Source organism: Bubalus kerabau, chromosome 1 (assembly GCF_029407905.1).
Source record: "Bubalus kerabau isolate K-KA32 ecotype Philippines breed swamp buffalo chromosome 1, PCC_UOA_SB_1v2, whole genome shotgun sequence".
In the NCBI taxonomy this organism is placed as follows: domain Eukaryota; kingdom Metazoa; phylum Chordata; class Mammalia; order Artiodactyla; family Bovidae; genus Bubalus; species Bubalus kerabau.
In genome coordinates, this window is record NC_073624.1 from 221,255,574 (window position 1) to 221,485,575 (window position 230,002).

At 43.7% G+C, this 230,002-nt stretch overlaps 17 protein-coding genes across 28 annotated transcripts in view; 16 read left to right on the forward strand and 1 right to left on the reverse strand.

Annotated features, from left to right (window-relative positions):
* Nucleotides 1–4,432, forward strand: part of LOC129633953 (protocadherin gamma-A1-like) — a 7,080-nt gene extending 2,648 nt beyond the window's left edge. The window contains exon 1 of the mRNA XM_055555907.1: nt 1–4,432. This exon is cut by the window's left edge and continues 2,648 nt beyond it. Within this exon, the coding sequence (XP_055411882.1) occupies nt 984–3,416 (2,433 nt within the window). The 5' untranslated portion in view covers nt 1–983 and the 3' untranslated portion in view covers nt 3,417–4,432.
* A 2,555-nt stretch (nt 4,433–6,987) lies between these two features.
* LOC129633975 (protocadherin gamma-A2-like) lies at nt 6,988–10,649 on the forward strand. The gene has a single exon (XM_055555918.1). It carries the CDS (start codon nt 7,313–7,315, stop codon nt 9,791–9,793), a length of 2,481 nt encoding a protein of 826 aa, XP_055411893.1. The 5' UTR covers nt 6,988–7,312; the 3' UTR covers nt 9,794–10,649.
* Nucleotides 10,650–10,950: 301 nt separating this feature from the next.
* On the forward strand, nt 10,951–14,740 carry LOC129630113 (protocadherin gamma-A3-like). Its single transcript, XM_055550493.1, has one exon. It carries the CDS (start codon nt 12,248–12,250, stop codon nt 14,738–14,740), a length of 2,493 nt encoding a protein of 830 aa, XP_055406468.1. The 5' UTR covers nt 10,951–12,247.
* A 2,387-nt stretch (nt 14,741–17,127) lies between these two features.
* LOC129634118 (protocadherin gamma-B1-like) lies at nt 17,128–19,956 on the forward strand. Its single transcript, XM_055556106.1, has one exon. The coding sequence runs from the start codon at nt 17,518–17,520 to the stop codon at nt 19,954–19,956; it is 2,439 nt and encodes an 812-aa protein (XP_055412081.1). The 5' UTR covers nt 17,128–17,517.
* A 1,706-nt stretch (nt 19,957–21,662) lies between these two features.
* LOC129634115 (protocadherin gamma-A4-like) lies at nt 21,663–25,943 on the forward strand. The gene has a single exon (XM_055556095.1). The coding sequence runs from the start codon at nt 22,034–22,036 to the stop codon at nt 24,479–24,481; it is 2,448 nt and encodes an 815-aa protein (XP_055412070.1). The 5' UTR covers nt 21,663–22,033; the 3' UTR covers nt 24,482–25,943.
* A 180-nt stretch (nt 25,944–26,123) lies between these two features.
* LOC129634032 (protocadherin gamma-B2-like) lies at nt 26,124–31,089 on the forward strand. The gene has a single exon (XM_055556000.1). The coding sequence runs from the start codon at nt 26,144–26,146 to the stop codon at nt 28,793–28,795; it is 2,652 nt and encodes an 883-aa protein (XP_055411975.1). The 5' UTR covers nt 26,124–26,143; the 3' UTR covers nt 28,796–31,089.
* Nucleotides 31,090–31,263: 174 nt separating this feature from the next.
* LOC129633985 (protocadherin gamma-C3) lies at nt 31,264–180,884 on the forward strand. Of its 10 annotated transcripts, none has more exons than XM_055555991.1 (5): nt 111,442–111,834; nt 162,209–162,418; nt 165,654–165,712; nt 173,924–174,012; nt 178,907–180,884. In XM_055555991.1, exons 2-5 carry the CDS (start codon nt 162,236–162,238, stop codon nt 179,131–179,133), a joined length of 558 nt encoding a protein of 185 aa, XP_055411966.1. In that variant the 5' UTR covers nt 111,442–111,834; nt 162,209–162,235; the 3' UTR covers nt 179,134–180,884. The 10 variants fall into 10 exon arrangements, with proteins under 10 accessions (XP_055411918.1, XP_055411938.1, XP_055411954.1 ...); XM_055555984.1 differs by lacking the exons at nt 111,442–111,834; nt 162,209–162,418 and adding an exon at nt 146,702–150,473 and having other exon boundaries at nt 178,907–178,927; nt 180,345–180,884; XM_055555943.1 differs by lacking the exons at nt 111,442–111,834; nt 162,209–162,418 and adding an exon at nt 31,264–33,992.
* LOC129634094 (protocadherin gamma-B3-like) lies at nt 37,526–40,727 on the forward strand. The gene has a single exon (XM_055556067.1). The coding sequence runs from the start codon at nt 37,526–37,528 to the stop codon at nt 39,986–39,988; it is 2,463 nt and encodes an 820-aa protein (XP_055412042.1). The 3' UTR covers nt 39,989–40,727.
* On the forward strand, nt 48,057–51,377 carry LOC129634068 (protocadherin gamma-A7-like). Its single transcript, XM_055556040.1, has one exon. It carries the CDS (start codon nt 48,325–48,327, stop codon nt 50,827–50,829), a length of 2,505 nt encoding a protein of 834 aa, XP_055412015.1. The 5' UTR covers nt 48,057–48,324; the 3' UTR covers nt 50,830–51,377.
* Nucleotides 58,086–62,501, forward strand: LOC129634065 (protocadherin gamma-A8-like). Its single transcript, XM_055556029.1, has one exon. The coding sequence runs from the start codon at nt 58,530–58,532 to the stop codon at nt 61,086–61,088; it is 2,559 nt and encodes an 852-aa protein (XP_055412004.1). The 5' UTR covers nt 58,086–58,529; the 3' UTR covers nt 61,089–62,501.
* LOC129634111 (protocadherin gamma-A9-like) lies at nt 67,215–72,236 on the forward strand. The gene has a single exon (XM_055556081.1). The coding sequence runs from the start codon at nt 67,806–67,808 to the stop codon at nt 70,254–70,256; it is 2,451 nt and encodes an 816-aa protein (XP_055412056.1). The 5' UTR covers nt 67,215–67,805; the 3' UTR covers nt 70,257–72,236.
* On the forward strand, nt 75,026–80,480 carry LOC129634086 (protocadherin gamma-A10). The gene has a single exon (XM_055556060.1). The coding sequence runs from the start codon at nt 77,482–77,484 to the stop codon at nt 79,948–79,950; it is 2,469 nt and encodes an 822-aa protein (XP_055412035.1). The 5' UTR covers nt 75,026–77,481; the 3' UTR covers nt 79,951–80,480.
* Nucleotides 81,091–84,833, forward strand: LOC129634129 (protocadherin gamma-B7-like). The gene has a single exon (XM_055556114.1). The coding sequence runs from the start codon at nt 82,099–82,101 to the stop codon at nt 84,526–84,528; it is 2,430 nt and encodes an 809-aa protein (XP_055412089.1). The 5' UTR covers nt 81,091–82,098; the 3' UTR covers nt 84,529–84,833.
* LOC129634078 (protocadherin gamma-A11-like) lies at nt 84,986–88,533 on the forward strand. The gene has a single exon (XM_055556051.1). It carries the CDS (start codon nt 85,592–85,594, stop codon nt 88,061–88,063), a length of 2,472 nt encoding a protein of 823 aa, XP_055412026.1. The 5' UTR covers nt 84,986–85,591; the 3' UTR covers nt 88,064–88,533.
* Nucleotides 89,162–95,678, forward strand: LOC129634102 (protocadherin gamma-B1-like). The gene has a single exon (XM_055556073.1). It carries the CDS (start codon nt 91,597–91,599, stop codon nt 94,054–94,056), a length of 2,460 nt encoding a protein of 819 aa, XP_055412048.1. The 5' UTR covers nt 89,162–91,596; the 3' UTR covers nt 94,057–95,678.
* On the forward strand, nt 155,392–158,613 carry PCDHGC4 (protocadherin gamma subfamily C, 4). The gene is given in 2 exon segments (XM_055556005.1): nt 155,392–158,219; nt 158,222–158,613. Coding segments are annotated over 2 exon segments (2,607 nt in total). The 5' UTR covers nt 155,392–155,699; the 3' UTR covers nt 158,309–158,613.
* A 1,957-nt stretch (nt 180,885–182,841) lies between the features above and the next one.
* On the reverse strand, nt 182,842–200,692 carry LOC129634134 (protein diaphanous homolog 1-like). Of its 3 annotated transcripts, XM_055556135.1 has the most exons (11): nt 199,897–200,056; nt 195,765–195,859; nt 195,340–195,441; nt 194,886–195,125; nt 194,639–194,768; nt 193,797–193,922; nt 193,039–193,202; nt 192,544–192,679; nt 190,588–190,674; nt 186,369–186,412; nt 182,842–184,790 (listed from the first exon to the last, which is right to left on the reverse strand). In XM_055556135.1, the coding sequence occupies exons 1-11, from the start codon at nt 200,039–200,041 to the stop codon at nt 184,752–184,754; spliced, it is 1,308 nt and encodes a 435-aa protein (XP_055412110.1). In that variant the 5' UTR covers nt 200,042–200,056; the 3' UTR covers nt 182,842–184,751. The 3 variants fall into 3 exon arrangements, with proteins under 3 accessions (XP_055412110.1, XP_055412097.1, XP_055412104.1); XM_055556122.1 differs by lacking the exon at nt 186,369–186,412; XM_055556129.1 differs by lacking the exons at nt 182,842–184,790; nt 186,369–186,412 and adding an exon at nt 186,420–187,967 and having other exon boundaries at nt 199,897–200,692.
* Between the last annotated feature and the right edge of the window lie 29,310 nt (nt 200,693–230,002).

Below are 230,002 nucleotides of genomic sequence, written 5' to 3' on the forward strand. Positions count from 1 at the left end.
CCACAACTCTCAGTGCCTGGACCAGGGATCGAATCCATGTCCCTTGCACAGAGTCTTTTTTTTTTTTTTACAGAGTCTTAATCACTGGACTGCCAGGGAAGTCCCAGCCCAGTGTTATTTTATTCAAAATATATTACTTTCAGCTGAGTTAAAGATCTTTTTAAAGTCCATATTAAAGGTATTTTTAAATCCACATAATACATAGATACTACAGTAAAAGAAAAATAGGATGGAGTAAAAAATATGTCCTTCAAAACTCCCAAGATTTCTGCTAAATATTCAGAGCACAACATACAGGAAGTAGGACAGTCCGATGTATTAAAAGTCTTGCTTACACTCTGAAAATGTATTTTTCCTTTTAATTTTTTTTTTCATCCTCTAGTCAAAGGGCAGTTACTCTTCTCTATGGCCTGTGAAATGACCAGGCGGTCAACATACACTCCAGAGGTGGAGGGATGATAAGTCTCCTTTGTGTTATTTCCCGAATAGCAAACAGGGAATGCTTGGGAATTCCCAGGTAGTTTGGGAATACTACTGGAATATCCAACAGAGCTTGGATTCTACTGTATGTTACAATTTAGCAATAAGTAGATGTAATTAATTAATGAACATAGTAGTTTCTCCTTTTCATAGTGTTAATGTATTATGCTTAGCGAGTTTCTTGACAATAAACTAAGAAACGTAGATCAGCTGAAGGAGAAGAGAAAGTTCAAGTATTATCTAGGAGTGCAGTAACTGGTTAGGACTCTGGGTGCCGCTGTTCACCAGTCTGGAAGATGAAGGCAGCACGCATACACCCAGGGCGGGAGGGGGACTTCTTGAACCACCATCACTGCCGGATTGAAAAGTCTCTCTGAGGCTGCCCTGATCATACTTCTGGACCACTTTCTGCTCTGAATTCTCCTGAAAATTCTGTTTAGACTCAGAGAACAGGGAAATAATATTCTTGGTGCTGGACTGAGAGAATACGAAGCAAGAGAGCAATGGCGATTCGAGTGAAGGTGCTCGGCTGCCGCAGGCTGGTCCTACTGTACCTTTTTCTGGGGCTGTTGTTGGAAGCCCAGGCTGGGAAGATCCGCTACTCGGTGTCAGAAGAGACAGACAAAGCTTTCTTTGTGGGCAACATCGCCAAGGATCTGGGGCTACAACCCCAGGAGCTGATGGAGCGCGGAGTCCGAATCGTCTCCAGAGGTAGGAAGCAGCTCTTTGCTCTGAACCCGCGAAGCGGCAGCTTGGTCACCGCGGGCAGGATAGACCGGGAAGAGCTCTGCGCTCAGAGCGCGCGGTGTCTGGTGAGTTTTAACGTCTTAGTAGAGGATAAAATGAAGCTTTTCCCTGTTGAAGTGGAAATAATTGATATTAATGACAACACTCCCGAATTCCAGTTAGAAGAAGTGGAATTTAAAATCAATGAAATAACTGCTCCAGGTACCAGGATCCCCCTGCCTTCTGGGCAAGACCTTGATGTGGGTATGAATTCGCTCCAGAGCTATCAGCTCAGCTCCAACCCTCATTTCTCCCTGGATGCTCAACAGGGATCTGATGGGTCCCAACAGCCGGAGATGGTGCTGCAGAGTCCCCTAGACAGGGAAGAAGAAGCTGTCCATCACTTCCTCCTCACTGCTTTTGATGGGGGCAACCCAGCCCGTTCAGGAACCCTCCGAATTCGAGTTCAGGTGGTGGATGTAAATGACAACCCTCCAGCGTTTACACAAGCAGTGTACCACACAAGTGTACCCGAGAACGTGCCTCTGGGCACTCGGCTGCTCATGGTAAAAGCCACAGACCCAGATGAAGGTGCCAATGGGGAAGTAACATATTCATTTCATAATATAGACCAAAAAATGGCACAAATATTTCACTTGGATTCTTACACGGGAGAAATAACAAGTCAAGAACCTCTGGATTTTGAAGAATACACAATTTATCCAATGGAAATTCAAGCTCAGGATGGTGCAGGCCTCATGGCCAGAGCTAAGGTGCTGGTCAAAGTTCTGGACATAAATGATAATGCCCCAGAGGTAACCATCACCTCTGTCACTACTTCAGTCCCAGAAAACTTTCCTCCTGGGGCCACAATTGCTCTTATCAGTGTGCATGACCAGGACTCCGGAGACAATGGTCACACTTCATGTTCCATTTCTGGAAAACTACCCTTAAAATTAGAAAAGTTAGATGATAATTATTACCGTTTGGTGACAGAAAAAACAATGGATAGAGAACTTACCTCCCAGTACAACATTACAGTAACAGCCACAGATCAGGGAACTCCGACTCTATCTACTGAAACACACATTTCACTGCAAGTGACAGATATCAACGACAACCCCCCTGTTTTCCCCCAGGACTTCTATTCCACCTACATTCTAGAAAACAACCCCACAGGCGCCTCCATTTTCTGCGTGACAGCCCATGATGCCGACAGTAATGAGAATGCACAGGTCACTTATTCCCTGGTGGAGGACACCATCCAAGGAGTGCCTCTATCCTCCTATATCTCCGTCAACTCAGACACTGGAGTCCTATATGCCTTGCGATCGTTTGACTATGAGCAGTTCCAGGACCTGCAGTTGAGATTGATGGCTCGTGACAGCGGGGACCCACCACTCAGCAGCAACGTATCTGTGAGCATATTTGTGCTGGACCAGAACGACAACACACCTGAAATCCTGTATCCTGCACTCCCGACGGATGGTTCCACTGGTGTGGAGCTGGCACCCCGCTCTGCAGAACCAGGCTACCTTGTTACCAAGGTGGTGGCAGTGGACAGAGACTCTGGCCAGAACGCCTGGCTATCTTACCGCCTACTCAAGGCCAGCGAGCCGGGACTCTTCGCGGTGGGGCTGCACACGGGCGAGGTGCGCACAGCGCGGGCCCTGCTAGACAGAGACGCGCTCAAGCAGAGCCTGGTGGTGGTGGTCCAGGATCACGGCCAGCCCCCTCTGTCGGCCACCATCACGTTCACTGTGGCTGTTGCTGACAGCATTCCAGAAGTGCTGGCCGACTTGGACAGCACTGAAACTTCCTCCCACCGGGACAACTCCAGCTTCACGCTGCACTTGGTAGTGGCTGTGGCCGCGGTCTCCTGTGTCTTCCTCGCCTTTGTCATCGCGTTGCTGGTGCTCAGATTGCGACGCTGGCACAGACTGCGTGCGCAGACTTCAGCAAGTGTATTGGCAGGCTTGCCCACCTCTCACTTTCTGGGTGTGGACGGGGTGCGGGCTTTCCTGCAGACCTATTCGCACGAGGTCTCGCTCACCGCGGACTCTCGGGGGAGTCACGTGATCTTCCCGCAGCCGAACTACGCCGACACGCTCATCAGTCAGGAGAGCAGTGAGAAAAAAGATTTTTTGTCAGTACCCCAGTCTTTACTTGAAGACAAAAAGGAAACATTTTCTCAGGTAAATCTTTTGTAGTAAATTTATCTAGATAAAGATAACTTCTGTTTTTACTTGCTTTCACTCTTTACTGCTAAAAAGTCTCTATTTCCCATCTTTGTGTTTGTCTTTGTGTTTATATTTACAGATCATGGGAAATCATTATTAAGTGTTTCTATCCAAGTATAATTGTTTTTTTTTCATTGAAAAGGAGATCGTAATTAATCATAATGTAGTTGGTTGGGACAGAGTTGTGGAAAGAGCATTGCATCAGAAACAAGGAGATTTGGCTTCTAACGTTTTCTTGCTTGCTTCTGGCCAAGTAATTTTTTCTTTACCATGCTCTTATCTGACAATGATAGAGTTTGACTAGGTCTACAAATATTTATGTGACTGATTCTGTTTTCAGATATCCTTAGATTATAAATATCTCATCTACTCCTAAATTCAATGTATATGTCATCTGTTGGGGTGCTGTTTTATTTTGGAATATTTGAAGAGGTAAAGATTGTCTAAAGTAGTATTTTAAGTTGTGTTAACATAAAATTATGGAAATTTAGGTAACCTGAAAATTTAAACTATTGTTGAATATCTTATCCCTTTGCTTACTGGTTTATTTATATATGTTTTATGCACACTTAAGAATACACCAAATGTTTAAGTAAGTTACAAAATGAAGTAATAAAATGGACGACAGAAAATTTCCTCTGCAATGTGAGAAACAGTTTGAAGCCTCCTGACTTGTATATTATGCCTGTAATGTAAACAACTAACAAAAATCAAATATATATTCCACTTTATTAGCTCTTCACAAGAAATGCATCATAAGTCCATGCTTTAAAATACTCTGTTCCAATAAATTAAAGAGATACATAAAATATAAAATGAAAAAAGCAAAAGCATAATAAGGCAAAAATAAAAATAAATAAATGGACCAAAGATGGGACAGAAAGTGGTGAGCCAGGCTAACACTAAAGTGGGAATTCTGGTCTTGGACTTACCTTGATTGGACAAATCTGTATACAATCTTATACACAACAAATATAGAACGACCATTTTTATATGAAAATATGGAGAATCTGCTGCTGCTGCTGCTAAGTCGCTTCAGTCATGTCCGACTCTGTGCGACCCCAGAGATGGCAGCCCACCAGGCTCCCCCATCCCTGGGATTCTCCAGGCAAGAACACTGGAGTGGGTTGCCATTTCCTTCTACAACAATTTAATACATAATCATCACATGCACAAAAGATGGCAGAGAAAATTTCAAAGTACCAATAATATACATGCTTTATAACATGTGCTTAAATCACAAAGTGGGTAGTAGGGGGATAGGGGAGAGTTATTAATAATAAAAAGGTACAGACCTTGCATTGTAAGAAGAATAAGGCTGTAGGACCCGATATATAGAGTGGAGACTATAGTTGATAACATTATATTGTATAATAGAAATTTGCTAAGTGTAATTTAATTCTCTCTCTCACACACACAAAGGTAAGTATGTGAAGTGATGAATGTATTATTAGCTCAGTAGGAGGAATCCTTTCACAGTTTGTATATATATCAAATTATCATGTTGTACACTTTAAGTATCTTAAAATTTTATTTAAAATTGTACAGCTGGAAAAATCACAAAGCAAATACTTTAAAAGAAAATAAAATGAGCATTTAAATCTATACCACTAAACTAGGATTGGATTTTAAAAATCACAATGGAAATAAAAACTCAAAAATTAAAATATTATTTATTTAAAATTGTGGAATGCCTCTAAAAGATATTTAGGGTTAAGTTTATAGGCAACCAGAAGAATTTCAAAAAACAAAGTATTAAAATTAGTGAAGTTAGCTCGACAATCAAGAAATAAAGCAAGAAATATATAATATCAGTATAAAGAAAATAACAAGAAAGGGAACAGAGTATAAATTATTGAAATGCAAACCAGGGAGAATTCTGATGGTGAAGTAATAGAAGCTGACACTAGTGGAGAGAAATTGAATCTTCTGTCAAGTCAAGTGCTGGGACTAATATTGGCTAGGCAGATAGCAAGACTAAAATTCATTTTAGAAATCTTAAAAGAAGACCCCAAATTCTGATTATAGACAAAGACCTGGAAAAAGAAAAGGAAAAGCAAGTGAGACTGGGAAACAATAAAACAGCTTAATACGAAGCAAGAAGCATGAGTGGGAAATAATGTACTGTGTAAAACCAAATGTTGTCAAAGACAAAGAAACAGAAAAATCTTTAGAGAAACTGCAAATAAGGGATGTCAAGTGGTTACTTAATGAGACTCAAAAGTATCAAAAGAGTGTTGAAGAAAAAGTTTCAAGAAACAAAATAGAGGTTCTACTAGAAAACATGGTGAGTTGATAAGAATTGTTTCCAATAAATATTTCATCAGTGTTCTCAGAGGAATGGATTGAAAATGAGAAAAGTTCAACAGGGAAGAATTCAAAAGGCAAAAAGCATGAAATGAGACCAGAAGTGTGCAATCTTGCTGAAGAATTGATTCGAAGTCCTATCTACTGTGACTTGTGACTAAATGGGGTTTATTAATTATGGATGCAAAAATATTCCAATGTAAGAAAATCTAATATAAAACTTCATATGAAAAGATTAAAGATAAAAGCTGTTCATTTCAATAAAGGCATAATAAAGGTCTTGAGAATATTCAACACGTTTAAAATCTTTTAGCAAACTGAAAACTGAAGGAAATGTACTTAAACTGACAAAGAATATTTGTCAAAAACTTATAGAACTATCCAAAGCAATCTACAGATTCAATTCAATGGCTATCAAAATCCAATGCCTTTTTTATAAGTAGAAAAAAGTCTATCCCAAAATTCACGTGGGGTATCAAGGGACCTCAAATAGCCAAAACAGTCTTGGAAAAAGAACAAACCACCTTCAGTTTCCTTCATGTTTTTGCTGCCTCTCACTCCAAGCATTTGTACTAAGGTTCTAGAACACTACTCTAGCCTCTTTCTTGATTCAGTCATACCCTTTAGGAGCCAGGTTCAATCCTGTCCTTAAAAGTGTTTCTGACCACCCCTTCCACCCAGGCTGAATATCCTTCCTATGTATTTTCCCATTGCCCAGGGTTTCCAACCATCATAGCAGTTGTCATACTCTATTAAAATACTCCGTTTACTGTGTCCTCCCTTATCATGTAAATTCCCTTGAGAACTGGGACTGTGTTCATCAGGTGCACCAGTTCTGTCTACAGCATCAATCAGGCAAAGTGTCAGGCAAAGGTTAGTCACTCAATTAAGTGTCTGATAACTCAATAATTTAAATACAGGTTATGGAAAAAATACAGGTTTTGAAGTTCAATACTAAGCACAGAAATTTAAAATATATAACATTAGAATATAATGTAGCTAATGTTTTTAGATTAATCTTACTTTCTCCCAATATGGAATTAGAGGTTGAAGATGTTTGGTCTAAGGGCAGAGGCTACCTGATTAGTGCCTCCAAAGTTCAACAGTGCTTTCCTTGCTATCAAGATCACATTCATTCACACCATTCTTATTCATTCTGAAGAAAAAAAAAGACTCCTGACTTGAAAGAGCAATCTCTCAGGTATCTTAGAACTGTAAAATTCTTCAAAGCATCTGAAAGTGACAGGAGTAACACGAAGTAACTGGATTTGCCTGGGAGAATGCAGAAATTACTTAGGCCTCTGGGCGTCGCTGTTGACTATCTAAGAAGTAACCCCGAGCCATCCAATCCAAAATTACGATTTCCATAACACAAAGGGCTGGGCATTTGGCCCGCAAGGTTCGGGGCGGCAAAGAAATTCAGTCCAACAGCACACTAGTTCTCTCCACAAAGACCTGGGTCCCGTGAATGCTGGTCACCTCAGACCCTGAGGAATAAAGATTGGAATCCCGAGCTGGAGGCCGGAAGTTGCCTGGGAGAAAAGACTGCAGATCAAGAAATGGCGGCTCTGCTAAATTTGCCACATCGCCGAAGGTTTGTACTGCTGTGCCTTTTTTGGGCGGCCCTGTGGAAGGTTGGAGCTGGGCAGATGCGCTATTCAGTGCCAGAAGAGATAGAAAAAGGGTCATTCGTGGGCAATGTTGCCAAGGATCTCGGGCTAGAGCCTCTGGCACTGGCAGAGCGCGGAGCCCGCATCGTCTCCAGAGGTAGGACGCAGCTCTTCGCTCTGAACCCGCGAAACGGCAGCTTGGTCACCGCGGGCAGGATAGACCGGGAGGAGCTCTGCGCCCAGAGTGCGCGGTGTCTGGTGAGTTTTAACATACTCTTGGAAGATAAATTGAGTATTTATTCAGTAGAAGTGGAAATAAAAGATATTAACGATAATGCCCCTCGCTTTGGAGTAGAGGAAGTGGAGCTAAAAATTAGTGAAACGACTATGCCAGGATTCCGGATCCCTCTTAAGAGCGCGCATGATGCAGACGTCGGAGAGAACACTCTCCAAAAGTACGAAATTAATTCAAATGACCACTTCTCTCTGGACGTGCGAAGCGGGGTGGATGGTAACAAGTACCCGGAACTGGTGCTGGGACGCGCTCTCGACCGTGAGGAGGAGGCCGTACACTACCTCGTTCTCAAGGCTTTGGACGGGGGCGACCCTATCAGATCTGGCACCTCCCGCATCCGCGTGACGGTCTTGGATGTGAACGACAACGCTCCTGTTTTTACACAGCCCGAGTACCGTGTAAGTGTTCCAGAGAATACTCCCGTAGGCACACGGATACTTACAGTGACCGCCACTGATGCAGATGAGGGATACAATGCCCAGGTGACATATTTTCTGGAGAAAAACCCTGAAGAAACCCCAGAGGTATTTGAGCTTAAGTCATCATCTGGAGAAATAACAATCATAAAAAGCCTAGATTATGAGGATGCCAAATTCCATGAAATTGATATTGAAGCTCAGGATGGTCCGGGCCTTCTGACCAGAATGAAGGTCATTATCACAGTTCTGGACGTGAATGACAATGTCCCAGAATTCTACATGACATCTGCTACAAGCTCAGTTCCTGAAGATTCTCCTCCAGGAACCATAATCGCACTTTTCAATGTACATGACAGAGACTCTGGGCAGAATGCATTTATCACATGTTCACTCCCAGAGAACCTTCCTTTCAAATTAGAAAGGTCAGTGGACAATTACCACCGATTGGTTACAACTAGAGTCCTTGACAGAGAACAGTTTTCCTCTTACAACATCACTGTGACTGCTAAAGATGGAGGGAGCCCATCTCTATCCACAGATGCTTACATCTTGCTGCAGGTGACAGACATCAACGACAACCCTCCCACCTTTCCCCACACATCCTATTCTGCCTACATTCCTGAAAACAACCCCAGAGGTGCCTCCATCTTTTCCGTGATGGCCTGTGACCCCGACAGCAACGACAATGCCCATGTAACTTATAGCTTGGCTGAGGACACCCTTCAGAGTGCACCCCTGTCCTCCTACATCTCCATCAACTCTGACACTGGTGTCCTCTATGCACTGCGTTCCTTTGATTATGAGCAGTTCGGTGAACTTCAGTTATGGGTTACAGCACAGGATGGTGGGAATCCACCCCTCAGCACCAACGTGTCTGTGAACATATTCGTGCTGGACCAGAACGACAACACACCTGAGATTCTATACCCTGCCCTCCCCACGGACGGTTCCACGGGTGTGGAGTTGGCACCCCGCTCTGCAGAGCCTGGCTACCTGGTCACCAAGGTGGTGGCAGTGGACAGAGACTCAGGCCAGAACGCCTGGCTGTCCTACCGCCTGCTCAAGGCCAGCGAGCCAGGGCTTTTCGCCGTGGGGCTGCACACCGGTGAGGTGCGCACAGCGCGGGCCCTCCTGGACAGAGACGCGCTCAAGCAGAGCCTGGTGGTGGCGGTCCAGGACCACGGCCAGCCCCCTCTCTCAGCCACCGTCACGCTCACGGTGGCTGTGGCTGACAGCATCCCAGACATCCTGACTGACCTAGGCAGCCTGAAGCCCTCAGTGGACCCTGACGACTCAGGCCTCACACTCTACCTGGTGGTGGCGGTGGCCGCGGTCTCCTGTGTCTTCCTCGCCTTTGTCATTGTGCTACTGGCTCTCAGACTGCGGCACTGGCACACGTCGCATCTGCTCCAGGCTTCCGGCAGCGGGTTGGCTGGCGTGCCGGCGTCTCAGTTTGTGGGCGTGGACGGGGTGCGGGCTTTCCTGCAGACCTATTCGCACGAGGTCTCTCTCACCGCGGACTCTCGGGGGAGTCACATGATCTTCCCGCAGCCGAACTACGCGGACACGCTCATCAGCCAGGAGAGCTGTGAGAAAAAGGATTTTCTTTCAGAACCTCAATTTCTACCTGAAGATAAAGAAGAAACATGTTCTCAGGTAAACTCTCTTCCTAACATTCCTGTGAGTTACTTTGCTAAAAGACATAAATTTACCTAATTACTTAGCTGTCTCCACAGTTTACCATACCTTTTCTATTTCCCATATTTCTTTGTGGACATGTTCAATTTTTAAGAAATAGTCCTTATGAATTATTTCTCACTAGTTCTAAGTGATCACATGTTGTAACAGGGAAGAGGAGCTAGAATCATTGTGTCATTAGTATAAATTGGGAATTAGTAGCTGAAGATGATATTTAGGTTATCAAAAGAGCCTTAGGTTCAAGAGGGAGGGGTCATATGGATACCTGTGGCTGATTCATGTTGATGTATGGCAGAAACCAGCACAATATTGTAAAGCAATTATCCTCCAGTTAAAAAAAATTAATGCATTAACAACAACAACAAAAAAGAGCCTTAGGAACTGGGGTATCTGGTTTCTCCTACTTTCTTTCTCATCCCTTAGCAAACCATCCCAATCCACCCGAATCAACAGTTCTTTGTTAGATATATGAATGTTGACTTTTGTTTCCTCAAATATCTCCCTCTTTTAAAATTTAATACTTTTATGCTTTATATTTGTTTATGAATATTAATAAATACTGTAGTTGTTTGTTTTCATCTCAGTCTTTGTTTTTCCTTCAGTTTAGCAGTGAGATTACTCATATTTTTTTATTTGAATGATCTTCCCTATTAAAAGATGTGTTTAAGAATAGATACGCTTCACCATGTTTCAGGAAGGTATGTCATGCAATCTCTGTTTAGTTCAAAATGTCATTAGCCTCTAAAGTAGTTCTGTGTTCCTTTAAGAGTAATTGAGTTATCATTTGCTGTATTAATATAATACATGGTTTGTATAATAGTTAAGATGTGTCTGTTCCCTGTTACTTTTTATTTTTCTCATATGAGGAAACAACATTGCCTTTTTATCTTTAAAAATAATATATATCCTCAAGGGATTCAGAGACCATATCAAATAATTGCCCCTAAAGATTCTCCTTTTACATTTCTTGTCTCAAAGTTTCGTACTCATAGCAGCTGTTGAAAATGTTTCCAGTTCCTCCACCAACATCAGTCCCCCTTACAACCAAGTTTTCCTCACCATTCCTCTTCCCATGTTGGCTTTTAGTATGTTAGTTATATACTTAATAACAAAGAACAAAAAATACACTTCTGTGTAACTGAGATCATCTTTTATTTGGAAATAATCCTGTACTAAGTCATGTATATAATGGTGCCATCATTCTTTAAGATGTTGTGATTCTTTACTGTTTAAGGGCATCTGAGGGAAATTGTGTTATTACTATTACATCATTTTCTTTGAGATAAAGTTGGCACTCACTGTGGAATAATAGTACGAACTGGGGAAAATTGAAAACAAAGTTCCTTTTAGTGTATACAGTAACTCTTCCTGAAATAAATGCCTTATGCATAGCTGTATAATGCACCATGATTGAAGTGACAAATGAGTTCCTATTATTGTGCTTTGGAGAGGAAAACAAATACAGGAAAGGGGTTTCTGGAATACAAAACAAAAGTTTATCTCTACTAGTTTCAGTTTTGGTCCTTAAAAACATCTTCACACTCTAATTTTAGGCAAAACAGACTACTTTCAGTACCCTGAAGATCTGTGGTTTCTCTCTCACATCTAGGTATTGCCATATTCTTCTGTCTTATATCCAGGCCTTACCCCTCCGTGATCCATTCCTCTCAGGTTTCTTGGGAAAACCTTTGCTAACCTCCAAGGCCAGGTTGGAGGCCCTCTCATTGCCCTTGGCCTCTGATCTTATGTCAGTATCTCGCTGCACTATAATTCCTTGTTTGCTTTTATATCCTTATAACTCCATGAAGGAAGTAGCTGTGTTTGTATCGTTAAATCCCCAAGTATTGTCAGATACTCAATTATATATATGTTTAATGAATTAGTTAAATGAAAAATATTGAAACTAAAATGCCAAGCTATGAAGGACAGATTTCAAAAGGCATACCTTATAAATATGACTGATATTTCTGTGCAGTTCTTAAACTTTGAACATTTCATAACAGTAACTTCAGCGTGTTTGAAGCAATATTAGTGGCATTCAGGTTAATTCATGGATTATTAAGGAAGATACTTTAAATCTTTTGACATACAGCGATTCAGTTATGTGAAACAAAAACTGAGCCCATTATCTCTGAACAAAAAGAATTTCAGGTGCTTGGAAACTTAAAAATTTCTGACTTAGATTTGTCAGAGCGTGCAGTGAACGGTTATGCCTCTGAGCGTCGCTGTTCACCACTCAAGAAGGAAAACGCCGCTGAAGAGCTAGTCCTTTTCCTTGTTTCCAAAGAGCAGAGAACCAGCAAATCACACTCGGAAGATCTGAAGCTGCCTCAAAGCTCACCCCGTCAGTCAGCCAGCTCTGTGACCTATAAATTAGGCCCACGAAAGTCTTCGTTCCTTGAGAAAATAAGACTGAAGTCTGCCTTGGGAAACTGGAACCCAATTCAGAGAAAATAATTCACCAAAACGGAAATGACCAATTACCAGAGATTCAGAAAGTGCGGAGGACTGGCCCTGCTTTGCGTGCTTCTGGGGACGCTGTGCAAGACCGGATGCGGGCAGATCCGCTATTCGGTGTCAGAGGAGCTGGACAAAGGCTCCTTCGTGGGTAACATCGCCAAGGACCTGGGACTGGAGCCCCAGGAGCTGGCGGAGCGGGGAGTCCGCATCGTCTCCAGAGGTAGGACGCAGCTCTTTGCTCTGAACCCGCGAAGCGGCAGCTTGGTCACCGCGGACAGGATAGATCGGGAGGAGCTCTGCGCTCAGAGCCCACAGTGTCTGGTGAGTTTTAACATCCTGGTTGAAGACAAATTGAACATTTTTGAAGTAGAAATAGAAATTAAAGACCTTAATGACAATGCTCCTGATTTTCTGACGGAGGAATTGGAAATAAAAATTAGTGAACTAACAGTTCCTGGAACTCGATTTCCACTTAAGACTGCCTTTGACCCAGACATGGGCACGAACTCTCTGCTGAACTATCAGCTCAGCCCCAATGACTACTTCTCCCTGGCTGTGAAGAGTGTCACTGATGGGGCCAAGTATCCAGAGCTGGTGCTGCAGCGGGCTCTTGACCGGGAGGAAAAGAAAGTTCACCAACTTGTCCTCACTGCTTCTGATGGTGGTGACCCTGTCCACTCTGGCAACTTGGGCATCCAAGTGACAGTTCTAGATGCAAATGACAATCCACCAGTATTTACCCAGCCTGAGTATCGAGTAAGTGTTCAAGAGAACCTGCCGGTAGGCACTTGGCTGCTCACAGTGAATGCCACTGACCCTGATGAGGGATTCAATGCTCAAGTATCGTATGTACTAGATAAAATGCCTGGGAAAATCGCTCAGATTTTTAATCTCAACTCAGTGACTGGGGACTTATCGATATTAAAAAATATAGATTATGAGGATGCTACTTTCTATGAAATTAAAATAGAAGCACAAGATGGACCAGGTCTCCTTTCAAGAGCTAAGATTCTGGTCACAGTTCTGGATGTGAATGACAATGCCCCAGAAGTTACAATTACTTCTCTCACAGAATCAGTTCCAGAAGAGTCAACTGCTGGAAGGGAAATTGCCCTTATCGACGTGCATGATCGGGATTCCGGGCAAAATGGACAGGTCACAGTTTTTGTCCTGGGAAATATGCCATTTAATTTAGAAAAATCAATAAACCAATATTACCGCTTAGTGACCGCCAGATCTCTGGACCGTGAACAGGAGTCTCAATATAACATCACTCTGAGAGCTACAGATGGGGGTAGTCCGCCACTGTCCACAGACACACACATCACCCTGCATGTGGCAGACATCAACGACAACCCACCTGCTTTCACTCATGCCTCCTATTCTGCCTACATTGCTGAAAACAACCCCAGGGGAGCCTCCATCTTCTCTGTGACAGCCCAGGACCCTGACAGCATTGAGAATGCCCACATTACCTATGCACTGACTGAGGATATCATCCAAGGGGCACCTCTCTCCACCTACATCTCCATAAACTCAGACACTGGCGTCCTGTATGCTCTGCACTCCTTTGACTTTGAGCAGGTTAGAGACCTGCAGGTACTGGTGACTGCCAGTGACAGTGGGAACCCTCCACTCAGCAGCAACGTGTCTTTGAGCCTATTTGTGTTGGACCAGAATGACAACACACCTGAGATTCTATACCCTGCCCTCCCCACTGATGGTTCTACTGGTGTGGAGCTGGCACCCCGCTCCGCAGAGCCTGGCTACCTGGTCACCAAGGTGGTGGCAGTGGACAGAGACTCAGGACAGAACGCCTGGCTGTCCTACCGCCTGCTCAAGGCCAGTGACCCAGGGCTCTTCGCCGTGGGGCTGCACACGGGCGAGGTGCGCACAGCGCGGGCCCTGCTGGACAGAGATGTGCTCAAGCAGAGCCTGGTGGTGGCGGTCCAGGACCACGGCCAGCCCCCTCTCTCGGCCACGGTCACGCTCACGGTGGCTGTGGCTGACAGCATCCCAGACATCCTGACTGACCTAGGCAGCCTGAAGCCCTCAGTGGATCCTGACGACTCAGGCCTCACACTCTATCTGGTGGTGGCGGTGGCCGCGGTCTCCTGTGTCTTCCTCGCCTTTGTCATTGTGCTACTGGCTCTCAGACTGCGGCACTGGCACACGTCGCGTCTGTTCCAGGCTTCGGGCAGTGGGTTGGCTGGCGTGCCGGCGTCTCAGTTTGTGGGCGTGGACGGGGTGCGGGCTTTCCTGCAGACCTATTCGCACGAGGTCTCGCTCACCGCGGACTCAAGGAGGAGTCACGTGATCTTCCCGCAGCCGAACTACGCGGACACGCTCATCAGTCAAGAAAGCTGTGAGAAAAGCGAGCCTCTCTTGATAACTCAAGATTTACTGGTAATGAAAGGAGACCCCAACGAGCTCCAGGTGAGTTTCTTTCTTTCTTTTAATATTTTTAAGAACAGTTATGCCAATGTGGTTATTGTAAATTTTTAATACACATTTATTTGAAAATAAAGCAATAAAGTAGTCATTGGTTCTTTTGTTTAAATGTATTCCTCTCTTCTGGGATTGTGGTGGGGCTGCACTTCCTTGCCTGGTATAGCTGAGTGGGCCTAGTAAAGAAGTATGTGACTCTCTTCCCAGAGGAAGTCCTAGTTGTCATTTTAAGAATTATCAGATCTCTAACTTATTATTTGAAATTGTGACTGTGCCTCCTATCTAAGTCCTTGAATGACTGCAATGAAAGAAGAGCCCTGTGGTTGACTCAACATTGATTTGTATACCTGTGATAAGTAGATGTTTTTATTTTAAATCACTGTGATGATGAAGTTTGTCACTTCAGCCTACCTAGCCTATCCTGATAAACAAGTATATAGTGTTTTAGGCTCTAATAATATGATGCTTAACTCCTTCCAAGACAGACCAAACTGGATTCATCCTGATAACATAAAAACAATAGGGTAAAAAATATAGAGGTTTGTCAAATTCTTTTACCTGGCATGTAGTCCCTACTTGGTATACTTAAAGTGTGTGTATTTGTGTGTATCCATATGGATTTCAGCCTTTTCTCTGAAGGTGGGAAGCTCAATTGCCAAAACAGTTATGAGCCTTGGAGTGGCATTCCTTGTCCTTTGAGACAGATTATAAAATGTAAGGAGATATGTCTTAGCCTCTTTAAGAGATTTCCAGACCATCCATTTCAACCATGGAAACGGAGTCCTAAAACTTTCTTTTTAAATATTTCTATATTTATTTGACTGCACTGGGTCTTGGTCACAGCACTCAGGATCTTCAATCTTCCTTGTAGTATACGGGATCTAGTTCCCTTACCTGGTATCAAACCTGGCCTGCTGCATTGGGAGCTTGGAGTGTTAGCCACTGGAGCACCAGAGAAGTCCCAGGAGTCCTACAACTTTCTTGGGCTATAAATTGTTGACCCATTTTGAAATTTATGAAATTATTTTCACCCATAAAGTTACACCAGAGTCATCCAAAATTAGGCCTAAATAGATTTCATTAGATCTTAAACAAAGGAGTACATCTCTCCTTCAGTGTGTTATGAAGGCATACATTCAAAAGTGGGTGACGAAAGAGCCTGAACAAAATAGCTGAAAACAGAGAAGGGTGTAAGTCTCACTCAAACCTGCAAGTGCATTGTGGAAAAAAGGCACATTACCTTTGGAATATTTTTTAGGAAAAATCTTTATGATACTAATGTACCTTTCCTTGTAATGAGAAAAAATATTAAATGGCTAGGGCCACAGGAACTTTAGAGGTTCAAAGAGAATTTTCTAAGAATTTAATATAAAATATAACCTACACATATATTGGGAAAATACATAGAGTACAAAGGCATCTATTTGTATGGATAATAAGAGGTCTCAGACATGCCATTTTCACTAAAAAGGATGGGAGGGATTGGGGGCAGGGGAAGAAGGGGAGGACAGAGGATGAGATGGCTGGATGGCATCACTGACTAGATGGACGTGAATTTGAGTGAACTCTGGGAGTTGGTGATGGACAGGGAGGCCTGGTGTGCTGCGATTCATGGGTTCGCAAAGAGTCGGACACTACTGAGCGACTGAACTGACTGAACTGAACTGAAGACTTCATTACAATAAAAGGGGAGGAGGGTTTATAATAAAAGGAACAGAAAGTATCAAGACATGAACTAGGGCAAACAAGGGAAAGGATGTCTTAGGAAAACAATAATCTGTCTTGACTGGAATGTAAAAGGAGTATGGATTAGAGCTGCAGGGTAACAATAAATTTTTTGGTTGTGCATCTAATTTGGTAGTGCATTTGAAATAAAGGTGCTGTCTGTTTTACTTACCTAAGACTGGTTTAAGGATTATAGGTAAGTTTCAAAATGGGAGTGTCTAAGAACTTTCAATTCCTCTCAAAGATTTACCAGTGATCAAACTCATTACACTTATTAATGTATAAATTGACTGGAACTATTTGCATTAAGGAGTATTTGTGTATAAAATCATATAGTAAAAAAGCACTGATTTCATTAAAATAAATATACTTACACAATATTTAGTTTTATAAAAGCAAATGTATGCTCAAATACTAGATTGGTCTCTTTAACAAACTGTCACGCTCCTTTGTACTTAATGGGAAGGTTACATATACGTTAAAATACTGAACAATATAGTAAAATAAGTCTAGGATTTTTACTTTCTCTTTTTTCCAAAAATTAAATGTTTTTATCCACTAACAATAACCTAGTTAGTTACATCCATACTAGTCATGATACCAGTCATGCTAGTGTTTATAAATACAGTAGAATCACTGAAGATATTTTTGCCCTCCAAAATAAATAAATAAAAGCTGTATGCTTTATGGAAAATCTTTAATGAAGAAAGAAGAATAAAATGATGGCAACATTTAAAAGATGATGGAAATCTAGACAATATCAGATTTGAAGGGAAATTTTGAATAGTTTGTTCTTTCTAAAAAATAAAAAGACAAGATATATATTAATAGATTCAAGAGCTTACACTTTGAGGAATAGGTAGTTGGGTAATACGCAGTTTTCTCAGGCAACCTCCTGGGGCCGCTGTTGACCAAAGGGAAGATAAACGTTTTCAGTTCTGCAGGAGTGGCTGGCAGTGTTTTCTTTCTTGCTTTGTCCTGTACACATCGGAATGCAGACGCACCTTCTGCAAATTGTACCCTCAAATCACAGAAGTCCAGGGTGCTGTGTTGATTATTTAAACATTCCAGAGACATCTTGAAGAGCAGCTTCCCAGGGAGTTCAAGAAATGCTTAGGAGCTTCAGAAAAGATGAAACAATGAAAAGTCAGGTACTGTTTCTCTTCCTGCTGTCATTGTTGCGCGGGGCAATCTCCCAGCAGATCCAGTACTCTATTCCAGAGGAGCTGGACAAGGGCTCAAGGGTGGGGAACCTGGCCAAGGATCTAAGGCTCAGTGTCCAGGAGTTGCCAGCTCGAAAACTGCGGATTAGTGCAGAGGACTTTTTCAGCGTGAGAGCAGAGAATGGGAATTTGCTAGTGAGTGGCAGGATAGATCGAGAGAAGATTTGCGGGAGAAAATCTGAGTGTGCTGTAGAATTTGAAATGGTTGCGGACAATCCAATGACTATTTTCCATGTAAGTGTTGCAATTCAAGATATTAATGACAATGCACCATGTTTCATTGCAAAAAGTATTGACTTGGAAATCTCTGAGTTAGCCTTACCAGGGGTAAAATTCCCTCTGGATTCTGCACAAGATGCAGATGTAGAAAGTAACTCACTGAAGAAATATTTCATCAGCCACAATGAGCATTTCTCTCTGTCAACGAAGGAAAGTCCTGATGGAAGTAAATACCCAGAGTTACTGCTGGAAAAACCTCTGGACAGAGAACGGCAGAATTCCCACCATTTAATCCTGACTGCCATGGATGGTGGGGACCCACCTCTAAGTGGCACTACCCTGATCAGGATACAGGTCACTGATGCCAATGATAATGCTCCAGTGTTCAGCCAGGACACTTATAGGGTTAGCCTCCAAGAAAATGTGCCCTGGGGAACCTCCGTGCTGCAGGTGATGGCCACTGACCAGGACGAGGGCATTAATGCAGAAATCACCTATGCCTTCCTCAATGCCCCAGCAACTACCAGCCTCCTCTTCATTCTCAATCCAAATACTGGTGACATCACAACCAATGGTACATTGGACTTTGAAGAAACAAGTAGATATATGTTGGGTGTTGAAGCCAAAGATGGAGGAGTACACACGGCTCACTGTAATGTTCAGATTGAAATTGTTGATGAGAATGACAATGCCCCAGAGGTGACATTCATGTCCTTCTCTAACCAAATTCCTGAGGGCTCAGACCTGGGAACTGTAATACCCCTCATTAAAGTGCAAGACCAAGATTCTGAGCAAAATGGTTTGGTAACATGCTATGTTCAGGAAGAAGTTCCCTTCAAATTAGAATCCACCTCTAAGAATTACTACAAACTAGTGATTGATGGTGCTCTAGACCGAGAGCAGAAGGCAGAGTACAATGTCACCATCGCAGCCACTGACAAAGGCAAGCCTGCCCTTTCCTCCAGTACAAGCGTCATCCTATATATCCGCGATGTCAACGACAACGCTCCGGTTTTCCACCAGGCCTCCTACGTCGTCCACGTGCCAGAAAACAACCCTCCTGGAGCTTCCATCGCGCATGTCAGCGCCTCCGACCCTGACCTAGGGCCCAATGGCCGCGTCTCCTACTCCATCGTGGCCAGCGACCTGGAGCCGCGCGCGCTGTCGTCCTACGTGTCCTTGAACCCGCAGAGCGGCGTGGTGTTCGCGCAGCGCGCCTTCGACCACGAGCAGCTGCGTGCCTTCCAGCTGACACTGCAGGCCCGCGACTACGGCTCGCCAGAGCTCAGCGCCAACGTGAGCCTGCGCGTGCTGGTGGGCGACCGCAACGACAACGCGCCCAGGGTGCTGTACCCGGCGCTGGGGCCCGACGGCTCGGCGCTCTTCGACACGGTGCCCCGCGCCGCGCAGCCCGGCTATCTCGTCACCAAAGTGGTGGCGGTGGACGCCGATTCTGGACACAACGCCTGGCTGTCCTACCACGTGCTGCAGGCCAGCGAGCCCGGACTGTTCAGCGTGGGGCTGCGCACGGGCGAGGTGCGCACGGCGAGGGCCTTGGGCGACAGGGACGCGGCCCGCCAGCGCCTGCTGGTCGCTGTGCGCGATGGGGGACAGCCGCCCCTCTCGGCCACCGCCACGCTGCTCCTGGTTTTCGCCGACAGCCTGCAGGAGGCGCTGCCGGACCTCAGTGACCGCCCGGCACCCCCTGATCCCCAGGCTGAGCTGCAGTTTTACCTGGTGGTGGCCTTGGCCTTGATCTCGGTGCTTTTCCTCCTGGTGGTGATTCTGGCGGTCGCCCTGCACCTGCGACGCTCCTCCAGCCCTGCTGCTTGGGGCTGCTTTAAGCCTGGTCTCTGTGTCAAGTCTGCACCTGGGGTTCTCCCCCACTACAGTGAGGGAACATTGCCCTATTCCTACAATCTGTGCGTTGCTTCACAATCAGCTAAGACAGAATTTAATTTTCACAATGTGACCCTGGAAACGGCTCCCCCTGGGGATCTCCTAGGTGAAGATCCTAATATGGATATAGGTACCAGTAATGAAGACCCCCAAATCGCCTATGATTTCTCTTTTTCCCATCACGTGAGTTTTTGCAGACTTAATTAAATTTTATTGCTGTATTTTATTTTCAATAGTGCATCATTAGTTTTGGTCCTTGTTCACTGTTCTAGTGATGGTAGTGGGAGAGGAGGTATATTGGATGGGTTGAGATTGGTTTCTTGATTGCTCAGTCATCTTGATGGTTAATTATTACTGGTTGTTACTTCTCAATTTGCACTCTCGGCATGTCTATACATCAGCAAATCCTGCTAAAAACAGCTTTTTCTGTCACCGCCCTTAGTAATAGCACTGCCCCTACATAGTTGATGTGTAATATGCCTTTTTTCCAAGATTGTAAATATACTAACATTTCTTTCTTCTTAAGTTAAAATTTTTGTTCATCTTCATCAAATACATTTTAGTTGTTTATCTTTTTCTATGATGTATTAATATAACCTTCAATAATTAAGTCTCAGCACTTTTTTGCTTTATCATATGTAGCAAAGACTGACAGGTTTCATATTTGAATCACTAACTTTGGGTCTTTTTTCCCATTTTGTAAACTGTCAAGAGTAATTTTCTTGACCATCCTTAAATAATTAGTTTTTGTACCCTATCTACTTTGTCACTGCTATAATGAGGAATATAATGGACATTTTTTAGTATACTGAGACTTTTCCATAATTTTTTAACATAGACTTCTGATAAGTGAGTCAGATTTTTTTCAAAACATTTTATTTTACCTCCCAACCCCCAGAAAGTTGTGGGTTTTTTGAGGACTGTGAAAAATACCTTCAACCTACTCTCCAAAGTCAGAGAATTTTAAAAGCTCTGAATAATTAATGGAGTTTTGAGTCTGGTCAAAATTTATGAGTAATTTCTAGAAACTATTATGTGAGTAATAATTAAAGAACTGAGTACTTGCTGCTTTATCTCAAATTTTCTCAGATTAGTAAACTGCTCTAAGTATTCATTAATAAAGCTATAAAACATGCAATGATAATATATATAATTATTAAAATATTTCCTTTTTACCAATTATTTCTAAAATCAAAACTAAAGTTATAAGTAATAGTAAGATAATACCTTCTGGATGTGTCCTAATATGGAGAAGATCACTGAAACACCATATGCTCTTTATAGTGCTTCAGTTTAACTTTTCTTTTTACCTTTATTACTTCTTTTAACATCAGTTATTTATGCCTTGTTTTAGGTTTTGCAGCTTCATTAATGACTCGTTCGTTAAGCATTGAAAAATTATTCGAGTATATACTCAATGAAATGTACTATTCTAGAGTTTGAGGACTCACTGTGAATATGATCCTCACAGACATAACCTGTGGTCTCAAATCTTCTTATATAAAATCAATGAGCAAATATCCTTCCCAAAGCTATTATCATATTTGTCAAGCCCATTTGCAAAGGGATAAAACTAGCTCTTAAACAGTAGATATTTTCTAACAAGGGAATTAAAAACTTGCCCCAGATTTTAAAGGGTCAATCATGTGAGAAAACTTGTTTCTGTGTAGGTTGAGACTAGAACCCAGATCTCCAACTTCTTGGACACTGTCTTTTCAACTATTTATTCTTCTATTTTTCAAGTATAACCTTGCTTTGGGGGAGGGGTAAACATGTCCTTTTTGCAGTGCAAATTGAAATTGAGCTATGAGAATAATGCAACGAACTTAAAAGAGGTAGAAAAATTCTTCAAAAAAACTTGTCTCTGAAAAAAATTATCAGGCTTACTTACAGGAAGCTTTGGATCAATTATAGATTTTCACTGCAAATTAAACAGCAGATGTTTGGTTTTGATTATTTTGGAGAAAATTGAACACGGAAAAGAAATGGTGTACAAGAGATCCTTTCTTTACCAAGAATAGATTTGCAGTAACAGGTTAGGACTCTGAGTGTCGCTGTTCACCAATCGGGGGAAAAAAGAACCAGGAATTTAATCCGTACCACAAGATTTCTGCATCACAACGCACTGGCTTTGGGGTTTTAGAAAGCTTCTTCGAACTGGACCCCCGAGAGCTCCAACATCCAACGGTGAAAGTACCTTATCCTAGACCCCAAAGATCCTGGGAATCCCCAAGCCTCCACCAAGGAAACACCCAAGCGCAAGCTATTCCGCCGCGGGGCTGTCATGGCGTCTCCTCCTTTCTGCCCAAGATGCATCCGGCTAATCTGGATCTGTGTTCTCCTGGGGGCCCTGTGGAAAATCCGGGCCGAACAGATCCGCTACTCGGTGCCTGAGGAGATGGAAAAGGGCTCCTTCGTGGGCAACATCGCCAAGGACCTGGGGCTGGAGCCCCAGGAGCTGGCGAAGCGCGGAGTCCGCATCGTCTCCAGAGGTAGGACGCAGCTCTTTGCTCTGAACCCGCGAAGCGGCAGCTTGGTCACCGCGGGCAGGATAGATCGGGAGGAGCTCTGTGACAGATCTCCCAAGTGTGTAGTAAACCTAGAGATTCTCTTAGAAGACAAAGTGAAGATTTTTGGAGTTGAAGTGGAAATAATTGATGTTAATGATAATGCGCCCGACTTTGGGGCAGAGCAAAGGGAAATAAAAGTCGCTGAAAGTGAAAACCCTGGGACAAGGTTTCCTCTTCCTGAAGCTTTTGATCCGGATATAGGGATAAACTCCCTACAGGGTTACCAGCTCAGCTCGAATGTCCACTTCTCCCTAGACGTGCAAAGCGGAGCTGATGGGATTAAGTATCCTGAGCTGGTACTGGAGCACGCCCTGGACCGTGAGGAAGAGGCGGTTCACCACCTCATTTTGACCGCCTTTGACGGAGGCGACCCGGTTTACTCTGGCACTGCCAGGATTCTTGTAACACTTGTGGATACCAACGACAATGCCCCGGTATTCACTCAGCCCGAGTACCACATCAGTGTGCGGGAGAATGTGACGGTGGGCTCCAGGCTACTCACTGTAAAAGCCACTGATCCAGATGAAGGAGCCAATGGAGAAGTCACATATTCTTTCCGGAAAGTAAGAGATAAAATATCCCAGCTATTCCAGTTGAATTCTCTGACTGGGGACATAACGATATTGGGAGGTTTGGATTATGAGGACTCTGGATTCTATGATATAGATGTAGAAGCCCATGATGGACCTGGTCTCCGAGCCAGAAGTAAGGTACTGGTGACAATTCTGGATGTAAATGACAATGCTCCAGAAGTCACAGTTACATCTCTCACCAGCTCTATCCAAGAAACTTCTTCCCCAGGCACAGTAATTGCACTTTTCAATGTGCATGACAGTGATTCAGGAGAGAATGGCCTTGTCACGTGTTCCATTCTGGATAACCTGCCGTTCACACTTGAAAAGACCTATGGAAATTATTATCGGTTGTTGACACTCAGGGCTCTAGATAGGGAAGAGGTCTCAGAATATAACATCACTGTAACTGCCACTGACCACGGAACTCCGCCATTGTCTACAGAAACATACATCTCACTGAATGTGGCAGACGTCAATGACAATCCACCTGCCTTTTCTTATGCTTCCTACATGGCCTACATTCCAGAAAACAACCCCAGGGGAGCCTCCATCTTCTCTGTGACTGCCCATGACCCTGATAGTAACCAGAATTCAAGGGTCACTTACTCTCTGGCTGAGGACACACTGCAGGGGTCGCCTCTCTCCACCCACGTCTCTATAAACAAGGACACTGGAGTCATGTATGCTTTGCAGTCCTTTGACTATGAGCAAGTTAGAGACCTGCAGCTACTGGTGACTGCTACTGACAGCGGGGACCCACCCCTCAGCACCAACGTGTCTGTGAGCATATTTGTGCTGGACCAGAATGACAATGCACCCGAAATCCTATACCCCACCCTCCCCACTGATGGTTCTACTGGTGTGGAGCTGGCACCCCGCTCCGCAGAGCCTGGCTACCTGGTCACCAAGGTGGTGGCAGTGGACAGAGACTCGGGACAGAACGCCTGGCTGTCCTACCGTCTGCTCAAGGCCAGTGACCCAGGGCTCTTCGCGGTGGGGCTGCACACGGGCGAGGTGCGCACAGCGCGGGCCCTGCTGGACAGAGACGCGCTCAAGCAGAGCCTGGTGGTGGCGGTCCAGGACCACGGCCAGCCCCCTCTCTCGGCCACCGTCACGCTCACGGTGGCTGTGGCTGACAGCATCCCAGACATCCTGACTGACCTAGGCAGCCTGAAGCCCTCAGTGGATCCTGACGACTCAGGCCTCACACTCTATCTGGTGGTGGCGGTGGCCGCGGTCTCCTGTGTCTTCCTCGCCTTTGTCATTGTGCTACTGGCTCTCAGACTGCGGCACTGGCACACGTCGCGTCTGTTCCAGGCTTCGGGCAGTGGGTTGGCTGGCGTGCCGGCGTCTCAGTTTGTGGGCGTGGACGGGGTGCGGGCTTTCCTGCAGACCTATTCGCACGAGGTCTCGCTCACCGCGGACTCTCGGGGGAGTCACGTGATCTTCCCGCAGCCGAACTACGCGGACACGCTCATCAGTCGGGAGAGCTGTGAGAAAAGCGAGCCTCTCCTGATATCTCAAGATTTACTGGAAACAAAAGGAGAATCCAGTTTTAATCAGGTGAGTCAAATCTTGCCACCCTGAAACGTAGGGAGAGAACTCCATAAATGTCTCCAATTATATTTCATATATATATGTGTGTGTGTACATATATAGATCAATAAAACACTTTTTATTGTATTCTGTTGCTTTAAAGTGGAAAGACAGATGATTCTTCAGTAATGATCAGTAACAGTCACTACACCTAAAAGTTGTTATTTATCCTTTGTAATCTTCATTTGGTTACACTGTCAGTAGCAATTTCTTAATTTTATACTTGTAACATCTCACATCTTTAAAGCCATTATTCTTTAGGCATTACTGAAAGGATAGACTAGAATTGTGAAATAGGAAGCAATTGTGTAAATTCATATTAACACATTCTCTTGTATGAGGCTATTGTTTCATCTCTATTGAGTATTTTTAAATTTCCTCTTTACACCCTACTGTGTTTTGCTTGAAATTTGCTTCTCTTTCCTTTGAGACAGGTGTTTTCCATTATGATTAAACAATAACAACTTAAAAATATTGGAGAATATGTTTAAATTTTGGATATAACTTTCACAGGGATAATTTCTCAATCAGATTGGTACATTTCACATATTGTGATTTTACAGTTTGTGATGTGAAGTGACTATGTATGATTTCCTTGGTGCAGGTGATTGTCAAAAATATTACCCATTTAATTCCACTCATATTTAATAGATTGCAGAAGTGATTTTAATAACTTCTAAATTACCTATTATGGTATCACTGTGAGACCCTTTTTGATTTCTAAGGAAAGCTTAATTGGACTATGCCTCAATTAAGCTTAAGAAGAAGAGTTTGAGTTTCTAAATGCCTTTGTCTTCATGGGAAATTGTGGTGCAATCCATAGAGTAAAAGAAGAATGTGTATGATACATGTAACTGGCATGGGGAGTGGAAAAAGAAAATACTGATAATAAATGTATATTGAGAAGCAAATCATATGTGAGGAGAGATCATTTAAAAATAGTGAAGCTTAAAATATAATTTGGAAATATCAATTGTCCTGAGACTATGACAGACATATTTGGATTCTTGCATTTAAAATGCATTTCTAGAATCAGAATGATACTTTTTTTTTTCGGTGCCTAGGAGGTCGGTAGATTATTTATAACTAGTATAACATGAGAAATACATTGTTGTTTGAGTAGACATCGGGTTTCTTTTATAAAATAATATTTCTGGTTAAATTGTTGCACAATTATATGATGGGCTAGTACATAACTATAAGAAATTAAAAAATAGGAAACCTCTTTATGTACTACTGTCAGAAAATGTTATCTTCAAGACATAATGAGTGAAAGAAGCAAGATGTAGAACATGGAATAGTTTACTTCATTTTGTGTCTCCCTATAAAGGGAGAACATTTATAAAATTCTACTGAATGATAGAAAACACACTAACGGAATAATACACTAAAAACATAACACTGATTTCTCCTGAGAGAAATGTGTTGTTGAAAGAGAGGGAGAGCCTGGAAAACATGACATGTGTACCTTTTGAATCTGGAACTTTATGAATGTATGCCTATTTAAAAACAAATATTCCTTATAAGTTTTTTTTTTTTTTAAGGAGAAAAAAATAGTTTTTTGCAACACATTTAGAACACATTAGTGCAGTTTCTGGGAAAAACCTCTGGGCGTCGCTGTAGGTCAAAAGAAGGGAGAGAAGATAATCAGAGATGCATTTGGGAGCCTCTAAGAGGGTGACTTCCTGCTCAAACCAACCACACAGAGGAGGCCAGTACTGGTTTGGATACAAGAAACAAAAGCAGGAAAAAGTGATCCTACCCCGGATTTTGCCACCCCGGAGGGCTTATTTCTCCTCCCGACCAAGAAGCAGAGCAGCAGTGGAGGGAGACGGGATGAGGCTGAGCACTGAGACGAGCGGCCGGACGCGGTGGCGGCAGGTACTGTTACCGTTCCTGCTGTCTTTATTCCGCGGGGCTCTCCCAGACCAAATTCGCTACTCAATTCCCGAGGAGCTGGCCAAAAACTCGGTTGTAGGAAATCTTGCTAAAGATCTAGGGCTCAGTGTTCCGGACTTGTCGGCCAGGAAGCTGCGGATTAGCGCGGAGAAGGAATATTTCGTTGTAAAACCTGAAAGCGGTGAATTCCTTGTGAGTAACAGAATAGACCGAGAAGAGATTTGTGGTAAGAAGCCTCTGTGTGTTCTGGATTTCGATACTGTCGCCGAAAACCCACTTAATATTTTCCATGTAACAGTAATAGTAGAGGATATAAATGACAATACTCCGCTATTCAAACAGAGTAAGATTGATTTAAAAATTGGAGAATCCACTAAGCCAGGTAAAACATTTCCACTAGACCCGGCACTAGATTCGGATGCTGGTCCTAATTCACTGCAAAGATATTACCTTAATGACAATGAGTACTTTGATCTCAGAGAGATACAGACTCCAGATGGACGTAAATATCCTGAGCTGATTCTGAAACATTCTCTGGACAGAGAAGAGCAGAATTTTCATCAACTGCTACTGACAGCTGTAGACGGTGGGGACCCACCCCAGAGTGGCACCACCCAGATCCAAATCCAAGTTACAGATGCCAATGATAACCCCCCGGTGTTCAGCCAGGACGTGTACAGAGTCAGCCTGCAAGAGGGTGTGCCACCTGGCTTCTTAGTACTTCGAGTGACAGCCACCGATCAGGACGAAGGAGTCAACGCGGAGATCACCTACTCCTTTCATAATGTGGATGAACAAGTGAAACAGTTTTTTAACTTAAATCAAAGAACAGGAGAAATCACGTCAAATGATGATTTTGATTTTGAAATTGCTAATAGTTACATTCTCCGTATAGAAGCGAAAGATCCTGGAGATCTAGCAGCCCACTGCAGTGTCCAAGTAGAAATTCTTGATGAGAATGATTGTGCACCTGAAGTGATTGTGACTTCAGTATTTACTCCCCTACCAGAGGATTCACCACCAGGAACACTGATCGCCTTGATAAAAACTAAAGATAGAGACTCTGGAGAAAATGGGGAAGTTTACTGCCAAATTTTGGGAAAGGCCGAGTTTATATTGAAATCTTACTTGAAGAACTATTACAAGCTAACAACAGACAAGACCTTGGACCGAGAGGAGATCTCAAAATACAATATCACAGTAATGGCCACCGACAGAGGTAAGCCGCCCCTCTCCTCTAGTATAACCATCACCCTGCACATCGAAGATGTCAACGACAACACTCCAGTTTTCCACCAGGCCTCCTACGTGGTCCACGTGCCAGAAAACAACCCACCTGGAGCTTCCATCGCGCATGTCAGCGCCTCCGACCCTGACCTAGGGCCCAATAGCCATGTCTCCTACTCCATCGTGGCCAGCGACCTGGAGCCGCGCGCGCTGTCGTCCTACGTGTCCGTGAACCCGCAGAGTGGCGTGGTGTTCGCACAGCGCGCCTTCGACCACGAGCAGTTGCGCGCCTTCGAGCTGACGCTGCAGGCCCGCGACCACGGCTCGCCCGCGCTCAGCGCCAACGTGAGCCTGCGCGTGCTGGTGGGCGACCGCAACGACAACGCGCCCAGGGTGCTGTACCCGGCGCTGGGGCCCGACGGCTCGGCGCTCTTCGACACGGTGCCCCGCGCCGCGCAGCCCGGCTACCTGGTCACCAAGGTGGTGGCGGTGGACGCAGACTCTGGACACAACGCCTGGCTGTCCTACCACGTGCTGCAGGCCAGCGAGCCCGGACTGTTCAGCGTGGGGCTGCGCACGGGCGAGGTGCGCACGGCGAGGGCCTTGGGCGACAGGGACGCGGCCCGCCAGCGCCTGCTGGTCGCTGTGCGCGATGGGGGACAGCCGCCCCTCTCGGCCACCGCCACGCTGCTCCTGGTTTTCGCCGACAGCCTGCAGGAGGCGCTGCCGGACCTCAGTGACCGGCCCTCGCCGTCTGACCCCCAGGCTGAGCTGCAGTTTTACCTGGTGGTGGCCTTGGCCTTGATCTCGGTGCTTTTCCTCCTGGTGGTGATTCTGGCGGTCGCCCTGCACCTGCGACGCTCCTCCAGCCCTGCTGCTTGGGGCTGCTTTAAGCCTGGTCTCTGTGTCAAGTCTGCACCTGGGGTTCTCCCCCACTACAGTGAGGGAACATTGCCCTATTCCTACAATCTGTGCGTTGCCTCTCGATCAGCTAAGACGGAATTTAATTTTCTCAATATCACCCCAGAAGTGGTCCCCCCTCAGGATCTCCTCTGCGAAGATGCCTCTTGGGTGCCAAGTACTAATCATGGAGATTCTGGTGTCCCATTTGCCTCGGATACTATTTTAAAAGTGAGTTTTAATTCAATTCACTTATTTTGCGGTTTCAATGTTTCTTAACAAATCGCCTGAGTGGAGTAGAAGTCTTCAATTCATATTTCATTGTTTTGTAGGTAGAATTTAAGGGGTTTTTTTGTTTTTTGTTTTTTGTTTTGCCTAAACATCTTAGTCTTATTTAAGGAAATCTTTGACATAGGTTGCCTATCTTATGGAGAAGGCAGTGGCAACCCACTCCAGTACTCTTGCCTGGAAAATCCCATGGGTGGAGGGGAGGAGCCTGGTAGGCTACAGTCCATGGGGTTGTGAAGAGTCCGAGAGGACTGAGCGACTTCACTTTCACTTTTCACTTTCATGCCTTGGAGAAGGAAATGGCAACCCACTCCAGTGTTCTTGCCTGGAGAATCCCAGGGATGGGAGAGCCTGGTGGGCTGCCGTCTCTGGGGTCGCACAGAGCAACTTAGCAGCAGCAGCAGCAGCAGCCTATCTTATGGGTGGGATTTATTTATCCATGTGGGTGCTCAGTTGTTCAGTCGTGTCTAACTCTTGATGATTCTATGGATGTAGACCACCATGTTCTTCTGTCCTTGGGATTATCCTGGAATACTGGAGTAAGTTATGATTTCCTTCTCCAGGAGATCTTCCGGACCCTGGGATCGGACTCACACCTCTTGCATCTCCTGCATTGGCAGGCAGATTCTTTACCACTGAGCCACCTGGGAAGCCCCTTATTTACCCATAGTTACAAACTTTTCTACATAAGATACTTCGTTTTCTTCCTCATCTTTATGTTCCTTCCCTCTGGAAGTTTATAACTGTTGAGACCTTAAGCTCTTTGTTTTACCTTCAGAGTCTTTATATTAGTTTTATTCATTTTAGCTATGCTTCCTCTTAGAAGTATAGTACTTAAGAGTAAAGAGATCTCCCAATCTCACTAGTTTGGGAAACTGAGAACCCAAGAAAGAAGAATTTTACTCAATGATATGGCCTGTCAACAGCAGAGCATAGGTAGGACTGACATGAACACCAGCACTCTAAGCATCTTGACAAGCTAAGTGTCTTGGGATCCCAGATCTATATTAAAAGGTCATGCAAAGTTTGAGGTATGCAGTGTCTGCTAATAAGAATGTGTTTAATAAATGGGAGAAATGTTTTATCTGTCATGTACAGTAACAAATCGCTCTTTTGAAAAATCATACATTGAGAAAATTTTTGTGGCCTTTTCTCACACTGTTTACTTAAAACTTCATTTTTAAAATTTTATAGATATAAATGTAAAATACTTTTATTTTCTTCATTTTCCTGTGAGGTGTCTTTAAGTAAAAATTGCTCTCTCACTTAATGGACTCTCTGAAATCACCTTTCTTTTTAGTCATGACATATTTCTTTTTTGCTATCATATAAAGATGATAACATTAAATATCTGTCTTAATAGAAAGGCCACTTACTGCCTGCTCAATGATAAGTATCTGGACTTGTTTTTCTGTTTGGGTGATGAACTAAATCCTTTTCAACCACAATCACTATACTGATTTTCCCCAGGTGTCTGTAACTGTAAAACATCTAACTCCAATTTAGACATAGTAATTAGAAAATATAAATAACGCATAGTTAATTCAACTCAAACTCTCAATGTGATATAGTGTAGCTGCCGTGTTCTTAGTGTGAAAATCTTGAAACTTTCTCATAGACTTCAGAAGTAACAAAAAACAAAAAAACCCTAAAAACCCTTTATTTCCTCTGCATATGACAACTAATACAATTTGCATAATACAGTGGGCCTTTTTTCAAAGGTCTATTGAGAGCTAGGGTTGCTTTCTTGGTGTTCTTATGTACAAATGGGCATATTTTCATAAACATATCCTAATTAAAAATGAGATCTTAAAGCCTACAAAAACTTCTGATGTCCTAATTAGATGGGCTCAATATAAGTAAGTGAATAAAGGGCATAGGTTCAATGGCACATTAAATAAAACTTTCTAAAGAAGTAAAAAAAGAGAGGGAGAGGATATATGTATACTTATGGCTGATTTGTGTTGTATTTAGAAACTAACACAACACTGTAAAACAATTATTCTCCAAATAAAAAATTTTTTAAATAGTAAAAAGTGCAAATTCTCAGACCTAACTCCAGACGAACTGAATCAGCAGTTCTGGGCCCACCAGCATTTCCTTTCTAACAAGCTCTTGAGTGACTCTCCAGGTGACTTTCTCACAGGCAGAGGTGGGGAGAACCAATTCTGCCTGATCTCCAAACCACCCCTCACCCCAGACCAAAATCTATGTCTGGTCCCTTTCCAATCTATATGATGTGCATGGTTCATCAGAGTTTCTGCCATAAACCAAAGAAGAAGAAACCTGCCCCATTTGAACAATAGGAACACCCTCTAATCACTTAATTCTCTCTTCAAAGAATAAATAAGAATTTTTTTAAAGTAAAAAAGAATAATTATATTAATCTCAGAATTAATCTTGTAGAAGTCTTTTGTTATTTCAGAATTAAATCTTATTTTGATATGAACAATGTCATGTAATCTATTAAGGATACAGAAAATTATTAAAAATAAAATATAATTAAACATTTTTGACATGAAAACAGAATTAGTGTAGTAACTAGTTAGAACTCTGAGCGTCGCTGTTCACCAAGTGGGAAAGAAGCTGCCGCTGATGCGATCAGACTCCGCTCCTTCCGCACAAAACGCGCCGATCAGAGAAGCTCCTGGGAAGTCGCCCTCCCGCGCCCCTCTTCTCATAAGGGAATTGTTCCTGTTGGCTTTAGAGAAATAAGGAAACAGCAGGCTGGAACCAGGACTAAGAGAAAACTGGTCTGAGGGCAATGGCGGATCCACTGAGGGGTTGGGGCTGCAGTGAGCCGTTCCTGCTCTTCATTCTCCTGGGGACGCTGTGGGAAGCTGGGGCTGGGCACATCCGCTACTCGGTACCAGAGGAGCTGGACAAAGGCTCCTTCGTGGGTAACATCGCCAAGGATCTCGGGCTGGAGCCCCGGGAGCTGGAGGAGCGTGGAGTCCGCATCGTCTCCAGAGGTAGGACGCAGCTCTTTGCTCTGAACTCGCGAAGCGGCAGCTTAGTCACTGCAGACAGGATAGACCGGGAGGAGCTCTGCGCTCAGAGCGCGCGGTGTCTAGTGAGTTTTAACATCTTGGTTGAGAATAAAATGAAAATGTATGGGGTAGAAGTAGAAATAACGGATATTAATGATAACTTGCCGCGTTTCCGGGATGAGGAAGTAAAAGTAAAAGTCAATGAAAATGCGGCGGTGGGAACACCATTAGTACTTCCCTTCGCTCGAGATGCGGATGTGGGTGTGAACTCCCTCCAGAGGTACCAGCTCAGCTCCAATATACACTTCTCTTTGGATGAGAAAAGCGGAGGAGATGGACAGAAATATCCAGAGCTGGTACTGGAACAGCCCTTGGATCGCGAGAAAGTACCTGTTCACGATCTCCTCCTCACAGCTCTAGATGGCGGAGACCCCATACTCTCTGGTACCACGCACATCCACGTGATGGTCCTCGATGCAAACGATAATGCTCCCCTGTTCACCCAATCGGAGTACAGAGTGAGTGTTCCAGAGAACATAGCTGTCGGCACTCGGCTGCTCACACTAACTGCTACGGATCCAGATGAGGGAATAAATGGGAAATTGACATACTCTTTTCGCAATGAAGAAGACAAAATTTCAGAGACTTTCCAACTTGATTCCAACTTGGGTGAAATCTCAACTGTGCAACCACTGGATTATGAAGAATCCAGATTCTATAACATGGAAGTGGTAGCTCAGGATGGAGGTGCTCTTCTTGCCAGCGCTAAGGTACTAATCACAGTACAGGACGTGAATGACAATGCGCCTGAAGTACTCCTCACCTCTCTGACCAGTACCGTCTCTGAAGACTGTCTTCCGGGAACCATAATTGCGCTGTTTAGCGTACATGATGGTGATTCTGGAGAGAATGGCGAGATTGTGTGTTCTATTCCCAGGAACTTGCCCTTTAAACTGGAAAAGTCAGTTGATAATTACTATCACTTATTGACAACTAGAGCCCTGGACAGAGAAGAGATCTCAGATTACAACATCACAGTAATTGTCACTGACTGTGGAAATCCACCACTGTCTACAGAAAACCACATCTTCCTGAAAGTGGCAGACATCAACGACAACCCTCCCATTTTCCCTCACACCTCATACTACACCTACATCCCAGAAAACAACCCCAGAGGCATCTCGATCTTCTCTGTGAATGCCCACGATCCCGACAGTGGCAACAACGCCCAGGTCACTTATGCTCTGGCTGAGGACAAATTTCAAGGAACGCCTCTGTCATCCTATGTGTCCATCAACTCTGACACGGGAACCGTGTATGCACTAAGGTCTTTTGACTATGAGCAGGTTAGAGAATTGCAACTGTGGGTCACAGCCAGTGACAATGGAGACCCTCCACTCAGCAGCAATGTGTCCCTGAGCCTGTTCATCCTGGACCAGAACGACAACGCACCTGAAATCTTGTATCCTGCCCTCCCCATCGATGGCTCCACGGGTGTGGAGCTGGCACCCCGCTCTGCAGAGCCTGGCTACCTGGTCACCAAGGTGGTGGCAGTGGACAGAGACTCAGGACAGAACGCCTGGCTGTCCTACCGCCTGCTCAAGGCCAGCGAGCCAGGACTCTTCACAGTGGGGCTGCACACAGGCGAAGTGCGCACAGCGCGGGCGCTGCTGGACAGAGATGCAATCAAGCAGAGCCTGGTGGTGGTGGTCCAGGATCACGGCCAGCCTCCTCTTTCTGCCACGGTCACGCTCACGGTGGCTGTGGCTGACAGCATCCCAGATGTGCTGGCCGACTTGGGCAGCCTCGAACCCTCCACTGACCCTGACGACTCAGGTCTCACTTTGTACCTGGTGGTGGCTGTGGCCTCGGTCTCCTGCGTCTTCCTCGCCTTTGTCATCGCGCTGCTGACTCTCAGACTGCGGCGCTGGTACACGTCGCGCGCCCTGCAGGCTTCGGGCAGCGGGTTGGCAGGCTTGCCAGCCTCTCACTTTGTGGGCGTGGACGGGGTGCGGGCTTTCCTGCAGACCTATTCGCACGAGGTCTCGCTCACCGCGGACTCTCGGGGTAGTCACGTGATCTTTCCGCAGCCCAACTACGCAGACACGCTCATCAGTCAGGAGAGCTGTGAGAAAAGCGAGCCTCTCCTGATACCTGAGAAGATAAACGCAAAGGAAAGAGAGCTAGAAGTTCTTCAGGTGAGTTTTCTTTTTCAGTAGGGATGCTTGGAGCATTTTCTTCATTTATTTTCATCATTTTTCTCCCACATTCAAAATCGCTTAATTATGTAGTGAATCATTATTTATTTGCTTTATTTACTGATGAACTTGATTTAATTTGATAATTGATGTTTTCTCCATTTGTTTTCTCATTATATTTTGAGTTTAATGTTTCTTTCTATAATGTGTGGGTATTTTAGAAACTCTAGCTGATCTCCAGATGCTTAAGTGAAGCAAGGATTATTTTTTTAAAGTGGCTGTACATAATCATTTTATCCAAAGACTTTCTTATACTAGAACTGTTTGTTAATAGTTGTTTAATTAGTCCTAATTGTTGGATGTAATGTTCTCTTTTGAATATTTGCCTAAATACCATAGTACATATGTTTGGAAAAAGTATTCCACAGCATTGGTATTTTAGTACCTGCAATTTAGTAATAATAATAATTTGCATAAGTAAGTGGAAGAATATAGAAAACATGAATATCAGAAAGACAGATTAAATTTATAGTGATGATAATATCTGTGGCATTCTAAAATCTGGAAAGCTTGGGTTAAATTATGTAATAATTGGACATGTGTATTTGTTGAGAGAGGAATTCAATAAGATGGAGCCTTTGAATTGTGGTTTAGAATAAATTCTGTGATGCAGTTTAAAATCTCCAATTAGATACAGTCATTGAATACAAATATGCCATACACTTGGCATCTTCTGGTTACACACAACCCCTCCTCCTTTCAGGATCAATATAGACCTAAATGTTTGCATTTCTGCAAGTGCAGGTACAGTTCCACTTTATTACAAGAGTTTAAGATCCGTATTTGGAAAGTCAATTAATGGAATAAAATTAAACTGATGAAATAAAATAAGACAGTACAAGAGAAATTAAAGATAAAATCCTCTGTCTTTGTTTTATCCTCCTCCCTCCCTAATATGCAGTGTATATCTGCATTACAGGCTAACCAGAGCTCCTCAGAGATGGCAATGCCTGCCTGACTGTAAAAATCAATATTTTTTTCTTCTGATGCTATCTGTGTAACTTCTTAAAAGAATAGTGCTCTTTCCCAGCTCTGTAGGGGGTCACAGTGACTTTCTGCTTGCTTTGTACTGCTTATCTGGACCATGGATCCTTGGTGAACTTTACACAAAGTATCAGTACATTATTTTTATATATGATCCTTTGTCTCAAAAAATGCATATTACTGTGCCTTCAACTTCTAACAGGTGGAGCAGTTCTCAGAACTTTCTGAGAAGCTGCTTCCTTGGTTATAATCCTCAGTTTGGTTTGAATAAAATTCCCTTTTTTTTTCTTCCTAACTTAATTAAATCTTCACTGACACAACTTTAAAAAGACTTGAAATTTAAAAAAGTACTTCTCAGGGATGTACTCATCTTAAACTATGAGATTTTTTCTGATGAAATACGACTTACTGGTCTGTGTGTCTCAAATTTCATGAATATGTCTTATATAATGGACGAATTGTATGCCCTATTCATTTTTGTATATGGTTTGCTGGAAATGATTTTTAGATCTGTTTTAAAAAAGATTTTTCAATCTTTTAAATTCTGTACTTTCAACAACTTGAACATCAGCTGCAAATTATGAATAAACAGGGAAAATGGGAATAAAATATTATTAACAGACCCATAGGTTACATGACTTAATAACATGAAAGGGTTATCATGCATTTGGGAATGTGAGACCACTTGATTTTTCTTTTTTAATATTTATATGAAGGGAATCTAATTATATGTGGGTAATTTTGACCTCACTGCATACAGTGTGCAGACTCACTGAATAGTGAATTCATCCAAAGAGTAGCAAGAGACTTATCTCTGTGATAGGTACAGATGTCATTCACTCATGCATGAAAACTCACTTTTCAATATTTTTGAAGTAAAAGAATACTGTATAGATTTGGGTATATGCTCTAGGCTCTTTTTCATGCAATGGGAAAAAATATTTTCTATATCTCTATAACCTTCAATAGCCTTTACATAATAAAATGTTTGATCTACACACTGTGAGTGTATATACTATGTATACTCTATACTCTTAAATATTTGAATCTTTAGTTTCATATGTGTTCTGAAAAAAACTTCCCTGTACTAACTGAAGTGTTCATACAGTGGTTAAAAAAAAAAAAAAAGAAAGAAAGAAAGAAAGGGGGGCACTTGCTCAGTCATATTTTGAAGGAGTCTTGTTATTTTATGTTCGTATTAGAGATACCAGTGAATTTCTGTTTAGAATCCTGGATAAATGAGTTTTTGTACTATAAGATGAGTTCTACATTGTTATACATCTTCTAAGCTTTATAATGATAATGTATTATGTGGTTAAAAAACTATTTCTGAATTAATATTCTAAGACACCTATCAGAAACATGGAAATTGGAGTGCTTATTGATATGGAAGAGTGTCTATAACAAAGAGTTGAGATAATCAGATAGTTGAAAGGCAACCAAGAAAAAGTGGACTACGTAGATCACTTTCTCTGGAATATATCTTTATGAGGATTCATACTTCACTTCCAAAATCCAAATAATTCACCATTGCTGAGCTACATAAGAAGAAACAGTACAATTAAAGACAATGGTAACCTAGTGTGGAAAAAAATAAGCTTAGTGAAATAGTTTTAAAATTATGGTCATTTAATAAAAATAGACTTGGAAACTAAGGAAAAGAGAGTTTCTTGCTTCTTACCATACTTCTGTTTTATAAGGACAACCAGTCTCCTTGCTATCCATCAATTATTTGGAGAAGATTATAACACCTATCTTTATAATGGGATAAAACTAAAAGCTGTGAGATTTATAACTTTTATAAGTTAGAAGGAAAGAAAGAGCAAAATAATACATATCAAGATATTTCATGAATTTTAATATTATACTTTCTGCCACCACTTTCATTTGTGTCACTTTCCGGATATTATTTTATTTGGTCCTCAATTTTACTAAGGCACACAGGAAAGATGTTATTATGGCCACTGTATGAAATGGAAACTAAAAGCACGATGACGCCAATAAACATCTTCAGCAAGATACCTCTGGCTTTGAGGAATAAAAATCACCTGATTTGGAGGCATAAAGTTCAAGTTCGAAGAAATTATAGCGAGAAAGAAGATATAGTAAATATTTGAAATGCTAAAATCCTTATAGCATGGGACAAATGAGTATCTATATCAGGACACAATGGACCTACCTGTCTTCTAGCCGGCTCTGTCTTTGGAGCTGATTTAGTAATCACTAACGCAGTTCTGCAGCCGAGTCGCGGGGTGCCGCTGTTGCCTAGTGCTGAACAAAAAGTATCGGCTCCTCCTGACGCAAAGGAATCTTCTGTGGACCGCAAAACCGCGAGATCTGTGCACTTTCAGGTTTTCTGCGGCGGAAATATCTATGCGACAATCGGTCTGTCAAGACCTGTCAAGGAGTCTCTCCTGCTCAGAAGTCCCTGGGATAATTTAGCGGGCACAGCTCTTCTGAATCAGAAAGGCAAAGGCGCGGAGGGTGGGATGGGAAACCGCTTGGGACCGAAGCTCCAGGCTGGGCGGAGGCGAATGCTGTTTCTCTTCCTGCTGTCTTTGTTCCGCCCGGCGCTTTCAGAGCAAATCCGCTACACTATTCCAGAGGAGCTGGCCAGGGGCTTGCTGGTGGGGAACCTCGCTAAGGATTTGGGGCTTGGCCTGCGAGATTTGCCTACTCGGAACCTGCGGGTTAGTGCAGAGAAGAAATTCTTCACAGTGAACACCGATAACGGAGACTTACTTGTGAGCGACCGTATAGACCGAGAGCAGGTTTGTGGCAGGAAATCAACGTGTGTTCTGGAATTCGAAATGGTCGCTGAAAAGCCTTTGAACTTTTTTCATATAACCGTGGAGATTCAGGATGTCAACGACAACCCACCGACCTTTAGCCAAAATGTCACTGAGCTGGAAATCAGTGAACTGACCCCAACTGGAGCCACCTTTGCCCTGGAATCTGCACAAGATTCAGATGTAGGTGTCAATTCCCTGCAGCAGTACTACCTCAGCCCTGACCCCCATTTCTCTTTGATCCAGAAGGAGAACCCAGACGGCAGTAGATACCCGGAACTGGTAGTGAAGGCTCCTCTGGACAGAGAAGAGCAGTCCTGCCACCACCTGGTCCTCATGGCTATGGATGGGGGTGAGCCAGCCAGAAGCTGCACTACCCAGATCAGGGTAGTTGTGGCAGACGCAAATGATAACCCCCCAGTGTTCACCCAGGACGTGTACAGGGTCAGTGTTCCAGAGAACCTACCCCTGGGTTCCTCTGTGCTAAGAGTGATGGCCACTGACTTGGATGAGGGCATCAATGCCCAGATCGCCTACACTTTTATTAACATTGACAAGGCAGTAAGACAACTGTTCAAACTGGACAGTAAAACAGGGGAACTCACCACCGTTGGAGGACTGGACTTTGAAGAGAGAGAGAGCTACACGATTGGGGTGGAAGCAAAGGATGGTGGACATCACACTGCCCACTGCAAAATACAAATAGATATTTTGGATGAAAATGACAATGTTCCTGAGATAACCCTGGATTCTGAATCTAAATATATAAAAGAAGACACTGAGCTTGGGACTGTTGTTGCTTTGATCAAAACACATGATCTAGATTCTGGATTTAATGGGGAAGTCTTATGCCAAATAAAAGGAAATTTCCCATTTAAAATAGTTCAAGATACAAAAAACACGTACAAGCTGGTGACTGAAAGAGTCTTAGATCGAGAGAAGACTCCAGAATACAATGTCACTATCACAGCTACGGACAAAGGCAAGCCGCCCCTTTCCTCTAAAAGAAGTGTCACCTTGAAAGTCGCCGACGTCAACGACAACGCTCCGGTTTTCCACCAGGCCTCCTACGTGGTCCACGTGCCAGAAAACAACCCACCTGGCACTCCCATCGCCCAAGTTAACGCTTCGGATCCCGATTTGGGGCCCAACGGCCAGGTCTCCTACTCCATCATGGCCAGCGACCTGGAGCCACGCGCGCTGTCGTCCTACGTGTCCTTGAACCCGCAGAGTGGCGTGGTGTTCGCGCAGCGCGCCTTCGACCACGAGCAGTTGCGCGCCTTCGAGTTGACGCTGCAGGCCCGCGACCACGGCTCGCCCGCGCTCAGCGCCAACGTGAGCCTGCGCGTGCTGGTGGGCGACCGCAACGACAACGCGCCCAGGGTGCTGTACCCGGCGCTGGGGCCCGACGGCTCGGCGCTCTTCGACACGGTGCCCCGCGCCGCGCAGCCTGGCTACCTGGTCACCAAGGTGGTGGCGGTGGATGCAGACTCTGGACACAACGCCTGGCTGTCCTACCACGTGCTGCAGGCCAGCGAGCCCGGACTGTTTAGCGTGGGGCTGCACACGGGCGAGGTGCGCACGGCGAGGGCCTTGGGCGACAGGGACGCGGCCCGCCAGCGCCTGCTGGTCGCTGTGCGCGATGGGGGACAGCCGCCCCTCTCGGCCACCGCCACGCTGCTCCTGGTTTTCGCCGACAGCCTGCAGGAGGCGCTGCCGGACCTCAGTGACCGCCCGGCACCCCCTGACCCCCAGGCTGAGCTGCAGTTTTACCTGGTGGTGGCCTTGGCCTTGATCTCCGTGCTCTTCCTCCTCTCGGTGATTCTGGCAGTCGCCCTAAGTTTGCGGCGCTCCTCCAACCCTGCTACTTGGAGTTGCTTTCAAACTAGTTTTTGCTCCAAAACTGGACCTGGAGTCCTCCCCAACTATGAGGAAGGGACTTTACCTTATTCCTACAATCTGTGTGCTGCCGCACATTCCTCAAAGACTGAGTTTAAATTTCTCAATATAAAGCCTGAAAATGCTCCACCACAAGACCTTCTATGTAATGAAGCCTTTTGTCTTGAAAGTACCAGTAATGACAATGCCCAAGTGACTTCTAATTCAGTCAATTTGCAACAGGTGAGTTACTTCAAAACCTTTTCCTCCCATAAATATCATTAGGTTTCAGATAATTATTTTAGAAGTTAAAAAGTATGCAGGCTAACTCTAGCAGTTTTTGGTGTTTTATTGATTTTTCTGGGCATAGAATGGGGATGAGAGGGGGTCTTAGAAATTCTTTGATCACTTATCTATGTTGCAGTAGTTCTTTCATAGAATGCCACTTAGTAATACTCTTGAAATTTCTATTAATTCTAAAACAGTCTGTCCAGAAACATTTTTAATATGCTAGTATCTTACATTCTCACTGTAAGATGTTATTTATATCTATGTAGACAATTAAGTGGTTTACATAAATTCAGGGTAGTCAGTCCTAAACATTGTTATACATAATATAAATATAAGAATACTTTTTCACTGTAGCCTATATATTTTCACTTTCATTGCATTTTCTTTAAAGTATACACAAATATTGGCTAAATAGTGCAGTTCTTAATCTATGTTAATAAAAATAGGTAATAACATCTAAAAGTGACAACTCCTGTAACATAGTGGTGGATTGGTTCTAAACCTGTTCGTGGTTGTTGGTGCCCTTATTGAAAATTAGACAAATATAAACGATGGTGGAGTGTGGAGTTCAAAATTTACCGAAAAGTGTAAAAGTATTTGTGTTCTCCAAGACCCTAAGAGATGTCACAAAAATAAGCATCATTCCAAGAAACATTTAAAATTTCAGAATATGATATTTTATTTTTCCAAATGCTTTTCATTCTTGGGGAGAGAAATATTGAGTGTCATCTATGCAGATTTAGCAGAAATAAGACCCTTTGTATTGATGGTTTCCGCAGAACGGTGCAGTATTAAGATAGGACTCTAAGCGTCGCTGTTCACTAACCCGGGTAAGGAAAGCGGTGAGAACTCGAGTTACATCCTCAAAGCACAAAGCAGATTATACAGGAAAAGCTCTGCCGCTGCGCAGAAAGCCTTCCCTAAATCGATTCGCATCTGATCGCTGCTTGTTTATTGGCCTTGACCGCCAATTCTGAGACGCTCCAAACTGATGCGAACGTGTTCCCCCTGCTCATAATCCCAGGGAAGTCCAGAACGAGCCAGTAATGGCGGTTCTGCAAAGCCGCTGGCATTATAGCGGGTTGATCCTGCTCTTCATACTCCTGGGGACGCTGCGGGAGGCCAGGGCCGGGCAGATCCATTACTCCATTCCTGAGGAGCTGGACAAAGGCTCCTTCGTGGGCAACATTGCCAGGGATCTCGGGCTGGAGCCCCAGGAGCTGGCGGAGCGCGGAGTCCGCATCGTCTCCAGAGGTAGGATGCAGCTCTTTGCTCTGAACTCGCGAAGCGGCAGCTTGGTCACCGCGGGCAGGATAGACAGGGAGGAGCTCTGCGCTCAGAGGGCTCGGTGTCTGGTGAATTTTAACATCCTTGTTGAGGATAAATTGAATCTTTTTCCCGTGGAAGTGGAAATAGTGGACATTAATGACAATGCACCCCGATTCTTAAGGGAAGAATTGGAAGTAAAAATTATCGAAAACGCAGCCTTATCCTCTCGATTTCCACTAATGGAGGTCTATGACCCGGATGTGGGAGTGAACTCTCTCCAGGGCTTCAAGCTCAGCGAGAATAGTCACTTCTCCGTGGAAATGCCGGGTAAAGCGGATGGGCCCAAATACCCAGAGCTGGTGCTGGAGCGCGCGCTGGACCGGGAGGAACAAGCCATTCACCGCCTGGTCCTTACTGCCACGGATGGCGGTGACCCTGCCCGCTCCAGTGTGGCTCGAATCCTGGTAACTGTCCTAGATGCAAATGACAACGCTCCAGTCTTTACTCAGCCTGTGTATCGTGTGAATGTCCCTGAAAATCTACCAGTAGGTACGCCAGTGTTGTCGGTAAATGCCACGGACCAGGATGAAGGAGTCCACGCGGAGGTAACATATTCTGTAGTGAGGATAACAGAAAAAATCTCAAAGACTTTCTGCCTGAATGTTTTGACTGGAGAGATATCAACTTCTGCAATTCTAGACTATGAAGACACCAGCTTTTATGAGCTGGATATTGAAGCCCGGGATGGCCCAGGTCTACAAGACAGAGCCAAAGTCTTAATTACTATCTTGGATGTGAATGACAATGTACCAGAAGTGGTAGTTACATCTGGAAGCAGATTAGTTGCTGAAAGTACACCACCAGGCACAGTGATCATTCTTTTTCAAGTGTATGATCGAGACTCTGGACTGAATGGCCTGGTAACATGTTCTATCTCAAGAAGTTTGCCATTTGAACTGGAAAAATCAGTAGACAATTATTATCGACTAGTGACGAGTACAGTTCTAGATAGAGAACAGGTATCCACATACAACATCACTGTGACAGCCACCGACAAAGGAATGCCACCTCTGTCTACAGAAATGCTCATCTCCCTAAATGTGGCAGACATCAATGATAACCCTCCTGCTTTTCCCCATACCTCCTACTCTGTCTACATTCCTGAGAACAATCCCAGAGGTGCCTCCATTTTCTCAGTAAGTGCACATGATCCTGACAATCGTGAGAATGCCCAGGTTACCTATTCCTTAGCTGAAGACACCATCCAGGGGGTACCTCTGTCCTCCTACATCTCCATCAACTCTGACACAGGCATCCTGTATGCATTGCACTCCTTCGACTATGAACAGTTCCGTGACCTGCAGTTCAGAGTGATTGCAAGTGACAGTGGGGACCCACCACTCAGCAGCAATGTGTCTCTGAGCATATTTGTGCTGGACCAGAATGACAACACACCTGAGATTCTATACCCCGTCCTCCCTACTGATGGCTCTACTGGTGTGGAGCTGGCACCTCGCTCTGCAGAACCAGGCTACCTGGTCACCAAGGTGGTGGCAGTAGACAGAGATTCAGGACAGAACGCCTGGCTGTCCTACCGTCTGCTCAAGGCCAGTGAGCCAGGGCTCTTCTCGGTGGGGCTGCACACGGGCGAGGTGCGCACAGCGCGGGCCCTGCTGGACAGAGATGCTCTCAAGCAGAGCCTGGTGGTGGCCGTCCAGGATCATGGGCAGCCCCCTCTCTCGGCCACTGTCACGCTTACGGTGGCTGTGGCCGACAGCATCCCAGATGTCCTGGCGGACCTGGGCAGCCTGGAGGTCCCGCACGACTCTGACGTTTCAGGCCTCACGCTGTACCTGGTGGTGGCTGTGGCTGCGGTGTCCTGTGTCTTCCTTGCCTTTGTCATTGTGCTACTGGCGCTCAGATTGCGGCATTGGCACCTGTCGCGTCTGCTCCAGACTTCGGGCAGCGGGTTGGCTCGCGTGCCCGCCTCTCACTTTGTGGGCGTGGATGGGGTGCGGGCTTTCCTGCAGACCTATTCGCACGAGGTCTCGCTCACCGCGGACTCTCGGGGGAGTCACGTGATCTTCCCGCAGCCGAACTACGCGGACACGCTCATCAGCCAGGAGAGCTGTGGGAAAAGCGAGCCTCTCTTGATTCAGGAAGATTTTTGTAAAGAGCAAGACTTCGCTGTTCAGGTGAGGTTATTTGTTTTTATTGTTCTTATTTGAAGAGTAAAAGTTAAAATTCTCTCGGTTCAGTGCCTGATATTCTTAGTCTTTTGCAGTGAATTATATAGTTTTGAGAAGATTTTTCTTTTGTATCAGTAGAGGTCTATTAAACCTTAGTTTTCTCAAATTTCACCCCCAAACCTTAATAAAGTATGTCCCGAATTTCCTTTAACTTTTCTCCTCTTGGCAAGCTCTTTGTGCCATGGGTTGCTTTCCTCTTGCTTCTTAGTTATTGTTTTTCTATTATGTGGCATATCTGAGATTCTTTGTTTTATAATGTGAAAAAACCCAGAATTATGGCATCTGATAAGGAAGATCTTTTTTCTTCCCCGTGTTAACTAAAGCAAGTATTTTCTAAAATGATGGACTCTATGAGAGATATTTTCCCTCTTAACTAATTAGGAATCAAAAATGATTTTATAATAAATAAGAGAAATTGATGTATGAAGACCTGAATAATATTCCTAGAACTATCTGTTATTCTTTTCAGGACAATCGCAATATCTATAGCCTTCAAGTTAAAATTTAAGTTAAAAAGACTTGTCTTACCTACCTCACATAAACTCTGGGAAAAGAAAATAATTTTATTAAAAAACATTCAAACTATAAAGTAGTACAGTGAGCAAATATTTGTTTACATCACCATTATTATAATTTTGAATTGTTAACAAATAAGTATAAGTACCTGATGCTGTATGCCTACTACAATGATTTTTTTGCAGTCTGCGTGTTTGATAGTATTTAAAAATGAATGTAAATTGTTAGATGTGGCAAGTAGTGTCCACTTACAAGATATATCTCTAAAAATAGAGGACTAGTGAATAAGAGTGAAGGATTAATAGTATTCAAACAAGAATTTAAATGATTTAGCATATTTAGCCCAGATAAAGTAAAGCTTTTGTTACACGGGAACTCTATTCAAATATTTAAGGAAGGAAGAGTTGTCATTTAAAAGAATGATTACTCAATTCATCATAGTGCAAAGGTGTGAATAAAACTATGGCTTGAGTAGAAAGCAGCAAAGTTCTGAGTTGTTAAACAGAAAATGAATTGCCTTAGGAGCTAGAAGATTCTGTTACTGGTGCTTTTCAAAAATAAGTTGATGGTCCTGAGATTAATGGAATACAGGAGATAATATAATTTGATGAGTTGTTGAACTTCAAGCTAGCCAAACTCTTTTCCAATCCTGAGTTTAGGGTTCTATTATTTGATAATACAATGGATTTGCCACTTGTGCATCTCGATTTGGTATGCACATGTAAAATAGACAATTCAGAAAATGCCTTGAAAATGAATGAGAACCTCATTTGTAACCTGAAATTGTCAGTATTCATAAAGAAAGATAACACTGAGTTGTTATCGTTAAGTTAACCGCTAAGGATAGTTAACGAATGTTTTTCTAAATCAGTGTTTACTTTCAACAATTGTATAGAATTATTTATTTCAAGGTTTCAAGTGTATATGACTAAAGATTATAATCATACACATTTCAAATATAATTTTTTGGACATTTGTGATATGATTCTTTAGTGGTTTAATCAGAATTTAATGGTAAATAATTTTAAAGACTTCAATCCTGGGTATTGGTCATGGGAGTCAGATGGGCTTTTATAGAAATATTAAGATTTGTTTCATGTACTCTGAGAGTGTGTTATTTTAGTATAATACCAACTCTGGATGATTAAGCTAATCTTATACATCCATTGTTAAAAAGCAAAGCTCACTAACGGTCTCATGGCTGGTAGACTGGTTTATTTTCTTATCTGCTGAGTAACTGAGATACGAGGCTAGTTTTCTTTATTCTCTTAACTGAATTACCTGTGAGTATTTCATTTAATCAAATAAAATGTCTCACTGACAGAAAACCTATTAGATTCTACTCTCACAGTAGTCATTCGTTCATGTGAACTGACCAAGTCTCAAATCCTGGCAATCATGAAATTTGCTACGTTGTGACTGAGGCTCCTTTGACTTACATACTACAGGTCATTATTAATAAGATAAGAAGTCAGATAGTTTGAGCATATAATGATTTGGAAGCACCAGGAAAAAAAAAAAAGTCTACCAAAGTATTGGGCTGCTTTATTACCCAATTCTGATCAAATGATTGGAATGGAGATCAAAGGGGAAAGAGTAGAATCTCTGAGAGGATCATTGGAAGAAATATACATCTTTGCCTGGGGGTGAATACCTAAACACAATGCCAAACATATGTTTCTTCAATAGAAAAAATTTGCTTAAAGAAAAGAGAGGTCTTCCCTGGTGGTGCAGTGGTTAAGAATCCATCTACCAATGCAGGGGACCTGAGTTGGATCCCTGGTCCTACAAGAACCCACATGCTTTGAGGCAACTTAGCCTGTTGCTCCACAACCACTGAAGCCCTAGAGCCTGTGCTCCAAACAAGAGAATCCACTACATGAGAAGCCCATGCACCGCAGTTAGAGAGTGGCCCCTGCTCACTGAAGCTAGAACCCAGCACAACTAAAAATAAATAAAGGAAAAAAAAAGGAGCAAAAGTAAATAACTTACTGCCTGGGAAGACAAATAAACTTTCCATAAATTTTTTTATATAAATAAATGATTCTTCCCAACAACTCAACCAATAATAACACACTCCCTTTAAAAGTACAGCATTATTTCAATCTTATGCAGTAATTTTATGTTATATTTAAACACCTTGGTGGTTGAGTAGAGATCTTTAATATTTTATGTTGTAGAGTAACTTAAAAAACTTCATTATCTCCTTTATCTAGATTTTGTTTAGCTCTAAAGAAGGTACCCAGAAGTGTTAGGTTAATCAAAACTTTTTAAAAAATAGTAGAATAAGGGACGAATATGAGATGATGCTATAAATTTTGAAGTATCAGGTAGAAAAAAATCATGACATTGGGAGTCATGATATCTGTACATGAAAGTTTTGTTTGAAAATGTCTGCAAGTACTCATGATGTTTAATGACCATATACTTCTACCAACAAGAAATTCAAGATTGCTACTGAACAAATAGTTTTAAATTCCTATTTATGTAGTTAATCTGAAATACTCAAATTGTTTCCCTTGAACAAAAAGTAAGATCTTTTATATACTTGAAAGTGAAAGTGAAGTTGCTCAGTTGTGTCCCACCCTTTTCGACCCCATGGACTGTAGCCTACCAGGCTCCTCCATCCATGAGATTTTCCAGGCAAGAGTACTGGAGTGGGCTGCCATTTCCTTTTCCAGGGGATCTTCCCATCCCAGGGATTGAACCCCGGGTCTTCCGCAATGCAGACAGATGCTTTGCCATCTGAGCCACATAGTGAAAGCAAATATGATATGAATTATTTTGATATATTAAAATTTCTAGATTGATAGATTATAAACATTTCATTCAAAGTATTCCCTGTATTTTGTAGTAATGCCACCAAAGACCAGAAATAGATTACTTAGTTGCAAACTTGTCACCAACTGAGGTAAATTTTTATAGTATTACATCTAGTTCTCCCTTCTGGTGCTGCTAGCTACTCCCCAGGGCTTAAAATAATTTATAAAGCAAGGCTATTTCTTACCAGGTTTTCATTTCAAAACAGGCCACTCTCTTCTGCAACTATGTGAAAGAAACTTTGTTTTATTTCCGCCAGCAAAGAGTAACCTCGGATCCATCAACAATTGAGTTTTACTTCATTAATAGCAGTGGAGCAATGAGTACCTCTAAGGATCTGCTCAGGATAGTCCAGCATGTATGCTCAAAGGTTGTTCAGAGACCCATCTTTTCTCAAGTATAGGGTATGATGATTATTTAAATTGCATAATTAAAAGAAGCAGTGATACCAACACTTATGAATCCACAGCCAGTGGAATCTGCAAATTTCTGTCTTCTCTACAAAATGAGTTGCTTCTATAGCTGATTGTAGCTGCTTGGCTTCTCACCTATTTCTAATGGCACTCTTTGAGCGTAAAGCATCAGTCAAGGCCAACGATGATTCCCTTTTTTTCTTCTTAGGAGATTGGGAGTGTGGATATTTCTATTCCTACATTGGTTCTATGATTATACAGTCAAGGATAAAGCAATTCCCTCTCATTTTAAAATTTATTAAAATAAAGGAACTAAACAGTCTCTAAGGTTTCATTCAATAAAAAGTTATTACATTACTCCTCTGTGTATTAAAGATAAAATGGACTCTCTGCCTTATTACATAGTTGTGTCTAGAATATAGAATATGTTCAGTATTATTGAATTAATTTAAATATGCTGATATAAATGTTTCTACATAATATCTTACATATACAGACCTTTTACACACCTTTTAAAAATAAATCATACTTGTTTTATCTCCATGACTGATTTTTATCTATGTGAACTGAAGTGTGAGGCAGTGTCTAACAATCATTTCAAAGTTGCAATGCAGAGCAGAGAATTTAAAAGAAACTATCTGGGATTAATAAACACCCATCCATGAACATTGTTACATTGTCACAGTTTTTTAAAATTTATTTTAAATGATATATCAGAGATGCATGAATTGAAGAAATAAAAGAATTTCAAAGGATAAAACAACTTTCTGAAAAATCAGTTATATTGCTTCAGTATGGTGCAGTAACTTAGTAAGGACTCTGAGCGCCGCTGTTCACCAATCAGGGGAAAAATGGTTCACAAGATCCGCCGGAACCACTGAGCTTTTACATCACAAAGAAACTCCAGACTGAGATAAACTGTCTTCCAAGCTGCACTAAATTCAGACCTCGATACCACTGGATTCTGGGCTTTTTTCCGAATACACAGGGCTTCACGCAGACGTCCTGTCATCCAGAAATACAACAGGAGATAGGCCAGTGTCTGAAGATCAGCAGGACAAGAATGGCGGCTCGGCAGAGGTGCGGGGACTACAGAGCATTCATCCTACTCTTCATCCTCCTGGTGACCCAGAGCGAAGTCTGGGCAGCACAGATTCTCTACTCCGTGCCGGAGGAGACAGAGACGGGGTCTTTTGTCGGTAATATCGCCAAGGATCTGGGACTGGAGCCCAAGGACCTGGCGGAGCGCGGGGTCCGCATCGTCTCCAGAGGTAGGACGCAGCTCTTCTCTCTGAATCTGCGAAGCGGCAGCTTGGTCACCGCGGGCAGGATAGACCGGGAGGAGCTCTGCGCCCAGAGCGCGCGGTGTCTGGTGAACTTTAACATCCTGGTGGAAGATAAAATGAATCTTTATCGTATAGAAGTGGAAATAATGGATATTAATGACAACGCTCCTAAATTCTTGACGGAAGAAATGAATGTGAAAATAATGGAGAATACAGCTCTCGGGGTACGATTTCCGTTAAATGAGGCTAGGGATCCGGATGTGGGAACGAACTCTCTCCAGAGCTACCACCTCAGCCCCAATCGCCACTTCTCCCTGGTTGTGCACACCGGAGAGGATGGAACTAAATATCCGGAATTAGTGCTGGAGCAGGTACTGGACCGGGAAGAAGTGGCAACTCACCACCTCCTCCTCACCGCCTCTGACGGCGGTGACCCACCACGATCCGGAACCGCCCGTGTCCAAGTAACAGCGGTGGACGTGAATGATCATGCGCCAATCTTCTCTTTGCCCCAGTACCAAGTAACTGTCCCTGAGAACGTGCCAGTGGGCACAAGACTGCTGACGATAAGTGCTATAGATCTGGATGAGGGAGTGAACGGGGAAGTGACATACTCTTTTCCGAAAATTACTCCAAAAATTCTACAGATATTCCAGCTGAACTCTCACACAGGAGAATTATCGACTCTAGATGGCCTAGATTATGAAGAATCTGGCTACTATGAAATGGAAGTTCAAGCTCAGGATGGTCCTGGTAGTATGACAAGGGCTAAAGTACTGATCACAATTTTAGATGTGAATGACAATGCCCCGGAAGTGACTGTAACATCTGTAAGCAGCTCAATCCCTGAAGACACTCCTCCTGGAACAGTAGTGGCGCTTTTCTACCCTCAAGACCGAGATTCTGGGAAGAATGGCCAGGTGACCTGCACTATTTCAGAAGATCTGCCTTTTAAATTAGAAAGATCTATAGACAACTATTACAGATTGGTGACAGCAGAAAACCTAGACCGGGAAAAATTCTCTGCGTATAACATCACGCTGAAAGCCACAGATGGTGGAAGCCCACCCTTGTCCACGACAACTCACATCGCCATGAATGTGGCAGACACCAACGACAACCCACCTGCCTTCCTGCACTCCTCATACTTTGTCTATGTGCCTGAGAATAACCCCAGAGGCACCTCCATCTTCTCAGTGACTGCACATGACCCTGACAGCAACGAGAACGCCCGTGTCACATACTCCCTATCTGAAGATACTCTCCAGGGGCCTTCTGTGTCCTCCTACGTCTCCATCAACTCAGATACTGGTGTCCTCTATGCACTGCACTCCTTCGACTATGAGCAGTTTCGGGACGTGCAGTTGAGAGTGACTGCAAGTGACAGTGGGGACCCACCACTCAGCAGCAATGTGTCTCTGAGCATATTTGTGCTGGACCAGAATGACAACACACCTGAGATTCTATACCCTTCCCTCCCCACTGACGGTTCTACTGGTGTGGAGTTGGCACCCCGTTCTGCAGAGCCTGGCTACCTGGTCACCAAGGTGGTGGCAGTGGACAGAGACTCAGGACAGAACGCCTGGCTGTCCTACCGTCTGCTCAAGGCCAGTGAGCCAGGGCTCTTCTCGGTGGGGCTGCACACGGGCGAGGTGCGCACAGCGCGGGCCCTGCTGGACAGAGATGCTCTCAAGCAGAGCCTGGTGGTGGAGGTCCAGGATCATGGGCAGCCCCCTCTCTCGGCCACTGTCACACTCACGGTGGCTGTGGCCGACAGCATCCCAGATGTCCTGGCAGACCTGGGTGGCCCGGAGATCCCGCACGACTCTGATGCTTCAGGCCTCACGCTGTACCTGGTGGTGGCTGTGGCTGCGGTGTCCTGCGTCTTCCTCGCCTTTGTCATCGTGCTACTGGCACTCAGACTGCGGCATTGGCGCAGATCTCACATGCTGCAAGCTTCAGGAGGTGTCCCTGGAAGTGTACCGGCGTCTCAGTTTGTGGGCGTGGATGGGGTGCGGGCTTTCCTACAGACCTATTCGCACGAGGTCTCGCTCACCGCAGACTCTCGGAGGAGTCACGTGATCTTCCCGCAACCCAACTATGCAGACACACTCATCAGCCAGGAGAGCTATGAGAAAAAGGATCCCTTGTTAACATCCATAGATTTTTGTGAATGTAAGGGTGAAGCCCACAGTATTCAGGTGAGTTCAGTCATTCATTCATCTTTATATCGTCGAGAAATTATATTTTGTGTAAATGTTATTGTTTTGCAAAATGCGTGATTTGAAGATGGAGTTAAAAAAACTTTCAAGTGATAAAGCAAGATTGTTTATTTCAGTGGTGATTTTTAACATGGAGCACTTATTGACAGAGTGCTTTAGTACCATATTTACAGTGAAAGCCTATGGACAAGATTGTGAATAAGTGGATAATCACATTTTTATGTTTTGTAATTATGTTCCTCATGGTGTTCTTAATTCATGTATTTTATAAATGAGAATGAATTGTTAAATCTTATTACACAAGGTTAGCAAGAAAGTACACCTCAGCCTTCTCAGGATTCTCTTTAGATCAGATCTGTAAAAGGTTGTTGAAGACATTTTCAGTCTGCAAACTTTTTTTTCTGTGCCCTGCTTCCACTTCCAAGTACCTCTCCTTGGTGGCCTTGAAACATCTCAGTTGCTCTTGACCTATTTAAACTTTAATCGCCTATTAAAGCCAGATTCTGGTAGAAGTTTTGTTGATGCTTAAAGGATAAAATTTATGTGTCAGGCTTCACTAAGATCTTTATCAATGACAGACGTGGAGTCTAATGGCATACTAAAGATCGTTATCCAAAATCAATAAAATGAGATATCAAATAAAGTGTTAAGTGTTTTAAGTAACATTTGTGAAATAGGCCATTGCATGTTTTTAACCCAAATTTTGATGTGTTGTTTTAGTGATGCAGTTGCGTGAAGTGTGTATGTGGGCTCTACAAGTAGGGGAGTTGGGATGCTGGCTTTATGAAACAACCATGTCATACACTCAAGTCCTAGAGCAGTAGTGAATTTTACTTATTTGGGTCTGTTGAAAAAATTCAGAGACAATTTAATCTGTAATTAACTACATCTTCACTTGTTATATAACATTTTAGTAAAACTCAATACAGCAGTTGACTAGTATCAAGAAGTAGTTGATGACAAGGTAATCTTGTTTGAATGTTAAGAGAACAATGTTTTTCTAGCATAAAGTCTAGCATGTTTTTCTTCCATAAGGTGGTGGTTTGCATCTAAAGATCTGTGCAATCCTGTGGAAGTGCATTTCATACATTCTGTAACATTCAGATGTACAGTCAATAGGGGGAGAGGACAGTGTTACATTCTGTGGGGCAGAAATGTGATTATCAGATATTTTGAAAAAGAACCCTCCAATTAAGTATATTATTAAAAGTACTTTTAAACAAAGGGGAGAGATCATCACTAAAGTCAGTGAGCTATTATACATTTTCTAGGGACTGTTTCCTTCAACTGTCATTATGGGATGTGGTAAGTACAGAGGTGGGAACAAGTGCCTCAGTACAATAGACCTTGCTTAGTGAGTTTGTGATGCAAAGCAAAATATAATTTTCCCCTGGTAGTTTTGGAGACTCAAGTTGAATTTTATACCCAGGAAAATAATCATGCAATGGGAAAGAGAGGATAGGCTCTTTTCTGAAAGCCTATAATCATTTCTTTAAGTGAGATCTCAGAATTGAAAACCAAATGTTACTATAAAGAAATTGCTAAAATTATTTTGGAACAAGAGAGGGATGTATAAATTGTGCCTTTTGAAAGACATAATTTCACCATTACTGTTGCCCTCTGGGAAGAAAAATGGAAATAGGTACAAAAAATGTAAGGAAGAATAAGGAAAAAGGTGACAAGGAAAGAAAGATGAAACCTTATCCAATATATTGCTAATTAATGAGTATTTACAACAGCTATGATCTGAGATCCTTTAAGCCAAATCTGTGTTACAGTTATCATCCTATTACTAGTGCGGATTTGAAAGTTGGGGAGTAATTATGTCAACGTATAGATGTTTATGTATTAAACCTACCGATTGACCTAAAAACCTGGAAAGTTGGGATGGTGACGCTTCTAATAGTACGAATTAAATATTACCAAATATGCGTGCGTACTTAGTCGCTAAGTCGTCCCCAACTCTTTTGACACCCCGGATTCCTCTGTTCATGGGATTTCCCAAACAAGAATACCAGAATGGGTTGCCATTTCCTTCCCCAGGGGATCTTCCCGACCCAGGAGTCAAACACGCGCCTCCAGCATGACAGGTGGATTCTTTACCGCTGAGCCACCTGGGAAGCGTGTTATTAAACATGCTTACGTCTTTAAAAAATGATTTTTCAGCTGGATACACGGTGGTAGTGACGGTAGCTGGTTAAACTGAAGCAGCAGGGGCTGCAGTTTCACAGTGCGGACTCTGGGCGCCGCTGTTGGCCAAAGTCGAGAGCTTGGGGCTGGCGATCCCGTCGCGCAGCCGCAGAGCACTTTCCCTCTCAAGACTCGCTAGTGTTGTCTTTCCACCGATTCCTCCTCTGGAGAAGAAACCCTGCCTGACCCTCACGCCGAAAATAAAGCTGTTGGGAGCTCCGGACGACTGCAACATTATTTGTAATCCGGCGTCTCCAAGCCGGTGAGCAAACTAAGAAGGGGAGCAAGAGGGATGGGGAGCGGCGCTGGGAAGAGCGGCTGGGCTGAGAGGCGGCCAGTGCTCTTTCCGTTCCTGCTGTCTTTGTTCTGCCTGGCGCTCTCTGAGCAGATCCACTACAGGATTCCCGAGGAAATGCCCGAGGGCTCGGTGGTGGGGAATCTCGCCAAGGACCTGAGACTCAGTGTCCACGAGTTACCGACTCGAAAACTGCGCGTCAGTTCGGAGAAGCCTTACTTCACTGTGAGCGCAGAGAGCGGGGAGTTACTTGTGAGCAGCAGACTAGACCGGGAGCAGATATGCGGGAAGAAGTCAGCTTGTGCTCTGGAATTTGAGGTTGTTGCTGAAAATCCATTGAACTTTTATCACGTGAATGTAGAGATCGAGGATGTCAATGACCACAAGCCTAAATTCTCGCAAAATTCCTTTGAGCTACAAATAAGTGAGTCCACAAAGTCCGGGGCACGATTTATTTTAGGATCTGCCCATGATGCAGATATTGGTACCAATTCCCTACAGAATTACCAGCTCAGTCCTGATGATCATTTCTCACTTGTGATTAAAGAGAAGTTGGATGGCAGTAAATACCCTGAGCTGGTACTAATGACACCTTTAGACAGAGAAGAACAGAAATCCTACCACTTGACCTTGACGGCCTTGGACTTCGGGGATCCACCCCTGAGCAGTACTGCACAGATACAAGTCCTGGTAACTGATGCCAACGATAACCCTCCAGTGTTCAGCCAAGAACTATACAGGGTGGAGCTTCCAGAAAATGTGCTTCCAGGCACCACTGTGCTTAGAGTAATGGCCACTGACCAAGATGACGGTGTCAATGCTGAAATCACTTTCTCTTTCACTGAAGCAGGCCAGATTACCCAGTTTGACCTGAATTCTAATACTGGGGAAATTATTATTCTAAATACATTAGATTTTGAGGAAGTGAAAGAATATTCCATAGTTTTGGAAGCAAAGGATGGTGGAGGAATGATTGCCCAGTGTACAGTGGAGATAGAAGTCCTAGACATAAATGACAATGCCCCAGAAGTGGTATTCCAATCTCTACCGGATTTTATTATGGAGGACACCAAGCTGGGAACACACATTGCTTTGCTGAAAATCCGAGACAAGGATTCCGGACACAATGGAGAGGTTATTTGTAAATTAGAAGGCGATGTTCCATTTAAAATACTGACTTCTTCAAGAAACACATATAAATTAGTTACAGATGGAGTTCTAGACCGCGAACAGACCCCTGGGTATAATATCACCATCACAGCCACTGACAAAGGCAAGCCACCCCTCTCCTCCAGCTCGAGCATCACGCTGCACATCGGTGATGTAAACGACAACGTGCCAGTTTTTGAACGGGCTTCCTATGTGGTCCATGTAGCAGAGAACAACCCTCCTGGTGTCTCCATCACTCAAGTAAGCGCCTCCGACCCTGACCTAGGGCCCAATGGCCACGTCTCCTACTCCATCGTGGCCAGCGACCTGGAGCCGCGCGCGCTGTCGTCCTACGCGTCCGTGAACCCGCAGAGCGGCGTGGTGTTCGCGCAGCGCGCCTTCGACCACGAGCAGCTACGCGCTTTCGAACTGACGCTGCAGGCCCGCGACCACGGCTCGCCCGCGCTCAGCGCCAACGTGAGCCTGCGCGTGCTGGTGGGCGACCGCAACGACAACGCGCCCAGGGTGCTGTACCCGGCGCTGGGGCCCGACGGCTCGGCGCTCTTCGACACGGTGCCCCGCGCCGCGCAGCCCGGCTACCTGGTCACCAAGGTGGTGGCGGTGGATGCAGACTCTGGACACAACGCCTGGCTGTCCTACCACGTGCTGCAGGCCAGCGAGCCCGGACTGTTCAGCGTGGGGCTGCGTACGGGCGAGGTGCGCACGGCGAGGGCCTTGGGCGACAGGGACGCGGCCCGCCAGCGCCTGCTGGTCGCTGTGCGCGATGGGGGACAGCCGCCCCTCTCGGCCACCGCCACGCTGCTCCTGGTTTTCGCCGACAGCCTGCAGGAGGCGCTGCCGGACCTCAGTGACCGCCCGGCACCCCCTGATCCCCAGGCTGAGCTGCAGTTTTACCTGGTGGTGGCCTTGGCCTTGATCTCGGTGCTTTTCCTCCTGGCGGTGATTCTGGCGGTCGCCCTACACCTACGACGGTCCTCCAGCCCTGCTGCTTGGGGCTGCTTTAAGCCTGGTCTCTGTGTGAAGTCTGAACCTGGGGTTCTCCCCAACTACAGTGAAGGAACTTTACCTTATTCGTACAATCTGTGCGTTGCTCATACTGGAAAGACAGAGTTTAATTTTCTAAAATGTAGTGAGCAGTTGAGTTCAGGACAAAACATACTTTCTGGTGATTCATCTGGAGCCTTATTTCCCTTTTGTAATTCCAATGAGTCGACTTCTCATCAGGTGAGTTTCCTGTAAGTATAACCTGCTTTTCATTGTGTCGACAGTTCTCCATATTCACAGGAAAAAAGTGGCACATCTCTGTTTTAGTTCATTTTGCTTCATTGAGGTTTGAAGATACTCCAGTTTTATTTTGTTTTGATTTTTCACATTGATGATTTATGGCAAGCCTGAGTCAATCAAGTCCATATTCACCATTTGGACAACAGCATTTCCTCACTTCATGTGTCTGTGTTGTTGCTGCTGCTGCTGCTGCTAAGTCGCTTCAGTCGTGTCCGACTCTGTGTGACCCCACAGACAGCAGCCCACCAGGCTCTGTGGTTCCTGGGATTCTCCAGGCAAGAACACTGGAGTGGGTTGCCATTTCCCGTTTGATAAATCTCTAAGTATTTCAAACTTTTTAAAATTATAGTCATCATGTGAAAGTGAAAGTGTGAAAGTGTTAGTCCCTCAGTCATGTCCCATTCTGCGACCCCATGGACCCAGCACTGGAGACCACCAGGCTCATCTGTCCATGGAATTCTCCAGACAAGAATACTGGAGTGAGTAGCCATTCTCTTCTCCAAGGGATCTTCCCTACCCAGGGATTGAACCCTGGTTTCCTGCATTGCAGGCAGGTTCTTCATCATCTGAGCCACTAGGGAAGCCCTGTGGTGATCTATAATCAGTGATCTTGGATGTTACCATTACAAAAAGATTATGTTCGACCCACCAAAGGCTCCAGTGATGGTTAGTGTTTTTTAGCAATAAAGTATTTTTAATTAAGGTATGTACTTTTTTAGATATAATGCTATTGCATACTTAAAACATAACTTTTTTTAACATAACTTTTATACACATTGGGAAACCAAAACTTTCGTGACCCACTTTATTGTGTTATTCTCTTTATTGTAGTGGTCTGGAACCAAAAATAAAATGTCTCCAAATGCATCTATACAAATTTTAGATCTAAACATTGTCTTAAGAATGTAGTAACCAGCCAAAAAGCTGTAATACCATTTTTCAAGGGAGGTTGAATTCAGAGAAATTATGTGTCTTTTAGTGGTGTCTTACCAGGTTCATATTATAAAGCAGTGAAGTTGTGGTTTTTTCCATAGGGGAAACTTTTGGCAATGTTATATGGTCTCCCATAAAGCTACTGAGATTTTTATCTAAATTTTTCTTTCTACAGATTAATAAATGATTATTTTTTTCAACTAGACATACTGTAAATGTAAAAGTAGGCAATCATATAAATCTTAAAAGAAAAACAAGCTAAAATTAGATATTTTTCTTAATTGACTTAGCTGTTATTGTTTCCATACTAATCTGATACTTTGTTTCCTATATTTACTTCTCTTTTGCTTCAAAGCACTAGAATAAGGTCGATTAACCTAGATTTTTATATAGATGTACCTACTGTAATTGTCTTCATTGTACTGTGTGTATAAATGTGTGTAAAATCATTTTACTTGACTAAGTGCAACACAGGTTCACTATGCTTATCAGAAAATAAAAGCATGTTCTCCTTACTTGCAGCATAGGTTTTTTCAGGATTAACCTGTAATAATGCTCATTCTATAGGCTCCTCCATCAAAGAAAACACAATGTTTTGGCCTCTGTTGTTCCTCTTACACACACTTCTCCTACATAATTTTTGAAATGTCTTTTTTGCAGACCTAAACTAATATAGCTAGAGGTCTTCTAGTCATTCTACTATCTCTAGGAGAAAATGGAATGTTGAAATCTTCAAATTTAGACCAGATTAGCAGTCTCAAGTGGATACAGTTACATATACAAGATAGCAATACATTGTATCAGGCTTTTGCTGTACTTCCCTTAGTAACTGGCCATTTTACAAACTGCTGAAGGAAAGAGACATTTATTCTTGCACTGGCACTTTTTGACTCCTTAGTGATAATTATGTGTTTCTTACTTTTGTGATTCTTTTGATCAAAGTAGTAGTTAAGGTAAAATTTTAGGCTATTTGTTTACCTTTAGAAGTTAACTAAGTTGGCTTTAAAATGTAATCACCTCTCATAGGCAGAAGAATAGATAGAAATTTGCTTTCGATTATATATTCATTTGTACCTTTCAAGTATTTTCTATTCAAATAGAAATTATATAAAATTTAGTCTGTGATATAACTTGAAAGTAAAAGCATTTATCGTATTAAAATTTCACAATATTAATTTCAAAACACTACTGTGTGACTAAAACGGCATTTTAAAAAGAAAATTAAAAGGCAACCACTCTACAGAAAGTTTACTATATTGATCAAATTGGTTTAAAACCAAATAAAACAACTTCTGAATCAGTCATCTCCAATAGGTATATTTTAGCCTAAAAATGAATTAATTTCCAGTAATGAGTGGGGTTCTTACTTAGTTGATAATAGATACTGAAGATATTAACACTAATGCTTAGAGCATATTAAAATTTTATTTTTAAAACAGTAAATACAGTACAAAACTTTGAGTAATTTAATATGATATAAACCCCAAAATCTGGTTATGTAATAATACTTTGTAAGACTTTAACCCTATTTCATTCCACATTTCTTGGAAATTACTTTTAAAATATGAGTTCAGGGATAATTTATTCCAAACAGACTATAGAAAACAAGTAGCAATTTTTCCCCTGGCAATCTAGCATAGGATATTACAAATGTAAGTGACTGCAGTAACTGCCTAGGACTCTGAGCGCCGCTGTTCACCTACTTGGAGATAAAGTAACCAAAAACCAGCCGGAAACTCAGGGCTCTCACCTCACAAGAGATCCGCAGATTTCACAAACCAACTGGAGGCCTGCGGCAAAATTCCATCCCTAAATTTGGGATACTCCAACTTTCCAGAAGATGATCTCTATAACTTCAGGAACAAGGTAAACAAAACATATATGCCCAATGAAGATTCTGAGTGGATTCCATAGCGAAAGAACAATGGCCGCTCCAAAGAATTACGGAGGACGCGGCGAGCTGGTACTGCTGTGCGCGCTGCTGGGTGCGCTGGGAAAGATCGGGAGAGGACAGATCCACTACTCTGTGCCTGAAGAGACCGACAAAGGATCCTTCGTGGGTAACATCTTCAAGGACCTGGGGCTGGAGTCACAAGAGCTTTCGAAGCACGGAGTCCGCATCGTCTCCAGAGGTAGGACGCAGCTCTTTGCTCTAAATCCGCGAAGCGGCAGCTTGGTCACCGCGGGCAGGATAGACCGGGAGGAGCTCTGCGCTCAGAGCGCGCGATGTTTTGTAAATATTAACATCCTAGTTGAGGATGAAGGGAAACTTTGGGGAATAGAAGTAGAAATAACTGACATCAACGATAATAACCCAAAATTTCAGGTCGAAAATCTGGAAGTAAAAATTAACGAAATTGCTCTGCCCGGAACACGTTATCCACTGCCAGAGGCTGTGGACCCGGATGTGGGCTTGAATTCCCTGCAGAGCTACCAGCTCAGCCCCAATAACCACTTCTCCCTGGACGTGCAAACTGGAGACGACGGAGCTGTAAGCCCAGAGCTGGTGCTGGAGCGCGCCCTGGACCGCGAGGAGGAGGCTGCTCACTACCTGGTCCTCATCGCCACGGACGGAGGCGAACCGCGTCGCTCCAGCACAGTGCACATCCGAGTGACAGTGTTGGATACAAACGACAACGCCCCGGTTTTTGCTCAACCGATTTACCGAGTGAAAGTCCCAGAGAACGTGCCCCCGGGTACCCGGCTGCTTACTGTAAGCGCTAGCGACCCGGATGAAGGAACCAACGGGGAAGTGGCTTATAAATTCTGGAAAATTAGTGAAAAGCAATCTCCGTTATTCCAACTGAATGAAAATACTGGCGAAATATCAACAGCGAAGAGTTTAGATTATGAAGAATGTGCATTTTATGATATGGAAATACAAGCTGAAGATGTGGGAGCACTTCTGGGGCGGACCAAAGTACTCATTTCAGTGGAAGATGTCAATGACAACAGACCCGAAGTGACCATTACATCTTTGTTTAGCCCAGTCCTGGAAAATACTCTTCCTGGGACAGTAATTGCCTTCTTGAATGTGCATGACCGAGACTCTGGGAAGAATGGTCAAGTTGTCTGTTATACACGTGATAATTTACCTTTTCAATTAGAAAAATCAATTGATAATTATTATAGATTGGTGACTTGGAAATCTTTGGACCGAGAAAAGATCTCTATGTATAATATCACAGTGGAAGCCTCAGATCTAGGAACCCCCCCTCTATCTACTGAAATTCATATTGCCCTGCAAGTGGCAGACATCAATGACAATCCACCCATTTTCCATCATGCCTCCTACTCAGCCTATATCCCAGAGAACAACCCCAGAGGTGCCTCCATCTTCTCTGTGACTGCTCATGACCCTGACAGTGGCAGCAATGCCCAGGTCACTTACTCTCTGACCAAAGGCAGCAGCATGGCGGTGCCTCTCTCCTCTTATGTCTCCATCAACTCTGACACTGGTGTCCTGTATGCTCTGCACTCCTTTGACTATGAGCAGATCCAAGACTTGCAGCTACTGGTGACAGCCCGTGACAATGGGGACCCTCAACTCAGCAGCAATGTGTCCCTGAGCCTGTTCATACTGGACCAGAACGACAATGCACCAGAGATTCTGTACCCCATGCTTCCCACTGATGGCTCCACAGGTGTGGAGCTGGCACCTCGCTCTGCAGAGCCAGGCTACCTTGTTACCAAGGTAGTGGCAGTGGACAGAGACTCAGGACAGAACGCCTGGCTGTCCTACCGCCTGCTCAAGGCCAGTGAGCCAGGGCTCTTCACGGTGGGGCTGCACACGGGCGAGGTGCGCACAGCACGGGCCCTGCTGGACAGAAACACGCTCAAGCAGAGCCTGGTGGTGACAGTCCACGACCATGGGCAGCCCCCTCTCTCAGCCACCGTCACACTCACTGTGGCCGTGGCAGATAGCATCCCAGATGTCCTTGCCGACCTGGGTAGCATCAGGACCCTAACCAACTCTGAGGATTCAGACCTCACACTGTACCTGGTGGTGGCAGTGGCTGTCGTTTCCTGCATCTTCCTTGCCTTTGTCATCGTGCTGCTGACGTTCAGACTATGGCGGTGGCACAAATCGAGACTTCTCCAGGCTTCCAGTGGTAGGTTAGCAGGCCTGCCAGCCTCAGGATTTGTGGGCATGGAAGGAGTACAGGCTTTCCTGCAGACCTACTCCAATGAAGTCTCCCTTACCTCTGACTCTCAGAGGAGTCACATGATCTTCCCCCAGCCCAACTATGCTGACATGCTCATTAGCCAAGACAGCTGTGAGAAAAATGATTCCTTGTTAACATCCATAGATTTTCATGAATGTAGGGATGAAGCTGCTGCTGTTCAGGTGAGTTTGGTTCATTGTTTATGTTTATTTCTTAGAGGAATTATATTTTTTTATAAATTTAATTTGTGTTTTGAAACATGCATTGTAAAGAAAGTTTAAAGATGGCTTTTAAGGTGTACCGCAGAGTTTGGGGTTTGTGTTAGTGATACAATAAAATTGAGTTCTAATCATCATAATTGTTTCATCTGCTTTCCAAAGGCTTAGACAAGACTTTAAATATTAACTTTTAACCTCTTAAAACTTTTCATATTTTACCATAATTATCATCTATTCATTTAAGAAATAGCTACCCAACCACATAAGGTCAGTTCATTTTATATATAGGAATATATATGTGTGTGTGTGTACACATGTATATGTATAGACACATAAAGGTATATATAAATTAGAACTTACAAAAATTATTGAGGTTTCTTAACCCTTGTATTAGCTTAGTAAAAGTAAAATACATGTCAGAATTTTTAGGATTCTTAGGATTTCACCTAAAACTAAGTTCTTGAAATTTTTCTTCAGTTTAAACCTCTTTTATGAGTTCTGTATCTGTATCAGTACCCTTCAAAGCTTTAATACTTCTTGTATCTCAAAGCAAACATATTTTAAAGGGTGGTGGTAGGTAAGACTGGTTCCCAAATGTTGTGTGTCAGTGGTCACCCAGGACTCATACCAATGGAGACATGGCATCTAAAGCCTAAAATGGCCATTGCCCTCCCCATCAAATTTGAAATAAAATGTCATCTTAAAATTGTTGAAAGTTACCTCTGTAAAATGCAGAAGAACACATTTCATTAGAATTCCAGTGAGCTGTTTTGACTGTACAGTCATGTGAAATGTGCTGTGTTCTCATGGTTAGAGTTTGAGAGTGTTAGTTTTAAGAAAAGAAGTTACATGTACACAAATTCTAAACAGGCCAATTGGTTCAATTAAAAATGATTCCATTTGGACTTCTGCATCCCTTGTTATAGCATTTAAATAAAACTAACGGTTGATTTGTCATCAGATGAGAGTGGAAAGTACAATGAATTATTTGTTATCAACTAAAAAGACATTTCCGAGGGATTGTGCTGTTTCTCCTCCAATCCATATATAATGGTAGGAATTAGCTTTATATTCTGTAGTGTTTAGGTGTACAGTCACTTACGGAGACAACTGTTTTGTTGACACTTTGCAAATTTAAAAAGTGAATGGAAAGTTGCCCCAGTACTCTTGCTGAAAGCATTCACTAATTGCAATAATAATAATAATAACCAATGGAGTAAAATAATGAGAACAAATGTCACTATATTCAGTGAATTTATGTAAATAAATTTACCATGAACTCAGTTCCTCCAATTCAGTATAAAATGTATACATAGATAAGAAAGTAATGCATTCTACTAGAAAATCCCTTTGTGACTTTGTATTGACAGACAGACAAGTATTTCAATACATTTTAAGGGTGAATTTATATAAGATATTGGGTATGACATAAGCCAGTTAATTCTGAGAAATGAAGTAGAAGGTACACCAGATAATCTCTGGCTACATCATAGGGACAGTTTCTTTGGATGAATACTTCTTGAGTTAGAGTAAAAAAATTATTTTGTAAAGAGTGTTGATATCAGAGATGTTTGAGGATTGGTGCAAAATTACACAACTTTACAAAATAATTTGCACTAGTATTGATGTTCTCTAATATATGTGACATGAAGTAGCACTGATTATGTAGACATGTGGGGTAAACTAGGAATCAATGAAAGAAGCTTTAAAAATTTTTACATATCATAGCTAATAAACAGAAATGATTCATGGAATTGGTAGACAACAAACTCTCTGAGGGCAAGACCTGTGTCTTTTTCATTGTTATATTAACACTGACAAGGACAGTGCTTAGCACAAAGCAAAAGTTCAGTGTATGTTTGCAGAATGGTGAAATAAATGGACCAATATATATTAACTTTGTAAACAAACCCAACATGAATGATATTTCTAACAATTTAGAAACAAGACTTTAAATAAGCCTTGATGATTTAAAATATTAAATATATTAACGTAAAAATATGGCTTGTTAAGTTTTAAACTGAAGCTGCAGGGGCTGTAGTTTACCAGTGCGGACTCTGGGCGCCGCTGTTGGCCAAAGTGGAGACCTTGGTACAGGGGACTTCCTCGCGCAGCCGCAGCTCACGTTCCCTGTCTCAGACTCGCTAGCGTAAGCCTTTCCACCGTTTCCTTCTCTAGAGAAGAAACCCTGCCTGACCCTCATAAAGCTGTTGGGAGTTCCGGACGACTGCAACATAGACATTATTTGTAATCCGGCGTCTCCAGGCCGGTGAGCAAACTAAGACGGGGTGGGGGCGGGGGGCGGGCAAGAGGGATGGGGAGCGGCGCTGGGAAGAGCGGCTGGGCTGAGAGGCGGCCAGTGCTCTTTCCGTTCCTGCTGTCTTTGTTCTGCCTGGCGCTCTCTGAGCAGATCCACTACAGGATTCCCGAGGAGATGCCCGAGGGCTCGGTAGTGGGGAATCTCGCCAAGGACCTGAGACTCAGTGTCCACGAGTTACCGACTCGAAAACTGCGCGTCAGTTCGGAGAAGCCTTACTTCACTGTGAGCGCGGAGAGCGGGGAGTTACTTGTGAGCAGCAGGCTAGACCGGGAGCAGATATGCGGGAAGAAGTCCGCTTGTGCTCTGGAATTTGAGGTTGTTGCTGAAAATCCATTGAACTTTTATCACGTGAATGTAGAGATCGAGGATGTTAATGACCACACTCCAAAATTCTCGCAAAATTCCTTCGAGCTGCAAATAAGTGAGTCTACGCCGCCAGGCACGCGATTTATATTAGAAGTCGCGGAAGATGCAGATATTGGCTTAAACTCTCTGCAGACTTATAAACTTTCTCTTAGCCCTAGTTTCTCGTTGATAAATAAGGAAAAACAAGATGGTAGTAAATTCCCGGAACTGGTATTGGAGAAACCCTTAGACCGGGAACAACAGAGTTACCATCGTTTAGTACTGACTGCCTCAGACGGTGGCGATCCACCCCTAAGTGGCACTACTGAGCTCCAGATCCAGGTCACTGATGCCAATGATAACCCCCCGGTATTTACCCAGGACGTATACCGAGTCAACCTTGGAGAAAACGTGCCCCCAGGCACCACTGTGTTGCAGGTGTCAGCCACCGATCAGGACGAGGGCGTCAACTCAGAAATTGCTTATTCCTTCTACAGGTCCGGGCAAGTCTTTGGTCTGAATTCAAAGAGTGGGGAAATTACAACGCTAAAAACACTGGATTTCGAAGAAATCAAAGAATATTCCATCGTGGTGGAAGGGAGGGATGGCGGAGGACTGGTTGCACAGTGTACAGTTGAAATTAGCATTCAAGATGAAAATGACAACAGACCAGATATTACATTTCATTCTCTAGTCGAAATGATTCTGGAAAACGCAGTGCCAGGAACTCTGATTGCTCTGATCAAAATACATGACAGAGATTCCGGGGAGAATGGGGAGGTTAATTGTCGACTAGAGGGTGAAGTACCTTTTCAGATAATCTCTTCCTCCAAAAATTCATACAAGTTGGTAACAGCCGGGACCCTGGACCGAGAGCAGATCCCGGAGTACAATGTCACCATCGTAGCCACTGACAAGGGCAAGCCGCCTCTCTGCACCCATACAAGTGTTACCTTGCATATTACTGATGTCAACGACAATGCTCCGGTTTTCCACCAGGCCTCCTACGTCGTCCACGTGCCAGAAAACAACCCACCTGGAGCTTCCATCGAACAAGTCAGGGCCTCTGACCCCGACCTAGGGCCCAACGGCCACGTCTCCTACTCCATCGTGGCCAGCGACCTGGAGCCACGCGCGCTCTCGTCCTACGTGTCCGTGAACCCGCAGAGCGGCGTGGTGTTCGCGCAGCGCGCCTTCGACCACGAGCAGTTGCGCGCCTTCGAGCTGACGCTGCAGGCCCGCGACCACGGCTCGCCCGCGCTCAGCGCCAACGTGAGCCTGCGCGTGCTGGTGGGCGACCGCAACGACAACGCGCCCAGGGTGCTGTACCCGGCGCTGGGGCCCGACGGCTCGGCGCTCTTCGACACGGTGCCCCGCGCCGCGCAGCCCGGCTACCTGGTCACCAAGGTGGTGGCGGTGGACGCAGACTCTGGACACAACGCCTGGCTGTCCTACCACGTGCTGCAGGCCAGCGAACCCGGACTGTTCAGCGTGGGGCTGCGCACGGGCGAGGTGCGCACGGCGAGGGCCTTGGGCGACAGGGACGCGGCCCGCCAGCGCCTGCTGGTCGCTGTGCGCGATGGGGGACAGCCGCCCCTCTCGGCCACCGCCACGCTGCTCCTGGTTTTCGCCGACAGCCTGCAGGAGGCGCTGCCGGACCTCAGTGACCGGCCCTCGCCGTCTGACCCCCAGGCTGAGCTGCAGTTTTACCTGGTGGTGGCCTTGGCCTTGATCTCGGTGCTCTTCCTCCTGGCGGTGATTCTGGCGGTCGCCCTGCACCTGCGACGCTCCTCCAGCCCTGCTGCTTGGGGCTGCTTTAAGCCTGGTCTCTGTGTCAAGTCTGGACCCGTGGTTCCTCCCAACTACAGTGAAGGAACTTTACCTTATTCGTACAATCTGTGCGTTGCCCGTACTGGAAAGACAGAGTTTAATTTTCTAAAATGTAGCGAGCAGTTGAGTTCAGGACAAGATATACTTTGTGGTGATTCGTCTGGGGCCTTATTTCCACTCTGTAATTCCAGTGAGTCGACTTCCCATCCCGAAACTCTAATGGCGGTGAGTTCCATTTAAATATCTACTCTTTTTCATCATCTCTGCAATGTTTTATTCACATGAAAATATATTGCATCTTTTAAGTCTAACGAGTTGCTTAGGAATAATTAGAGCTCATCCGAAAGCTGTATATCCAGCCTTCAAGGGGAATGGTGAATTGAGAATAGATATGTGACATAATATCTTACCCAGTTAAGATTTACCAAGTTGAGAGAGTATGCTCTATGCTTCACAACAAAAGTCTTTTTGCCAATTTCTTATCTCTTTTCTAATCTAATGAAATTTACCCATTGCTTTTTTATTCTTAATTTAACATATTTAGATGTTTGTTATATATAAGTAAACATTAAATTTAAAGTAGGTAGTCACTTCATTCTTTACAGCAAAAAAGCTACTACTAGGTATCTTCCTTCACTGATTTCACTGGTACAGTTTACATCTCTTTCTTATATTTATTCCTCATGTCTAGTTCCTTAAATCTACATATCTGTGAGTCTTTGAAGTCCTTAATATTTAGAGAAAAAATTACTGTGTGATATATTGTGTGAGAAAGACTCAATGAACTCATCAGAAAATCCAAGTCATTATCTAAGTTCCTTCAAATTTCCTTGAATGCAAAATCCTCTTCTTTATAGTTAACAGAAGGAGATACTTGATAAGAGAAAAGGAAATGCTGCTCCCTCTATCACTTGCTCTCACATCTGACCTATAGCAGAAAGAGAGGAAAGTCACTGTATTTGTCTTATTACTTGGAGCCCTAAACATTAGTGACTAGTGACATCCTTCTATCTGTAGGAGGGAAGGAGAATTCTGAATTACTTTTAAGGCAAAAATCTACTAATTTCAAGCACATAAAAGATGCCATTACATAAGCATCTGTCTTTTGTTTGTTTTCTATTAGGAACTGCTTCAGTAAATAATTTCTTTACAAATTGCTGAAAGAAATTTCTTATTGTGGTACGTAATTTGTTCTACATCTTGTGTTTTTTTTTACCTCAAATTATTACTTTAGTTTAGATGACCCTTATAATAGGAAGTTTAAGATTATATTAATATTGCTAATTTCTTGATGAAAAAACTGAAATGGAAACTTACTTTTCAGTGCATGTTATTTGAATCTTCCAAATGCTGTAGGCTGTGCATGCACTATGAATTCACATAGAAAACTAAATATTTTAAAAATTGAAATAGCTTAAAAGTTTAACAACCGTAACTATGTAAAATTTAAAAATCCCAACCTACTTAAAGTTTAGCAATATTAGATGAGAAAATCTAGTATCATTATGTAATTAAATTTTGTAAACAAAATCTTAAGGACTCTTTACTCCAAGAATCTCACCATGAAAGTTAATGTCTTATAAAACAGCTTCAAATTGAGTAATCTATATATTCATTCAATATAATTATGTAAATATAAATGTACATATAAAATAAGAAAATATGGATATATTTCCAAAGAGGATTGCACATTTTAATCACTTCAGAAATTAACAACCTATAGAAAACAGTTGAAACATTATAAAAATGAAATTTGAATAATTTACATATCTAGAAAGAGCAAAACGCTATAAAAGTGATAGTAAGTTTGTCTGATACTAATGACATTTAATAGAAATTTCACGTCATTTCACTTCCAACTAAAATATCCACAAGTGGTCATTGCTTTTGAAATATAAACGCACGACACAGAGAAATCTAAAATCGTAATGGTAAGAGAGTAGTGTTTTGTCAGTCATCTATAGCAAAAGTATTTCACATCTCAGTGGGTGTAGTAACGGCTTAGGACTCTGAGCGCCGCTGTTCACCAACTCTACGAAAAGCTCAGTCAGCTTTCGGTCCCGGTATTAGGGTCTGCAACTCCACAAAGCCGCTCGGATCCCACAAAGCCGCTCGGATCCCACAAACAGACTACGGGGCTGCAGAGTAACTCAGCCTCTGAACTTGGGGCACTACGGGTTTCTCCTGAGAAAAAAGATCACCGTAATTTGCAGGAGGAAAACAGAAGCTAAGGAATCAGCGTTCACAGCAAGTATTCCGAAGAAAAAACCTTTAGTGAAGCAACAATGGCCGCTCCAAGGAATCGCCTGCACCGCAGAAGACTGTTCCTGTTGTGCCTTTTCCTGGGGAGGCTGTGGGAGATGGGGGCGAGCCAGATCCGCTACTCGATACCTGAAGAGACAGAAACAGGCTACATCGTGGGGAATATCTCCAAGGACCTGGGGCTGGAGCTCCGCGAGCTGGCAGAGCGGGGCGTCCGCATCGTCTCCAGAGGTAGGACGCAGCTGTTTGCTCTAAATCCACGAAGCGGCAGCTTGGTCACCGCGGGCAGGATAGACCGGGAGGAGCTCTGCGCTCAGAGCGCGCGGTGTCTGGTGAACTTTAAAGTCCTGGTTGAAGACAGGGTGCAACTTCACGGAATAGAAATAGAAGTCACTGATATCAACGATAATAACCCAAAATTTCAGGTCGAAAATCTGGAAGTAAAAATTAACGAAATTGCTCTGCCCGGAACACGTTATCCACTGCCAGAGGCTGTGGACCCGGATGTGGGCTTGAATTCCCTGCAGAGCTACCAGCTCAGCCCCAATAACCACTTCTCCCTGGACGTGCAAACTGGAGACGACGGAGCTGTAAGCCCAGAGCTGGTGCTGGAGCGCGCCCTGGACCGCGAGGAGGAGGCTGCTCACTACCTGGTCCTCATCGCCACGGACGGAGGCGAACCGCGTCGCTCCAGCACAGTGCACATCCGAGTGACAGTGTTGGATACAAACGACAACGCCCCGGTTTTTGCTCAACCGATTTACCGAGTGAAAGTCCCAGAGAACGTGCCCCCGGGTACCCGGCTGCTTACTGTAAGCGCTAGCGACCCGGATGAAGGAACCAACGGGGAAGTGGCTTATAAATTCTGGAAAATTAGTGAAAAGCAATCTCCGTTATTCCAGCTGAATGAAAATACTGGCGAAATATCAACAGCGAAGAGTTTAGATTATGAAGAATGTGCGTTTTATGACATGGAAATACAGGCAGAAGATGGTGGGGCATTGAAGGATCGGACCAAAGTACTCATTTCAGTAGAAGATGTCAATGATAATAGACCTGAAGTGACCATTACATCGTTATTTAGTCCAGTGAGGGAAGATGCTCCTCAAGGAACAATAATCGTTCTTTTCAATGCTCATGACCGAGACTCTGGTAAGAATGGCCAAGTTGTCTGTTCCATCGAGGAGAGTCTACCTTTTCAGTTAGAAAAGTCAGTAGAAGACTATTATAGATTGCTGACAGTCCAAAATCTTGACCGAGAAAAAACCTCAGAATATAACATCACAGTGACTGCAACAGATAGAGGAACACCGCCTCAGTCCACGGAAATTCACATCACCCTGCAAGTGGTTGACATCAACGACAATCCACCCTCCTTCTCTCAAACTTCCTACTCTGTCTACCTCCCAGAGAACAATCTTAGAGGCACCTCCATCTTATCTGTGACAGCCCATGACCCAGACAGCAACGAGAATGCTCGAGTTATTTACTCCCTAGAGGAAGACACCATCCAAGGGGCACCTCTCTCCTCCTATGTTTCTATCAACTCGGACACTGGTGTCCTATTCGCACTGCGCTCCTTCGACTATGAGCAGTTTCGAGATCTTCAAATGCAGGTGAGGGCAAGCGACAGTGGGGACCCACCACTCAGCAGCAACGTGTCACTGAGCATATTTGTGCTGGACCAGAACGACAACGTGCCAGAAATCCTGTATCCTGCCCTCCCCACTGATGGCTCCACGGGGGTGGAACTCGCACCCCGCTCTGCAGAGCCAGGATACCTGGTTACCAAGGTGGTGGCAGTGGACAGAGACTCTGGCCAGAATGCCTGGCTGTCCTACCGCCTGCTCAAGGCCAGCGAGCCCGGACTCTTCTCTGTGGGGCTGCACACTGGCGAGGTGCGCACAGCGCGGGCCCTGCTGGACAGAGATGCGATCAAGCAGAGCCTGGTGGTGGGGGTCCAGGACCATGGCCAGCCCCCTCTCTCTGCTACCGTCATGTTCACGGTGGCTGTGGCCGACAGCATCCCCGACGTCCTGGCTGATCTAGGCAACCTTGACTCTCCTCCCAACCCCGAGGACTCCGGCCTCACACTCTACCTGGTGGTGGCGGTGGCCGCGGTCTCCTGTGTCTTCCTCGCCTTTGTCATTGTGCTACTGGCACTTAGGCTGAGGCACTGGTACACGTCGCGTCTGCTCCAGGCTTCTGGGAGCGGGTTGGCTGGCGTGCCGGCATCTCAGTTTGTGGGCGTGGACGGGGTGCGGGCTTTCCTGCAGACCTATTCGCACGAGGTCTCGCTCACCGCTGACTCAAGGAGGAGTCACGTGATCTTCCCGCAGCCGAATTATGCGGACACGCTCATCAGTCAGGAAAGCTGTGAGAAAAGCGAGCCTTTGTGCGTTTCAGATGATTCCAGGTTTCCTATAGAAGACAGCCCTTTCGTTCCAGTGAGTTCGACTTTTTCTTTACTTTAAAAAAAATTGGTTTTCTCTTTAAGCGCTTTCATTTAAGGTAAGTTGATATTAACATATTTCTCACCATACATTTAAATTTTCACTAAGCCTGATTTTTTGCTCTAACATCTGTAAGAGTCGGACGCGACTTAGCGACTGAACAACAATATAGGAGGCATTTATTGGTTACATCGTTGAAACAATCTTTGCTTTTTCATAATAATTAACCTAGGGTCAGTGGAAACCCTCTTGGGACAGCCCTCATCATCAGGCACTGGGCATGGCTCTTTGGCCAAGGTTGCTTGAGTAGTGAGCACAGTTCACTACTAATTCTTAGGACAGGTTTCTATTCCTGAAATTTATTATTTTTGTTGTCTGCAATGGCTGCATTGTGAAATTCTTACTCTAAAAACATGTCTATAGCTGATGCTATTTTTGTAAGGGTAAATTAATAAGAAATACGTTCTATTTGGAGAACTAAGTGAAAGCTCAAATTCAGTGCTTCTCTTCTGTTTCTATGACCAGACAACACCCCTTAGAGGTGATGTGTTTCAGGTCACATGTTTGTAGAAGTTGTTTGCATTTAGAGATCATTTCTGAGGATGAGTCAAGCTTCAGTTATTATTTCCATATCCTCATACAGTATGTTTTATTATTTTAATGGTGAAAAAATGCTCTTTGTAAACAATAGACATTTAATTTTGGTGAAAAATTTTAACACCATTGGTTCTCATCCTCTTAATACTATAATTATTAATAGTTTGAAACTCTCCTATAGTTTATATTTGCTGAAGAGCAGTTTCTTAGACTGGACCCTATGAGAAGACAAAACATGGGAAATAAAAATTATTCTTCAACTGTTACTTATGACCCAATACTCCAACTTTTGAGGCTAGAAATAAATTTGGATATGGGAGATGCTTTAGGAAAATATTCTCAGGAATTACTAGGGAGGTTCTAAGAATATTTCACTGGCTTTTAGATATAAAGAAAATAATTATTATTATGTAATCTGATTTTTAACACAATGTGATTTCAAGTAATAAATGACATTGTAGGAGACTTTGAAAATAATATTTGAAGTTGACTCAAAATTCTATTTTAAACATGCTGAACATAAGGGCTAAACATGTCTGTCCATCATACAGATGTTTTAATTATTTCAAATACTCTTTATTCCTAAGCAAGTAGGAAAGACATAATGCATTGCTCAGGGTAATATTTTTAACCATCCAATAGGAAAACTATCATTTAAAGTTTTCTGTTTTGGGGAGTAACCTTTAATACTTGGTATACATAAATACTAAAATATGTGTTAATGTGGAAAAAGTAATAACAGAAATATTTATGAAGACTGTATATCATGGTAGGTGACTACTATTCTCTGCCATAAAAGGTGACTTGTCTTTAAAAACAGTCCACAAGGCTCTTTGGATGGATGATTGGGCAGACTGTGAAAAATGCTGAATTCTTGTTTTCTTAAATCAGGCAGGACTTTTGCATTGGTAAACAGTTTATATAATAGGCTTAAGGATAAAATTCTCCCCCATATTAATGTCTTGTCTTTAAGAAGAGTTAATTAAAATATCTTGGATATCTTCAAAACAATGAGGTAATGAAATATGTAGTAAAGAATACCTTGTGTTGATCATCTTTGCAATTGGGTGAGGGATAAATGAAGGTTCAATAATAATGCTCCCTAATTTCTAAGTTTGAAATTTTCCACAACAAACTTCTTGAAAAACTAAGTATAAAGACACTGCCCTTATACTTTACTAAAACTAAAACTTGGGCAATTAGATAACTATATATCTATAGATAGATATATATTCTGAGCTTCCTTGGTGGCTCAGTGGTAAAGAATCTGCCTGCCAATGCAGGAGACACCGATTCGATCCCTGGTCCAGGAAGATTCCCCGGAGAAGGAAATGGCAACCTACTCTAGTATTCTTGCTTGGAAAAAAACCATGGATAGAAGATCCTGGCGGGCTACAGTCCATGGGGTCGCAAAGAGTTGGGCACAACCTACCGTCTGAAAAACAACACATTCTGGAGAGAAATTATCTCAAGACGACAATATGAGACTGCGATCCCACACGAGGCCTCTGGGCGCCGCTGTCGGCCAGTGCAGGGCTAGCGCTGACACCCGAGATTCCTAAGCCTCCAGGCTGGGATTTCCAGCGCAGCTACCGATAGAAGGAAACCCGCTCACACACCCAGGCTCCTGGCTGGGCACTCTGTGCCCAGCACAAACGGATTCCCAGCTCCGCCTGTCCTGGGAAGAAAGTTCTTCTAGTGATGCAGTGAACTGGAGTTTCTTTGGCTTTTCGGAAAGATTGGGACCCAGCGAGAACTAAAGCGCGCAATGGGAGGGAGCTGCACACAGACACGCCCGGCTGACCGGAGGCAGGTACTGTTTCTCTTCCTGCTGCCTTTGTTTTACTCCGCGCTCTGCGAGCAGATCCGCTATTCGATTCCCGAGGAGGTGGCCAAAGGCTCCGTGGTAGGGAATCTCGCCAGGGATCTAGGGCTCAGTGTCCTGGATGTGTCGGCTCGAAAGCTGCGAGTTAGCGCGGAGAAGCTGCTCTTCAACGTAGACGCGGAGAGCGGGGACTTACTTGTAAAGGACCGAATAGACCGAGAGCAGATATGCAAAGAGAGAAGAAGATGTGAATTGCAGTTGGAAGCCGTGGTGGAAAATCCTTTAAATATTTTTCATATCATTGTGGTTGTTGAGGATATTAATGACCATGCTCCTCAATTCGATAAAAAGGAAATACATTTAGACATTTTTGAATCTGTATCCGCAGGTGCACGAATATCCCTGGACCCTGCCACTGACCCCGATATAAACATGAACTCAGTTAAAGATTATCAGATAAATCCTAACCCTTATTTCTCATTAATGGTTAGAGTTAATTCTGACGGTGGCAGATACCCAGAATTATCCTTGGAGAAACCCCTAGACCGAGAAGAGCAGCGATCCCATAGCTTGATATTGACTGCCTTGGATGGAGGGGACCCTCCACGAAGTTCCACCGCTCAAATAGAAATCTCTGTCAAGGACACCAATGATAACCCCCCGGTGTTCAGCCAAGATGAATATAGACTTAGCATTAGTGAAAATCTACCCCCCGGGTCCTCCGTGTTGCTGGTGACAGCCACTGACCAGGATGAGGGGGCCAATGCTGAAATAAACTACTACTTCAGGAGCACTGCTCAGAGTACAAGACACAAGTTCTCATTGGATGAGAAAACAGGCATGATTAAGAATAACCAGTCATTGGATTTTGAGGATATAGAAAGATACACCATGGAAGTGGAAGCAAAGGACGGAGGTGGTCTCTCTTCCCAATGTAAAGTAATCATAGATATCCTCGATGAAAACGACAACATCCCAGAAATAATCATTACTTCTCTCTCTGATCAGATTTTGGAGGGTTCTCTACCAGGAATGGTTGTTGCCCTTTTCAAAACACGGGACCGGGATTCTGGAGGAAATGGAGAAGTCACCTGTCATGTAGGAAGAGATGTTCCTTTCAAGATTTATTCTTCTTCTAATAATTACTACAAGCTGGTGACAGATGGGGATCTAGACCGAGAGCAGACTCTGGAATACAACGTCACCATCACAGCCACTGACCGGGGCAAGCCTCCCCTCTCCTCCAGCACTACCATTACCCTACGCATCACGGACATCAACGACAACGCTCCGGTTTTCCACCAGGCCTCCTACATCGTCCACGTGGGAGAAAATAACCCGCCTGGAGCTTCCATCGCTCAAGTCAGCGCCTCCGACCCTGACCTAGGGCCCAACGGCCAGGTCTCCTACTCCATCGTGGCCAGCGACCTGGAGCCACGCGCGCTCTCGTCCTACGTGTCCGTGAACCCGCAGAGCGGCGTGGTGTTCGCGCAGCGCGCCTTCGACCACGAGCAGCTGCGCGCATTCGAACTGATGCTGCAGGCCCGCGACCACGGCTCGCCCGCGCTCAGCGCCAACGTGAGCCTGCGCGTGCTGGTGGGCGACCGCAACGACAACGCGCCCAGGGTGCTGTACCCGGCGCTGGGGCCCGACGGCTCGGCGCTCTTCGACACGGTGCCCCGCGCCGCGCAGCCCGGCTACCTGGTCACCAAGGTGGTGGCGGTGGACGCAGACTCTGGACACAACGCCTGGCTGTCCTACCACGTGCTGCAGGCCAGCGAGCCCGGACTGTTCAGCGTGGGGCTGCGCACGGGCGAGGTGCGCACGGCGAGGGCCTTGGGCGACAGGGACGCGGCCCGCCAGCGCCTGCTGGTCGCTGTGCGCGATGGGGGACAGCCGCCCCTCTCGGCCACCGCCACGCTGCTCCTGGTTTTCGCCGACAGCCTGCAGGAGGCGCTGCCGGACCTCAGTGACCGGCCCTCGCCGTCTGACCCCCAGGCTGAGCTGCAGTTTTACCTGGTGGTGGCCTTGGCCTTGATCTCGGTGCTCTTCCTCCTGGCGGTGATTCTGGCGGTCGCCCTGCACCTGCGACGCTCCTCCAGCCCTGCTGCTTGGGGCTGCTTTAAGCCTGGTCTCTGTGTCAAGTCTGGACCCGTGGTTCCTCCCAACTACAGTGAAGGAACTTTACCTTATTCGTACAATCTGTGCGTTGCCCGTACTGGAAAGACAGAGTTTAATTTTCTAAGATGTAGTGAGCCTTTGCATCCCACTCAAGACATAGTGTGTGGTGATTCTCCTGGGGCCCTAATTTCACTTCATAGTGGGAATGACTTGGCTACACATCCTGAGACCCTAACGCCGGTAAGTTTCATTTTTTTCTTATGTAATATTCTATTTTTTTCATATTTTGGGTATACTATTTCACTTTTACATCTAGAATCATATTTAGAAAATCCATAACTAATCACTGTCTTGTCTTTTCAGTTTTTACTGACTACATTTTCAGCACTCATTTTGTTCATAAGTTGCTCTGTAATTCAGAAAGGATGTAACTAAATTGGAGATATCTTTTCAAGCCTAAGTTAGCAAAACAGGCTGTGGTCTTGGCTTCTTACCAAGTAAATCAATATTTTGAAGTTTAATAATATTCAGGTACTCCTTAAATATCAAAGCAGATGCTCATATCAAAGAAACATGTTGTAGATAATCCTGTATGTGCATTCTGGTATCTTCATTTATTTTAACATTTTTAAAAACTGTTGGGACTTCCCTGGCAGTCCAGTGGTTAAGACTCTGTGTTTCCAATACAGGAGGTGGGATTTCAACCCTTGGTCAGGGAAGTAAGATCCTACATGGTGCAGCCAAAAATAAAATTAGTTTATAAAAAATATAAATAAAACTGTAAGCATTTGAGGGGACATAGTGACCAGATCCTGGAGAAGGCAATGGCACCCCACTACAGTACTCTTGCCTGGAAAATCCCATGGACGGAGGAGCCTGGTAGGCTGCAGTCCATGGGGTCGCTAGGAGTCGGACATGACTGAGCGACTTCACTTTCACTTTTCGCTTTCATGCATTGGAGAAAGAAATGGCAACCCACTCCAGTATTCTTGCCTGGAGAATCCCAGAGACAGAGAAGCCTAGTGGGCTGCCATCTCTGGGGTCTCACAGAGTCGGACACAACTGAAGCAACTTAGCAGCAGCAACAGTGAGCAGATCCATGAATCCCTGAAATTGCATGCAAAGTTGCAGATGTATGCAGTTTTCCTGGCAGAGGAGTCAAAACTTTCATTCTATTGCCAAGTGTTGCTATGGATCCTAAATCTTAATACTAACTACCCTAGAGGAATTTCTCTCTTCAATTTTTGGTCTTTCTGGTTTTTCTTTTATATATATATATTTTTGGTACTTGAATTATACTCTTTCCAAATCTTTTTTCCTCTACATTGAAGATTCAGAATTTCCCAGAAAGCAAATGAAATGTCATTGTGCTCTGTGCTCAATCTCTGACTCTGATTATCTTTGAAGACAAAAGATAAAATCTTTAAAGAGTTAAATGGGGGGGGGGGCATAATGACATAAATGTTTCTAAAGAACCTGTTCTCTCTTTATGAAAGAAGTGAACCTCCAAAATCCTCATCTTTGAGGAGAGACCTACTACTGGATTGATGGGAATATACATCTGAAGATGTGGGGGCCAGTTTATTTTGTCCTTCCATATAAAATGCAAAGAGATTATTTATAGTGCCATCAACACCTGGTGAAAACAGGTCATTTGATATGCTTATTTCTTTAAAAACCCACATCACTATTTCTAACTCTGTTTTTTAAAATTGTTTTATAGCACTTGTATGTATTCTCTTCCCATTGCAATAGAGACATGTTCCTTTTAGTGTGTGGCTACCAGCTCAACTCATCTGGGTCAAGTTAACTTCTAATAACCTATAATAAAAATACATTTTCCAAAAAAATTCATTGAGGCACAATAAAACTATTTTAGAAAAATTTGAAAGCCCTTTACACAATCTTAATGCTAAACAAATATAATTAGTTAACCAATATAAAATTTTAAAATCGTAAGTGAATTAAAAGGGATTATCTCATAATAATCTCTATGTGCATGTCTACTAACCACTGTTGGACCATTTAAATCAGAATTTCCAAATAAAATTGTAAGGCTTTTCTGAATATAGCTAGAAGCTCATAGGAAAGAAAAGAAGCGTTACTTACCTTTGAAAGTGGATATATTTCTATTGGGAAAATAAGTGTTGCAAATATAAATTTAATCGACCATTATTTAATACTCTGTAGTACTTTCGTTCCACTTTATTCCACCAAGTAATGGCAGTCCACCTCCACTATTCTTGCCTGGGAAATCCCATGGACAGAGGAGCCTGGCGGGCTACAGCCCATGGGGTCTCAAAAAAGTCGGACGCGACTTTAGGGACTAAACAACAACAAGAAAACTACAGATGTCAGTTGAGAAACCAAAGAAGAAATGTAAAATAAAATATACAACAAAAAAATAGAGTCCCCTTTGTTTTCTATTGCGTACATAAATGGGTGCAGTAACTTCTGAGGACTCTGAGCGCCGCTGTTCACCTACTACCAGAGAACCGCAGCCAGCGCTCAATCCGGATTCTCAGGGCTCCAGCTACACAAAGCTCCACGGTTCCTGCAAACCAGCTCCAGGGCTGCAGCGAAACTCACTTCAGAATTTAACGTGCGCAGGCCGCAGAGACTTCTGCACCCAGAGTAAGAAAAAGGAATCAGCCAAAACACAGCGTGCCCAGTGAGGACATAGAATCCTGTCACCAGGCAACAATGGCCGCTCAAAGGAATCGCTCCTACCTCAGCGCGCTGGTCCAGCTCTGCCTTCTCCTCTGTATGTCGTGGGAGACCGAAGCTCGGCAGATCCGCTACTCGGTTCCCGAGGAGTTAGAGAAAGGCTCTTTTGTGGGCAACATCTCCAAAGACTTGGGACTGGAGCCCCGGGAGCTAGCGGAGCGAGGAGTCCGCATCGTCTCCAGAGGTAGGACGCAGCTCTTTGCTCTGAACCCGCCAAGCGGCAGCTTGGTCACCGCGGGCAGGATAGACCGGGAGGAGCTCTGCGCTCAGAGCGCGCGGTGTCTGGTGAGTTTTAACATTCTTGTGGAAGATAGGGTGAAACTTTTCGGAGTAGAAATAGAAGTAACTGATATCAATGATAATGCACCAAAATTTCAAGCAGAAAATCTAGATGTAAAAATTAATGAAAACGTAGCTCCAGGAATGCGTTTTCCTCTCCCGGAAGCTGTTGATCCAGATGTGGGCGTGAACTCCCTACAGAGCTACCAGCTCAGCTCCAATAAGCACTTCTCTCTGGCAGTTCAAAGCCGTGTCAATGGCGTTAAGTCCCCGGAGCTGGTGCTGGAGCAAGCCCTGGATCGCGAGGAAGAGGCAATGCACCGTCTGGTTCTCACTGCCGTCGACGGGGGAGACCCTCTCCGATCTGGCACTGTCCTCATCAGTGTGACTGTTTTCGATGCAAATGACAATGCACCAGTCTTCGGTCTGCCTGAATACCGAGTGACTGTTCCGGAGAACTTGCCTGTGGGCTCACGGCTGTTGACAGTCACCGCCACCGACAGGGATGAAGGTGCCAATGGAGAAGTGACATATTCATTCCGAAAATTACCTGACACACAATTGTTGAAATTCCAACTAAACAAAAATACTGGGGAAATAAAGCTATCAGAAAATCTAGATTACGAAGAGACAGGTTTCTATGAAATAGAAATACAAGCTGAAGATGGAGGGGCATATCTTGCAACTGCTAAAGTATTGATTACAATAGAAGATGTAAATGACAACAGTCCAGAGGTAACCATCACATCTCTGTTTAGTCCCCTGATGGAAGATTCACCTCTGGGGACTGTTATAGCTCTTTTAAATGTGCATGATCTGGACTCTGGGCAGAATGGACAGGTCACATGTTCCATATTGGGGAATCTACCATTTAAATTAGAAAAATCAATTGATAGTTATTATAGATTGGTGACACACAAAGTTCTTGACAGGGAACAGGTATCCTCTTACAATATCACATTAAGAGCCACAGATGGAGGAAGTCCACCCCTATCAACAGAAACTCACTTCATCCTGCAAGTGGCAGATATCAACGACAACCCACCTACCTTCTCTCACATCTCCTACTTTACCTATATCCCAGAGAACAACCCCAGAGGGGCCTCCATCTTCTCAGTGACTGCACTGGACCCAGACAGCAAAGAAAATGCCCAGGTTATTTACTCCCTGGCTGAAGACACTATCCAGGGGGCACCACTATCCTCCTATGTCTCCATCAATTCTGACACAGGAGTCCTATATGCACTGCGATCCTTCGACTATGAGCAGTTCCGAACTCTGAAGATGCAAGTGACAGCCACTGACAGTGGGGACCCACCACTCAGCAGCAACGTATCACTGAGCATATTTGTGCTGGACCAGAATGACAATGTGCCAGAAATCCTGTATCCTGCCCTCCCTACCGATGGCTCCACAGGCGTGGAACTGGCACCCCGCTCTGCAGAGCCAGGATACCTGGTTACCAAGGTGGTGGCAGTGGACAGAGACTCAGGCCAGAATGCCTGGCTGTCCTACCGCCTGCTCAAAGCCAGCGAGCCCGGACTCTTCTCTGTGGGGCTGCACACGGGCGAGGTGCGCACAGCGCGGGCCCTGCTGGACAGAGACGCGCTCAAGCAGAGCCTGGTGGTGGCGGTCCAGGACCACGGCCAGCCCCCTCTCTCGGCCACCGTCACGCTCACAGTGGCTGTGGCCGATAGCATCCCAGATGTCCTTGCTGATCTGGGCAGCTTGGAGGTCCCGCTGGCCTCTGATGCTTCAGACCTCACCCTGTATCTGGTGGTGGCGGTGGCCGCGGTCTCCTGCGTCTTCCTCGCCTTTGTCATTGTACTGGTGGCGCTCAAGCTGAGAGGCTGGCACACGTCGCGTCTGCTCCAGGCTTCCGGAGGCGGATTGGGTGTACCAGCCTCGCACTTTGTGGGCGTGGACGGGGTACGGACTTTCCTGCAGACCTATTCCCACGAGGTCTCACTCACCGCGGACTCGCGGAGGAGTCATGTGATCTTTCCGCAACCCAACTACGCGGACACACTCATCAGTCAGGAGAGCTGTGAGAAAAAAGATCCTCTGTCTTTGTTAGATGATTCGAAGTTTCCTGTAGAAGATACCCCTTTGGTGCCAGTGAGTTCTATCTTTGCTCCTTTTCTCACCTTTAAGAATTATGATTAGTTTTACTTCTAGGTTTGCAGCATAATCGTGGGATCCTAATCCTATTTTTTTCACTTTTTCCTCCATTTCAGTGGCATTCACTTCTTGCTAAAACATTGAGGAATAGAACTTGATGGTTATTAAGACTGATATGTTTTTACTTTCTGGAAAATATTTACTTAATCCCAGTGAAGGTGTATTATCATAGGCTATTATGCTTAGCTTCACAGAGTCTTGTGTTTTATAGTTTTGTTGTATGATACTGGCAATTCCTAAGAGAGGACTTTCATACAGAAGTGTCTTGTCAATTTGTGTGCTCTCCTGGTGGCTACACGCTGAAATCCTTAGACAACCCTGCCTCTTGTTTTGAAGTCAGGCCTGGTAAGAATAGGTAAATGTCAGAAACAAATGCATTTGCTTACTGGAAATCCTACCCATTTTCAGTAATATTCCATTAACAATTCATAACATGTGCTTAAATTTTTGAAGTATAATCATACCTGGTAACACTGCAGCATCCATTTTGCCTGTGATTCTCATTTCATACTGTCATGTGGAAGATATACCATTTTAATTTTACTTTCCTTGTTCTATAGGGACTCTAGAGAACCGATAAAAGGTATTATGTTAAGCAGACTTGAGGTTCTGCTTTCTCTGTACTTTTTTGTTAAATTCTCCAATCTCTAAGGCTGAAATATATATATATATATATATATATATATATATATAATTTAGAGAGATAGATTGGTACATGTTCCCAAGTACACAGGAGCAAAGAGGTATGCCAAAGTCATTTCAGTGACTATAGAGAGAATGGAAACTGAAACTCTGAAAACTCTGAAATTTACAGTCAAAATAAACTTAAAGTTAAAAAAAGTCATTTCTTCATGAGAGGTGAATCAAGCAGAGAAGTACACAGAACTCTAAACAGATGGTCAGTGGAATTACTGATGAGTCCATTTAAAGTGATGATAGTGATGTGTTTGCTTTGATCTCTTACTATTCTATTAATTTATTATTAATATTCTTCTAAACTAAGATGGTAGCATAAGGTCAAATCATGCCCTAATGTGTTTTAAAATGTTTATGAGACCATGATTTTTCCCCCATGTCGTTCAACTTTTGTTCAAGGATATGTCTGTGGAAAAAGAGTATAGTTATTATCTTTGGAGTTATAGTTAATAACTTTTATTTTTTAACTTCCAAATAATTGAATCATTTAAATTTCTGACCATGAGAGTCAAAATTATTCTGCATATATTTCAAATAATGTTATTATTTTGAAAAAACACAGGTTTACAAAAACCTACTCTTTTGGCATGGTAGCTATTGTTAGCAAATATGTTGAAATATAATTATTTAAAAGCAATATAGGTCACCTTAGATGATGGTAATGAATACTAAAGTGGTTGTATTCTAGTTCTTAAATATGGGGGGATGGATTAAGCCTAGATTGAAGATCAAAAATAATTTTTATGCTTATCTTTAGTACTTTCCTTTGTGGAAACTCACTCTTAAAAGGATCTACTGTGATTGCCTCTGGATAGAACTGGATAGCAGTAAGCGATGGAATAGGAGACCTGTTTTGCATTCTACATTCTTCTGTGCCTTTTAGATTTTTTAAAGAACTATTTCACCCTATTCAAAATCTATGTAAAATTTTAACATATAAAATATTGGTTTAGCCAAAAAGTTCGTTCGGGTTTTCCCGTAAGATGTTACAAACTTTTGGTCAACCCAATATATGATAGTTTTGACCATGTGAAAAAAAAGTTTCATGAAGAAAACAGAATCACCGGAGGAATAAGGTTCAAATAGTTTAGCTGCGATCATCTTGTCTTTAAAGACTTCTTGAAATAAAGCAGAAAACGTAAGCTGCGGTTCCACACGAAGCCTCTGGGCGCCGCTGTCGGCCAGTGCAGGGCAAGCTCTGAAGCCCGGGATTCCTCAGCCTCTAGCCAGGGATTTCCTGCGCAGCCACCAACACAGAGAGAAGGAAACCCGCTTATACACTGGAGCTCCTGGCCGCGCAGATTCTCCCTAGCATACAAGGATTCCCAGCCCTTAGACTGGGGGTTCCGCCTGTCTTGGGCCAAATGCTTTACCGGTGTGCCATGTGCACTTTCTCCAACTAGAAAGACTGGGACCCAGCAAGAACTAGAGTGCGCAATGGGAGGGAGCTGCACGCAGACACGCCCGGCTGACCGGAGGCAGGTACTGTTTCTCTTCCTGCTGCCTTTGTTCTACCCCGCGCTCTGCGAGCAGATCCGCTACTCGATTCCCGAGGAGCTGGCCAAAGGCTCCGTGGTAGGGAATCTCGCCAGGGATCTAGGGCTCAGTGTCCTGGATGTGTCGGCTCGAAAGCTACGAGTTAGCGCGGAGAAGCTGCTCTTCAACGTAGACGCGGAGAGCGGGGACTTACTTGTGAAGGACCGAATAGACCGTGAGCAGATATGCAAAGAGAGAAGATGTGAATTGCAGTTGGAAGCCGTGGTAGAAAATCCTTTAAATATTTTTCATATCATTGTGGTTGTTGAAGATATTAATGACCATGCTCCTCAATTCCATAAGGATGAAATATACTTAGAAATCAGTGAATCTGTCAGCCCGGGGACTGGAACAATTCTTGAGCCTGCAAATGATCCCGATATTAGTATGAATTCACTGAGCAAATACCAACTAAGTTCTAATGAGTATTTCTCGTTAGTGGTGAAAGACAATCCTGACGGGGGCAGATATCCAGAACTGGTATTGAAGAAGGCCCTGGACCGAGAAACGCAGAGCGTTCACCATTTGGTGCTGACAGCCTTAGACAGCGGGGATCCGCCGCAAAGCGGCACAGCTCAGATCCGAGTCCTGGTGGTGGATGCCAACGATAATCCCCCTGTGTTCAGCCAAGATGTGTACAAGGTCAGCCTTCGGGAAGATGTGCCCCCAGGCACCTTCGTGCTGAGGGTGAGCGCTACCGATCAAGACGAAGGCGTCAATGCAGAGATCACCTACTCATTCCTTGGTGTGGCTGATACAGCCCGGCACGTGTTCTCTCTGGATTCTGCTACAGGAAACATCATAACTCATCAACCCTTGGATTATGAAAATGTAGGAAGATACGCCATGGTTGTGGAAGCAAAGGACAGAGGATCGCTCTCTACACGGTGTAAAGTAATTATAGAGGTTTTGGACGAAAATGACAACAGCCCAGAAATAATCATCACCTCTCTCTCAGATCAAATTTTGGAGGATTCCCCGCCAGGAATGGTTGTGGCTCTCTTCAAAACACGGGACCAGGATTCCAAAGAAAATGGAGAAGTCACGTGTAATTTAAGTAGAGACATTCCGTTTAAAATTCATTCTTCTTCTAATAATTACTACAAGTTAGTAACAGATGGGACCCTGGACAGAGAACGGACTCCGGAATACAACGTCACTATCACAGCCGTTGACCGGGGCAAGCCGCCCCTCTCCTCCAGCACTACCATTATCCTACGCATCACCGATGTCAACGATAACGCTCCGGTTTTCCACCAGGCTTCCTATGTGGTCCACGTGGCAGAGAACAATCCACCCGGCGCTTCCATCGCCCAAGTCAGCGCTCGCGACCCAGACCTGGGACCCAACGGCCAGGTGGTCTACTCCATCATGGCCAGCGACCTGGAGCCACGCGCGCTCTCGTCCTACGTGTCCGTGAACCCGCAGAGCGGAGTGGTGTTCGCGCAGCGCGCCTTTGACCATGAGCAGTTGCGCGCATTCGAGCTGACGCTGCAGGCCCGCGACCACGGCTCGCCCGCGCTCAGCTCCAACGTGAGCCTGCGCGTGCTGGTGGGCGACCGCAACGACAACGCGCCCAGGGTGCTGTACCCGGCGCTGGGGCCCGACGGCTCGGCGCTCTTCGACACGGTGCCCCGCGCCGCGCAGCCCGGCTACCTGGTCACCAAGGTGGTGGCGGTGGACGCAGACTCTGGGCACAACGCCTGGCTGTCCTACCACGTGCTGCAGGCCAGCGAGCCCGGACTGTTCAGCGTGGGGCTGCGCACGGGCGAGGTGCGCACGGCGAGGGCCTTGGGCGACAGGGACGCGGCCCGCCAGCGCCTGCTGGTCGCTGTGCGCGATGGGGGACAGCCGCCCCTCTCGGCCACCGCCACGCTGCTCCTGGTTTTCGCCGACAGCCTGCAGGAGGCGCTGCCGGACCTCAGTGACCGGCCCTCGCCGTCTGACCCCCAGGCTGAGCTGCAGTTTTACCTGGTGGTGGCCTTGGCCTTGATCTCGGTCCTCTTCCTCCTTACGGTGATTCTGGCCATCGCCGTGCGCCTTCGAAGCTCTTCCAGCCCCAGCGCTAGGGGCTTCTTTGGGTCTATTCTTTGTTCCAAGTCTGGTCCTGAGATTCCTCATAACTACAGTGAGGGAACGTTGCCCTATGCCTATAATTTATGTGTGCCTGGGAATCAAACTAATCCAGAACTTAATTTTCTCACATCTGTTGAACACTGTCCTGCCACACAAGATATTCTCAACAAAGATAGCTCTTCAGTGCTATTGGATAGCATTTTAACTCCTAGTATTGAAGCAGATAAGAACACCTTTAAACAGGTAAGTACTTAATACTTTTTATATTCCAGTATGCCAATATATTCTAATATAGCACTGTTATTTTGAGATTTTACTTATTTTTTTTATTTTGAGATTTTAGATTCCATCTCTTGATAAAATTCCTAAAATAAATCTATTTCAAACTCAAGGGTATTACTGTTAAGACTAAAGTTTACGACGCTGCAAATCCTCTACTATTCAAATATATTTTAAGGTGAAGTATATAGAGAAGGCTCAGGTCGATTTTTCATGAAATAGAATACTTTTTTTTTTTTTTTTTTTGGCGGTGGGATTGAAGCTGCACCTCTTTGCACTAGAAGCATGGAGTCTCAACCACTGGACCACAAGGGAAATCCCTAGAATACCTTTTAATTAAGGATATGGAATACAGTTACAGATTTATGCTGTGGTATTTTAAATGACAACTCTAATGCGATCCACATTCTCTCCAATGTTTATTTTACACAACAAAGAAACATTGGTAAGAATTATAGTCATAATCCTAACTGATGATTTTGTTGGAACCGTGCTAGTTACACAACCACAAATACTGCTCCCCTTAGTCAATAAAAAACAAAGGGAATCAAATCTAACCTGCAAGTTTTCAGTTCCAGAAGTCTGAAGTTATTTTTAAGATTAGTAAGCCTTTTTAATAATTATTCTTTTCATAAGTGCTCTTGGTAAACCTTTAACATCATATCACATAACTTTATTGTCTGCAATTTTATGCTTTACAAATACTTGTGATTCTCAAAGAGGGGAGTGTAATAACTTCCGAACAGGAGCAATAGTTGCGTTTTTCTTTCTCGTTGCAATAATAAGATTGGGCTCCAGGCGCCGCTGTTCACCAATTAGGGAACGGGAAGCTGCAAGCTACAGAGTCCCTCCCTCCCTCCTACCTCTTCCTCACAAAGCTGAGTGAGGTAGATACTCACAGATCCTGATGCTGAAAACTTAAAAGTACTTCTCTTCGCTCTCTAATATATTTTTGGATGTAGTCAGCCAGGGACTTCGTAGATACATAAGCTGATTCAGAACCTAAAGGCTCAAGAAACCGCGGAATATCGGCTCAGCCATGGCGAAGCGGCAACTGCTTCTGGATTGCAGCGGGCTGGTCCTACTGTATATTTTCCTGGGGACGCTGTGGGAGTCGGGGGCCGGGCAGATCCGATACTTGGTGCCGGAAGAGACAGACAAAGGCTTCTTCGTGGGCAATGTTTCCAAGGACCTGGGGCTGGAGCCCAGGGAACTGGCGGAGCGCGGAGTCCGCATTGTCTCCAGAGGAAAGACGCAGCTTTTCGCTCTAAATCCGCGAAGTGGCAGTTTGATCACCGCGGGTAGGATAGACCGGGAGGAGCTATGTGAGGCGGTTTCCTCCTGTTTTTTAAACATGGAGATACTTGTGGAAGATACCCTGAAGATTTACGGAGTGGAGGTGGAAATAATGGATATTAATGATAACGCCCCTAGCTTCCAGGAGGAGGAAGTAGAGATAAAAGTCAGTGAACACGCAACTCTGGGATCGCGATTTCCTCTTCCTAACGCTAGGGATCCAGACGTGGGAATGAACTCCCTCCAGCGCTACCAGCTCAATCCTAACAGTTACTTTTCCTTGCAAGTACGAGACAGTACGGATGGGGCCAAGAATCCTGAGCTAGTGCTGGAGGGGAGCCTGGACCGGGAAACACAGGCTGCTCATCACCTCCTCCTCACAGCCTTAGATGGAGGAGATCCCATCCGCCAGGGCACTGTTCCGGTTCGCGTGGTGGTCCTCGATGTAAATGATCATATTCCCAAATTTACACAATCTACATATGAAGTGAGCGTTCCTGAGAACCTCAGCTCTGGAACTCGGGTGCTCACGGTGAATGCAATTGACCCAGATGAGGGAATCAACGGGCAAGTAGTGTATTCATTCCGAAATGTGGAAAGCAAAGCTTCTAAAATATTCCAGTTGAATTCTCTATCTGGAGATGTCTTAATACAGGGTTCTCTGGATTTTGAGAAATATAGATTCTATGAGATGGAAATTCAAGCCCAAGATGGCGGAGGTCTCTCTACTACTGCTAAAATGTTGGTCACAGTTGTGGATGTGAATGATAATGCTCCAGAAATAACTATCACATCTTCTACTAATTCGGTGCTGGAAAACTCTCCTCCGGGTGCGGTGATTGCTCTTCTAAATGTGCAAGATCAAGACTCCGGAGAAAATGGTCAAGTTTCCTGTTTCATTCCAAATCTGCCTTTTAAACTAGAAAAGACTTACGGAAATTATTACAAGTTGATAACAAACAGAGCATTGGACAGGGAGCAGGTTCAGAGCTATGATATAACACTGACAGCAACAGATAAGGGAAGTCCACCCTTGTCTACAGAAACTCACATTTTACTGAATGTAGCAGATGACAATGATAACCCACCCACTTTTACGGACTCCTCTTATTCTGCCTACATTCTGGAAAACAACCCCAGAGGAGCCTCCTTCTTCTCGGTGACTGCACTTGACCAGGACAGCAAAGAGAATGCCCAGGTCACTTATTCTCTGGCAGAGGATACCCTCCAGGGAGCACCTCTATCCTCCTACATCTCCATAAACTCAGACACTGGCATTCTGTATGCTCTGTGTTCCTTCGACTACGAACAGTTCCATGAACTGCAGTTGTGGGTGACAGCGCATGACAGTGGGAACCCACCCCTCAGCAGCAACGTATCATTGAGCATATTCGTGCTGGACCAGAATGACAATGTACCCGAAATCCTATACCCCGCCCTCCCCACGGATGGCTCCACAGGCGTGGAGCTAGCACCCCGCTCCGCAGAGCCCGGCTACCTGGTCACCAAGGTGGTGGCAGTGGACAGAGACTCAGGACAGAACGCCTGGCTGTCCTACCGCCTGCTCAAGGCCAGTGACCCAGGGCTCTTCTCGGTGGGGCTGCACACGGGCGAGGTGCGCACAGCGCGGGCCCTGCTGGACAGAGACGCGCTCAAGCAGAGCCTGGTGGTGGCAGTCCAGGACCACGGCCAGCCCCCTCTCTCGGCCACCGTCACGCTCACGGTGGCTGTGGCCGACAGCATCCCAGATGTCCTGGCTGATCTAGGCAGCCTGGAGTCTCCAGCCAGCCCCGAAGACTCAGGCCTCACACTCTATCTGGTGGTGGCGGTGGCCGCGGTCTCCTGTGTCTTCCTCGCCTTTGTCATTGTGCTACTGGCTCTCAGACTGCGGCGCTGGCACATGTCGCGTCTGCTCCAGGCTTCAGGCAGCGGGTTGGCTGGCGTGCCGGCGTCTCAGTTTGTGGGCGTGGACGGGGTGCGGGCTTTCCTGCAGACCTATTCGCACGAGGTCTCGCTCACCGCGGACTCTCGGGGGAGTCACGTGATCTTCCCGCAGCCGAACTACGCGGACACGCTCATCAGTCAAGAGAGCTGTGGGAAAAGCGAGCCTCTTTTGATAACTGAAGATTCAGTTACAGGTTTAGGCAAATGTGATCCTACTGCTAATCAGGTGAGATTTATTTCCTGCCTTCCAATTGTTGATGTCTGTGCATAGGTCTTTTAAGATTACTTTTTTCCCCCCCTGAGCCTGTTGTATAAACTGTTTGGGAGGGGGCATATGTTCTTGTATAAAGCAAAGCATGTGAAATTCTGTACTTTACCTTTCTTCAGGTTATCATCATTTTCCAGGAAGGTTTTGTGAAAGTTTTTTTTTTTCTTTTGGTCCTGGCAGGTTCTTTTGTTTCTTTATTTTAATTTCAGAGGTCCAGTTCTGTTATCATTGGTTTTAAATTGAATTTTAGTAATATTTTTCTATCATCAGTGTTTGGCTATCAATGTAAACTGGTTGTATTCAAGTTAATGATTCATAAACATTTTTATTTATTTCATTTCAGCTTTGTATTGCCTCCACAGATTTATAATTATATTCTACCATTATTTGTTTTACTTCTAATACTCATGTTGACTCAACAGCATACTTACTCTAGCTCTTTTTCTTCATCTATAATACATATACACACATACTCACACATATACACTTTTACACACAGAAGCTTTTTTTTTCTGAGCACAAAACAATTCTCTTTTGACTTTTGGTGATTAGTAATGTTTAGCTTCTGTTGATTATTTCAACCTTATCTCATTTCTTTGCCTCATTAAAATAAGACATACTGACTCCCTTTTAAATATGAGGCTCTCTTGGGAGAGAAAATGTAGAACATATTTTTCGCCTTAAGTTCTAGACATCTTTTCTATTTATACAGTGAAGTCATTAGATTGTTCTGAAGAAGTAGTTGAATTGTAGAACTGGTATTATTTCTTTTTATTCTTTTACTTGAACTTTAGTGTCTGTGTATTGTTGAAGAATTTTTTTAATGTAGTAAATTCTCCTATAGAAATAATTTTTAATTTTGATCCAGTGCTTCTCAAAAAGTTATTTTCAAATCTGCTAAACATGTTTACATATATTAGATTTATTCATATGGAATATTTTGTGAATATAAGAGATGGAGTGGGTATTTAGACTTCGTGAGATTGATTTAGCTGGTATTCCTCTGGATATTTTGTTTGTTTTCAGTATGCTTAGGAGTCTTGGACTCATCTTTATTTCCTTTGCAAACTCACTTTAAAGCATTTTATTGAAGTATGGTTGATTTACAGTGTTAATTTGTGCTGCATAGAAAGATTGATTCCATTCTATGGAATACACAGACAAACACACACACACACACACACACACACATATGGGCTTCCCTCATAGCTCAGTTGATAAAGAATCCACCTGCAATGCAGAAGACCCCAGTTAGATTCCTGGGTCAGGAAGATCCTCTGGAGAAGGGATAAGCTACCCACTTCAGTATTCTTGGACTTCCCTTGTGGCTCAGCTGGAAAAGAATCCGCCTGCAATGCAGGAGACCCTAGTTAGATTACTGGGTCAGGAAGATCCTCTGGAGAAGGGAAAGGCTACCCACCCCAGTATTCTGGCCTAGAGAATTCCTTGGACTGTATATTACATGGGCTGTCAGAGAGTCGGACACAGCTGAGCAACTTTCACTATATACATATGCTTTTTTCTCATTATGGTTTATTACAGGATGTTGAATATAGTTCCTTGTGCTATACAGTAGGCCTTGTTGTTCATCCATCCTTATAATAGTTTGCATCTGCTAATCCCAAACTCTCAATCCTTCCCTCCTCCACCCCTTCTCCCCCTTGGCAAAGACAAGTCTATTCTCTATATCTGTGTGTAAACTCATTTTTTAAATTGAAGTATAGTTGATTTACAACATCGTGTTACTTTCATGTAAACTCATTTTTATATTAAATAGTAGTACACTCAATTCTTGGGGCTTCCATGATGGCTCAGATGGTAAAGAATTTGCCTGCAATGAAGGAGACCCGGGTTTGATCTCTGACTGGGGAAGATCCCCTGGAGAAGGGAATGGCTACCCACTCCAGTATTCTTGCCTGGAAAATTCCATGGACAGAGGATCCTGGTGGGCTACAATCCTTGCGGTCACAAAGAGCCAGACACAACTAAATGATTCATACTTTCACTTTTTTTTTCATAATCAGTTCTTACGTTCAGAACCACCTTGTTATTGAACCTAATAGTTACCTAATAGTGTGTTATCTGAAGCAATGTCTAGGAAAGTTAAGGGAGGAAAGAAAACTTTTCTAGGGTATTGATCTCAGGAATCATCTCCATAGTCAACAATTCAGCTCAACACTCTCACAGCACTTCTAGATATTTCGCCCAGATTACTTGCATATTCACCTTTCCTTTTAAGATATCCCTTCTCATTTCAGAACTGACCTTACTATGATTAACTATAAATTGAGTATCTAATGTTTGAGCAAAAAGAATTTCAGCTGTAAGGAAAGGGAAGTCCTGCAACAGCTGCCTAAATTTGTCTTGAAATCAAGAAAAATGTTGAGTGTTTTGAGCATCATCAGGATAGAATTTATACTTATGAGATTCCAAACTGAGGAAAAAGATTTAAGGCATTTTACTTGAATGGAAACTAGTTGAATAAAAAGAATATGAGGCTTTTGCTGGGAGAGGGAGGTTGTTCTGTAATTTTAAAAAACATAATCTGAATTAGTTAGGAGTTGGCAACCAAGATCTTAGAGAACAAAATGGAAAGGCTGGTTTTGACACTTGAGATTAAGAAGGTTATTTTGATTAGAGATAGATAAAGTTCTGTTGAGATGCAACTTAAGGTACAGTTAAATAAAAGGATAAAACTAAAACGCTCACATTTCATGTCATTAAATTCCTATAGTAACCTACTAGGGTACCCTTTTATATTTATGATGAAAGTGTAAAACACTTCATAATTCTTTCCATAAATCTCTTTGATAAATAACAAGGAAGACTTTATGGTATTGGCTATTCTTATCCTGAGTAATGCCCTATACAGCTCCGATCTTGCCTTCTCTGATGAGGAAACTCATATGCATATCAGATTGAAGATAATACTGGGTATCATTTCACAGCTGTCAAAATTTCCCCAAACCACTTGGTGGGGCTGTTTTTCCACGTGGTCTTCGTTCTAAGTGTGGAGAGAAGACTACTTTTGTTCTTCCAATATGTGCATTTCCTCTGATTAGAAAAAGACAAACTTTCCTCATTATTGGATTAATGGCTCTTCTATAGGATGGATCTCACCTCTAAGGAGCCCTGTTTGGTTATAAACACTGGAGAATAGACCTATCCAAAACTCCTAAACTGCCTCATTCACCATACATCAGTTCAACAAATCTGCTGAAATACTGAATCCCATTATTTACAAGGCTTCGGACTGCAGTTTGCTAAATAGACTCCGAGCGCCGCTGTTGGCCAATGTGCTGCAAGAACTGGCTTTCCGTGTCTACCCGAGTGATTACTTGCGCAGTCACACAATCAAGTCCGAAGGAAGAGTAGCCAGTTCTCAGGCTTGCTGCTCCACACATCTGATTGCGGAATACCGATTGGGTTGTCTTCAAACTGGGAGCGTTGAGTTTTCTATGTGGTCGATGTAAATATTTTAAACGCAATTTGCAAACCATCTCTTCACATCGGAGGCTGCAGCATCGCAGAGAAGAATGGTAAATAGGGCGAAGCAGAGAAGCAGTACCCGGCGGCGGCAAGTACTCTTTCCTTTCTTGCTGCCTTTGTTCTGCGGGGCGCTTTCCGAACAGATCCGCTATTCTATTCCAGAAGAAATGACCAGAGGCTCCGTGGTGGGGAATCTGGCCGAGGACCTGGGGCTGCATGTACAGGATTTATTGACCCGCAACCTCAGAGTTAGTTCTGAGAAACCATACTTTACTGTAAACACGGAGAATGGGAACTTACTTGTGAGTGACAGAATAGATCGGGAGTCGCTCTGTCCCCAAAACCCTTTGTGTGTTGTACCCTTGGAAATTGTAGCAGAGAATCCTCTAAATGTTTTTCACATAAACGTGATGATAGAAGATATAAATGACAATCCACCTCATTTCCCCCAAAATAACATCGTTATACAGATCAACGAGTTTGCAATTCCAGGAACTCGGTTTGGTCTGGAATCAGCTATCGATGCAGATGTAGGGCCTAACTCTCTTCAGAGTTACCAACTGAGCTATAGTGAGCATTTCTCTCTGATGGTTGAGTATAAGGCTGAAGGCAAGAATGCCCCAGAATTAGTGCTGGAGAAGCCCCTGGACAGGGAGCAACAGAGTTCCCACCTCCTGATCTTGACAGCAGTGGACGGCGGTGATCCCATCCAAACTGGCACCACTCAAATCAGGGTCAAGGTCACTGATGCCAATGATAACCCCCCAGTGTTCAGTCAGGATGTGTACAAAGTTAGCCTGCGTGAGAACTCACCCCCAGGCACTTTTGTGCTAAAGGTGAAGGCCACTGACCAGGATGAGGGCATCAATGCAGAAATCACCTACTCCTTCAAAACACTGCGAGGTATTGGAAACATGTTTGTGCTGGATCATCAAAGTGGAGAAATTAAATCCAACGGTCCTATAGATTTTGAAATTAGTAGCAGTTATACCATAAGCATAGAAGCCAAGGACGGTGGAGGCATGACCAGTGAGTGTAAAATTATATTGGACATTGTAGATGAGAACGACAATGCTCCAGAGGTGGTTTTCACTTCCGTGTCTAGTTCCATAACCGAGGATGCAGAACCCGGAACCGTGATTGCTCTGTTCAAAACACATGATAAAGATTTGGGAGAAAATGGGGAGGTCACATGTCTCATAAAAGAAAAAGTTCCTTTTCGAATTGAATCTTCCGCCAATAATTACTACAAGCTTGTGACAGATGGCGCCCTGGACCGGGAGCAGACCCCAGAGTACAATGTCACCATCGCAGCCACAGACAGGGGCAAGCCGCCCCTCTCCTCCAGCAGAAGCGTCACTCTACGAATCACCGATGTCAACGACAACGCTCCAGTTTTCCACCAGGCCTCCTACGTGGTCCACGTGGCAGAGAACAATCCACCCGGCGCCTCCATCGCGCAAGTCAGCGCCTCCGACCCAGACCTGGGACCCAATGGCCGTGTCTCCTACTCCATCGTGGCCAGCGATCTGGAGCCGCGCGCGCTGTCGTCCTACGTGTCCGTGAACCCGCAGAGCGGAGTGGTGTTCGCGCAGCGCGCCTTCGACCACGAGCAGCTGCGCGCATTCGAGCTGACGCTGCAGGCCCGCGACCACGGCTCGCCAGCGCTCAGCGCCAACGTGAGCCTGCGCGTGCTGGTGGGCGACCGCAACGACAACGCGCCCAGGGTGCTGTACCCGGCGCTGGGGCCCGACGGCTCGGCGCTCTTCGACACGGTGCCTCGCGCCGCGCAGCCCGGCTACCTGGTCACCAAGGTGGTGGCGGTGGACGCAGACTCTGGACACAACGCCTGGCTGTCCTACCACGTGCTGCAGGCCAGCGAGCCCGGACTGTTCAGCGTGGGGCTGCGCACGGGCGAGGTGCGCACGGCGAGGGCCTTGGGCGACAGGGACGCGGCCCGCCAGCGCCTGCTGGTCGCTGTGCGCGATGGGGGACAGCCGCCCCTCTCGGCCACCGCCACGCTGCTCCTGGTTTTCGCCGACAGCCTGCAGGAGGCGCTGCCGGACCTCAGTGACCGGCCCGCGCCGTCTGACTCCCAGGCTGAGCTGCAGTTTTACCTGGTGGTGGCCTTGGCCTTGATCTCGGTCCTCTTCCTCCTTGTGGTGATTCTGGCCGTCGTCCTGAGCTTTCGACGCTCCTCTAGCCTGGCCACCTGGGGCTGTTTTCAGCCTGATCTCTGTTCTAAGACTGGACCTGAGGTTCTCCCCAACTACAGTGAGGGGACTTTGCCTTATTCCTACAATCTGTGCGTTGTGGATTCTCAGAAAACAAGGTTCGACTTTCTCACCTTGACACCAGAAGTGGTGCCCCCACAAGATCTTTCCAATGAAGCTTCTTTGGTAGTAAGTGTCACTGAGAATAACAAGTTAAGCTGTAACTCTGTTGCCTCTATTCAAGTCAGTTTTAATGAATGCCTTTCATCTGCATATGGGTTTGGATTATTTTGAAACCAATATTTAACAAAGAAAAAACCTTAAACAGATTATATCTACTATCACTTCACTTTTGTTTGCCCACTCTGTCTTTTCTGTTTCTTTCTGGGTAGATCAGCAACTCTTATTATTAACCCTCAAGTATTTTAAATATTTTGACAATTTCATAAGTTATTCTATTATTCTCCCCACAAAATCTCTCTTACTGTGAGATATGGATACTATAATGCTGCTGCCATTCAAATATTTGTAATGGAAGCATAACTGTTTTTCCTGTGAGTGTTTCTCTTTTTTAGAACATCAATATCTTAGCATATAAGGCTTTTCTTTACTCTTTTAACTACAAAGTGAGAGGGGAATGCATACAAACTTTAAAATTAAGGACATAATAATGACTACATAATATTTAGGTATATTTGCTAGGGATTCTTTGAGTACCATTGAACAGATAAATTTTATGTCCTACCTTTTCTCAGAGCTACCTGTTGATTTCATTGCAGTGTTGAAGATGTCATTTATGGTATACCTGCCACTTATGCTTATCCTCATAATATAAATATTTACATATGTGAAAGCACAATAGATTTTTCCCCTATATTTTGCTGGGCTTCCAAATATATTACCAGTAAGTGTCAGTAACTGGAATTTGGTGTTTCCCAGAAAAAGGTGAGTTTATAATATTTTGGTTTCTAATTTTCCTAGACATTCTCTTTTTTAACTGAAGTATAGTTGATTTACAGTGTTGTTGTAGTTTCTTATGTACAGCAGTGATTCATATATACATATTCTCTTTTCAAATTCTTTTCCAATGTGGTTTATCACAGGATGTTGATCCTAAACATTCTTTTGAAATATATTAGTAGAGTCCTACCCATATCCCCAGCAAATGCTAGTTGGAATGCTTTCTTTTTTTATTTTATTGTGATTGTGCCCTTCCTACCATCTCATTGCAGCTTCTCCTTTGACTTTGGATGTGGGGTATCTTTTTTGGTGGGTTCTGCATCTTTCTGTCCATGGTTGCTTAGCAGTTCGTTGTGATTTTTGGCGCTCTTGAAGAAGTTGGTGAGCACATGTCTTTCTACTCTGCCATCTTGAACCAGTGTCTCTGGAATGCTTCTATTTTGTTCTAAAAATGTGTGTCTTCACTTGATTTCCTGTCAAGTGTGATTCTGATAATGTGTACAATCACATTTCTTATTTTTAGGTTGCCATATTATTGTAAAAATTTGATTTTTAAACAGTAAATGTCAACAACCTGTTAAAGTAGTTCTTCCATTTAGGCAAATTTAAGAATCTACTGAAAAATTTTGCCCCAGATTTTAGTTGAGTGAGAATTTTAAAATTATTGTTATATAATTTCTCAAAACATGAAATGCCTTACGAGATTCCCATAATAGGTATGTATGTGTGTTGGGGGTGATACCAAAGCCAGTGTACTAAAATTTCATGGTTAAATTTACTGTGTATAGAAACTTCATGTAAAAGCTCATCAGAAAAATCGGAATATACATACAGGTACAGAAAATAATCTCAGGAAGGTGGCTTTATGAGAAGTTTAGGGAAATAAAAAGAAGTTCACTGAAATTCCAAATAAGATGAAGTAGTTTTAGTTGGGTCCACTTTCATCCCTATTTGAAGAACAGTAGGTGGAGCTATTTAAGGTCTAGAAACCAAAATGGTTTCCCGGACTTTGAGACTGTGCAGTAATTGGTTAGGACTCTGAGTGCCGCTGTTCACCAACCAGGGAGAGAAGAGCCGAGAGAGATCCTGCCAGCCGTGCACGCGCGTGAAGCACAAAGCACAGAAACAAATTAACCATCTCTCGGACTGTGAGGAAACTGAGCAGAAGAGCTCGGTTCCCCAAACTGTAGATTGTAAGGACGAATGAGCTGATCCGGACTTCGGTGATCAAGGGAAGAACTGGAAGTAATACTCAAGGAAAGTGACAATGATTCCTGCGCGAATGCACGGGGACTGCAAAAAGCTAGTCTTGCTGGTAGTTCTCCTGGGGGTTCTGTGGGAAACTGGAGGCACACAAGTCTATTATTCAGTTCCCGAGGAGCTGGAGAAAGGCTCTAGGGTGGGGAACATCGCCAAGGATCTGGGGTTGGAGCCTCAGGAACTGGAGGAGCGCGGAGCCCGCATCGTCTCCAGAGGTAGGACACAACTTTTCGCTCTGAATCCGCGGAGCGGCAGCTTGGTCACCGCGGGCAGGATAGACCGGGAGGAGCTCTGTATGGGGGCCGTTAAGTGTCAACTAAATCTGGAGATTCTGATGGAGGATCAAGTGAAAATATACGGGGTAGTGGTAGAAGTGAGAGACATTAATGATAACGCCCCATATTTCCAGGAAGGTGAATTAGAAATAAAAATGAGTGAAAGCGCAGCTAAAGGGATGAGGTTCCCCCTTCCCCACGCTTGGGATCCGGATATAGGGAAGAATTCACTCCAGAGCTACGATCTCAGCAGTGATACTCACTTCTCTCTTGACGTGCAAAGCGGAGCAGATGGTAATAAGTACCCGGAATTGGTGCTGGAGCGCGCCCTGGACCGCGAGGAAAAGGCCGTTCACCACCTGGTTCTCACGGCCTCGGACGGGGGCGATCCAGTCCGCACTAGCACTGCGCGCATCCGTGTGATGGTCCTTGATGCGAACGACAACGCACCAGCGTTTGCTCAATCCGAGTACCATGTGAGCGTTCCGGAGAATGTGGCCGTGGGCACTAAACTGCTTCTGGTAAATGCCACCGACCCTGATGAAGGATCCAATGCGGAAGTGATGTATTCCTTCCGGTATGTGGACAACAAAGCGGCCCAACTTTTCGAGCTAGATTGTAATTTAGGGACAATTTCAACAATAGGGGAGTTGAACTACGAGGAATCAGGATTCTACGAGATGGAAGTGCAAGCAACGGATAACGCAGGATATTCTGCACGAGCCAAAGTCCTGATCACAGTTTTGGATGTGAATGACAACGCCCCTGAAGTAGTTGTCACGTCTCTCTCCAGCTCCATTCCGGAAAACTCTCCCAGAGGGACGTTAATTGCCCTTTTAAATGTAAATGATCAAGACTCTGGGGAAAATGGACGAGTAACCTGTTTCGTCCAAAGGAATCTGCCCTTTAAATTAGAAAAGTCTTATGGAAATTATTATAGTTTAATGACAGACACACTCCTAGACCGAGAACTGGTTCCTAGCTACAATATCACCGTGATGGCCACTGATCGAGGAAGTCCGCCCCTGTCCACTGAAACTCACATCACCTTGAACGTGGCAGACATCAACGACAACGCGCCTGCCTTCTCTCAAGCCTCCTACTCGGCATATATCCTAGAAAACAACCCCAGAGGAGCTTCCATCATCTCTGTGACCGCCTATGACCCCGACTATGGAGAGAATGCCCAAGTCACGTACTCCTTGGTGGAGGACACTCTCCAGGGAGCTCCCTTGTCCTCCTACGTCTCCATAAACTCAGACACTGGTGTCCTGTATGCGCTCCGCTCCTTCGACTATGAACAATTCCGAGACTTAGAGCTACAAGTGATGGCACATGACAGCGGGGACCTTCCACTCAGCAGCAACGTTTCTCTGAGCCTGTTCGTGCTGGACCAGAACGACAACTCGCCAGAGATCCTCTTCCCCGTCGTACCTACCGATGGCTCCACAGGCGTAGAACTAGCACCCCGCTCCGCAGAGCCCGGCTACCTGGTCACCAAGGTGGTGGCAGTGGACAGAGACTCAGGACAGAACGCCTGGCTGTCCTACCGCCTGCTCAAGGCCAGTGACCCAGGGCTTTTCGCGGTGGGGCTGCACACGGGCGAGGTGCGCACAGCGCGGGCCCTGCTGGACAGAGACGCGCTCAAGCAGAGCCTGGTGGTGGCAGTCCAGGACCACGGCCAGCCCCCTCTCTCGGCCACCGTCACGCTCACGGTGGCTGTGGCCGACAGCATCCCAGATGTCCTGGCTGATCTAGGCAGCCTGGAGTCTCCAGCCAGCTTCGACGACTCAGGCCTCACACTCTATCTGGTGGTGGCGGTGGCCGCGGTCTCCTGTGTCTTCCTCGCCTTTGTCATTGTGCTACTGGCTCTCAGACTGCGGCGCTGGCACATGTCGCGTCTGCTCCAGGCTTCAGGCAGCGGGTTGGCTGGCGTGCCGGCGTCTCAGTTTGTGGGCGTGGACGGGGTGCGGGCTTTCCTGCAGACCTATTCGCACGAGGTCTCGCTCACCGCGGACTCTCGGGGGAGTCACGTGATCTTCCCGCAGCCGAACTACGCGGACACGCTCATCAGTCGGGAGAGCTGTGAGAAAAGCGAGCCTCTCTTGCTCTCAGGCGATTCCGTGTTTTCTAAAGATAATGGTGCATTAATTCAGGTGAGTGCATATCAAGTATTCTCCTAGCTTTGAGCAAGATACCTCTTATTATGGGTGATTAATATTTATTCGGAATCTATTAAACAGACACCAAGAAATTTATATGAACATTGTGGACACCGATGACAACTCGGCGGTCTTCCTTCAGGCCCTCCCTCACACCTTATTTATAATAATTTAAAATATATATTGTATATTCATATATTACATTTTATATCTACTTTATGAAGTACTTTTTAATACTCTATATTATTTTTCTAATTTAATTTACCAACCGTACAAATTCTTATGAGTTACCAACTCTTCCTGGTTTTCATTGCTGTTTTAATTTTTCATTGGCCATGCAACAGTTTTTTTTGTTTTTTGTTTTTCATGCAACAGTTTTATGTTGAACATTCGATAATAGTTTATCTGTTAAGAACACAGATTCTTCTAGAGAGGATAAATCTCATTCAATGAAAAGTCTATAAATGATATTTTACGTAAAGTTTTATAAATAGAGTGACTTCTGCTGCTGCTGCTGCTAAGTTGCTTCAGTCGTGTCCGACTCTGTGCGAGCCCATAGACGGCCTCCTACCAGGCTCCTCTGTCCCTGGGATTCTCCAGGCAAGAACACTGGAGTGGGTTGCCATTTCCTTCTCCAATGCATGAAAGTGAAAAGTGAAAGGGAAGTCCCTCAGTCTTGTCCGACTCTTAGCGACCCCATGGACTGCAGCCTACCAGGCTCCTCCATCCATGAGATTTTCCAGTCAAGAGTACTGACTGGAGTAGGGTGCCATTGCCTTCTCCGAGAGGAACTTCTAACTACACACAAAATTGTTTAACAATTTAGTAAATTGCATTTAGTGCAGTGATTCTTTCTGGTCATTAGAGATGTATACATTATACTTTCTCAGAATCCTAAGTCATTTCATGGTTTCAAATTATTCACAAAATCCCAAATATCATGAGTTTATTCTTATGCATTTAAAACTTTCTCACTGAAATATATAGTGTAAGTGTTGTCATGAGGAAAAACTGAAGAGATTATTTTTTTTAATCCTTTTTTAAATTTCAGGAATACAAGTCTGTATGTGTTCCCAGGTTAGATATTTCTTTTGCCCATTTTATCTACATGGATGATCTTAATGATGTTTCTGTGAAATATTCAGAGTTGACAAATTGTGTTTTGAGCACATTTTTGATATCGTGGTAAATTTATAATAATTCTCTCTTCAAGTGTAAAATTTCCCATAATTCTCACATACATGGAAAATTTTCTTGAAAATGTACAAATTCTGTTTTCTTGTATCCTTATGCTTATTGTAGAATGTCGAACAGAAATCATGCTATAATATATTACTCTTGGGAAAGCATTGCTGGAACCTATGAGAAGCCTGGTTTCTTTTGGTGAATTCTTATAAAGGGGTAGGAAAGTATAGCATCCTAATTATTTTCTCCTGACTTGTTGCCTTTCTATTTTCAAAAATATAATAGTTAATTAAAACCTAGACTTATAAAAGAGATTGAAAACCATTTGGGGAATGAAAGATAATCAAATTGCCCTAAAATGAGACAGTTATTGCTACTGAAATTTACATGTCACTTTATGGTTCTTAACCAAGACAATAAAAGGAAGCATAGAATGGGTCTACCTGTCAGATTTTTTAATGACGTTTTTGAGCTTATTGAAAATAGCAGTTTGTATTGACATTAAGTTCCAGATGGAATTTTTAAAAATAATTTTAAAAAGTATGTATTTACTTATTTGGCTGTGTCAGGTCTTTTTGTGGCACACAGAACCTTCAATTTTCTTTGCAGCATATGGGATCTTTAGTTGCAGCATGCAGGCTCTTTTGGTGGTGTCATGGCATCAGAACTCTTAATTGCTTCATGTGGGATCTAGTTCCCTGACTAGGATTTGAACCTGGGCCCCCTGGATTGAGTGCACATAGTCCCAGCAACTGGACCACCAGGGAAGCCCCCCAAATGGAATTTAGTAAGTAGACCTTTCTAAATAATATCAGGGAAAACAGAGGGAAGCATAACTTCTATTGTTTTGTAAAAGCTATCAAAATGTTTATCAGGTGGCCAGTTTCATGTGTTCATTGATTCAATGAAAGATGTAATACAGTCCAATTATGTTTATTTCTATTCACATAACCTCATTTAGGGACAAGCCATTAAGAGCTAGGGTAATGATTAGTGATGACCTTTAGGCTGTATCTCAAGTACCAGTGATCTCAATTATGCTTCCAGTATAAGCTAAATAGGTTTCATTAAATACTTGTTGAGTGAATGAATGGACAAATTTATGTGCTCTGGATATTACCTAATATCGGTACTCTAAGATGTAGTGTGATAAACAGCAGCTGTATAATAAAGTGTGTGTGATCTTTAACATTATTTAATTGCTTTCAGGTTCAGCAAAATAAGAATTGTAATATGGAATCTGAAAGATGGTGATGAAGACTAGTGATAACATATAATATAAACCATCTAGTTCATAATACGTACTTAATTAACAAGAAATGCCCCCCTTTCTTTAAAACATTGTCAATAGAAAAAGAAGTTGTGCTTTCATTATCACAACACTTAATGTTCTGTTGGGAAAAGTAATAACTTGTGTGCATCTCCAGATAATACAATGGGATGACCCGTGAGTGGAAGTAAAACTTTTCTAAGAAGTTTATGAAAGCTGCTATAAAAATCTTAAGCGCTTAGGCACATTTGAGAAGCCCCTGTTTCAAGTTGTAAAAGATAGAAGGAGGATTGTTTTTGATGAGACAATTTTATGAGTGTGAAGTTTGCTCTGTCTGAACCATGGTTTTACTTAAACAAGGATCTTATCTAAGGACCATTTACTCCAGTAGAATTGCCAGGATGATTTAAGTGCAAAATGGATCACTGAAACCTTAGAGTTGGAGTTATTTGGTTTTGGCCACCTGAGAATTTAAGTTAATAGCTGCACAAAATATCAATCTTAGCTTTAGGTTATTTGTTGATAATTTCGGATTGATAGATAATTGGGATATTTGTTGATTGGTTTTTTAGAGTAATTGGGCAGTACGTTTGGATGTTTATGTTTCTTCTGGTTTCAGTAATGAAATTATGTAAAGAACTTTTATCTTCCTCTGTGTTATATGAAAGGTGGATATGCATTCACTTAATCTATTAAGTTAATCAAAGTATTCAACTACGACTTTAAAGTTGTAGTTCCACTATTTTATAGCACCTAAAATTGGACTGTAATCTGTCAGCAGACATTCTTCCTTGACTTCCATTCTGTAAGAGATATTATCTTCCTTGAAGCAGCAGTGGCCTAGGATCCTTGCTGAGTCTGTACAACTTGTTGAGACTACTCAACTCATAGATTATTTTAAATGGCATTAAAAGACTAATGATAAATGAGTAGATTGTAATACAATTAGTAATAAATTGTAATACAATTTCCTCAGTTACATTTAACAGAGTATAACTGTGATCATAAATTGATTCAGTTCAGTTCAGTTCAGTCTCTCAGTCGTGTCCGACTCTTTGTGACCACATGAATCGCAGCACGCCAGGCCTCCCTGTCCATCACCAACTCCCAAAGTTCACTCAAACTCACGTCCATCGAGTCGGTGATGCCATCCAGCCATCTCATCCTCTGTCGTCCCCTTTTCCTCCTGCCCCCAATCCCGCCCAGCCTCAGAGTCTTTTCCAATGAGTCAACTCTTCGCCTGAGGTGGCTAAAGTACTGGAGTTTCAGCTTTAGCATCATTCCTTCCAGAGAACACCCAGGGCTGATCTCCTTTAGAATGGACTGGTTGGATCTCCTTGCAGTTCAAGGGACTCTCAAGCCTCTTCTCCAACACCACAGTTCAAAAGCATCAATTCTTCGGTGCTCAGCCTTCTTCACAGTCCAACTCTCGCATCCATACATGACCACTGGAAAACCATAGCCTCGACTAGACGGACCTTTGTTGGCAAAGTAATGTCTCTGCTTTTGAATATGCTATCTAGGTTGGTCATAACTTTCCTTCCAAGCAGTAAGCGTCTTTTAATTTCATGGCTGCAGTCACCATCTGCAGTGATTTTGGAGCCCCCCAAAATAAAGTCTGACACTGTTTCCACTGTTTCCCCATCTATTTCCCATGAAGTGATGGGACCAGATGCCATGATCTTCGTTTTCTGAATGTTGAGCTTTAAGCCAACTTTTTCACTCTCCTCTTTCACTTTCATCAAAAGGCTTTTTAGTTCCTCTTCACTTTCTGCCATAAGGGTGGTGTCATCTGCATATCTGAGGTTATTGATATTTCTCCTGGCAATCTTGATTCCAGCTTGTGCTTCTTCCAGCCCAGCATTTCTCATCATGTACTCTGCATATAAGTTAAATAAGCAGGGTGACAATATACAGCCTTGACGTACTCCTTTTCCTTTTTGGAACCAATCTGTTGTTTATATGTAAAAAGAAATCAGTATTTCCACAATTTCTCCAAAAGAAGCCATGAAAAGATCTAATATGTTTAATAATCATTGAGAACAAGTGTAATTTCTTAGTTCATCTTTAGTTCTCTGAAAAATTTCACACGGTAGTTTGTATACATTCTAAATAATAAAAGGCTTGAATTCAGTGATTAGAAAGGAGTGTCCTGGGAGAAAATCATAATGCAAAACCCATTTAACTTGTGCTTTCCTTCTACATCAAACTCCTAAAAAGAGCCAACTCTCTGATCTATCTATATAACTCTAAGGAATTGGAGATTAAGTAAATTTTTAAAATAGATGCCACAATCCATAAGATTTCTATATTGCGAAACTTCCTAGAAGCTTTCTATATGTTTACAACTGAAGATCCAGCCAGTAGTTCATCCTGTGTATGAAAAATGTGTATGAGACTGTGTATATGAAAAAAGTAAAGTCTTTTCCCCCACCAAAAAATAAAAAGGAAAAACATTAAAAAATAAATAAAAAGAAAGACTCAACCTAATAATATTTTTAAATGACAAGAAGAAATAAAAAGAAGTCATCACTTTGACTGCATATGCTGGAGTCATCGAGAATATAAATCTCCAAAAATATTTAATTGCCCAAGTAAGACTGTGCTACTGCCTTTCAGCTTGCAGATTCCAGTGAGAAACAGATTTTTCTCTTCGCTCTCAACTCTTCAGAACTTCGGCCTCTGATTTCTTCAGTTTACAGTTCTAGAGTAGAGACCCGGAGTACTGCTATCAGCCCACGTGGAAACAGATAAACAGGAGATCCCATTATGTTTCCTCTGGGTGGCTGTCCTAATCAGACCTTGTGAAAAATCTGGGGCTGGTCATCCAGTAATTAATGGGCTCAGAAGTTTCAGGTTAATGTGGATAAACAATACCTCACTTGAAGTGAAGAAAGTGGGGATGGACCTGGAGCTGATATGCCCACAGCCCACACACTACGTTTTGTATCATACATTATAAATGGTAGTTGAAAATTCTTTTAATGTTTTTCACATTAATATATTCAAAATATAAATGATAATACTCCCCAGTTCAGCAGGAATGCTGTTGAGTTAAATATGTTAGTTGACTCAGCCTGGAGCAAGATTTGTAATAGTACCTGCAAAAGATCCTAGTGTTGAAAGCAATTCCTTTGCAAAATTATCACCGTAGCGGCAACTGTGTATTTGTCTTCGAACTGAGAGACCAACAGTGGAAACGAATAGATTGAACTTGTTAGAGAAATCACTAGGCTGAGAAAAGCAGAGGTCGAATCACTTAGTCCTGACAGCATTAGATAGCAAGGAGCACCAGAAGCAGCAGTGCTCAGATCCCAGCTGAGTTGGTGGGATCCAACTGAGTTGACCCAGTTGGTGGTCAACACCAACTACAACCTCCCAACCTCCGATTTCAGCCAGAATGTATACAGAGTCAGCCTTCAAGAAGACATGCCCCTGGGCATCTCTGTGCTGAGACTGAGGGCTGCTGACCTGGACAAGGGCATCAAAGTGGAGATCAGGAATGCCTCTGGAGCCCAGCATACCCATATCCAGTTTGGCCTTCATCATGGTAGAGGAGAAATAAAAGCTTCAAGTAAATTGGAATATGAAGAGATTAAAGAGTATTCCATGGTTTGAAAGGAAGGAGTGAGGGTGTGTGTGTGAGGGCGGGGAGGGTGGATTGATATCCCAGCATTGTTGAAATCAAAATTCTAGATGATTACAACAAAGTAATGGAGATTTTTTTTTTTTTTTTTGCCATACCTGATGGCTTGTGGGATCTTAGTTCTCCAATCAGGCACTGAACCCTCGACCTCATCAGTGAGTGAAAGCTCAGCATCCTAACCACTGGACCACCAGGGAATTCCCCCAGAGATAGTTTTTGCTTCTATTCTTGTAATTCCTGAAGATTCTGCCCTCAGATAGTAACTGCTCTGTTTTAAAACACAGAATCCAGATTCAGGAGAAAACAGGGAGGTCACGTGTTTGGTACAAGAAAATGCGCTTGTAGAATTGAATCTTCCACCAGTAATTGCTACCAGCTTGTCATGGATGGGGCCCTAGAGTGGGAGCAAACCCTGGAGTACACTGTCACCCTCACAGTTGCTGACCGAAGTAAGCCACCACTCTCCTCCAGAAGAAGCATCTGGCAGCACAGTGGCTGGCGGTGTCGACAACAGCGTGCCAGTTTTCCCTCAGGCCTTGTACGTGGTCCACGTGGATGCAAACAACCCTCCTGGCACCTCCATTGCCCAAGTCTGCATCTCACATCCCAATCTGGGACCCAACGGCCATATCTCCTACTCAATTGTGACAGATTCAAATACTTCAAGCAAATTGGAGCTAATGCAGAATGCCAAATCAAGACTTTTCCTTGTGACCAGGTAATTATACAAATGGATCCAAATAATGGTAGCATACCATTTTACCAAACTTGTAGATTATAAACAATTCAAGAATTATATAATAACATTTGCAAGTAAAACTCCCAATTGTATTAATACTACAAGTTTTTTGGAAGCTTGTGGTCTGAAACAGAACAACCACAACCACACACATGAAAACAGTTACCTTTGGAAAGTGAAAATAGGTAAAATGGATAATATGGAACCTCTGAAAAAAGTGAAAGGAGGATTACTGGTAAGTAAGGAGAAAGAGAATATTAAGAAGAAGATGCATTGGAGTGTGCCTGATTTTTAGTCATGGTAGGGTTCCTTGTTGGTGTGGATTCTGTTGTCCAAGATATGTTAATTTTATTATAAATTCTGCTTAGCTGTTGGTTTCTAAAAGGAATTCAACAAATCAGATAATTTGGCATCTTCAAACTGGATTCTGATGCTTACCTGAAAAATTTGCTAAAGCTTGAAAACCAAGAAAAGGCAAGCATTTCAACAATATGTGCCACTTTATATACTGGATTTGCCTTATTTAACATTGTTCTGGCAGTATGTTAGAGAAGGCAGTGAATATTCCTGGTGAACAAAGGGCACATATTTGATACCTACTGACTCTTCTATTTACCTTATTTGAAGTAGATTTTTGCATATGTGGACGAGGCAGTGATTCAGTGAGGTAGGGGTCAAAGTTCTTTTTTCCCATACGGATGCCCAGTTTTTCCAGCATCACTTGTCAAAAAGATTTCCCTTTTCCTATTGAATTGCTTTGGCATTCCTGTCGGAAATCACTTGATCGGTATATGTGGGTCTGTTTCTAGATTCTCCATCATATGTCATTGATCTGTCTATGCCTTTGCCACTACCACTCTGGCTTGATTATTCTAGCTTTATAAGTCTTGATGTCAGGTAAGTACGTCTCCCAAGTTCTGTCTCCTTTTTTCAGTGCCGTTTTGACTATTCTTAGCCCTTTGCCTGTCCACATAAATTAAAATTGTCTTGTCATTTTCCATAGGGGAAAAGCCTTGAGGGATTTTAAAGGGGATTGATTGCCTTGAATCTATAATCTACTGGTGGAGGGGTTATCTTAACAATGTTGAGACTTGCAATCCAGGTGGATAGTATATATCTCATATTTCTGTTTATTTAGGTCTTAAGTTCTATCCACAATGTTTTAGGTCTTGTATATCTTTATTTCTACGCATTTGATGGTTTGGGATATTATTGTAAAATGTATTTCTTGTTTCATTTTCTGGTTGTTCATTGTTCGTTTATAGAAAAACTATTGATTTTGTATATTGCACATGCTGTTGAAAAGCAAGAGGTGTGAGATGCTCTATTCTCATGTCGTGTGAGAATAAAATGTAAGAGAATATAGTATTAGCTTAAACTACCTCTACATAAGTTCAGCCTTCCCCTTCTCTGCAGAAATAGGTTGGAAGAGTCCACCCCAAACCAGAGAAAATACTAGTGTCTGCCCTTAGTCTAGTAGTGGATTGATCATTCATTCATTTCTGTAACAAATATTTATTAACCGCCTACTATATGCAGGGCACTGTCCTAGGTGCCAAGGATGCAGCAATAACAAGGCCATTATGATTTCTGCATTAATGGGCCCCCAGTCTAAGATACAAACTTTTACAGGTCTGATATATGCCACCAAGGAGAAAAGCAGGGTGCTAAGAAAACTTGTAATAGAGAAGGCTATTCTGGTTTGAAGGGTCAGTAAGTCTTCTATCAGGAAATAATTCTTAGCATGCTGTCTGAAGGATGAATATAAATTAGCTGGGTAACAAGGAGATTAAAGAAAAAATTGTCGGCCAGAGGGAATAGTAAAGGACTTAAAAAAAGAAAAAAGGTAAGCAATTAAAAAGGGCTACAGAGGCTAGAAATGGAAAATAAGTGAGATACGTTTTAAGTAACCTTGTACTTAGGAGCTATTGAAAGATTTTATAAAAGGCAGAGACATGCTGTGATTTCAGTTTTTAAAAGATTACTCTGATTGCTGTGTGGTGAATTGATTTATGAGGGTTATAAATGGAAGTAGGGAGAACAGATGATAGACCATTTCTGGTAAGAAATGATGCTGGACTGCATTCAGGAGAAGGTTGTAGATATAAATTGGGTAGATTGGAGATATATTTAGGAAACATATTCAACAAGACAATAATGAAATGGGTGGGATGTAAACTCCTTAAGGCCAAGGGACTGTTTTGTTTATTGTTATAGTCTTAATTGGGCTTCCCTGGTGGCTCAGACGGTAAAGCGTCTGCCTGCAACGTGGGAGACCAGGGTTCGATTCCTGGGTCGGGAAGATCCCCTGGAGGAGGAAATGGCAATCCACTCCAGCACTCTTGCCTGGAAAATCCCGTGGACGGAGGAGCCTGATAGGCTACAGTCTATGTGACTTCACTTCACTTCACTTCATAGTCTTAATTGAACTAATCTCGTTACCTGGCACATGATAGATTCTCAATGAAATACTGTTGACTGAATAAATACAAAGGATGAAAAGGAGGACACGAGAGTCATTTCCAGGTTTCTGAATTAAGGAACTGGATGCACAAAGGTACCATTTAGTGATATGTGGAAGGCTAGAGAAGTGTAGATTTCAGAGAAATCAAGAATTGAGTTGTAAGCATGTTAAGTTTAAGAGTCTGAGAAACATCCAGGTGCCAATATTGAGTGTGGTTGGACATATGGTCACCATTTTTAAAAATGAACTTATTGAGGTATTATTGAGATACAAAAAGTTGTACTTATTTAATATATACAACTTGGTGAGCTTAGAGATAAGTATACTCTAGTGAAACCATCGGAGAAGGCAATGGCACCCCACTCCAGCACTCTTGCCTGGAAAATCCCATGGATTGAGGAGCCTGGTAGGCTGCAGTCCATGGGGTCGCTAAGAGTCGGGCACGACTGAGCGACTTCCCTTTCACTTTTCACTTTCATGCATTGGAGAAGGAAATGGCAACCCACTCCAGTGTTCTTGCCTGGAGAATCCCAGGGACGGTGGAGCCTGGTGGCCTGCCGTCTATGGGGTCGCACAGAGTCGGACACGACTGAAGCAACCTAGCAGCAGTGAAACCATCACCACAACCAATGCCACAAATTTCTATCACCTCAAAAATTTCCTCCCACCCTCTCTATTTCCCCTGGAGAGGGAAATAGCTACCCACTCCAGTATTCTTACCTGGAGAATTCCATGGACAGAGGAGCCTGGCAGGCTGCATCCATGGGGTTACAAAGAGTTGGACACTACTGAGCGACTAACACTTTCTCTTTTTGTGTATGTGTGTGGTAAAAACAAAGCGATTATGTGTTCTTAAAATCTTTTTATGAAAGGTTTCCACTTGCTGTAGGAAAAAATACCCAATGTATGACTGCATGCTATTGCATGAGCTGACTCCTGCCTACCTCTTGAACTTTTTCAAGGCAGTCTTCCCCTCATGCTCTACACTATGTTATTTTTCCAGTTCGGTGCAGGAATGATGCATTTTTTTGTTTTCTTTGCCTGAAACACATTTTTCCCCCCATTATTCCTCTCTTCATTGACTAATAGAAATCAGAAATCTTACTATGCAGATATGCAGAAATCTTACTCTCTTTTTTTTTGTGAGAACCAATGCTGTTTTTTAAAAAATTAAGCTTTTTATTTTGAATTGGAGTATAGCTGATTAACAATGTTGTGATAGTTTCAGGTGGACAGCAAAGGGACTCAGCCATCTATATACATGTATCCGTTCTCCCCAAACTCCCTTCCCATCCAGGCTGCCACATAACATTAAGCAGAGTTCCATGTGCTCTGTTTTATTATTTTGATTTTTGAACCATGTAAATGTGTTTCCTATCATAAAATAAAGAAAATTACTAAGATTGAGGTAGATTGCAGATTTACAAGGACTTGAAAAGACATCCCTGAGATATTTTTAAGTGGGAAAAGCAAGTTGCAGAACAGTGTATGTATTGTAAAATGATCCCTGTCGTGGAAACAAACAGCATGCACATTCACATATACAGAAAAATGCTTGAAAGTAAAGATAATCAGGTACTAACAGTAGTAACCTCTTGGGGGTGAGTCTGGAGGTAAGGTGAGGGGAATCTGATGTTTTATTTTCTTTAAATCTCCTTTTAAATCAAAGTATTATTTATATACAGTGAAATGCAAGGATTGTATCTTCGAGTTTTGGCACATGTATACACCATAATCTACCCACATGAAAATATGGGAAATTTCTATACGCTCAAGGGCAAAAGAAGTTCTATGACCATTAATAATGTTGATTTCTGGGAATTCCCTAGAAGTCCAGAGGTTAGGGCCCCAGGCTTCCACTTCAAGGGGTGAGGGTTCCAACCCTGGCTGAGGAATTAAGATCCCACAAGCCTCACGTTGCTGTCCAAAAAATTACTATTGGTCTCAACTTGATGCTTAATCACTGTTATTTCACATAAGGAATATTTATCTGGAGCAGAGGTCCTCAAGCCCTGCGCTGTGGACTGGTAGTGGTCTGTGACCTGTTAGGAACTGGATTGCAGAGCAAGAGGTGAGCTGCTGGCAAGCAAGTAAAGCTTCATCTGCCTCTCCCCATGGCTCACATTACTGCCTGAACCATCTTATTTCAACTGCTGACCACTGAAGGGCCATTGCCAACCATTGGTCAGGACAATAACTCGCTTTTTGCACTTGCCACAGGATCTCCCTCCAAGGGGAACACATTAAATGTTCCCCTTTAATGTGTTAAACACACATTTACACACAGGGTCCTTTAATGACCCTGGGACTGACAATTAAGTCCCCAGTGGTTTGGGTTTGCATATGCCACGGGATATGTGAGCAATATAATAAGAAAGGAACTTATAGATTTCATCTGTCTTCTATCTGGCCTCACCTCAGACTACTAAGGTAATTAATCAGAGATACTTCCTGGAGAAAAGCACTGCTGTGTTAACCTGTGGTCTTGTTATTCCTCCTCTTCAGTACTCAGCACAGCTGGGGATGCTGAGAGAGGACAGGGCAAGACCAAACACTCAGGCAGGGCTGGTATTATCTCAGTGTTGTTACTGCTTGTATTTTGCTCAAAGGTCATGATATTTTCTGTACTGTGCCTATTAAACAGGAGAAGGCAATGGCAACCCACTCCAGTACTCTAGCCTGAAAAATCCCAAGGACGGAGGAGCCTGGTAGGCTGCAGTCCATGGGGTCACTAGGAGTCAGACATGACTGAGCGACTTCACTTTTCACTTTCATGCATTGGAGAAGGATATCGCAGCCCACTCCAGTGTTCTTGCCTGGAGAATCCCAAGGACAGGGGAACCTAGTGGGCTGCTGTCTATGGGGTCGCACAGAGTCGGACACGACTGAAGTGACTTAGCAGTCCCAGCAGCAGCCTATTAAACATCTTACATTTTATCCCTAGGCGGAGCAGAGCAAATACACAGTACAGAAAATATCATGACCTTTGAGGGAATCTGTTCACAGACTGGGCAACAGCGGTGGCCTCACTATGAAATGTGTGTGATTGCTGGGTGTGCAAGGAGATGCCTCTATTGATGAAGAGTAGCAAGTAGAAGTACTGGCTAAATATACATGCCTTAAATAATACTAGACATGCAATAACTCTCCTGTCTGAGGAGACGCACCAGTGAGACAAGTGGTCCTTCAAAACAGGATGGCTCTGGACATGCTAACAGCAGCACAAGGTGGGACCTGTGCTCTCATTCAAACTCAGTGTTGTGTATATGCCCGGTGACTCCCACAGTATTTCCTCTGCTATGAAAGCTTTAGACCAGGACAACACTACCATTGATTCCTTCTCCATCGACCTGGTAAACACTTGGGTCTAGAATTTGCCCCTATCCTGGTGAATGACTATTTTTGGCATACTAGGTATCTCACTCTTGATAGTCTTTAGCTTCAGTATTGCGTTTGTGGTATGTGGTTGCAGTGCACTTCTGCATACCTGGCCCCAGGGATATCCTGGAAGAGAGGGTGGACCAAGTTGTAAGGGTCATGCCCAGTATGTAGGGGCGGAGTATACGATCAGGGCACTCAGGACGGCTGTTTTCTTGCTCAGTCCATCTGCTGTTTTACCAGTCCCGGCATCGCTTACCCCCTACTCACGTGTATCCACTTCCTCTTATCAGTAACTAAGTGCTTGCCCCCAGAAGCTGGTTTCCCTGGTAAATGATAAGCCAACCTGACGTCATTTCCGCCTATAAATGGTAGCCTCCATTTTCCATGAGTAGCGAAGTTGTTCGGAGAAGGCAATGGCACCCCAATCCAGTACACTTGCCTGAAAAATCCCATGGACGGAGAAGTCTGGTAGGCTGCAGTCCATGGGGTCGCTAACAGTCGGACACGACTGAAGTGACTTAGCAGCAGCAGCAGCAGCGAAGTTGTTGCCAAGTCCTGACTGCTGTGTGCTGTTCACAGTGGGATGTTGCTCCACGACCTTCTGACTTCTAAAATTCCCTGTCCGACAAATTATTGATGTCTCTGTCATGGTCTCTGGGCTTACTTCACTTTAGCAGCTGGACAACTACAGAGCTAATAGGCCTGCGGGCTGCAGCCTAACACGGTAAAGGTAAACTTAATTAGTTTCTTAAGTATCCTTTCAGCGTTTCTTTATACAAATACGGGTGAAATGTGGATACGTGTTTTTATTTCCCCACTTTTCTTACAAAAGAGATAACATACTGTACACTGTTTTGTATCTTGCCTTCTTCACTCCTCAAAATGTATCCTTGAAAAATATTTTCATATTAATACATTAAAAAGTTTTTTTTTAAACACTTGCTTAGTGTTCCATTGTGCTGTTAATCAGTCTCCTGGTTAATAAATTGATACATGGATTGTTCCAGTCTTCAAACATTACAAACACTGAGTTGAATAGCCTTGTACCTACATTATTTTGTATGTATACAGTAAATTTGTGGGATAACTTTTCAGAAGTGGAATTGCTGTGTCAAAGGAAAAAAATAGGCTTGTAATTTTGATAGGTACCTTCACAGCAAGTGTTTTTAAACTTTTTATTTAGAAATAATTTCAAATTTACCAAAGGGTTGCAAGAATTGTACAAAGAATTGTATACGATTTCCCTACTTACTGGTTTTAAATGTTTATTTTTTTGGCTTTGTTGTAGGATGTGGTCTTTGTTGTAGGATGTGGGAGCTTTAATCTTCGGTTGGGGTGTGCGGGATCTCTAGCTGTGGCATGCAGGATCTAGTTCCCTGACCAGGGATAGAACCTGGGCCTCCTGCATTGGTAGAGTGGTCTTAGCCCTGGACCATTAGGCAAGCCCCTACCCACCTGTTAATACTTTGTCTTTTGCTACATCTCCTTTATCATTTCTCTCTTTATCATTCATATGTGTGTGTACACATGTGTGTATACCTATTCATGTCTGTACATGTTACTATTTTTATGAATCATTTGAGAATAACTTGTAGGTATGTCTCATTATTTCTGAGCACTTCATTATGTATTTTCTAACAAGGACATTCTTTAGATAACTGAATATCAATAATGAAAATCAGGACGGTTAACATTGATACCATATGATTGTCTGTACTTTGTATATTCAAATTTTACCCATCAGATCAGATCAGATCAGTCGCTCAGTCGTGTCCGACTCTTTGCGACCCCATGAATCGCAGCACGCCAGGCCTCCCTGTCCATTACCAACTCCCGTACTTTACAGTAATTCTTTCAAGTCCAGGCACACACATTGCATTTAGTTGTCATGTCTTAGTTTACCTTAATCTGAAACAGTTCTTCAGCCTTGCTTTGTCTTGCGCTGATATTTTAAAAAAACTGTAAGTCATGGATTCATAGAATGCCCTTAATTTTGGTTTGTTTTATGCTTCCTTGTGATTATATGTAAAGTAGGCCTTTTTGGGTAGTGTGTTAGTTATCCATTGGTAACAAATTAGCTCAAGACTTAGACTTAACAAACATTTATTATTGTAAACATTTTGTGACCAGGAGTCTGCTGCTGCTGCTGTTAAGTTGCTTCAGTCATGTCCGACTCCTAGCGACCCCATGGACTGCAGCCTACCGGGCCCTTCCGTCCATGGGATTTTCCAGGCAAGAGTACTGGAGTGGGTTGCCATTGCCTTCTCCGGACCAGGAGTCTGAGTTTGGTTTAATTCCTCAGAGGTTGCTGGAATGAGGGCCTCAGCTTCTTTCTGGCTGTTAGCTTGAGTCCTGCCTTGGTTTCTTGTCGTGTGCACCTCTTGCGTGGATGTTTGTGTGTGTGTGTGCTCAGTTGTGTCCGACTCTTTGCGACCTGCCAGGCTTTCCTCTCCATGGAATTTTCCAGGCAAGAATACTGGATTGGGTTGCTGTTTCCTCCTCCAGGAATTTGGCTTCTATCAGTCAAAGTATTGTGCTCAAAGTTACTTGTAATATGCTTATGTTATTCATTTGAAATAAAATTAAGTGTATTTGTTTCTATTGCATGCAATTTTAGTTTTTCCACACTCTAAAATTGATGAGTGCTGATTAGTATTTTTGAATATGTAAAGCATTTACACAATTAAAGTCAAAACTATTTGTTTTAAGTTATACTCAGTAAATTGTCACTCCTCTTTTATCTCTTCTGCCTCATTCGTAAGTCACTGTGTCTTTTTGCAAAAAAAGAAAAAAAATCACATATATTTATATTTTCTTGTTTTTTTTCTTACACAAAAAGTAACAGGCTATGCAGTCATTCCTGGCTTTTTACAGTTACAGTATACATACATTTCACTTACCACAGTTGAAATAATACCATTCTCCTAAAAACAGTTCAAACTTTGGTCTCCATAGTATATTAACTGAGTAACTGCATAAAGTACAAATTTTGCTGTTGACCCTTTCGTCCGCAAATTACTTTGCAAATAATAAATGTGCACCATGATCAGTGACCAGTCACGTGGCTTCGTCCAGTCAGGTAGTGACTGGTCATTGTGCACCTGTCATTTAGCTCATGCACAAATAGCAGAGCATATAGTTGTGTTGGCGTCTTGTCTCCCAGTGATAAAACCACATGACATTGTACAAAAACGTATGGAGGGAACTGACGGACAAAAATGAAAGTGCAGCCAAGAAACAAAAGTGTTAAGAGTCTCAGTAAAATTTGAATTGAACATAGAGTTACAGAATAAATGGTGACTACAGGAATGTTGACACTGTTGCCTTTAAGAGTCTCCAGAAGTGCAGAAAGGAAGTTAGTGAAGGTGAACATAATGACACAAGTGAGGAAAGTGGCTGTGATGAAAAAATGAAGATGCTCCAGGAAAAATATGACACCAGCAAAATGTTCACATTACAGGAACTCTCAGAGATATACTTTTGACTTTGAAAGCTCGGAGGATACATATAACATTGGAAGTTGATCCAAACATTAAAAGGTGTATGACAGTTGGCCAAGGCATAGAAAAGATGCTTGCTCTATAAGTTATAGGATGAGAAGAAGCCAAACCATCTTCAAACTCTTCTTGATAAGTTTTTGTTCTTTGGCTGTGTTGGGTCTTCGTTGCTCTGCGTGGACTTTCTCTTGTTGCGGTAGCTTCTCTTGTTGTGGAGCACAGGCTCTAGGGCACTTGGGCTTCAGGAGTTGTGGCGAATAGGCTTAGTTGCCCCAGGGCATGTGGAATCTTCCCAGACCAGGGATAGAACCTATGTCGCCTGCGTTGGCAGATGGATTCTTTACTACTGGACCACCAGAGAAGTCGGATAAGATTTTTATTAAGAAATAAAGCCCTTTAATTCTCAGTGGTCCTAGTGTTTTAGATTATGATGTGGTAATTAAATATTGCTGTTTAATGGCCCTACAAGGGATTCTTTAATGTTTTCATTTTAAAAATTGTAAAGGTCATGGAATAATCATATTTCCCCACATTGTTTTTTAAGGTCACTTTACACAGTTTCAGCTTACATGGTCATTTTTACAGTCCTGCACTGCCTTGCAGAGTGAGAGCTGATTGTATGTACTCTTTTGAACTTTGCTTTAAAATTTCTTTAAAGTCAATTTCATTGCAGTATTATATATATGTATGTGTGTGTGTGTGTGTGTGTGTGTGTATAATGTACCTTTTACAATTATACCACCAAGGTGGATTTTGACAGATAGTTACACCTGTGTGACCACTGCTATAATCAAAATATAGAACATTTCTATAACATTAGAAAGTTCCTTCATGCTCCTTCAAAATCAGATCCTCACATCCCCGGCTCCAGGCCAATACTGATCTGCTTCCTGTCACTGCAATCCAGAATTTTATCTAAATGGAATCCTACAACTTGTACTCATTTGTATCTGCCTTCTTTTGCTCAACATATTTTTGGAATTCATTCATATTGTTGCATGTACCAGTAGCTTGTTCGTTTTTATTGCTGAGCAGTATTGTGTTGTGTAGGCTTCCCTGATGGCTCAGTGGTAAAGAATCTCCCTGCCAATGTAGGAGATGTGGGTTTGATCCCTGGATGGGAAAGATCACCTGGAGAAAGGGATGGCACCCACTTCCGTATTCTTGCCTGGAAAATTCCATGGACAGAGGAGCATGATGAGCTAGCATCTGGGAGGTCGCAGAGTCAGACACGACTGAGCATGCACACATATGCACGTTGTATTATGTAAATATCACAATTTGTGTATCCACTCACCTGTTGATGGACATTTGGGTGGTTCTCTGGTGGTGTTCTGGATTAAGGTTATATGAACATTTATTGTACAAGTCTTTTTGTATGTGGCACAGAGGTCTTCCCAGGTGGCACAGAGGTAAAGAATCTGCCTGCCAGTGTAGAAGACACAAGAAACACAGGTTTGATCCTTGGATCAGGAAGATCCCCTGGAATAGGAAATGGCAACCCATTCCAGTGTTCTTGCCTGGAAAATTCCATGGACAGAAGAGCCTGACAGGCTACAGTCCGTGGGGTTGCAAAGAGTCAGACATGGCTAAGCATAGCACAGCAACCTCTTTTCGTAGGCATTTTTTTGTAAAAAAAAAAAAATATATATATATATATGTGTGTGTGCGCGTGTGTGTTATTTCTTGGATAAATAACTAAAAGCATGATTGCTGGGTCATATAATACAGAAGGTTTATATTTAGCTTTAGAAGTTTAGAAACTGGCTTTCAAAGCAGTGATATCACTTTACATTCACATCAGAAGTGTAAGAGAGTTCCACATGCTTCATATCGTCACCGATGCTTCCTATTGCCAGACTTTTAAATTTTAGCCACTGTAGTGGGTGTGTAGTACTCTATCATTGTGACTTTGTTTTCCTGTTGAATAAAGATAGTGAACATATTTTCATGTGTTTATTAGCTATTTTTCCTTTTTTAAAAGATTAGTTAATTTTTGGTTGTGCTGGGTCTTTGTTGCTGTGCCCGCGCTTTCTCTCCTTGCAGAGAGTGGACGCTACTCCAGCTGCAGTGTGGGCTTCTCCTTGCAGTGGATTCTCTGTTTGCAGAGCACGGGCTCTTGGTCTCACAGGCTTCAGTAGTTGCAGCATGTGGGCTCTGTGGTTGCGGCTTGCTGGCTCTAGGTTGAGGGGGCTTCAGTAGTTGCAGGGGCTCATCAGTCGTGGCTCGCAGACCCTAGAGCATGCGGGCTTCAGTCGTTGAGACTCATGGGCCCTAGAGCTTGGGCTCAGTAGTTGTGGCACACGGGCTTAGTTGCTGCACGGTATGTAGAATCCTCCCAGAACAGGGATCGAACCCATGTCTCCTGCATTAGCAGGTGGACTCCCACCCACTGTGCCACCAGGGAAGTCCCTTTATTAGCTATTTGCATGTTTTCTTCTTGAAGACTGTTCGGATCTTTTGTTCATCACTATCTGAGTTGTCTTCTTAAAATTGACTTATGAAAGTTTTCAAAAATATATTCTGTATCTGAGTTTTTTAGCACATGTTTTGTGGCTATTGTGATTTGTCTTAAAGGCTGACTTTTCATTTTCTTAGTATCTTTTGAAGAGTCAAAGTTGTAATTTTGATAAAACCCAGTTTATCAATTTCTTTCTTTTATAATTGTATTACTTATGTTCTGTTTAAGAAGTCTTTGGCTCTTGAAAGTTCTTATTATTTTCTCCTGTATTTTCCTTCAGAAATTTTATAGTTTTATCATTTATAGTTTGGTCTACAATTCATTTCATGTTTATGCTTGTATATGGTGTGAAGTAAGAGTAAAGTTTCATATTTTTCCCAAGGGATAGTGAGTTGTCCCTTTGAAAACTTTTGCTGAGAACACTGTCAGTTCCCCATTAAATAATCTTGGCACCTTCCTTAAAAATCATTTGACCATAGATTTCTGGAATCTCTTGTTCTAATGTATATATATTTGTAGCATTGTAATAAAGCCTTGAAATCAGGTAGTATTCTCCAATTTTGTTTTCCTTTTCAAAATTGTTTTTGCTATTCTAGATATTTTAATTTTATATAATAAATTTTGTTATCATCCTGTCACTTTAAAAAAAAAGCTTCTGGATTTTGATTAGGGTTTCATTGAATCTATAGCTTCAATTTGGGAAAAAGTAGCTATTAAATTTTTCAATCCATGAACATAAAATGTCTCTTAAGAATTCTTTCGTATTTCTAAGCAGTATTTTGTGTTTTTCAGTGTGCAGATCATCTTATGTTCTGTTTTTTTTTAATTGAATTATAGATGATTTATAATGTTGTGCCAGTCTCTGCTGTACAGGAAAGTGGCTGTTATACACACATATGCATTCTTTTTTATACTCTTTTGGGATAAACCATAATGGAAATTGGATATAGTTTCCTGTACTACACAGTAGGACCTTGTTTATCTATTTTAAATGTAATAGTTTGCACCTACCAATCGCAAACTCCTAATCCATCCCTCTCCCTCCTCCCATCCCCCTTGGCAACCACAAGTCTGATCTCTACGTCTGTGAGTCTGTTTCTGTTTTGTAGATAGGTTCATTTGTGCCATATTTTAGGTTCCACATAGAAGTGATATCATATGATATCATCCTTCTGACTTACTTCACTTAGTATGCTAATCTCTAGTTGCATTCATGTTGCTGAAAATGATATTATTTCTTTTTATGGCTGAGTAGTATTCCATTGTATATATTTACCACATCTTTATCCATTCATCTATCAGTACATATTTAGGTTATTTCCATGTTTTGGCTGTTGTGAATAGTGCTGCTACGAATATAAGGATACATGTGTCATTTTGAATGGTGGTATTTCCCTGGTGGCTCAGATGCTGAAGATTCTGCCTGTAATGTGGAAGATCTGGGTTTGATCCCTGGGTTGGAAAGATCTCGTGAAGAAAGAAACGGCAATCCACTTCAGTATTCTTGCCTGGAGAATTCCATGGATAAAGGAGCCTGGTGGGCTGTAGTCCATGGCGGTCACAAAATGTCCAACACGACTGTGCAACTTTCACTTTGTCTGGATATATGCTGATGGGTGGGATTGCTGGATCATATGGTAATTCTATTTTTAGTTCTCTGAGAAACATCAATACTGTTTTCCATAGTGGCTGCACCAAGTTACATTCCTACCAACAGTATAGGAGGGTTCCCTTTTCTCCTCACCCTCTCCAGCATGTATTATTTGTAGACTTTTAAATGATGGCCATTCCGACCGGTGTGATGTGTGGTACCTTATTTGTAGTTTTGATTTGCATTTCTCTAATAATTAGTCACATTGAGCATCTTTTCATGTGCCTACTGACCATCTGTATATCTTCTTTGAAGAAATGTCTATTTTTTTTGATTGGGGTTTCTGTTTTTTGTTGTTAAGTTGTATGAACTGTTTGTACATTTTAGCAATTAAGCGCTTGTCAACTGCATCATTTGCAAGTATCTTCTCCCATTCCATAGGTTGTCTTTTTTTTTTTTTTTATGGTTTCCCTTCTATGCAAGCGCTTGTAAGTTTGATTAAGTCCCATTTGTTTATTGTTGTTTTGGAAGACAGACCTAAAAAAACATTGGTATGATTTATGTCAGAGAATGTTTGCCTATGCTCTTTTCTAATTTTATGGTGTCATGTCTTATGTTTAAGTCTTTAAGTCATTTTAAGTTTATTTTTGTGCATGATGTGAGGGCGTGTCCTAACTTCATTGATTTTACATGCAGTTTTCCAACTTTCCCAGCACCACTTGCTAAAAAGACTGTCTTTTTTCCTGTTTTATATTCTTGCCTCCTTTGTTGAAAACTATACATTTTTATGTTTATTTCTGGTCTCTCTATTCTGTTCCACATGTCTGTTTTTGTACCAGTACCACATTCTTTTGATTACTGTAACTTTGTAGTATGGTCTGAAGTTGAGGAGGGTTATGCCTCCTGCTTTGTTTTTTCCTCAGATCTGCTTTGGCAGTTCTGGGTCTTTTATGGTTCTGTTTAGGTTTGGGATTATTTTTTCTAGTTCTGTGGAAAATGTCATGGATAAGTTGATAGGGGTCACATTAAATCGGTAGACTGATTTGGGGAGTATTGCCATTTTAACAATATTAATTCTTCCAATCTAAGAGAATGGGTTGTCTTTCCATTTCTTTGAATCCTTTTTAATTTCCTTTATTAATGTTTTATAGTTCTCAGTGTTCAAGTCTTTTGCCTCCTTGGTCACATTTATTCCTAGGTTTTATTTTTATTATTCTAAAAAGTTTTTTTTTACATTCCCTATCCAGTATTTCATCATTAGTGTAAAGAAATGCAACTGATTTCTGAATGTCAGTCATCATCTTATGTTTTGATGAATTCATTGCTATGCATTTAATGCATTTAATGTTTTCTGCTATTCTAGATGGCATTTTAAAATTTCATTTTCTAATTGATAATTGCTGTATATAGAATTACAATTAATTTTTGTATATTGACCTTTTGTCCTGAGTGCTCAATAAGTGGCCTAATTAGATCTACAATTTTTTTGGTAAATTCTTTAGGTTTCTCTACATATACAAATATGTTTTCTGCAAATAAAGACAAAGCGAGGATGTCGACTTGCACTTGTTCTATTGCATTGATTAATACTTTGAGGGCAAAATTAAATATAAATGGTTGGAGTGGAAATCCTTGTTTTGGTTCTGATCTTTTCTGAGGAAAAGCGTTTACTCTTTCCTCATTAAGACTCCATGAACTTAGATTGAGGAAGTTCCCTCTATTTCTAGTTTGTTGAGAGTTTATCATTGAGTGTTAAATTTTTGTCAAATTTTTTCATCTGTTGAACTGATCGTATAACTTTTCTATTTAACTCTGTTTAATACTGATTTTGAATGGTTAATATTATTGTTTTAAAATGTTTAATCATATATTAATTGAATGCATTAATATTAATAAAATATAATATAAATATATTAATCACATATTGATTTTGAATGTTTAATCAACTTTGCATTTTTAGAATATACTCAACTTGGTCATCATAGTCTAGTCTTTTCTTTATTGCTGGACTCAATATAGTAATACTATGTATATTTTTTCATGAATGTTTATGAAATATACTGATCTGTAGTTTACTCATAATTTCTTTGTCTGATTTTTTTAGGGTAACAACTTTTGGTTTCATTGATTTTTTTTTATTCTCTACATGTCCATTTCATTAATTTCTACTCATCTTTATTATTTCCTATTTTTTTTTAATTTAACTGCTTAAGGTTGTAGCTAGGATCATTGGCTTTTCTTTTTTTAAAAATATAAGTATTTAAATAAATTTTCTCTGATCTTTAGCTGCAGCCTACTGATTTTGGATTTGACATTTCCATTATAGTTCAGTTCATAATATTTTATAATACATCCTGCAATTTCTTATTTGACCCATGATTTATTTAAAAGTGTGTGGTTTAATTTCCAAGTATTTTGCTGCTGCTAAGTCACTTTAGTTGTGTCCAACTCTGTGTGACACCATGGACTTGCAGCCTACCAGGCTCCTCTGTCCATGGGATTTTCCAGGCAAGAGTACTGGAGAGGGTTCCCATTGCTTTCGCCATCCACGTATTTTAGGATTGCCCAAATAACTTTTCATCATCAGTTTACTCTATCTTGATTGATCTTCCTTGAACACGTGAAAACTGTGTGTATTCTGCTGTTAAGTTATCTGGGTCAAATTGGTTGATTGTGTCGTTCAGGCCTTCTGTATCTTTACTGATTTTTGTGTACTCTATCACTGACAGAGGAGACGTGAAATCTCTAACTAAAAATGTAGATTTCTCTTTCTCTGTTCAAGTATATCAGTTTTGATTCATTTGTTGTTTCATCTATTAAGCTGTATTATTTGGTACATATACTTTTCTTAACATTTTATTTATATATTGGACATGCAGCATGTGGGATCTTAGTTCCCCAACCAGGGATTGAATCCATTCCACCTCCATTGGAAGCTCAGAGTCTTAACCACTGGACCACCAGGGAAGTCCCAAGTACATGTACTTTTAAAAGCTTTTATTTAAAAATCATTATAGACGCACAGGAAGTTGCAAAGACAGTACAGAGAGGTCCCAAGTATTCATCACCCAGCTTCTTCTAATAGTATGTTTCTTTTTAGTTTATCAAAGCCAGGAAATTAACATTGCTATAATCTACATACCTTATTCAAATTTCAGCAATTTTTACATGTACTCATTTGTGTATGTATATGTATAGTTCTATGCAAATTTATCATCTCCATGCATTTATGTAACTACCACCACAATCAAATACGGAATTATTCCATCACTGCAAAGAACTGCCTCATATTGCCCTAACCCCCAGTGACAACTAATCAGTTTACCATTCCTATAATTTTATCATTCTATATATACCATTATATAAATGTTAGCATATACTATGTAACATTTTGAGATTAACTTTTTTTTTTTTACTCAACATAATGCTCTTAAGCTCTTTCAATGTTGTTGCAGGTATCAGTGTTTCTTTTTAATGCTGAGTAGTATCCCAATGGGATAAACCACAGTTAACTTTGCCTCTTGGAAGACATCTAGGTTGTTTCCAGTTGGGGGTTATTACAAATAAAGCTGCTATGAACATTGTGTACAAGCTTTTGTGATACGTTATATTTCTGTAGCATATATGCCCAGAAGTGCAATTGCTGTATCAGATGGTAAGCCTATGTTTAGTTTCCAGAGGATTTTGCCATTAGAGTCCCAACAGCAATTTATGAGAGATCCAGTTTTCCCCATATTTTTTACCAGCATTTGATATTGTCACTGTTTTTCTATTTTATCTGTTTTAGTAAGTGTATGATATTTCTTGGTTTTAATTTCTGTATTGGCTAATAATATTTAATCTTTTCCTATGCTTATTTGCCATCAATTTAGTGAGAAGCCTGTTTTTGTGTTTTGCCAATTTTCTATTTGGATATTTTTATTACTGTTGAATTTTGAGAATTATTTTTATATTCTAGATGTGAACTTTTGTCAGATACATGATTTGGAAATATTGTCTTCCAGCCTATAGCTTATTTTTTCATCATCTTCCTAGGCTCTTCCTAAAGCAAAAGTTTGAAATTTCAATGATGTGCAATTTATCTTATGGATCATGCTTTTGGTGTCATATCTAAGAACTGTTCACATACCCTAAGTCCTGAAGATTTTTTTCTCCTATGTTTTCCTCTAACATAGGCATTTAGGTATTTATGCAAGAAATGAAAAACATATTTTGTCTTTTAGATTGAAAATTGATTCTTTTCTTTTTTTGGTCAAGCTATGTGGTTTCTGGGATCTTAGTTCCCCAAACAGGGATGGAACCCATACCCCCTTCAGTGGAAGCATGGAATCCTAACCCCTGGACCACCAGGGAATTCCTGAGAGTCACTTTTTTTAACTATGAATGACCATTGGTCTCAGTACCATTTGTTGAAAAAACTACCTTCCTACATTGAATCTCTTGCGCCTTTGTCAAAAATCACTTGACCTTGGGACTTTCCTGGGATCCAGTGCTTTCACCACTGTGGCCCAGGTTCGATCCCTGGTCAGGAACTAAGATCTCACAAGCCTCAGAGCCAAAACAAAACAAACCACTTGGCCGAACAAAGTTGAAGGGAGGGGTATGCTGGGATTTAAGAAAGATGTCTTTTATTCCTCAGGAAATGGAAGTATGAAAGAGTTGGTAGGAACCATGTTAAGACCACAGAGGAGGCAGGCAGCCTTAGTGTGAAGTTACACCATGAAGAATACCACTGTATGTTAAATAGAGGAAGGAAAGAAATCGGTCTTTGTGACATATTTATGCTGCTGGATCAAACTAATCATGACACCTACTTACTCCTGGACTTGAGTTATGTAAGCCAATAAATCTTTATGGCTTAAAAAAAAAATTGGCCTTACTTTTGTAGGTCTGTTTCTCAGTTCTCTATTTCGTTTTATTGAACTGTGTGTCTTGATTACTGCGACTATTTTGTAAGTCTTAAAGTGGGTTAGATTAATTCTTCCAACTTCTTTTTCAAGATTGTTTTAGCTATTCTAGGGCCTATGCCTTTACATATAATTTTGGGATATGCTTGTTTATATTACAAAAAACATTTGCTTGTATTTTGATAGTCACAACTTAAAGTGGGGGGAACTGACATCTTTACTGAGTCTTCCAGTCCATAAATACTGTGTGTCTTTCTCTCCATTTGTTTACTCTGATTTCTTTCATCAGTGTTTAAAAAGTTTCAGCCTACAAGTTCTGTGCATATTCTGTTAGTTATTCCTAAGAATTTTACTTTTTGAGTAGTTGTTAATGTGTCAGGTTTTTAATTTCAGTTCCACGTGTTCAATGACAGTATATAGAAATAGAATACATTTTTATATGTTGATCTTGTATCCTACAGTCTTGCTGAAGTCACTTTCTGGTTCTAGGAGTTTTCTTGTAGATTCCTTGGAATTTTCCTATGTAGACAATCATATTATCTGCAAGAAGCACAGTATTACTTCTTTGTTTCAATCTGTATGTCTTTTCTTTCTTTTTCTAGCCTACTGCACTGTCTATCTAGAACTTCTAGTATGTTAAAAAATAATGACAGACATCTTTGTCTTACCGGGGGGAATTTAGCCTTTTAAGTATAGTATTTGTTTTAGGTTTGTGTGGTTGCTCTTTATTACTCTAGGAAGAGCTCCCCTATTCCTTACTTTCTGGGGGTGTTTTTTCCCATAAACGGGTATTAAATTTTGTCACATGCTTTTTCTGCATCAGTGTGTATGATCATGTGGTTTTTCTTCTTTGGCCTATTGATAAAGTGAATTATATTAACTCAAATATTGACTCAGCCTTGCATCCCTGAAATAAACTCCACTTGGTCATAAAGTGTAATTATTTTGGCATATTGCTGAATTCTATTTGCTAATAATTTTTAAAGAGTTTTTGTACCTATATTCATGAGGAGTATTGTTTTGTAGTTTTCTCTTTTCGTGCTTTCTTTGTTTGCTTTTGATATCAGGGTAATAGTTACTTCATTAAAGGAAATGGAGAGTGTTTTCTGTTTTCTCAGAGACTGGGCAGAATTCATGTCCATTCTTCTTTAAAAATTTGGTAGAATTTTAGGGTGGGTTACTTAAAGTGACTCAGACTTCATGCAAATGAGAGAAAAGTTTTCATTGAAATACTTGGATTTCAGGGTCTGGATGGTTAGGAAATTAGGGAAAATCATATGCAGACCCCATAGCATGCTCAAGTATGCCTGCTTTGAGCAGAGATTTGGTTTGTGTGTGTGTATGTGTGTGTGGCTAAGAGGAAAACAGAGAAGTCAGACAGTATGCCCATTAAACTATTGTATCTATTGTATATTGATTATATGGCTTTCCTCATACTTGGAGAGAAACTTCTAAGACCTGTTTTTCCCCAAATTCTAGTTATCATTCTTGTCCATAAGTGTCATTTCTGATGTCAATGACTTCAAAAGGTCATTTATTTTATCTGAATGAAAATAGTGGCATTAAGATTGTGGAAATTATGTAAAACCTGAAATAGTGTCTAATAGCAGCTGAGGATTGTAAAGCACCTTGACGTTATTACTCATACGAGCCAAACCTCTTATTTTCTGTTTAGCTGTGCATATTTAAAGGGTTGAAAATCATTTCTTTGACTACATTTTTTCACATAACTTTAGCATTTTCTAGATAATAACCATGACTGGATATTTCAGTTGAATAAAAGCAGTTGTAATCTGCCTTTTGTTTTTTAAGATCACTGGAAACTTGAATTTGATAAAAAATTTTATAATTTTGTGCTACTTGAAGTTTCTAAAATTATATTGTATGAAACATGTATTGTGTAAATATTTGATGCTGGTTTCATGAAATGATGCTTCTGAAATCAAAGCTTTTCTTACAACATGAAGTTGCAGAAACCTCAGTGTGTATACTCAGATATATAAATGGTTGCCTCCATAGATTGTCTACTTTTTAAAACTGGAAGTACAGAATTTTCTTCTGGAGCCTATTATACAGAGTGAAGTAAGCCAGAAAGAAAAACACCAATACAGTATACTAATGCATATATATGGAATTTAGAAAGATGGTAACAATAACCCTGTATACAAGACAGCAAAAGAGACACTGATGTATAGAACAGTCTTTTGGACTCTGTGGGAGAGGGAGAGGGTGGGATGATTTGGGAGAATGGCATTGAAACATGTATAATATCATATATGAAACGAGTCGCCAGTCCAGGTTTGATGCACGATACTGGATGCTTGGGGTTGGTACACGGGGACGACCCAGACGGATGGTATGGGGAGGGAGGAGGGAGGACGGTTCAGGATGGGGTTCACGTGTATACCTGTGGCGGATTCATGTTGATATATGGCAAAACCAATACAATATTGTAAAGTTAAAAAATAAAAAAAAATTAAAAAATAAAATTAGAAAAAAAAAAAACAAAAAAAAAACTGTGTGTTCCTCAGAGTTGTAGCTGGAGAAAGTATGCTGTTGGAGAATCAGTTAGTGTGGGACAAGTTGATTAAAGAGCGTCGATACTGCAACATGACTTTGTGCCAAGACAGAGCAATTTCGTTGCATTCCTCCAAGTGGGGTCAGAGCTCTACTTCTTGTTTAATTAGACTCCAAAACAAGGTCTAAAAATTGAATGCAGTTAGAGATTGCCCCCAAATCTAGTACATACTGTATTATACCACTTATACGTTGATTGCCTTTTCTCAATTGCTTCAAACATAACACTGTCACTTGAGCTTGAATCAGACTTGAATGAATTAATTACTGTTGAAAAAAGATGCCCTGTGGAATTAGCTCTTTTTGATTAAAGCCTCATTTGACTTAAGTGGTGAAAGCTCATTTATTTTTGTTTCAAATGCTACCTATAGTTGTTATCAGCACTTGTATTCTGCAGCTTGCTTTCCTAGGATTGGGAATTTGGGACTTGACGTGTAGTAAATCAGTAAGTGTACATTTTGCTTATTGGTATGCTGTGATCCAAGGGAATCTGAAATGTCTTACCAAAATAAAGCTTACATTTTTTCTTACACTGGATAAAATTTTTAAAAAAATTTGGTAGAATTCTCCAGACAACCATCTGGGCCTAGAGATTTCTTTTGGGGGATTTTAAGCTCTGAATTCAGTTTCTCTACTAGCTATAGAACTATTTAGATAATCCAGCATGCTATGATTTATGGGGTCGCAAAGAGTTGGACACAACTGAGTGACTGAACTGAACTGATATTATACTGGGTAGCTTGTGGCATCTTTTAGTTTTGAGTAATTGGTCCATCTCATCCAGATTGTCAAGTTTATGTGTAAACAGTTGTTCGTAATATCCCCTTATTTTCTTTCTAATGTCTGTGAGGTCTGTAGTGATACCCATTGTTTTGTTGTGGATATTGGTCTTGCTAGAGTTTGTCAGTTTTGTTTAGCAATTTTATTGATTTTCAAAGAACCAGCTTTTTGTGCCATCGGTTTTCTCGATTTTTCTATTTTCAGTTCTATTGATTTATATTTTTCTTTTAAAACAGTTCTATTGAGATATAATTTACATATCACAAGCTTCACTCACTTTGAGGGTGACAAGTTAGACCAGTTTTAGTACTTTGTACTGCTGTACAACCATCTGCACTATCCAGTTTAAGAACATTTCCTTTGTGTCTGTTGGCAGGGAATTCTCACTCCCACACTGCACGCACCATGTGGCATGTGGGATCTTAGTTCCTCAACCAGGGATTGAACCTGTGCTCCCTGCAGTAGAAGTGCAGAGTCTTGACTGCTGGACTGACAAAAGAAGTCTCAAAATGTCTCAAAAGAAGTCCCAAAATATGTAGTTTTTTGTGTGTTGGCTTTTTTCACTTGACATAATATTTTTGAGGTCCATCCATATTGTAGTATGTATCAACACTTTATTCCTTTTATTGTGAATAGTATTTCATTGTATGGATATACCACATTCTGTTCATCCATTTATCCATTGATGGATATTTGAGTTGATTCCAGTTTGGGGCTATTGTGAAAAATGTTACTGTGAACATTTGCTACAAAGCTTTGTATAAATACATGTTTTAATTTATCTTGGATACATACCTTGGAGTTCAATTTGATTGATTTTTGCTATTGAATTTAGTATTTTTCACTTTGTTTGCTTTGTGTTTATTTAGCTCTTTTTCTCATTTCTTGACCTGAGATCATAGGTTATTGATTTGAGAATTTTTATCTTTATTTAGTGCTGTATATTTCCCTCTCAGGAATGCTTTAGTTGCACCCTATAAATTTTGATATGTTGTATTTTCATTTTCATTCAGTTGGTAAATTTTTAAATTTTCTTTGAGACTTACTCTTTAACCCATGGATTATTCAGAACTGTGTTTTACATCCAAATGTCTGATTTTCTTATTGACTTTCTGTTACTGAATTTTAGTTTAATTCCAGGGTGTTCAAAGCATATATTATGAGTGATTTCAAATCTTTTTAAATTGTTGAGCTTTGTTTTCAGGTCCTGGATATGATCAGAATGTTCCATGGGTTCTTGAATAGAATATGTATTCTGTTTTAGGGTGGAATGTTCTGTTAGTGTCGATTAGACTCTGTTAGTTGATGGTGTTATTCACTTTTTCAATATCTTAGTTAGTAATTCTAATAATTATTGAAAAAGAATTTTATCAATTGTTTACCTATATGTTCTTGTTCGCAGTTCCATCAGTTGTCAAATTGTTGAAGTCTCTACATATATTTTGGTGAATTTGTCTATTTTACCTTTCAGTTACGAGTTTCTGCTTCATGTGTTTTGAAGTTCTTTGGTTTGGTACATACACGTTTAGGATGGCTGTGTCTTCTTGGTGGACTGACCCTCTTATTATGTAATGTCCATCTTTGTCCCTTTTAATTTTCTCTGGGTAAATAGACATGTGAGATTTTAAAATTTTCTTGATACTTGATACATTGTCCTTTTTGTCATTTTGAAATGTCTCAGTTTATCTCTGCTAACACATACTATTTTAAGGTCTACTTTTTTCTCATAGCCACTCAAGTTTTCTTATAGTTAGCATTGCATAGTATATCTTTTTCCATTCTTGTCAATCCCAACTCCTGATTCATCCCTCCCACATTTCCCTTTTGGTAATCCTAAATTTGTTTTTGAAGTCTGTGAGTCTGTTTCTGTTTTGAATGTAAGTTCATTTGTATCATTTTTTTTTTAGATTCCACATATAAATTATATGATATTTATCTTTTTCAGATTTACCTTACTTAGTATGATAATCTCTAGGTCCATCCATGTTGCTGCAAATGGCATTATTTAATTTTTTATGACTCATATTCCATACCACATCTTCCTTATCCATTCTTCCACCAGTGGACCTTGAGGTTGTTTCTATGTCCTGGTTATTGTAAATAGTGCTGCAGTGAACATTAGGGTACATGTATCCATGAGGTTTTGATATAGCAGTCTGCGTGTATTTATAGACACACACGCACATGAGATTGTTTTAAGTTGCTGGTCTCTTAATTTCAGATGCATTTCTAATATCCTGCATTTATACTCTCCTTTTCTCATGATTGCTGTTTTTCTTCATCCTTCAACATTATTTCTTTAAATATATTTTATTTCTGATTGCTGGTTTTGATAATCATATGTGTGGATGATTTCCTTTATTTCATGTATGCTTGCCTTTATCAGTAAGCTGCTTTCCCATTCTTCAATTTTCTTGTTTCTATTTGTGGCCTTTTCTTTTGCACCAAGAGAAGTTCCTTTAGCATGTGTTGTAAAGCTTATTTACTGGTGCTAAATTCTGTCAGCTTTTGCTGTCTATGAAGTTTTTGATTTCTCTTGTCAGGTCTGAAGAACAGTCCTGCTGGGTGGAGTATTCTGGTTACAATATTTTTCCCTTTTATTTCTTTAAATATATCATGCCACTTCCTTCTGGCCTACAGAGTTTCTGCTGAAAAATCAGTGGATAACCTAACGGGGGTTCCCTTGTATGTTATTTGTTGGTTTTCCCTTGTTGCTTTTAATATTTTCCCTTTGTCTTTAATTTTTGTGAGTTTGATTAATATGTGTCTTGGCATGTTCCTCCTTGGGTGTATGCTGTATGGGACTCTCTGTTCTTCCTGGACTTGAGTGAGTGTCTCCTTTCCCATGTTAGGGAAGTTTTCAGCTTATAGTCTCTTCAACTATTTTCTTGGACCCTTTGTCTCTTTTCCTTCTGAGACTCCTATAATGTGAATGTTGGTGTGTTTAATGTTATCTCAGAGGTTTCTGAGACTGTCCTCATTTCTTTTCATTGTTTTTTCTTTATTCTGTTCCATGGCAGTGATTTCTAACCATCTATCTTTCAGAGCACTTTATTCATTCCTCTGCCTCATGTATTCTTCTGTTGATTCCTTCTAGTGTATTTTTTTTCATTTCAGTTATTGTTTTGTTTATCTCATTTTGTTTGTTTTTTAGATCTTCTGATTCATGGGGTTGCAAAAAGTCGGATACGACTGAGTAACTGAACTGAATTCTTTGTTAAAAATTTCTTGTATTTTCTCAGTCTGTGAGTCTATTCTTCTTCTGAGATCTTGGATCATCTTTACTGTCATTAATCTGAATTCTTTCTCAATAAGACTGCTTTCTCTACTTCACTTAGTTCTTCTGGAGTTTTATTTTGTTCCTTCATCTGGAACATACTTCTCTGTTATCTCATTTTGTCTAACTTTCTGTGGTTGTCTTCTTTCCACAGGCTGCAGGATCATAGTTCCTCTTACTTCTGGTGTCTGCCCCATGGTGGGGGGAGTTGGGTCTTGTCTCTGTGGTGGGAAGGGCTGTATCAGGGGGTGTGTTTAGCAGTGGCTATGAGCTCAGGAGCCTGAGCTGCTGCTGATGGGGCTGTGTTCCCCCAGCTGGATGTTTGGCCCGAGGCATCCCAGCACTGGAGCTTTTAGGCTGTTGGTCAGCTCTTGGTGCCAAAATAGCAACCTCTGGGGGAGTCCATGCCAATCAGTATTTCCTGGGGCCTCTGCCACCAGTGTTCTTGCCCCAACAGTGAGCCAAAGCCAACCCCACCTCCCCAGGAGACCTTCCAATATCTATGGGTAGGTTCCAATATCTATGGGTAGGTCTAGCCCAGTCTTCTGTGGAATCACTGCTTTGTGCTGGGTCCCTGTGCATGTCGTATCTGTGTGCATCCACAAGAGTGGAATCTCTTTCCCTCAGTCCTGTGAAGCTCCTGTACTCAAGCCCTGCTGTCCTTCAAAACCAAATGCTCTGGAGGCTCCTCCTCCCGCTCCCAGACCCTCAGACTGGGGAGCCTCATGTGGAGCTTAGAACTCTCACTCCTTTGGGTGATCCTCTGCAATACAGTCTTTTTTTCTTTTTTTTTTTAGTTTGTGGGTCGCCCCGCTGGCCAGTATGGGATTTCTTTTTTTTGGCAGTGTCATGCAGTTTATGGAATCTCAATTCCCTGACTAGGGATTGAACCCAGGCCACAGAAGTGAAAGCACCAAATCCTAACCTCTGGGCAACCGAGAGGACTCCCTGTAGGATTTCTTGAAAGTGCCCCTCCTAACAGTTTGTTGTGGCTTCTTTGTCTTTGGATATAAAAACTCATTTTTGGTAGATCCAGCCTTTTCTGTCGACGGTTGTTCAGCAGTTGTTTGTGATTTTGGTGTTTACGTGAGAGAAGGTGAGTTCAAGTTCTTCTGCTCCAGGATTGAGGGGCTGCTTTTAATTCATGTTCTTCTGCTCCAGGATTGAGGGGCTGCTTTTAGTCTGGATGCTTGCTGCTGCTTTTCTCAGTGTGTGCTGGCTGTTATCCCCTTGATGTGTGTGGCAGGTATGGCGGCCCTGTACATGTTCCTGATATAGCAGGTGGATGGCAGTAATTGGTGCCTGTTGGCCAATTAATTAATTCCTTCATTGATTGTTTCCTGTCTTCTTTTATATTATTGTTTAGTATTCTGTTTTGTCTCAGATACTAGTTTATTTGGTATCCTCCTTGATTTTCAAGTGTTTTTCTAAGGTTTACACTATACATCTTTAACTTATGTTAATAAATATAATAGAATTTGAGCAATATTATGCCAGTGTAACAGTTTACTTCCATTTCCCTCCTTTTCTTTTTTTGGTGCCATTGTTGCCCTATGTTTTACTACTGCACTATTTTAAGCCCCCACACTGTTACTTTTGCTTTAAATAATTAATTATCTTTTAAAGAAATTTAAAAATGAAAAGTCTTTAATATGCAACTTGCATTTTTATCATTTCTGTCATTGATTCCTTACATAGATCCATGTTTCCATTGGTGTCACTTTTTCTTTTGACTAAAGAACTTCCTTTAATGTTTCTTGCAGTATAGATCTGGTTGCAGATTTTACAGGTTTTTATTTGAACAAAATCTTTATTTCACCGTAATTTTTGTAAAGTACTTTTGGTGGATATAGAATTCTGGGTTGCCAATTTATTTCTTTTAATACTTTAAAGATATAGTTCCTCCCTCTTCTGCCTTGCAATTTTTTTCTTTCAGTACTTTAAAGATACAGTTCTTCTTTCTTCTGCCTTGCACTATTTTTGACGCAGAGTCTGAGATCTTTCTTTTGTTCTCTTTAATTTCCACTGGCTGCTTCTAAATTACTCTCTTTATCAATGGATTTCAGAAATTTGATTATGATGAACCTTGGTGTGTTTTTCTTTATTGTGTTTTCTTTATAGTGAATTTTTTGTGGTGTATTTAATCCTACTTCTTGATTCTGTGGGTCTATAATTTCCTATGAATTTAGGAAGTTTGGGGCTATATTCAAATACTATTTATCCCCACCCCCCACACACATATACAAAATTAGAGAACTCAGACTCCACTTATATTAGGCCACTTGATATTTTCCCACAGCATCCTGAAGGGCTTTTTCAGTCATTTTCCCTCTGAAAATTGCCTCCAGGTTAAAAAAAAAAAGATTCTGGGGCTCATCTCAATGCTTCCCTTCTCTCAGTCTTGCACTCCTTTTGTGCCAATGTCTAAAAACATTTTTCTACATATTTTTATAAATTTTCTATTTGCTTAAAGTCATATAGCTAGTTCCACATTGTCAGAAGAGCTTTTCACTTTGCTTTTTGCATTAACAATATATTCTGGAAGTCATTCTATATCATTTTACAAAGATCTTTTTTTGCGCTTCACAAAACTCGATTGTATGTGTTCATATCATAGTCTATTCTTATTCAACTAAGGTTTTCCATTTAAGTAGTTTCCAGTCTTTTTGCAGTTATAAATAACACTGTAGTGAATAACCTGGTGCATATGTATTTTCATAATTTTTGAGGTGTATATTTAGGGTAAATTTCTAACACTGTGATTGCTAAGTCATAGAGTAAGTACATATGTGATTCTGTTAGATATAACTATTTCCCTACATAAAGATTGTACCATTTTGCATTCCAGTAGATGAGAATGCTAATTTTTCCATAGCCTCATCTACAGAATATGTTGCCAACCTTTTTAATTTTTGCTAATCTGATCAGTTTTTTTAAATCTCAAAATCACTTTGATTAGAATAGGTCTCATTACTGTTGAAGTTAAATACCTTTTCATATGTTTAAGAGCCAGTTTATTTCTTTTAAAAATTGTCTGCTCATTTTTTAATCTCATTTTTCTATTAGATTTTTTGAGTGTTTTGTCCTAAAATTTTAAAAAGTTTTTTATACGTTTAGTGATATTAGCCCTTTGCCCAAGAAATAAGTTGTAAATATTTTCTCCCAGTATGTCATTTTCTTTCAATTTTGTTTATGGTATTTTTGTATAGGAACATTTCCCCCCTGCATTTTTATGTAATCAAATGAGTCAGTCTTTTCCTATATGCATTTAGGTTTTCAGTAATAGTTAGAAAGCCTTGTCCCACACTCAGGTTATAGAAAAATCCATTAGTTTTCTTTTAGTATTTGTATGTTTTTGTTTGTACATTTAGATCCTTGATCTATATGGACTTTATTCTTGTGTGTGCTGAGGTATGGAACTAATTTTATCTTTTTTTTCTCCCCTAAATGGCTATCCAGTGTCCCAGTACTTTTTATTAAAAACTTCACACATGTCTCAGTGATTTGAGACTACATCTTGATTATGTACTAAGCTTCTGTATTGCCAGAAAGTTTTAAAGATCAGAAAGTTACACTTCTTTCTCACTCAGTTATCATTATATATTGAAGTCAATTACTTTGTTTAGAAAAAATAACTCATACAAGACTACCTGTTTCAAAAAATGTGTAATAATTTTGGTAACAATATACTAGCATACTGGGGGAAAATTAAACAAATTTCATCTCTCTAAAGACTTAAGTCTTCTTGGGATATTTTCATGTGGACAAATTTCTTGGCACATTTAAGTTCTGTGGTATAATAAACAGTAATCATACTAATGTGATCAAGACTAGAAGAGGTCATTCAAATTGAAGGAGAGGTAGACCTGTTTGTTTTCCCTTAAACTTTGATTTCTAAATCACTGATAGTAGTTCCAAACCATTAATGAAATGCTTTCTTATTCTTAAGGTTCATAGATCATCTTTTCAAATCAAATATGCAAAATATTTTTCACATAAACTTCAGATGAACATCACAGAAATATTAAGGCTAAACCATTCAGCGTCCTCCAAATCCTTGAATATCCCACCTGTCCGAATTGTGATACATGTTGATCTATTGATTATCTGTTCTTACATAATTGCTCCTTAAATTATCCCTTAATTTGACCTTGAGGATGTTCCTCAAATAGGCAAATTAGATTGAATTCAAAGATTACTAGATGGTCCAGTGATTAAGACTTTGCCTTCCAGTGCAGGGGGGCCGGGTTCAGTCCCTGGTCAGAGAGTTAAGGTCCCACATGCCTCAGGGGCAAAAAAGTGAAAATTGCTCAGTTGTGTCCAGCTCTTTGCCACCCCATGGATTGTAGCCTGCCAGGCTCCTCTCTCCGTGGAATTCTTCAGGCCAGAATACTGGAGTGGGTAGCCATTCCCTTCTCTAGGGAATCTTCCCAACTCAGGGATGGAACCCAGGTCTCCCACATTGCATGCAGATTCTTTACCATCTGAGCCACCAGGGAAGGCCCAGGGGCAAAAAACTAAAATATAAAAAAGAAGCAATATTGAAACAAATTCAATAAACTTTTAAAATGGTCCATAACCAAAAAAATCTTTAAAAAAGTTAAATTGATTGTGGCAATCATTAAAAAAAAAAAAGAAAGATTGTTGTTCAGTTGCTAAGTCATGTCCGACTCTTTGCAACCCCATGGACTGCAGCACGCCAGGCTTCCCTGTCCTTCACTGTCTCCCCGAGTTTGCTCAGACTCATGTCCATTGAGTTGGTGATGCCATCCAACCATCCCCTCCTCTATCACCCCCTTCTCCTCCTGCCCTCAGTTTTTCCCGGCATCAGGGTCTTTTCCAATGAGTTGGCTCTTTTCATCAGATGGCCACAGTATTGGAGCTTCAGCAACAGTCCTTCCAATGAATATTCAGGTTGATTTCCTTTAGGATTGACTGGTTTGATCTCCTTGCAGTCCAGGGAACTCTCAGGAGTCTTCTCCAGCTCCACAATTTGAAAGCATCAATTCTTCAGCAGTCAGCCTTCTTTATGGTTCCAACTTTCACATCTATACATGACTACTGGAAAAACTATAGCTTTGACTAGACAGACTTTTGTTGGCAAAGTGATGTCTCTGCTTTTAACATGCTGTCTAGGTTTGTCATAGCTTTTCTTCCAAGGAGCAAACATCTTTTAATTTCATGGCTGCAATCACCATCTGCAGTGATTTTGGAGGCCAAGAAAATAAAGTCTGTCATGATTTCCATGTTTCCCCATCTATTTGCCATGAAGTGATGGGACTGAATGCTCTGATCTTAGTTTTTTGAATGTTGAGCTGTAAGCCAGTTTTTCACTCATCTTTTTCACCTTCATCAAGAGGCCCTTTAGTTCCTCTTCACTTTCTGCCATAAGGGTGGTGTCATCTGCATATCTGAGGTTATTGATATTTCTCTTGGCAATCTTTCTTTCATCTTGTCATTCATCCAGTCCAGCATTTCACATGATGTACTCTGCATATAAGTTCAATAAGCAGGGTGACAATATACAGCCTTGATGTAATCCTTTCCCAGTTTTGAACCAGTTGTTGTTCCATGTCTGGTTCTAACTGTTGCTTCTTGACCTGGTTACAGGTTTCTCAGGAGGCAGGTAAGGTGGTCTCTTATTCCCGTCTCTAAGAATTTTCCAGATTGTTGTGATCCACACAGTCAAAGGTTTCAGTATAGTCACTGAAGTGGAAGTAGATGTTTTTCTGGATTTCTCTTGCTTTTTCTAGGAACCAAATTGTTGGCAAATTGATCTGTGGTTCCTCTGCCTTTTCTAAACCCCACTTGTACATATGGAAATTCTCAGTTCACATACAGTTGAAGCCTAGCTTGAAGGATTTTGAGCATTACCTTACTAGCATGTGAAATGAGCAAGATCGTGCAGTAGTTTGAGCGTTCTTTGGCATTGCTCTTCTTTGGGATTGGAATGAAAACTGACATTTTCCAGCCCTGTGGCCACTGCTGAGTTTTCTAAATTTGGTTGCATTCTAAGGGCAGCACGTTCACAACATCATCTTTTAGGATTTGAACTAGCTTAGCTAGTATTCCATCACCTCCACTAGTTTTGTTCATAGTAGTCCTTCCTAAGGCCTACTTGACTTCACACTGCAGGATGTCTGGCTTGAGGTGAGTGACCACACCATCGTGGTTATCCAGGTCATTAAGACCTTTTCTGTACAGTTCTTCTGTGTAGTCTTGCCACCTCTTCTTAATCTTTTTTGCTTCTGTTAGGTCCATATCATTTCTGACCTTTATTGTGCCCATCTTTGTATGAAATGTCCCCTTTCTATCTCTAATTTTCTTGAAGACATCTCTAGTGTTTCCCATTCTGTTGTTTTCCTCTATTTCTTTGCATTGTTCACTTAAAAATGCCTTTTTATCTCTCCTTACTATTCTCTGGAACTCTGCATTCAGATGGGTATATCTTTTCTTTTCTCTACCTTTCGCTTCACTTTTCTCGGCTATTTGTAAGGCCTCCTCAGACAACCATTTTGCCTTGTTGCATTTCTTAATTTTGGAAATGGTTTTGGTCACCACCTATTGTACAGTGTTACAAATCTCTGTCCATAGTTCTTCAGGCACTCTGTCTATCAGATCCTAAAGCCTTGAATCTATTTGTCACTTCCACTGTATAATCATAAGGGATTTGATTTAGGTCATACCAGAATGATCAAGTGGTTTTCCGTACCTTCTTCAATTTAAGCCTGAATTTTGCAATAAGGAGCTCATGATCTGAACCACAGTCAGCTCTCTGTCTTTTTTTTTTTTTTTTGCTGATCATGTGGAGCTTCGGCTGCAAAGAATATAATCAATCGGATTTCGGTATGACCATCTGATGTCCATGTGTAGAGTCATTTCTTGCGTTGTTGGAAGAGGGTGTTTGCTATGACCAGTGCATTCTCTTGGCAAAACTGTTAGCCTTTGCCCTGCTTCATTTTGTACTCCAAGGCCAAACTTGCCTGTTATTCCAGGTATCTCTTGACTTCCTACTTTTGCATTCGTCTCCTGTGATGAAAAGGACATCTTTTGGTGTTAGTTTTAGGAGGTCTTGTAGGTCTTCATAGAACCATTCAACTTCAGTTTCTTCAGCATTAGTGGTTGGGGCATAAACTTGGATTACTGTAATGTTGAATGGTTTGCCTTGGAAACAAACTGAGACCATTTAGTAATTTTTGAGGTCACGCCCAAGTGCTGCATTTCAGACTCTTTTGTTGACTATGAGGGTTAATAGTAAAAAAAAAAAAAAGATTACAAGATGATATTTGGGTTTTTAGAGGATAATACCTATGTTTTTCCTTGAATTCATTAATTTAATAGTACCATGAGTAAGTTTTTCTGATATTGATCCTTTTAGAGTAAATAATATTAGGTAGTTACCTAATACGGAGAAGGCAATGGCACCCCACTCCAGTACTCTTGCCTGGAAAATCTCATGGACAGAGGAGCCTGGTAGGCTGCAGTCCATGGGGTCGCTAGGAGTCGGATACAACTGAGTGACTTCACTTTCACTTTTCACTTTCATGCATTGGAGAAGGAAATGGCAACGCACTCCAACATTCTTGCCTGGGGAATCCCAGGCACGGGGAAGCCTGGTGGACTGCCGTCTCTGGGGTCGCACAGAGTTGGACACGACTGAAGCAACTTAGCAGTTACCTAATATTTTAAAACATAATATTAGGCAATACTTCTCTGTGCCAGGCAAGGCCATTTTCATGGATATGTGAACTGTGCAGTCATACTGGTCCCCATCCTTTGAAGAGCCCAGCATTTGGTTTAATGCTCTGCTGTCAACATTTTGAAACTGTAGTCATTTTTATTTTTTAATTTAAAAAATTTTTATTATATTTTTTGACTGCACTGGGTCCTTTTATACATGGGCCTTCTCTAGTCACAGTGAGCCGTTACTCTTTGCTGTGGTGCTTGGGCTTCTTACTGCAGTGGCTTCTGTTGCAGAGCACGGGCTCAGTAGCTGTGGTACATGGGCTTAGTTGACCCCCCCGCATGTAGAATCTTCCTGGACCAGGGATTGAACCCATGTTCCCTCCATTGGCAGGTTGATTCTCAACCATTGGACCACCAGGGAAGCCCTGTAGTAATGTTTTTTCTTAATATATCTATTTTATTGAAGTATAGTTGACTTACAATGTTTCAGGTGCACAGCAAGGTGATTCTTGACACGTATATTATTTTTGAAATTACTTTCCATTATAGGTTATTACAAGATATTGACTATAGTTCCCTATGCTATATAGTAAACTTTTGTTGCTTGTTATATATCTTTTAAAATTAGAAATCTAGCATTCTACTCATACTAAGTCAAACAAGTGGATTCAAAGTGTCATAAATTTTTGTTAGGCAAAAATTAATAAATTTTCTAAAATACATATATTATACATATTATTTATGTGTATACAAAAGCTTTTCTACTGCATCTTGATAGAGGCTTGAGAAAGAGCATAAAAAAGCGATGGAGAAATTGGAAAACATAAGCTAAATGAAATGATAGCACTGAATACTGAATATGAAATAGAAAAAGCAAAACAAACTAGATAAAAGTTAAAGATCATCATATCGTCCAGTTGTTTTTAAACATGGCTGCTCATTAGAAACATATCTGGAGCTCTGGAGAAAAAGCAATACCTGGGCATTTATATTTTTCAAAAAATTTCAAGATAATTCTGGTATGCATCTGGATTTTAAAGTGATTACAGGTTTTGCTATTAAATAGTAGTTTTGGTGATATAGGGTTCTTTTATTTTTCTTTTCACCAATCATGATACAGTGGTATTATGTGAGTAATAGTTACATAATCATAATAGTGAAAGATGTTTATCAGTTTTCACAATTGTCAGACAAAAAATAAAAGATAATTACAATTGCAAGTCATAATGGGAACATGATAAACCTAACAATATAAAATAATTACATACAATTTGGGGGGGTCAAGCAGAGTGATATGGTAAGTGGAGTGCATACATGCACATTTTCATCCACCAGCCAGTCTATGTCTTTTGGTTGGTGTGTTTAATCTATTTACATTTAAGGTAATTATCCATATGTAGATCCTATTACCATTTTCTTACTTGTTTGGGGTTTATTCTCTGTAGGTCTTTTCCTTCTTTTGTGTTTCCTGCCTAGAGAAGTTCCTTTAGCATTCATTGTAAAAGCTGGTTTGGTGGTGCTGAATTCTCTTGACTTTTGCTTGTCTGGAAAGTTTTTTATTTCTCCATCATATGTGAATGAGAGTCTTGCTGGGTAGCGTGTTCTTGGTTGTAGGTTCTTCCCTTTCATTACTTTCAATATATCGTGCCATTCCCTTCTGGCTTGTAGAGTTTCTGTTGAAAAATCAGCTGATAGCCTGATGGAAGTTTCCTTGTATGTTATTTGTCTTTTTGTTGTTGTTGTTGTTGTTGCTTTTAATATTTTATCTTTGTCTTTAATTTTTGTCAGTTTGATTACTATAAGTCTTGGTGTGTTCCTCCTTGGGTTTATACTGCTTGGGATTCTCTGTGCTTCCTGGACTTGGTTGACTATTTCCTTTCCCATGTTAGGGAAATTGAAAGTCGCTTAGTCATGTCCAACTCTTTGTGACCCCATGGACTGTACAGTGTGTGGAATTCTCCAGGCCAGAATACCAACTGGGTAGCTTTTCTCTTCTCCAGGGGATCTTCCCAACCCAGGGATTGAACCCAGATCTCATGCATTGCAGGTGGATTCTTTATCAGCTGAGCTACAAGGGAAGCCCACGAATACTGGAGTGGGTAGCCTATCCCTTCTACAGGGGATCTTCCCGACCCAGGAATCGAACCTGGGTCTCCTGCATTGCAGGTGGATCCTTTACCAACTGACCTATCAGGGAAGCCCAATTCCCATGTTAGGGAAGTTTCAGCTATTATCTCTTCAAATGTTTTCTCAGGTTCTTTCTTTCTTCTCCTTCTGGGACTCCTATAATGTGAATGTTGGTATGTTTAATGTTGTCCCGACAGTCTCTTAGGCTGTCTTCATTTCTTTTCATCCTATTTTCTGTATTCTGTTCTATGGCAGTGATTTCCACCATCCTATTCTCTAGGTCATTTATGCATTCATCTGCCTTAGTTATTCTGCTATTGATTCCTTTTAGTGTATTGTTCATCTCTGTTTATTTGTTCTTTAGTTCTTGTAGGTCTTTGGTAAACATCTTCTCCATTGTTTTCCTGAGATCCTGAATCATCTTTACTAACAATATTCTGAGTTCTTTTTCTGGAAGGTTGTGTGTCTCTACTTTATTTCGTTTTTCTGGGGTTTTGTCTTGTCCCTTCATCTGGGACATAACTTTGTGTTTTTCCATTGTGATTAACTTTCTGTAATATGACTTTTGTTTTAGTTGCTGTGGGACTGTGCTTCTTGCTTCTTCTGTCTGCCCTCTGATGGATGAGGCTAAGAGGCTTGTGTAAGCTTCCTAATGGGAGGGACTGGCGATGGGAAAAACGGGGTCTTGCTCTGGTGGACAGGGCTTTGCTCAGTAAAACTTTAATCCAATTATCTGCTGATGGATGGGGTTGCACTCCCTCGCTGATGGTTGTTTGGCCTGAGGCGACCCAGCCCTGGGGTTAATGGTTGGGTTAATGGTGAACTCCAAGAGGGTTTATGCCAAGGGGGACTTTCCCAGCCTGATGCTGCCTGTACCCCAACCCCGTGGTGAGCCCCTTCCAGTCCATGCCTCCACAGGAGACCCTCCAACACTAGCAGGTAGTTTTGGTTCTGTCTCCTGTGGAGTCACTGCTCCTCTCCTATGGGTCTTGTTGCGTGCAAGATTTTGTTTGTGCCCTCCAAGACTGGAGTCTGTGTTTCCCCCAGTCCTGTGAAAGTCCTATAATCAAATCCCATTGGCTTTCAAAGCCAGATTCCCTGGGGATCCCCAGGCTGGGAAGCCTGACATGGGGTTCAGAACCTACACAGCAATGGGAGAACTTCTTTGGTATTATTTTTCTCCAATTTGTGGGTCACCCACTGACGGGGTATGGGATATGATTTTATCGTGATTGGGCCCCTCCTATCATCTGGCTGCAGCATCTTCTTTGTCTTTGGACGTGCAGTATCTTTTTTTGGTGGGTTCTAGTACCCTCCTGTCAGTGGTGGTTCAACAGGTAGTTGCACTTTCCTCCTGTAGTAATTTTTAAACAAGGAGTTCCCTTGTTTTCATTTTGCACTGGTCCTGCAAATTATGTAGCCAGTCCTGGTACCAAGCAATGTATTTAGTAAGGAGAGTATATAATTTAATAGATATTTTTGAAACATTCATTAGGTTTCCACATGTGAAATGGAGTTTAGGGAAAGTGAAAGAGGAAGTAATAAGACCAGAGGGGAAGCTGACAGCATTTAAGGTGGTAGTGGTAAAGGGGAAAGTAATCAATAGATTCAAAGTATAGTTTGGAGGTAGTAAGGATTGACATGAACTGGTAATGAATAAATGCAGGAATATAGAGAAAGATGTTAAGAATGACCTGAGAATTTATTTTTTATTTTTTTACTTTGCCTGCATGTGTCTTCCTTGAGCCCTGAGGGCGTTCTCTAGTTGTGGCAAGTGGGCTGAGTTGCCTGGTAGCATGTGAGATTTTAGTTCCTGGGCCAGGGATTGAATCCACTTCCCCTGTGTTGCAATACAGATTCTCAAGCATTGGACTACCAGGAAGTCCCAAGAATGACCTGAGAATTTATTTTTGGGGGGCATGTTTGCTTTTTCTTTCCCTGTTCCCCCACACACACCCTTAAACCTAAGGAAGCAGGTTCTGAGAAGACAGTACAGTGGCCTTGGCCTCCGGGGATCCAAGGGCCACATGTGTGGCCCAAAGGAAAGTGGCAGGAGAGGTGGGCCAGGGTGCGCTGGGTGGGTGGTGGTAGCAGTAACAGGAGTATCGACACATTGCAGTTTGTGTGGGCGTGCTGGACTGGTTCAACCACAGTGTTCTTCGGGCAACCAGCCAGCAAAATCCACATCTTCCACCTCAGACCACTTGGTCAAGGCATGGTTCATGAGCATCTTCAGGTCTGCTAGCTCGGAAGTCCTGGGTGAACATGCCTGTTGGGCAGCTTGGGAGAAAGGCTCATTGATGATGTAGTCCAGCTGCTCAAAGATCGCCATGGCTGGCTGGCTGTCCATCCTGTGACTGCTGATGGGGCTTCCAGGGTGACCTGAGAATTTCTGACTAGAAGTGGCCCTTATTAGATGAGGAAAGTTGGAGAGAAAACATTTTTTGAGGCTGTGGTTAAGAGTTGGGTTTGACACTATGCTAAGTGAAAGAAGCCAGATACAAAGGCTGTGCATTTGTTTTTCTATTGCAGTATAGTTGATTTGCAGTGTTGTGTTCATTTCTGTGCACAACAGAGTGACTCAGTTTTACACGTATACATTCTTTTTTGTATTCTTTTCTATTATGGTTTGTCTCAGGAGATTGGATATAGTTCCCTGTGCTGTACACATAGGACATTATTGTTGATCCATTCTAAATGTAGTAGTTTGCATCTGCCAACCCCAAACTCCATATGGTCCCTATCCCTCCTCCCTCCCCCTTGGCAACCACTAGTCTGCTCTCTATGTCTGCAAGTCTGTTTCTGCTTTGTAGATAAGTTCATTCATGTCTTATTTTTTATTTGTTTTTATTTGATATGCGAGATCTTAGTTCCCCAATCAGGGATCAAACTCACGTCCCTTGCATTGGGAGTGCAGAGTCTTAACCACTAGACCACCAGGAAAGTCCCATTTGTGCTGCATTGTAGATTCCACATATAAGTGACATCATAAGGTATTTGTCTTTCTCTGACTTACTTCAATTATTATGAAAATTTCTAGTTGCATCCCTGTTGCTGCAGATGACATTACTGTGTTCTTTTTTATGGCCAAGTAATATTCTATTGTATACATGTACCACATCTTCTTTATCCATTCTTCTGTTGATGGACATTTCGGTTGTTCGCATGTCTTGACTATTGTGAATAGTGCTGCTGTATCTTTTTAAATTAGTTTTGTCTGAATATATGCCCAGGAGTGGAATTGCTGGGTCATAATGGTCACAATTTTAATTTTCTGAGAAATCTCTTTACTGTTTTCCATAGTGGCTACACCAACTTACATTCCTGCCAACAGTGTGTTATTTGTAGACTTTTTAAAAAATTTATTTATTTATGGCTTCTCTGGGTCTTCTTTAGAGTGCGTGGGCTTCTCGTTGTGACAGCTTCTCTTGTTGCAGAGCACTGGCTCTAGAGCACAGACTCAGTCATTGCAGTGCTTGGGCTTAGTTGCTCCTTGGTTTTTGGGATCCCCCCAGACCAGAGGTTGAACCTGTGTGCCCTGCATTGTCAGGCGGATTCTTAACCACTAGACCACCAGGGAAGTCCTGTAGACTTTTTAATCATGGTCATTTTGACGTGTGTGACTTGGTATTTCATCTATAATTCCTTTTTTGTGTGTGAAATTTCTAGAGAAAGCAAAACTATATAATACGTAGATCAGTGGCTATCTGAAGCTTTGGATGGGAACAAGAATTGACTGCAGACAGGCATAAAGGATTTTGGGGGTTGACGGCAGTATTCTAAAAGTGGATTGTCGTGTTGGTTTTGTAACTATATTAAATTGCTAAAATCACTGATCATCCATGTGAGCTCTATGATAAGTACGGAGTTGTGAAAAGATTAACACAAAAGATTGAGAGGACTTCCTTGGCAGTCCAGTGGTTAAGACTTTGCACTTCCAATGCAGGGGCTGTGGGTTCCATCCCTTGTGGGGGAACTAAGATCCCACATGCTGCATTGTGTGGCGAAAAAATAAATATTAATAAAGATATAATAGAATATAATTTGTAATCTTTATTCTTAAAAAAGAAAAGATTGATATAGCTGTGATTATGTCAGGGAGTACTATTGTTATTCCCATTTTATAGATAAAAATTAAAAGCTTCAGGACTTCCCTGGTGGCTCAGGGGTAAAAAATCTACCTACCAGTGGAGAAGACATGGGGTTGGATCCCTGATCTGGGAGGATCCCACATGCCGCGGAGCAACTAAGCCCATGCACCACAACTACTGCGCCTGTACTCCAGAGCTGGGAGCCACAACTACGGAAGCTTGCATGCCCTGAAGCCTGTGCTGTGCAACAGGAGAGGCCACCCCAATGACAAGGCCTCACACTGCAACTAGAGAGTAGCCCCCTCTTGCCACAACTAGAGTAAAAACCTGTGCAGCAACAAATACCCAGCACAGCCAAAAATACATAAATAAAATTTAAAAAATAAAGGCTTCATGGTTATAGAGCTACTAAGTATAATATGCAGTATTGGAACTTGAGTCTTTTTTGACACTAAGGCATACTCTTGACTACTGTAATATATTCACTTTCTATTTTAAAATTGTTTGCTGCATCTTGTTGATCCGAGGCTCTCTTGGAATCATAAAACAGAGAGGAAAAAAAGATAGAGACTGGAAAATTCTATCGATCCTGTACACCAGTACTTCCATTTTCACTGGATGTAGGTGACAGCAAGTTTTTTGTCCGGTGTGAGTTACGTGACCACACCTTACTTGGTTCTTTGGCAAACTATGTTTTCTCTTTCAAGTCATTAAGTTAAACAGTTTAATTAGGGCCACTGGTAGCTTAAAAGGCAGAGACTGTATCTTCCAAAAATGTTCTCTCCTAAGGAAAATGGATACACACAAATGAATATATATAATCTTTACTGCTTTTTATGATTACCATTAGCATAAAGATTACTATATTGATTAGCATTAAGTATGGGGAAATGTTGGTCAAAGGGTAAAATTTTTAGTTATAAAATGAATAATTTGTGGAATCTGATGTACAACATGGTGACTATAGTTAACAATATTGTAGTGTAACTTGAAATTTGTTAAGAGTAAATCTTAAGTGTTCTTACCACACACATTAAAAAGTGGTAACTAGATGAGGTGGTGGATGTGTTAACTATATTGTGTTGATCATCTCACAATATATATATATCAAATCATGTTGTACCCCTTTTAAATTCATATAATTTGGTCAATTATACTTCCATAAAGCTGGAAAAAATGAAGCATTAAGTGCCTGCTGTGCTAGTCACTGAGGAGGTAAGTGATAATCAAAAGAGGCATGGCCTCTGCCTTCTTGCAGCTTTATTTAGTCACATCTTAGTGGGAGAAGCAGGCATTATTCTTAAGCACTATAGAATTATAAAATTTTAAATTGTTCTAGGTTCAACAAAGGAAAATATAAGGTTGTCTGAGGGAGTATAACAGAGGATCCTGATTTTAACTAGGGTTGAAGAGAAGACCTCTATTAGGAAATTACATTTAAACTGAGACCTGAAAGATCAGTAGAAATAACCAAAGGGAAGGAAAGGAAAAAAAAAACTTTCCTGGTAGAGGAGCAGCCTGCGTGGAGAGCTTCGTTGCTGACCACACAGCAGCGTAATAGAATATCCAGGGGAAAGCTTGAGAACTTGGATACTAGGCAAAAGATGCTCCTGAGGAGCTGTGAGCTGGAGAATCTTCTGATCCAATTAAAAATTTAAGAACATCACTCTGGCTACTGTGAACAGTGGATCCAAGGAGGGTTCAGTTCTGTTGCTCAGTCGTGTCTGACTCTTTGTGACCCTGTGGACTGCAGCACACCAGGCCTCCCTGTCCATCACCAACTCCCCAAGTTTACTCAAACTCATGTCCATTGAGTCTCCTCCTGCCTTTAATCTTTCCCAGCATCAGGGTCTTTTCAAATGAGTCAGTTCTTCACATCAGGTGGCCAAAGTATTGGAGTTTCATCTTCAACATCAGTCCTTCCAGTGAATATTCAGGACTGATTTCCTTTAGGATAGACTGGTTGGAGAATGGAATGGCAAACCACTTCAGTATTCTTGCCTTGAGAACCCCATGAACAGTATGAAAAGGAGGGTTTTGTTGGCTAATGAAGAGGTCTTAGGAAAACTATGGGATTTATTGTTCAAGGGAAAACTATTTCAGCTTTTAAAAGCTAGTTTTTGAACACCAGAATGTCAGTTAAGTTGTGAATGGGGGCAAATGTTTGATAAATCAGTACATCTGAAAAACCCACTAGATCAGTGCTTCTCAAACTTTAATGTACGTTCATATCACCCTGGCATTTTGTTAAAATGCAGTTCTGACTCAGTAGGTCTGGAGCAGGAACATTTCTAACAAGCTCCCATGTGATATCCATGCTCTTGGTCTTTGGCTAACTCTTCGAGTAGCAAGTGACTGGGCTACTATATATGAACTAAATTCTATGTTCTAATTGTCTAATACCTATCAGCCTTCGTAGTTGTTTGGATAGTTGTCAATTTTGAGTATTTAAAAACTGGAGGTTTTAAAAGATGAATTAAAGTATTGACATAGGTCAAATATGGCTTTTCATCTCTTCTATAAATATCCTATATATACTTACTTCCTATATACTTATTTAACCTGTCCTCTGCTGCTTGGCCTCAAGTTTCAGTTAAACTTCAGAAAGGACTATGTGCAATTAATGTGTACAGAAATAATATGTGTTTCTTTACGTCTAGTATTTAATGGGAGATGTAGATCATTGACTTACTCTGATGCCAGGATTTTATCTGCCTTATTGATTTAATAAGATAGGAACACAGGAACCCTTAGAGGGTAATTTGTTTTCAAAGGATGTATGACTGGGTTCTAACTTATACTTGACTCTCTTATTCATTATCCTAGTCATTACTGTTTTGTTTGATTACAATCTTAAATGCAGAAAAATTCAGACTCTTCATTCCCTGGCTAAAGGTTTTGTATTTTGGATATCCCAATAATTTTATAAAGGTCCCAGGTGGTAAATAAAACCTGGTCATTTTTCATTTTCTTTTTTTTGCGTGGGGGGGGGGAGTGAAGAGATATTATCCTTTATTAGCAATGTAGCGTCTCTTTGTGGCATGCCTCATGATCTTGAGAAACTGATCAAGTAAAGAGAAACTTCAGAAATTATGCTTTCTGACTGAGATTATGCTTGTTGGGACAAATAGGATAGAAAAATTTCGCATGCTCCCTCGTTAAGAAATAAGAACTAAGCAATTACATTCAATTGAAAAAGATATCTGAATTATGTTTTTAAATTTCACAAAACAAAGTTAAACCAAACAGTGGTAGCTCCTGTAGATTTTTCTCTACTGGGGAAGTCACCGGAATGCTACAGTCGCATTTGTTAAGAAAGAAAACTAAAATTGTTATTAACACCTCAAAAAAAATGCTAAATGCCTCTCTACTAGTAGAGGCCAGCTAGGTGAGTTTTACCTAGTCCTCCAGTAAACCAGGGAATGTTATGTCGTTTTTTGGTTAGGTTTGAACCCCGTTTTAGGGATTAAAGATAGCGGTTAAAATGTTTAACAGGGCTTTGTTCGGCTTTTAGACTTGCAGGAAGGCCAGCTTCATCACCCCGTAGTTGGCTTTCCAGCTAAGGTGGGTTTCGGATGTGCAGCTTCTGCCAAGGAGCTCTGGCTGTAAACTCTGGAAGGAAGCCAAAAGGAAAGAAGTTCCCGGCGCTAGTGCTTGTCCCGCTCAGAGGGTCCGGCGCTGGCGCATTTTTCGTGCAGTTATTGGCTGGGACTCTGCGTGCCGCTGTCGGCCAATGGAGACGCTGGAGATCTGGCCCCGGCCCGTCCCCTCTCGGCGCCGCGGGATGAGGCCGAGACTGAACAGCCGGCGAGCAAATCAGCGGCATCCAGAAAGCCATGTCCGACTCGGAGCCCAGCGCCCGAGCGCTAACCCGCTGAAAGTTTCTCGGGAAAGAAGCCGGGACGATCTGGACCCTGCTAAGAGGAACTGTCTTTGAGTGAGATGGTCCCAGAGGCCTGGAGGGGCGGACTGGTAAGCACCGGGAGAGTGGTGGGAGTTTTGCTGCTTCTGGGTGCCTTGCACAAGGCTTCCGCCGCCGTCATTCGCTATGAGATTCTGGAGGAAAGAGAGAAGGGTTTCGTGGTGGGCAACGTGGTCAGGGACCTTGACTTGGATCTCGGCAGCCTGTCAGCTCGCAGGCTCCGGGTGGTGTCCGGAGCTAGCCGAAGATTCTTTGAGGTGAACTGGGAGACCGGAGAGATGTTCGTGAACGACCGCCTGGATCGAGAGGAGCTATGTGGGACCCTGCCCTCCTGTACCATAACTCTGGAGTTGGTAGTGGAGAGGCCGCTAGAGTTGTTCAGCGCGGAAGTGGTGATCCAAGACATCAACGACAACAATCCCTCTTTTCCTACTCGGGAAATGAAATTGGAGATTAGCGAGGCCGTGGCGCCAGGAACGCGCTTTCCGCTCGAGAGCGCGCACGATCCCGATGTGGGAAGCAACTCTTTACAAACCTACGAGCTGAGCCGAAACGAGTACTTTGCGCTTCGAGTGCAGACTCGGGAAGACAGCACTAAGTACGCGGAGCTGGTCCTGGAGCGCGCCCTGGACCGGGAGCGAGAACCAGATCTCCAGCTGGTGCTGACGGCGTTGGACGGAGGAACTCCAGCTCGCTCGGCCAGCCTTCCTATTCGAATCGTTGTGCTGGACGCGAATGACAATACACCCACCTTCAACCAGTCCTTGTACCGGGCGCGTGTCCTGGAGGATGCACCCCCCGGCACTCGCGTGGTGCAAGTCCGTGCAACGGATCTGGATGAAGGCCCCAACGGCGAAATCATTTACTCCTTCGGCAGCCACAACCGTGCTGGCGTGCGGGAACTATTCTCCTTGGACCTTGTTACCGGGGTGCTGACAGTCAAGGGTCGACTGGACTTCGAAGACGCCAAACTCCATGAGATTTACATACAGGCCAAAGACAAGGGCGCCAATCCCGAAGGAGCACACTGTAAAGTTTTGGTAGAGATTGTGGACGTAAATGACAACGCTCCGGAGATCACAGTCACCTCCGTGTACAGCCCAGTCCCCGAGGACGCCCCTCTCGGAACTGTCATTGCTTTGCTCAGTGTGACTGATCTGGATGCTGGGGAGAACGGGCTGGTGACATGCGAGGTTCCACCAGGTCTCCCGTTTAGCCTTACATCTTCTCTCAAGAATTACTTTACTTTGAAAACCAGCGCAGCCCTGGATCGGGAGACCGTGCCAGAATACAACCTCAGCATCACGGCTCGAGACGCGGGAACCCCTTCCCTCTCAGCCCTCACGACAGTGCGGGTGCAAGTGTCCGACATCAACGACAACCCTCCACAATCTTCCCAGTCTTCCTACAATGTTTACGTTGAGGAAAATAACCTGCCTGGTGTTCCAATACTAAACCTAAGTGTCTGGGACCCCGACGCCCCGCAGAATGCTCGCCTTTCCTTCTTTCTCTTAGAGCAAGGAGCTGAAACAGGCCTAGTGGGTCGCTATTTTACGATAAATCGTGACAGTGGCATCGTGTCATCCTTAGTGCCCCTGGACCATGAGGATCGGCGTGAGTTTGAGTTAACAGCTCATATCAGCGATGGGGGCACTCCTGTCCTGGCTACCAACATCAGTGTGAATGTATTTGTCACTGATCGCAATGACAATGCCCCCCAGGTCCTATACCCCCGGCCTGGCCAGAGCTCAGTGGAGATGCTGCCTCGAGGTACTGCTGCTGGCTACCTGGTCACACGGGTGGTGGGCTGGGACCCAGATGCAGGGCACAACGCCTGGCTCTCCTACAGCCTCTTGGGAGCCCCTAACCAGAGCCTTTTTGCTGTGGGACTTCACACGGGTCAAATCACCACTGCCCGCCCAGTCCAGGATACAGATTCACCCAGGCAGACTCTCACGGTATTGATCAGAGACAATGGGGAGCCATCGCTGTCCACTACTGCGACCCTGACTGTGTCAGTAACTGAAGAATCTCCTGAAGCCCTGGCTGAGTTCCCCGCTGGCTCTGCTCCCAGGGAGCAGAATAAAAATCTCACCTTTTATCTACTTCTCTCTCTAATCCTGGTGTCCGTCGGGTTCGCAGTCACAGTATTAGGAGTGATCATATTCAAAGTTTACAAATGGAAGCAGTCCAGGGACCTATACCGAGCCCCGGTGAGCTCCCTGTATCGAACACCGGGGCCCTCTCTGCACGCGGATGCTGTGCGGGGAGGCCTGATGGCCCCACACCTTTACCATCAGGTGTACCTCACCACTGACTCGAGACGCAGTGACCCACTGCTGAAGAAACCTGGTGCTGCAAGCCCACTGGCCAGCCGCCAGAACACTCTGCGGAGCCTTGATCCAGTGTTCTATAGGCAAGTGTTGGGTGCAGAGAGCTCCCCTCCTGGACAGGTAAGGGTTAGCAAGTCACCCTGGAATGATATTAATGCTTTTTGATTCCTGCATCACTTTTAGGAACGTATGTAGCCATCTTCATTTTCAGTCATCAAGATGTTTTCCTAATGATGCATCCACATTTTTACTTGGCTTTTCCCAGATTGAATATCGTGCCTTTTCGGGGAAGGAGATGGCCCAGCTAGAGTGTGGTTTGTGGTCCCACACAGTGTGGAGTTAATTCACTCATCTGTGGACACAATTCACACCCTCAGCATTCACTTGCCATAGCAACTAACCAATCCTACTAAAGGGCCATTAAGCTTTAACTCACCATCTCAGCACTCAGAGCTTAGCTTGGTATCATTTGCATTGAGTACAAGTTAATGGAAACCTCTAGCCAGTGGCAGCTGCTAGGAGTATAAAAACTACCTCATCTGTCTATCTTTCAAATGATTGCCACATCTGCATTAAAACTAATGGTTTGCTGATAATTTTCCTTTGACTGCACAGATCCTCTTCCTCATTCTCAGATGGCTTTCTATGAAAGAAATAAAATTCTAGAGTCCTTTAAATTTTATTTCAAGGACACAACAGGAAATTATGTGGACATTACTTACATGTGCATTATAGAAAATTTGGAAAATATGGAAAAATATAAGAAAAATTAAAACTAATTTTATTCCCAAACCCAAAGGTAACCACCATTCATTGTAAAAGTAATATTTATTTTTAAAATAAATTCAGAAGGACATAAAGTACAAAATGAAAGTTCTTTTTGCCCTAAGTGTTAATTCCTATCCTTTCACCATTATTATTATTATTTTGGTATAAATGTAGTGTGACAGGCAGATTCATACCCTGAGAAAAAAGATAAAGCTTTCATTTATTCAGGATAGCGTCCAGGCCTTTGTTTTGAAGTGCAACTTAAACACACTTCTATTTGTGGGAGAACGACTATAACTTTGTTACTAATAAGTATATTATTGCTATCAACCTTTGGGTCTGGCAGTTAGACATAGAAAGCTCCACCACTTATCATCCATGAGTCCATGGCCACGTTAAATTTTCTAGACCCATTTTTAGTATGTGGAAAAGAAGTAGCAAGAGTTTTATAAGATTAGTGCATGATACAATATATGCACGGTGTTTGTTGTGTCATAGTTCCAAAAAATTCTTTAGGTACTAACCTGGAGACACTTCAAGATGACAAAGCAGAGGCATATATGGAAAGGCTAAGGAAGGATGAAAGCCGGAGAGAAGCAGCTGCTGCTTTTCTGGTCAGACTGGAAAACAACTGGCATTTTCCTTTGAATGATGCTCTCAAACGTGGTTGCACACCAGAATTACCTAGGGACCTTTTAAAAATCCTGAAGCCCAGGCCACATCCCAGATGAATTAAAGCAGTCTCTTGGAATGGGACACAGGCATTGGTATTTTTTGAAGGTCCTCAAGTGATTCCAGTGTGAAGACAAATTTGAAAAGCATTGCCCTAAGACATGCCTGTCCATCAATTAGCATGTTTTTGAAACTAAGTGTTATTTTGAAGTTCACAGAACCAGCAGCCAGCCTTGTTTTGCCAGGCTGAACTTTAAAAAATTCTATAATGTTATTTCTCAACCTTAAATTATTATATAGAATAGCTCTAGGAAAGCACTGTAGGGAAAATGTGAGATATTTCAGTCATCTAAGGAGAAAAATCTTCCTCAACCACTAGCACCTGGGCAACTATTTCTTTAAAAATTTAGAGCTCAGCAATGGGAATGGTGTTTCTTTTAGGGGTGAAAACATTTTCCTCTAATTATACTGTAGTGTTTGCATCATTTTAGTATATGTGAATATACTAAAAACCGTTAAATTGTACTTTTTAAAGGGGTGAATTGTATGGTGTAATGGATAAATTATGTAGCTCAATACAACTGTGTTAAAAATCTAGAGATGGAAGAATTACATACTTGGCATAAAAAGGTCAAGTCTAGGATATATAGGATTCGGGCTTTATGATCCTCCAGTTCAAGTATTAATAATATAGATATGTTTGTTTTGGTGTCAACTTGCAAATAAAAGGGATTGAGATCTATAAGAGGTCTAGTTCTTAGATATTAAAGCCAGCAAAAAGGGTCAGTTGATGGCTACAGGGATGACAAACTGTTAGGAAAATGATTTAAGATGTTACAGAAAGAGGTTTTCTTTCTTTCTAGACAGACTAGAGGTGAAAGTGGGGAGACCCTAATACTGCACTTGATAGACTTTACACAAGTCTCCTAACATTTCTGAGCTTGTGTTCTCAAATATAAACTCTTCCAAAATGGTGTGAGAATGAAAAGTAATGTATGTAAAATGTATAAATATAAAATACTCATAAAGTACAAGCATTCAATAGATACTTGTTGAACTAACAAGTGATAATAGCACTAATTCACTGTGTATTGGTGAATGTACCATACACTTTAAAAGATGAAAAGGCACAGTCCCTGCTCCTGTGGCACACGGAGTACCATAGGAGACAGACATGCACACACACCCACAACAATGGTAAGGGAGATCTGTATAATACAGGAAGCAATGGGAGCAAAGGAAAGGAAACGCCCCAGTCAGCCTGGGGAAATCAGGAAGAATTCATACAGGTGATGATGCTTGATCCGAGAATGAAAGTTGAGTAGTAGTTTATCAGATAATAAAAGAGAAAGGCGAGTAGAGAGGGACCCTTGCAGGAAATTACATGCAGAGGGATAATGTTTTTTTTATTATTGCTGAACCTTAAAGTGTATTTGCAAAACAACTTTTGCAGGAGATAAAGTGAAGCAAGTAGGCAGGAGTTAAATCTTGAGTTACCTTTAGGCTGTGCCAAGGATTTTTTATTTTATTCTATACCCATGATAGTCATTGCAGAATTTTGAACTGATATAATGTCGTCAGAGTTTTTGTTTGTTTGTTTTGGAGTGATTATTCTGGTAGCCATAAATGAAATGTGTGTGAGTGTGCTTAGTTACTCAGTCATGTTCGACTCTTTGCAACCCCATGAACTGTAACCCGCTAGGCTCCTCTGTGCATGGAATTGTCCAGGCAAGAATGGTGAAATGAGTTGCCATAATGGATTGGGGATATTGGGACTGGAGACTAAAGAAGATTTGAATGTGTACTCAGTCATGTCTGACTCTTTGCCACCCCATGGACCGTAGCCCACCAGGCTCCTTTGTCCATGGGATTTTCCAGGCAAGATTACTGGAGTGAGTTGCCATTTCCTCTTCCAGGGGATATTCCCGTTCCAGGGATTGAACCCATGTCTCCTGCATTTGCAGGCAGATTCTTTACCACTCACTGAGCCACCTGGGGAAGCCCTATATTGTAACATGGGGCTATTATATTACATGGGGCTATTATATTACATTTAGAACATTTAGATGGCTATTATAGTATTTGAGAAGATTGAGAAATGCTTGAACCAGCACAATGACAAGTATAGATTGAGGGACATAACTATAGTGAAATTATCAGCACTTATTCATTGACATGATAAAGGGAAGATGGAAGAGGAATGAGTCAAGAATGATCCTCCTTATCCCTCCCCACTGGCAGCTTCGGGGGAAGATGGTGTCATTCTACTGAGATAGTGAATCCTGGCATAAACACCTTATAAGTCCGACGGATTTACACCTGTCATTCCCATGGAAGAAGGTTTAGGTGTTTGGGGCTGAAAGAACACAGAAAGCAGATACCTCCCTTTGAGACCAAAATGTTGGTTGCTGGCCTCACCATCGAAAGGATATTCATGAAGATCAAGGGTTTGGGAAAACACCTGGGAGGATAACCTCTGGTTTTGCTACTGGTTTTGGAAATCCCATGGTCAGAGGAGCCTGGCAGGCCATGGGGTCACCAAGAGTCAGATATGACTTAACTAAACACTACCACCAACAATAATTGGCAGCCTAGGTGAGGATTCAGATGAATTTTTAAAAAATCTCACATGCAAATCGGGATAGATTTTTCTCTTTGTGTTCTGGTGTGTTTGTGACTCCAGTTAGAGTTTGCAGGTAACTACAGTGTGAATTGAACAATCTTTCTGCATTTGTGCAAGGTGGTAGCCAGGCTCCAGGGAGGGTGAGATCAAGTCTCCCTTGCCAAAAGGCCCCCTAGGGCTCAGTGAAAAACTTGGCTCTTTTGAAACAGTCACAGTTGGTAATTAACAACATATCAAGCATACCATGGTGTCAAATAAAGGAGATTTGTAGGCACTGGTTCTGTTGGTAGCTGATCTCAATCATTCAAGAAAGCTATTAAATCTGTGAACATTAGCATTCTGCCAGGTAATGAGATTTAGTCCTTAGCGTCTCCCAAACAAGCTGATTCTTTACTGATTTGGAACATCTCCCTCTCCTGACTTCTCCCCCTCTCCTTCATTCCTTCCATACTGTCCTTGAAATTAATGAATGGCAATTTAGTATATCACCAGTGACTATCCGAGTAAGAGAGATTTGGTTTCTGCTGCGCCTTCTGTTACAACAGAAATGTGTACTGCATAAATTTAATAGGCTGCATTAATGTGTAAGCCTTTTCTGCAAAGAGATGGATATGTTTCTGAATAATATGCAGAGGGGCAGGGTTTTTTGTATAAAGCAGTGCTTCTAATTAGCTGTTGCTATAATACAATCAGAATGAGGCAGAAGCTACTCCTTTAAAATATTATTGGTGAATGACAACACTGGCTTGAACAAAGTGACCAGTCTCAAATGGCTACTCACTTTCTGGGCTGCAGGTTGCTAGGGCTCTCAGGCTGTCGCTGTTTTCCCTGCCGAAAAGGGGCGGGGTGAGGTGGGGTGGGGATTGGTGAATTAGGGAAACAAAAACAAAAACATATATGTTGTCTGCCTCTCTATAGAGGTAATAACCCATGGGGGGAAAATGCTGTTGAGCGGGAGGAAGGCGAAAAGATAGGTGGGTTTTTGTGGTTTTTTCCCCCTTCTTCCAATACTGCGTCGCATTAACCCTGCTGCTATTGGGACGTTCTCTGCTTAGCCTATTGGCTGAGCCCAGGAGTCGCTGTCTGCCAATCGGATAGAGGAAGGCAGACAAATCTACCCCGCCACCAGCAAAAAACGGCGCGTAACCCTTGCGGCGCCGGCCCAGCCGCGCCAGAGCTGGCGTGGGGAAAGGGAGATAGGTGTCTCCAGCTGCTGTGGCTGTTGGGGCGGGTCAGCTTCTGGGGCTTCTCAGGACCAGATAGAGAACTAGCGGGCAGCAGCAATGCTCGGCAAGGTGAGAGGCTGGGTACAAATCTGCCGGGGGGCTACCCTTTTGTTCCTTTTTTGCCACCTGGGTTACGTTGGTGGGCAGATCCGATACCCGGTCCCAGAGGAGTCACAGGAAGGGACTTTTGTGGGGAATGTCGCCCAAGATTTCCTGCTGGATACCGAGAGCTTGGCAGCTCGCAGGCTGCAGGTCGCTGGAGAGGTGAACCAAAGACACTTCCGTGTGGATTTGGACAGCGGTGCCCTGCTCATCAAGAATCCAATCGATCGAGAGGCACTGTGTGGGCTCAGTGCCAGCTGTATTGTGCCCCTGGAGTTTGTAACAGAAGGGCCTTTGGAAATGTACCGAGCAGAGGTAGAAATTGTGGATGTGAATGATCACGCCCCCCGATTCCCTCGGCAGCAGCTGGACTTGGAAATTGGGGAGGCAGCTCCTCCAGGACAGCGTTTCCCCTTGGAAAAGGCTCAGGATGCAGATGTGGGGAGCAACTCCATCAGCAGCTATAGACTAAGCTCCAATGAACACTTTGCCCTAGATGTCAAGAAGCGCAGCGACGGCAGCCTGGTCCCAGAGCTGCTCCTGGAGAAACCTTTGGATCGGGAAAAGCAGTCAGACTACCGCCTAGTGCTGACTGCTGTGGATGGCGGGAACCCCCCGAGATCTGGCACGGCAGAGCTGCGGGTGTCAGTGCTGGACGTGAATGACAACGCCCCAGCCTTCCAGCAATCCAGCTATAGGATTAGCGTCTTGGAGAGCGCGCCAGCCGGCATGCTGCTCATCCAGCTCAATGCCTCCGACCCAGACCTGGGTCCCAGTGGTAACGTCACCTTTTCTTTCAGTGGTCACACCCCTGATCGTGTGAGAAGCCTCTTCAGCCTGCACCCCACTAATGGAAAGCTTACTCTTCAAGGACCCCTAGACTTTGAGAGCGAGAATTACTACGAATTTGATGTGCGGGCTCGAGATGGGGGCTCTCCAGCCATGGAGCAACATTGCAGCCTTCGGGTGGATCTCCTAGATGTGAATGACAACGCCCCCCACATCACAGTGACCTCAGAGCTGGGGACTCTCCCCGAGAGTGCAGAGCCTGGCACTGTGGTGGCACTCATCAGTGTGCAGGACCCTGACTCAGGTTCAAATGGGGACGTGAGCCTCCGTATTCCCGACCATTTGCCCTTCGCCCTCAAGTCCGCCTTCAGGAACCAGTTCTCCCTGGTGACTGCTGGGCCCTTGGACCGAGAGGCCAAATCCAGCTATGATATCATGGTCACTGCTTCTGATGCCGGGAGCCCTCCTCTGAGTACCCACAGGACCATTTTCCTTAACATTTCGGATGTGAATGATAACCCACCCTCTTTCTTCCAGAGGTCACATGAGGTGTTTGTTCCAGAGAACAATCGCCCAGGGGACCTTCTCTGCTCCCTTGCGGCCTCTGATCCTGACTCTGGCTTGAATGCACTTATCTCCTACTCTCTCCTTGAGCCCAGAAATCGAGATGTGTCAGCATCCTCCTTCATCTCCCTGAACCCCCAGACGGGAGCTGTTCATGCTACTCGATCCTTTGACTATGAGCAAACACAGACACTGCAGTTTGAGGTGCAAGCCCGGGATCGGGGCAACCCGCCCCTTAGTAGCACTGTGACTGTTCGTCTGTTTGTGCTGGACCTCAATGACAATGCCCCAGCTGTACTCCGCCCTAGGGCTCGGCCTGGTTCCTTATGTCCCCAAGCACTGCCTCCATCAGTTGGTGCTGGCCACCTAGTCACAAAGGTGACCGCTGTGGACTTGGATTCAGGTTACAATGCTTGGGTTTCGTATCAGCTCCTGGAGGCCCCAGATCCCAGCCTGTTTGCAGTCTCCCGCTATGCCGGGGAGGTGCGGACAGCTGTTCCCATCCCAGCTGATCTCCCACCGCAGAAGCTGGTCATTGTGGTAAAGGACAGTGGTAGCCCACCACTCTCTACCTCCGTCACTCTCCTGGTGTCCTTGGAAGAAGACACTCATCCAGTTGTCCCTGATCTTCGAGAGTCTTCGGCTCCAAGGGAAGGAGAATCCCGCTTGACCCTCTACTTGGCTGTATCTCTGGTGGCAATTTGCTTTGTTTCCTTTGGCTCATTCGTGGCGCTCATCTCGAAGTGCCTGCGTGGGGCTGCCTGTGGAATGACCTGCTTTCCTGCTGGCACCTGTGCCTGTCTCACCCGGTCTCGAAGGAGGGAGGGGCTTCCTCCTTCCAATGGGATCCTCCGAATCCAGCTAGGGTCAGATGATCCTATCAAGTTTGTTGATGTGGGCGGCCACTCTCATGGTTGTACACCCTTGGCTTCTGCACCCACTCGGAGTGATAGCTTCATGATGGTGAAGTCACCCAGTGCACCTATGGCAGGGGAGCCCGTTCGCCCAAGCTGCCCACCCTCTGATCTTCTCTATGGGCTAGAGGTGAGACCTTTGCAGGCTCAGCCAATGCTTGAGGGTTATTCAGATGCAGGCGTGTGGCTGGGCCATGTCCCAGAGAATATATTGGTCTCTCTGTAAGAGCCTGTAGTGATGTTGCCACTTCTGTGAGTGGTAACTGTGTGGTAGATGATGTGCTTTTTGTGAATTAACCAGAAAGTTTTCATAGATTAATACTTCGGGTGGATTATGCCCTTGTCTGAGAGTAAGAAATGAAATGAGTGATCAAGAGATGGGGTGTTGTGGAAACACGCTGCTGGAATGTGGAGCATATGGAAGGCTCTTGTGTACGAGGTGCACCTAAACCCAGGTAGTGACTTTCTCTTCTCTTCCTGAATGAGGGGCCAGGGTCTGGAATACCTTAATTCTAGGTTACCATTCCCCAGTGGACTGAGGGAAACTTACATCTTTGCTCCATAGTGTCATCTACTCCCTCACCCACTGTGAAAGGGACTCTCTGCTTGAAATGTTGTTGTTGTTTTGTGTTCAGCCGCTAAGTTCCATCTGACTCTTTGCGGCCCTGGACTGTAGCCCACCAGGCTCCTCTGTCCATGGGATTTCCCAGGCAAGAATACTGGAGTGGGTTGCCTTCTCCAGGGGATCTTTCCAACCCAGGGATCGAACCCACATCTCCTGCATTGGTAGGTGGATTCTTTACCACTGAGCCAGCAGGGAACCCATCTTGAAACATAAGAGGAAAGAGCCAAGGGATTAGAGAGGCAACAAGGTGGAAGCAAGGGTCTTTTTGTCCGAGGTATTCAGGTCTCCCAATCAAGTCCCCATTGGGATCGGAGCTAGGTGCAGTCGATTGGGGCAGAGGAACATTACCTCTTTGGGAGGGGGAAGGCAGTAAGTGAAATCACTAAGTATCAAAACCTGTCTTGCTGCTGAGGAATTCATAGAGACAGCCAATCTGGGAGTCTTTAAGTAGAGTTCTTCTGAATTGATGAAACCATAAAGCCTTGAGGCCATGCCTAGATTCTAGCCACCTTCCTTGGGTGACCTGGATCAGTCCTAGAAGTGTTCTCATCCCCCACCGCAAGCTGTGATGCCCATTCCATAGCTCATGTGGAATCTCAGAAAAAGTGAATCCTTTATAGCATTGAGATTGACATTGAGATTCCTCAAGGTACTGCTGGAGAGTCCAAGCAAGACTCTGAAGGGTCCTAACAAATCTTTTCTTTCACTCTGGCAGTGTTTGGCAGGATGGGATAGGGAGGGGGTAACACGTGGGCTTTGCTTCCTGGAGAAGGACAACATTTTGATGGTTCAAGTGAAATAGTGGGAGTTTCTGAAGTTACACAGGAAGTTGCTGGGACAGAACCCTGAGAAGTTTTGTACCACTTTGTCTTCCCTGTTGAGCGCCATCTGAGCTGTCAAACTTTGCTGCCAAGGGAACTGAATCAACCTGCAGCACGAAATAAGTGGGGAGGTAGGAGGCTTCTGTGAAACGGATTTGCAGCGCCCGTTCCTAAGGTTTCCAGGACTGAGGAGACTTTATAATTGGTTGAGAGCAGACAGACTTTTGGGCCAATCAGACTTAAGAGCCGAGGTGGGGGATCTGATCTTCTTGCCCGCCTCTCCTCCCCCAGCTCCCCAGCTCCACTCAGATTCAATTCCCCTCCCCCCCCAACCCACCCCCGCCATTTGGTGACTAAGAAGAACTGCTGCAGGCAGACAAACCTCGGAGCAGTTTTTAAGAGGCTGGAAGGAGACATAAGAGATTTCATCTGCTACATTCCAAGCCCTGGGTCTACCTTGGAGACAGGACAGCACAGAGTCAGTGTCCAGGAAGGGACTTCTGGGTCATGGGGCCCAAGACACCCCCACAGCTCGCTGGGAAATGGCAAGTGCTGTGCATGTTGTCCTTGTGCTGCTGGGGCTGGGTGTCTGGGCAGCTTCGTTACTCTGTGGTGGAGGAGTCTGAGCCAGGGACGCTGGTGGGGAACGTTGCTCAGGATCTAGGCTTAAAGGTGGCAGATCTGTTGAGCCGCCGGCTGCGGTTGGGCACTGAGGAGAATGGGCAATATTTTTCCCTGAGCTTGATGAGTGGTGCTCTGGCAGTGAATCAGAAAATTGACCGAGAGAGCCTGTGTGCAGCCAGCACCAGCTGCCTGCTGCCAGTACAGGTGGTGACCGAACACCCCCTGGAACTAATCCGTGTAGAGGTGGAAATCCTGGATCTCAATGACAACTCTCCGAGCTTTGCCACCCCTGAGCGAGAGATACGCATCTCAGAGTCAGCTGCACTGGGGGTACGGTTCCCACTGGATAGTGCCCAGGATCCCGACGTGGGCACCAATACTGTGAGCTTCTATACTTTAAGCCCCAGCAGCCACTTTTCTCTGAATGTGAAGACCCTAAAAGATGGGAAGCTGTTCCCAGAACTGGTGCTGGAGCAGCAGCTAGACCGTGAAACCCAGGCAAGACATCAGCTGGTGCTCACTGCTGTGGATGGGGGCATCCCAGCCCACTCAGGGACCACCCTTATCTCTGTCACTGTGCTGGATATCAATGATAACGCTCCAACCTTCCAGTCCTCAGTTCTACGTGTGGGACTCCCAGAGAATGCACCCGTGGGCACACTGCTGCTGCGCCTCAACGCCACTGATCCAGACGAGGGCACCAATGGCCAACTAGACTATTCTTTTGGAGACCATACGTCTGAGGCAGTGCGGAACCTCTTTGGCCTAGACCCTAGCAGTGGAGCAATCCATGTGTTGGGTCCTATTGACTTCGAGGAGTCAAGTTTTTATGAAATTCATGCAAGAGCCCGTGACCAGGGACAGCCAGCCATGGAAGGCCACTGTGTGATTCAAGTGGATGTGGGGGATGCCAATGACAATGCCCCAGAGGTACTACTGGCCTCTTTGGTCAACCCTGTCCTGGAGAGCACACCAGTGGGCACAGTAGTGGGATTGTTTAATGTGCGGGACCGAGACTCAGGGAGAAATGGTGAAGTGAGCCTTGATCTCTCTCCAGACCTGCCATTTCAGATTAAGCCTTCTGAGAACCACTACTCACTCCTAACCAGCCAGCCTTTGGACCGTGAGGCTACATCCCACTATATCATTGAGCTGCTGGCCCATGATGCGGGCTCACCTCCCTTGCACACACATCTCACCATCAGGCTCAACATTTCAGATGTAAACGACAACGCACCCTACTTCACCCAGCAGCTCTACACGGCTTACATCCCAGAAAACCGGCCTCCAGGCTCCCTTCTGTGCACCGTGGCTGCCTCCGATCCAGACACTGGGGATAACGCCCGCCTTACCTACTCTATTGTAGGGAACCAGATTCAGGGCTCCCCAGCCTCCTCCTTTGTGTATGTCAACCCCGAGGATGGGCGGATCTTTGCCCAGCGTACTTTTGACTACGAACTGCTGCAGATGCTGCAGATTGTGGTGGGCGTTCGAGACTCTGGCTCTCCCCCATTGCACGCCAACACCTCTCTCCACGTGTTTGTCCTGGACCAGAATGATAATGCCCCAACTGTGCTGCACCCTAGACCGGGTCGGGAATTCTCACTCCCCCAGCGTCTCCCTCGCTCTGCCCCTCCTGGCTCCTTGGTCACCAAGGTGACAGCCGTAGATGCTGATGCAGGCCACAATGCCTGGCTCTCCTATTCACTGTTGCCACAGTCCACAGCCCCAGGGCTGTTCCTGGTGTCTGCACACACTGGTGAGGTGCGAACAGCCCGGGCCTTACTGGAGAATGACGCTGACACCCAGCAGGTGGTGGTCCTGGTGAGGGACAATGGTGACCCTTCACTCTCCTCCACAGCCACAGTGCTGCTGGTTCTGGAAGATGAGGACCCTGAGGAAATGCCCAAATCCAGGGACTTCCTCACACACCCTCCTGAGCGTTCAGACCTTACCCTTTACCTCATTGTGGCTCTTGCGGCCACCAGCCTCTTATCCTTAGTCACCTTCACCTTTCTGTCAGCTAAGTGCCTTCGGGGGGACGGGGATGGGGGTGGGAGTCAGTGCTGCGGGCGCCAGGACTCGCCCTCCCGGGAGTTCTATAAGCAGTCCAGCCCCAACCTACAGGTGAGCTCAGACGGCACACTCAAGTATATGGAGGTGACGCTGCGGCCCACAGACTCGCACAGCCATTGCTACAGGACGTGCTTTTCACCAGCCTCTGATGGCAGTGACTTCACTTTTCTAAGGCCCCTCAGCGTTCAGCAGCCCTCAGCTTTTGCGCCGGAGCCCGACGCCTTCCAGTCCCGCTCTAACACGCTGCCAGAGCGGAGCCAGGTGAGGGCTCTGCGCTACCCCTGGGGGCGGAAATGGAGACGCCACCCACCCACATCAGGGACTTTGAACTTGGCATCTGCTCCCTCTGGTGGGGCTTCACTCTGATGTCTGTCAAATGTCGGGACTGGATGGATTGTGCTGAAGCAGAGGTGTGGCCGAGGCAGGGATGGGGTGCTGTGCCTGGGGAGGTGATGGCGACTGTGGGTGAGGGGGGAGAGAGGATAGGGCAGACAGAAAAGCATGGGGTCTGGCGATCACTCTGGTGTTTTCCATCAGATCCAGGTCTGGGTAGAGGCAGCCACAGATCCCTTTCTGCAGCCAACCTCCTAGGCTCCAATGCAGGCACGCTCTGCTGGTCTTGAGGTTTCTTCTTAGGTTTCTTCCCACTCTCTTGACCGGTGACTTCACTGTGATTCACAACCCTCTTTATTCCCACATCAAACCAACACGTCTGTGGTTGGCCCATGTGCCACGCACAGCCCACAGGCTCCCCACCCTGCACCTGCGCACACCCCTCGCACCTGGCCGTCCTCGTCCTCATACGCCGCCTTTAACTGCCAGCCGATTGCAAAGGGCTGTCCCGACAGCTCACAGCTTCCCTCCCACCTTGCTGCCAGCCTCAGAGGTTTTAACCTGAGGGAAATACCAGGTCTTGGCCGCCCCACTTATCCCCTCCCCGGCCTGTACTGGTCGCCTCCTGGTGGGCCTCTTGGTGGCCCAAGTCGCTAGTGCTGCAGCCACTGGGGGCGCTCTAGGTGCGGGGCGGGCGGGACTCTGTGACCCATGGGCTGGTGGGTCAGTCTGGGCCCAGACACTGAGCAGAGGTTGGTGGGCACCTCCAGCCCAAAAGCCTCGCTCAGGAAGGCCACAATGCCCTGTGGCTCAAGGGGCGGCAGGGCCGGCCTGGGACAAGTGAACAGACCTCTGTAGGACAGGCCGCCTCGGCCCTCTGTGGCACCACCGACCCGTCCTATGGCTGGAAGTGGGAACCTGGAGCACCTGGGTTCTGGACACTAAGACATAGGTGTTTGGCGCCGTCGTGCCCACATGGGCCCAGCGATCTACCGTCAGGGCTTTGTGTGCTCAGTTGCTTCAGTTGTGTCTGATTCTTTGCCACCCTATGGATTGTAGCCCACCAGACTCCTCTGACCATGTGATTTTTCCAGGTGAGAATACTAGAGTGGGTTGCCATTTCCTTCTCCATGTCAGGGACTTTGGAGGTGACCAAAGCTTCCTTCATAGTTCAGTCAGTAAAGAATCTGCCTGCAACGCAGGAGACCCAGGTTCGATTCCTGCATCGGGAAGATCCCCTGGAGAAGGAAATGGCAGTCCACTCCAGTATTCTTGCCTGGAAAATCCCAGATAGAGGAGCCTGACTGTAGTCCATTGGGTCGCAAGAGTCAGACACAACTTAGCAACTAAACCACCATAAACCGCCACCAAAGTATCTAAGACTTTGGCAAGCCCTTCCTTCCCCTGCTGTTGGAAAACCATGACCTCTGCCAGAAACCAGCAGGGTGCTTTCATATTTGGGGAAATGTTTGTTGTAAAATAACGTAATTTTCTATAACTCCAGGAGCTTTTAGTCAAAATATGTCTGTACTCCATTCTGCCCCTACCGAATCAATTATATTTTGGAGCAACACCACCATGGGATTCTGATAGCTGATTGAGAGAACCTTACTATGGATTTCCTCTAAGAACCAAAGCATCTCCTTTGCTCTTCCCCACACTTATGCTGGGTAGGTACTAGCACTCCTCATCCTCCCTTACAACTGAGTTTCACAGAGGTCAAGTGACTTGCTCAAGTTCACATGGTAAGTGATAGACAAAGATCTAATCTAGATTTGTTTAACTCCAGAATCTCTGCTTTCAGTCACTTGGTACTTCTAAAGGTGGAGAACAGGAGGGATGGTTTACACCTGCTGGGACGAGGCAAAGGTGAACATTCTTTCCCCTTTTAGGGTGTTGCTTGTGGAGAAAAGTCTGCTGGGGCTCCTTATCCCTGAGCAGCCCTAACTGGACAAACCTGGACCCGCTGTCCTTATGTAGTCTGTGGGTTCTCCTCGGTCCTGTCCTCCGGTCTGTCATGGCTCCTGCATCTCGGTTTAAATTGTGCTGTGTCGAAGAATACTGTGACTGCGAGCTGGGCATCCCTGTGCCCTTCCCATGGCATCTGCAGAATGGTGCTGGTGACTCCTGTGGTACCTGGAATGCTAAGTTTCTGGGTTTCCTCACATCACTGCCACCTGTGAGACTTAAGAGTGTGTCATTTGGCAGCCCTGAGTCTTCCTTCTCCCCAGTGTAATTGGAGATGCTCACACCTCTCCTCTCCTGGGAGTGAGTGTGAGAATTAACTACCAGAGTAGTCCAGAATGGCGAGGAAACAGCTCTAGGAGTGCTCTATGAGAGTGTGTGATGGGGTAACACACCCTCTGGCAAGGCTGGGAGGAACTTGGAAGTGAGGTGGCTGGCTCAAGTCCCACACCTTCATCCAGGTGGGGGATGGCTACAGATCTGTGCCTTGGGAGCCCTGGAGATTGACTTGGCTCTGCTTGGAGGCTGTGGGAGCTTGATCTCTGCTGGGCTCCATCCCAGCAGTTCTCTCCGTCCCAGACAGAGCAGCCTTGTTCTCTCCTCCTCAGTCACAGCCATTGTCTGGCACAGAATTCTGGGGGTGAGAGGTGTCCTGGGGCTTGGATGCCCTGCAAAGGCCCAGTCTGGCGTGACTCCTAAATTAATAATGTATTTAGCTGTGGGAAGGGATCCTTGAGAGAGAGAGGGTCTGAAGGAGGTGTCCTTCTGAATGTGTAAAGGCCCAGCCTGGCATGAAAAGGGTTACCAGGAACAGCAGCCATCTTGCTGCAGAGGGTGCTTTGTTCCCAGCTGAGGAGCTGAATGAAATTCTTTCTAGGGCTGGTGGAATTCTCATCCAAAAGCCTCCCCTGCTACTTTGAGGACCCTTCTCTGTGAGCGCATGCACACACACACACACCCCGGTACCCCTTGAACCTCAGCTCAGGAGTTCTGAGGTGGGGGGCAGGGAAGAAGGGGCACTTTGCTTAGGGAAGGAACCTGGGTTTGTTCACTGTGATTGGATAAATGTCATTTTACTTCTTTGGGATCTCAGACCTCTGAGACCTGAGGGTATAATTTATCTTTGAAAATGAGCCCTCCCCACCCTCACCTTAGCCCTTTTGGGTACTCAGCCTCTTTCCCTCTGTTTTCTCCACAGCAAGCCCCACCCAACACGGATTGGCGATTCTCTCAGGCCCAGAGACCCGGCACCAGCGGGTAGGTGACTGCCTCTCCAGCCCACCCTCTTCTCTGCGGCACTTTCCTCAGTGCTGACGTGGGAGGAGATGGGGGGAGAGAAGGGGAGGGCTCAGCTTTGGCTACAAACGGCTTCCTCCCTCAGTTCCAGATTTCAGGAAGGTTTTGGGGTATTGGGGGCTGGTGCACAAACCCCAGAAGGAAGAGGCTCCTAATGTGGCTGTTTTGGGAACACACATTCATCCCATTCCCTTAGCCCCACCACACAAACCTTTTCTTGTGTCTTGGGGGCTCTGTGGGAGCTAAGCATGGTTATAAGGTTGGTCTCTGGGTGGAAAGGAGGCTTTTTATACCTATCTGGCTCCGTCCCCCTGGCCCAGATTTGGCTGCCCTCTATCCTGACTGGGGTTCAGGCAGAGGAATCTGGGACAGAAGGAGGAGAGGAGAAACTGTCAGTAGTCAGAGGCTCCTCCAGAGCCTGCAAGAAGGAGCTGAGGCTGAGGGGAGGGAAGCCAGGTGGCTGCAGGTGGGGCTGAGGCGGGAGAGCAGCCTTGGAGGGACAGGTCGCCCAGGCCCCTGGCCCTGCCTTCTCCGCTTGCAGGCCTCTGGTCTCTCCACTCTCAATCATCCTCAGCTCAGAGCCCATCTTAGTCTGCCTCTCCCTCCTCCTCGTCTCTCTCTCTTTCTGTCTTTATTGCTGTGTCTCGGTCCCTACCGTTCGTGTCCACCTGCACTGATCTGTGCCTTTCGCTGCGCCTGCTATGGCTAGGTGCTCAATAAATGTAGAATCAATGAATAAATGTGACTCCTCCTTAGTCTCAGTCTCTGTTTCTCCTTTTCTCTCTGTCTCTGCCTTCTTCTCACTGTCCCTGACTTCTCTTCTGCCTCTTCTCCTTTGATCACTTCCTAGTGTTCTTCTGTCTCCAATCTGTATTTCTCACTATTTTTGCTTTCCTCTCTGTTCTCAGCCTGTGTTTCTTTGTTTCTGTATATCTAAGTCTCTTTTCTGTCTCTTTTTGCCTCATTCTCTGTTGCTCTTTCTTTATCTCTAGGTCTTTTATCCTGACTTTTACTCTGCGTCCCTCTCCCTGTCTGTCATTTCTTAAAACTTGTGGGCAAGCCAGCACACACATAGGCGCCTGTACTCGCCAGGCGCCCTCCCTCCCCTGCCCCTCACACACAGAGCCTTTGATCCCTGCTGTCCCCAGTACACCCTCCCTTCCAGGCTGCCCCAGCTGCCCAGATCAATCTGGTATGAATTCCTGCTAAGACAGGAACACCCTGGGGCAGGGGTGGAGTGGGGGAGGACTTCAGCAAAAGACCTGCAGTTGGTCTGAGGGGAGAGGGGTGGGCTCTGGGCCAGGCCTCCCTGTTAGAAGTCGGGAGCCTGGTGGAGTCCAATAGGCCCAGAAGATGGGGGTGGGGGGGGGGCAAGCTTGGGCTGCCTTCCCAGCTCCTTGCTAGCTGGACACTTGCTGCCCACGTTCCATCCAAATGCTACAGGTGCTGAGTCCTCTGCCACCAGAGCCCAGGACACCTTGGTGCAAGGTGGAGACTCAGGTCCCGGGCTTCTGAATCCTGCCTCTGGTATCGTGGTCTCAGACAGTTCCTGGCTGAGGCCCCTACAAGGCAGCAAACCTGACGATTTGGACTGCACTTGCCCTCCTCTTGACCCCCGCTGTCTCCTTTCTCCCTGCTGGTCTTGCCAGCCTTCCTGCAGGTTATCCATTAGGTCATTCGTTTATTCGTTCATGTATTTATTTATTCAACAAATATTTATTGAGCATCTACTATGAACCAGGCCCTTTGCTGAACACTAGTGTGTAACAGTGAACAAGCAGATACGATCCCTGTACTCATAGGCTTCCATGCCAGCAGGGAAGACAGAAAATTGACAACAAATTACACTAAAAACATTTCTAGTTAAAAATCACAGTAAGTTCTAAGACAGTTGTGTGAGTGTAATGAGGGAGGAGGAAGGAGAAGTGGCGTTTTGGCTGAGGTGATGAGAAATACAGGGCAGTTTGTGTTTCCTTGGCCCTCCACCACCCCAGGCCGCGTGCTAGCCCTGAAGCAGAGCTCACTGCTGCCTTGGCAGCCTCAGCAGTGGATTAGGATGTGCCCTCTGGGGCACTTACCCCACCCTCAAGTCCCTTTTCATTATATGAGAGACTTGGTAGCCTAACTACAGGTGGGAGCTCTTGAGATGGAGGAGAAGGCTCAGGAATTCTCCCTTCCTCGGGTAGCTTGAAGGGGACAGAATCAACAATTCTGATTGAGCTGCAACAGGGGCCCAGACAAAATCATTGTTAGGGGCCTGGTTCAACAACTGTGATTTCCCTCTGTCATTCATCCAGTAAATAGTAACAGGTGGTGTTTTAGGTATAGGAGATATAAGATAGACATAATCTCTGCCCTCAGGGAGTTTATAGTGTGTTGAGGGAGACAAATATTAATCAAATAATTACTCAAAAAAAAATGAGAGATTCCAGCTATCCTAAGTGCTATGAAGAGCATACAGTAGGTCTTGAGAGTATACAATAGGGATGTGACCTAGCCAGGGGGCAGGAGGACATCAGGAAGAAATGAGGTTGAGAATCAACCAGCTGAAAGAAAGGGGAAGAGCATTCCAGGTGGAGGAAAGAGCATTTGCCAAGGCCCTGTGGTGAGCCCTCTCATGATCAACAGAGTGGTGGGAGTTTTTCCCTGCTGCCATTCTGATGAGTCGAGGGGAGCGAGAGGATGAAGAAGGGCGGTTTCTCTCATTCAGGTGAACCCTGGTTCTGGCCCATCTCGGCCACTGGCACACCAGGTTCAGAGCAGGACTAGTGTTGAGTTCTTCAGTAAACCTGGTTCAGGTTCAAGCCAGTGCTGTGGCACCTTGCCTGGACAAAAGGGAGTTTTCTGAAGTCCTTGCCTGCCAGGGGCTCCTCTTTTCTTCCACCATCTATGCTCAGGTTGTCTCCTTGGCTTCTAGTCCCACCAGCTGTTGTCTCAAGCCTGAGCCCAGCAAGCCAGTTCTCCTTTTCTCAGGCTGTGCCCCAGGCCCCTCCCCGCCGCTGTTCCCAGCCTCTGCCCAGAGGAGACTCTCCACTTGGCTTCCCCTGGTCCCCACACTGTTCTGCTTTGATGGCACCACACTGCCCTTCCCCTTCTATTCTGCCTTCCGCAGGGGACACTATCTTTCCCTCTGTTTGGGCAGCCATTCAACAAACAAACCAATAGCAATTTACTTTTTTCTGCTCATAATCCTTGCTCATTATAGAAACATGAGAGAAATAGAGAAAACAGTTTTTAAAATCACTAATAATTTTACAATCCAGGGAAACCACCACTAACTTTTTTAATACAGAGAATTTCAAACCTAGGCAAGAGTAGAGACACTGGTGTAATGAGCCTCTCTGGCCTCACTGTCCATCTTCAACTAACCCTCTGACTTGTTTCGCGTCTCCCTCCTCCCACCGAATTATTTTAAATCACAGCCATCGTATTTCATCAGTCTTCACTATCTTTCACAGATGATTCATTTTTTAAACACATAAACACTAAAAATAATTGATTAACAGTAATAATAATATTAATTAATATCATCAAATATTTAGTCTGTATTCAGATTTCCCCAGTTATATATTGCTGTTAACCTGTTTGTGTGCTTATCCAAATTAAGGTCCACATTTTATAATTGGTTGAGAGTCTGATGTCTTAAGCTCTCTTAATATTTTTAAATGTGTTTCAAACTTTTTTCTTGGTACACTTAGCATGCGCAAGCGGCTGCTCTTGCTTTTTCTGCTCTTGCTTCTTTTGTTTCTGCCGCTGCTGCTTTTTAAAATCTGATCATCTAGACAAACTGATCACAAACTTGTTCACAGGATATCACCACATTTTAATCCCAGTCAAGTAGTATATTTCTCACTAGTTTTGTTTGTTTTTGTTAGTAATTGAGGTCATACTGTCCATCAATATTGTAGCCTGTTTTTTTTTTTCTATTTGCACCACATCATAAGAAAAGTTCTTCATAAGTCATTTAATTATTGCATAATAGCCTCTCTAATGGGTAAACATTTTAGCTGATACAGACAGGCTTTTACTACATTAAAAAGATACACATGCACTTAGATTGAACACAGTTAAGCCCAGGCTAAGGTCAGGGGTGACTTCCCCATATTTCTCCTTGTTTTGAGTAGGATGCAGGGAGCATTCAACCACAGACTGGCCTCTGGGGTTGTCCCTCACACACACACCCCCAGCACACCAGAATACAAACTCCTTAGGGCAAGATCATATCGTCTCTTAAATCCTAGGGCCTGTCACAGGCACTGACACTTGGAAAATGGTCAGTTAGATGTAGTCCGTCTCCTTCACTATTATTTTTCACTGTTCCCCAAATCCTGGAAGAGTTCCTATCCCTGCTGAAGCCCAGTATGTTGTTATGTATAAGATCGTAGGCTTTGGAGTCACATTAGGCCAGTTTTGTGTGATTTCACAACAGCTGCCTATTGCCAGCTGTGTGATTTTGGGAAAGTCTCTCAACCTCTCTGAGCCCCGGTTTCATCCGCTGGGAAATAAGGATAATAACACTTACCTGTGGGTGTTTGTTGGGCTGAAATAGACAATATGTATATAATTTAGTCAGCCCAGTACCCAGAAATAAGAAGCTGTCAGTAAACGGCTCAATAAGAACTCTCTTTCTACTCATCTCCTGCCCATGTGCTTGGCCTCCAGCCTTCAGTCATTTCCTAAGAACCTTCCTTCCAGCCCCGCCCAGTCCATCATTGTTCCAGGCCCACCTTTCCACTCACCTTCATTCCCTCAACACCATCACCCACCAGCACAGGGTGTCTGACCCTGTTGTCCGCTCCAAGCCCCCTGCTGCTCGTCCCATCTGCTCTCCCCACTGTATCCACATTAGGCCCTTTGTCTCAGCCTGAGCCCTCCTGCCTCAGCCCTGCCCCCTCAGGCGAGCCCAGAGAGAGCTCAGTCTGCCTGCAAGTGAGGACTCCTGGGTTGTCATGGAGACAGAGGTGGCTGAGGCTCCATCACTGGGCTCTTGCCCTCCCAGAGGTGCCCCCCATCCCTCAGTCTTCTCATGGGAGCAGCAGTGATCTTCTTTTTTTTAATGCCAAGAACTTAATGGTTCATTAGTCACTCAATAATATTACAAATATTTAAAAATTACTTAATATAAAGAGTTGGCAGCAAACTATTCTATTACAGAGTTAAATTACCAGTACAACAGACTGGAGATTTAGACATCTGGAAGATAACAGTAAAAGAAACTAAAATATTTTAATAAAAAATTCAAGTTGGAGGAGTTTACCTACCTTAACAGTGATCTTTAAATACTTAATTGACAACCCCCTTTTATATACCTCAGAGATTTCCCAGAGCTCTTAGGATAAGAACACAATCTCCAGTGTACACTTTGTAGCCCCACCACCACGTCCCGTAGCAGCCACACTGGCTTTGTTAGAGCTTTGAGCTCGCTGAGCTCTGCCCAGCCTCAGAGGCTGGGGCGTTTTGCTCCTTTTGCTTGGAAAGCTCTTCCAACACTACCCTTCTCCTAGTTGACTTTACTGTATCGCTCGAGTTTTTACTTTGAAATGGCTCAAACCTCTTAAAGTTGAAAGAATAGTATGATGAACATCCAGATACTCTTTTAAACTTAGATTCATCAGTCGTTAAAATTTTGTACATTTATTTTCTCTTTTCTCTCTCGCAACATGCACACACACACACCCTCTGAACCATTTGAGAGTTGCAAACCTAAAAACATTCGAAATACTTCAGTATCTCTCTCCTGATAACAATAACATTCTCATACATAACCACAAAAGAATGCTCACATTTGAAGACTTTAACATTAATGCAGTAATACACAGTCCACTAGCAGATTTTCATAAACGTTCCCCAAATGTCCTTTTAACCTGGTTTTTTTTTTAATGCCAGAATTCAATCAAGGAGCGTAAATTGCATTGGCTTGTTACCTCTCTTTCATCTCCTTTAATCTAAAACAGCCTCCTTGCCTTTTGAAGGTTTTGTGCGTGTGTGTGTGTGATGACATAGACATGTTTTAAAGACTCCAGGCCAGTTGTCTTTCCAAACATCCCAGAGTCTGTGTTCGGGGATCATTTTCTCACAGTGGGGTCAGGTCACGCAGTCTGGTAGGAATACTGTTGGGGGGACGCTGCTGTTTGTGCTGGGAGTCATATGTTGTCGGTTTGTCTCATGGTCAGTGATGCTCAGTTTGTTCACCGGGTTAAAGCGGTGCCCCCAGATCTCCGTGTTACAAAGGTGCTTTCACAGTGCTGGTGACTAGCCAGTGATCTGTGGGTGATATTTAAGTATTCACTGCTATCTTGCCTGAATCGGTCTTTACATCGGCAGTTACAGAGCGTTGATTTTCTATCCTCGACTTTTCTTTGACTGTCATTCTCCAGATCACCTGGATGGTTTCTTCAGATTTAAACTCCCTGTCTTTTCTTTGGGGAAGCCTGCACTGACTGGCTCCCTAACCCCGATGAGGTCAGTACTCTTACATCCCTGCTCTCTGCCTCCGTGGCACTTGTCACAATTACAATTCAGTGATAGTGTAATTATTTACTATCAGCCTGTCAGTGGATTCTGAACACCGGGTTATTTCAATCATGTTCACAGCTACAAACCCAGCACCCAGCCCCGTGTCTGGTACACAATAATTGCTCAATAAATACTGGTTGAATAAGTGAACCCAGAGTTCCAGCTCTTGCCACTCTGCAGAGGGAGAAATGACCTGCCTGCCTTCTCCTCCAGCCCTAACTCTACCTTTGCTGTGACAGCAAAGAGGGCGCCACTCGGCAGCTGGTCTGGGCCTTAGACGCATCCGCTGCCTGAGTTGCGAGTTCCAGATCAGGAAAAAACCACAAGCAAGGACAGACCTCGGAAAAAGCATAAAGCTGTTCTTGACTCTGCTCGGCCAGGCCACCGGGACAAACACACACACTTTTACACTCTGCCCTCCCCCACCCCAACTTGCCTGCCTTCAGGGCCTGCCCTCCAGCCCCTCCCCTGGTGCAAAATGCTTCTTACCTCATAGTGGCCTAACTTTCTCAGTAGGGCTCTCCTCATTAATTCAGGCAACAAGCATTCCCTGAGGAATTTCAGTGTTCCAGACAGTGCAGAGGTCAACTAATAGACTGTGTCAGGCTGCTTCCGCTTCCCCTCGAAAATGGAAATCATCTGAGCCTTGGAAATTCTCTTAAAAGCATAGGAGTAAAATTACTATGGGAAAAAATCCAGGTCGGGGTACCATTCCTTAGAGTTCAGGCTAACGTTTTTAACAATTATGAATCACCTTGTGTTTTTCTCAGTGTTTAGAGCATCTAAAGTTGTTAACTAGGTTCTTCAGTAGGAAACAGGCACAGCCCTGTTCCCAAAGCTCGAGGAACTGGGCCTGTGGTGGAGCGGATTGGGTGGGTGGGTAGGGGGGGGACAGTGGCAGTCCCAGTGGGCCTAGAGCTGCCACAGAGCAGGCAGTGGGCGGGAACACGGCAGAGGCACCTAACCCCGCCTGGGTGGGCTCAGGGCTCCCCTCTGACAAACTTATTTGCTTCATGTTGCCAAGGCAGAGGTAGGAAGCTTGCATTCTAGGGAGCAGTATCTGACCAAAAGGAGCTGGTAAGAGAGAGTGAGGAGTCAGGAATGGGACTCAGAAAGGGTTCACGATAGAATGCTGGGAGTGGGGTTCTTGGGAAATAGGAAGGGCTGGTTCTCAGGCGCCTGTGGATTTTATCCTGAGGCCTGAGTGAACCCCCAAAGCATATCAGGGTTGAGTTTTAGCAGCTTCTCCCCCAGCCTCTGCCTTTGGGTTCTGTCTAGGTTCTCAGGCCTTTCCCTAGCTCTGGCACGTTCTCTCCTGTTTCCCACCCTCCACTGTCCTCTGGAGAGGGTCTGCTCTCCCTTACTGTGAGCCACTGCTCCCTCGCGGGGGTCAGGGGGCAAGCTGCAGTGCGTCCTGCCCGCTCCCTCCAAGGGCCATGGTGTCTGAAACGACAGGTAGAAAGCTGGTTTGGGGGACTGGCAGGTGGGGTCTGGCTTCTGAAGTATTGTGTAAGCTCCCTCCTACCTTGCTGAAAGGGGCAGGTCTTGGGCGAGAGCTGGGGTTGGGCACTAGATCTGGGGGCCCTGAGTGGGGACAGAAAGGGGCGGGGTGGGGTGGCTTGGGAGAGCACGCTCACCAGCCCACTCTTCCCACAGATCCCAAAATGGTGATGAAACCGGCACCTGGCCCAACAATCAGTTCGACACAGAGATGCTACAAGCCATGATCTTGGCCTCCGCCAGTGGTAAGTTGTGCCAACACGTGTGGAGTGGGAGACCTGGGGTCCTGGGATGCATCCCACAGCACCGTGCCCCGAGACTGGCTTCCAGCCTATACGTCAGCTGGTCTAAACAGCCCTTAATTCCAGGATAAAGACAGGTTAGAGAGTAGCTGAGGGAGGGAGTGAACAAGGAAAGATCCTTGGAGGAGAAGTAGGGAGCAGTGTTTACAAGTGTTGCCCCGGAAGGGACACCTATAGGTTGGGTCCTAGCTCTGCCACTTGCCATCTTTGTGCCTTTGATCAATTAATCTCTCTAAACTTCAGTTTCCTCAATCAAGAAAGTGGGAACAGAGACCTCAAAGGGTTGCTGTGAGGATTCAGTGAAACGATATGGCAAAGCACGGAGTACTGGGGCCTGCAGCCTGCTCCGTACCCGCCCTGAAGCCAGGGAAGTGGGTGTGGATACTCCCAGTAGGAAACACACGCCGGACCTGTGGGACCCCTTCTCTTTTTTCTTTGTTGCCCCCACTTCCAGAGCAGGATTTTGGTTTTCCCACAAGGTAACAAAGACCTTCAACGATAGAGATTCAGGTGATGCTACTCCTCAGGGATGACAGCCAAGAGTCCTGGGCATGGAGGGTGAATGACATCATTAGTACCGAAGAGCGCAGGCTCTGGAGGCAGGCCGGCCTGGATTCCAGTCCTGGCACCACCGCTTGGCTGCGAGTCCTCCAGCAAGTGACTCGTGCCCTCTGGGCTGCGGTCTCACTAACTGTAACATCGGTACAGGAACAACAGCTCTCACTGTAGTGTCACAGGGGCCTCGGGACAGGATTGGCAGAGAGGAAGGGCACAGGGGTGAAAGTACGCGCAAGTCCGCAGTGGTGAAAATTGATAGATGGTGGTCTCTTTTGACCCATGGTGGGATAGAAGGTAGAATTAGAATAATGCCTGTTAATAAGCACTAGCTTCTGGAGCGACTAACCCTGGGCTTACATGGAGGCTGGCGGAGGACTCAGGCACTGGCCTCACTCAGTGAGCTGAGAGCCCCACTGTCCAGTGTCTCTGGAGGCCTGGTTAGTGGAGAATCAGGTAAAGCCACAGCAGTCATCGCTGCCGTCGTGCCTGCATGCTGCCCCAGCTCACGCTCAGCAAGCTTGGTGGGCCTCATGTCGGTGGATCTTCTCACAACTCTGCAAGGCAGGTCTGAGTCCTTCCATTTGACAGATGAGGGGACTGAGAAGCTGCTTGCTCGAAGACCCCCATCTTGAGCTGCAGACTGGAGATTCTAACCCAGTTTGCTCCTAAGTTCATGCCCTGTCTGCTCCAGTAACCACCTCTGCCTTTCCATCCAGCCTCAGTTTCCCTTTTAGGCGAACAGGTTTCTCTCAATGCTGCATTATTCTCCCAGATTGGGGTTCCAGATAAAATACAGGATGGCCAGTTAAATTTTAACAACAAATAGTATTTTAGCATAAGTAGGTCCCAAATGTTAGAACTGGGACATAACTGTACTAAAAAAAAAAAAAAAAAAAAAAAAAATTTACATGAAATTCACATTTAACTGATCATCCTTTATTTTCATTTGTTTAATCTGACAAGGCTTCCCTGGATGTCTGTGAGGCCGTGGGGGCCAGGCCCATGGCTGATGAAGAGGAAGGGAGCAGCGGCAGGGGCACCAGCCTTCTGGGAAGACAGGGCTGGCCTAGGTTCAGGGGGTGGGGAGGGGCAGTGGGGCGGGGGCTGCTGTAATTCTAGAGAGGCCAGACCCTGAGTATGAGAGAGGCAGGTGGTGGGGTCTGAGAAGACGCCAAGTTGGACTCTTGAGGGAAGTAAACAGACAGTAAGGTATATTTAGCCGTTGTGGCTTTAAACCCTAAAGCCAGGAAGCAGCCTTTTTAGCCTAAATCCAGATTTTAAAAACAGAAACGGAGTCAGTATTTATAGCCCCAGACCCTCCCAGGAGGTCCCTGGGGTCACCGCAGGCTGCCTGCCCTGTCAGGGTTCCACCCTCCAGCCCACACAGGGCCTGACCCAGGAGTAAACCCTGGCCCTGGGGGATGGACCCTGGGGGTGGAGGTGGCAGGGTCAGGCCCTACTCTCACTTCACACCCGATTCCTGGCCCTGGAGCCAGAGAGGTTCCTGGAGTCCAGCCCGGCCAGGCCTGTGGGGCCGCTGAGGGCAAGTGAGTGGGGAGAATAAGTACCTTGGGAGGCTTTTTACATAAACATTTGAGGAGAAGGTGTGCTCTCCAGGAGGCTGTGGTCTGTGGCTCCCGCCCTGATGCCCTGATGAGTGAGCAGGCCTTCCGGGCTGTTCGGAGCTTCTGCCTTCAGCCCCTGCGTGGGGACGACGGCAGGGCAGAGGGGGAACGCTGGGGCTGGGAGCCGTTTCCCTGAGGTGAGGTTGGAGTGGGAGAGGGGAGTGGAGGTGGGCAGTGCCTTAACCTCCTCCAGGCCAGAGGACCCCCAGCTTCTTGCTGCTCTTCAGAGTCTGTTTCTCCTTGTGCTCAGGGAAGATCCCAGTTCCTGCCCAAACTAAGTCTTGCAGGGTAGAAGGGGGCGCCCTTCTGCAGACTTGATTCTGCAGAAGATGAAAGCCTGCAGTCCAACTTAGGTTGGGGTCAGACAGGACCTCGGTCAAGGTCATATGGCTGGCTCTTAGTGGCAGAGCTGACCGGACAGAACTCCAGGCCGGCCTGTTTCTGTGTTACACCCTGGGTTTCCCAATCTTCTTCTCTCCTGGCTAGCCCCACCTCAGTGCATCCCATAACGCAGGCCGACATCAGGTCTGTGCTTCTAGGGAGGGGGTGGCAGGGGCAGGCTTTGTCATTTTTGTCTGCTCGGGTGCTTCTTAGAGATCCTGGGTGTGTTGTAGGATGTGGGTGGGCCTAGCTTCCAGTTATCCAATCCCACCCTTCCTATCTTTCTATTTCTGCCTCCCTTCCCCCTTTTGGTGCCCATCTCTTCCCCCCTCTCTCTCTCACTGGCGCCTCTGACGTCTCCCCTCTTTGCCCCTAAATCACTTGGGAACCCTGGCTCTTGAAGCCAGATCTGGGCCCCTCCCCCCAGCACTTATATTCCCAGGCAGCGGGGAGGGGCGGGGTGGTGGAGGACCGGCTCCCTCCTGGAGTTAATTAGAGAAAATGTAGAAATGTCAGTGGAATGAAAGGGCTAGGGGAAGGAGAGAAGAAAGTGGGCTCTGCTCCCTCCCACCCAGCCCATTTCCCCGCCCCCTGAAGGCCCCAGACGTAGGGATTTGGGACTTGAAATGGAGGTTGTGGAAACCTGAGCCTGGAATGAGGAGGCGGAAAGACTGGGGCTCCTCTCTCCTTTGCTTTCCCTTGCGTCCCTCCCCCTCTGATGCTGTTCTATGAAAATATTTCCTGTCTCTCTATTTCTCAATCCCTGGTTGATGTCCCAGGATTACTCAGCCTCTCTGGCTTTAGTCACTCTCCCTGTGCACTTCCAGGGTCTAGGGTGGGGGTAGAGGAAGGCCAGGTCGGGGAGCCCTTCTGCTGGACAGGTCTGGGTTGGGCATGTCTGGTGCTTTAACTCTCTAGCTGCCAGAGGACTCCAACAGGAGCCCCCCTGAACTCAGCGGAGTCATCAAAACCCTGTGTTGTTCTTTTTTTTTTTTTTAACCCCCTGGAGGTAGGGGGCATGGAGGGGAGAAGCCGTGACACCCGGTATGGTGACGGTGACCGTGATGAGGCTGATGGTGATTTTGGCAACAGCAAACCTTTAGTGAGCTCTCTCCAAGTGCCCAGGCACTGCGTGAAGCACTTTCTCCTGGAATCCTCACAAAACCTCAGTGAAGTAGGGTCTTCTGTATTTCTCTCCCTTCAACATGCCACACATCACCTGGAGCCACGTGTCACCTGGATACGGTGTTCAAATGCAGATTCTGAAAGGCTGTGATTCTGTCAAGCTCCCAGGGAACTTGCAGTCCTCGGGACCCCAGTTTCTCCTTGTGCAGAGCAGGAAGCCAGGCTCTGTGATGTCACCTACTCTGCCATTGTGAGCCTGGGGCCACATTGGACCTAAGACAGTTGGTCAGTCATCATCTTCTCAGCCTCTCCCCTTCTTCACCCTCAGAGTAGTGATGAGGTTCAGGCCTCTGCTGGTGGTGACCATACCCTACAGCTACACCTAGGATGTACTTAGGCCTCACCCCCACCCCTTCCCACCCCCCCGTCCTGGCTGGTGTGGCCTTGGGCAAGTCTTTTACCTCCTCTGACCCTGACTTCTCTCACCTCTATAGCAGGGTACTAGCACACACCTCCCTGGAGTGTTGCGTGCAGGTTAGACCATCATGCACACGCAGCATCTAGCAAGGTTCCTGGCACAGAGTAGGCATCTGTTCTGAAATGAATCCCTGGAGGAGCCCCCACCCCTCACTCAAAACAGAATGACTCAGTGCCCACTCTGTGCTTGGCACTGGGTGAAACAGGCTAGGAACCTGCAGGAACCGTGGAGGTCTAGCATGGAGACCAGAGAGGCTGCCCGGAGAAAGGCTGGGGCAGGGGCTCAAGAGCCAAGTCTCAGCCTGGAGAGAGATGATGGCTAGCGTGTTTGATGCCCTCACCAGGCAGCGGGCACTGTTCCAGGTGCTTGATGTATGTAATCTCAGTTACAAGGTGCTTGTAATCCTGGTTAGCCTTCACCAAACCAGAGGAGGTAGGTACCGTTATTCTCATTTTGCAATTCAGAAATCTGAGGAGAGACAGGGAGGTTAAGGCAGGCTTGGCTAGTAGGTAAAAGAGCTGGGAAAACAAACCTAGGTGGCCACTCTGGAGCCTCTTAGTTCTACCCTTGTGGGTCAGGATGGCATGTCCACTGCTCTCCCTGCTGGTGCTAGAAGAGAGGGACTTGGGGACCCTGAGGTTTAGCCCCTGACCTTCCCTTGTCTCTGCAGAAGCCGCTGATGGGAGCTCCACCCTGGGAGGGGGCGCCGGCACCATGGGCTTGAGTGCCCGCTACGGGCCCCAGTTCACCCTGCAGCATGTGCCCGACTACCGGCAGAATGTCTACATCCCTGGCAGCAACGCCACTCTGACCAACGCAGCTGGCAAGCGTGACGGCAAGGCCCCGGCAGGGGGCAATGGCAACAAGAAGAAGTCGGGCAAGAAGGAAAAGAAGTAACATGGAGGCCAGGCCCGAAGCCACAGGGCAGCCTCCCTCCCCAACCAGTCCAGCCTCTCCCTACCTGTGCCCAAGCCTCGGATTTCAGGGCTCACCCCCAGGAAACTGGTAGGGGCCCAGGCCATGCTCCCCTTGGGAAATGGAAACAAGTGCCCGGTCAACACCCCCCTCCCTGCCCCCAGGGGATTGAATATGCAAAGGGAGTTCTGCTGGGAACCCCCATCCAATCACTTGCTGTGCCCATGGGGGTAGTGGGGTTTGTGTAGACACCATTTATCACACCCCCTTCAGTTACAGCTGAACTCCTCCATCTTACAAATTCAATCAGGCCCATCCCCGACCTCCCTCCTGCCTACACCACCCTTCTCTTTCTTAAGGTGGTTGGGGTGTTGAGGTACCCGGTGACCTAAAAAGGCTCATAGTTCTGAAGAGTTGGAAGGGCATCATGACTTCTTGACCTCTCCTTCAATTCTCAAACTTCCCCCAAAAGCATGGTTTGGTGCCAGTCCCTTCGCCTCCTTCCAGAACCTGAGACCAAGCTCAAGTTTTTGGGAGACATGGTCACCATTCCCATGGTACTGATGCTTGCTGGATTTAGGGAGGGCATTCTGCTACCATGCCTCTTCCCAACACCCTGGGGACCAGCCTTCTGTTCTGTTTGTCATCATTTGATGTTCCCACTGCATGCTGTGACTTCCCCCTCCCCAAACAAGAGACCCCACTGCATGTTCTGAGACAGTGTGGGGTGCTGAGATAAAGAAGGGTGTGGGTGTGGATGGGGGGTGGACAAAGCTTGGTCCTGTCAGTTAACAGGGTCTTGCAGGAGGCTCTGTATGCCCCAGGATATGGACCAGATCCCCAGGTTCCAGCCAGAAGCCATGCCCCAGGCTGGACCCTCATCTCTCATGTACAGGGCAGCCTGGCAGCCAGCGGTGGGCTGAGCTTCCAGAACCGGTGGGTTTGAACTGGCCTTGTGGTCCAAGGCAGCTCTGAACAGGATTGGGACAGGTCCCCTGGAGAGGTCAGAGGGGCCTCTGTGGGTGCTGGGTACTCCAGAGGTGCTTCTGTGGAAGGATCCGTGTGGCCCCAGTAGGGACGGAGGGGCCCGCTCGGCTATTTTTGGTCCCTGGGTTGGGAAGGACGGGAGCTAGAGCAGGGACCAAGTGGACAGAAAGTGTCAGCCTGAGATCAGGGCTTCTCCACAGGGCGCCCCCTGCCCCAGCGGCCCCAGCCCTTCACCTTGCCAGGTGCCATTCCTTCTCTGTGAAGGCCACTGCCCAGGCCCCCAGTCCGCCCCCCTCGTGGCTAGAGCCTGGTTAAAGTCCCCCAGTGCCTCCTTGTGCATAGATCTTCCTCTGCTCACCCCTCTGCCCCCAGGGTCCCGCTCAACCAGCGGGGCTTCTCGAGAACCCCACTCCGGCCCTTACTTAGTATAGGAACCCCCTCCCTCTTTCGGCTGGTGTAGAATAACCAATAGTGTATAGTGCGGCGTATTTTTCCGTGATGGCGAGCGGGCGGCGGGCTCCGCGCAGCCGTCTGTCCCCGAACCCGCCCGCGGCGGCCCGTGCTGTGTTTTGTGCTGTGTCCACGCGCTGCGGCGACCCCCTTCCCGCGTACTGACTCCTCTAAGCGCTTCTCTTTGCATAGTCACGTAGCTCCCGACCCCACCCCCTTCCTGTGTCTCACGCGTTTTATACTCTAATATTTATATGGCTTTTTTTCTTTGAAAAATTAAAAGGTTTCTTCTGAAAGGTGGGCTGTTTCTGTGTAAGAGATGGGGGCTCCTGGCGTGTATGGATAAAGTGATGAGCTCAGAGTAGTATAGAAGAGCGGGATCGGGAGGCGATGATTGCGTTGCGTCTCGGTTTTGTGTCACTGCCTGAGTATCTGTGTATAATTGTTAAATGCGGCTGTGTATGCGTGCAGCACGATTGTGCACATATAATGGGTGTCTGGTTGACCGTAATGGTGCCTGTGGGACTGTACGCTGTGTGTGTAACCGGCTTGCGGGTCCGCAGTGGAGGAGGGATTTCTGAGCGCGACGTGGCAGTGCGCAGTTGTCTGTCTGCCGCTGTCTCCAGGCAGAAGAGCAGACCCGTGCGAGGGGGCGGCGCGCGCTGAACACAGAGCTGGAGCGGGGGCCGTGGACGCTTCCCGAGTTCCGCCCCTTCCCTGCTCAAGTGACCACCCTGAGCGCCCTCCCGGCTGCGAGGGAGGAGGGTGGACTCTCCTTTGCCCGCCCTCTTCCACCCCCGCCCCTCCCCCCACCTCAGGGGGCTTGGAAATGCCGCGAGGGTGGGAGGGAGGGAATGCCAGAGGCCCAGTGTACAGCTTGCCCCTGTTTTCCCATCTGGAATTCACATTCTAGGTTACACTTTTTGTAGCAAAGCCATGGAAACGCAGGGTTCGCCGCTTCCTTGCGTGTGTGCAGGAAAGGGGGAGGGGGGCGTCCAGGGGACAGAGGGCACACCGGACATCGGATTGACATCGGATTACCCGCAGACCAAACGGCCTCCCTCCTTTCTCCGCGCTTTCACTACTGGCCTAGCCCACCTCCCGCCGCCTCCAAGGAAAGACGGATTGGAGGTTGCTGCTGCCAAAGCTGCAGGCAACAGAGTGGGAGGAAAGGCCACAAGGCGCGGAAGGATAGAAAGACCCACTATGGTTATGAGGTCGGGTCGGTGAGGGTGAGGGCATGCCCAGCGGCAGGGTGGGGGTGGCTGTCTCTGGACATCCTGTGTACTCCTGGAGCGGGGTCAAGCGTCTGCCAGCGTCTGCCAGCGCCTGAAGTCCGTTGTCATGGAAACCGAGCCTTCCACATAAGCTTCTGGGGGCGGCCTTCTTGCGGGGGAGGAAGGGTGGTGTGCGCGGCCTGAGATGCAAGCAGGGTGTTGTTTCTGACAGCCAGGCTGCAGAGGGCGGGGTGTCGCCCTGGTTGTATTCCAGGTGCGGCAGGAGACTGGCAGAGCAGAGCGTGTGAGCAGCTGTGGTTGGTCCCCTCATTGGTGCGTGTGCCTGTGCGGCCTAAGCCAGAAATGCACGGCCTCCGTGGGTAGGGAGGAAGAACGCAGGGAGCCCACCTCCACATCCCCAGACATCCTGGAGAGATAGCTGCCCAGGCTGCAGGGCTACCTAATGAGGCTTTTAGTTCCAGAGCTGCCCAAATGGTCTCGTGTCCTCTCCAAGCCCCGCCTTATTATCTATCCTGGTCTGGTCTGTAAGGTTTCTTTGTGCAGGCCACTGCGTGCTCAAACAAGTCTGAGTATCAAGACATCTGTCTTTTGACCTCTACTGGGCAGGCTCAGGTTCCCACCCCAGGGTAAGCCCTAGCCGGGAAGGTGGTCTGTGGCCACCAAGTGTGTCCACAGGGAGGGGAATGTGGGAGAATGGCAGTCACAGGCTTCCCTTAGCAAGAGAGGCCCAGGTACTGCCAGGAAATGGCAGGTGAGGTCTGGAGTCATGGGGAGGTGGGGGTGGGGTCCCAGAAAAGGGTTCTGAGCTAACAGGCAGCAATGCAGAAGGGCAGGGGCTGAACTGGGGCCCCACTCCCTTACAGAGGCAGCCAGCCCTGCACTCAGCCAGCACTCGAAGGTGCCGCCACCCTTCTGATGATTGTCCAGTCAGTCACAGGCTTGAGGCAGGACAACCGGGGAGGAGCCTGGATGACAGTGAAGAATGCAGAAATTCACAAAGGAAGCTGTAAGGCAGTACTGTTTCAATGCTTTATTAACAGTTGGAAACAAACCCAACAAACTGGAGGTGATGACATCCCAGAAGCCCAAGAGGCGAGGGAAACAGGTTTGCATTTTGTCCCTTTATTATTATTATTAAATGCATCTTAGCAAAATTAGATTAAAAAAGAAAGGGTCAAAGCCCCAGATGTCAGCAGGGAGGAGGGAACTGAGGGGAGTAGCAGGCCCCCCCCCCCACCATAGTCCTCCCAGCACTAGCTCAGGGGGGCTGCTGGTGCCCCTTTGCACACAGGCTCTAGCAACCAGAACCCTTCTGCCCAGCCTCAAGGCCTCCCTGGGGGCGCCTGAGGTCTCCTAAGCTCCCCTTGCTCTAAGAACTATGCTTTAGGGCCAGGCCTTTCCAGTGCCATTCTCGCCCCCTACCTGGGGGTGGTGGGAAGCTGAGAGGAGCACAGGAGGGCAAAGTGTTACCTTTAGCCAGAGAATCTGAGATTCCTGTGGCTGTGCCCACTGAAACATGTGGCCTTCCCACTGCTGAAGAGAGAACAGGGTGGGGCGTCCCTGGGCCCACTTCTCCAGAGCGTCCAGTTAGCATCTGCACATTTGGCTTGATAAATATATTAAATTTATAAAAACTCTTTGTTGTTTGAGAGCTCCTATTACGCTTAGGCCTGGTCCAGCTCAACCAGAGAAGAGCCGCCTCTGGCCCCTGAGTCAGATGTTGGGGGTGAGAGTCTGCACTGGCCTCGAGGGCCCAGAGGCTTCAGGGCTGAGTGGAGGTCCAGGGGCCTTGCTCAGAATTGAGGCTTGTGGTGAGAAATCCCAGGGACTCTGGAACCTGCCATCAAAGCCTCTTATATTATGGAGGGGAAAGGAGGAAGGCTTATTTTTCTTAAAAAAAAAAAAAAAAATTCATATAAAAATAGATCCATTTGCAAAACAATTTCTCAACCAGGAGGCTCCACCTCCCCTTTCCTTGGAGACAGAGGGTAAGGTGTGGGGATGGTCACAGGACAGCCCACACTTTCAGATGAGACCAAAGCTCTGGGGAGGGCGTGAGGAGGGCCCGTGGCTCAGCCGCTGGGGGCTGGTACGGGGGAGGGTTGAGAGAGGCCAGGGCAGGTGCACAGCATGGCAGCAGGCTGGGGGCGGCTCCGCCCCACCCTGCCCTGCCCGCCTGCCCGCCCCCAGGCCCTGGCCTAGGCAGGTCCTCCTTGTCTGGGGAGGTCTTTCTCAAATGGTGGGGTGGGAGGGGGATCTGCTCCCCACTTCCTTGGAAGCACCTCCCAGTGCCTCCCCACCAATAACAGACAACAGGAGCCGGGGCAGGCAGAGCAGAGCTGGGGGATGGAGCCCAGAGGTTCCTAAGCCCATGTTGCTCTCAGGACCAGAGAACACACAACAGAAAAGCACAAACCCAGCACAATTGACCTAGGCAAAGCCCACTGGAGAGGCAGGGGCAGAGAGAGCAGGTGGGCCTTGTCTGAGATGAGGCCCCGGAGAACAGTGGAGACACTTGGGGTTAAGGCAGCAAACACGGAGCCTGTTTTGGTAACAAGAGCCAGGACTGCCCCGGTTGGGCTTGGGCCCCCCACACTGCCCTTTCCTTCTGGCCTCCAGGCAGCTGAAGCTGTGTGCGATGGGCAGAGAGCAGCATGCCGGAGAGTAAGGTGGGGTCAGGGTGATGGGAGCGGCCAGGGTGATGGGAGCGGCCACCGCAGAGGAACACCTCCGCAACCCTTCAGGCACATGCTGCAGGCGGGACAGTCGGGGGCTCTACCGAGGAGCTGCCGTGGCCCCAGGACCTGGCTTAGCTTGCACGGCCGAGCAACTCTGTGGTCTCCTCAAGGATGGTGGGGACTTCCTCACTCTTAGGCAACTTGGCAGGAACACAGGTCATGGCATCCTCCTTGGTCAGCTCTGAGACTAGCTGAGATGTGGCTGCACACGCTGCCTTCCTGACGCCTGCAAGAGAACACACAAGCCATCCCGTCCACAGAAGGCCAGTTTCCAATCCCTCTCCATCTCTATGGCAGATACTCGGCCAGAAGCCATGCACACGCATTGGCCGGGTCAGTTCAGAGGCCCTTCTTGTACAGGATGGGGAGAGAGCCAAGGACACATGGAAGATACCTTTGTGGGGGCAGGAGTGGGGGCAGAGCACGGTACAAGCGGGAGAGCAAGTCTGGCTCTCAGATTCCTTGTGACAAGCAGTAAAAGAGTGTAAATACAGCTCTGCGGACAGAGCGGGGCTCAAGTATCAGCAGGGAGAGGGATAAGTACTCAAAATCTGTTTTCTCATTGGAGAGTCATTGGATGTAAACAGACTCAAGCTTAGTAAACAATAGTAGTATTTTGTTTTCTTGGCAGTCCTCATGGAAGCTCCTAGGCCAAAATCACTGTCAGCCAGCCCAGGGCAGGGAAGGCTGTGTGGCGGCCAGAGGGGCTCCTGCAGAGAGGAGCAGCAGCCATGCACTGTCACACATGAGGCCACCCCACCTGTGTTCAACCCTCCGGCTTGGGCCATGCCCACGCAGCGAGCTCTTGTCCAGCTCTTCAAGGGCAGCAGTGGTGATCCAAAGGCCAAGGGCAGGCGTGCAGTGTGTGTGGGTGTGTGAAGGGAGAAGGGTGAGGGAAGGTATGTCGGGGAGGCCAGGAGGAACCCTACAGAGACCTCAGCCTGACAGGCTAAGGGCTAGTGAAGCTTCAGTGGCCACCCTAAATAGGAAGAGAAGAACCTGTCCCTCCACAAGTTCCTGTCCTAACTGCTGGGAGTTGCCCCAGACACTCATTAATTCATAGACTCCATGTTCCTGGTCCTGTATTCTCAAGTGGAAAGCCAATCCTTGGGACCGAGCCTGTCTCTAGCTGTCTGCCACTTCCCGGGCCTCAGAGCGGCCCAGAGAGACTGTGGGGCACAAAGAGCAGCCTGCCTGGGGTCAGAGAAGCCAGAGACAAAGGCCACAGATGCTGTAATTCCCATTCTATGAAATGTCTAGAATGGGCAAATCCAGAGACAGTAGATGTGTGGTTGCAAGGGCCTGGGGGAGGAGTTAAAGGGGGTGTGACTGCTAATGGGCATGGGGTCTTTTTTGGGGGCGATGAAATGTTCTGGAATTAGTGGTGATGGCTGCACAACCTTGTGAGTATACTGAAACCACAGCTGTATACTTTAAAAGGGTGCATTTTAGGAATGTGATTGACACATCAATTAAAATAACAAAAAACCCAGCTCTGGGTCACAGGAAGCTGGGTGGAGAAAGCAGCGCCTAAACCTTGAAGAAGCAGACAGAGGACAGAAGGCCACACTCTCGAGTGTAGGACAGGGCAGCGGCGGGTGCGAGCAGGAAGGAAGAGGTCCTGAAGAGCCAGTGAAGCAAGCGTCCACCCTGCCTTCTTGGGACCAGCAAAAAGCTTGAGGTGGGATGGAAGCCAAACAGGGTCGGGGGCCCGGGCTTTCCCCAGGGCTGTCGGCCTCTGCAGAAGCGTGACCCAGAGTCTACGCACAGGTAAGAGGGAGCACACGGCAAGCCCATGGGTTACCAATTTATAGATCTCCTCCTCCTCCTCCCAGGGACTGGGATTGTCTAGTAAGAGGAGAAAGACGAGTGAAGAGCCTGGCTGGCAGGCACAGGCGGAGGCACGCGGTGGAGACCACAGGGTTTCACGTCGCTTGTGGTGCTGCCTCGGGCTGAGCAGGGAGGGAAGGGGCCCATGGGGGTGCGACCAGGATGGTCTTCTACCTCCAGCAAAATCTGCTTCACACCTGCTTGGGTTTTGCTCTTTTTTGAAATACTCCCTCCTCTAGGACCCTACTTCTCATGTCTGGAAAGGTGGTGGCTGATTCTTCGAATTCAGTCACCAGCAGTTGAGAAAATATTCCAATTATATTTGTTTGTATGTGACTCAAGGGCTAAGTACATGTTAAAATACTACTTCCTGACTCTGGACCCAGGGAAAAGGAACTACAGGAGCATTCACCTTGGACAACGTGGGCAAAGTCAGAATTCAAGTGGGAAGTATCTTTAGCTGTTTCTCTCTTGGGTTTCTTCCTCTCAACTCAGAAGATAACAGTTTGTACCTAGTCAAGCATGTCTCTATATTCTTCTAGATTAAAAAAGCTGCTGATGCATTACAGATTCATAAAAATGGAGTGGAAGGTAAGTCGGGAAAGACCAAAATTTCCCTTTTAAGCCTAGAAAGTGGGGATACCTGACGTGGCCTAAGGTCAGAACAAGAAAACTCCTGTGGGAACTGGGAACAGGATCAAGGAATCCTGGCCGCCACCCCAGCTTCAGGGCCACAGCTTGACCCTCCAGCAGATGCCCTCCGAGCCTTTCCCTAACTTGCGTACTTGTTGAGACTATTGAAAAGTAGCTGCAGAAGCATTTTTTGCTTCTGTGGGACCAGGGAGCCCTAACCTTGAGACACTGGTCAAAGCTCTCTGAGGCCAGATCCCTACACGTTAGGGCTGAGCCAGATAAAAACACCAGCAAAATCAGGCATAGATGAATTAGAAAAAGGTATTTATAAAACAACAGGCTAGGAACTGCTACTCCGGAGGAAGCACTCTTGTTAACGAGCTTCCTTAGGGAAGAGGAAACTGGGGCAGGTGCGCAGTCGTCGCCCCTGAAGAGCTCAGCCCTGTCTGAAGCACTAATTCCTGTCCTATTTTTATTAATACACAAGTGGAGGGAGATATAAGTGGTGGTAGAGGAAACACTCTGAAGTTCTAGACATGTGGACATCGGAAATTTCCCTGAACCGATTTCACCACATCCAGGATCTCCTTGGCAGAAGGAGAGTGTAAGAGTATTTCTGGCCCACACAGAGGGCTCACCATCATTTCCTGCTCCTCACACAGGCCTTGTGGAAAGAGTCCTGGACCTGGATTCATAAAAGCAGGCTCCGGTTCTGGCTCTACCAGCAGATCTTGGCAAGACCTTATCTGGGTTTCAAGCCCTGTTACCTAAGAGAAGGTGAGCTGCTAAACACTGGAGATCTTTAGAGCTGGTCCCAACTCTAAGGTTCTATCCGTGTAGGGGGAGCTTAGCAGGAAGCTGGGAAGTGGCAGGGGGAAGGAAAGGCAGACGGAGATGAATTTCTTTCTTCCCTTCACTTTTATCCCAGTGAGCAGATGGCCTGTATATAAGAAGCCACAGTTCAGACATGGAGATAAAGTTGAGTCACTAAAACCAGAAGCTGACTCAGACAGCCTGAAATATCTGCTGTAATACAATCACATGGATTCTTCCCCCTGACACTCACAGCATTGTTCTCCCACGCCCTGCAGATCACAGCAGTTTACATGTCAGTTTTAATGAACCAGCCCTGATAGTCACTCTCCTCTTCCAGTTCCTCAATGGGTCTTTGTACACTGGTCGCTCCCTTGGGTCTCCAGAGACCAGAAGATTTTTTAAAACATTCCTTTAAATCCTAGGGCAGAGGCTAGTGTCTTTGACTATGGACAGCTGCCTCTCTGGGATTGAGGAGGGCTGCAAGGCAGACCTGTGTGACAGCACTCTGGCTTTCTGGCGCAGGGCAGCCAGTTGGCAGCAGTAGTCAGAGACAGCCAAGCAAAGGGTGAACCAGCTATGTCCAGTAGCCACTCAGGGAAACCCCGTCACCAAAGCCTTTACAGTTTTACAGTGTGGTCTTCTGCGTCCAACCTTTCTTTTCTCCTCTTAACCCAACTCTCCTCTTAGACATGAAGAAACTGAGTCCCAGAAACTTGTCTCGAGTAATCTAGACAGCATCAGTTAGATCTGACATTGGGTCTTCTGACCCCGTCTAGACCTGTGCTCTCGGTGCTCAACTGTGCTGCCTGGCCTTATGTTTCATGGCTCCAAGCCACTTACTCGGAAGTGAATGTACCAATGTCTACAGGGCTTATCAGAGTAACAAGAAATGTTTCCCTTGAGAGCTTCTCCCAGATATGTCCAGTGTGTTTAGTGACCCCAGAGCCCAGAAAGATAAGGATGGAGCCAATTCTAAAAGCACGTAGTTGTCATTTTCACCTAAGTCTCCCCCTCCTCCTTTTTGCACTGGGAAACAGTACTTTGACTAATTCAGGTCTTCTGCTGACAGGTTAGGTTTTACCAAAATCCCTGCTGCTTCAGCCTGTAAGTCCTGGTTTCCCACCTGGGAAGAAGTGGGCAATGGGGCATCCCCAGGAGAGGGAAGCCATTGATGTCTGGTTCCCTGTGTTCAGGAAGCATCTGGGATTCTGGTTCAGTTCCACTGGAAGAAAATGAAAAGGGAATTCCCCACCTCAAGTCTGATGAAGGCTGGCAGTTAGCTAACAGGATGGAGGAAAACAGGGAGAGGTGGTGTGTTTTTGTTTATCTGGAAACGCTTAATGTCAGGCCACATCACCTTATATGGTGGGGAGGAAACAATGTCACAAGACTCTCTAAAGACTAAACGCAAAAAATACTACTAGTTCACACTCTACCACACCCAGATCTAGAAGACCAAACATACATCTCCAAAGATCTAAACCCACCATACTCACCTCTCCTCCTCTAGAGAGGCTGTACGCAGAGGATGCCAGCAAACAGAGTTCTAACTAGACATTCTTCTGTTTGGGAAGGTTTTGAAGTCATACAGAAGGGCCCTCAGTAGGGAATTTCCCTCTGGGTATTCAGCATATTGGCAGAAACAGGCAGGCATTCTCATAGTGATCCAGTGTTTGGGCCAGGGCACTGTGTGGGCCGAGCACACTCCATGCCCTGGATCGTAAGGTCCTCTTAACAGGCTAAGGCAGGTGCCATCGGGCCTACAGATGCCACTGTTAATAGCTCAGCAGTGGCCAAAGCAAACCGCACAACCTGTACAACAGCCTCAAAGTTCCTATCACACAGGCCTACAGAACGCATCGGCCAGGGAATAGGGAACAAAGCTTAAGGCCGCCTTTTCTGTAGTGCCCACCCTTCAACCTAGGAAGGAAGCCCACATTCCCAGTCCCAAAGGGGGCCTTCACCAGACTGTGCAGTGCAGGTTGTGAGGAGGAGCTCTGGACCTACCTTCTTCTGAAACAGTCTCTGCCCACTTTCCTCAAAGGCAATTTATCTGTTGATCCTTCCCCACACTAATGCCTGGATCATTTGTCCTATCCCCATAATTCTTCTTAGAGGCTCTGGCTCAACGTAATCCACTTAAATCTTCCAAAAGGCAGGCGAGGGGGACGGTAAACAGGGACGGTGAGAACGGTACAGCCTGACTAGCCCTCGGGAAAAAAGGAGGTTCTCAGACACGGCACGAGCTTCGGTCAAGATGCTCCTCCACATCCTTATTTAACACATCTGGAGAGAATGACACCCAGCCTTCTCTCTATAGGATTCTGTACTATTATCCTCTGTGTCTTCTGTTTGTGAAACTGAGAGTAAGGACGCTTATTTTCCTTGTATTCCTATATCTAATGTATGGTTTTGAATTTACATCAATTTTTTGTTACCCAGATGCCTACCCAAATCTGTGTCTTGCACAATGCTTAGCCTACATTTATGCCTCAAGAATGAAGAGAAATGTAAGAATAACCAAATGTAGTATGTTGTCAGTCCCGCAAATCCTAGTTCTCCACGTCAGTCCTTTCTAACAATTAGAAGAGGACTGGATAATCCACTCTACGTGCAAGGACATTGTGGGGAAGTTTATAAACCCTCAGAACATCACCACCTGCTCTTAGCCTAAAATGAGCAGGAGCAGAGCGGCTTCACCGCCTTCCTTCAGCACCCAGGCTGGGCTCCATTTGCTGACTTACCCTGACGGGGTCCTCTCTTCCGTCGGAATGCTGCGCCTGACTGCAGGGCTTCCAGAAGACTGTCCATCACACCTGTCTCATCACCCTCTGTCATGAACAAAGATGGAGATGTAAGCTTTTCAGCCTGAGCAGCATCCATGGGTTGAGCCCCACACAAAAAAATGCATTTCCACTGTATGTATAGCTTGCCCTCGTCCACAGTTTCTGGGGGCTCAGCACACAGCGGGCTCAATCTCAGGTTTCACAGTCCATGTTTACTTGTGTCTGTTTGCAAATGGTTAAAACATTAGGTTTCACTGGCTACCAGCCACTGCAGACCCTGGATAATGTTCCTGCAGTGCCGCCGCCCTTCCCATCCCCATCAAAACCAGCACAGAGAACTGCCCGACTCCAAGACTGGGGTGAGTACAGAGGCTGGGATTATGAAGTTAATAAGGAACTAGGTCACTCTCTTTATCCTACATAAACCCCTCATGGAAAGCCTGGTTCCAGTTTCAGAGCAGGGCTGAGGAGAGACCACCTCTCAAGAGTGCATTTTACTTAAGTACTGCCCCCAGTGGCTGCATCTTCCTGAAGTCAGCTCAGAATCTAATAAGAGGAGCTGCTGGTTGGAATACAAAGAGTTAATGTAGAATCCTTATTCCAGCTCGGCTCTGTTTCCATGGCAACAGCTAAGGGTGGTGAAATCTTAAACTGAAATCCCTAGGAGCCAGCAGGCTGCCAGCCGTAAAGCTGGGCTCACTGCTCCCAGCGCCACCTGCTGGCTGAACGCCACCAGTGCAGCTGACCTACATTCCAACCTCATTTATTTGCCCTGGGGACGTGGTCCAGGGCAGGGTCCCCTGTGCTGACTGATGATGTGTGCAGCCTTCATCCCACAAATCAGCTGGACTCCACCTTTCCCTATTACATCCTAAACAATAACTAGGCACAAACCCTAGAGGCTTGGGGAGAAAGGGGGGAAAGGTGAAGCATATACCTCATGTGGGCTTGTTTATTATTAGAGCAAAGTTTGTGGCTTACATACAACTGGAGTAAGGGCAGGGGAACTGCTTCCCAAAAAAATATAAAGAAAAAATAGAAATGCAGGGTGCTTCAGGTCCCTAATCATACCACAACAGGAGTGGCCAAAGTCAAGTCCCTGTGAGCAAAAATGCTAGAGCCCCTCACCCCTTGTGCTCAGCACAGCACTGATTCTTGCCAGACCCAGCAGCCCGGAGAACCTCTTTACTTAGATGGCTTGTAGCCCCTTGGGGTCAAGAAGGGTGGCATCAGCTCAGGGCCATGTAATGGATGCTGAATTTCCGCTGCCCACAGAGAGAGCAGCCAGAGAGCGCAGGGAGTCGGCAGCAGGAAAGAAGCAGAAACAGGAAACAGAGGGCCAGTAATTGAGGCCATATGTTTCAACAAAGACATGCTTCTGAGAGTGAAATACAAAGTCCACTGAAGAAAGAAGGTGGCCAGCTCCCCTGCCCCCTTTGCAGAAATTCAGTCCATTTACAGTCTGATAGGTGGGCACAACTGTGTGAAAGTCCTGGGGACACAACACTTGGTGAAATAAGCAGAAAGGGAAGACAAACCATTAAAAGACAGGAGCAGGGCCAGAAAAACAATCTGAGGGAAAGAGCACAAGATGTTGTAGAGGGTATGAAAACCGGACAGGGAAATTTTTGGACAAGCAGAAGGCAAGTATACATATTACAGCAACGCTAAGTCACTTGAGAGACGAGACATAGTGCAGGACAGCAAAGGAGGGAAAAGACAGAGTGGAGCGCTGGAGCGTGTGTGTTCAGAGCCACGGTTAAAGTCCAGCGTCAGGACCGTGGAGGCAGAAGGCTGCCAGCAGCGTCTGCCAGGAGCTGTGCTCAGACATGAGCTGTGCTCTGGCCTCTAGATTCTAGACAGAGCAGCCTTCCAACTGATCCTGTCTCAGCCCATCGGCCCTTTGCTTCTCACCAGCATTCATGTCTATGAGTTGCTCTCTCTTCTGCTGCTTCTCCAACCGCTCCTTCTCTGCTTTTTCCTTGGCCAGCTTTGCTCGCCGCATCTTCTCCTCTGTCTCCCGCCGCTTCTGGTTCTCCTTGACAGCTTGCTAGGGGGAGAGGGGAATGAACACATGGGCACGAAGGCACTTACACATGTGCACACCCACCACCAACCAACATGAACCCAGTGGAAAGTGAGAAAGGTGGACAGAAGCGCCACTTCGCAGGCCTCCCTGCTGGCTACTGCTGCTTTTCAGTCACTCAGTCGTGTCTGACTCTTCCGACCCCATGGACTGTAGGCTGGTCAGGCTCTTCTGTCCATAGGACTTCCCACACAAGAATACTAGAGTGGGTTGCCATTCCCTTCTGCAGGGGATCTTCCCGACCCAGGGATTGAACTCTCGTCTCCTGCTTAGCAGGCAGATTCTTTACCACTGAGCCACCAAGGAAGGCCATCCCTGCTTACCACAAACATATTCTTAAAATTGTGCAGATCCATGAAGAATTCTTCCACAGACACCTTCTTGGGGTCAAAGAGGAAGTACTCGCCCAGCTCCTTGTAGAGCGTCTCCATGTTAGAGTGCATCATCCGCAGCTTGTTGTACTGTTCCTGTGCATCCTTCACAAAGCTGTGCAGCAGCAAGTCAAGAACCAACACCAGGAAGCAGACCAGCTTCTCCAGCCCTGGGAACACTCACACGTGCGTACTGCTATCTGTACACATGGATGCGTAACACAGCACTGTTCATATTAGCAAAACCCAGAAGCAACTGAAACATCCAAACAGGGAAATAGTACACCATTGACTGGTATTCCTACAGAACAGGGGCTGGCAAGTCAACAAAGAGACTGTTCTGCATCTACTGCTGTGGAAACGGGGCCAAAACATATTAAATGCTAAGGCAATACAATGCAGTTTTCATGAAAATAAATTCATCAGGTTGCAAATCAGAAGTCCAGTGGCAGTAGTCATCTTTGGGAAGGGGCGGGGAAGGGATATGTTGTGTGCGTGTGATGGGGCGGGGAGCAAGGTCTCAAAGGAGACTTAGACTTTATCTGCAAGGCTTGATGCAAAACACAACGAGAGTGCTTTCAAGAACTCTGTTCTTAGCGAAACACATTTTCTGAAGAGGAAGAATTGTATGCCGTCAGTTTATCCTGTCGCCCTCCATGGGAAGTTCTTTCTTTTCCTAGGTGGCAACTCCCTCCTTTCAAGAAAGGATATGGTCATTTTTTCAACAAACTTGTCTTTCTCATCTGTGGCAGCTGGGAAATTCTGAATATCACGTTCCACGTCGGAAATCTGTTTCTTCATCTGATCTAGGTTCTTTTGCAAGTTTTCAGCAGAAACTAAAGTAGACACAGAAACAGACAGCAAGAGCTCACTACCTCTAGCCTCAAGACCCTACTCTGTCCTTCAGGGCACAGCTATGGTCTATACTTAATTATTTTAGTTCTCTTATGTACTCTCCAATTGTTTCACACATTTTTCCAGTGAAACTAAAATTACTTTATGATTAAACCTCCAACCTTCATAATACTAAGAAGAGAAGAGAGGCTTCATTTAATTTAACAACAATCTATGAAATCCCTCAGGATCTTGTTCTCATTTATTTTAGAGAACAGGGTTTGAGAGGAAGGAGACATACAGAGAAATACAAAGAGAGGGCAGAAATCTGTTCCCATTTCTACGAAATGCTGCTTTTTCTTTGCCTAGTCCCAGAATGGTGAGGCCTGGTTTTTGTTATTCCAGTCTATGCTTTCTGAATAAGAAAAGCTGTTGACTTAAACTACAAACACCTACCTTTCCTCCAGTTGCTTCCTGGTGTCTGATGTTTCCCTAAAGGGGAAGAGTGCTTCCCGTTCACACACGTGGAGCTTTCCTACTTCCTCTTCTGCCCCATACCCCTCCCTGTGGCTTAGACACTACACCAGCATCCTCCCATTCCCCCTTACAACTGTCTAAACTGAAAATGATCTAAAATCTAGATTGATTCTTTCCCTGCCCTGAGCAGAGATTTCTGGGGCTTGGAACCCCCTTCTAGCTTCATCCCAATCTGCCTCACCTCGGCTGGCTTTCTCCACGTGGGCAAGCTCGTCTGGGAACTTCAGGACCTCGGGATGATCATTCTCACACAACTCAGCCAAGAAGTGCAACAATGTCATCTTCTGATCTGTGGACTTGGTGTCTCGAAGCTTGGAGGGGAAAAGGGGAAGAGGGTGAGTCCTGACACCCAAGGCCACCTAGACCAACAGCAGTCTGCCATACTGGGCTCCTGGAGGCCACGGCCTCCCTTCCATTGTCCCGCTCACCTTACAAAGGAAGCTGATGTTGAAGCCAAAAGCACCAGCATTCCTGGAGCCAGCATTCATATAGTTTCCAACAAGCAAGGTTATCTCCAGGAGGCTAGAGAAGTTCTCGCTCTTTCGCACCTCCTCACACGCGGCAGTCACTGAGACGATCTCGGGTTTGATGTTCTCCACCTGCTCCCCGAACTGCAGCTTGAAGAGGATGGCGTTGAGGCGAGGCCGCAGGCGGGGTACTGCACCCATCTGTGGAGAGACAAGGAGTCCACTACAGCCAGCAGAGAGAGAGAAGAGGAAGGAAAGGATACAGGCCTACGCCTCCTATAGCAGGATCTGAGTTACAGCATAGGGAGGAGAAAGAAAGATGGGTTCAAAATGGACAAGAGGCTGGAAGCAAGTATCCCGATGCTCTTGTGGAAGAGGGGGTCAGAGAAAAGCCTGAGCCAGAGGCCTCACTCACCACCACACCAAACTGCTCTGACTCAGCCAAATCATCATATTCGTCCTTCAGTTCAGAAAGCATTTTTAACTGCTCTGGCTCTGGCATCTGCTTAATGAGGTTCTGAAAGAGAGAAGGGATTGTCTCAGTTAGAGCGGGGTGAGCCGACAATGCAAGCCTCCTGTCAGGCCCTCACTCTGCCTGAGGACCACTAAGAAGGAAACATGGGCTGGGGTCAGGTGGTTGGGGAGGCATCCAGTGAGACGGCAGGACTTTTGAAAAATACACCAGAAATAACCTGATTACCAGAGGGATGGAAGCTTATCCAAAGCTAGCATTCTTTAAGTCAATGATACTTAAGAGAGTCCTCATGGTCTAAGCAGAGAGGAGACAGACTGGTGCTGAGTGATGCAGAGAGCCAGCGCCAGGAAGAGCCTGCTCCTTACCTGGATCATGGACTCAGTGAGAACAGCCTCATTCACCTCCAGGATGACATTCTTAATCTCATGATAAGGCATGCGGAAGGAACCCAAAAAGATTGCTGCCAGGAAATGAGATACAAAGACATGTTTTTCTCAGTCTCTTCTGCCTTCCAGCCCATCCTACGTTGGACAATTTTCCTAGGAATACTCTTGAAGTCACGATCAGAAACCTCCACCAGCTCCTCACTGCCTGTATAGTTAATATCCAAGTTTCTGAGCCCAGTGTTTCAGGTTCCCACCTCCCAGTTTTCCCCTGTGAGAATCCCCACATTTGTATCACTCACACACCAGCCACACTGTTCCAAGCACCACATTCTACAAACACTGTGACTGACTCCTTGTCTTTGCTCACACAGGAAATCTTTGATCTATCTATATACATCAAAAACATTCACCCCATTCTATTTTAGTTCCTCATTCCCTGACTCTATCCTCAGAGCTGCCACTGCCTTGAAATGCTCTGATTTTTAAACTGCCATATCCCACACCCTAACAAACACTTCTCATCCTTCCAGCTCTCACTTACTAGTTCCCAAATTGACTCTTCAACCTCATTGGCGTGCTCTTGCGTGCACACACTCTCTCACGATAGAGACGACCATTCCATTTTCTCTGAATGTCTCAGTTCTAGCTGGCTTTCCCTGTTTAACCCAGACCCTGTGGGGTGCCCTTTCACTCCAGCCCTATTACTACTACAATTCTTACTCTCTGGTTTCTCCTCCTTCCAGTCCCTGGTTAACCCAGCCATCTCATCTTCTTCCCTTACACCTGGGCTGATGGACACCACAGATCAGATTCTATGAAGTGGCCCTGATGATGGCCAGGAACCCTCTGCGTGTCCCCAGTCCATGATCTCTTGCCAGCTCCTCCATAAAAAATGGCCCTGTTCTCCCAAATGTCCCACCACTTCCTTATTTGTTCTAAAAAGATCTTGCTTCTTTTTAATGTGGAAAATTGAAGGTACTGGTCAAATTACTTGCTAAGCTTTCTCTTATGGCACTTAAAAACTGAGCACTGGGGCTGTCAGCTGGAACCAGAAAAGCTGGAACTAGGAAAGGCTTGAGTAAGGACTATTTTGGAATCATCTAGAAGAAAATGCGCACTTACACTTCTCTAAGTTTAGCAGAACTATATCCATGCACCCAGCCTTTTCTCACGTTTCAACAGCACAGGTGGCCCTAAGGGCCTCTTCCTTCAGCATATACAGACAGCCTTCCACATCCATGGATACAGAGGGCAGACTGTTCCACACAGTTTTATACAAAGGACTTGAGTACTTGTGGACTGTGGTATTGCTGGAGGTCCTAGAACCCCACAGATATCAGGGACAACTGTACACATAATCAAGCCTTTTCTATCTCAAACAAAGAAACAAACAAAAAACACCAGTCTATTCTCTCTTCCACATTCTCATTAACTCTTCTGTCCCCACAAAGTCTGGAAAAATGACAATCATTTGTTGAGTGCATATTCCATGTAAGACCTAGTATCATAAACACAATCTACACATATGATCTCATTTAACCCTATTTATAATAATGTGTAAGTTTGTATTATTAGCCGCATTTGACAGAAAAGGAAACTAATACTTAAGAACTTAACCCACCTGTCCAAGGTCACACTGCTACCAAGGACTGGAGCCAGGACTTAAATACAAATGGAGTCCAGAGTTCTGTTCGTACCACTGATGCTATACTGAAATGATTCCTGCCCAGGTCACTGCCTTTCCTAATGCCAGATCTTGATTTTATTCGACTGCTACTTCCACTTTTAGGACTGTGTCAGACTATTTTCCTTGCTGCTCCTTTCCAGTTTTTTTGAGGACTCCCCTTTTTGTTACTTGTCTCCTCAATGTTAATGACCTTCAAAGTAAATTAATGGTTTTAACTCTGACTCATATGCTATCCTCCTAAATTCATATCTCCAGTCAGACCTTCCGCCTGATATACCCAAATGCCTAATACACTCCTGGAAAGTCCCACAGGAATCTTAAATTCTGTCCTAAAATTATATCAATCATTTCTACCCACCACCATTAAGCCTCTCATTCACGTCCACCACTTCTCCCACAAAAGACAGGAAAATCCAGCAGGAGCAGATTCTACTTCCATAAAGGGTTCCACTCTCTATAGAGGGATCTTAACCCAAGAAAACATCTTTCTCCTCTCTATCAATCACTAAGTTCCATTAATTCTCTCTTTTTAGTATCTTCTGCCTTCATATCCATTCTTACAACTTCAGTTTCAGCCCTGATCACCTCTCATCTAGTTTAAAGCAATAACATAACACATCTTCCCGTCTCCCCGTCTCCTAGCAATCCAGCCTCAAAAATCACTGCTGAAGTAGTCCTCCCCAAAATTACAGAGGGCTGTATCTCTCACGTTTTTTAATTAAAATCCCTCCAATAACTTCCATAGTTTTCAGGACAAAGTACATACCTCTTAGCCTAAGCCTACCAAGACGTCTGTATCATCTAGCCTATTTCTTGAAAACTTCTTCAACCACCACTCCCCCACAAATGGCCTTTACTCAGCTGCTCTCAACTACTGCACTTCCTGAACTGGGACAATGCTACCTCATGCCTCTGTGCCTTCACACACGCTGATCCCTATGCCTGAAATGAGACAAGCCAGCCCTCACCCTTCCTTTAGTCTGCTGTTAACAGTTTTAACTCATTTAGAATGACCTCGAGGCTGAGCTCCCTCCAGCACTCCTCCCACTTGGTCCAGACCTTGCCCAGTGCTCTAATAATCATCCATGCACACCTCCATCACAGCACTCACCAAATTGTGCTATTACCATATTTACTTTTTCATCTCCACCAGACATATGGCTCATGAGGATGACCTTATTCAGTTTTGCCTCCCCGCCATATAAGAGGTATTTAATAATCACTGAATCACTGAACAATATACTTCCTAGACCATCCTAAACTCAATTCTCTTCCTAAATTTTGTTTTCCATATTGATATCATTCAACTGGAAATAACAATGTACTACCCACAGTCTTTTATCATTTTCTAAAATAAAAATCACTCATTTTTATGTTGCTAGAGATAATCTTGAGAAGAGCAACTATTATGCCTCACATCACTTTAGTTCCCATAAAAAGACTTACCTACAGATACTACTTAGTGATATTTGTTCTCAATGATCTAATATTATATAGTCAAGAATGATGTAAAAGCTTACTGTTCTCATTATATTACTGACTTAACGAGGACACATACCTAGAAGTTAACTGTGTGATCTTGGCTAAGTCATAACATCTGAACTTTAGTTTTCTCACTTGGTAAAATGGGGACAATAGCCACGTCACCCCACTATGAGTGGCTTTTATGGAATACATACCCTTTCGTCTCTGAACACATGCCTAGTATGTGCCTAATAGAGCCTGAAAGCTGGGAGACCCTCAAATATTTGTTGAACGAATATTTAAATCTTTATTACTCAACATAAAGTCAGGAGATCGACAGTTAAAGTGAACAAAAAAATGAACATTCATCCTGATCATTAAATACAACCTATAACAACTCTGCAGAGGACTTTTGATCTGAAATTTGCCAGCAAACAGAATTATGAGTATAAGGAGCAAGTTCAGAACAGAAGTCTTTGAAGCTACTGATCCTACTCTGAGAAGCACAGGATTTACATTATTTGTTCTAACCACAAAGTTATTTTACATTTAACTGAAGTCATGCCAGTACCCACCTATAAAGGAAATACTTAAAAGAAAATGAGAAAGAAGGAAATATGCGATGGGTAGAAAATTTCTGTTAGATTTTCTATGGATGCAATGGAAATACTTAGGGCTCTGAAATAAAACCTGAGGCTTAACTCTCAGACCGGTCTCTTATTCGCTATGTGACGAGGCAAATTCCTTACAGTCCTATTGCCTTTATTTTCTTACCATAAAACTAGATACTAACAACCATGTGGTACTATTGAAGGGAGTAGATATCAGATATTTACTATGCAATACCAAGTATATAGCAAGAATTATTAAGTTTCATATCAAGGGACCCTGGATCCACCAGAATTAGGCTCTTAGAAGAACTCCTTCACATTTCAAATTGCTGGGATCGCAGTTACTCACAGAGATTCTGGGCTGTCTTGGAATCCAACACCTTTAACTCTTTCACTTTTTTCTTTTGCAGAGATTTCTTTTCTTCTCCACCTTCCTGATCCTTCTTGGCTAGTGAGGGAAAGATTAGAAAAGTCTGATTAAGGACAGGCCACATCTATCCCAAAAGGAACTACTGCCCCATTCTAGAGAGGCCTTCACTTCTCTATCTGTAATGGTCTTCCTATTAAAGTTCCTCAAAGCTAACCTCCTCTTTAACCACCCAATCTTCTGTTAGTGACTTCCCTCTCTAGCCGAAATAAATATGCCACTTTCATTTCTTTAATAGTTAATAATACTTTCTCACCCAGAGTCTATCTACTTGTAGGGAACAGCAAACATTCTTTCTGTAGAAGACCAAATAGTAAGTATTTTAGGCTTTGCAGACTACTGTGGTCTGTCTCAACAGCTCAACTCTGCCACTACAGCAGGAAAGCTGTCAGAGACAATACATAAATCAATGGGCATGACTATGTCTCCAATGAAATTTTATTTACAAAAACAAGTGGTCCACTTAAGAGTTATGGTTTGCCAGTCCCTGTACTAGAGTCTTCCACTAGCATTATCCTTTTGTGCTATTGTTACTTCTCTTTCAAGACCTATCTTGATCATGAATTCCCTATAAACATTTTCTTGATTTCCCCAAATGGTTATGATTTCTCCCTGAATCCCCACTGTATCTGATACATCTTTACAGCAAGTCCTCTCACTGACTTTGTTACAAGCAAACATAGTCTCTCCTTCACAAGAGAAAGACTTTGTTATTCTTCTCTGAAAATATTGCATAAAAATATATTGCTAGTAAGATCTTCAATATCATGTTCATACACACACAGAAGGTATACTGTATACTTCTTCTACACTCTTCTCAGATTATCCAAAGCCAGTGTATTCTTCCCTGATAGATGGAGTCACTCTCTGCATTGATGAGCTAATTTTCCTGGTATTTGTTACTTAGATTTCATTCAACAATTAATAATTCAATGTTCATGATATTTCACATGTATCATCTTGATCTTTTTAAATCCTGTGTTTCTTTTTAAGTGTGCATACCTTCCCACCCCATTTGGATTTTGAACTTCAAGAGCATGGGCAAAATAATCCTTCACTGTATCACTCCCTCAGCACTTGGCACGACAGCTAGCTAGTAACATTCTCTCAAAAATGATGTACACTGCCTGCTGAGAAGGACTGAGGAGCAGGTAGAAAGGAAAACAGGACTGGGCAGACAGTTGTAAAATATTTTGTCAACTTTTCAGAAAGCTGTATGAGACTATCTTGGTAAGGAGTATCAAGAAAGTGACAAAGCGAATTGCTTCTGAGGAGAAGAGCAGGGTGTTTGACTATGGACATGGGAGGAATACTATTCAACACAAACCCTATTATACTATTTGAGTTTTAAACCATTGAAAAGTATTACCTGGTATAAATAAATAAGAAAACAAATGAAAAGAAAGTTATATGGCAAATGATACAAAGAACTATTAATAAAAAACACATCCTTTGGCCTGATACTTCTAACTGAAGAAGGAAAAATGCTAAATAGATGAAGATTAGTTATTTAAATAAAGACTTATTGAGTACCCATATGTGCCAGGCTCTGTTCCGGGCACCAGGAATACAACAAAATATAGAAAAACTCCTGCCTTCATGGAACTTATATTCTAACAAAGAGAAACAGACAATAAATCAGCTAATAGATAAAATAGTACATAGGTGGTCATAAGTGCTATGAAAAGAAAACCAAGTAGGGAAGAGAACTGGGGGTTTAGATGAGGGGATGAATTATAACTTGAGTGGGGTGACCAGGGAAGGTTTTAGTGAGAATGTCACATGACCGTAAAAACCTTTTATAAGGTGAGAAACCAAAGCAATTCAGGCAGCAGGAACAACAAATGCAAAAGCCTGATGGAAAGAAGAAAAACAAAAACCTCATTACTGGTGGAGTGGATGGAATGAGGGGGAGAGCTGGAGTGAAGTCAGAAAGGATCTAAAGACAGATCATATAAAAATGAAAATCAGAGGTAGTCAGATAAAAATTTAGACTTAAAACACCCAGACTGTATCATAAAAACTTAGAAGCAGAGCAGCAAAGTGCAAGTAAATCTCTCATTTATACAGTAAAATGAAAGACAGAGATCACTGCTGATGTTGAAAAATAGAAAAATAGACTTGTGTTGCTTGGTGATAAGATAAAAATAAAATACAACTATATGTAGAATTCAAGACAAGTACTAGAAGTAATGAAGAACTGCTAATGAACAATTTAGTAAAGATGACAGATAAAAGACAAGAATACCAACTTCCAGTTTCACCAAAATGGAGTATCCCCATGTGGAGGAAATACTATTATGTCTAAAAATTGGGGAAGGTATAGGGGCCAAAATTGAAATACAGTTTCTATACTTCACACGGACTGGTAAGACACAAATCATTAGAGTGGGATAAGTACATAATAATGCCATACCGAGAGCAACACCTAAGCAAACTGTATAAAGTGATATACTCAGGCATTAAAAATATATCAAAATGGAATCAAAAATATTTTTTTAAAAACCCACAGAAAAGTAAGGAAAAAGAGGAAACATACAGAAAACACAGTGGCAGACTTAAGCCATAACATATCAGTAGTTACCTTTAATATAAAGATCTAAACCCCAGGCACCTCACCCTCCACCTCAGTAAAGGCAGAAGCGCAGGGATGGCCTGTGGCCCCCTACCCATGACTCTTCTTACTCCTTTAACGTGTGCCTAAGGCACGCTGTGTCAGGACCTGCCAGCAATGAAACCTTGTGTTTTGGGGTTCTCTGATGCGTGTTGCTGAGGTGCATCTTGCAATCATAGTAAGAACCACAAAGGCTGGTCCAGCCACAACACTGGCCCACGTGATTGCCCCCAGACATGCCCAAGTAACAGCACTGCTAAGCTGAGACCTACACAAAACACAGGCAGAGTAGATTAACAAAAGACACAATAATATGTTGTCTGTAAGAAATTTTCTTCAAATACAAAGGCTGAATGTAAAAGGCTAAAAACAGATATACCATGCAAGCATAAACAAACAAAAAAAAAGTACAGTGGCTATACGCTATCCAATGAATAGACTTCGGAGCAAAGAAAATAGCTGGAGACAATGAGGGACGTTACATGATGATTAAAGGATCACTGCCTTGTCATGGTGAAGGGACGTGTCTAACTCAGTGAAGCTACGAGCTATGAGTCATGCTATGCAGGGCCACCCAAGACGGATGGGTCATAGTGGACGGTTCTGACAAAATGTGATCCACCGGGGGAGCGAATGGCAAACCAACCCAGAATTCTTGCCGACAGATGAGCCCCCCAGGTCAGGAAGTGTCCAACATGCTACCGAGGAAGAACAGAGAATAACTACTAATAGCTCCAAAAAGAATAAAGCACCTGGGCCAAAGTGGAAACGATGCTCAGTTATGGATGTATCTGGTGATGACAGTAAAATCCAATTAATTCAATGATGATAGTAAAGAACAGTATATTACACAGGAACCTGGAATGTTAGGTCCATGAATCAAGGTAAATTGGATGTGGCCAAGCAGGAGATGGCAAGAGTAAACACCAACATCTTAGCAATCAGTGAACTAAAATGGATGATGGGTGAATTTGATTCAGATAACTGTTATATCTACTACTGTGGGCAGAAATCCCACAGAAGAAATGCAGTAGCCCTCATAGTCAACAAAAGAACCTGAAATGCAGTACTTGGGTGTAACCTCAAAAATGACACAACGATCTCAGTTCGTTTCCAAGGCAAATCATTGAACATCACAGTAATCCAGGTCTATGCTGCTACCACCGATGCCAAAGAAGCTGATCAGTTCTATGAAGATCTACAAGACATCCTAGAACTAACACGAAGAAAAAGATGTCCTATTCATCATAGGAGACTGGAATGCAAAAGTAAGAAGTCAAGAGATACCTGGAATAAACAGGTAAGTTTGGGCTTGGAATACAAAATGAAGCAGGGCAAAGGCTAACAGAATTTTTCCAGGAGAACTGGTCATAGCAAACACCCTTTTTCAACAACACAAGAGACAACTTACAAATGGACATCACCAAATAGTCAATACCAAAATCAGATTGATTACATTCTTTGTAGTTGAAGATGGAAAAGCTCTATACAGTCAGCAGGAACAAGACCTGTTCAAGACTGTGGCTCAGATCATGAGCTTCTCATAGCAAAATTCAGGCTTAAAGAAAGTAGAGAAAACCACTTGGCCAGTCAGGTATGATCTAAGTCAAATTCCCTATGTTACACAGTGGAAGTGAACTAGATTTAGTAAACAGAATGCCTGAAGAACTATGGACAGAGGTTCATAATATTGTACAGGAGGCAGTCAACAAAACCATCCCAAAGAGAGGGGAGAAGGCAAAGTGATTGTCTGAGGAAGCTTTACAAATAGCTGAGAAAAGAGAAGTGAAAAGCAAAGGGCAAAAGGGAAAGGTATACCCAACTGCATGCAGAGTTCCAGAGAACAATAAGGAGAGACAAGAAGGACTTTTTCAATGAGCAATGCACAGAAATAGAGGAAAACAACAGAAGAGCAAAGACTAGAGATCTCTTTAAGAAAATTGGAGATATCAAAGAAACATTTCATCCCAAGATTGACACAATGAAGGACAGAAATGGTAAAGACCTAACAGAAGCAGAACAGATCAAGAAGAGATGGCATGAGTACACAGAAGAACTGTACAAAAAAAGATCTTAATGACCCGGATAACCATGAGACTGCGGTCCACTCACCCAGAGCCAGACATTCTGGAGTGTGAAGTCAAGTGGGCCTTAGGAAGCATTGCTACCAAAAAGCTAGTGGAGATGATGGAATTCCAGCAGAGATGGAATTTAAAATCCTAAAAGATGATGCTATTAAAGGGCTGCACTCAATATGTCAGCAAATTTGGAAAACCCAGCAGTGGTCACATGGCTAGGAAAGGTCAATCTTCATCCCAATTCCTAAGAAGGGCAGTACCAAAGAATGTTCAAACTACCAGACAATTGCACTCATCTCACATGCTAGTAAGGTTATGCTCAAAATTCTCCAAGCTAGGCTTCAACAGTACATGAACCAAGAACTTCCAGATGTTCAAGCTGGGTTTAGAAAATGTAGAGGAACCAGAGATCAAATTGCCAATATTAGCTGGATCACAGAGAAAGCAAGGGAATTTCAGAAAAACATCTACCTCTGTTTCATTGACTAAAGCCTTTGACAGTGTGGATCATAACAAACTGTGAACAACTCTGAAAGAGATGGGAATACCAGACCATCTTACCTGTCTCCTGAGAAACCTGTATGTGGGCCAAGAAGCAACAGTTAGAACCTTATATGGAACAACTGACTGGTTCAAAATTGAAAAAGGAGTATGACAAGGGTGTTTGTTTATTTTTTTAAGAGTGTTTATTGTCACCCTGTTTACTTAACTTATATACAAGAGCACATCATGCAACATGCCAGGCTGGATGAGTGGCAAGCTGGAATCAAGACTGCTGGGAGAAATGCCAACAATCTTAGACATGCAGATGATACCCTTTTAATGGCAGAAAGCAAAGAGGAACTAAAGAACCTTTTGATGAGAGTGAATGGAGAGAGTGAAAAAGCCAACTTAAAACTCAGTATTAAAAAAACTAAGATCATGACATCTGGTCCCATCACTTCATGGCAAATAGAAGGGGGAAAAGTGGAAGCAGTGACATATTTCTTCTTCCTGTGTTCTAAAATCACAGCAGATTGTGACTGCAGCCATGAAATTAGATGATTGCTCCTTGGCAGGAAATCTATGACAAACCTAGACAATGTCTTAAAAAGCAAAGACATCACTTTGCCGACAGAGGTCTGTATAGTCAAGGCTATGGACTTTACAGCAGTCATGTACAGATGTGAGAGTGGGACCATAAAGGAGGCAGAGCGCCAAAGCATTGATGCTTTCTAAGTGTGGTACTGGAGAAGACTCTTGAGAGTCCCTTGGACAACAAGGAGATCAAATCAGCCAATCTTAAGGAAAATCAACCCTTAATACTCATTCGAAGGACTGATGCTGAAGCTGAAGTTCTAACACTTTGGCTACCTAATGCGAACAGCCAACTCCCTGGAAAAGACCCTGATGCTGGGAAACATGGAAGGCAAAAAAAGAGGGTGACAGAGGATGAGATGGTTGGATGGCATCACTGATTCAATGGACAAGAATGTGGGCAAACTCCAGGAGATGGTGAGGGACAGGGAAGTCCGGCATGCTGCAGTCTATGGGGTGGCAAAGAGCAGGACGTGACTTGGCAACAGAACAACCATCACCACCAGGAAGACATAATAACTCTAAATGTGTAATGTACCAAACAACAGAGCCATTTGTAAGAAACAAAGACTGCTAAGAGATGAAATGAGAAAACCAGCATAGCCAAGCCATGATAATACTTCAAGATATTAATATCCTATCTCAGTAATGGCTGGAACTCTATACAGAAAATCATCAAAGATATAGAAGTGAACAGTAAAATCAATCAACAGGCTCTAATTGATATATTCATATATAGAACACTTTACCCAACAATAGCAGAATAAATTCTTTTAAGGTGCTCACTGAATATCTACCAAGAAAAATATCTACTTGGGCCATAAAATAAACCTCAACAAATTTAAAGGATTAAAATCATAGATCATGTTCTCTGACCATAAAGGTATCAAACTGTTAATATAAATAACAGAAAGATACAGAAAATATTCAAACAGTTGGAAACTAAAGAACCACTTCTAAATAATTTGTGGGTCCAAAGAGAAAGTCTCAAGATAAAACTTAAAAATACATTAGAAATGAATGAAAATGAAAGTCTGACATTATCAAAATGTATGGGGCATAGCTGAAGCAATGCTGAGAGGGAAATTGACTTGCTAAGTTTACATTACATGGTTGTCTGGAGCTATTTGTAAGGAGGCCTTACAAATAGCTGACAAAAGAAGAGAAGTGAAAGGCAAAGGAGAAAAGGAAAGATTTACCCATTTGAATGCAGAGTTCCAAAGAATAGCAAGGAGAGATAAGAAAGCCTTCCTCAGTGATCAGTGCAAAGAAATAAAGGAAAACAACAGAATGAGAAAGACTAGAGATCTCTTCAAGAAAATGAGAGATACCAAGGAAACATTTCATGCGAAGATGAGTACAATAAAGGACAGAAATGGTATGGACCTAACAGAAGCAGAAGATATTAAGAACAGGTGCTAAGAATGCACAGAAGAACTAAACAAAAAAGATCATGACAGAGATAACCACGATGGTGTGATCACTTACCTAGAGCCAGACATCCTGGAATGCAAAGTCAAGTGGGCCTTAGGAAACATCACTTCAAACAAAGCTAGTGGAGATGATGGAATTCCAGTTGAGCTATTTCAAATCGTAAAAGATGATGCTGTGAAAGTGCTGCACTCAATATGCCAGCAAATCTGGAAAACTCAGCAGTGGCCACAGGACTGGAAAAGGTCAGTTTTCATTCCATTTCCAAAGAAAGGCAATGCCAAAGAATGCTCAAACTACCGCACAATTGCATTCATCTCACATGCTAGTCAAGTAATGCTCAAAATTCTCCAAGCCAGGCTTCAATAGTACATGAACTGTGAACTTCCAGATGTTCAGGCTGGATTTAGAAAAGGAAGAGGAACCAGAGATCAAACTGTCAACATCCACTGGATCATAGAAAAAACAAGAGAATGTCAAAAAACCATCTACTTTTGCTTTTATTGACTACACCAAAGCCTTTGACTGTGTGGATCACAACAAACTGGAAAATTCTTAAAGAGATGGATATATCAGACCACCTGACCTGCCTCCTGAGAAATCTGTATGCAGGTCAAGAAGCAACAGTTAGAACTGGACATGGAACAACAGACTGGTTCCAAATTGGGAAAGAAGTACGTCAAGGCTCTATATTGTCACCCTGCTTATTTAACTTATATGCAGAGTACATCATGTGAATTGCCAGGCTGGATTAAGCACAAACTGGAATCAAGATTGCCAGTAAAAATATCAATAACCTCAGATATGCAGATGACACCACCCTTATGGCAGAAAGCGAAGAACTATTAAACAGCCTCTTGATGAAAGTGAAAGAAGAGAGTAAAAAAGTTAGCTTAAAACTCAACATTCAGGAAACCAACATCATGGCACCCAGTCCAAATAGATGGGGAAAAAATGGAAACAGTGACAGACTTATTTTTTGGGCTTCAAAATCACTGCAGATGATAACTGCAGCCATGAAATTAAAAGATGCTTTCTCCTTGCAAGAAAAGCTATGACCAATCTAGACAGCATATTAAAAAGTGGAGACATTACTTTACCAACAAAAGTCTGTCTAGTCAAAGCTATGATTTTTTCCAGTAGTCATGTATGGATGTGAGAGCTTTCTATAAAGAAAGCTGAGCACTGAAGAACTGATGCTTTTGAACTGTGGTGTTGGAGAAGACGCTTGAGAGTCCCTTGGACTGCAAGGAGATCAAACTAATCAATCCTGAAGGAAATCAGTTCTGAATATTCACTGGAAAGACTGATGCTGAAGCTGAAACTCCAATACTTTGGCCACCTGATGTGAAGAACCAACTCACTGGAAAAGACCCTGATGCTGGGAAAGACTGAAGGCGGGAGGAGAAGGGGACGATAGAGTATGAGATGGATGGATGGCATCACTGATTCAATGGACATGAGTTTGAATAGGCTCCAGGAGTTGGTGATGGACAGGGAGGCCTGGCGTGCTGCGATTCATGGGGTCGCAAAGAGTCGGACGCGACTGAGCAACTGAACTGAACTGAACTGAACAATGAACTACAGGTCTAGATAGAAACTCTGAAATGATTAACCTTCTAAAAGAAATCATAGGGAGTTTCCTGGAAGTTCAGGGGTTAGAACTCAATGCTTTCACTGCCATGGCCTGGGTTCAATCCCTAGCTGAGGAACTAAGCTCGTGCAAGCCTTGTGGCATAGCAAAAAAGGGGGAAAAAAAAAAAAAAAAAAGAAATTGGAAAAGTTTTCACCACTTTGGAGGGGGCAAAGATCTCTCAGAAACAAAAAGTACAAATCACGTGGTAGGAAGAAACCTAAGGTGGCTTCCTGGGATTTTCTTGGAGTTCTAAGAAAGTAGGAGTTCCCTTCTAATGCACATACCCTGTATAACTCCCTTGAATGTGAGTGGCTTGACCTATTCTGGGGAGCCCTTTAAAACAAAGGTTTAGATCTCAGAGAGAAGAGAAGTCAGAGAGATTTGAAACTGAAGCAGATGCTCTCCTGTCATTCTTACAAAAGTTGCTGCCATGCTCTGAAGAAGGCCATATGGCAGGAAATGGTGGGCAGCCTCTGCAAGCTGAGAAGAGTCAATGGCTGATGGCCAGCCAGAGGAAAGGAACCTGTGTCCTACAATTATAAGGAACTGGATTCAGTCAAATACTATGTGAGTGTGGCAGAGGACACTGGGCTCCAGAAGGCAATCAGCCCAGTCAGAACACTGACTTCAGTTTCGTGTGACCTTGAGCAGAGAGAATCTAGCTAACTTGGATTCCAGACCCATGCAAACTGTGAGATAATAAATCTATGTTGTTTAAAACCATTAAGTTTGTGGTAACTTGTTACACAGCAATAGAAAATTATATAAAACATAAAATAAAAAATTGATAAAGTGGACTATCAAAATTTAAAACTTTTATTCTTTGAAAGACACTGTTAAGAAATAAAGACATGTGACACACTGAGAGAAAATGGCCTGCACAGCAGCTCCTTGACTAGGAATTGAACCTGTGTCCCTTGCATTGGAAGCATGGAGTCTTAACCAATGGACTGCCAGGGAAGCCCCTGCAAAACACATTTTTGATAAAGGACTAGCATTCAGAACAAATACAAAAAAGTCTCATAAGTTAACCATAAGAAAATAAACACCCCAATTTTTAAAAATAAGCAAAAGACATTGGACACATCAGCAGAGAGGATACACAGATGAAATGGTAAGTAAGCTCAGAGAAGGTGCTCAACATCATTAACTCATTGGGAATATGAACTAAGAATTAAATTAATTAGGGATTAAAACTATAATGCTCAAGCTATTATAATCATTAAAATGGAAAAACAAACAAACTGATAAATACTAAGTGCTGGCAAGGATGCAAAGCACCTGCAACTTTCATAATTGATAGTGGAAATCAAAAAAATGGTATAACCACTTTGGAAGGTAAGCTGAAAACAGTCTGGCAGTTTCTTATACAGTTAAACATACATTCATTGTAACATATGACCCAACAATTCCATTCCTAGGCATTTGTCCAAAAAAATAAAAACATGTATGTTCAGACAATATCTTGCATGTAAATGTTTCTATTGGCTTTATTCATAATTGCCAAAAACTGGATTCAACCCAAATGTCCATCACCAGTGAATGAACATAAAGAAACACTACTCAGCAATAAAAGGGAATGATCATGCATGCAAACAACATGGACAAATCTCAAATACATGATGCTAGGTGAAAGAGTTCAAAAACTCCTTAGTATATGATTTCATATATATGACATTCTGAAAAAGAAAAAACTGTAGGGAAAAGAAAACACATCAGCTGCTGCCAGGGCTTAGTGGTGAGGAGAAGGGGATGAACAAATGGGGAGGAAGAAACTTTAAGAGTGATGAAACTGTTCTCTATCTGCCTGTATACATTTGTCAAAACTCACAGAACTGTACAAATAAAAAGGATAAATCTTACTATATGCAAATAATACCTCAACAAACCTAATTAAACACATTGCATCTTCAAAGCCAATAAAATGCTACAATAACTCTAGGAGTGATAAAATGAACAAATGAAGTTCTTAATAAGAAATAATAATAAACAGACAAGATTCTAGAAAAAGATATGAAACACATTACATGCTAAAGTAAAAACTGAGATCAGTTAAAAAAGTATAGTCTAGGACTTCCCAAGTGGCTTTAGTGGTAAAGAACCCGCCTGCCAATGCAGGAGACACAAGAGTTGGGTCTCGTCGATCCCTGGGAGGAGGGCATGACAACCCACTCTGGTATTCTTGCCTGGGGAATCCTATGGACAGAGGAGCCTGGCAGGCTACAGTCCATGGGGTTGCAAAGAGTTAGACATGGCTAAAGCAAATTAGCATGCACACACACACACACACACACACACAGTATATAAATAGATATAGTGTATATCTAGAGTCCTCAGGACAAGCTGCTGAGCACATGTCATTGATTTTTTAAAAAGTATAGTCTAATATAGGAATTGGTAAACTTTTTCTTAAATTACTAGAAAATAAACATATGGCTCTATGGGACACATCACCAGAGAGGATACACAGATAGTAAGTAAGCTCAGAGAAGGTGCTCAACATCATTAACTCATTAGGAATATGAATTTTCTAACTGCAATTTCTGTTGCAATTACTCAGCTCTGCTTGTATAATATTAAAGAAGTCAGAGACAATATGTAATCAAGTAGGCATGGCCGTGTTTCAATAAAACTTTCTTAACAAAAGTGGGTTGGCCATAGTTTTCTGACTACTGATCTCATCAATAGTGTTGGAACAACTGGTTCTCCATTTTAAAGGAAAATAACTAAGATCTTAACTTTATACTATAACAAAAACAAACTGCAAATACATTAAACAGCTAAATGTTAAAAACAGAAATACAGGGGCTTCCCTGGTGGGTCGGTGGTAAAGAATTTATCTGCCAATGCAGGAGACATAGGTTCGATCCCTGATTCGGGAAGATGCCAGGTGCCTCAGAGCAACTGAGCCTGTGCACCATAACTACTGAGCCTGTGCTCTAGAGCCTGGGAATTGCAGCTGTTGGGCCCATGTGCTGCAACTACTAAAGCCCACGGGTTCTAGAGCCCATGCTCCTCAACTCTTAAGAGAAGCCACCACAATGAGAAGCCCTCGCACCATACTAGAGAGTAGCCTCTACTCTCTGCAACCAGAGAAAGCCCAAGCAGCAACAAAAATCCAGCACAGCCAAAAATAAAAATAAATCAATTCATTAAAAAAAAAAAAGAAATGCATTGTAATTCTGAATAAAAGAAAACTTCCCTAAGAATAATGCAAAATCAGGATGATATTAAGGAAAAGACAGACTGATTTCAGTATATAAAATTTTTGTTTTTCAATGTAGTAAAATTCATCAGAAAAAATATGAAAAGAAATGAAAATTTCCATTTCCAGTATTAGAGGTCAAGTCTTCATGGAAAAATACCCAAAAATGCTGGTACGGTATTTAAAAATCACCTTGAAGCACAGAAGAGCTAAGAAGATGGTGATGAACTGCTCCAGAGAAGTAAGCAGATCACTGGAGCACTGTTTGTATTATTCTGAGCTCTGTGCAGCAAGGGTGCACAGGGGTCAAGATCCAGTTCCTGAGCCATAGGGCAAACTCCTGTTGGCTATCTATTTGTATCAACCTAGAGGGGTGGGATGGGGAGGGAGATGGGAGGGAGGTTCAAAAGGGAGGCGATATACATATACCTATGGCTGATTCATGTTGAAATTTGACAGAAAACAACAAAATTCTGTAAAGCAATTAATTATCCTTCAATAAAAAAAAAAAAAAAAAGATCCAGTTCCTTCCTAATGTGGGGAATCTCATACAAGACTCCTCTTTTGTTGGGAACCCAAAAGATTATATCCTCAGAGATAAAAGTGAACACAACAGGTTTGCAGTTGGGAGTCCTAGAAAACCTACACTCTACGAACAGGGTGAACCAGAGGTAGATCAAGCCTTTCCAAAACCACAACCAAGACTTGGCATAGGGCACTCCCTGACTGGTTTTCTGCCCACACACCTATTTGTCTACAGAGGAAAACACAACAGGAACAGATTTATGTATGATCCAGACACTGGATCTAGCCAATGAGAATTGACAAGTCAGCCTTTTAGGGCTTCCCTGGTGGCTCAGACAGTAAAGAATCTGCCTGCAATGCAGGAAAACCTGCTTCAACCCCTGGATCAGGAAGACTCCTTGGAGAAGGGAATGGCTACCCACTCCAGTGTTCTTGCCTGGAGAATTCCATGGACAGAGAAGCCTGGCGGGCTATAGTCCGTGGAGTCACAAAGAGTCAGACACAATAACAGCTAACATGTTCAAGAATACAGAGGAAAAAAATGAAAATAGATGAAGATGAAGAAGTTTGTCAGAGAACTAAAATTTACTAAAAATATAAATGAATGGACATTCTAGAACTAAATAAAATTAAGAGCTCAGTCATGTATGGATGTGAGAGTTGGACTATGAAGAAAGCTGAGCACCAAAGAATTGATGCTTTTGAACTGTGGTGTTGGAGAAGACGCTTGAGAGTCCCTTGGACTGCAAGGAGATCCAACCAGTCCATTCTAAAGGAGATCAGCCCTGGGATTTCTTTGGAAGGAATGATGCTAAAGCTGAAACTCCAGTACTTTGGCCACCTCATGGAAAGAGTTGACTCACTGGAAAAGACTCCGATGCTGGGAGGGATTGGGGGCAGGAGGAGAAGGGGATGACAGAGGATGAGATGGCTGGATGGCATCACTGACTCGATGGACATGAGTCTGGGTGAACTCTGGGAGTTGGTGATGAGCAGGGAGGCCTGGTGTGCTGCGATTCATGGGGTCACAAAGAGTCGGACACGACTGAGCGACTGAACTGAACTGAACTGAACTGAAAGAAAGAAAGAATGCATTGGAGAAGGAAATGGCAACCCACTCCAGTGTTCTTGCCTGGAGAATCCCAGAGATGGGGGAGCCTGGTGGGCTGCTGTCTATGGGGTCGCACAGAGTCGGACACGACTGAAGTGACTTAGCACAGCATAGCAAAGAAAGAAAGAAAAGAAAGTGAAGTCACTCAGTTGTGTCCGACTCTTTGCAACCGCATGGACTGTAGCCTACCAGGCTCCTCCGTCCATGGAATTTTCCAGGCAAGAGTACTGGAATGGGGTGCCATTAGACGGGTTTAACTAGAAACACAGTAGAAGTTGATGAATTGAAAGATCAATATACAAACTAGAGCCAAGAGATAAAAGATGAAAAGTAACAAAAAGAGTGTAAGGGACATGTGAAGATGTCCAACATATGAGTAACTGGAGGCCCAGGAAGGGAAGAGAGGACTGGACAGAGCAATTAATAATACAGTGCTATAAAGTTGGGCTTCCCATGTGGCGCCAGTGGTAAACAACCCACCTGTCAATGAAGGAGACATAAGAAAGGTGAGTTCGATCTAAAATTTTGTTAAGAGGACAGATTTCATGTTAAGTGTTCTTAGAAGAAAATGAAAATAAAGGGACATAAGAAATCTTTTGGAGGTGATGGATATGTTTATTACCTTGATTGTAGTGATGATATCACAGGTATATGCATATGCCCAAACTCATCAAAATGTATACATTAATTAAGTGCAATTTTTTGTATATTAAATACACCCAAATAAAGCTGGAGGCTGGAGAGGGAGTTTGAGGGAGAATGGATACATGTATATGTACGGCTGAGTCTCTTTGCTGTCTACCTGAAACTATAATAACATTGTTAATCAGTTATACGCCAATATAAAATAAAAAGTTTTTTAAAAAAACCTAGAGGCTAGAGAAAGGGGAGAAACATGACTTGGAGCATAGGAAGAGTCCCACAATTTCAGTCTTAAACAGATGCCTTAGATAGGTACACAGAGAAAGTAAAATATTAAAAATAATAAAACCAAAAGAAACAAGCCCCATGACACATACACATAAAATGGAATGTTAAATATGAAATTATTGGCACCAAATCTGAAAGCAAAGTAAAATGCCAATAATTAAAGGACAAGAACAACTAGACAGAAGCAATATTTGAAGAGAAAATTGCTGCTAATTTTCTAAAAGTGATGAAAGACTGCAATACACAGAACCAAAAGCTTGGAGAATCCCAAGTATAAATACAAAGAAAACCACATGATGGCACATCACAGTAAAACTTCTAAAAGCCAGAAAAAAAAAATTCTCCCAAAGTGGCAGGAGGTAAAACATGTTATCCTCAAAGGAACAAAAAAACAGACAGTGGAGGGCTGTTTTTTGTGTGTGCGTTTTCTTTTTAAGGAAAAACAAAAAATATCCTTCAAAAATACAAGTGAAATAAAGATATATCCATATAAAAACAGAGACTTCATTACCACTAGACTAAAATAAATAATAAAAGGGACATGCATTTATTCAAGCAGAAAAAAAAAGTATTCCCAAAAGGAAATACAGAAATGTAGGTAGGAAGGAAAAACACTACAAAGGATATATATATACATACAATAGTATGTATTATAGCCTATTATACAGATATATATATATATACACACACAATAGTATTCACTATTTAAGTGAATACTGATACGATAAAATAATTGTAAATGTTTATAGGATTTAAAAAATAATGTTTAAAATATTTTTAAAAGAATTAAAATGAGCTTCTGCACAACAAAGGAAACTATAAGCAAGGTGAAAAGACAGCCTTCAGAATGGGAGAAAATAATAGCAAATGAAGCAACTGACAAACAACTAATCTCAAAAATATACAAGCAACTCCTACAGCTCAATTCCAGAAAAATAAATGACCCAATCAAAAAATGGGCCAAAGAACTAAATAGACATTTCTCCAAAGAAGACACACAGATGACTAACAAACACATGAAAAGATGCTCAACATCACTCATGATCAGAGAAATGCAAATCAAAACCACTATGAGGTACCATTTCACGCCAGTCAGAATGGCTGCGATCCCAAAGTCTACAAGTAATAAATGCTGGAGAGGGTGTGGAGGAAAGGGAACCCTCTTACACTGTTGGTGGGAATGCAAACTAGTACAGCCACTATGGAGAACAGTGTGGAGATTCCTTAAAAAACTGGAAATAGAACTGCCTTATGATCCAGCAATCCCACTGCTGGGCATACACACTGAGGAAACCAGAATTGAAAGAGACACATGTACCCCAATGTTCATCGCAGCACTGTTTATAATAGCCAGGACATGGAAGCAACCTAGATGTCCATCAGCAGATGAATGGATAAGAAAGCTATGGTACATATACACAATGGAGCATTACTCAGCCATTAAAAAGAATACATTTGAATCAGTTCTAATGAGGTGGATGAAACTGGAGCCTATTATACAGAGTGAAGTAAGCCAGAAAGAAAAACACCAATACAGTATACTAACGCATATATATGGAATTTAGAAAGATGGTAACAATAACCCTGTATACGAGACTGCAAAAGAGACACTGATGTATAGAACAGTCTTTTGGACTCTGTGGAAGAGGGAGAGGGTGGGATGATTTGGGAGAATGGCATTGAAACATGTATAATATCATACATGAAACAAGTCGCCAGTCCAGGTTCGATGCACGATACTGGATGCTTGGGGCTGGTGCACTGGGACGACCCAGAGGGATGGTATGGGGAGGGAGGAGAGTTCAGGATGGGGAACACATGTATACCTATGGCGGATTCATTTCGATATATGGCAAAACCACTACAATATTGTAAAGTTAAAAAATAAAATTAAAAAAAATTAAAATGCAAGACATGCATAATTCAAAAAATGTGTGTTTAAAGTATTATAAGTTCCAACATTACTTGGAATGTGGTAAAAGTTCTAATTTATATTAGGTTGTAGTAAGTTAAGCATGCATGTTGTAATTTCTAAGGTACACACTAAAAGGATAATAAAAAATGTATAAATAAGAATAAGGGAAATGTGAAAAAATAAAGTTTTAAATGAATCAATAAGAACAGAAAAAAAGGAGGCAAACTGGAAAAATCAAACAGAAACAAATAGCAATTTGGTATATATCAATTCAAGTGAATTAAATACTTTGCAATGAAAAGACTAATGTCATCAGACTGGATTTATGAAACATACACACAAAGTATGTACTGTCAAGGGACACACTTTAAATAAAGACACAGAAGTCTTAGGACAAAACAGTGGAAGAAAATATACTAACCAAAAGAAAGCTGATGTACCTAGTATCCGATGAAAATTTTGTCTCTAATAATTCTACTGCCTTGAATGCTGTATATTTCATAGTGATAAAGGGTCAATCCACAAGGAAAATATAATAGTTCTAAATCTAAATACATCTAATAATTTACTTTCAAAATATATAAAGTAAAAATTGAACTAAAAGAAGAAAAGGGTAAATTCATAACTGCAGCAGAAGAATTAATACCCTTTGTATAGTAACTAATGAAACAAGCAGACAAAACTTGGAAGGGATTTGGAAAATCTGAACACATCTAACAAACTTGAGCTAGTTGCTATATTAGAACAATGCACCCAACAATGACAAATTACACCTTTTTTTCATATGCATATGGAGAAGGCAATGGCACCCCACTCCAGTACTCTTGCCTGGAAAATCCCATGGACTGAGGAGCCTGGTAGGCTGCAGTCCATGGGGTCGCTAAGAGTCAGACACGACTGAGCGACTTCACTTCACTTTCACTTTTCATATGCATATAGAACATTTACCAACATTACCAACATTTACCACATGCTGCTGAACAACCATCAACAGGAGAATGTTGGAACCCACCAAAAAGAGAAACCCCACATCCAAGGACAAAGGAGAAACCAAGAGTGTAGGAAGGGGCACAATCATGTTTAAAATCAATCCTAATACCCTCCAGAGACACTTAGAGGGCACAAACAAAAACTTGTGTACACCAGGACCCAGGGAAAGGAGCAGTGATCCCCACAAGAGACTGAGCCAGACCTGCCTGTGAGTGTTTGAGAAGCTCCTGCGGAGGCATGGGTCAGCAGTGGCCTGTGGCGGGGACAGAGACTCTGGCAGCAGCAGACCTGGGAGGCGCGGCCTGTGGCATAAGTCCTTCTGGAGGGGGTCCTCATTAGCCCCACTACAGAGCCGATGGGAAAGAAGTTCTTGCACTGTTGCAAAAGTTCTAGGCTCCACAACAGACTTTCCAACCTGGATCCTGGACTTCCTGGATCCAGGAAAGGGACTGAGAATCCCCAGGGAATCTGACTTTGAAGGTCAGTGGGATTTAATTACAGAACTTCCACAGGACAGGAGGAACAAGACTCTTGGAGGGCACAAACAAAACCTGATGCACACCAGGACCCAGGAGAAAGGAGCAGTGACCCCACAAGAGACTGAGCCAGACTTGCCTGTGAGCGTTTGGGAGTCTCCAGCAGAGGTGTGGGTCAACAGTGAGCTGCAGTGGGGTCAGGGGCACTGAATACAACAGTCCTAGGCCTAAGTCCCTTCGGAGGAAGTTGCCATTACCCCTACCACAGTTTGTCCTTAGGCCAAACTACAGGAAGAGAACACAGCCCCACCCATCAGCAGAAAACTGAATTAAAGGTATACTGACTATGGCCCTGATCATCAGAGCAAGACCCAGTTTTCCCCACAGCCAGTCCCTTCCATCAGGAAGCTTACACAAAGCTCTTAACTTCATCCGAGGACAGACAGAATGAAAACCACAACCACAGAAAGCTAACCAAATGATCACATGGATCACAGTTTTGTGTAACTTAATGAAACTGAGAGAGCTAATTCTTAGGTAGCATGATAAGGAGTGCAGGGCCCTCAAGGAGAAAGGGGTCTGAGGCCCTCAAGGAGGAGAAAGGGTTTGGGACTCTCAAGGAGGAGAAAAGGACAAACATTTTTTTCTACATTCCTTCATCTTAGTCACATAAGAGGTCATTTTAAGCCCAGAGATAATGACTATGCAACAAAACAACTAATCTTGCTCAAGAAAATATGACACTGAAAGATGAACTCCCCAGGTCAGTAGGTGCCCAAATGCTACTAGGGAAGAGTGGAGAAATAACTCCAGAAAGAATGAAGAGACGGAGCCAAGGCAAAAACAACGCCCAATTGTGGATGTGACTGGAGATGGAAGTAAAGTCCGATGCTATAAAGAACAATATTGCATAGGAACCTGGAATGTTAGGTCCATGAATCAAGGTATTGGAAGTGGTCAAACAGGAGATGGCAAGTGTGAACGTCTACATTCTAGGAATCAGCAAACTAAAATGGACTGGAATGAGAGAATTTAATTCAGATGACCAATATATCTACTACTGTGGGCAAGAATCCATCAGAAGAAATGGAGTAGTCCTCATAGTCAACAAGAGTATCTGAAATGCAGTACTTGGGTTCAATCTCAGAAACAACAGAAGGATCTCTGTTTGTTTCCAAGGCAAACCATTCAGTATCACAGTAATCCAAGCCTATGCCCCTACCAGTAATGCTGAAGAAGCTGAAGTTGAATGGTTCTATGAAGACCTACAAGACTTTCTAGAAATAACACCCAAAAAAGAATGTCCTTTTCATCATAGGGGACTGGAATGCAAAAGTAGGAAGTCAAGAGATACCTGGATTAACAGGCAAATTTAGTCTTCTAGTACAAAATGAAGCAGGGCAAAGGCTAACAGAGTTTTGCCAAGAGAATGTACTGGTCATAGCAAATGCCCTCTTCCAACAACACAAGAGGCAACTCTACACATGGACATCACCAGATGGTCAATACAGAAATCAAACTGATTATATTCTTTATAGCCAAAGATGGAGAAGCTCTACACGGTCAGCAAAAACAAGATTGGCAGCTGACTGTGTCTCAGATCATGAATCCTTATTGCGAAATTCAGGCTCAAATTGAAGAAAGTAGGGAAAACCACTAGACCATTCAGGTACGACCTAAAGAAAATCCCCTATGATTATACAATGGAAGTGACAAATAGATTCAAGTGATTAGATCTGACAGACAAAGTGCCTGAAGAACTATAGGCAGAGGTTCCTGACACTGTACAGGAGGCAGTGATCAAGACCATCTCCAAGAAAAAGAAATGCAAAATGGCAGAATAGTTGTCTGAGGAGGCCTTACAAATAGCTGAGAAAAGAAGAGAAGCGAAAGGCAAAGGGGAAAAGGAAAGACATACCCATTTGAATGCAGAGTTCCAAAGAATAGCAAGGAGAGATAAGAAAACCTTTTAAAGTGATCAATGCAAAGAAATAGAGGAAAACGATAGAATGGGAAAGACTAGAGATCTCTTCAAGAAAATGAGAGATACCAAAGGAACATTTCATGCAAAGATTGGTGCAGTAAAGGACATAAATGGTGTGGTCCTAACAGAAGCAGAAGATGCTAAAAAGAGGTGGCAAGAATACACAAAAGAACCAAAAAGGTCTTAATGACCTGGATAACCATGAGGGTGTGATCACTCACCAAGAGCCTGGAGTGGGGAGTCAAGTGGGCCTTAGGAAGCATTACTATGAACAAAGCTAGTGGAGGTGATGGAATTTCAGTTGAGTTATTTCAAATCCTAAAAGATAATGCTATCAAAGTGCTGCACTCAATATGCCAGCAAATATTGGAAATATTTGGAAAACTCAGCAGTGGCCACAGGACTGGAAAAGGTCAGTTTTCATTCCAATCCCAAAAAAAGGCAATGCCAAAGAATGCTCAAACTACCGCACAATCTTGCTCATTTCACATGCTAGCAGTGTAATGCTCAAAATATTTCAAGTTAGGCTTTAACAGTAAGTGAACTGAGAACTTCCAGATATACAAGCTGGGTTTAGAAAAGGCAGAGGAACCAGAGGTGAAACTGTCAACATCTGTTGGGATCACAAAAAAAAGCAAGGGAATTTCAGAAAAACATGTACTTCTGCTTCACTGACTATGCTAAAGCCTTTGACTATATGGATCACAACAAACTGTGGAAAATTCTTAAAGAGATGGGAATACCAGACCACCTTACCTGCCTCCTGAGAAACCTGTATTCAGGCCAAGAAGCAATGTTTAGAACTAGATATGGAACAATGAACTGCCTCAAAATTGGGAAAGGAGTACGTCAAAGCTGTATATTGTCACCTCTCACTTAACTTATATACATCTGGACTGGATGAAGCTCAAGCTGGAATCAAAATTGTTGGGAGAAATATCAATAACCTCAGATATGCAGATGATACCACCCTTACAGAAGAAAACAAAGAGGAACTAAAGAGCCTCTTGATGAAGGTGAAAGAGGTGAGTGAAAAGCTGGCTTAAAACTCAACATTAAAAAAACTAAGATCATGGCAAACAGATGGGGGGAAAAAATGGAAACAATGACAGACTTTATTTTTGTGAGCTGCAAAATCACTGCAGATGGTGACTGCAGCCATTAAATTAAAAGATGCTTGCTCCTTGGAAGAAAAGCTATGACAAACCTAGACAGCATATTAAAAAGCAGAGACATCATTTTGCCAACAAAGGTCTGCCTAGTCAAAGCTACGGCTTTTCCAGTAGTCATGTAAGGATGTGAGAGTTGGATCTCAAGAAGGCTGAGAGCCGAAGAATGGATGCTTTCGAACTGTGGTGCTGGAGAAGACTCTTTAGAGTCCCTCGGACAGCAAGGACATCAAACCAGTCAATCCTAAAAGAAATCAACCCTAAATATTCACTGGACGGACTGATGCTGCAACTGAAGTTCCAATACTTTGGCTACCTGATGTGAAGAGATGATTCATTGGAAAAGACCCTGATGCTGGGAAAGACAGAGGGCAAGAGGAAAAGGGGGGGTGACAGAGGTGAGGTGGTTGGATAACATCATTGACTCAATGGATTTGAGTTTGAGCAAACTCTGAGAGATAGTGAAGGACAGGAAAGCCTAGTGTGCTGCAGTCTACGGGGTCACAAAGAGTTGGACACGAATGAGCGACTGAACAATGACAACAACCACATGTTCAGCAAACACAGAAATTTCAAATCATTTGAAGTATGTTCTCTGATCAGACTAGTATTAGGTTAGAAATCAGTAAAAGGATAACTACAAAGTTCCCAATTGTTTGGCTATTCTATAAATACCCAAATAACGGGAGTCCGATAAGAAATTAGAAAGTATTTTTAACAGAATGAAATCAACATATTACATAGAACAGATGGGACTAACAGAAAACACAAAATAAGATGGTAGATTTAAATCCCTGTAAGCTTAAATGGTAAAGAATCTGCCTGCGAGGCAGGAGACCAGTGTTCAATCCCTGAGCTGGAAAGTTCCTCCGGAGAAGGAAATGGCAATCCATTGCAGTATTCTTGCCTGGAGAATTCCATGGACAGAGAAGCCTGGCGGGCTACAGTCCATGGGGACACAAAGAGTCAGACACAACTGAGCAACTAACACACACACACACACACAGATTTAAATCCAAATAATTCAACAATTATGTCAAATGTAGAGAGACTATATGCTCCACTTGAGACTGATACTATAGATGATGAAGGTACATTAATATTAGACAACACAGTCTTCCAGCAACACAAAGCATCAAGAAGATAAACAAGGACATACTAGAATAGTAAGGGTTTAGTTTGTCAGGAAAATATAAGAATTTTGAATTTGTAAGCACCTAATAACAATATATATTTATATATTAAGATATATAAAGCAATAGAAAAAGGATAGTCTTAATTTATTCATGAGAATACATTAGACAAATCCAAACTGAGAGACATTTTACAAACCAACTGGGCAAAGTTATGAAAAATAAAGATCAAGAACTACAACAAGTCTGACTCCATTTTTGGTTTAAGTGTTAACAGCTTTTAAGCCTTACCTCTCCCACTTCCCCTAGCGTCCCACATCTGGGCACAAGAACTGGAAGCCTCAGTGCCCAGGTACCAGTGGAGATTCAAACTATTCAGGGACCCTGTGCAGGAACTCTCAGCCTGGCCGTACTCTAAGTAGAATAAAAACTCAGGCCAGTCTCCTCTTAGCCTTTCAAGCCATTTCAAACATGTTTGAGAGGACTATCCTCCTCTTCTCAGAGACCTCAATTATGTTAATAAACCTTTTCATACCCTCTTGATATGTTTGGGGAGTGTCATCATTCTTAACATCCAAACCAAATTATGAGTAGGGGTCCATACGCCTTTGCAGGTGACTACAACAGAAATTATTCCCAATTAAAGAAGACTAAAGGACAACTCATTGGAAAAGACTGATGCTGGGAGGGATTGGGGGCAGGAGGAGAAGGGGACGACAGAGGATGAGATGGCTGGATGGCATCACCGACTCGATAGATGTGAGTTTGAGTGAACTCTGGGAGTTGGTGATGGATAGGGAGGCCTGGCGTGCTGCAATTCATGGGGTTGCAAAGAGTCGGACACGACTGAGAGACTGAACTAAACTGAACTGAACTGAAAGGACAACTGAATGCAACACATGATCCATTAATTTTTTCTGTAAAGGATGTCACCGTGACAATTGGCAAAATCTAAAGGTCAGATTTAAAAACACTATTACATTAATGTTAATTTCCTAATTTTGATGTGGTTATGGATCTACCATTAGGAAATGCACACTGAAGGATAAAGAGGCAACCAATCTGTATGCTTCAGGAAAAAATGACAACACACACACACACACACACAGATAAGGCAAATGTGGTAAAATGTTAACATTAGGAATGTGCAAGAAGGTTTTTGTTTTATTCTAGCAATTTTTCTATAAGTCTGAAATTATGTTGATAAATTAAAAGAAAAATATAAAGCAAAACCCGACAGAATTACAATGTTACATTCACAAAGTGGGATGTTTTAACCATTTCTCTAAGTAACTAATAAAACAAGCAAACAAAAAGCTACAGAAAATTTAAGCAACACAATTAACAACCAGGACCTAATGGAGATACACAGAACAGTTGATGCAACTGAAGAATACATACATTCATTTCAAGTCAATATAGAACATTTATAATATTTAACAGTATTCCCAGTCATAAAGGAAAACTTTACAAATTTTTAAGACTAAATCACAAGAGTACTGACTAGTTGAAACAAAGTGAAAGTTGCTCAGTTGTGCCCAACTCTTTATGACCCCATGGACTATATATATATAGTCCATGGAACTCTCCAGGCCAGAATACTGGAGTGCGTAGCCTTTCCCTTCTCCAGGGGATCGTCCCAACCCAGGGACTGAACCCAAGTCTCTTGCGTTGCAGGCAGATTCTTTACCAGCTGAGCCACAAGGAAAATCCAAGAATACTACAGTGGGTAGCCTATGCCTTTTCTAGTGGATCTTCTGGACCCACGAATCGAACCAGGGTCTCCTGCATTGCAAGTGGAGTCTTTATCAACTGAGCTATGAGGGAAGCCCAATTAGGCCTCACCTAATGTTCTGTATTATCGAGGTGGTACACTTTAGCCACCATGGACAATGCTATCAAGTGTGCTGGGAAGGCAGGAAGGCTCTCTGCATGTGGAAAAGCTCCAACTCCTCTCCTTCAGACGTTGCAACAGTAACAACCAGACAACCAAGGCATATGGACCAGTCCAACAGGTAATGCTATGAGAAATAAATTACCTCAAGGGATGAAGTTACCTCAGCAATTACTTTCCTTTTTGTTCCCCCTAATCAAAGCTATTGTTTTTCCAGTAGTTATGTATGGATGTGAGAGCTGGACCATAAAGAAGGCTGAGCGCCAAAGAACTGATGCTTTTGAACTGTGGTGATGGAAAGATTCTTGAGTCCCTTGGACACCAAAGAAATCAAACCAGTAAATCGTAAGGGAAATCAACCCGAATATTCCATTGGAAGGACTAGTGCTGCAGCTGAAGTTCCAATACTTTGGCCACCTGATGCGAAGAGCCAACTCCTTGGAAAACACCCTGATGTTGGGGAAGATTGAGGGCAAGAGGCAAAGGGGGTGACAGAGGATGAGATGGCTGGATGGCATCACTGACTCAAAGGACATGAGTTTGAGCAAGCTCCGGGAGATAGTGAAGGAGAGGGAAGCCTGGCGTGCTGCAGTCCATGGGCTCGCAAAGAGATGGACATGATTTAGCAACTGAACAACAACAATATATATGAAAAAAAGAGACTGAAAACTAATGATTTAACCAACCACTTCAAGAAATTAGAACAGTAAAATAAACACTAAAGAAAACTTTTTAAAGAAAATAAAGGTAAAAGCAGAAATTAACGAGCACAGAGATTAACAAAGTCAGTAGTTCTTTGTTTTTTAAAGAAAATTTTAAAAATCTCTGGTGAGACTGATCAGTATTTAAAAATGAGAGAGAGCAATTAGGCACTCAACATCAGGAACAACAACAACAAAAAAAAGAGAACTGAATTAAATATGCTTTGCATATTATAATGAATAATTTCATACAAAATGTATGTGAGAATTTATATGAAATGGACAAATTTCTAGAAAAACATAACTTACCAAAACTGACTCAACAAGAGAAAACCTGATCAGTCCTTTTAACTATGAATGATATTAAACTGGTAGTCAACATTTCCTAGGAGACTAGATGACTTTGCCAGCTGATTATTTCAAACAGTCAAGGAATAAATAATTCCCCTAATCTTATGCAAAAATTCTTCCATAGTTTAGAAAAAGGAAGTATTCCTCAACTCACACTATGAGGTTAGCATAATCTTTAATAGCAAAATGTGAAAGAACAAAAAATCATAGGTTACTTTTACTCATAAACCTAGGCACAAAATTTGTAAAATACCAGCAAACTGAACTAAGCAATATAAAATAAAAAGGATAATAAATAATGCCCAAATTGGATTTATTTTAGGAATGCAAGATTAGTGTTAACAGAAACCAATTATTATGCTTCACCACAATTACACACTGAAAGAGAAAATTATGTGATAATCCTATCAGCATAAAAAAGCATTTGATCAAATTCAATACCCATTCATGATAAATATGCTCAGCAAACTAGGAATACAAGATAATTTCCTCAATATGACAGAGTACTTACTGAAAGTTGAAAGCAAAAACCATGCTTAAAGGTAAAATGTTGAAAACTTTGTCTTTGAGATCAGGAGTAAGACAAGAATATTCAACGTTATCTATCACTTCGTTCAAAAACACTGAGATGTCTGGTGCGTGGTCTGATTCAGTGCAGTAAGGCAAGAAAAAACAATCTTAAGAATTAGAAAGGAAGAAATAACACTCTCATCTTAAGATAATGATTTTATTGTTATTTAGTTGCTAAGTTGTATCCGACTCTTTGTGACCCCCATGAACTGTAGCCTCTGTCCCAGGCTCCTCTGGCCATGGGATTTTCCAGGCGAGAATACTGGAGTGGGTAGCCATTTCCTTCTCCAGGGGGTCTTCCCATCCCAGGGATCAAACCATGGTCTCCTGCATTGCAGGCAGATTCTTTACTGCCTGAGCTACCAGGGAAGCTCCAAAAAAATCTACAGATAAAGAAAATTTAAATACCATATAAAAATATGAAGTTTTTTTCCTAATATTTTTCCTAATATTAAATTTATTAGGAATAAATTTAATAAAAGTTGTGTAAGACCTCTATACAGAAACAATACAGCTTTACTGAAAAACATTTAAAATGACAAATGAATGTAGACTTTAAGATTCATAGATTAAAAGACTTGATAACAAGATGCCAATTCTTCCTAGATTGATTTATATAGTCAGTAGAATAAAAATCTCAACAGGTTTCTTTTTTTAAGTTGACAAGGTGATTCTAAAAAAGAGCTTGTACATTCTTGGAAAAGCAGCAAAAGACAGGAGATTACTAATACATTTTATAGAACCATAATAATCAAGATTGTATGGTACTGGCATTGGAATAGACAAAATGATCAACCAGAAGGAGAGCACAGTTCAGAAAACAGACCTAGGCATAAAAGGCACTTGATATATAACACAGAGTATGTCCAAAGGAGATCAGTCCTGGGTGTTCATCAGAAGGACTGATGCTGAGGCTGAAACTCCAATACTTTGGCCACCTCATGCGAAGAGTTGACTCATTGGAAAAGACCCTGATGCTGGGAGGGATTGGGGGCAGGAGGAGAAGGGGACGACAGAGGATGAGATGGCTGGATGGCATCACCAACTCGATGCACATGAGTTTGGGTGAACTCCGGGAGTTGGTGATGGACAGGGAGGCCTGGCGTGCTGTGATTCATGGGGTCGCAAAGAGTTGGACACGAGTGAGCAACTGAACTAAACTGAACTAACTGAGCATGTCAGATATCCCAATTAATGGGAGTGGAGCTAAGGGTCCATATAAAAAAGAAATTGTACCCATACGCAAATAAATCAAACACAAATCAATTAAAAACCTCAATGTGAAAGGAAAAACTATAGGATTAATTATCTTGATGACTAAAGGATTTCTTAAATAAGACACAGCACACATTACTCATAAAGGAAAAGACTGGTAAATCTAAGCACTTCATATAAAGAACTTTCATTAAGACACTGTTCAAAAAAAAAGAGAAAAGCCACAAAGTCAGAGAAGATGTTTGTGACAAAGGACCAATATCTAGGCTATACAAATAATTTATTTTGTATTGGAACAGCACTATTTTGCAATCCTAATGAACAAACAGATCTATGTACTAACAATCAGCAGCCATTAACATCACAGAAGGGAGAGCCACAGATTACGTGCCTTCTGAAGAGGAACCTAACACCTATTACAAAGAAGTTTTGGTGAAAAACAAACAAATGGAGTTGGTTCTGACTAAGCTTCTAGATCCAACTGCTAATTTACAGCAAATACAGGGTACAGAAACTATACATTATACTATGGGAATACAATTGCAAAGCTGCTATTATGGTAAACACTACAGGACAAATGATACAGTTTTTTTACAATGAATGAATTTCAAGGGGGAAAGAAGAGAAATAGGAAAACCCAATAAGATTTAAGAGATGAAGATATTAAAAAAAAAAAAAGGGTAAAACTAAGCTACAGTGTTTAGGAATATAAACTTGGGTGATAAAACTTAAAAAAAAAAAAAAGTTAGAGACCATACATGTTATTGGGATTATGGTTTCTTTTAGAGGGAAGAGGTACATGAATTTTCCTAGGAGTTTCCTGTAAAGTTCCTATCTCCTGACATGTGGCATTTCAAGGGTATTGACATTATAATAATTCATTAAGTTGCACATCTGTTTTATGTAGCTTTCTATATTTTTTTATACTTAATAAAAAATTAAAATATGAAAAGAAGATCTAAAAATTAGATAATGATAAGTTGGTGGAGAGGAAAGGGTAGTAATATAACTATTAAATTCTCATTTTCCTAATAGGGAGGCAACAGATAAAAATCTTCAATTTACTAAAAAACAGAGGCAAAAGCACAGTATTTAAATAGGTATTACTATACAATACAGAAGATTGTCCATGAGACCAATAAAATTTTTTTTGAAGAGGGGTTTAATATTCAGGTAAGAAATAAAGTATGACCCAAGGTTATAGTAGGGATGGAGACAGAAATAAGATGAATTTGAGAATTACCTAATAAAAAGAATCAAATAGGCTTGATGTAACCAAATACTGAACTCTGGTTATATACATGCTTCAAAGTGTTATGACTTAGCAATTCTGAAGGCACTTATTAATGTGTACTGTAAGAATGAGCAAACACTAAAAACATTACTAAATAGGTTGTGGCTAACGAGAGCCAGCTAAAAGGCATCTATGCTGTGAGGAGTCAGGGCGGTGGTTACTCTGAGTCAAGGAGGGAGGAGTAAGGTATCATTTGTAGCTGGAAATGGGTAAGATGAGTTTCCCAAGTCTTAGTAATATTCTGTTTCTTGACTGGGTGTCAATTACACAAATTAAAATTTCATTTTTAATTTCGTGAAAATTCATCAACCCATACATATATGATCTATACACTTCAAGCTAGAGCAAAAGACAGACACAAACACTTCTGATTACAACAATATAAACATATATATACAGTGTAAGCAAAGACTACAGAGGAATGTAGACAAATTTAAATGGTTCCATTTGTTAATGTACTGAGACAATGTAAATGTCTAAATATTTAAAACTGTCATCCACCAGGGAACTGTGAAAAACGCTAAATAAACATGGGTCCGGACACGACCTATAACATTTTCACATCCTTGGATAGCTGGCCCTGAAAGAGGTAGAGATCCACTGACAACCAACAGGAAAGATACAGTCAAAATGTAAAACCCATAGAATACTCCAATTAGTTGCCGTCTCAGACTGTTATAGGAATGATGCATTAATTCAGGATACAAGCATGACAGTATCGTACAACCTTCTCAATGACTCCAGCCCCTATTTTTGCCACATCAAGGATGGGAAACCTAGAACAAAGTCCTCATGTCTCAAACGAAAAATGACATCAAAAGCTAATTTCAATTTAGAGAACTGTGTAAAATTCATGTGGGACAAACACAGAAATGGATATAGACAGCACTTCAGCAGAGAGGGAAGGAAAAGAATCTTATTTGCAAATGGATGTGCTTCTCTGCTGACAAGAGCAGAAGAGACACCCTTTATCACTCAGGAGACTCCAGGAGAAAGTGTGTTAGTGCCAGGGTCTGTGTTTTGAGCTGCTGCAACCTTGACCTCTAGAAGATTCTTAGCACTTTGGCTAATGGGTACTACAGCTTCCAAACCAGGCGCTCAGCCAACCTAGTCTCCAAGGACCAGACTTTTTGAGTGCCCTGCCAGCCCTGCCAAGAAGTCAGCTCCTGAAACATCCCTTCTGTAACCTGTGCTCTTGCCCAAAGCAAGGGAACAGACTGCCTGCTGTGGCTGCTGAAAGTCAGAGTCACTGACCCATTTCCAAAAGGGGAAAAAGAGCATCAGGAGTCAAGAGATTTCATCTCATCATCTGCATCTAGGCCCGTCTCTGGGGTTATCTCTGACAAGGTCATAGGGATGCTATAATCCTGAAGCTGCAGAAGAATTTTCACACGTGCCCATCCCCTACACAACAGTATTTTTTTCTTTCTGTAGGGCAGTCTATGAAGTATTCCTAACTAATTAAGTCTGATCAGGGAGAAAGGCTACAATGAAGTAGAAAGGAAGTGTCTGGGAGATAAAGTGATCTGGGATCACCGTAGGGATGCAGCTATTACAGAGCAGGTAAATTTGGTGTCCCAAAGCTTAAAACCTCTCCTTTAATTCCCCAGAAAGAGCATGGTCCACTTCAACCATGTTCTCTGTTGAGAGCAACCTGTGAACTTCTCTGAAGACTTTGGGTAGGTAACAGACTATCATGTCAGGAGTCACAAGCCACTGTCCTAGTAAA

What these genes read in the sequence shown, in the direction of transcription:
- LOC129633985 (XM_055555925.1), top strand. Translation starts at nt 159,965, where the DNA reads ATGGGGCCCAAGACACCCCCACAGCTCGCTGGGAAATGGCAAGTGCTG. An exon ending in CAGAGACCCGGCACCAGCGG is followed by an intron (nt 165,713 to 173,923) that starts GTAGGTGACTGC and finishes CTCTTCCCACAG; the next exon opens with ATCCCAAAATGGTGATGAAA. An exon ending in GATCTTGGCCTCCGCCAGTG is followed by an intron (nt 174,013 to 178,906) that starts GTAAGTTGTGCC and finishes TTGTCTCTGCAG; the next exon opens with AAGCCGCTGATGGGAGCTCC.
- LOC129634111 (XM_055556081.1), top strand. Translation starts at nt 67,806, where the DNA reads ATGGCCGCTCCAAGGAATCGCCTGCACCGCAGAAGACTGTTCCTGTTG.
- LOC129634102 (XM_055556073.1), top strand. Translation starts at nt 91,597, where the DNA reads ATGGTAAATAGGGCGAAGCAGAGAAGCAGTACCCGGCGGCGGCAAGTA.
- LOC129634129 (XM_055556114.1), top strand. Translation starts at nt 82,099, where the DNA reads ATGGGAGGGAGCTGCACGCAGACACGCCCGGCTGACCGGAGGCAGGTA.
- LOC129634065 (XM_055556029.1), top strand. Translation starts at nt 58,530, where the DNA reads ATGAAGATTCTGAGTGGATTCCATAGCGAAAGAACAATGGCCGCTCCA.
- LOC129634134 (XM_055556122.1), bottom strand. Translation starts at nt 200,041, where the DNA reads ATGTGGCCTGTCCTTAATCAGACTTTTCTAATCTTTCCCTCACTAGCC. An exon ending in CAAGACAGCCCAGAATCTCT is followed by an intron (nt 195,860 to 199,896) that starts GTGAGTAACTGC and finishes ATTTCCTGGCAG; the next exon opens with CAATCTTTTTGGGTTCCTTC. An exon ending in ATTTTAAGAATATGTTTGTG is followed by an intron (nt 192,680 to 193,038) that starts GTAAGCAGGGAT and finishes CTCTCCCCCTAG; the next exon opens with CAAGCTGTCAAGGAGAACCA.
- LOC129633975 (XM_055555918.1), top strand. Translation starts at nt 7,313, where the DNA reads ATGGCGGCTCTGCTAAATTTGCCACATCGCCGAAGGTTTGTACTGCTG.
- LOC129634032 (XM_055556000.1), top strand. Translation starts at nt 26,144, where the DNA reads ATGCATTTGGGAGCCTCTAAGAGGGTGACTTCCTGCTCAAACCAACCA.
- LOC129634078 (XM_055556051.1), top strand. Translation starts at nt 85,592, where the DNA reads ATGGCGAAGCGGCAACTGCTTCTGGATTGCAGCGGGCTGGTCCTACTG.
- LOC129634086 (XM_055556060.1), top strand. Translation starts at nt 77,482, where the DNA reads ATGGCCGCTCAAAGGAATCGCTCCTACCTCAGCGCGCTGGTCCAGCTC.
- LOC129634115 (XM_055556095.1), top strand. Translation starts at nt 22,034, where the DNA reads ATGGCGTCTCCTCCTTTCTGCCCAAGATGCATCCGGCTAATCTGGATC.
- LOC129634094 (XM_055556067.1), top strand. Translation starts at nt 37,526, where the DNA reads ATGGGAAACCGCTTGGGACCGAAGCTCCAGGCTGGGCGGAGGCGAATG.
- LOC129634118 (XM_055556106.1), top strand. Translation starts at nt 17,518, where the DNA reads ATGCTTAGGAGCTTCAGAAAAGATGAAACAATGAAAAGTCAGGTACTG.
- LOC129634068 (XM_055556040.1), top strand. Translation starts at nt 48,325, where the DNA reads ATGGCGGCTCGGCAGAGGTGCGGGGACTACAGAGCATTCATCCTACTC.
- LOC129630113 (XM_055550493.1), top strand. Translation starts at nt 12,248, where the DNA reads ATGACCAATTACCAGAGATTCAGAAAGTGCGGAGGACTGGCCCTGCTT.